This window comes from Ochlerotatus camptorhynchus, unplaced genomic scaffold (genome assembly GCF_037179485.1).
Source record: "Ochlerotatus camptorhynchus isolate MF236.1 unplaced genomic scaffold, CSIRO-AGI_Acam_v1.1 ptg000434l, whole genome shotgun sequence".
Lineage (NCBI taxonomy): Eukaryota > Metazoa > Arthropoda > Insecta > Diptera > Culicidae > Ochlerotatus > Ochlerotatus camptorhynchus.
Genome location: NW_027040920.1, coordinates 1,246,667 through 1,478,163, shown reverse-complemented (window position 1 = coordinate 1,478,163; position 231,497 = coordinate 1,246,667). Strand labels below are relative to the sequence as shown.

The window sequence follows — 231,497 nt, the reverse complement described above, 5'->3', positions numbered from 1 at the left end:
AACGGTAAGGAATATTCTGGCGGACTTGGAGTCTTTTCTTAATTAAAATATTCATCCCAAGGAACATTTTAAGCCAAAAAAAATGCATTTTTTTGAAAAATCAAAGTGTACTCCCCCCTTAAACACTTTCACGACACGCTTGTGATCCTGATCACTAGAACGTCCATTCTGACCGCATTTCTCTTTCCGTTCGATGCTCAGAGTTTCGTAGTAACGTTCAATCACACGACTCACTGTTGACGGCACGATTCCGAGCTGTTTTCCGATTTCCGATGAGAATTTTCCAGGTACTTGCGTAAAATCAATTCGCGACGTTGCTTTTGGGGTGCCGCCACTTTCGAAAAACTGACAGCGGTAAAAATAAAGTGTAAACAATACTATCTTAACTACTGCTACCCAAAATTTCAAGAGAAAGTACGCAATGGATATTTTTCTACAGCGTTTTTTTTTCCGTAATGCAATTTGATGTGGGACACCCTTTATGACAACATATAGAGATGGCAAAATCGTTTTTTTGTCATTCTGAAATTGCATCAATTATTTACTTCCGGCCATCACCGATCTGAAAATCCCCATATTTTGGAGTATCCGACATTTTTCACAAACCAGTCGTCATCTTGGATTTCAAAATGGCGCCAATTATCTTTTTTTTTTGCTTTATTAGAGAGACTATTAGCATAGAGGTAACTCTAAGACTAGAAAGTCCCGAAGAAACGTGCTCAACTTTTTGGCTCAGCTCTGGTACTATCTTCGGTCCCAAGCTAATCGATTCACCCCTCGAAACAGGAAAATCGACTAACCCCTCATTTTATCTGTCAAACTTTCATAACAAATCAAAACAAACATAGGGTAGTACTAGAATTTCGACTAGAATGGGGTACGTTAATCGTTTGCTTAGGACCAATAGGCTAGTCAAGTAGTGAGCCAATTTAAAATCGTTAGTTTCGTATTGATTGTTGCTATTAGCAACCGGTGGAAACTATAAATTGGCTCACTACTAGCGCCAAGCAAAACGATTAACGTACCCCATTCAAGTCGAAATTCTAGTACTACACAATGTTTGTTTTGATTCGCTATGAAAGTTTGGCAGATAAAATGAGGGGTTCGTGGATTTTCCTATGTTTTGAGGGGTGCATCGATTAGCTTGGGACCGACGATAGTACCAGAGCTGAACCAAAAAGTTGAGCACGTTTCTTCGTGACCTTTTAGTTTTAGAGTTACCTCTTTGCTATTAGCCTTGGGCTGGTTCTTCTCTTGCCAATTATCTATTTCCAGCTTCTACACGTCGTCCCCGTTCCGAAAACACCAGTTTGACAGTTTGTATGTAGGTATGCAAAGGACACCATTACCTAATTGTTGCAAGGCACAGCCATTAGACAGTGGACTGTCCACCTCGTATGATTTGATCAGGTACAATACCTGGTTGTATTAAATTTACCATTGTATTAAGGGTCAACAACGGGGAGTAGACCCGTAAGCAGATATACTTACGCTTGATTCACGGGAGCAAGAAGAATCTCCTTCAAATGATACAAATGTTCCAACCCGATACAGAACAATCATACGAGGGGATGTCCCAATGAGTGGGGAGAAGAGCCCACCTTCAATTCACGAACTGTTAACTACAGGTAGTTGGCAATTCCACTTTCCCCATTCAAATCGCTTCTTTCTATCTAAAGCTCGATTCAAAGTAAATATGGACGCACGATTTAATACCCCACCGCGCCCCTGGTGGTTGGAACAAAAAACGTTTGACAGGCATTTGTTGAAGTTTCATTGACGAAGAAATTGGTGAAAAGTTTTTCTCGATTGATCGACGCATCCCGAAATTACGGATCATGGAACTTGAGAAAAGAAAATTAATTGTGCACAAACATCTAGAGAACCCTTCGTGGTCTGCCTCAATAATAGCAAGAGTGTTAAAATTCCCAAAGTCAACGGTGAGTTTTGTAATCAAACGTTACAAGGATACTCTGAGTGTGGATAGAGCACAGCGCATCTATCATAAAAGTGGCACTAGGGACAAAGAGCTGAGGAGAAATGTGTAGAGGTACGTGAAAAGCAACTCAGGTGTCTCCATACGTGATTTGGCAAAGAAATACGATTCCAACCGTGCGTAACATCCTTTCAAGAGAAGGATATAAGTCTTTTTGTGCCAGTAAACATCCGAATCGCTCCCTGAAACAAAATTTGATGGCCAAAAAGAGAGCACGATTACTATACGAACGAGTTTTGACGAAATTTGATGGCTGTATTTTAATGGATGATGAAACATACGTCAAAATGGATTATAAATAAATTCCCGAACGAAAATTTTACCTGGAAACTGGTCGTGGGGATGTCCCTTTCAGGTATAAATTTGTTTTTACTGATAAGTTTGCTCGGAAACTAATGATTTGGCAAGGAATCTGCAGTTGTGGCCTTAAAACCAAGGTTTTCATCACATCTCACACAATGACCTCGAAGGTTTACATTAAAGAGTGTCTGAAAAAGCGGATTTTACCCTTCATTCGGCAACACGAGACCAACGTTATGTTTTGGCCGGATCTAGCCAGCTGCCACTACCATAGAGGTAACTCTAAGACTAGTAGGTCCCGAAGAAAATCATTATTATTTTTGGCTCACTCAGTACCAGAACAACGGTCCCAAGCAGTCCCAAGCTATTTCACTCACCCCTGCATGTTCTGCATGAATCCACACACCCCTGATGTTATCTGTCAAACTTTCATAGCGAATCAAAACAAACATAGTGTAGTAATAGAATTTCAACTAGAATAGGGCACGTTAATCGTTTGCTTGGGACCAATAGGCTACTAAAGTGGTGAGCCAATTTAAAATCGTTAGTTTCGTATTGATTGTTGCCACTACTCTAAGGAGGTACTAGAATGGTATGCTGCAAACAATGTTAATTTCGTCGCCAAAGAGATTAATCCTCCGAATTGCCCTGAGTTCAGACCGATCGAAAAATATTTGGCAATTGTCAAGCAAAAACGTCGAGGATGCGGTAAAGAAGTGACAAATGCACAACAAATGCGTTAAAAGTGGAATAAGTTCGCCGGTACAGTGTAACCAGCGACTGTGCAGATCATGATGGCATCGATCACAAGTAAAGTGCGACAGTTCGTTCGTAACGGTGAAATGTAATAATTTGTTATATATCGTTTGAAAGCTGAATTAATACACTTTTGTTTGACGTGCATCTTGTTTATTTCTTGAGTTATGATCACTTGAATGCGTCCAAATTTACTTTGAATCGGGCTTTACTCAGTGTGCGCACAGCTAACCGACATCATCGCTCTCACTGAGAATTGGCTCGATACTCGCACATTGTCATATCAAGTGTTTGGTTCCGAATACGAGGTTTTTCGATGCGATCGGAATCCGCACAACAGCCGCAAATCTACTGGTGGAGGCGTTCTCCTAGCCTTCGGCTCTGAATTGAAGGCAAAAGTTATCGAAAACGATTCATGGAATTGTGTAGAACAAGTTTGGATTGCCATTAAGCTCACTGACCGCACTTTGTTTTTGTGTGCAGTTTACTTAACTCCGGATCGAACTCGTGATTCTACGCTAATTGAACCCCACAGTCAGTCTATTCGAGCTATAATGGAGATCGCTACAGCTGCTGACGAGATGGTAATCATTGGCGACTTCAATCTACCGGCAATTTCTTGGCCATCATCTTACGGTGGATTCCTGTATCCGGACCACTACCGTTCTACATTTCACTCTGGAGCTGTAAGCCTTTTGGATCATTACAGTATCACCACTCTGAAGCAAATCAACCACGTGGTTAATGAGAACAATCGTAGCTTAGACCTTTGCTTCGTCACCGCTCAGGATACTGCTCCGCATTAGTCTATGGCTGTTACTCCGTTGATAAAGACTATTCCACGCCATCCTCCTTTAGTTATTGCACTTGAAGGCAACCAAATTCCTGAGGTCATTCCACCCCCCTCCCCCCTCCCCTAGAAGTCTCCTACGATTTCCGAAATGCTGACCACGATAGTATCGGGGAACTTCTTTTGAATTTGGACTGGCACAGGATACTCGATTTTGGCTTACGTCATTGAGCGACACGTTCCGAAAAAAGTTCCTAAACAGGGTAATCATCATCCTTGGCAAACAAGTGAACTCCGTATGTTAAAGTCTTCCAAAAGAGCCGCGCTAAGAAAATACACCAAGTACCACACCCTACAACTCAAGAACCATTATGCGAGGATCAATCATGCGTATCAACGAACCAGTCGCCAATGTTATCGGCATTATCAACGAGATGTTCAACGGAAGCTTCGATCTCACCCGATTTTTTTTTTGGAATTATGAGAATGAGCAACGAAAGGAGTCTGGCCTTGGTACTGGTACTGAACGGCGAAGAAGCTTCATCCCCTCAGGACATTTGCCGTCTGTTCTCAACCAAGTTTGCGAGTGTATTCTCGGATGAGAACCTACCTGACGAGCACGTTTCTCTAGCAGCCAGTAATGTTCCAATGCCTGGTCAATCTTTGGCAGCTATCAACATCGACCTCGCTATGATAACTAGGGTTCCAGACAACCAGAATACACGTATATTCAAAGTTGTTTCTGTGATTTACAAACATATATACTCACAAATAAATCGTATAGAATGCAAAAAAAAATGGCTTATACGTACAAAAGTGGAGGCCATATACGTGCAAATTTTATTTTATTTTTAAACGAATTGACTTGGCATTATATAAGATTTAATCTGTAATAATAAATTAAATTTGAAAAGTCTTACGATGTAATACGATTTAATTTGTGATACAGTACGATGGAAAAAAATATTCACCGTAAATAAGTCGGAAATTTGCATTCTATACGATTTAATTTAAATATAATGCAATGTATGACATTCTTATATGCGTTGTAGACTTAAACTGTAGAAATTTACGATACTGTCTGTATATTGCTATACGACTTCTGGTTGTCTGGGGCGGCTTCGCAACTGAAGTCTTCATTTAAGCCTGGACCTGACCGTCCCTTCCGTCTTTCTCAAGCAACACATCGATAGCCTGGTGGCTCCTCTCTGCCTTCTGTTCGAAATGTCCCTCTCCAGTGGGGTGTTTCCTTCCTGCTGGGAATCAGCTGAGATGTTTTCAGTGCATAAGAAGGGATGCAAAAGAAACATCGACAACTATCGCGGCATCACATCGTTGTGTGCCATATCTAAACTGTTCGAGTTGGTCGTTATGGAACCATTAAGGCTGGCGCACAATGTATGAGTTTCCGGGTTTTTTGACAGATAATGCATGGGCTAACTGTCAAAAAACCTGAAAACTTATCCATTGTGCACCGGCCTTTAGTCCCTCAGTTCAAGCAGCACTTGAGCGAAGACCAGCATGGTTTCATGGCAGGGCTGTCGACTACTTCCAACCTTCTGTGTCTCACCTCGTACATTACGGAGAGTATTTTTTTCTTTTGGTTTGTTTTTTCCGTCGATCTTGTTTTCCGTGCTGAGCACCAATGCTACCGACGTGCCAGGAAGGCAGCTCCCACACCTGCACCCTACCTATCGACCCATCAACTCATGAACCGGGGACCAACGGATTTACTTCCCATCCGAAGGAAGGCGTGATCAGAGATGTTATGCCTCAGAACATCCCGGCGGCGCCGACTGGGATTGAACCCAGGCCTGCTGGGGTGAGAGGTAATCACGCTTACCACTACAGCACCGGCGCCGTTATTACGGAGAGTATGACAGACTATATGCAAACAGATCTACAGTCATCTACACTGACCTATCAGCCGCCTTCGACAAGTTGAACCATCCTATAGCGATCGCCAAACTGGATAGACTCAGTATAAACGGCAGTCTCCTGCGATGGTTCGCATCCTATCTATTTGATCGTCAGTTGGAAGTTGCAATCGACAACTGCCGATCTCCTTCGTTCCCTGCCACTTCGGGTATTCCGCAAGGTAGCCACCTCGACCCGTTGAGATTTCTTATGTGTTTCAACGACGTCAATTTCGTCCTCGACGGTCCATGACTGTCGTTCGCAGACGACATGGAAATCTATCTCCGAATCCGAGCCATCGCTGACTGGCACCTTCTCCAACTCCAACTCAACGCTTTTGCTAATTGGTGCCAACTGAACCGCATGGTTGTAAATACAACAAAATGTTCAGTAATCACGTTCTCACGGACGAAACATCCAATTACATTCAGATATATCCTAGAAGGCGTTGACGCACATCGTGTGAATCACATTAAGGATCTGGGAGTCATCTTAGATTGTCAACTCACATACAGCCAGCATATCTCGTACGTGATCGACAAGGCATCCAGAACGCTCGGCTTCATTTTCAGGATAGCTAAAAGTTTCACTAAAAGTTTGAAGTCGCTTTACTGCTCTCTCGTCCGGTCGGTGTTAGAATACTGCTGCCCTGTATGGAATCCTGTCTGACGAATAAGTCTATTTAACGACGATTCAGCTGGTTTGCCCTTCGACGATTGCCTTGGAGGGATCCTCATCGCCATCCAACCTACGAAGAGATACGACAAGGGTCCTGTTTGTGGCAGACATTCTACAGGGCAGAATCGATTGGCCTTCTATGCTACAACAAATTGACTTTAACGTTCAACCACGAGCACTCCGTAACAACGCAATAATAGAGGTAACTCTAAGAGCAGAGGGCCTCGAAGAAACGCGCTCAACTTTTTGGCTCAGCTCTGGTACTCTCTTCGGTCCCAAGCTAATCGATGCACCCCTCGAAACATAGGAAAATCCACGAACCCCTCATTTTATCCGTCAAACTTTCATAGCGAATCAAAACAAACATAGTGTAGTACTAGAATTTCGATTAGAATGGGATACGTTAATCGATTTGCTTGGGACCAATAGGCTAGTCTAGTAGTGAGCCAATTTAAAATCGTTAGTTTCCGGTTGACGCAATGCTGAGGATACCTTTTCGTCGTACAAACTATAGTTCGTATGGTGCTATCAATGGGCTACAAAGGGTTTTCAATCGTATTGCTTCCTTATTTGATTTTCACTTGGCACGCGAGACGCGAGATTCCGTGATATATTTTCAAGAATTAGGAATTAATAATTCTTGACTACACTCTAAAAAATCTTCACGTTAATGCTACGTGAAAAATCACGTAACCTCTTTACCACCCCACTTCAATCATTTGCACGTGGCTCACGTCAAAGTCAAATTAAATTTTGATCAAATTTACGTGATTTTCATGTTCGTTGATGTTAAGAGAATTTCACGTAAAAAGTAAGTGATAATCATGAACACTCTACAACATATACACGTCCAATCTAAGTGAAAAATCACGTAGCTCATTCGAATGCTTCAATTTTCATATTTACATGATGGTAGTAAAATTGATAAATATATCATGTCATGTTCACTGGACCTGATGATGAATGTGACAACATTTTCACATCCATCAAACTTCTATGTGCGGTTGTGTGATTGTGGTGTGCTTACGTAAAATGAGTTTACATGATTTACATGTGGAAGAAGTGATTCAGCATACTGCAACTGTTTGAAGGTATTTTATATTATTTAGCTTTATTTGAAATCCGTCATACACTGCTAATTAAATTTATTTCGATTTCAGAGGCTGGATTACAAGATACAATTTATGGGGATTTTCCAAAGGTCAATTTAGCCTGACTCGGCGGTAAACACCACAAACGGATATTGCATCTGAATCGAGATCTGAATTGTCCCCTAATAAAAAAATTACCATAAAAGAAGGATAACCCAAATAATTGAACTATTCCAGAAATGGTTTGGATGATAACCCGAACACGTCGTCAAGAAAAATAACCATAACAATTTTATTACACGGATAGAAATCTCCTTATACCTTTTGGCAAATTTCTATTGCTGATTATTCATAAAATGTATAAGCACAAACGAAGTGACAGACGGAGCGGCTCGAAAACTTTGGTGACTAACCTGCTATTTCAATTTTTCAGTGTACCACATGGCAACACCACTACTACTGGATTGTACCAGTATTTTCACCAAATGTATTAGAATGTTTTGGTTCTATCTCTTTCACTCTACTCAAAACTGAAATGCATAAAAAATTGACAAAATGATACACTCTTTGCACACTGTCAAAGAATCATTGTACACAAAATCAACTTTGTTCAAATCAAAACAAAAAAACTAACCCATCTGGTGGCTGATGGCACAAGCTTCCAAGAAAATTCTATTACAGTGAACCACATTATTTTAATGGATTTCTTCGCCAGTTAGTCGTCTGTCACTTCGTTTGTGGTATAAGTCAAGTAATAAACAGACGCCTTGCAAAAAGTTAATGAAGATCATGTGTCAAATGACATGTATAAGCGGTCACACATACCTTTAATGCATTCTTATATGGTCTATGTGGTATGTCTTATGGAATGTATAAGGCTTAGGTTTTGGCAAAGATGTATAAGTGAAACACATGTATAAAATAATTGATTTTCGTTTCGTGTAGGGTCATGATCAACTAAGTGTTGGAAAAGCGAAATGGTTAGTATTAACACAAACGAAGTGACAGATGGAGAGCTCGAAAACTTTGGTGACTAACCTGCTATTGCAATTTTTCAGTGCACCACATGGCAACACCACTACTACTGGATTGTTCCATATGGCAACACTACTACCAACAATCAATACGAAACTAACGATTTTAAATTGGCTCACCACTTTAGTAGCCTATTGGTCCCAAGCAAACGATTAACGTGCCCTATTCTAGTTGAAATTCTATTACTACACTATGTTTGTTTTGATTCGCTATGAAAGTTTGACAGATAACATCAGGGGTGTGTGGATTCATGCAGAACATGCAGGGGTGAGTGAAATAGCTTGGGACTGCTTGGGACCGTTGTTCTGGTACTGAGTGAGCCAAAAATAATAATGATTTTCTTCGGGACCCAGTGGTCTTAGAGTTACCTCTATGGTATTATCCAGTAAATATCATTTCAAAATCACGTAAACATTACGTGATAACCACTTCTAACTTAAGTGGAAATCACGTTATATTTACCTTACTGTTCACGTTGACCGCTGAAAGTGAATATTTTTGGCTACCTGTTATTAACGTAAATGTTATGTGAAAATTAGTATGGACCAAAGCTACCTATGTTTTCACGTAGATCGGACGTGCATATTTTTTGGAGTGTAGTATTGCAACGGAAAATCAGCAACATAGGAATACGAACCGAGACCAACGGCAACGACCCCAGCGACGAAATAGGACTTGCGATTGGAAACTCCGCACGTGGAACTGCCTATCTCTCAATTTCATCGGGAGCAACCGAATACTCGACAATCTACTGAATGACCGCGGATTCGGCATCGTAGCGCTGCAGGAGGTGTGTTGGACAGGATCCATGGTGCGAACGCGAACCACACGCGAGCTTTCATCGTGATGAGCGAAATGCAGAAGCGCGTGATCGGTTGGTGGCCGATCGACGAAAGAATGTGCAGGTTGAGGATCAAGGGGCGATTCTTCAACTTTAGCGTAATCAACGTGCACAGCCCTCACTCCGGAAGCACTGATGATGACAAGGACGCATTTTACGCGCAGCTCGACCGCGAGTACGATCGCTGCCCAAGCCACGACGTCAAGATCATCATAGGAGACCTAAACGCACAGGTAGGCCAGAAGGAGGAATTCAGACCGACGATTGGAAAGTTCAGCGCTCACCAGCTGACGAACGGGAACGGCCTACGACTCATCGATTTCGCCGCCTCCAAGAACATTGCCATACGTAGCACCTTTTTCCAACACAGCCTCCCCTATCGTTACACCTGGAGATCACCACAGCAGACGGAATCGCAAATCGACCACGTTCTGATTGATGGACGGCACTTCTCCGACATTATCGACGTCAGGACCTATCGTGGCGCTAACATCGACTCTGACCACTACCTGGTGATGGTAAAACTGCGTCCAAAACTCTCCGTCATCAACAATGTACGGTACTGACGCCCGCCACGGTACAACTGTTGGTACAACTTAGAGCGACTGAAGCAACCTGATGTCGCCTTAGCATACGCGCAGAATCTCGAGGCAGCGTTGCCAGAGGAGGGCGAGCTTGATGTGCCCCCTCTAGATGACTGCTGGAGTACAGTAAAAGCAGCCATCACCGATGCAGCCGAGAGCACTATCGGGTACGTGGAAAGAAGTCGACGGAATGAATGGTTCGACGAGGAGTGCAGAGCGATTTTGGAGGAGAAGAACGCAGCGCGGGCGGTAATGCTGCAGCATGGGACCCAACAGAACGTGGAACGGTATAAACAGAAACGGAAACAGCAGACCCGCATCTTTCGGGAGAAAAAACGCCGCCTGAAGAAGCGGAGTGCGAGGAAATGGAACTGCTGTGCCGTTCCCAAGAAACACGGAAGTTCTACCAGAAGCTCAACGCATCCCGCAACGGCTTCGTGCCGCGAGCCGAAATGTGCAAGGATAAGGACGGGAGCCTCTTGACGGACGGACGTGAGGTGATTGAAAGGTGGAAGCAGCACTTCGATGCGCACCTGAATGGCGAGGAGAACGTAGGCACGGGAGACCAGCGCAATGGAAGAAACGACTACGTCAGTGCAGCAGAGGATGGAACTGACCCAACTCCCACGCTGAGGGAAGTAAAGGATGCCATTCAGCAGCTCAAAAACAACAAAGCAGCTGGTAAGGATGGTATCGCAGTCGACCTCATCGACTTCATCGACGGCCGATCGACAACGGACCAGATCTTATCAGATACCAGGACCAGATACCAGGACCAGATACCAGTTCCCAACGCATCATTTGTTCATGGACTTTAAGGTGGCATACGACAGTATCGACCGCACAGAGCTATGGAAAATCATGGACGAGAACGGCTTTCCTGGGAAGCTGATCAGACTGATCAAAGCAACGATGGACGGTGTGCAAAACTGCGTAAGGGTTTCGGGTGAACTATCCAGTTCATTCGAATCTCGCCGGGGACTGCGACAAGGTGACGGACTCTCATGCCTACTCTTCAACATCGCTCTAGAAGGTGTAATGCGACGAGCCGGGCTCAACAGCCGGGGTACGATTTTCACGAAATCCGGTCAATTTGTGTGCTTTGCGGACGACATGGACATTATCGCAAGAACATTTGCAACGATGGCAGAACTATACACCCGCCTGAAAAACGAAGCAGCAAAGGTCGGACTGGTGGTGAGTGCGTCAAAAACAAAGTACATGATAGTAGGCGGAACCGAACATGACAGGATTCGTCTAGGAAGTAATGTCACGATAGACGGGGATACTTTCGAGGTAGTGAAGGAATTCGTTTACCTTGGATCCTTACTGACGGCTGACAACAATGTGAGTCGTGAAATACGAAGGCGCATTATCAGTGGAAGTCGTGCCTACTACGGGCTCCAGAAGAAACTACGGTCAAAAAAGATTCACCCCCGCACCAAATGTACCATGTACAGAACGCTAATAAGACCGGTGGTCCTCTATGGACACGAGACATGGACTATGCTCGAGGAGGACCTGCAAGCACTTGGAGTTTTCGAGCGACGTGTGCTAAGGACGATCTTCGGCGGTGTGCAGGAGAACGGTGAGTGGCTGCGAAGACTGAACCATGAGCTCGCTGCACTCTACCGCGAACCCAGCATCCAGGTGGCCAAAGCCGGAAGGATGCGGTGGGCAGGGCATGTTGCAAGAATGCCGGACAACAACCCTGCAAAGTGAGTGTTCGCTACTGATCCGGTTGGCACAAGAAGGCGTGGAGCGCAGAGAGCACGATGGGCGGAACAGGTAGAGCGTGATCTAGCGAGCATTGGGCATGACCGAGGATGGAGAGCGGCAGCCGCAAACCGAGTATTGTGGCGTACTATTGTTGATTATGTCTTATCTTAAATGTGATGTTGTACAAATAAATGTATGTATGTATTGCCTAATCCATCATTAGGACTAAACCCAGTCTGTTGATGTAGAACCAAATAAACAAATAGCAAAAGTTGACACGCAACTCGGATTCATCTTCAAGATCTCCAACGAGTTCCGGGATCGGAAGGACTCGTATGTGACGATGATGTTTGAAAGTTAACAAGAAGTTCGTTGATTTTACTTTACCATTTGTGCAGCATTATTTCCCCTATCCAGCAAAGGATTTCTTTCGTATCCTACTAAGCTAGCAAATCCTTTCCATTATCGTAAATTGAATCACCATAATTTATTATGTTAATTATTCTAGAACGCTACAACTACCGTTTCATTATCGAAGAAAAACTTCTTTTTGCGATAACTTCTCCAGACGGGATTTCCTTTTGCCTTCGCGCTACTGAGTAAAATAACGTTACCAACAATAACAACATCTCCTTTGCTAAAAGAATGTTATCTATCACTGAAAAAAAATAATTTACCGTGCTCTATAAATTTACGTAAAAGTATGATGCAATTTTCGCATAGAAACAGTAACGATAAACATTATGCAACTAGGTAATTTTAATTCTTAAACCTCACAGTGTATTGGATTTTAATTGCAGACACAACTTTGATTGATTTATGCTCGATTCAATTCTCGTACAACACTATTAACGGAAATAAAATAACAAATTTCATTAGACATGCAGACAACATAGCAATTGCTAAGCAATGATTCAACAAAAGGCAACATCAAATGATGGATTGTTAAGTTAGTAGGATTGTTTCGTTTACCTCGCTGGAAGTTGTAGCCATTGTATGCTTAAAATTAATCTAATAGAAGTCGTAGGAGTAAAATTTTGAACTTACTAAAACGGTTTGTCGCGAAAGCAGAGTTCTAAGAAGAGCAAAGATATCACATAACGAAAGGGAATTTTTTAATTTTAGCTCCAATGTAAAGGGTTAGAGATGTTCGATGTAAGAGATACATATATTACGTTTTTGGGAATGATAGCGATAAAGAGAAAATTGTAGCAGTCTAATAGGAATTACACTAATAACTAATATAATAGGTATTGTCGATGTTAGGGTTTAAATGGTTAACAAGTAAAAGGTAAGTAGATATAAAAAGACAATCACAACGAAAGCCGAAACCGTGGATCGTTTAGCAAGCTCGACGCCATGTTCGTTGGTAAAGTACAGTCTGATTGGTTGAATAAGTCAGTTAGTTATAGGTGGATTGAAAATTTTGCTAGTGAGTAAAGCATGTAGGTATACCATGCCGATTCACAACTGTTTCAAAAGACAAGGTTAATTCTGATGAGTACTGCGGATAGTTAGGTTTCATATTTGTGTGAGATACGTGCATCAATATCCTGTTTAGGAAATGTTTTAAGATTCATTGTATCTTTTTGCCTATCATTTACTATAATAATATAACATCAATGACACTCAAGTTTGAGCACAATTTCGAACGGTGTAATATAACTAATCTGTTTTTTTTTTTTAGTGAATATACTATTGATCACAATACCAATGAATGCACGTGCCATGCTCTTAGATTTTCTACCTAGATGATAACGATTCATAATCTTTTGAACGTCCCTACTATACATAAACTTTATACAGAATATTGTGGCTAGTTCGGATTGTTTAGGCATATCACTTCCTGTCCTGAAGGTTTTCGGAAGTTGAACATCATATTTGCGGATAGAACTGGTACGATGTTGATGTCGTTGGATTCAGTAGTGCGTGGCGCTGACGTTGCTTGCGCTGCTCGGTCATCTGGAATATTGAAGAAGAATGTTGTGTTAGAATACCAACATCAGTCGCAATTACTAATTTGTCATTTATTAAATCGAGAAATGTTCACAATCTAGTTATTTAAATAGCTGGAATAATTTCTACTGTTGTATTCTCTTTCCGGAATTAAATTAACAGAATAAAACTCGAATTAAATCGCCCGAATACTCAACTACGTTGTAATTTATTTTCGTCAACTCTGTTCAAGACCAACAGTTTAAGGTGGAACAAAATAAGGTAGAGAACTTCTTCGGCCTAATCGCCCATTTTGGGCCTATCGAGCAGAAAACTTCAAATAAGTCCATGATTTCAGAATTAACAAGTCAATTATGCGTTTGGTACGATACTTTAGTTAATAAGCTACCGAACGAAGTCAATGAGAACGCGTGATATGAAAGTTTGCACCCATTATTCCCAAAAACGATAGGCCGAAGTGAATTCATAGGCCATTCAATGGCGTTTCAATGCGAAAATGTTTAGAATCCGTAGGCCGAGTATGGCGTCAAGAAGCAGTGTTAGACTTTTGACAATATCTCAACGATTGGTTTCTTTTTATCAAATACGGTACGTACGGAAAGGTAAATAAATTTGGAAGCCATGAGTAATAATAACATTTCGTTTGGTGCTAAACTGCGCTAGATTCACCCCCTTCAATATAAGATTCTTGAGTCTGATTAGCTTTGTCATGTTGCATCTTAGCTGCAGTTTTGTAAGAAAAATCCTTGTCGCGAATATCTCCATCCTGTTCATATTCTCTAACATACAGCTCGGGTTCCAGTTTTTTAATTTCCTTCCGAAAGCCAACTCAGCTGGAGAACGACCTGTAGCTGGATGAGGAGTAAGCGAGTAGACATATATCGAATTCGTTTATTATTCAGTTCCAACCTGGATCGGGTATCAAGATTGGGTCTGCTTGTTTTATGGCAAACGTCAGTTTGCTCGTTTGTTTTTAAAACCTAGCTCAGGTTGAGGTTCACACTGACAAAAAGTTCGGTTTCGCACTGGGTTGGAACTGGTGTTAACCCCGATAATAAACGAATTCGCTAATAGTTAAACTCATCTAAATCGTGTTTCCAATTGGACTGGTTCAAGCAGAGATGCGTAGCTGTTTAAAGCAAACCCCACACGGATCAATATATTGACGCAAAGAGGAATTATAGACAATAATATTGATGATGTGAATACAGAATTATTGTCAATACCGATGCATTGACGCCAATATAGGATGTATTGACAATACGATTATTGTTATTGTTATTGTTATTGCTCATTTCACACCCTGGCCGGCTGCTGCCTACCGATCTGCACTTAAGCCAGGCATGAACCTACGGAAATTTAGTCGTGGCCTATGCTAGACCGTATAGCATAACGACTTTCCTTTCACTAGCAGGCTTGTTGGTCCCACTAGCGTCCGATTAGGGGATAGTAAGAGATTAAAAGAATAAAGAGAGAGATAGAGGATTTTGTTGTTTTGCTGAAAAGAAATAAAAAGAACTAAAAAAAACACGCCAGCTTGTTGTGCAACATCAGGTTTGTTCGCTTTCATTTCCGTTCCAAGGGGGCTACGTCCATCGCTGTCGTACTCAAATACCTGGGAACCTTCAGAGGTGCACAGGGCAAACGTGAAAGACTTCCATTCTGGGCAGCTGCTTGACCTGGACCCAGGTCTAATTCCTATCGGCTTGCTTGATTTACTTATTGACGCTCCACCGCCTTAGTGTTTGCCTTTGCTGTGATGTTCTGGCGGATTTAATTCATAATCATAATCAACAAAATTCGTTTATACTTCTTCACTAGTAAATTGTAATTGGTTATTGGTAGTAATCAGTTGCTTGACTGAAACGAGACAAAAACAAATACCGACAGAAACAGGAATAGAAAATTTCAAGTATCTCCTTTCAGCTGCAACTAGTTAATGGTTTCTCTTCAAAACTTGGTTGGGATTAGTTTATCGTTAGTCGTTAATTATGACTTCCATCCTCGCGTTCCGCTGAATACGAGACCTGAAAAACAGAAATCTCTAACTCTGAAAAACAGTGCTTTAACAAGCCCCTCCTCCTGAATGCATTTTTTTTTTGTGTTCCTCTCCTATTGTAGCTTCCGTCTTATCATATCCCTCCCCATGGGCGAACTTTATGTAAATGTTCCCAGATCCCCTTCCCAATCCATATCTTCACAATTATTGGTTATTAAATCTCGATAATCTTAAATATGTTATTAATTTAGGTTCCTATTCCCATAGTCGATCCCGTTAATCCAGTTAATTAGTTAGTGCATCATGTTACGTTATCTTATTATTTTTATTTTATTATTATCTTAACTACTTAATTCATTCATTCATTCAATCAATTACAATTATATGCAAATTGCAAAATAAAACTTGACAAATCACGACAAATCATCGTCCATCCGCTTATTCTTGGGCAGGGCCTGATGATGTGAATCTGATTTTGATCAGTGAACGGGCACCATATGGTACATTCTCTCACTATGAACCTATCATTTCTAGCCTAGCTGAACTATTTAATAAAGGGAAACTATAACATGGGTTACGCTCCCCCTAAGCGGGCCCTCCGCATCCTATCTCTGTCTAATCTCTAATACCAAATGCCAATGGTATGAATGTATAAATATATAAATTGCAAATGACGTTCAATCAAATAAACCCATACCCCACTCAGTTGGCCTGGCTTTAGAATCGTCCAGTGGGCAGTGCGCTCTACACTCCAAGTTCCCTTTCATTCAAATTCACCCCAAATTTGATATTTTACCCCTTTGAGTGTTGATTAATCACAATGAAACATTGTGACAGAGCACGGACTTGAGGTTACTAGAGTATTTAATAATCTAGGTCCTATTAGGATTATATCTGAAAAATCCAAATCTGGCCAACGCCCACCGGATGTATTGACAATACGATTATTGCCAATAAAAGCAAACGTGTAGGGCCCACTTTAGGATGCTTCTGTTTTGCCTCTCTACTTCCCCGTTGGCTTGGGGCCAGTAGGAAGTCGTATGCTTCAGCTGGATTCCATACCGTTTACATAACTCCATCATTTGAGCGCTGGAAAAGTTGGTCGCATTGTGCGTCGTTATCATTTTTGGTGTACCAAGCCGCATTACCACAGCTCTCACACGGTTCACGATATCACCTGTGGTAGTTTGCTTCATTACTGTAGTGGCAAGGCGAAAAGCCTCCACGTTCGGTAAAATGGAGGAACCCGCTAGTCGGGCACTCAGAGCATAGGCGAGAAGATTGGGTGGGGCAGATGCTCTAGATTTGTACAGTCCGTGAATAAAATGATAAGTAGTTTGACTATCAACTGAACCAGTCGTGTCTACGTTTATTCCTTTAAATAAGTCTCAGTAACTAGAATTTCAACTACACTTTAACTCCATAGAGGGAATCTAGCAATTACTTTTATGATTCTGTATCTATGTACAGGTCAATAATGACTAACACCGGAAGGCAATGGTCCGAGAATATCCATGCTGAGGCTAATCCATGGTGCAAGTGGTAGTTCGCGTACAGCCATTGTTTCTGGAGGTCCTGGTAGACTTACGGTTTGAATGTCAATACAGGAACGCACATTGTTTTCAGCTTCTTTATCCATTGTTGGCCACCAAAGTTTGGATCGCAGTCGTTGCTGCGTCTTCTCGATTCCAGGGTGTCCAATGTGCGCTAACGCCAAAACATTCTTTCGAAGACTTACGGGAATTACTAAACGCTCACATCACAGGACTGCACCAGCTACAACCATCATCTCCGCCCTGAATGGGAAAAACTTCTTGATCGATGTTTCTCATTGTCCTGACAGCAAAGCCTTTATCACTGCATTTAGTTCCTCTTCTTCAATGGTAGCTTTTCTTCCATGTTCCATGGAGAGGGCAATAGGTTTGGCCGATTCTGCAATGCTCAATAGCATAGATTCTCCGTGCGGATTGTATGTGGTACATTGTTCAAACTTCGAGAGGCGAGATAGCGAATCCGTAATGTTCATTCTTCCGAGCGACGTGTATGATATTGAAGCGAAACGATTGCAATCGTAGTGCCCATCTATCGATGCACACTGGGGACAAAATCGAAACAATGTGTTAAAATTCAATAACTTCGGTGCTCGCTGGAACAAGAGACTAAAAAATAGTCATTCTTATAGAAAAAAGTCTCAGAAATCGATTGGAATGGGTTTCATCTTGGGCACGATAGGGTAAGTTGGGGTTTTTCACAGTTTTGCCCTAAAATCTCCTATTTTGCATGATTTGAATGCTGTATCTCAAGATACCGATGATATAGACGGATGATTTCTTCGGCAAAGTTGATCAGGAGGTCAAGGACTGTTGGATGATAGACAGAAAAATTCGGAATTCTTCCGCTAGGCGGCGCTAGTGAGCATTCAAAGTGTATATGTTTGTGCTGCTGTATCTCAAGATCCTGACTATTTAGACGGATGATTTCTCAGGCAAAGTTGATCAGGAGATCAAGGACTGTTGGATGATGGACAGAACAATTCGGAATTCCTCCGCTAGGTGGCGCTAATGAGCATTCGAAGTGAATATGTATCTCAAGATCCTGACTATTTAGACGGATGATTTCTTCGGTAAAGTTGATCAGGGGGTCAAGGATTGTTGGATGATGGACAGAATGATTCGGAATTCCTCCGCTAGGTGGCGCTAGTGATTATTGAAAGTGAATATATTTGTGCTGCTGTATCTCAAGATCCTGACTATTTAGACGGATGATTTCTTCGGTAAAGTTGATCAGGAGGTCAAGGACTGTTGGATTATGGACAGAACAATTCGGAATTCTTCCGCTAGGCGACACTAGTGAGCATTCGAAGTGAATATGTTTGCGCTGCTGTATCTCAAGATCCTGACTATTTAGACGGATGATTTCTTCGGTAAAGTTGATCACCCAGACAACCAGAAGTCGTATAACAATGTACAGACAGTATCGTAAATTGTTACAGTTTAAGTCAAAATCGCATATAAGAATAACAAACCTCACATTATGTTTAAGTTAAGTCGTATAGAATGCAAATTTCCGACTTATATACGATGACTTATTTTTCTGTCGTACTGTGTCACAAATTAAATCGGATTACATCGTAAGACATTTCAAAATGAATTTGTTATTAGAGATTAAATCGAATATGATGTTAAATCAACTCGTTTAAAATTAAATTAAAATATGCACGTATATGGCCTCCACTTTTGTACGAATAAGCCATTTATTTGCATTCTATACGAATTGTTTGTTTGTATATATGTTTGTATATCACGAAAACAACTTTGAATATACGTGCAATCTGGTTGTCTGGGCAGGGTCAAGGATTGTTGGATGATGGACAGAACAATTCGGAATTCCTCCGCTAGGTGGCGCTAGGGATTATTGAAAGTGAATATATTTGTGCTGCTGTATCTCAAGATCCTGACTATTTACACGAATGATTTCTTCGGCAAAGTTTAGCAGGGGTCAAGGAATGTTGGATGATGGACAGAACAATTCGGAATTCCTGCGCTAGTTAGAGCTATCTATGATCTTCTCTGGCTATTACGTCCCAACTGTAACTTAACGCCTGCTCTCAACTTAGTGCTCTAGATGCACTTCCACAGTTGTTAATTGAAAGCTTTCCAAGCCTGTTTGATTTTAACATGTGTATATTGTGTGGCAAGTACAATAATATACTATGCCAGGGAAGTCGAGAAATTTTCCAATCTGAAATACTAGACCAACCGGGATTCAAACCCAGCCACCTACAGCATGGTTTGCTTTATAGTAGCAGACTCTACCGACCGAGCTTATGGAGGCCCCCTGATCTATGAATTTAATCAAACTAAAATGCAAGATGGTAGCCTAATTAACAAGTTTTGAGGAAAATTTGGATATCGAATTCAAACGTAAATAATGTGCATGATATGTTTAACCCTGTTTGGAGATGCTTTAATACAAAGGGCTTTGAATCTGTGAACCTGGATGAGAATTTGATCTGAACTCAAGGACAATTTGGAGAACCGTTTACTTGACTTTGTGTCTAGGGCACTGTCGAAAGCACCTGCGGCTGTTGCGCAACGTGTTAAAAACTGGATTGGTCAATTTAATCGGTGATGGTCAAAAACCCACACTAAGGATCGATTCTTTAAGAAGAATGCAGAGCTTGAAAGCATATTCGAGGTAAGAATCCCTGGGCGTGCTTAATTTTAGAGAGTAGCATAAATTAACGAATAAACGTTTTTAATACGATACCGTCGAACATTAAAAAAATTAACAGCTCGGAAAAAATTGTACCTGTTGAGCGAAGTGCTGAATTTTCAAAAAAAAACAACGGATTCCAAACCAATTTAAATTGAACTTGAATGAAAATTAGTAAAAGCGTGGAAATGCGTTAAGGGGGTATTCCCAATCTTTTGCCTTTTTTTGGCCTGTTTTTCAATTAATTTTTTTTCAAGGAAAATGAATAGTAATGCGCCTAACTCTTTGGGATTCTTGTTTATTGAACATTAAAGTTTACAAATAAATTTTTTTTGACATAAAAAAAGACATTATTGACGTCACAAAATGGCGACAAACAGACCCCTGTTCGCCGCAAACGCCTGGACGGGCGAAGACTTTTCTCTGGAACGGCTTCATCTGAAACAGATTTCGTGATGAAATTAATAATCTGCATAAGATTCTCTGGAGCTTCTCCCGTTGGCAGCAATAAATCTTGCAAATTAACAAAATGGCGGCCATATGAAAAAACAGGCGATTTTTAAAACAATGTTAAATGTTAATATTTTTGGCTGAAAGTGGGAGAAGCTCCAAAGAATTTAATAAGGAACAAAATGCGCAAAGATTCAAGTCAATATCTCTTATAGTTTCTGAGAAAAATCTTCGCCCGATAAAAAAATGTGGTTTCGAGAAAAACGCGTTTAAAGTTTTGACTTTAGTTAAAACCATTTGGGGGTTCTTACCATTAGTCAGCTATGCCTGGACACCGAATTCGCTGATCGCAAAACGGCTTGGGGGGATGAAAGTATATAGTCTAAAGTACAAAAAAACGTGAAAAAAAAATTTTGATTTTTTGAAAAAAAAGATCGGGAATACCCCCTTAATGTAAAGCAAGACATACTACTCATGAAATCTGTTTTTGTTCATGTTACTAAATAATCAATAGCATCAACCGCGATTAAAAGAAGATTTGATATTTGTATGAATATTTTATAAAAATCCTAAACAAAAACTACCGACTCTAAATTTTACGAAATAATGTTTGAATATAATTCATCATCAATTATTTTATCAGGTCGAAGACCAACCCTCAGGATCCAGGCCTTCGAAAAATACGCGGGTTCATTCAAGGAAACCCAAAGATCCCTCGTCATAATCATCTCCTATTTCACCTCCTTTTGCCACTCCGGATTTGGATACCAGTTCCAACAGTCAGCGAAGACCGTCAACCCTAAAGCCTCGAGGTCGAAAGCGCAAGGAGTAGTTGACAAGATTTTCGAAATACAGACGCAGTATCGGACTTTTCAAAGAACAAGGTCTTGATAACTTGCTGTATTCAGCCAAAATTGCTGCCATAAAGGCTGCTAATCCAGCAACTGCTCAAATCTTACAGCACTTGTTGAGCGGTGGTGAGGTTTGGGCAAAAGAGACCATCGAATCCGTTGACTCTGTTCGTGGAACATCTCTGTGTTCGGAGGAGTCATCTTTGGCGATAAAATCAAAACTTGGTTTCAGTAAAATCAAATATGGAGAACTGGCTCGATTCACTAAGAAGCATCTAGGTATGACAATTTAATTAACGTATATATAAAAAAAAACTTAGTAGAATAATTTTTTGTTTAAAATAGGTCAAGTTTCTAAATCTTTGATCAATTTTAGAGATGTGCATTGTTATTAGTCCCTTCATATTGTCCCATTTAGGTATTGCAATTTTGCAGCCCTGGAAAAAAGTAGCTGAATTTAGAAACACCGTTCTCAACTCCAAACCGAGAAAAAGGATACTTATCATCAAGCGTTTCAATCCGTGATATGCTTATATGCGATTTGCAACGGATTCTACAACTGGATGATGTAGCAGACAGGATTTCAAAGTTAAACCAGAAAGTGTTGACTTGTAAATTGCATGTCACGGCTGGTCCGGACTCTGCTACAGGTTTTACGCACTACAACCAGACTGGCTTTTTAAAAGAGGATGATTCTCTTCTCTCCGAGCATTTTATGAGCCTGTTGTTAGTATCCGAAAGAGGAGAGGATATTTGGCGGAACCCGAAACCCCAGTCAGATTCGTTCTGCAGAATACGCTCTATTAATTGGACTAAAGAGACCAACTCGCTTACCAAGTTCATGTTTGAGCAGTTTTTTGCAGAGGTTGATTCCTTGAATCTGGATCACAAACATATTCATTTCAAATGCTCACTAGCGCCATCTAGCGAGAGAATTCCGGATTGTTCCTTGACCTCCTTATCAACTTTGCCGTAGAAATCATCCGTCTAAAAAGTCAGGATCTTGAGAAACAGCAGTACAAACATATTAACTTCAAATGCTCACTAGCGTCACCTAGCGGGGAAATTCCGAATTGTTCTGTCCATCATCCAATAGTCATGGACCTCCTGATCAACTTTGCCGAAGAAATCATCCGTCTAAATAGTCAGGATCTTAAGATACAGCAGCGCAAACATATTCACTTCGAATGCTCACTAGTGTCGCCTAGCGGAAGAATTCCGAATTGTTCTGTTCATCATCCAACAGTCCTTGACTTCCTGATCAACTTTGCCGAAGAAATCATCCGTCTAAATAGTCAGGGTCTGGAGATACAGCAGCACAAATATATTCACTTTCAATAATCACTAGCGCCGCCAAGCGGAGGAATTCCGAATTGTTCTGTCCATCATCCAACAGTCCTTGATCTCCTGATCAACTTTGTCTTAGAAATCATCCGTCTAAATAGTCAGGATCTTGAGATACAGCAGTACAAACATATACACTTTGAATGCTCACTAGCGCCGCCTAGTGGAGGAATTCTGGATTGTTCTGTCTATCATCCAACAGCCCTTGACCTCCTGATCAACTTTGCCGAAGAAATCATCCGTCTAAATAGTCAGGATCTGGAGATACAGCAGCACAAATATATTCACTTTCAATAATCACTAGCGCCGCCAAGCGGAGGAATTCCGAATTGTTCTGTCCATCATCCAACAGTCCTTGATCTCCTGATCAACTTTGTCTTAGAAATCATCCGTCTAAATAGTCAGGATCTTGAGATACAGCAGTACAAACATATACACTTTGAATGCTCACTAGCGCCGCCTAGTGGAGGAATTCTGGATTGTTCTGTCTATCATCCAACAGCCCTTGACCTCCTGATCAACTTTGCCGAAGAAATCATCCGTCTAAATAGTCAGGATCTGGAGATACAGCAGCACAAATATATTCACTTTCAATAATCACTAGCGCCGCCTAGCGGAAGAATTCCGAATTTTTCTGTCTATGATCCAACAGTCCTTGACCTCCTGATCAACTTTGCCGAAGAAATCATCCGTCTATATCATCGGTATCTTGAGATACAGCATTCAAATCATGCAAAATAGGAGATTTTAGGGCAAAACTGTGAAAAACCCCAACTTACCCTATCGTGCCCAAGATGAAACCCACTCCAATCGATTCCTGAGACTTTTTTCTATAAGAATGACTATTTTTTAGTCTCTTGTTCCAGTGAGCACCGAAGTTATTGAATTTTAACACATTGTTTCTATTTTGTCCCCAGTGTGCGATGCTTGGACACGAACGATGATTTGGTCCAAAAATCACTTTAAGTGGCTGATGATCTGTCACCAAGAAGAATTCGAGTCCCCTCAAATACATTTCCAGTCTTTCAGTCGCCCACACTAATGCAAGCGCTTCTTTTTCGTTGTGAGCGTAAGCCATCTCCTTCTCCGATAGTCTTTTACTTATGTAGTAAATTACTTTTTTTTTACTATTGTGCTCCTGAATCAAAACAGCGCTCAATCCGGTGGGGCTTGCGACCGCAATAAGAAAGGTCTTGTCCATTGGCGAATAGTACCCCAGATTCTTAGGATCTACGATAATTTGCTTGATTTGTTCGAAGGCCTCCTGTTGCTTCTCATCCCAGTGAAAGTCAACGGGTTTCCTTAGCAGCTTCCTCAATGGGGAGGTTACCGTGGCCAGGTTCGGTATGAACTTACCAAGATAGATAACCAACCCCAGAAAACAGCGGACTTCCTCCACCGTGCGTGGCTCCCGAAATTTCATAATGGCTTCTACCGGTAATTATTTTGCCAGAGGTACAATCACCCAGGTGAGGAATGATGCTATCAAAGGTCGGCAGCGAATAGTGCGAATTGCAAGGTTTGCGGCTTGCATATCCACGCACAACCTTACTTCTGAAGGATTTCCAGTCTTCTGCCTGACTACGAGACGGGAGATCCACGGCGAGTAATGAGGTGCCGGTTCAATCACATCCTGCTTCATCAACCTCTTGATTTCCTTTTTCGTTTTCTCACGAAGTGGAATGGGTATATGTCACTGAGTTTGCTGAACAGATTTCACGTTTTGGTTTATTTCGATCCTCGCTTCGATTCCTGCAATCTTCTTCTGGATTCACCGCCCAAACTGATGTGTCGATGTTCAGGATATCCAACTGATTCGCTGTCTGTCTGTCTAACAAGCATTGACCTTTGTTGCGTATACGTTTGTTGGAAGCGAATCATTTCGAGTTCGGATTAAGTCGAAGCAACTGTAATCGAAATATTTCACGCGTAAACACAAGTGAGAGAAGAACAGGGCTGTCATGACACACACCCGCTGGAAAACGTCGCACATACTAGGAATTTGCTTGGTGGATGAAATCCCTCACGCACATCAACAGCAGGAAGATTTCCGGTCAGCAGAAGGTAATTGTTCGTCGGTGAGTGAGTCGCTCGCACCGAGCGCAGTTAACGAAAAACCAGATTGGCTGGTTGAAAGAAGTGCGTGGCGTTAAATTGTTCGGTGGAGAAGTGCGGTTTCTCGATTCTCTACGACGGGAGTGCGATTGATCCGTCGACATTGCACGTTTGCCCAGTGACATTTTGCACGGTGAGAAGAATTCCACCTGAACGACGTCAGTTTGGTTGTCCAGCAACGTTCGTCCGGCACGGCGAGAACGCATTCCGGGAGGAAAGTTGGTTGCAACAAATCGGAATAGCAAACGATCCTGCGATCTGCTAATTACCGTTCAGACGTAGCACTAACACAGCAACTGCTCAGTGGCTTTTTTTTTTTTTTTTTTTTTTTTTTTTTTTTTCTTTTTTTTTTTTTATTATAGTCACTTTAACACTCTGGGGTCATTCGTGACTTGTCCGGGGGTGAGATTTGAACTCGTGACTTTGGCGTGAGAGGTATGGATGTTAACCACTACGCCGGGGTCGCCCCCTAAAGCTCAGTGGCTGCTGTCTTCAAATTATAAGGTAACGAAAACCATTCAGTCATTCGCCTTTCAACTAACGTGTTTTCCTGTGGAATAGAGCCAATTGCTGACGCAGAGAAGCGAGGACCAGACCGGATTCAGAGCGAAAGAGGCCCTCCACGGAGGTAAGAAATAACTCGAGGAAATTGCCTTCAGACAAGTAAACTAGCCCATTTTTCTAGGGTTCTTTTTTCTACCTTGGCTTGAACAAAGCACCAATACCAGGCGAGTGCTTTCAGGGTCTTAGTCCCGTGACGGTGGCGTGTCGTGCGAGACCCACTTTGGAGCTGTGCTTTGCGGATCGCGTGGGAAAAGCATCTACAGGGTGTTAGTCCCGCGACAGTGGCGTGTCGTGCGAGACCCAATTGGAGCTGATTTGTGGATTGTGCCACTGGGTCTTAGTCCCGCGACGTTGGCGTGTCGTGCGAGACCCACTTCGGAGCTGTTTCGGCGATAGGTTATCATCGAAGTCGTCGAGAATAGATCAAGGCAAGAGAACGGCGCGGTGCTGTATGTCATGTGTACGGCAACGAAGATGGTGCCCCGCACCGAGAAGAAGAAGATATGTATGTGAGTAATATCGATAAGTTAGGAAATTAGTAGAGAAAAAGAAAGAAGGATAGGGAGAGGAAGGTGGCAGGAAGCGTGAATCAGGAGAAGGAATGTGGGAGATTGGGTGTGAATAAAACAATGCTAAACTAACATTCGGCCCCATTTTGTTTTGTTGGTGCACTTGCCCATTAGTGTTCTGTTTTGTGTGTCCTCTATGGTAGCTCAGCTCTACCGGGGAACTTGTAACACCTTCACCTTCGATGACATACACTTCAGCATTAACGGATTTTTCCTTTGTTGCTATGTCCGTCCGAAACATCCCCGCTACCTTGATCGGATGGATTCCGTACGCCTTCAAAGTTTTCTTCGTATGCCTTGTTTGGTGATCCACTAGAACGGAACTCTTCTGCAGGTGCTCCCACGTTTTCCAATCAATTACGTTGACTCCAGCTCCATAATCTACAATCCATTCAAGCATGATTCCTCCCACAGCACAAGTAACCTTTTCACCACAATCTGGATCCATCGCAAAGAGGCACTCGATGTTTTCTTCACTCAAACCGTCGTCAATACTGCCATCCGAATCGTCCGAATGAGATATACTCCGTTCCGCGCTGACTATTACCAACCGGTGGAAACTAACGATTTTAATTGGCTTACTACTTGACTAGCGTATTGGTCCCAAGCAAATTGATTAACGTACCCCATTCTAGTCGAAATTCTAGTACTACACTATGTTTGTTTTGATTCGCTATGGAAATTTGACAGATACAATGAGGGGTTCGTGGATTTTCATATGTTTCAAGGGGTGCATCGATTAAATTTTGACCGAAGATAGTACAAGAGCTGAGCCAAAAAGTTGAGCACGTTTCTTCGGGACCTTCTGGTCTTAGAGTTACCTCTATGCTATATTACCATAGAGGTAACTCTAAGACCAGAAGGTACCGAAGAAAAATGCTCTACAACTCTCGTCGTTGGCATAATAACCAACAACCGTATACAGATTGCCCAACTCATGTAATCTCAGGACAAACTTCTCGATAGATTTCTCGGCTGCTTGATCTATGTTCCGGAACTTGTGACGCTCGAGCGGGAGGCACTTCATAGGATGAAAATACCCATCTAGAACTTTGACTGCTTCCTTGTATGCGTCGGATCCAACCGGCACTTCAGTTTCATTGTCCCCTCGTAGACCGAAGAGGATATCTTGAACTGTAGACCCGGCGAAATGCAGAAGATATGATGTCTTCCTCGATGCAAGCGCGACGTTGTTGACTTCCAGGAAAATTTCAAAAGATCTCTTTAACTTTTTCCATCTTGCCGATACAGTCGCAGTATTCCCGGGATCGAATGTGGCAAGACTCTGATGAAATGGATCGTAAGCGATCTTGTTGCCTGTAGCTACCGCACGACGAACTTCAAAAACTACTGAAACTTCGACTTTTAGCCACCAGACTAATTCCGTATCCGTTCAACTCCCGGTAGGTCCGAACCGACTCGTCGCCAATGTTGTATTCTATTTCCGACATTAAATTTACAGAATAAAACTCGAATTTAATCGCCCGAATACTCAACTACGTTTTCGTCAACTCTGTTCAAGACCAACAGTTTAAGGTGGAACAAAATATCTCTCCCGATACACGGTAAATGAAACATAACATCTACCATTTCAAGAAATCAATACAAACCTAAACACTTTGATTTTTCTGCCGAGATTGGCACGACCGAACAGCTCGGCATGTTATTTTGGAACTCAGTGAAAAACTTGCCGGGATTCAGCAAACAAACGGGAATTTTGCCGAGATCTCAGCTTACAAACATAAATTTTGCTAACTCTCGTCAAGTTTTCCACTGTTCGGAAACTGTTGTTCGGTCGTGCCCATCTCGGCAAACAATTTAAGTATGTACCAATACCAGAATGGTAAAGAGGCTTAGAAAACTCTCCATTAGCAACTGTGCTCAAAAACCACTAAGCCGAGAGTTGGCACCCCTATTGCAACTCAGCTTATGTAACGCTTACCTTGTTCTCCAGTTCCATAATCTGAGTAGTCAATTCCCGCACGGCAATGTGATTCGTTTCCAGCAGATTTTTGAGACTTCTAAGCTCTATCTGCTCCCCGTCGCCGTCCACAGCCGCCAACGACATGGCACGCAACCGTGGGAACCAATCTTGAATGTTTGCCTAGAGAGAAAAAAAAACACACTCCTCAAATCATTGCTTCACTACCTACTAGCGATAATTAACGATTCTCACCTTCACCATCGCATGTACGTAGCTCTCCGGACCGGTAAACTCCGTCGGATCCTTCACCTTGACCAGCACGATAAAGTACAGGTAGTGCCACATGTTGTGCTCGTTCTTGATGTGCTCCTCGAAGCTAACCGTTTTGTTATCAAACGCCGACCGATTCAACCCGCATACGAAGCAGGTATTCTTCAGAATCAGTTCCTTCTGCTGCTTCTCGCTTCTCAGATCGGCAAAAGTATCGATGATGACACCGAAAATCAAGTTCAACACAATAATAATGACGATGAAGAAGAACAGCAAATCGTAGATTACACGCGGTACGAAGAGGGTCTCCTTGCGGCTGGGCGCCCGAAGGATATCCCCGATGCCACCTCCGTTCCGAAGGCCCTGGTTGAGCGTTGTAATGATACACATGACCATCGAATCGCAGCCTCGTTCTTTCATTTCTTCACCGCCTCCATTCGTATCGTCCGACTGAGGCCGAGTACAGTACGGTTCACTGCCTTGGAGACCGTCCGGAAGCATATGACTTCGTGATTCCGATTCGACGCACGCTGTGGGATCTGATTCTGGAGCCACGTAATCTTCGTCCACCGGAACCAGGAAATCGTCCCGGAAGAACATGTACCCGATGATGGAGAACATGTACACCAGGATGAGAGCTAGAACCGCCGTCAGTACGATGGACCGACCGTTGCGGGTGACAGAACGAATCACGTTCAGCAAGGTTTCCTCCCGGTATACTACGTCGAAAAGCTGTGAACGAAGGGGAGATTTAACAAGCGATGTTGATGTTATTGGCGCGGCTATTGTTACTCACCAGAATTGAGAAGAAGAAGGGATGCAGCAGCACACCAAAGACGCAGAACGATAGATATCCAAAGTGATACAGCAGTTCCGCATCTGTGATGATCTTCAGCAGGTGTTTCTCCAGCGTACCGTAATTGCCCATCAGGCTGATGATGTGAACTCCCTTCATGATCACGGTCACACATCCCAGCAGCCAAACGGTCGGTTCCGGTCCGCAGGAGAATATCAGCCGCAGGATGAGCGCCACAACGAACGTCCGTATGCCGGATTGTCTCGGAAGAGTGATCACGATGGCCAGCGACACGAGCGTTACAATCCAGATGAGGGACGACAGGTGGAAGCTTAACTCTGTAAAAAAATATGGGTCTACATTTCCTGAGACAATTTTCAAGATTCTTGAGGCGAAAAACTTACCAGGTACACTATTCTCGAAGGGGTAGAAAAACGCCACAATCAGATTCATCAGTACGGCTAGATTGAACAGAATGTTGCTCCACAGAGACATGTAGCTGCTGACCCAGAACAGCGCCGGTTGTCCGCGGAGCTTCTTCTGCCACTTCATTTCGTTGAACATAGCTTCGTGACGGTCGAAAAAGTCGGCCACCTTACTACCCTGATCATCCCGCTCTGCAGTGTTCAGAACACGCACCTTCGTATCCTTCGTCAGGTACTCGCAAATTTCCGGAATCGGGAACACAATCTGTTCCAAGGTGCGGTCATGCCGTACGATTTCAATTTGCGCCGTGTGGGTCTGATAGAACAGTAAGGCTTGATTCATTTTCGTATTGGCTTTGCTGGTGCTTGCCGGTACTGGAGGCGGTATGGTGATCCCACTTCGACTTTCGTTATTAGTGGTGGCAGCGCTGTAAGTGTCGATCTTCAGCAGATTTGCCAGCTCTTTGTTATGCTGAGCGAGTTGGTGGCATAGGATGTAGATATTATGACCGACTTCCTTTGGGGAAACCCCAACATCGTCGTCGTCGTTCTGGTCATCCGCCAGATCATGCTTCATGCTGTAGTTGTCATCCGTATTTCCATCTCCTTGATTCAGTAGGAGGAGGATATTCTCGTCCTGATGGTACGCTCGACAAGCAACATCCACCAGCTGTTTGGGATTCATGTTGGCTAAGATTCGCTCCGCATTTTCACTGTCCCCTCGAGACTCCATAATTGCAAGCAGCAGTTTGGAAGCATTGTTTTTAAGCTCCAGAACGAGATCCATTCGATTCTTGCCCAACGGATTGATGTCGTTCAGAATTAGCGCCGTTATGATATCCAACCCGTTGGATTCGTGCGTGGCTATGCAGTTCTGATTGTCATGGCAAGGTCCCTGGCAGTACTCCGTTAGCGTTTCCAAGGTTTGGTTGATCAGAGACACGTTATTCTCGTTGATGTACAGACCCAGCAGACCGAGTCCTCCCGTAGTCGAGCCACAGATGCAATCGAGGAACATCAAAGTTTCCGAAACCAAATTGTTGTTCGTTTTGTTGTTCTGATTCCTCAATAGGTTCTGCAGCTCTGGGTTGTGATTTTCGCAGAGAAGCTGCAGAAACCGAAGGATCGGTTGCATGACAAGAACTTTGTTGGACAGTTTGTTATTCTCATCTTTATCCTTATGCTTTTCCAATTTTTCAGCCAGGATATCCTCCAGAGCGGAAGTTCCTATGCTCATCAAAGCGCTATCATCGCCATTCTCGGAACTCGTTCCATCCGATGCTGCTGCCAAATTCCTAGCATTGATGAATGACTGTTGAGTAACCAACGCCGCATTCTGCAGCTCTTCTTTGAAGTCATCCGTAATAACAATGCCGTTCACCTTGTTCACATTCTTCCTCTGGATCTTATCGAAATCCTTGCCATCCGATTTACTCTCATTCACCTTGCTGGCAGCCATATCCGACGTATTCACCGTGACCGTTGACTTGATCTCCTGTTGAGAATCCTTCATCTTGTCGAAAAACACCTTGAAGAACGACTGGCTCAAATCGTTACTCAAAAACTTATTATACATTCCCTTCTGAATTATAGGATTTCCACCCTCCAACAGTGCTATTCCCAGTTCGATCGCCTCCACAAATATCGAAGGCGAATTGATCGATTTAATCACCAGTTCGATCACCAAATCACTCGCCCCCTCCTTATCCAGATCATTCTGAACTTCATGCAATGTCCTTCCGGCCCGGATCAGATACTTTGCTCCCGGTCCGTGAGAAATGGTAGCCAAGGGAAGCCCTACCGGTACAGTGTGTTGTTCAACTCCCTTCAATAGGTCACCGGCTTGCACCGGCAACGCAGGCTGAACAAACTCATGCCCAAAGTACCTTTTCAGCAAAATCGTCCGCAAATGATCCCCTTTGTCCCCGTAATCGCAATCGATCGTCATCATCTCCTTGAGCGTTTTCAATATCTTCACACACAACTTCTCCTCTTTCTCCTCCAGCAACTTCTCCGTGTGTTTTATCAAATGCCGAATAAAATCTCCACTCTCACACTTCTTCCTCGATTCTGTGTTGACAGGAAACAGCAACTCCGACTTGTACAGGATATCCACCAGCAGCGACTGTTCGGCTTCCACCAGCGGTTTCAGCTTGTCCTCCAGGAGCGAAACAATGTCCTGCAGCCCCTCGATTATGCTCCGGTCCATCCGCATAATCTGCGACTGGGACCGTTCCATCTTGGTCTGCTTGGTCACCAGAAGCCACTTGCTGGTCTGGCGCGACAGCAGTGCAGTCTTGTTGAACATTTTAACCACCTGGTTTTCCAGGTCGATCGGAATGGCGATGCCACGCGGTTTGGCCTTCTCCGACAGCGTTCGGATGCAGTTCTCCACGTTGAACCGCTGCGAAGGTGACAGCCATTTGCACTGGGTCAGCTTGAAGGAGGATTGCAGGATTTTCACGAAGATCAGCTGGCGTTTCTGGAAATGGGCAAAATGGGAAGGAGTTACAATTCCCATGGGAAGTGAGTGCTTTTGCTGCTTAAATACGGGCTTTGTTATTGGTCTGTTCGAGCGATATAAGCTGTACTGTACAAGTTTCATTGGGAATGTTACCAATCACTTGCTTCAATTTATCAAATACCTACTTCGCAAATTTCTTCAATATGCCTTAAAAGTTGCAGGAAATATTGTGGAAGTTTGCAGGGGAGAAGGGCTTCTCGATACAAAATTAGGATGTTAAATATGTTTGGATCACAGATTCTACAGTTGGTCTCAACTAGCGATACTGTACTGCCAGTGGTCGTATAATTGTAGGGTAAGGTGGGCAAGATGGGTAGTCTACTTGATTTATTTATATTTTTGTTAGTCAACATCAACAGGCTCAATGTTACCCCAATGCTGGGTTGGAAAAGCTAACCCGAGGCTAACCATTATTGGCGTTGCATTCAGTGCTTTCATGGAAAATTTAGAGCTGTTTTTCACAGATTTAGCATATTTTTGCCTCCACCCACCTCGAATTCATGAGCTCCCTTTAAGAAGCGCCAATAATTGTAATTAAGGGAAGTACACACAAAACTGGAGTAGGAAATATTACAGAAATGTTCGGAACATTTCTGAAATTCTTGGAATTGTCCATAATTCTTCGGAACTTCCGATGCTGATGTCGGTTTTCCTGAATCGTTTACATTTGACACATAGGCCATTTTCACATGTTTCTCCAGAATTAATGGGACTGCTCTGAAGTTATCTGATCAGTCTTCAAGTAATCGGAACATCCCTGAAAATTGTGGATTTGCCTCAAAATCTCGAGACTTTTCTGAAGTTTTCGAAAATTCCCTGATTTTCTAGTTAAGGTAACGTACTGAACTGATGTTCATTGATCTGATCTGATGTTCTCAAAGCTACCTGAAAATTCGTGCAATTCCGATAAAGATTTGAAGATTTTTCCTGAAAATTTCTAGACATCTGTAAAGTTCCCAAAATATGTATGTCGTTTTCTAGATTTCTCAGAAGTTGTCTGGGCTTACCTGAAATTCCTAGAACTCTTACAGTTTCTCTAAATTTTCGATGGAGTAGTCCAGAATTTATCCAAACTAACATTGACAAATATTTAACCTTCCCCGAAATTCTAGAGTTATTGCACGCCGATCAAAATTTTGTCGGCGGTGGCGTGGCAACGTGGCATTTACCATAAAAAAAATACGGAAGGGCGAGAAAATTGCTCCATTTGAACAATCACAAAGTTTTTTTTTATCATTACTTCTTCTAAATTTTCTTAACTTCTATTAAGGTCCATCTTTCAAGTTTCATTTTTTTATATATATTTGTTACATTTGGCTTGAATGCCCTCAATGTGGTGATCTTTAAAAGTTAATTTTTGGTCAAGTACTAATCCAAGATATTTCACTTGGTTTGACCAGGAAATTGGAACTCCGTTCATAGTGACTATGTGACTACTACTAGGTTTCAAAAAGGAAGCTCTAGGCTTATGTGGAAATATTATAAGTTGAGTTTTGGAAGCGTTGGGAGAAATCTTCCATTTTTGTAAATAAGAAGAGAAAATGTCTAAACTTTTCTGCAGTCTGCTGCAAATAATACGAAGACTTCTTCCTTTAGCGAAAATGCCTGTATCATCAGCGAACAAAGATTTGTGGCAACCCTGAGGCAAAACAGGGAGGTCCGAAGTGAAAATGTTATACAATATAGGCCCAAGAATGCTACCCTGAGGAACTCCTGCTCTAACAGGTAGTCGATTAGATTGGGAATTTTGATAATTTACCTGTAGAGTTCTGTCAGTTAAATAATTTTGAACTAATTTCATAATATAAAGTGGAAAATTAAACTTTTTCAATTTAGCAATCAAACCTTCATGCCAAACACTGTCGAATGCTTTTTCTATGTCTAGAAGAGCAACTCCAGTTGAGTGGCCTTCCGATTTGTTTGAACGAATTAAATTGGTAACTCTTAAGAGTTGATGAGTAGTTGAATGCCCATGGCGAAATCCAAACTGCTCATCTGCAAAAATTGAGTTCGTATTGATGTGAAGCATCATTCTATTCAAAATTATTTTTTCAAAAAGTTTACTTATTGAAGAAAGCAAACTTATTGGACGGTAGCTAGAAGCTTCAGCTGGATTTTTATCCGGCTTCAAAATTGGAACAACTTTTGCATTTTTCCATTTATCAGGAAAGTATGCCAAATGGAAACATCTGTTAAATAATTTTACCAAGAAAGACAAGGTACTCTCTGGGAGTTTTTTGATGAGGATATAGAAAATTCCATCATCACCTGGAGCTTTCATATTTTGAAACTTTTTAGTTATAGACCTTACTTCGTCCATATCAGTCCCCCAGGAATCATCAAAAATATTTTCCCGAGAGAAAATATTCAGAAAATCCCGAGCAACCTGATTCTCAATAGGACTAGTAAGACCCAAACTGAAATTATGGGAACTCTCGAATTGCTTAGCAAGTTTCTGAGCTTTTTCCAAATTTGTGATCAAAATTTTACCACCTTCTTCGCTGGAATAGGCTTTTGAGGTTTTTTTCAAAATTTTTGTGAGTTTCCAAAAGGGTTTGGAACTCGAGTCTAATTTAGAACCATTATTTTCAAAAGTTTTGTTGCTCAGGGCAGAGAATCGTTTTTTTAATTTGTTTTTGTAAATCCCGCCAAATAACTTTCATGGCAGGATCGCGTGTTCTTTGATATTGTCTCCTACGGACATTTTTAAGACGGATCAAGAGCTGAAGATCGTCGTCTATTATAATTGAATCGAATTTAACCTCGCATTTTGGTACTGAGGCAGCTCTTGCTTCAACTATAGAAGTAGTCAGAGATTCAAGAGCATAATTAATTTCATCTTTGGTTTGCAAAGGAATGTTTGGATCGAAGTTATATTCCATAAATGTTCGATATTGCTTCCAATCAGCTCTATGGTAATTGAAAGTAGAGCTGTTGGGACTACAAATTATTTCTTGGGATATTTCAAAAGTTACTGGAAGGTGATCAGAACCGAAGTCAGCATGGGTAACCAATTGGCTACAAAGTTGACATGAATCAGTTAAGACCAAATCAATAGTTGAGGGATTTCTTGCTGAAGAAAAGCATGTGGACTGTTGACTGGATATTGAATAGTGTAATAACCTGCAGAACAATCATCAAACAGAATATTACCATTGGAATTGCTTTGAGCATTATTCCATGAGCGGTGTTTTGCATTAAAATCACCAATAATGAAGAATTTAGACCTATGACGGGTAAGTTTCTGGAGGTCACCCTTGAGAAAATTCTTTTTTCTGGCCTACGCATGGGAATGGCAAATAGGCAGCTATAAACGTAAGTTGTCCAAATTTTGTTTCAACAGAAACTCCCAAATTTTCAAAAACTTTGGTTTCAAATGAAGAAAGAATTTTATGTTTGATTCGTCTATGAATAATGATGGCAACGCCACCACAGGGTCCATCAAGACGATCATTTCTATAAATCAAGTAATTTGCGTCCTTCTTAACCTTATGGTCAGGTTTAAGGAACGTTTCAGTTATAACGGCAATATGCACGTTATGAACTCTCAAAAAGTTAAATAGCTCGTCTTCATTATCTTTAAGAGATCGAGCATTCCAATTTACAATATTTAATACTTTAAAATCCATTACTGAATTTTAAAGTCATGACAATATTATTTGCAAATTTTACTCCAGTTTGAATAGCATCAAACATGGAGTTAGATTTAAGCATATCAGAAATCATGTCAATTAATGATTTCTGTAAAAATTCCATTTTAGGGGCAGTAATGCTTCCTAAGTCAAAATTGTCAAAATTTCCGTTAGAATTACTTTGGTTAGTATTTTGATTTCTAGCATAGGTAGCTCCATTAACTCGCTGAACATTTTTAGCAGCGAGGGGATTAGGATTACAGATGAAAAATTTGAAGCAGGGGTGATATTTGTACCTACGGGTACGAATGTAGAATTTGTTCCTCGCTGACCGTTGTTAACAGCAGAGGAATTTGTACCTGTTCGGGAAAGTGGAGCGTTTCCTACCTGTCGCTTAGAACGAGATTGTAGGATCGTTTTGTGAGTCTTACATTCCCAAAAATTGGATTTGTGCTTTTCACCACAATTTGAACATTTAAATTTCTTATGATCTTCCTTCACAGGACAGTCGTTTTTTGCGTGAGTGGAATCACCACAATTCATGCATTTAGCTGGCATGTAGAAATTTTTAGTTCCGTGACCCCATCCCTGGCACTTACGGCACTGGGTGAGGTTTTGGAAATTTCCTCCAGTCTTCCTGAAGTGTTCCCGCTTCACTCGGACATGGAGCATAAGGCTAGCTTTTTCCAAGGCCTTAAGGTTGTTTAGTTCACTAGATTTGAAGTGTACTAAAAAAAAATCATTAGTTATCCCGTTGCGCGAATCGCCAGGACGGGATTTCATTTTCATTTTGATTACTTGGAGTGGCACAACTCCAAGTAATTTTGCCAGTTCATCTTTAATCTGATCCAGGGATTCACCACTGGGCAGTCCTTTCATGACAACCTTGAACACACGTTCAGTTTTGGTGTCGTAAGTAAAAAAAATTGTGCTTCTTCTCAGTAAGATACTTGAGAAGACATTTAAATCCGTCCAAGGTTTCAGCCAATACACGGCATTCACCCCGACGTCCAATTTGTAGTGAAAACTTAACTTTCACGAAATTCAAAAGTTCCATGCGAAGAGCATGGAAATCGGAAGTGGTTATCACAATAGGGGGAATCTTTTCCTTCTTGGCATTAAACCGGGAAAGTTTACTAGAATTTTTCTTGGATGATGGATCATTCTCATCATCCGTGAGCAAATCAATTTGAATACTCAAATCAATTTCATCAGAAGGGGGGTCAAGAGTTTGCCCCTTTCTTTTGCGTTTAGGCGCCATGGCGGCAGTAAATTTTTATCCAAATCGACTTCCAAGCAGATTACTATAAGAATCTGAAGGATCGAAGAGGAATTTTCCAAATCGATATCCAAGAAGGATTACCTCGGGTAGGGCCCAAACAAGGATCGAAGAGAAATAAGAGTTGAACAAGGTAGAAAATTTTTACAGGTTGAGCACTGAAAAGTGCGGTTTAAATTTGTTGTAGCTTTACGTAGTAGTAACACTTCCTTAAGCAAAAAGCAAATAGATCCGCACGGCAAGAGAGCACGATGCGGACTGATTTCAAGTTTCATAATTATTATCTTTACACAGGGATGTTCCGATTACTTGAAGGGTGATTAGAGAACTTCAGAGCAGCACCATTAATTCTAGATCAACATGTGAAAAGGCCTATGTGCCAAATGTAAACAATGACTTTAAGGTAAATGTGACCTAAAGAGTAAATTAATATTTTATTATTTCGCACTAAACGACGGGAGCTTTTTTTTCTAATCTGTTCAATTCAAATGGTGTTCTCTGAGACATCGACCTTTTTTGATTTTTTTTTTATTTACTCACTAGGACACTTTAGCCTTAAAGTCATTGTTTACATTTGGAACATAAGCTCTTTTCACATGTTGATCTAGAATTGATGGCAATGTTCTGAAGTTCTCTGATCAGCCTTCAAATAATCGGAACATCTCTGAAAATTGTAAAATTACCTAAAAAACTCTAAACTTTTATGAAGTTCTCTGGACTTCCCTGAAGATCTCAGAACTAATGTTTTCGGAAATTCCCTGAATTTCTAGTTAAGTTAATTGATCTGATCTGATGTTCTCAAAGCGTCTCGAAAGTTCCTGCAATTCTCATGAATTCTGGATTTCTGTAAAATTCCCTAAATATGTATGAAGTTTTCAAAATTTCTCAGGAGTTTTCTGGACTTCACTGAGATTCCTAGAACTCTTAAAATTTCTCGAAATTTTCCTGGAATTCATGGACCTGTCCTGAATGTATTGAAATTAACCTTGAAAAATCTTTAATCTTCCCCGAAATTCTGGGCTTTCCAGAAGTTTTTGGGACTAGACCTGAGCGCAGATCAAAATGTTGTCGACGGCGGCGTGATATGTAATTTTTCATGGACTGCGGCAGCATGGCGGTGTCACGCCATTTGCATTCGGCAGTCGCGTGGACCAGCGTGAGCCTTATTAAAGGGTGTATTCGATAAAAATTGCCCACACATATTTATTCACCAAAAGTAAACCAATTTTCGGATTTTCTTGAAATTTTCCGGGAATGAAAAACTACTAATAGTTATGATTAACAAAATTTGTTTTATTCAATTTCGTCTCCCATCCCGAATGCCCGCACCTTCCTTTTCACTCAACCCATCAAATTTTGTACAACCGATTTTCCCTGTGTTTTTGTTGTTGTTACTCAAATTTTCTTCAATTACAGCTCTGTTTTAATAGTTTTGGGATGTTTGCGAAGTTCCGTCTTCATAATTGCCCAGAATTTTTCAATTGGGTGCAGGCTTCCAAATAGTACAGCCTTCTCGCGACAGTTGGTTTATACCTGAATTGACTGTTGCTTTGCGTGCTTTACTACCGCTTGCTACCGTACGTTCAGATCTGAATTCAAAGTTTATTAGCAACAGCGCTCGCACGAACGAATGAAAGCTGCATTAGAACAGTCGCATATATACCCGCTTATATGTACTTATACCCTAAATCGTGCTTGGAACGTAGTGAACCGAATGGGCTGTATTTATACATTTCCTTATGACCAGGTTTTCCATGTTTCTGTCGTCATGACAGCCTTCACAAACCGACGACATCCCTCAGCTTCCCTAATAAAAATAACCATAAAAGAGAGCTTAACGACGTGTTCGGGGTACCATCCAAACCATTTGTGGGATAGTTTACCCATCTGGCATACAGTTCGTTTATAGTATTTGTTTATTAGGGTTACCCAAGTGGCTGTCACGAGACATTATATACAATTGATATACGGCAGTGGAGAATGGAAGAAACCAATAAAAATTATCCTGAACAGACATGTCGGCCCAATGTCGGATCAATGTAAGGTCAATGTATGGTCGACGTCTGCAAAATGTCGGGTCAATTCAGTGTTTATGTCAGGTCAAGATCGGGTTAGGGTTTGGTAGAAGTCAGGTTGGTGTCGGGTAGGCTTATATTTTTCGCCGGAATGTCGGAATGTCTGATCTGCTCAAGACCACGCGTTTAAAAAAATATCGGATGAAAATTTTGCAATGGGCAGCATGAACGTGATAGCAACCGAACGAGCTTGAGCGTCACACTGGTAGTGTAGTAGCAGCATAGAGGTAACTCTAAGACTAGAAAGTTCCGAAATAACGTGCTCAACTTTTTGGCTCAGCTCTGGTACTCTCTTCGGTCCCAAGCTAATCGATTCACCCCTCGAAACATAGGAAAAACCAATAACCCCTCATTTTATCTGTCAAACTTTCATAGCGAATCAAAACAAACATTGTGTAGTACTGCAATTTCGACTAGAATGGGGTATGTTAATCGTTTGCTTGGGGCCAATAGGCTAGTCAAGTAGTGAGCCAATTTAAAACCGTTAGTTTCGTATTGATTGTTGGTAGCAGCCTCACGACATACGAACAAATTTTCAAAGACAGCAGCAACGAATCGGCAGTTTGTCGAACTGCTTGTTGTATGTACATTACGAATGACCATCCGAGGTTGTTATAGCCGAACGAACAAAAACGAGCTGTCATGTACTGCACAAGACGGCAACGTTGCATGTCGTATAGACCTTTTTGACGTTTAATCGTCTTTGTCTATCTAGCACACATGGATGAATGGACGATTTTTTCCCACTAATCTGTTTCCCTCTTGCTCGCACTCGTTTGATTTAAATGGTGCAGTAGTCAAAAAGTCAAAAAGCTCTATGGCAGCCTCACTGTGGGCTGTCGTTTATAGCTCAATCTAAAGGCTGTCGTAGGACAAAGAAAACGACAGCCGTTGGAATAAAGCTATGTCCATTTAGAATCCGGAACAATAAAATCATCTGTATCTCGGTAACGGATTGACGTACAAATAAGGCTAATACATCAAAACAAAGGTAATTCACTGTACTTTTAAGAAAAAATATCAATACAAATCACTTCTCTTCATTTCTAATGAAAATTCGCACTTTCTTCTTTATTCCTCCCATCAAACGCTGCACACCTCCGGAGTCAACTTTCTTGGCACATTTTGGTCATCTGAATCGCGTCCCGAGCCGTTTTTCCACTTTTCTTAAGCTTCCGCTTCATTATTGCCCAAAATCTCTCGATGGGCCGGAACTGCGGGCAATTGGGTGGATTTATGTTTTTATCGATGAAATCTACGTTATTATCGCGGTACCACTGGATGACTTCCCGGCTGTAGTGGCAACACGCCAATTCTGGAAAAAAATTCACGGGACCTTTATGGGCTTTAATGAAAGGTAGTACGCGGTTTTTGTGGCATTCTTCCTTGTACAGCTTCGAGTCCATCGTCTTATTCGTCACGAACACTTGGGTCTTTGCACCGCAGCTGCATATCCCTTGCCAAATCATCAGTTTTTTGGCAAATTTGTCCATAAAAGCAAACTTAAACTTCGCAGGAACATCTCCTCGTGCCGTCGCCATGTAGAATTTTTGGCCAGGAAGCTGTCCGAAAACCATTTTGACGTAGGTTTCATCGTCGATGAGCAGGCATCCTTGGTACTTCGTCAAAACCTGCTGGTAAAATTTCCGAGCTCGAGTTTTGGTGACGAAACTTTGCTTCAACGTTCTGTTTGGTTGCTTGCTGGCTCGATAAGAACGATATCCTGCTCGCAAACGAATTCTTCGAACGGTACTGCGAGCAGCAGCGTATTTTTGTGCGATTTCAATATCTGATATACCAGGGTTTGCTCTGACGGTTTTCAACACCTTCTGGTTCAGCTTGCGGTCATATGTTCCACTACGACGCTTACCTTGAGGCACTCGATCCATGCTCTTTCGCTCCCTGAAACGTTTGAGCACATCATACAACAAATCAACCGTGATTTGGCGATTTTCAACGTTTTTGCGATTTTTATTGCGGACCACGTTGGATTATCAACGTGGGTGTGCAGAATTTTTTCTCTCCTCTCTTCTTTCATCTGGAATAATTTTTGACTCACTGCACGAAACACCGTGAAATTTACACCACAGAAAGTGGGCGCCTAGGTAAACAAACCGCTGTAAAATAATTCTTGCAGCGGTCACTTTCCGTGCCGCTGCAACACAATAAGTGATTCCGTATTCTAACTGGACAGAACTTTACTGTATGCGGTGCAGTACAGTGGCGGTACTTTTGGTATGCCTGATTGGGTAAAGTTCCGGTGAATTTGGTGGGTTCATATCTTGTGGCACAAAATTGACTCGGTTGGCTCGGTACTATTCCTACACGTTTCGAACGTAGTGGCAGGATGCTAGATCAGGCCAAATCAGAGTTGATCTTTTGTGCTTCCTTATTAATGGCAAGAGACGCTTCTCAAGGAACTCTTCCGTGTAAATCGCACCGTTGATTGTTCCGGAAATGATGAAGGGAGTGCTTATTTCACCACATCCGCAAATCGCCTGCCAGATCAGGAACTTCTTTGTACATTTCAATATTTTTTCTTTCGAACATCCTCCGGAATACCACTATTACGACCACTCCCTTTCTTGTTTCGGGCACTCAGACGCTCCTTGAAGGTTTTTATCACACAAGACACAGTTGTATCAACCGGTGGAAACTAACGATTTTAAATTGGCTCACTGCTTGATTAGTCTATTGGTTTAAATTTCATCTTTAAAAGCTAACACAGAACAATTACTATAATTTCAATTACAAATGTGAACAATAACATTGAATGGCATACATTAACAATACCACATGAGGAGTGAAACGGTAGTTACTGTTCTGCATTGATTTCTGTTTTCTTGGCATATTCAAATGCAGTAGAGCTCGGCGCCGATGGTGCGATCGAACAGAGGGGTTCGTGGATTTTCCTATGTTTCGAGGGGTGCATCGATTAGCTAGGGACCGAAGAGAGTAACAGAGCTGAGCCAAAAAGTTGAGCACGTTTCTTCGGGACCTTCTGGTCTTAGAGTTACCTCTATGATTGTATTTGCAATCCCAAGCTTTATCGGTGGGACGCCTCTGGATTTTGATTGTAATTCGTCCAAGATCTTAGAACATCTATGTCCTTCTGCAATGACCCTGAACCTTTACACGAATATCGAAACAATTATCCCACAACTTCCAGTAAGTTCAAAAGTCAAACCCCAACGATTTAAAAAGTATGCTGAACGTCTTCAATGCATCCTTAGCTATTATGAAATTCCCTAAATTTGGAAGAATTTCTAAACAATTCCTTGAACATAAAACAAATGTCAGCACTCTGAAATTTTGCGAAGTTTCACGAAGTGTTACGTATGTAATTCTCTTGACAAAGTTCTTAGAATTCCTATTAACTTGGGTGCACTCCTACAAAGTCCTCTGAACTTTTAATAATTTCGTTGATTTGGAATTCTTACGTTCTTTTGCCTCAGTGTATACCACCACCGAACTCTGATCCAGTACTTACTTCGAGTGCTTCGAGTACACGGAGAGCTAGATTGGGCCGCAAGTTCGAATTGCTGGAGGAAGAGAGAAGGATGCAGGAAGAAGCTCAACAGGAACAGCTTGAGCGAGATAGACTGATTCGTGAAAGGGCTGCAAAAGAGAAGATCGAACGGGATAGGTAGTATCTTGACAAAAAGCGTGATTTGCTCATCCAACAAGAGGAGGAAGACGAAATTGCGAGTAGAAGATTGGGTCATCAAACAGGTGAATTCAACTAGCCATACTGGTACCGGCCAGCCATGGTAAAAACACCGAAGGCTTTTGCATTTTGCCTACACGGTAAGAAAAAAGTACCCAACGGAATGTTCACTTTTACCTACTTTTGACTAGTTTGTCTCCTTTTCTCCTTCTAATGTTGTCAAAAACGGAGGAGAGAAACCACCCAACAGGGGTAGTAAAGTGTGGGAACCCAACGTTGAGTATAATCATATTTACCTACTTTTGGGTACAACTAACTTACTTTTGGTTAAAAAGCCAGTGGAAAATTCCATACGAATTGCACACAAGTAAATGAAATTTACTTTGACCCGCTTTACCTACTTTTGGGTTCCTGCAGTATAGTGCCGAGATGAGTGAAAAGAACTTAATTTTGGGTACTTTTTTCTAACCGTGTACAAACACACCACCATGAGCATTGAGTTTATATTACGCTCCGTTTATATTATATGATATTACATGAGTTTATATTACGCTCCGTACCAGTGCACAGTGGTCCAGAATGCAGATTTAGGTGGAATGATATGTTTTGAGCCTGAAACTGAAACTTTAGACTAAAAGTCTCTTCTACAAAGTTGTTCTTTATAGTTAGGCCCTCATTTTTATGATAATGAATTCTAGGGTGGTTCGTATTATCATTAAAATCAAAAATCTAACTTTTTTGTTTGAATAAATTAAGGTATACATTTTTCGACAAAGTTATAGCTGAGATAATTTCAAGGAACTTTGTACAAAGTAACTTTTTTGTATCTCTTAAATTGGCCTATTTAGAGCTATTTTCTTGAATTGAGCTAGGGTGGCTCTTAAAAAAACAGTTTTCTTGCTCTAGTTTTCTTATTTCGAATTTCTCAGCAAAGATGTCTTCAAATAACTTTTAGATCTTAAAAAGGCGCAAATTTTTGCTGCACAAAGCTTGTCAATATCTTTCGCCGATCAAAAGTTATTGACGTTTTTATACTAAAAATATGCACTTTTCATATGTTATATCTCTGGTTGGGGCAAACAAAAAAAAAGTTTTTTTACGGCATTTGAAAGGGCATATGTTATTTTAAATAATATGAAAAAATTGGAGGTACGTTATATTTTAAACTCGAAAAAAAAACAATTTGAAATTATTCATATTTTTTACTATATTTGAGTATATCTTTATTATTAGAAGAGATACAGGCAATAAATTCAGCTATAAAATATTCGTCTTAAAGCGTTTTAAAAGTCCCTAGAAGATGACTTTCATGATAAATTTCAAATAAAAAAGTTATTGGCAAAAGATGGATTTCATAGGACCACTCTAATGACAAATTTATATAAAATGTGCTAGTACATTTGTTTCAATATTTGGACATTTAGTGTCTTTGAAAGTTTTTGTTCTTCAAAATTCCCTTCTTTTGGTGTTTGCAAACGTCAGGGTGGTCCTCAAATTAGGGAATTTTTAAAAATAACTTTTTTGTTTTACAAAATAAAGACATGTGTTGTTTAAAAAAGTTATAGCTAAGTTAATTGCAAGCAACTTTGACGAAGAAAATTTTTTTCTATCTCTAAAAGTTCTCATTTTAGAGTAATTTTTCGGAGTTGACTTAGGGTGTTCCTGGAAAAAATAGTTTCTTAGCAATAACTTTTTTATTTGAAATTTTTCATGAAAATTATCTTCTAGAGAATTTTAAAACTCTTTAAGACGAATGTTTTATAGCTGAATTTGTTGCCTGTATCTCTTCTAATAAAAAAGATATACCCAAATATAGTAAAACATATGAATAAATTCAAATTGATTTTATACGAGTTTAAAAAATAACATACCTCCAATTTTTTCATATTATTAAGAATAATATACGTCCTTTCAAATGCTGCAAAAAAACTTTTTTGTTTGTTTGCCCCAATCAGAGATATTAACATTTGAAAAGTGCATATTTTTAGTATAAAAACGTCAATAACTCTTGATCGGCGAAAGATATTGACAAGCTTTGTGCAACAAAAATTTGCGGCTTCTTAAGATCTAAAAGTTATTTCAATACACCTTTGCTGAGAAATTCGAAATAAGAAAACTAGAGCAAAAAAACTGTTGTTTTAAGAGCCACCCTAACTCAATTCAAGAAAATAGCTCTAAATCGGCCAATTTAAGAGATACAAAAAAGTTATTTTCAACAAAGTTGCTTGAAATTTTCTCAGCTATAATTTTGCCCAGGAATGTATACCTTAATTTATTCAAACAAAAAAGTTATATTATTGATTTTAATGATAATAGGAACCACCCTAGAATTCATTGTCATAAAAATGAGGGCCTAACTATAAGGAACAACTTTGTAGAAGAGACTTTTAGTCTAAAGTTTCAATTTCAGGCTCAAAACATATCATTCCACCTAAATCTGCATTCTGGACCACTGTGCAGTGCTCGATAGAAAACACCAAACGTAGAGAACAAGGCACCGGTACCGGTGCTCATGCATAATTGTTTGCACCGGTGTATGGATTCTTCGGCAAACACCAAAACCGAGTGTTTCTGACTTCGGAAAACACCGCAGCCGAGTGTTTTCGATTTCGGAAAACACGCTTGCTGCTCGTAGAAATTTTCTTTGGTCAACTTATGAAAGATTATCGTCTTACACAAGGTAGCTCTTATACGCCTTTAGCATTTTCCATTTACTTACTTACTACTTCTTCGCTTTTCAAGCTTATTGCATATCGCATATTAGCTTATTGCGTGCTCTCAACTTAGTGTTCTAGATGCACTTCCACAGTTATTAATTGAGAGCTTTCGATGCCTGTACCATTTTTGCATTGGTATAATTGTGTGGCAAGTCCAATCATACTTCTATGCCCAGGGAAGTCGAGAAATTTTCCAACCCGAAAAATTCCTAGACAGGACCGGGAATCGAACCCAGCCACCTCCAGCATGGTCTTGCTTTGTAGCTGCGCCTTTACCGACTGAGCTAAGGGAGGCCCAATTTTCCATTTAACAAGAGCTGATAGAACGGCGCCGGTGGTGTAGTGGTAAGCGTGATTGCCTCTCACCCCAGCAGGCCTGGGTTCAATCCCAGTCGGCGCCACTGGGATGTTCTGAGGCATAACATCCCTGATCACGCCTTGTAAAGCCGTTGGTCCCCGGTTCATGAGTTGATGATGGGTCGATAGGAGGGGGTCCAGGTGTGGGAGCTGCCTTCCTGGCGCGTCGGTAGCATTGGTGCTCAGCACGGAAAACAAGATCGACGGAAAACAAACCAAAGGAAAAAAAAAGAGCTGATAGAGGAGTGTTCAAAGTATTGGTCTCATAATGCCAATGTCCATGGTTCGATTCCAGTCAGTCTGTCCCCCTTCAATATTTTGGTCAACATTATTTTCATAAGGTAAATCTATGAAATTCATTTCGTTTTTTTTTGGCTAAAAAGCAGTACGCAATCTTATTAATCTTATGAGCTCAAGGGATCATCTACCAGGATTATTAAAAATACGCAAATCACTCACTTCGTAAGAGCGTGTTTCTGTTGCCGTCCATCCACTGGTATTCCTTGGCTTTCTTTTTACTAATTGAGCTGATTTTTTAATGCGATTAGAGTCAACCTAATAATCATAACGTATATCCAACAACAACAAAACAGCTCCCATGGCTGACAAGTCACAGTGCTAGTTTAGTACTTGAACTAGCATTTCGGAACCGAAATATCCCAGAATTAAGAGTGGAATAGCTATGGAAAATCAAATTGGGCGTTTGCCCGGGGTGCATTTTGGGCTATTTTCCCCCTGTTCTACCCTACATAAATGGTGAGTAGTTCTGTTCACCCACCGCTATTTGGGTGTTTACATTTGTACTGGTGTGCTGGTGCTAGTGAACTAAAGCTGTACTTATAAATAGTCAGCATAATGTAAACAGGGCGTCAGCATATACCAGCATGATATTTCAGGAGCCTCTGAAATTCGTGCTTGTTAGTTGAGTTGGTTGAGCTAGTGAACCAGCTATTATGTAAACACCGCATAGATCTCTACTATGATATCTCAAAATATATATCGTCATTTTGTAAACATTTTTAAAAATTGACAAAAATCATAGTTACGAATGCTGACCCATCTTGCCCCACCTAGCATGTTCTATGAACTTTCATGTACACATCACACATGGGACGACTATGCTACCACCGGCAGTGTAATAACGGCTTAATAACACATCCTATTTGCATCTTGCCTGCGAAAAGAAAAGCTTCTTCAGCATCGGAAGCTGAACTTCGTTCAAGCTATTCTGCCGCATCAACCGTCTCATCTGATACCTTCTTCCCGCCAACAATCGACGAATCAATTCGTCACCTACCGATGTAGTACGATCCGCTGCCGGCTATGTTTAGCATAATTTGGTAACACATTGATTGAACAATTTGAAAGACAAACTCGAATGAACTCACCTGCAGCGCCGTGCTCTGATCCGAGAATTGACTGTTGAAGAACGTGGTCAGGATGTTCATAATTTCGTTGCACACATAATTCTCCAGCTGACGGTTCGTATAGCTTCCACCTTTCACCACATTATTGATATCGATCAGGAACGACTTCTCGAACAAACACCACATGTGGTTGGAGGAATAGATTTCCTTCACTTCCACCTCCGTGTCGATGTAGCAATGGCATAGAAAATCTACGTAGGCTACCTTCACCTCCGGAATGCAATCCGGATGCGATATCATTGCAACTATGTCGTCCAACGCCAGCAAGCTATTGCACTTGATTTCCGTATATACATTCTTACCCATCGTACAACAGGCCAGCAGCTTGACCAGTTCGATGTGATACATCAAAGGACTAGGATCGACCAGATCACCACTGCTGTAGTTTCTCATCAACTCAACAAAGTAGTTGAACGAAGATTTGTCGTTATAGAACACCAGCACATCCTCGCCGGCATTGACCAGCTCCTGCATGACCATATCTTGACACTTGCGGATGAATTGATTCTCCGCTTTGATGATCGTCTGCAGAAACTTGAGATACTCTACATGGCGACCGTGAATCTCGATGCAGTGGACAAAGTGCTGCACGACCTTATCACTAACCTCGTTGCACAGGTTTAGATTGTCCTTGAAGATGGCGCAGACGGTTTCCGCTTCCAGAATCTGTCATTGTGGAAAAGGCATGACGTTTGAGATAATAGTAATGATAAGTATAACGAGATATACTTACACCAGGATTCAGGAATAGATCCAGTTGCTTGTGAAGCAGAATTTGATTCTGCTGGTTTCCTAAGCAGAAGTTTTGCAGAAATTCGTGAGCCAGGCGCATCAGCTCATTCATCCGGTAGTCATCTTTCTCGTCGTATGGAATTTGTAGCAGATCCAGCACGACGGTGTGGACGCCCACGTTCCGAAGTAGCCGTTGTTCGTGCTTCCTGGGCTTAATGACGTCAGCTGGACCTATGAAAGCATTGCTGTCAATTCGTGACCTTAGTACGAACATTTAATCACAAATTACCTGTTGTGATGCATAGCTTATTCATCCTGATCAAAATCTGCTGAATTTTCTTATACTCAGCGGCCTGTTCCGGATTCAGCTCCGGACCCTGATCAAAGTTCAGCTGAGATTCCTGCTTGACCAACTCTGGTTTCACTTTGGCACCAGACGAGTTCGTATCTTTATCCTGTTTCTGGCCATCTCCAGCCTCACCGCCTTCACCTGCTTGCTGAAGCTCATCGGACTGTTTGGATTTGTAAACCCATAGTTCCGATTTCTCGACACTCTGTCGCAGCACATCAAGATCTGACTTTATCTGCTTGTAGGACTCGACGTCACTATCCGATACCAACAGTTGAACTTGCCGGAATGCGTGCAAAACCTCCTGCCGCTGGCTGAAGTGCCGGAAGAGTAGGTGAAGAGCTCCGGACACCAGCGCCGGATACTCATGCATGATCAAGTGCAGTAGGACTCGCAAGAACGTTCGCCCTCCTTGACCATCCAAATCCAAAGGGTTATACGTATCTTCATTACAACCGAAGATCCCTTCCGCCTGGACACCAATCGACTCGAGATCAATATTCTTCTGTCGGAGATTAATGTTTTCAGTAGTAGCAGGTCCCAATTTGACTTCCGGTTTAACATCCGGTTTCGGTTCCGGACTGACTGGCTGTGTCTCCTCAGTAGTTGACTCCACAATAGTCTCAACGGTCGAGGCTGACAATAGCGAAACCGAATCCGAAGTAGTGTCCACGAGTGAAGCTTCCGTAGAGGGAACAGCAGGAACAACTGGTTGAGCAAGTGGAGTAAGCGGAGCAGTCGGTTGCGGCTGGTGGCTGTTGGCAGTTTGCTCATTCTCGTCAAATTCCCGCTTGAAAATCGACAACAGACAACTGATTCGATAGTCCAGACGAACGTCCAGGATAAATTGCAAAATTTCAATGATCTTCAGCTTGGTGTCCATCACCAGCGGGTACTCCTTCAAGTACTGCGAAACGGACTTGCGATGCTGAATGTTGGGCGAAACCAGAGCAGTTGAGATCGGACCCAACGTCAGGGAGGTCATAACGGCTCCCATGTCGCCGATTCGCCGCAGGACACCGCCCTCAGCTGTGGAGCAAAAGATGAGAATTTCGCAAATTAGACTAATGGTGTCGGTTTAGGGCCACGTCGAATGACATTGTGCATGAAATCGTGTGCTGTTGTAATCAAAGTTAAGAATACAAATCAAGCATAATTGAATATTTCGCGATGAAGAAAGGTCTCGTTTATAATCATTTAAGAAATCATGTTCTCGTCAGATACCAGCGGGTTCGCTTACCTTCAGATGGGAGTGCCTGGCACCTTTTCATCGGTGTGTGAAGAATCATTCGACGGTTTTCTAAATGATGTGTTGTGGTGTTGGTGGTAAAGATGAGTGTATGACGTGTGTAAATGTGTAGGACATTGAGCATGAAACCAGTCAACGAGATGAAGATTTTTCACATTAGTTACAAAATTGTATTGATACATTTGATTGACACCGAAACAGGCTCCAAAAGATTACCCAACTTTCTACAATACACCATGCGTTTCCACTGGGAATTAGGTACATTGGCACAAAGATTGATGCCCAAAATATCTTAATTTGAATAGGAAGGTACGAGGAAGATTATCAGTAATTTTACCAAAGTAAGAAGAAGACAATGCGACCACTGATGAAGGAGGAGTTTTAGTTTCCAACAAATACGATATATTAGAAATTGAGTTAATCTGCTGATAAATAATTCTAGATAGAGCTGGAATTACGGCGTAACAGCTTTTGTAGGCAATTACTTCTTGTGATGATTTGGAATGGATGGAAACTAACATAACCGTCGGATGGGGGAAGTTAGAAATCATCGAGAGAAGTCAAGGGGTATTCAACTCTGCATACCTTAATCTGTGCCAAGAGTTTTGTCAGTGCCGGAAGCTGTGCCAAGCGTTATGCCGATCATTTCCAAGTAGGCCGAAGGGCCTGTTCATAAACTACGTAGACAGTTTTTTTGGAATTCTTGACCCCCCTCCCTCCCCCTGCGTAGACAATTGTCAATACAAAATTTTTAAAATTTGTATGGGCCGTGGATAATTGTCAACCCCCCCCCCCTAAAATGTCTACGTAGTTTATGGACAGCCCCGAAGTATATAAATCAAGGTGTCAATAGGTGTCAATATCCCATGAGTTTGGCAACCCTGAAGTTAGTCTTTTGTGATTGTGTTTACATTTTCAATTTCTCTAATTCGTGACTATGGTTCATGGCAAATATTAAGCTTCATTCTCATTTGAATGAGAGCAGATTGGGCAGTGGAAGAGGAACTGGAAGCGACCCGTCCACAAGAAACGGATGGTGGACGACATTTTCATTAGCTGCCAGTGAAATGCTGCCCGACAAAATCAAACCCAGAACTCGAACGGACGAAAGTTCACTACCACCCTAGAAACAACATCCTCGAAACAGTTCTGATCGACTCAGAACCACACAACCTCGAAGACATCACCAAGCCTATCGTATTGCAGATTATGATGTCTCCTACCATCACCCAATTACATAAGTTCAAGCATATCAAGTTCACGATCCTTTGCAGATGTGATACCTTCACATACAAGGTACCACTAATCAAAACCAATGGCCAATGCACTACCAGTGAAAACCATCAAATGTCCCCCCACTTCATATCTGTCATACCTCGGAAATGGTGCACGATCCAGATAAACTTCGCATCTGCAGTTCAACGGTACCCTGTTGTTGTTGTTGTTGTTCATCTGCACGCCCATGGGATCTTGCCGAACAGCAAATTACTTTGTGTCGTCATGCGTCATGCACTTTCGAGATTGAGCAAGGCCTTATGGTTGATTGATTGGTAGGCCACCCATCACACCGGGTCCTTTAGAGACGAACTAATGCAACAGAAGAGTGCAGATTAGATCGTTGATGATGGGGTGTAATCACAGAATAGAATGTAATTGCCTTTTTATTGCATTGATCTGTTCCTATAAATCCTATCCTGTTTCTCTAAGGCAATCGTTCAGATCTGATGGAATATTTGAAGTTAATACGTATCGACATCCCCCAATAAGTAATGGGAGTTGTATGGACATCCCTATAAAGTCCTGTTGATTTCTTATCGCAGTCCATACCAATTGAAACCAATGACTGGCAACGTTACCTAAGGAAAACGTAGGAGTAAACGATAAAGTTTTCATCCCGGAAGACCCTTGGCAAGACCGGGATTCAAACCTGGCCGAAATACAAAACCCATCACCCACACCCCCTATGATTTAGTTTTTTTTTCTTTATCAGCGTGTCCATTCAAATTCCATTTTTCTCAAACCACCACCATAAATAAAACAAATGGTTGAAGGATCTCATAAATTTGTTTTCGTAAAATCAGAATTAATTGGATAATCAATAGGTTACTTTGTAACCTCCATTTCCTAACACAGTAATCATTTTTCTGCCACGATTTTTTTAAACCAACCGTTGAATAAGTTGAATTAAGATTCAGATCGCGAATTGGTTGAATTTCGGGATGTGAATAGAGATATGTTCAGAAATTTATTAGGAAGTCTTGAAATTGAAAAAAAAAATTGAAGCGCAGAGAAAAATGTTCAACGTCTTGGACAAATTCGTCAATTTTAAGACAAGCAATTTTAAAGATCTAGAATATAGAAACTAGTAAAACAAATTTTCATATCTCTGGAGCCTAGACAAGTGTTCTGGATCGTATCAATAATTATCATTATTCTGGAACGAGAAAAATTTTCTCGAAAAATCTTAATCTTCTCGAAAAGTTCATTTTAGAGATATTTGACATTTTTTTGTTATCTTTAATTCAAACAAATTAAGAAAGCGTAGAAAAATTTACGATATGTTAGAATGTAAGTTCACAGTCCTAAAAACATTTAATGATTCTAAAATATAGAAAATATTTAATGATTTTAAACATGAAAATTTGTTGATTCCGTACTTGTATAAAATACAATTTGATGAGCTTGGAAAAGAATTTCTGAAAAAAATAAGATTCTACCACATGATTTTTCGATGTTTGCCAATACTAAAGCTTCCGGCCTTGAAAGATTTATCGAAATTCAGGTCTTTGAAAAAATCTCTACCGCTTGGAAAGTTTCTTAGACCATTTTCCAACATGTTAGGTTTGGAAAACTTTCAAGATGACGAAAAGATATCGGAACCAGAGTTTTTTTCAAAACCTCAGAAAATTTGTGATATCTCGAGATCATAGACAATGGAAAAAAAATTGTACATCCTAATTTTTCTTGAAGATGACGGACTTTAAACAAATGCACTCTGGCCATTCTATTTAAGAATAAAAAAAAACTGTTTTTTCCGGTTTTTTTTCCAGTTGTCTAACCTAGTTTTCCCAGTTTAATTGAAACAGTTAAATATGGTTAAATGTCCCAAGTACCGCCACAAGTTTTATCGCAAATCCTTGCTTGAAGCATAGATCATTTTTTCGCTTAATTGTTGACCCTAAAGAATACTGTATGTAATGTAGTAAGCTCAAATCATGTTATTCGCAATTGGGGATTGGAATTGAGAAGAGAAATGCAAGGAAATTCCAATGATGATTTTTTAAATAATCTTAAAAGAATCTTTACAGGATTCCAAGAGGATGATTTGAGAATGCTTAGCAAAATTTCAAGGAAAGTATTTTTTATTTATAGTAATTTTTACACTCTCGGATCATTCGTGCTTTATCCGGGTGAGATTTGAACTCATGATTTTGGAGTGAGCGGTATGGATTCAAATCTTTATGTTTTACAGACTAACCTCGGCATTCAAAGATGTCCTAATCTTGGTATCTGGTTAGCACAAAGTGCAGAAACCAATGTTTAATTTATTTCTATGTCCGGCGTCGAACACTTGCATGCCAAGCATGATCGGAGTTTGCAAGGTGTTTGAGACGGCATGAATCTGCTGCGCGATCTTGAAGTAGCTTCGTAACAGAATATGTCTCGATCAGCCTTTATACTAGAACTACTTCACTAGGGAACCTGTAGCAAAAGAATTCAAGCAATGAGATCATATGACACCATATTAAATTCTATACATTTAGCTATCGTAGTAGGAACAACGACAAAATCACCGCTTGATCCGGGCACGAACAAATTGTGAGTGAGAGAAAAGAATAATATGAAAGTTGTAAGCAAGAGAATATAATGATGTATGTGTTATAAAGTTGATTGATTCCAAGTAACATTATAAGTTTAAAGGTTTGAAGGATTCTTCAAGACCAAATGGCCTACAAGACTTATATAAAATCAAACTTGTTGCTTGGGATGAGTATTTCCCGGTGCAATTTGGGTTTCCCGTAAATCCGAATTCCCGGTTTTTTCCCGGATTTCCCGGTTTTCCCGGTTGGATGAACACCCTGACTTTATCGTTCGTTGTGCATAACAACGTTGTAAAACAAAACAAAAATCCTCCGCAGCTGGCACAATATTGTCGTCGTTCAAATGATTGCTGTCCATTCACGCATTTGTCTAACCGTTGCTGGAGGGAACCAATTTTGGCCATCTTGACTGTCGTATTAACCCTCTCGAGTTCATGGTGTGGAAGAACTCTGTTGGTGTGAAGCAGGACGAAACCACGAGCCTCTGGAATTTTCGCTACGAATCGGATGAGATAAACTTAGTTTCATGGTGCAGACAGGTGCAGGCAATACTCACAGCATTTTTCCTTGGAATCCGAACGCAATGTGAAGCCCAATGCAGTAAACAAAGAAGTCAACCTTAGCAACGATTGGCAAAACGTCAACTCTCGACAGTGATGCCGTTTTATATTATGTTGATTGTATCCTACTTGTCAACGTTTGTCCTAAAGTGCCGAATAGTGTGCCATGCTGTGTTTCGGCACAGTGTGCAGAGTTGATTACCCCTTGAGAGAAGTCCTTGTTTACAAAAGCTGTTACGCCCTAATTCTACCTCGATCTAGAATTATACTATTGCTAAGAACAAACATTTCCCTCCCAAAACGTTGTTTTCGGTTGTTACAAAGTGATATAGGGGAAATGGCTATTAGAGGATCTAAGATTGGGCCCATCGCTAAAAATCTGCTATTTATCAATTTTTTTCTAGATGAACGCGTCATTGGTATGGTACTAATGGATATTTTTGGTCGCTATTGAAAATTTAGCCAATTCTCGAATTTTTGTATGGGCCCAAATTAGGAGCATTTAGGCCGACTTTACATATATTTCCCCTAGTCATTAAGTTTGAAAATAAATGCTATTCTCAATACTACCTTGCCCATGAAACTATCAATAAATGTTCAGAGATGTTAGGGTTGGCAGCGCCCCTGCCAAACCATGAAAATTTCGCCCCTCTTCAAATCGATTTATTTTTGGCTTTGATAGTTGCATTGTTAGTATTTCACATACAATTGATTTAAAATATTTACATCATACATCGTACATCATTATTTTTTTTTATTTTTACACATACAAGTTTGTGATATCTTGGGTGTAATAAGTACAAGCCATACAGTTCGTTTTTATCAGTTCAGTATTGCTTATTCATATTAGTCGGAATACTTCGTAAGAGATCCAGGGGACCATTACAATCATTGAGTCTTGGCGTCCGAACGGAATGCTCTGGAGATCTTAAGAATATTAGTTAAAACACAAAGGTTTTTGATAGATGCCCACGTCACACACGTGGTATCTACGTGAAGTGCTGATTGATCTTGCCATTATCAATGAAAATCATCTCAATATGGAACGACAAAGTCACCTCCTTTAAAACTTGGAGATCATGGGCCTCATTGGGGAAGTCGAAAAGAAGCGTTTTTCGTATGAACACTTGTAAGCTTGTGAGATAGCGGCTTGCATCAGTCAGAGATATGAAGAGTATCTCAATAGATTACATGAGCACAAAGAACAATTATAAATGTATGAATAGCGGCGCCGTTGGTGTAGTGGTAAACGTGATTGCCTATCACCCCAAAGGGTCTGAGTTCAATCCCAGTCGGAGCCGCCGGGATTTTCTAAGGCATTAAATCTCTGATCACGCCTTCCTTCGGATGGGAATTAAAGTCTCTGGTCCCTGGTCCATGTTTCCGATGGAAGTCGAAACAACTTTCCGGGAGGAATCGGCAAATACATTACTGGGTAAGGTGGAAGAAAATTCAAGAAAATTGGTCACATAAAAGTTAAAAGAATTGTCAGATTCCCAAGAATTACCGGGATGAGCCATCAGCTGTTTCTCGATTCATGGGTAACCAAAAACGGCGAGGAAATGGATACACTACACACTTAGAAAAAATAAATATACATGATTTGAGAGTGACATATATGAGCGTCAATTTTGACATAAATTTAAGTCATAACAGACGCGAAATATAGCTCAATCAAACTTACTTTTCGTCGAGCAACGAACTTTTCAGTCTCGGAGCACTTAATATTACATGACATGTTTGTTTACGTCTCATCTTTTATGTCAAAGACGGATTCCGTCACGTTTAAAATTAGTTATTTCTAAGTGTGTAGTTGAAAGAGTATAAAGCATAAGACATTTTTAAAGATGAATATTTTTTGAGCATTTGAGCAAAACATTTGACATATTCAAAAAGATAAAAGTCTCTCACAATAGTTTTTCTGACATTTCAGCGCAGGCTGGCAATAATCATTTTGATCATTAAAAAAGATCTGTATAAATCGGTATAAAATCTCTAAAATCGGTATTTGAAGCAAAAGAATGAACGGGTGTATGAAAGGAAATAACTTCACTATATTAAAAAGGCAAGCATATCATTGATGAAATTATTTATCTCATGTTTATACTACTTCATTATGTCGAATAGAACATCCTATCGTACGTCTAAAGGTAGTTTATTAAGGGTTCCCTGCACCTTTTTAAGTAGATGTTGAACTAACATTCCTACCTTTCCCTTGCGATTGTAAGGACGTAGCCAGGTATATAATGCGAGGTTTGTTTTGCAGATCGCATGGTATGAGAAAAGGATATTAATCCATCTATCCTTTTTGCGACCAGGGTTGCTTCTACTCACTTACTATAACAACATATTTTTCGGAATTATGCAATCATTAGATGATATAATGATATGCTGTACTTGTTAGTAACGAGAAGAGGACGTGAAGTATGTGTTTGACTCATAAAACCTGTTAATTTTGCTTTCCGAGCGTCACAATAAGCGATCTTATGATTCGTGAGCGTACACTCAGAGTGAGCACTCACGAGTCGTAAAATTGCTGATTGCGATGCACTGAAAGCAATATTGACAGATTTTATGTGTCAAACACATACTTCACGTTCTCATCTTGTAACTTACAAGTACTAATTATCACTATACCATCTCATGATTTCATAATTCTGTAAAACATTTTTTTATAGCAAGTGAGTGGAAGTAACCCTGTTTGCGACAACATATTATTTTTGCGGAAAATATGAGCTGATCATTAAATATCCACCTACTATTTGTGCAATCGCATATGCTATGCTATGCTATAAAATCTCTTAAATCGGTATGCTGAGGAACCTTATCTGTAAATCGGTATCAAGTTCGAAAAATCGGTACAAATACCGATAAAACAATATATCTGGCAACGTTGACTGCAAGGATGCTGATTGCGATGTATCAATATGTAATCGCTATGCTATATATTTCGGAACCGAGTGATGATATCGTAAAATGGGCAAAAGGGTCACAAAATCACGTGTGTACTTATGGAAGCTTATGTTTTTTTTTAGAAAAAGCTCATCGTTCGATATTTTGGACTTAGACCCCTTGCGCCAACGCTAAATCATTTTCCTCATGGGAAAACATGTCTCCGAACGATTTTGAAAATAAGACCCACCCTATTATGATAACTTAGATAATTTTCGTTACTGATAAAGTTCTTCTGGAGGTAATGAACTTCCGGCTACTCAGTTCAGATTATTATGGAATTTTCTCACAACACAGCGGTAGTGTAAACACTAATCTATTGTATCTGTAAGTCTTGAAAGCGGCTGGCTTCAACAAAGTTATTCTCATAGCCAGAGTCTTCCAAATAATGAACAGTAAAGCTTTTTTTTCTTGGTTTAGGGTAATTGATTCTGGTTGGGCCTATCCAAAAACTGATGATGGTTGGACCTATTTTTTCAATCGCTAGTTTAGTCAATCTTCGCTTATTTTTTTTATTTTCGAAGATCACTTTACTATCATAAAAAAACTCTTTTTCTTCAATTTGCATGGGTGTTTTATTGAAAAAACTTCAAAACAATTGAGTTTCAATGTGTTTTCAAAACAGTTCACTTTCCACGCATTAGCTCGTCATCATGCCTTACTTTCAAACATATAAAAAGGGAATATTTTTTACATTTATTTTTATTTTCAGGCAGTAAAATACGTGGTGTAAACAACACGTAAGTACGCCATTTATCCATTGGTTTCACTAAAATGTTTGAATAATTGACGAAATTCGAATAGATAAATATGATCATGGTTGGACCTACGCATGATGATGGTTGGACCTATGTGTTTCCTAAGACGGCCGCTAGGTGCGCTTCGGTTTGTCTACATCGTTCATGCGCAACTGATTTGAAATTCGATTTCGTTTTTTCCGAGTGATCAGTTTCTTCGATTGAAAAAATGGCTAATAAAAAAAGAGCTATACGGTCGAAAATCTTCAAGAGGCTTTAAGGTAAGAAATAAATCACTTACCGCGTATCAGGCACTGAAAAGGTACAATATTCCGAAAACGACGCAAAAATTAAGGGAAGCCACGGCAAGAAATATGGAAGGGAAATAGTGTTGAGTGTTGATTTGGAGAACCAGCTAGGGGATTGGGTTTGTATGTGCGCTGCTTCAGGCAGTCCCAAGACGTCCAAAAAGATCTTCGAAGCTGCTAAAGACCTTGCGTCACTAGTTGGGCGTAAATTTAAAGGAGGAATTCCATCGTCATGTTGACTGAAAGGGTAACCACCGATTTCCGCACTACCACGAAAGAGCCGAAAGAATCTGTTAATATTAATTTACATTAAGCACTACTGTGTGTGAATTAACTTGATTAAAATGTTAACAAACTAAAAATTGCTGACTGAAACTTACTTCCAAAAAAAAAAAACTCCTAGGAGAAAAAAAAACTATAAAACCGAAATTAAGTTCTGATAATATGTCATTTTAAGCCCGTAAATTCCCCGGGGCACCCAGAACATGCCCGGAAGTGGTCAATGTGGTCCAAGGCACTCAATTTTGTTATTGATCTTGTTATCGAATTTGGAAGTAATGTGAAGTGTCGCATAATAGGTTTTACTCCTTCCATTTCAAATTAGGTCCATGTTCCATATACCCTTGAACTTGTTCCGGCCATATCTCCGGAACCAGTAGACCGATTCCAAAAATATTCGATGAGTTTTTGCCTGTGCAATGAGACCATAATACCTATAGTTTGACGTTAAAAAATTTCCAAATCGGGTCAATGATTTCCGAGAAAAATGAGCCATGATGAATAGCTAATGCGTGGAAAGTGAACTTTTTTAAAAACGAAGTTAACCTCAAATTTCTTGATTTTTTAAAATAGCAAATTCATAAAAACTGTATAAAAAGGGTTTTTCCATGATACCAATAAGCTCTAAACAAAGTTTTTGAACAAATATGGGCTAAACTAGCATTTGCAAAAATAGGTCCAACCATCATCATTTTTTAGGTCCAACCAAGATCAGTATAGGTCCAACCAACATCATAATTCGTTGCTGAATAAAAACGTTTTATAAAATCATTTGTTCATAATATTTAACTTTTTATGTTATTATTAGAAACAAGAAAGGTAGATCTTTCCCCTAATCACGCATTTTTCATAATTATATGTTGAATTCATAAAAAAAATACGACATGAATGTTGACGTCGTGTGAAACCGGCCTAAATAGGTCCAACCATCATCAGTTACCCTATTTTCCGTTGATCTTGTTTTCCGTACTGAGCACCAATGCTACCGACGGCTTTACTTCCCTTCCGAAGGAAGGGGTGATCAGAGATGTTATGCCTCAGAAAATCTCGGCGGCGCCGACTGGGATTGAACCCAGGCCTGCTGGGGTGAGAAGTATTCACGCTTACCACTACACCACCGGCGTTGCTTGAGTAAAGCTTTGATTTAGTACAAATCGGCTTCGACCCACGTGAATGGAGTAAGGCGTTTATTGGAATTAGGGTGCATAATCGTACATAGACTTAGTGATCCTATTCTCGGCCTATGGTCCTATTTTGAGCATAAAGCTAAACGCTTGGTTCCGTTCTCCTATAAACTTCCTGATTATGGTGTTCATCGAAATCCCGATCATCGTGAATCCTGCAGTGGAGCATTCCATGCCAAATAGCAAAAAATAGGAAAATTTTCAAATTCTCCCCCACAGAATTCTATGAAACTACGAATACAATTGTAATTGTTCCCTAGGGACAATGAACTAGGCTTGTGCAGGAAGTCGGCCATTTCCACTCTCGCATGGTGGAATCTGTTGCAGATAATTTGAAGCGGTCACTTCAGTTTGTACGGCGATCAGTCTGTAGGATTGGTCTTTGAAGACCATCCATAAAATATGCACGTCGTCACCGTTCGGAAAATACCTATATTGTAAGGTATTTGATAATTTTTCACAAATCGGAAGGCGCAATCTTGATTTCAAAATGATGTTAACCATCGATTTCCATCGACTGCACGTCTTCCCCGTTTGGATAATATCCATATTGTAGGGTATTAGACATTTCTTCTCAAACTGGAGGTTGCCATCTTGGATTCAAAAAAAAAGGCCTCTGCACGTCACCCCCGTTCCGAAAATACCAACATTGTAAGGTATTTGAAAGTTTTTCACAAACCGGAAGTTGCCATTTTGATTCCAAAATGGTGTAAATAATCAATTTTCGGCCTCTAATCCCGTTCCGAAAATATGTTCGTAAAAGGGGGTATCTTTGATAATGCCGGTAATTTTGATAGTAGAATATAATGATTAAATTTACACTCTGCACTATTTCCGAATTCAGTGTTCACTCGGCTGTCGACAGAAGCAGGCCACTCTCGATGTGTGCCACGCGATCGTCTGTTTTCTCGGCAGCAACCATTGTGTGGTCCTCCTCATTGTTCTTCATCAGCAGTTCTTTCGGTCGATGCGTCGTCGACTTTGGAAAGCAACCGTTTAGTGATGAGTGTGTGAGTGCTGACCACATTTTTCGTACATTGCTGCAATGGAAGCGTACCTGTCATACAATGAAAGCACTGGAAGCGGCTCCAGTTCTGATGGAGGAGGAAGCTTTTTGGATAGCGGAAGATAAAGTGTTTATTGTGTTGTACCTTTTGACTATAGTTTTAAGATGTATTGTATAGTGAACAAGAATCCTCGGCTCTGTAAAGTTAATTCGTCGGAGCCTTATCAAATAAATAAATAAACAACTATTTTCGAACTGGAAACATTGGTTCCATTTTGTTGCTTAAGGTATTACCACAAACGAAGTGACAGACGGAGCGGCTCGAAAACTTTAGTGACGCACCTGCTATTGCAATTTTTCAGTGTACCACATGGCAACACCACTACTACTGGATTGTACCACATGGCAACACTACTAATGGATTGTACTAGCATTTTCACCAAATGTTTTGGTTCTATCTCTTTCACTCTACTCAAAATTGAAATGCATAAAATAAATTACAAAACGATACACTCTTTGCACACTGTCAAAGATCATTGCACATAAAATCAACTTTGCTCAAATCAAAACAAAAATAGTAGCTCATCTGGTGTCTGATGGCACAAGCTTCTAAGAAAATTCTATTACAGCGAACCACATTATTTTAATTGATTTCTTCGCCAGTTAGTCGTCTGTCACTTTGTTTGTGGTATTACTATAGAGGTAACTCTAAGACCAGAAGGTCCCGAAGAAACGAGCTCAACTTTTTGGCTCAGCTCTGGTACTATCTTCGGTCCCAAGCTAATCGATACACCCTTCGAAACATAAGAAAATCCACGAACCCCTCATTTTATCTGTCAAACTTTCATAGCGAATCAAAGCAAACATTGTGTAGTACTGGAATTTATACTAGAATGAGGTACGTTAATCGATTTGCTTGGATAGGCACAATAGGCTAGTCAAGTAGTGAGCCAATTTAAAATCGTTAGTTTCGTATTGATTGTTGGTATTACCTTTGATATCGTTTTGTGTTTTTACATAGTATGTGTTAAATATTTTCCAAATATCTGAAAATTAAATATCCTTGTTTTTCGCCTATTTGAAAATGCACTCAAACAATCAATTATTAAATGTTTTTTTTCCGATATAGCTATCACAAATTCAGTGTTGTCTTCTAATTGATTAAAGGCTGATTAAAAGTAAATTGGTACGCCCCTCGGCGCCGCTAGCACGCCTCTAGTGTTGGGAATTGAAAATCCTTGACAGTGGTTTGTTTACACTTTTATAGAGAAAAACTGGTGCATGTTTGATCAAAGTAGTCGATCGCGTTCAGAAATAATGTCAAATGGAACTCGAAAGAAGAAAACAATGGAAAATCCGGAGTGGCAGAAGATGCTGAAAACAACAGTTTGCCTGTGGATTTGAAGATATACCTCAAATACCCTCATCCATCAATGCATGAGCTAGGTAGAAGAGTGTGCGTTTGATTAGTATTGAAGCATTAATGGCATTTCGCTCAATTACAACTTCGGTTCAATTTTCACACTGCCGCACAGTGGGACGAAATTAAAAAAGAGGGACATGGCCATTTGCGACGAAACTATTGAGTGTAGCATTTTGATGTCCTCTAGAATGTTTCTTCAATTTTTAAATACTTCATTGCAGTGTTTTTTTTTTGCTTAAGGGGGCTATGCACTAAGATAAAAATATAACTTTTTTATGTCTTGTTGAAATTTATGAGCATCTATGGAAACATTGTAGATGAAGTCATTTTAAGGAACTTTGTCTAAGACGTCAATTTTGCGTCGCTCAAGTGGACGAAGTTATAGGGTGAAAATGGAGTACAAACGATAGAACCCCCTTAAAACCCGTTTTTGTTAACCATAACTTTTTAGTTTTAATTTTACAATTTGTTCAGTGTTCTACAAAGTTGTAAGTGTTCTAAAAATGCACATTTCTGCTGCAAAAAAAATCGCTGTCTTTTTGTTTTAAGGATTTAAGTCCCTTTTTATATTTTTAGCGCTATCTTTAAGGGGGTATATCTTGCATGTTAGCAGGTATTGGCAGCTAATCTCAACGTTGTTTTGTTCAGCATCTTCTAGTCTACTGTAACATATACAATTCATATGAGGATCCAAGGGGATGCATAATGAATTTTCTAAAAAGCACTAAAATGTTTTGTTACGTTTTGCTGTTTTCATTACCATTCTTCCAAATTTTTACATTAGAGTGGGTTTCCCACTGCTCTTTCAATGCGTATTCTAGTCCCCAACAACTGGGCAAAATTTGAACGAGTTTGATGATAATCTCGATTTGCCGGAGAATTTTAAAATTTGTATGGGAAACGGAACGATCCTATTCATTTGCTTACCAAAAATCCAAATATTTCTCAAATTTCATAAAAACTTGGACTTAGATTGAGAATACTATACCAAACAACTTTATCGGAGCTACAACCCACTCTAACGTACATACTTGGAAAAATGGAATAGAAACAGCAAAACGTAACAAAACATTGAGGTACTATATTAGAAAATTCATTAGGCATCCTCTTGGACCACCCTGTGAATTGTATATTTAATAGTAGGGTATAAGTTGCTAAACGAAATTACGTCGAGTTTAGCTGCTAATACCTGCTAACCTGCAAGGTATACCCCTTTAAAGTTAGTGTTGAAACATTATAAATACGTATGTAAATCCTTTACATGAAGAGATAACAATTTGCTTCAATGTGCATTTTTAGAGCACTTACAACTTTGTAAAACATTGAAAAATATTAAAAATTTATAATAAAAAGTAATGGTTAAAAAAGGTTTTTAAGTGGGTACTTGATTACCTCTCACCCCAGCAGGCCTGGGTTCAATCCCAGTCGGCGCCGACGGCATAACATCTCTGATCACGCCTTCCTTCGGAAGGGAAGTAAAGCCGTTGGTCCCCGGTTCATGAGTTGATGGGTCGATAGGTAGGGTCCAGGTGTGGGAGCTGCCTCCCTGGCGTTGGTAGCATTGGTGCTCAGCACGGAAAACAAGATCGACGGAAAACAAATCAAAGGAAAAAAAGGGGGTACTAGCGTTAATACTTCATTTTCACCCTTCTGCTTTGTCCATTAGAGAGATATAAAATTGACGTCTTAGACAAAGTTTCTTAAAATGATTTCATCTACAATGTTTCGATCAGGGTTACTTCCACTCACTTGCTATAAAAAAATGTTTTTCGGAATAATTAAACCATGAAATAGTATAATGCTAATTAGTACTTGTAAGTTACAAGAAGAGGTCATGAAGTATATGTTTGACACATAAAATCTGTCAATACTGCTTTCAGTGCGTCACAATCAGCGATTTTACGACTAGTGAGCGCTCACTCTGAGTGAACGCTCACCAACCATAAGATCGCTGATTGTGACGCTCTGAAAGCGAAATTGACAGGTTTTATGAGTCAAACACATACTTTACATTCTCTTCTTGTTACTTACTTGTACAACATATCATTATAACATCTAATGATTGCATAATTTCGAAAAATATTTTTTTATAGCAAGTGATTGGAAGCAACCCTGGTTTCGATAGATGTTCATCAATTTCAACAAGACATAAAAATATTATTTTTTCCCCCTTAATCAAAAATGTTCACTTCTCAATTAAAGTTCTCAAAAAATGAAGAAGCATTCTAAAAGACATCAAAATGCTACACTCAATAGTTTCGTCGCAAATAGTCATGTCCCACTATTTTTGATTTCGTTTTTGACTGTGTGCCGTACTCTAGCGGGACCTATCAATCTATTCTCTTCAGAAATTTCTCTAGATAATAAATTATCGCACTATAAAGCTTAATGTTGATCTAAGTATAGTATTTCCTTCCAACTCTGGAAATCGTAGACTTCACGTACGAAATAACAATGCAGTTTGATTGAAATATACTTTGTTAATTGAAAAACAAAATACAATCATTCAGCAAGTTTGTCATATTGTAGATCGTAATTGAGGGGGTTAGAAGGAAAGGGGTGTAAGTGACTTTGATCGAATCTCTTCATCGACTTTCTCTTTTGATAGCCACAGCTTTATAAACAGATTTTGCGCTATTTCTGGCCTATAGTTTGATAAAGGAGGTTCTCATCTAGCATCCAGAATGGCACACGAATCAAGGAATGTGTTTGCAGCTGAATTATTAACGAAAGAGAAAGTCGATGAAGAGAATCGATCAAAGTCACTTACACCCCTTTCCTTCTAACCCCCTCAATTATTATTTGATTAGTGTGTATGTGCGTATGTGCTTGTGTCAATATTTAGATTTAGAACGAATATTTGTGAATATCAACTAAAAATATTTTGTTTAAAATTACTTTTTTGTAAGCATGGTGCATTTTTCAATTTGTATGAAATTTTTTCTTCACCAATTTATCCCAAGTATCTATAAGGATGTGTGGTGCATCTTTGTTCTAAACGAAAAATGTTTGAACCAACTTCAATAAAAAGTAAAAAACGATGGAAAGCAACCTATGTTGGAGGAAATATGAATCGTATTTTCAAATCAATGAACATTTTAATTTTCAAAAATATAAAACAATGTAACATATTAGGAAACTTTAGCATACCTCAAACATAAAACTAAAATCAGTGTTCATGTGCAGATTAAAGATATGAAAATAAATCTACCGCAAACTCTACCACAACTGAAGTTTTAACGAATGCACAAAACACAACCGGATATTCTACTTGTAACGAACAAACTGATCATACACCTTAAAAGGATAAACGGAAAACAGCATCCGACCAACCGGCTGCTGCTGCTACTGGGCTATTGGGTAACTGGGAAAGTGTAAACGACAACCATCATCACTGTCAACGGGCACTTACCGTTGGCCGCCTCCGAGAGACTATCGGACCGATCTATCGCCTTGCTGGCCTCAACCGCAGCCAGCACGGCCACGGTCGACGCGGAACGGTTTAACTTTTTGCTAATTGGTTCACCTGTGCTTTCCTTCCGGGATAACGACGACGACGGTGACGACGACGCGGGCGTCGCTCCTCCATCCTCGGTAGCTGCTTTTCCGTGTATTTGCAAGTGTATTTTTTTTTTCGCCAACAATCAACGAGTGTGATTGCATTTGTTTGTGGGATTGAACATGAGAAAAAGTTTCGGTTTTTCGTATCGTTTTTTTTTTTATGTTCCATCGAAAACCAGAACCAAAGTTTTGGAAATTAAATTGAACAACAGATATGCAGGTACGGGCAAGGAAGTTTTTTTTTCAAAAATAAAGCATGAACCAAGACTATAAGAGAGAGAGAGAGAAAGAGAGCAAAAAAGCGTTTGATCTTTTGCTTAGACTTTTTGTAGCGCATCCAAAACAGCGTTGTTTAAAAAAATAACAAGGAACATACGAACGAACGGGCGAACAGGTAAAGCTTCTACCAATCATCTATGTATCGGATTGCAATCAGCGACCGCGAAGCGGGGGGAGCGGATAATGTATATTTTTAGAATTTCGGAGGGACGATGAAGGAGCTGTACCGACTATCTGGATCTGGATGGGGGAGTAATTAGAAAAGAAATTAGGGATTGGTTTACTTACAGTCGATGTGTCCCGTCGGTAGGCCGCTGCCGTCGGCATCGTTGTTCGAAACACAATCCAGAATGTTGAGCAGGGTTTTCGTCAGTCGGAGCAGGTCGCTGAAGCTGTAGAAGCCAAAGTAGATGAGGTCCCGGGCCAGCTTGACCACCTCGAAGGTGAGCTTGTTTTGGTCCTGGTCAGCAAACCACATTTTCGAAACCACGTGGTTGCACAAGTAGTCTTCGACGAAGGCGATCGTCTTGTTGAAGCGGGCCCGAACGGCTTCCTTGTTGCTGTCCGGTTGCTTCTCGATGTCATAACTGTCGGGGGTAGTAGTTAATGTAGATCAAATTGTATAGAACAATTACGGAAGTAAGACTTACTCGTTGATGGACATCACGGATGGAATTTCCGACCAAAGCCTGGCGTATTTGACCGGCGTGACCGGTTCCTGAGGATCGCGATCCACGTGCAGATGCAGCATTAACCGGCAGAACGAAGCCCTCATATCGTACGGAATGGTCTTATCGGACATGCATCGTAGAATCAGATCGATGTCCAGATGCGGCGAAAGGTTGTTCAGTGCCAAATATTGCCGGTTGAGGCACATGTTGGAGAACAGATTCAGCTGGTGTCGGTAGTACTCCATGATGGCTATGTCGTGCGTTCGGCCTATTTTGAGTCCCTGCGCTAGTCGACTCATGGATTTCGATTGCTGTTGGGGCGATTCGTTACGACAATTAATAATTTATATGTATAGCAGGACTGTAATTATCGATAGGTCAATCAACAAAGACGAATGGAAAGAAGGAATGGCTAGCGTACAAAGGAAATTACTGTGACTATTAATAATAAAAAGGCGTAATTCTCAGCCCAACAACACGGTGTTGAAAACATTGTATGTATAACTAATTCATTATTCAACGGGTGATTGCTTTGAATCCGGTAAAAATCGATTGGCTAATGCAACTTTCCGGATATGTAAATTAAACTGGATTCCATGGTAATTCAACCTCTTTATATGCTGTTACCGGAATTCAAGTCTAATTCATATTTATCCATTTATTTAGTGGTCGTGCAATACGTAGATAATTTTTTAAATGGCTTTAGAACCCCCCCTCCCCCTCCTCTGAAAAAAATAAACGTCCTTATGGTGTTTCTATTTTCTATAGTCTTCCAGCCAACCATGAATTGGGAATCATTTGATGACTCTTTGTGGGAATAAATAAATAAAACATAATTTTATTCAGTGCCCAAACAAGTAATAAGTATTAATTTTGACAGTTATTCATGCAAATGTTAATTTATTTAGTTCCGTAGAACGATCCATGAAGCATTCAGAGATTTCAAAGTCTAAAATACCACGAAAATTGTGAATAAGGCCTCGTTTACGGAGGCAAACGTGTTTATCAAGGTTGAACCCCAAAACACCCGTAAAATGTCGATCCAAGCAATTTGTGTTACTTGGCTTTTTACGGAGATAAACGCATTTAAAGATTTTAACCACAAAACAACCCAAAATTATAATTTTTCCTGGAACATATGTTCGATATTGCATCAGGAATTTTCATCCGACTTCCCCTTTTATGACTTGGAAGCTTCATGGCACTCCTCCTGGTAAATTTGCTGGTTCATGGTCCCAGAAGTAACGAAAGCTTCCAGTACCTCGAATCTTATGGTGGTTGATGTTTATTTTGTACTTGTTCTCACAGCGATCTGCAATTTCACAAGTTTTTTCTTTTACTTACAAAATACTTCCACTCACTTGCTATAAAAAATTGTCTTTCAGAATTATTAAAACATTAGAAGTGACAATGATAATTAGTACTTGTATGTGACAAGAAGAAGTCGTGAAGTATGTGTTTCACACATTTAACCTGTCAATATTGCTTTCAGTGCGTCACAATCAGCGATTTAACGATTCGTGAGCGCTCACTCAGAATGAACGCTCGCGAATCATAAGATCGCCGATTGTGACGCTCTCAAAGCGAAATTGACAGGTTTTATGAGTCAAACACATCCTTAACACCGTTTTCTTGTTAATTGCAAGCAGGGTTGCTTCCACTCACTTGCTATAAAAAAATATTTTTCGGAATTATGCAATCATTAGATGTTATAATGATATGTAGTACTACTAAGTAACAAGAAGAGGGTGTAAAGTATGTGTTTGACTCATAAAACCTGTCAATTTCGCTTTCAGAGCGTCACAATCAGCGATCTTATGATTCGTGAGCGTTCACTCAGAGTGAGCGCTCACGAGTCGTAAAACCGCTGATTGTGACGCACTGAAAGCAATATTGACAGATTTTATGTGTCAAACATATACTCCATGACCTCTTCTTGTAACTTACAAGTACTAATTAGCATTAAACTAATTCATGATTTCATAATTCCCAAAAACATTTTTTTATAGCAAGTGAGTGGAAGTAACCCTGTTGCAAGTACAGCATATCATTATATCATTTAATGATCTCATAATTTAGAAAACCATTGTTTTATAGCAAGTGAGTGGAAGCAACCCTGTTTGAAATCCAGCGGCAGTTTTCAATACTGTTAATAACTACCCATAAATAACGAATTTTGGGGAAAGTGGTGTAAAGTGAGGTATTCGGTGTCCCAGAAAGTATAAACACACTTTCAATTCGCCGCCAATTCTACCCCGATGAAGTTTATCAGCTGTTCATCGATGTGTGTTGTTGTTTACTTATTGCTCAACAAGTTTGTGTGCGCAATGTGCATTTTTTTTCAAGATCATCAAAATGCAAGGCATTTCCACTGAAAAGCGTGAACAGATCGTGCACAAATGGTGCACTATTTCCAACCTATTAGAAGTTACCTTCAAGGACACATCGAAATCTGGTCGAAAACCGGGACCGATTGATCGAAAAGTCAACCAGAAGATCACCAAGCTTTGAAGAGAAGGACCAGCCTCTGGCTGAAAGTCTCGCTAATAAAGATAACCTAACCTCACCAAGCTTTCGTCAGTAAGAAAAGTGCCTCTGTTCAAGATTTGACCAAAAACCTGAGAACATCGAAGAGTAACGTCCAACGTGCCAAGGCAAGAAACGGGCTGAAAACGTTCAATAAGCAGAGCAGAAACAAATTGCATCCGTCAAACCGAGGGCTCGGATGCTATATAATAGCCTGCTGTGTGCAAATTTGGCGTGTGTTATCATGGAATATGAAACATACATCATATTTGACTACAAGACGCTTTCGGGAGACCAATGCTACACAGTTCGTGATGGTCAGGAAGTTGACAAATGTGATAAGAAGGCCATGGCTTAGCAAGCGATATGTGAGTGTGGTAAGTTATCAAAGCCATTTTTGAACAAGGAGACGCCAGAGAGCAACTGTCAGTTTTAGCTCCATGGAAAGGTTGTGACCAACCCAGGTATGTCCGATCGTGATTTGAGTAAAATATGATGCCTCCCGTAGTACAGTGCAGCAAATTTGTTACCACGAAGGCTTACAGGCATACCGCTCCAGTAGACAACCAAATCAATCACTCAAGCAGAATACCGTAGCTAGAAACCGTGCTCGAAAGCTGTTATGACAACCTGCCCGAGCAAAGTCTGAGATCAAATTAAAATCTAAATTTGATGTTGTGACTTTGCTAATAATGATTACACACACAGCAAAAAAATTATCACATCAAAGTGGATGCACTACAATCATGTCGAAAATTTCATGTAATTTTTATGACCACATAAATAAACAAATGCAGTAAAAGCAGCGTAATGTCAGTTCATGCATTGTATTAATGATAATTTTGTCCTTTTTAGCAAGTAATATTATACCATATTTTCGACATGATTGTAGTGCATCCACTTTGACGTGATATCAAAATTATTTTTTTGCTGTGCAGGCTGCTGTCGTTTTGGTCGTTTAAACGGTTAAAATATCAAAATTGAGAGCAAAACAATCTTCCTGTGACATCACATTGAAAACTATTTCTGCTCAGTGAGAGTAAACTGAAAACTCAATTTGATATCAATTTTTCCTGTTGATAACAAAACAAGTATTGAATTTGATGTTATGCTAAGGTAATGAAAACAAACCCATAACAACATATTTTTGAAGAGCAAATGTACAGCAAAATGAAAACAAAATTTGGTATCAATTAGGTCAATGTGTAAACTGAAATCAAATTATGATTTCAGTTTGGTGTTGATATCAAAACTTGATTTCAATTTGCTGTCATTTTGATGCTGGACTTTGCTCGGGTGCTGACCAAGTCCGGTGGGTGCATACTTATGGATGATGAAACCTATGTAAAGGCCGACTTCGGACAGCTTACAGGACCAAAATTTTACAAGGCGAAGGCTCCAGGAGGTGTCCCTTGCAGATTCAAATTGGTTTTTGCGCTGCGGCCAGAAAACAAAGGTTTTCGTCACTGAGAAAATGATGAACTCGAAGTTTACAAAACCGAATGTCTCCAGACGCGAATTCTGCCCTTCATTCAGTCATATGATGGTCCGGTGACATTTTGGCCAGATCTTGCGAGTTCTCCCTACAGCCGGGCATTACAACAATGGTACAATGACAACGGAGTCCAGTTTGTTCCGAAAATCCTCAATCCGCCCAATTGTCCCCAGTTCAGGCCCATTGATAACTACTGGGCAATTGTGAAGAGGAAACTGAATGTAAAAGGTACAGTCATCAAAACGGCAGCTCAGTTGAAAAATTGGTGGGATAAAATCGCCATAACAGTGGACAAGAACGTAATGAGTTTCTATCTTTTTTTATTTCTTAAAATATAAGGAATAGTCAGGGGGAACGACACTCACTTGCATGTATTTTTTCAGTCTAGTAATTACTTGGGATTTTCGGGGAAAAAACATAATTGATGGGATTTTTGAGTGTGTCGTGTTGACGAAAATAGAGCACGTATAGAAAAAAATAGATGGGATAGATCAGGGAATGGATGTGATGTAAGGGGTGTTAAAAAGTTTCGGAGGAATACAAGTCCGAACGCGAAGAATAATAGGTGTAAAAAGAAGAAAAATCTGCTGCAATGCAGCGTCCATAAATTACGTGACGCTTATATGGGGAGGGAGGTCACCTATATCGTAACGAATTATTACATAGGGGAGGAGGAGTAAAGCTTTCCGTTACGTAACAACGAGAACATTTTGTTTTTTTTTGTTTTTTGATGAAAAGTTTGAAAATACATTTCAAAAAATGTCATCACTAAATCTTGCTTGCAAAATGGATATGTTTTAATGCTATATCTTGAGATTTTTGCTATGCTTAAACTTTTGAAAAGCAGGTACTCGATGGTACGTTGATCTTTGTTTTTATGTTGAATATTAATAATACAATTACCTAGAAATAAAAAAGACATACCGGAATCAAAAATTAATGAAATGAGACGGGTGGGGGGTGGGGGCTGTATTTTAGAGCGTTACGTAATAAATAGAGGGGGATCATTTTCAGTGTAACGTTTTGTTCTAAGGGGGGGGGGTCGAACATATTGATTTTTAGCGTAACGTAATTAATGGACACCGCCCAACAATGTTAACCAAAGATCACAGCTCAAGTGCAGAAAACGGTTCCATACCAAATAGGTCGAAACTGCACCGTACGAGGAACGGGTGGTGGCGATGGATCACTAGGTTCCGGTTAATATTTTCAGCTGTATTTGGACGGGAATTTGATTCACAATATTCTCGCACAGAAACTCAATCAGCCGGTGGGTGTTTTCCTTCACCATTAACTCTTTATTCTCCGAATCCTTGACCAGCAGCAACAATGAGTAAAACTTGGGCCCAGTGGAAAAAATGACCTGAAGTCCTTTTTCACCTGCTTGTCGTAACTTCCATGCTTGATCACACAGACACCTGGGCTCTTATCCGTCAACTTCGATCGGTTTGAGTCCGGGAAATGGATGTGCGTTGCCAGCTTCTCCGTGATGCACTTGATGTTGTCCCGCGACCGATTTTAGACGAGTGGTACATCATCTTTTTTAAGTTTTCGCACCGGTTTACATGGTGTTTGTTGTGGAGCTTGTTGAAAACTGACAGTGAGTATGGCAGAGTGCTTCGCGGTCGACCTGAAAACTTCGAGAAACTGCACGGCTTACTTGACAATTAGTGTGCATGCAGAAGGGATAAGTTGGGAATAGAAAGAATAAATAGGATGGATTGAAATTTTATGCACGTTGAAAAATTTATGAGAGGTTTTGGTAAAAATGGGATAATCCTGAAGTGTCGTTCCCCCTGGGAATAGTATATAGGGTTTTTAGTCTAATTTCCGTCCTACTAAGCACAACACGCACTTAACATCTCTTTTTAGATCGAATATGAACCCAAAACTGGAGTGATTCTACTATAGATAACTTCCAAATTTATTTACCTTTTTATACGTACCATTTGATTTGATAAAGAGTAAGATATTGTTAGAAATCTAACATAGATTCTTGATTCCAAATTCGTTCTACGTGTTTTTCTTCGTTCTTCGTGTCAAAATGACCGCACAAAATTCAAGACCAACAATTGAAAAGACCTCAACTCCATTTTGTAAACAAACCTTGTAAGGCCATTTTCTCGCGAACCGAAACCTACATTCGCAAACCTAAACCAAAATCGGGTAGAGGAGAATTTCCCCTACCTGTATTCATTCTGTTGTTTTGCCTTGGCGGACTTCGGTTCGCGAGAAAATGGCCTTACAAGGTTTGTTTACAAAATGGAGTTGAGGCCTTTTCAATTGTTGGTCTTGAATTGGTTCATTGAACCTAGCGAGCAAACATGCTTAGTTTCTTGGTACTCTCACCTAAAACCTATTTTTTTTTATTTATGCGCTATTTGGCCTGGAACTGCTCTGTTGCTTTAGAATTGTGAAACGGGCAGCTTGGCACGACTTATGGCTGATCAGATTTGAAGCAGAAAGCTCTGTTATAGTCTTAGACAATAATTGAATAAATGTATGTCGAGCGGAAACTTTATTAAACTTTCACAAAACCATGAGTTTTTGCTTTTTTGAATTAAAAACCCGAATGTATCCACCTATGGTGTGATCAGACCCTTCTTACTTATTCAAGTTTATTTATTTTATTGTCATTATCAGTGACCAAGCCCCCCCCCCCCCGTGTCATCCAGTGACGCTACGCTACTGCCTAGGGGTACCCGGAATATATCCGGGTGTAGTCTATTTGGTGAGGCTACCAATCACCTTATCATCGTATTTTAATGTGATTTAATGGGTTTTAATTCAATTCATATTCAAGCAACTTCCCCGGGGTACCCGGAACATGTCCAAGTGTGTCCAATGTGGTCTGGAACACTTAACACGACTTGCATTGATCTTATTGTTGAATTCTGTAGTAATTTGATGTGTCGCATGATGGTTTTGATACGTTTTCCGTTAAATCCAGCGTGAAGGCCCATATTCACCGGATCTTATTCCGGCCATATCTCCGGAACCGGTTCACCGATTCCAAAACCGTTCAATAGCGTTCAATGGGACCCCAAGACCTATCATTTGGCGCCGAGTTTGTCCAAATCGGTTGAGCGGTTGCGGAGAAACGTGAGCGCATTCATTTCGTTACATACACACACACATACACACATACACACGTACACACACACACACACAGACATGTTCCGATCTCGTCGAGCTGAGTCGAATGGTATATGATGGTTTTGATACGTTTTCCGTTAAATCCAGCGTGAAGGCCCATATTCACCGGATCTTATTCCGGCCATGTCTCCGGAACCGGTTCACCGATTCCAAAACCGTTATATAGCGTTCAATGGGACCCCAAGACCTATCATTTGGCGCCGAGTTTGTCCAAATCGGTTGAGCGGTTGCTGAGAAACGTGAGCGCATTCATTTCGTTACATACACACACACATACACACATACACACACACACACACAGACATGTTCCGATCTCGTCGAGCTGAGTCGAATGGTATTTGACACTCGGCCCTCCGGGCCTCGGATCGATAGTCGGTTTTTCAAGTGATATCTATACCCTTCTTTGTAAGAAGGGTAAAAATGTAAACCACAAAATCATTTTTAAATGCAAAAATGGCCGGAACTTAAAATCCGTCCACATCCGTAGATTACTTTGCTTGTCACGTGGAATTTATGAACCAAATCCAAGGAATGACCAGCCCAAATGACGTAATTACGTTCTTTTTGCCACTTAATTTATTGTAACGTATACTACCTCCAATAAGTAGAAATGATTCGAAACAATAATCGCCTTTTCATAATATTCAAGCTATATAACATGACGCAGGTTGTGTAGAACAGCAGTTGATTAATTTAAAAAATGCGTATTTTTACGCTTTTCAGCCCACAACAGCATATTGCTTGCCAGACAAGGAACTTTTTGGGGATTTTCTACTTCTTTTTGGTTTTACATGGAGGGGATAGACCGGGATTTTCGTTTCGAGCGCAGGATCCAATCACGACTTGCTTGCTCCGGTGAAACCATGATGTAAACAAATGAACTTATCCTGACAACCAATGCCTACTATGAATCTATACATTCTTAGCTTGAATCAGTGAAATTTATAAAAAATACTCCAAAAATGCCTTAATGGCACCGTTTTTAATGTGTCCCGATTTTTTCGTGTTCAACCTTCACTATACTTTTTAAAAATTTACTGAACTTCTACATAACTTTCTCAGGGTGTCTACTCAATCTAAGTAATCAAATTCCCTGAGTTTTCCAGGTTTTTCCAGGTCGGATGAAAAAAATTCCAGGTGCATACAAATTATACACATTATTATTTTATCAATTTATCCATCTGGAATCCCTTTTAGGCTTTTATGTACTTATTGATTTATGTTATTTTCGATTGTTCAAACTTGGGCGTTGGTACTTATAAGTCGGCACAGCAAAAAAGTTATTGAATATTACAGCAGAACAGATGCACATAGGTTGTTTAATATTAATTTGTACAATTTATGTTTAGTAAATGCACCAATAGTGGAGGTACGTTAGTACAATGTACTTCTATAGCGGCTTAGGGAGACTTTATAAGCCACCATAGGAACACATTGCACTACACATAATTTGCGAAAAGAAATTATATCCATGGGTGTAATATTATATTTGGTTTTTGCAATCACATTAGATATTCATACAGTAGCATGAATTACGTCAATTGGGGCCTCATAGCCTGTAAAGTTTTCTGAAGTACTGTATTTCTGCTCTAAAGATCTACGAACTGCCCTGAAGTTCAATAAATTTCACAGTAGATCTCCGAACTTTTCTAAAGTTCTTTAAATTTCTTTGTGGATTCTTGATCTAAAGATCGGCGAACTTTCCCGAAGATCTGTAAGTTTTGCTGAAGTTTTTTCAAATTTTTCAAAAAACGTACGAACTTTCTGACGTTCTACAGACTTCTCTTAAGGTCTACGAACTTCTTTGAAGTTCTTTAGATCTATCTATTTCCGACTTCCATTGAGTTATGCAAAATATTGTACTTTTGTACTTCGCTGCGATTTGTTTTTGGAATTGAGGTGCTTTTCTGACATTTAACGAATTTTTCTGAAGATCTCACATTTGTGTGAAACTGTGAAACTTTTTGTCGAATTCCTGCAAATATCTTTAAAGTTCTGTAAAGTTGTCTTAAGCTCCGTAGCTCTATTCCCAAGATCTACAACAAAAAAAAAACTTGAGGCTCAATAAATTTATCAGTAGATTACACTGAAAATTTACTTTAAGATTACCTAAAGTTGTCAAAATTTATCTGAAAATATTTGACCTTCTTTGAAGTTTTAAATGTCTCTCACAAGATCTACAAATTTTTCTGAAATCGTGTAAATATTTTTTTTTAATCGCCGAACTTCCCTGAAGTTCTGAAATTTTTACTGAAGATCCATTAACATTTCTAAGATTCTTGTGATTTTTTCAGAAGTCCTGTAATTTTTTTCAAAGTTCTGTAGTTCTGATGTTGAATAATGTTTCGAGGATCTCCAAACTTCTTTCACTGTAGATTCTTAGGCTTGTCTGAAGTTATGCGAATTTCCCTGAAGATTTGCAAAATTTCGCTTATAGTTTTACAAATTGATTTGAAATTATTTTTGCTTGCTTGAAGTTTTGAAAATTTCTTTGAACATTTATCTGAAGATCTACGACCTCTCTTGTGGTTTTGTTTTTATGAATTTCTGTTAATAACTTTTAATTTATTTGTAGTTCTTTTCTCAAGATCTACGAACTACCCTGAAGCTCAACAAATTTCTCAGTACATCTCCGACCCTCTCTGAAGCTTAAAAAAATTCTATGTAGGCTCTCAGACCTGCAGTCTGGCATGCATATTCTTATACAATACATGCGTCGTATGCTTCCTTTTGACGGTTGCCAGTCTCTCTTTTTCGGCTGTTTCCTTTTTACGACGATTTTGATCCTCCACATACAAATCAGCGATGAGCGAGCGAACTTGTCTCGTTCGCACACGTTGTCTTAGCTGTCAGATGCTTGTCAAGTTCAGTGTCCTAAGAAACGTTTCGAGAAACTGAACGGAAAACTTCTTTTGAATTACGAATGAAATGATAATTGGAAAATTCCCTGAGTGGAGCGAAAATTCCCTGAATATTCCAGGTTCTTCCAGAAAAAATAAAATTCCCTGTAAATTCCCGGTTTTCCAGGTTTGTTCAGGTAGTAGACACCCTGTTTCTGCACCTCTATGAAGTTCACTGAAGAGATTCGAAGTTGGCTGTACTTCTTCTAAATTTTCTGCACTTCTAGAGCATTCCCTCGCCACAAATTGCCTAAATTTTTCAACCACCCCCTTGAAAATTACGTCATGTTATCAAAACACCCTACCCTAATTATTTGAAAGTTTGTTTGGCAATGACTTTTATAATTTTTTAATCAAATTATGATGTCTAATGTACTTCAGAATAATTTTTATAAAAAGTGGTTTAAATTCATAAAAGTATGCATTGTGAAACTTCATTACTCTTCCTTTCTCCGCCTTTAGACACCTGTGCTTGGAGAGTGGTTTTAAATCATCTATTTAAGAGCTGACATAAAATGACAGATATTGCAAGGTGACCAGTGAACCGGGAATCGGGAAAAAACAGAGAAAAAGCCCGAATTTCGAAATCACATTAAATTAAATAGTCGCAGAGTTCCTAATGTCATTCCAAAAGAGCCTCTAGGTTGAAATTTGAACTGTCAACAATATTCAACTTACCGTTCGATTCTCCCACATCAGGACCACCTCGTAACGCTTTCTTTCGTCCAGCTTTTTGGGAGTGCCACCGACCGACTTGGAACCGGCCTTTTCCCCTTCCAGCTCACCTTCGTTGGTCTCGTCCACCTCCCGGATTTCCGTGAACTGGCGATTACCTCGTTCCAGTTCGTTCAAATAGCCCAACCGCTCATCGTCAACCTCCCGCAGGAAAGTCTCTAGCAAAATGTCAGCATTTTTCGCACTTAGAACGCTCTTGCATATCAATTCCTGAGTTACGGCGATGGCCTTCTTGTTGGACACGCAAAGATCCGACAGGTAGTCCAGGAAACGGGACTGCCAGTTGTTCATGTTCTTCCGCACAAGACCGACGAACGTTTCAATTTCGGCGGCGGTGATGTGCTTCTCCAGCAGCTTTCGATTGTTATGCAACAATGCTGTGATCGTATCCTCGGCTAAAATGTCGTATCCGATCTGCTTCTGCATCAGTCCGAAGTGTTTCGCAATATACTCTTGATTTTTTCGATAATCCTGCTGGCTGAGCTTGAGTATCCGATAGCATAACCGAAAAATGTTTTTATAGGGAGCGTTCTTTGGATCACCCAGCTCATCTATCTTCAAGAATGGACCATCATTGTTCTTCGTTTCCTGGAATGGGCCTTGCAAGATCTTGAACAGCTGCTTCAGGATGTACTGCTCTCGGAGCAACTTCTGACGATCTCGATTCGGATTGTTTATCGTCAGATCGAGTGCATCGCTTTTGTTCTGTTCGTTTTCCTGACCTGCGATGAAGAAGACAATATCCTGAAGCAGGGCAATCAACGCACGCCTCTCATTCGGCGATATGGTACCGTTTTCCAACTTTGTACTCATAGCTTGCAGTAACTTGCAGGCATCGTTTGCGAAGTCCAAGTCTCGAACCTCCACCGGAGAAACGGGAATCAACTGGAAGGCTTCCTTGTCCTCTTTGATCGCAGAACAACCCACCTTGGACATTACTGGCTTATCTTCATCTGCGTCAATAGGAGAAGACGTTGCATGAACCCACGTATTGGAACAGAGATGTCGCATGCGCACATAACTATTCTGGGGTACCAATCCCTCTGGCCTTGTAATGGTAGTTGAATCCAGTTCAAACACCGAAGCAATATCCGTTGAATGCGGCACGGACACCAACCGGAATGAATCACCTTGCGGATGGCTAGAATTGCTGGACTTCTCCGTTCGCGATATGTCATCATCGATCTCTGCCGCCAGGTAGTACCCCGTGGCCAAGTGCTTGAACCGAAACAGAGAATTCCAATGGCCAGCTCCTCCCCGGCACGAATCATGTTGAACGACTTCGATCTCCCAAAGTGCTTTACTGCTCGTCGCCGCAGTAGCACTCGTCCTACCCGTAGTCCGCAGGAATACATGCTGCTGTTTCTTGAACTCGTCCATGGTCAAAAACTTTTCCTGCTCGGCATGGAACAACCTGACCACGTCCCCTCCCTTCAACACGTCCTCTTGATTCTCGCGATGTTCCATGAACAACGTTATCTTCCATGACGACGAGGAATTCAGAACGTTAACTTCCTTACTACCGGGATTATCCGGCAGTTCGTAATTTGCAGCGACGTGCAAATTCTGCCGGTTCGCATTGACTGGTTTCATTATGACCTTATCATTGACCACTACGTTATCTCCGGCCGAGCGAAGTTTGTAGAATGGCATAATGTAGAACCAGGAACCTTCGTTGCCGTTGGCGTCCAGATAGACGCGCATGGCATTCTTCTCCAGCAGGGCCGGCAGCCGTATGTTGACGGTGACATATTTGTTTGATTTCAGATGCAGCAGCTGCACGACGCTACCGTACTGCACGACCGTTCCCAGCAGTTTCTTGTTCTCGGATTCGTTTTGCTTTTTCTCGATTTCGGCGGCGTGCTGTGGTGTGGAATGAGAAAAAAATATAGTTAATAATCTGGACACTTTATGGCGAGATATGCAGTTGAAGTAGGCAATTGAAGAAATGGTTGAACTGAAATGAAATGGAGAATAATGAAACTAAAAACTTACGTACAAAAAATGATAAGCAGAATGCGATAACTTAAAGCATGAACTGGATACTGGAAGCTTTTTTCTAGAAGCTGCAAACTAATAATGTAAATTAAATATTAATTAGAAGCATCATAGGGGATAAAAAATGTCCAGTGTTAGCGATGTCAACAGCACTACAATAAATTTATAACAAAACTATAAAATCATGGGACAGTTTTAATATGTTATACATTAAATGATATGTAGATGAACATAAGACAAAGCATAATAATTGAGTTGTGTCAACCCTGCTTGGTTTATATTTGGGAAATAATGCAATCTGGTTTAAAATTGCGCTATTGGGTGTGAGGTTTAACTATTAACAATAAAAAATCAAATTGTACAAACAAGCGGTTGACTTCAAGGCCCGTTATCAACACAATATTGAAAAGTTTTAATTTTGAGAACGGGTATATTACGAAATTAATACGATTACGAAACAGAAATTAATTGCACCTATCTATCGAGACGAGTTATGGTTAGGTCAGGTGTACCAGTCATGGCTATACATTCCTTTTCATAATGTGTTTCAATTATGACATAAGGGAGTTCCATAGAAGGCCATAATTTTTAACACACCTTAATAGGAACATATAGCCATAACTGGTACATCTACCCAACTGGTAATTTTCCTACATTTCTCTAGAATATCCTCCATTATTTCATACACCATTTTTTAGTTGAAAAAAACCCTTCAAAACACCAAAATAGTCCAAAAAACGTGAAAATGAAATTATAACACCAAAACAACCCATCAAAACCGTATATTGATTGGGCTAAGCAGGACGTTTGATCGAATGGAGGTTTGTCGAAAGAGCGTTTGTCTGAAAAATGTTGACACATGATTACCATTTTGGTTACTCAGACTCATATAATTTTTCAAGAATTCTCTTAACTTCGCTAGAGTTTCAATACTTAAATATTGTTTTCTAAGTGAAGCATTTGAGAGAGCTGGATTGTAACTTTTGGATTTCTGGGCATAGATAAATATAATGATATCCCCTCACACGCAAAATAGTGTTTTCTTACTTCCATTGCAAGGCAAGATTTATTACATCCTCTGCATATATTGCATACAACAAATGTAATAACAGTTCTTGCAAGAGACTGCAGCGTACAAGAAAGTCTTATCAGAATGCACATTTTTGGATAAAACCTTTACGAGATGATTTTCCAGATGCAATGCATGTGGGGAAACAAACTTTGATCGAAAATAGGCTAACATAAATATTACAAAATTATTTTGAAAACCTTCCAGTGACCACATTACAGAACCTGGCCATGTCACAAAACATTGCAGATTCTGCTTCATGCAAATCAGCAATAGAATCTTACATTTCCTGGTTGGGTATAGCTATGGAAGTTTCAGGTTTGGCAGTTTGATAATATTAAAACAAAAATCAAAAAATTGTATAATTCTGTATTCGATGCCTTTCCGTACGTAGGATTAGATAAAAATTAAAAAAAATGTTAACAATCAAACTCTGCTTCTTGAATCCGAATTCGTGTTACGAGTTTTAATTTCGTCCTAACGTTTTGAAATGCCATTGTATTTTCTTCGTCCTATGGATGAAGGCAGAAAAATGGGATTGCTTGGAGTGCTTCTTTTGTTTTTGAGAACAATTAGTGTAAATATGCATTACACTGCACTTTGGCAGACTTTGTGTTGTTGCTCTTGAACTCACGTATTATTGATTTATGCACGGTGAAATCACTGATGTTATTGATGTTTTCTTCTTGATAGAACGGAAATGGGCGATTACGATGCAGTAGCGATCTACCCTACTTCACAACTTTATTGGAATACTCCCAGAGATTGAATCTGGAATTCGTAAAAAATAATTCTAGGAATTCATTTTAAGAATTCACCCAAAATTCTTATGGAATTCTCCTAAAAATATCAAGAATACCGAGCGATCCTTGATATTCTACTTAAAATTCATATGGATAAAGCAATCCTCAGAATTACAATCCATTGGAACTGTCCTCCGATTTAGATTAGTTCTTACCAAAATACCTTTTAGAGTTTTGTCAGAATTCTCTTAGAATACTCATCACAATTTCTGTGGAGCAATCCTCGGGATCGCCTTTAAAACTTAAACAAAATATCGTTCCATTTTTTGTTTAATTCCGTTGAAGTTTTCCTCAAAATTCCGAACTTTCTAATTTTATTGAAACTCCGTTAGATTTTTTTTAATTTCAATTCCCTACTAATTCTCATGCATTTTTCCTCTCAATTATCATGGAACTCTTCTTAGAAGTTCTACTCAAAACTACTACTAAGTAATCTTTCCTTGGAATACTGCCAAAAAATTAAATGCGTTTTAGAATTAGTCCTATTTTCGGATTATGATTTTCTCGGGATTCTTTTCACAATTCTCTTGTAATTTATGTTCAAATTTCCTTGGAGTTTTCTTTTCCTTTTCTGAGAATTTTCATGGAGTTCTGTTCAGAATTCCCTTGTAATCTTCAATAAAATCTTGGGAAATATCCTCTGAAATTTCTTCGAATTCTTCTCAGAGTTCCTATGATTTTTTTCAAAAGAATTTACTTTAAATTCTTCTGGACTTTTCTGCAGAATCTTAACGGAATTCACCTAAAAATTAGCATAGAACTTCAACCATACCTAACTTAAGGTCGCCATTTACTGCTCATGCTCCACTTCAACGATCGCTGTATACGTTTTATAATTATTTACGTATAATTTCAACATATACCAATACACTGGAACCTCCATTTACGAACCAATCCGGGGGCTCGTAAATCGAAGTAGTGCGTAAAAAAACCTCGTAATTTGGGATTTCGTAAAAACAGGTTTTTGAAAATATTGTCAAATATCCCACAATATGGGTATTTTTGATGTGCGATGTTATTCGAAGAGGTTGATTAGCTTGGAGGGATCGTTTCTGCTTATTGAGCAGAAAATTGGGTCAAGATTCATCACATCAAGCGTTGCACCGTCGCCGATCGTCAATAGGTCGTAGTCGTCCTGCGTCGCTACATCCAGCATAAGTTTAACAAAACGAACCCTGCTGTAGACCCTACCCCATATATCCAAAAACTCAGTGATTTCTCGTAGAAGTACACAAGTGAGGTGTCCTCGGTTTCCTTCAATGCGAGTATCACGTCATCACATTCCTTTCCACTACTTAGTTGACCTGTATTCGGGCACGGCCGGCGCTGGTACTGCTTAGTATCGGGTCGTTAGTTTTTACACATTGAGGATGTATTGTTAATCCCAAACATTATCTGTTGGTTGTATGTATGATAACAGCTGATCTAGAAAGCAGTAACGGAGTAGCAACCATGGCCGGTCAACATGCTCATACTCATTCTCAACATCCAAACATGTTTTAAAGTTTTTTTTTCATATTTTAGCTTATGAAAAAAAAGACATCAGTGAAATTTTTAAGACCGGTAGATATCATTAAGACCGATCCGTATATCATAACGGTGAAGGGCTAGAACTACCCAAACAAAAAGTTCACTTTTCTCATAGTAATTCCCATATAAACTTAAAGGACCAGTGCAGTATGAGTTCGCATCCAAATGAGCTCAAATTTTGAGAGAATTATCAGAACCTAATTTTAAATCGATTGAGGATGGTGGAGCAAAATCTATATTTTGAACCACCTTAATTGTACATACAAGCAAAACATGCAGAAAAGATCAAATGAAATTAATTATTAATATGCCAACGACACCAATTTTATTAATATTGAGTTAAAACATGATTTGTAAAATGTAAGGTGGCATGGATGTTAAATTATTGAACGAATAGATGAAACCAAGTTATACAATTACTCACATGCAACCGCTTGAGCAAGCTGGTATCCGTATTCGTTGTGGTACTTTGCTTTGCTGCCTTCCAGAACTGTTTTTGAGCCGAATACCGATTCATGGGGCATATTTTAATCAGACAGTCCCGGAACTTTTCCGGCGGATCATTTAAATCACCCGCACCGGGACAAACGACAACTCGGTCATCTACCAAGCTTTAGAAACAGAAAGAGAAAATACGACCGATAATCCATTAGTTGATTGACAGATTTCAGGATCAGCCACGTCTCGTGCATGCAATACATACCCCAGAGTGCTCAGAAAGCCAGAAATGCTTGCCTCCGAATACAGGGAGACAATGTCTCCCAGGTGAAGGAAGCTAACCGATCCCATTGTGCCGTCTCCCATTTTCACTACTCAGTTGTTGTTTCAGACACACAAATACGACACAAACAAACAAACACGGAGGTGGTAAACCTTAACCTAGATCACAAATCGCGCATCTGGCGACGGGAGCACAAACTACACTCAATTTCGAACTCAATGCTCCATAAATCTCGTCTTCTCAGTGGACGGCAAGGGCGTATCGTTTTCCGCGCACTCCAACCACTCTTCTTTTGGCACGAATCCCACGGATTGCATCCACAGCGGCAGCATCGTCCTACTCCTCCCTCCTCGAGTGGTTTCAATTCGAAGGATGCATCTGGGGAAAAATGGAAAAAGGAAAACTATTGTTAGTGACGGAAGAAATAAATCCGGACAGTGTTTTATGCGTGGGTGGGTGATGGCCGGGCAGGGCAGGGCAGGGCAGGACAGTGCAGGGAAATAGCAATAAAGCGAAATTGCTCGGGTCGTTGAATGGGCGATGAGCGGGAGAACAAATAAAAATTGACGGGCGCAAGCCGCTCTACCCCTGGGCTTTTTCTTGCTGGTCGCGTTCCGCGTTGACATCAAGAGTTGTGCTCTGATGGTTCTCAGTACGCCATTGACCTCATTGGAAAGGAGGAGTACGAGCGAATGATTTTCTGTATCGCCATTAAGGGGAAGCTTAGCGGCCATTTTTTTAAACTGGCAAATTTAAATTTTTCTTAGATTCCTGAGAAAAATTACCTGTAGAAATGATTTGTCCTGAGTCCAACTTTGTGCCATGATGACATAGAAAAAATGTATTTACACGTAATTTTTCTTAGATTTTTATATATTTTTCCAATATTTTTAGAAAAATCAAAACGTAAACTATCTTTCCGTGGCGGTAAGCTTCCCCTTAAGAAAAGTCATAACGTAGTGGGAGTTGAAAGATTGCTGGAATATTGGCTGTATACCATGGACCGAGAAAATAATGATGTTGAGGACAGTGGCTTGGCACTTTGGTTTGGGTGAATTATAGCTTTCCCAGTAGTGTTAACTCAAGCACACCAAGATGGACATTACAGTAAATAAAGACGTGAATTTGGCCAATGGCAATATAAACAGTTCGCCCCCTTCGCTTCGCTGTTGGTGTAGCTAATTAATGGAGTGACAACAACCGGCTTTTGGTTTTGATTTTTTTCCGAGACATTGGGTAGATGAGCGCACAGAAGCAAATGAAGTTAAATGAACTTTAAACGTGAAGTAACCAACAACACAGCCAGAAGGCGCAAGACAACATTGAATGTAAAATATGTAGGAAGGTATAGCTTGAATCTGCGATGGCATGAACGTTTACAGCGACAAATGCTTGGAAGGAGAAAACCTTCGTGGAAACCGGAATGGTATTGTTTTTGCTTCGATAGCAAATATACAGAATCTCGGTGCGATTTCTGATTTCAGATTTAAGTTGCTTGAACCAACAATTCAGACAAAATCAGAAAATTTAAATTTAAATTAAAGGTCAGAAAAAAATGTTTGATTAAAATAAAGCATATAAAGTAGCTAAGACAAAGAAAAAAAACTTGTAAATCATTTGAAGAAGTAATCCCTTTCAAGACCTGAAAGGCAAGTGTTTTATACTCATCGACTCAGTCCAACAATGTGAGCGCAATATACTATAGAGAGCAATTTAAATTAAACTGTTTTCTCATAACTGTCGTATATTTTCAATGTAAAAAGAGACTGATTTCCGATTATGGGTAGCAAACACATCATTTACTAACTTATTCTAAAAAACCCTTGACAAAAATCCACATTGATCACTTTACACTCAAGGGAAATAGTATGGATAAATTCGTTTGGCTGTCGCTTCTATGTTCAAACATTTATTCACTGTTTCAACACAGACAAACAGACTTCATTGTTGATCATCGTATAGGCATTTAACGTTCAATTTAAACATTAATTGCATCGTTGTCAATAGTTCGAAAATTTCCTGGATTTAAAATCTTGTTTGTAGCCAACAATTGAATATTTTGTATAAGAGTCTATCAATCGTACGCTTGATTGATCAGTGATCAGCTTGATGCTTCATCAGCGAGGAACTATGCGACACAGCACAGCTATGCAAGCTTCTTCACCGCTCATTAACATCTGCAGGCATCATCCTCCTGTACTGATGGAATTCAAGATAAGTCCACAGCAGGGTTTCCAAGATACCTCTGAAAGAATTTCGTATGATTTCAGAAAGGCTGACTTCAACAGCATGAACGATTTCCTCGCTTGTGTCTATTGGGACGAGGTTCTTCAAAATTATAATGCCAACCCAGCGGGATCTGGTATCCTGTGGTATGCCATCGATCAGTTTGTTCCCGTGAAGTCCAGACACGAGCCGCAGGGCTGGTAGCAATCACTGCTGTCAAAAATAGTGATTTTAGTGACCATGTTGAAGAAATAAGTGACCAAATAGTGACTTATAGTTGTAAAAATAGTGACTAAAAAGTGACCTAAGTGACACCAAATAAATGTTTAATGTGTTTAACGCTTATGTACGATATGAAGCTTTAAAGCGACAGATTCAATAGAAAGTTTATAACAAACCCACGGTATTGGCCAGGGTGTCTACTAACTGCAAAAACCTAGAAAACCAAGAATCCTCATGAACTTTTATTTTCCTTAAAATACCAGAGAATTTAATAATTTTCTTACTAAGGATAAAGGGCGAACACGAAATTATTGCAACACCGAAAATGTCATGCCAATTTTCTTATAATGTTTAGAATCAAACCAAAATTTTAGGGTAGTTTTATAGGCGCTTCTCGAGGCACTCAGATTTGTAGATCTCGCCATTTACTGTGCCCTTTGTCACGAAAGGCTCACTCCTCAGTCCGCAAGAGCAGATGGCCTGCCAAATGAGATATTTGGAGGCGAACTTCGACATTTTCTTCTTCTTAAATTTGTCGTCCATATCGAACTTGCTCTTGCCGGTGAAAAACTCCAACCCCGGAATTTGCTTAAAATCGGCTTTTATATACGTTTCGTCGTCCATCACACAGCAGCCATATTTTGTCAGCATCTTCTCGTAGAGCTTCCGTGCCCGAGTTTTAGCCGTCGATTGTTGCCGCTCATCGCGGTTTGGGAAGTTCTGTACCTTGTATGTATGTAGTCCAGCTCTCTTCTTTGCATTCTGGACGTAGCTCTGCGACATGCCGATCTTTTTAGCCAAATCAAGGCGTTGGGATTTGCTTTAATCATCCGCTTCACCTTTCCCTCCGTCTTTTTGTTCTCCGGTCCCGGTTTTCTTCCAGCTCCTTTGCCGTGGTCCAACGTCAACCGCTCCTGGAACCGCTTCAACACTCTGGAGACGGTTGAATGGTGAATGTTCAACATTTTTCCCAACTGCCGGTGCGACAGGTCAGGAAATTCCAGGTGTTTGGAAAGAATTTGTTCTCTCAACTCGCGTTGGTTCACCTCCATTTTCGTTGAATCGAAAAACACGACTTCGAGTTTGACAGCATGTACACAATACACATCAATGAGAAAGTGTGCAAAATTTGGTTGATTTTTACCCAATGGTAAAAAAGTTATGCCCTGTTGAATGTGTCGCAATAATTTCGTGTTCGCCCTTTATTTTAAAGAATATAATGAATTTTAAAATACAACCATTTAATTTTTCTCGTTATTTTCATTCACACTTTAAACTTTATTGATCCACAGTGGATTAATCTTCAGTAACAAATAAATTAAAAAAAAAAACAACAGAGGATTGAAATGTTTTTTTTTCATTTTTTTTTAGTTTTGGAACATGCATATTTCCTAAAAATTTTACATGTGAACTAGCTCTGGACGTAAAGGCTATAATACTTCAAGAAATGTTCAAGAATCTGGAGTCAAATTCAATGCACAGATTTAAAGGCTCGTGGAATTTTATTATAATTTCTAATAACCTCATTCCAAGGGAGTTCTAGGGTTTCAAAATCTTTCAGAAAAATATCACATGCAATCTGATCTCAAGGTATTTCTGATGAGCTTTAGATTTCATGTGAAGTTTCGTGAAGAATTTCGAGAAACCCTGAATTGAATTACAAGTTAATTTAAATGAAAACTCTAAGTAGTTTCTGAGGAGCACAACTGCTGTAAACTTCAGAGGAAAATTCCAAGAGTATTCTGTGGATAATTTTATAAAATTCGTGGGAGAAAACGAATCCAGAGCATAAGCCCTTGGATTTTATTGAAAATACTAAAAGGAGGATTACAATTAAATCTGAGAATAACTCCAGGACATCTTCAAAGGAATTCGGAAAATAAATTCAGGAGAGTTTGCCAAACAAATTATGATAAGAAATCAAATGAATTTGTTTGGAGAAATTCCAATGAATTATTATGACACTTTCAATGTGAGTAGAATTCCAAGGGAAGGAGTGAGAGTCAAAAGGAAATAAATTAGTATTCGGAGAATCTTTCCAAAGAGTTTCTTATTGTGAAGAATTTCAAGGTAATTCTGAGGAAAATTAAAAGTAAAGTGAATTCTTCGGATAGCTTCATCGAAATCTTGAGGAATATTTCAATGAAAATCTCCGTTGAATATGGAATGGACAATTCTGAGGACTTCAGAACTACTTGAAAGTTCCCAAATTTTTCCTGAAGTTAATGAAACTGCCTTGAAGTGCTTTTGTAGTTTGAGAAACTAGTCTGATGCTCACAATACTTCTCATAACATTGTTAAACTTCCCTGAACTTTATAGGACTTCCTAAAGTTTCCTCAATTTTTCTAACGATCATGGATCTCCTGTAAAGGTTTAACAATTCGCTGAAGTTCTCTAATCTCGTTTAAAATTGATGTGACTTCTCTAATGTTAACGGAACTGCTCTGAGGTTCTCGTTCTTTTCTGGACTTCTCAAAACTTCTCTTAAGTTTTTGCAGTTTTCAAGAAGAATGTTGTACTGCGCTGAATTTAATTGAACCGCCCTAAAAATGTTTAAGCTTTAGTGAACTTATGCGAAGACCTCAATTAACTTTTTAACGTCTCTGAAGTTATCTGATAATATGGGAACTGCTATAAATTTCCAACTAATTTGCTGAAACTAATGGAACTGACCTCCCCCTGAAATTCCTCCAATTTTCGGAGCTAAATAAACTTCTTTCAAATGCTCCCGCATTTTGTTATTGTTTATAAAAAATCCTGAAGTCCGCGGATCTCCCCTTAAGCTCCATAGATTTTTATGAAGTTCTCGAATTTTTTTCTAAGTTTTTCTAAATTTCTGGAACTTTTGTGCTCCCGCAATTTTCATGGAATTAGAACGAAATAATTAATATAGTTATATGATTTTCACTGAAGTTCTCAAGATTTTTCTGAAGTTCATGAAACTTCCCTTCAACTATAGATACTAATTTAAAACTTCTTCAATAGTCTAGACTTTTTTGGTGTTATTAAAACTGCCAAAACGATTACTGAATTTCTCGAAAGTTCTCTAGACTGCCCTGAATTTATCAGTATCTTTTAAGAAACCGCAATTTTACTGAAATTAATTGATTTGCCTTGAAGTTTCAACAATTTTCCTTAAGTATTATAACCATAATAAACGCTCACTAATTTTCCCTGAACTTATCTATGCTTACCTGAAGTTTGCCAAATTTGTTTAAAAATCCGGCAAATTTTCTAGTATACATTCATAATTCCCAGACGATTTCGTATCAATCGTAGAATTCTTGGAATTCCTTGAAAGTCGCTGCAAATTTGCTTAAGTTAATGAGATTATTCTGAAGCTATCTGATCGTCCTCGAAGCACTCGGAACTTCGCTGAATATCATGAAACTATCTACAAATATCTAAATTTATTAGAAGTTCTCTGGAATTTCTTGAAGATAACGCTGCTTGCTAAAAGTTCTCGATTTTTTTTTAATTAATGGAACTTCGTTGATGTTGTCTAATCAACTTAGCTAAATTTTCGCATTTTTTAAGTTCTTGAAATCTCCATGATGAAACACCTTTAATGTACTCACACGTTTTCTGGATGTTCATATAATTTTCTTCACGTTCCGGAAATTCTCTCGGAGCTTTGCTGAAGTTTCCGGAAATTCTCTGAGTTTCTCGGAACTTCTTTAAGGCTTCTACAATTACCTTGAAATTATTTGAATTCCCCTTTGATTCTCTGATCTGTTTGATGTTCCCTAAGCTTCTCTAACGCTTTCAAATCAATTGATAAATATTAAGATCTGAGCTTCCTTTAGAAACTCTAGATCTAGGTTTTCTGAGGTGCTTAGAACTTCTTAAACAATTGCACAATACCCCTCAAGTTTTCTATATTTTTTAAGTTCACTTGACACTCGTAAAGTTCTCTGAAATTCTAGGAACTTCATAAGAGTTTCTGAAAATTTTCAGATGTAAAAAGAACCGCTTTAAGGTTCCTAAAGCATCCAGAAAGTTCCATCTAGCGTGTTAAATTCAACTTCAACATTCAATGGATTTGATTGTAAAACTGTTTCTTTAAAATTGATTGCCATGTCTGAAACACGTTTGGGCTATTTTCTGTTGTTTTTGATCTAGGTATCAAAATAAAAGCATATTTTTAACGCATTAAAAAATAGCTTTCTTATTATAAGCCGTGAAGTTCTGGAGAAACCTGGAAAACTGAGGTAATTTTATTTAGAAAAATGAGCAGACACCCTAAAGATTCACGCTAAAAAAGTTGAAAATAGTGACTGATTACAAGAAAAAGTGACTTTAGTGATCTTAAAAAAGGAGACTTTTTAGTGACTGGCTTGAAAAAAGAGACCAAGTGACTCGCTACCAGCTCTGGAGCAGGCTAAGCTAGCCTGGCCAAATGCTGACCTCAAGCATCTTAAGACTGTGAAGTGGGCAGCTCTCAGACGACATAGCAATTATCGCACGGACTCCACGAGAACAAGATATATGGTGGCGAATACTGGATACAACCAACTCTATAATTGTTTGTACAACGCTTATCAGGATCATCTGCAAAGCCGCCGCAAGACAAATCCTAGAAGTTTTTGGCGCTACGTCAATGACCAACGGAAGGAATTTGGATTGCCATCTACGATGACCAACGGATTGTTCGAAGCTGATTCCACCACTGACATCGCCGACCTGTACCGCTCTCAATTCAGCAACGCGAACACATCGACCTGCAGGTAGTAGCCGTCGCCACCAGGAGTGTTCCTAGACTTTCTGCCTCTGGGCTGCAGTTCTTTATCACTAACGATATGGTTATACCAGCAGGAAAGGAACCAAAATCCTCCACGGGATGTGGTCCGGATGGCATTCCATCGCTTGTCCTTAAATGCTGTGCGGATACACTTGCAACGCCACTAGCAAGAGTGTTCAACCTATCTTTGGCTACTGGTTTAGTTTTTTTCCCGAACTGCTGGAAGCAGTCGTATGTTTTGCCACTTTTCAAGAAAGGCTGCAAGCGGATTGTTTCGAACTATCGGGGCATAGCTGCGTTGAGCACTACTTCTAAGCTGTTTGAGGTGATCGTTCTTCATAAGCTGGTTCAGCGCTACGGACACTATATTTCGCAGGATCGGTACGGATTTATGCCTAACCGTTCGACGACAACTAATTTGACTTGCTTCACTTCGTTCGTGATTAGCCAAATAGAAAATGGTCAACAAGTAGACGCTATTTATACAGACTTATCCGCTGCGTTCGGTTGCATACAGTTCTCACCATCCCTCCGGCAAGAACTAACTATGGCTTTCAAGAAACTTTGCGAAGCATGTCCCGTGTTTCACCGGTGTTTTAGGTTAGCGCAGTTTTATGTTAATTTATGTTATTTGTTTGATTTGTATTTAGTTGTAGAATAAGTGTCATGAGAGTAAACATTTTACCTGTTGACTTATAAACAATAAATAAATTCATTAAAAAGCTTCTATCAACGTCATTGGCAATTATGTGAATTTCCATAAATTTTTCTTGATTAGAAATTCAAACCGGATTACCTAACAAAAATTAAATCAAAAAGGATTTTGCATAATTTGAATTCCAACAGAATTTTAAAATCTAATAAATTGTTGATAATTTTTTTTTTTTTTTAAATAAGCATTTCGAATTACTGCAGTTTATTGAGCCCCGTTAAATGTTGATACTTATGTGATTTTTTTTTTAAGATTTCTGTATAGATTATTAAAAGATTCCTAAAATCTAGTTCTTGCAAACCAAATTTGAAGTTTTAAATATTAAGCATTTTGCACCAAAGTAGACCGATGCGCCAAATATAATCCCCAGATTCCTTTCGCTAGGCCAGTGAACACAAAAATTGATCATTTTGAATGTAATATAGCGCTGCATTTAACAGTAGAATATCATACAGAACATTGAAAAGCACCAATCTTTATCCTTTTCTGGCCTGAGCGAAAACAACTCTGCGGTTCAACCGTAGCGCAGGAATTAATTTTTGTCTACTTTCGGATCAGAAAGTATTGCGACGACTATTATTGGATAACAAAAGGTAACTGAAAAAGTGTTGATTCTACCAACAAGATAACTGCTAATTGACTCAGAACTGACAGCAGCAGTAGAACGAAACAGGCGAGAAACTGAAAGAATATGAAAAACGTTCTCACCGACTGAACGATAAGATCTAAAATCAGTGAGTGAGTCGTGGTAATTATCTCTATCTCAATAACAGTATCACAATTATGTTAAAAGCGGGGATTGATTTGTTCTACATGTAAATACACTGGACAACTATCAATTTTCACTCGATCCTGCAATCAACGCTTTCGCACAGCACGACCGCATTATGAACGTAGGACTACGATATTATTTTTGCTTAATAATTTAGTTAATAATTTCAAAATTATTGATTCATAAATTTTATTCTAAATTAACAAACATCCACTTCAAAGGTTTTAGATTAGGGGACATTCAATATTCTTAATTAAATTCAATTTTCATATTTAAAAATTCAGTTCATATCCCATTCAAAATTAGGTTCTAAACATGTACATTGTACAACCAATTTTCAGGTACCTACTGATAATGTTTATATAATACATATGAGTACGTCACACCATATTATTACATTTTAATGTTGCAACATTATGACAGGTATACTGAATCACATGTGAGTTTGTCCTTTATCTGTGTTCAAACAATAATCTATCAAATAGCGAATGCTGTAATTAAATATATTTAACGTAAATTAAATTGTTTGATATTAACATATTTGTGTGAGATCTATCCTCGTTTACACAAGGATAAGGGGTGTATTTGAATTTGCAAACATTATGGTACCATTTTGACAAGTCTTTGTCCGGCTTTCTTTCGCTGATGAATGCCATGAAAGTTGCAAATTTGAATTCTGACAAATCAATACGTTACAAGCCTATACGTTACCTTCATGGAACCTCAATTTCACAATTAACGACGGCATTCGCAAAACAGCAAATAAAAAGAAAGTTGAAGACAAAATAAAAGTTCCAGTTGGGACGTAATAAGCAGAAATTATCAAAATTTCGATTTAAAAAATTAATATTTCAAAGGCACCTTTACTTACCTGGTGACAGAATTATGAATGTGCACCGTACAATAGGTTTTGTGCATCTGAACAACTAGGCCAAAGGTAGCAAGTGAGTACGTACACTGGTGAAGAAATGTTCAACTAAACTGGTCACCATACAATAGGTCTTATAAAACTGATCAACTTTGTCAAAACAGAAACCATCCATCTAGTTGAACTTTCAAGATAAAGCAAGTAATTATTGGTCAAATCGCATACTCGCCAGGTCTGGTGTGAGAACTTAGAACTGAGCTGTCCACTATAGAATGGGTCGTGTTGACAGTAACGTTCTATCTAGTCGAGGTGTCGACTTAAGCAAGCCATTAGTATCCAATTGCACTTTAGTAAGTGATTTTTTTCGAGTGAGATACGATAGGTCTTGTCATTCAGAACTGAATACAGTAAACTTCTATCTAGTCGTACTGTCAAGTTAATGCAAGCCATAAGATGTCAAATTGCAAACTAGCGTCACATAGTGAGTGAATTCTGAGCAACTTTCTCCAAGACCGCTATCTTCTATCTAGTTGAAGTCGTAAGTTTAATATAATAAGAAGTTAAAAAGTATACTAGTGTGATTTACACGATTCAATAAGTCTTTTTCATTTGAAAAACTTTTCCAAAGACAGGGCTGGTAGCCATCACTGCTGTCAAAAATAGTGATTTTAGTGACCATGTTGAAGACTAAATAGTGACTGATAGTTGTAAAAATAGTGACTAAAAAGTGACTCTGAATTGAATTAAAAATAAATTTTATTGAAAACTATTAGGAATTTCTGAGGAGCACAACTCCTGTGAACTTCAAAGGAAAATTCCAAGGACATTCTGAGAATAATTTCATAAAGTGTGTGGAAGAAAACAAATTCGGAGCATAAGTCCTTGGAATTTTTTGAAAATACTAAAAGAAGGATTACAATTCAAAGGAATTTGGAAAATAAATTCAGGAGAGTTTTCCAAACAAATTATGAGAAGAAATCTAAGGAAATTGTGAGTAAAAATGCCAATGAATTCTTATGAGACTTTCAATGTGAGTAGAATTCTTAGGGAAGCAGTGAGTTTCAAAAGGAAATCTGAAATTAATTCAATGAATATTCTGATAATCTTTCCAAAGGGTGTCTTATTGTGGAGAATTTCAAGGTAATTTCGATAAAAACTAAAAGAAAATTGAATTCGGAGGATAGCTTCATCGAAATTTCCGTTGAATATGAAATGGATTATTCTGAGAACTTCCTAAATTTTTCCTATGAAGTTCTCGAAACGTTTCTGAATACCACTGTCCTTCTGTGAAGTTTTCGAAGTTTTTCTAAATTTCTGGAACTTTTGTGCTCCCGTAATTTTCATGGAATTAGAATGAAATAATTAGTATAGTTTTACGATTTTCACTTAAGTTCTCATCGAAGTTCTATCGGAGCTTTGTTGAAGTTTCCGGAAATTCTTTAAGGTTTCTACAATTTTCTTTAAATTATTTGAACTGCCCTTGATTCTCTGATCTGTCTTGATGTTCTCGAAGCTTCCCTAAAGCTTTAAATTCTATTGAAGTTAAATCTCCCTGAAATTCTTTGGACTTCTGTGAAGTTCCTGAAATATTTATGAAATTTTCATAAATTATCTGATGGTCCCTGGTACTTCCCTGGAATTCTCGAAACATCTTGAGGGTTGTAAAATTTTCCTTAATTTACGATTATAGATATTTAAACTGCTCTAAAAAGTCTGAACTAAAGTCATGGGAACTGCTCTTAAGATCTGAAATTCCCCAAAGATCTCTAGATCTAGCTTTTCTGAGGTGCTTAGATTTTTTTAAATTTGCGCAAAACCCCTCAAGGTTTTTATATTTCTCAAGTTTACTTAACATTTACATTCTAGGAACTTCATAAAACTTTCTGAAAATTTTAGAATGTTAAAAGAACCGCTATGGCTTCCAGTAAGTTTCCCATAATTTCAGTGTGTTAACTTCCATTATGTTCCCGCAGTTTGTTTATGGAGCTTTACTGAAATTCTCATAATTTCCTTTCATTCCTCAGAACTTCTTCAAAGTTCCTACAATTGTTGAGTTCTCAAATTTTTCAATTCTTGTGTGAAGTTGGTCATGCAGGTTTTTCTGCAATGCAATTTTCTGAAGTTATACTTCATTTGTGTTTGCTGTAGAAAAATCTAGTGCAAAAATTTCAACAAACCACAACTTGGGAAAAAGCTGCATATTTTGTCGCAAAATAGTTAAAAACTACAAGGGACAGCCCTATGGGGTTGTAGGCAATACTGACGTAGGACTACGTGGTCTTATATAATAAATTTTATTTGTTAACTGCAGTAGGAGCTTGTTTTTTGTATAGGAATAGGAATTTGAGCGGGGTTCTCTCTGTTTACACTTTTTAGTATGACGCGCTTGACATAGATGACCCACAGCGACTCACGAAGAGCTACTGATTCCGATCAATAGCGGTGCGGCTTCTTCCTCCTTCTATGGATGCTCATGTAGGCTTTAGTTCGTTGCTTACAGGCAACCTTTCGTTGTGTACTGGAGAAAATGTTCAACGCCACGCACCAAACGCACTGTTGCTGCTGCTGCTGATGCCGACGACCGGACACCACCACACACGGTGATTGGAACTGAATCCGATCAGCGGTTGTGGGCAGCCTTTAAAGTTAGCTGCTTGCAGGGAGCCTTCCGTTGTGTACTGCAGAACGCCACCACTCACCACGTGGTGATTGAATAAACACCATTCGGTGAGACCGGGTGGATTTCAACTTTGAAATCTGTGTTAGGGAAATCGCTTTTCGCAGGCAATCGGTGATAGTTTTAATTATCATTGCAACAGTTGAAAAATGATAAAGTCTTAAATTGTCCCATACCGTGGTGGAGGTAACAATAGCTACAATTTCCAAACCTACGACTGGATGCCTTCCTTCAAATAACAACTGGAATACGGTAAAAATCGGTAGAACTGTTTCAAACACATCGTCATCGGTACTTGAGCGGGTCGGAGATCATCTCTTTTTGCCAGTGGTGGCGGGGGGGACACACCCCTCAGCATCCCTCTCCAAAGGGGGAGTTAGGTAAAGAGAGATGATAAAAGCGATTTGTACCATCCTAAAGTTGTCATAGCTCGCTTTCATTAGCATCTTCAACTATGTAAATCGTTGACTTCACGCAGAAGTAATACTAAACATATAGTCAAAGTTGACGATGAATTAAAATATAATTTTGAGTTAAAAGTTGCATATTTTATCACTTCCACAAAATTGTACATTTGGAACGGTGAATTGCATCGATTGTTAGGAAAAAATTTTCATATGGGAAATGGCTCTAATGTTGGCCTATGGATCTAAAATTGGGCCCATCGCTAAAAATCTGCTATTTATCAAATTTATCTAGATGAAGGCGTCATTGGGACGGTACTAATGGATATTTTTGATCGCTATTGAACATTTAGTCGATTGCTGAATTTCCATGTAAGCCCAAATTAGGGACATTTAGGCCGACATTACATCCATTTTCCCTATCATAAAAATGGATTGCTGAGAAACGAAAATTAAACGGTTTGTGTTGTGATCAACTTCACCCCGTTTTACGAAATCTATTTCACATTCGACTGGAAAGAGCATGGCGAATAAAAGTGAAATGATGGAAGTAAACTCGATGCGTATTTTTTTATAAATACAAATTTGTGTGATAGGGGAAATGCAGGTAATGTCGGCCTAAGTGTCCCTAATTTGGGCCCATACATAAATTCAGCAATCGACTAAATTTTCAATAGCAACCAAAAATATCCATTAGTAACGTCCCAATAACGCGTTCATCTAGATAAAATTGATAAATAGCAGATTTTTAGCGATGGGCCCAATCTTAGATCCATAGGCCAATATTAGAGACATATCCCCTAAATACATTCTATTAAAAAAAAAAACAACTACATAACCTAAGTAGTTCTGAAGCAACGCAACAACTACAATATTGTTTCTGTCATGTATGTGTGTCGAAAAAAAACATATCCGCTTGCCTCCTATGAGAATCGAACTCACGACCGCTGGTTTACAAGACCAGCGCTCTGCCTACTGAGCTAAAGAGGCTTCACGGAAAATGCCAGCTCTCAATGGCAGTTTCGTTTTCTCCATTATCATCATCATCATTTCCAGCCCCTGCTTATATAGCTACCCCGATTGCCATAGACCATTCATTTTCATTCACTCGCAAAGATGGTATCTTATACAACTGCTACGGAACGTTAGTATTAATTCAGCTGTTTCTTTCCGTTTTCCTTTGCACTCTTTGAAATCATACCGGTTGCGTAGAATTGCATGAATCATACCAACAAAAACAGCAGCAATTCCCATTGCTGCTTGCCTCTAGATGAAACAGAACCAGATCCCACACTGGCTGTTGTGCGCACTGCTCTGGATGAGACGGTTGAAGGTACTTTGAACTGAAAACAGAACCAGACCGAGGAAAAATATAAAACGGCTCAATATTTATCTTGCTGATAAATTGGAGTTCGAAACATTCAATTTACCTTGAGTAAGCACCAAGTGCGCCCAATAAAAAAAAGTTAATAACAGAACCCTTCTGCGAAAGACAAATGCGTGCGCTTCATTCGAAATCTAGATCAACCAAATTCAGACGTGTAATTCATCGCAACCTTGTGGGAGCTATTGCAAAAGTTGGTTAAAACGACAAAAACTTTGGCGCATTGACGACAAAATTACAGTGTGCAGCAGTTGATTTATCGAATTACCTTTGTGTATCAATTATTCATGAAAATGGAACCCTGGGATGGAATTTCACTGTGGAACATTGGGCGCGTTTGAGCGCAGAAACGACGACAACCTCAACTACACCGGGGGAGACAAAATCTAGGGCATGAACTGTAGGCTGTTTCGTAAAATGGAACGAGTATTAGCTTGCTTCACTATTTTACAAGCCAGTCTAAAGAGCGTTAGCTGCAACGTGTTCTTATACCTAACATCAGTGTGGAAAGAAGAGAAGATGCTGTAAGGCCGCCATGTGGTATCAAAGAGCGAGACGCAAAAAATGTTTTACAAAAGCGAGCTTTTCCGTACGAAAACTGTGTTTTATCACTACTAGGCTACCTATTGATATTCAACCACCTAAAACGCGACGATGTGAAACGTGTTTGCGAAAGAAAAGGGCACTGATGGAATTAGATTACCAGAGCGAACAATAAACTCTATTTGACGAGACGTAGGTGGCTTGCTTTGAATTTTCTTTTGAGGATCATTGTCTCGAAACTTCTGTTGTGAGTATTTTCTCCTATGAACGGTTGTAAAGCAGTACAATCTACTCTTATCGTCTCCGGTAATAAAGTTATTCAGCTGTTATGTTAACAAATCGTGAGAACTAGAGGGCTTTGACTGCATTCACGAGTGCTAGTGTCGATCCATTCAATGACTACATGTGCTTTGCTGATTGATGCATGATCCAGCTGATTCCTAGTGGCTTCCATTCAAATAGCTGGCTATAATGGAATGAGTGATGATTGTAGATATAACATATCTCACTCTAAGTAGGAAGATAATATCGGTCATCCATCATGTTAGTCTGTTATAAATATACTTATACATTGCCACTTCATTGGCAGTTAGAAGCAATTGTAGTCCATCCTATTACATAGCTAGACAGCTTATTTTGGTTTGTGTACTGAAAGCTTTTGCGATATCGGTATCAAGTCCAACCTTAGCGTTGAAAAGCAGGGTGGCCACTGAACCGGCAAAACCGGGAGAAACCGGAGAATAACCGTATATTTTATTGGAAAATTAACATACCATTATATTAATAAATATTCGAGGTCCGGTATTTCCAAAATTTCTCTTGGATTTTTTTTTCCTGGTTTGTTTTCCGTGCTGAGCACCAATGTTACCGATGCCAGGGGGGCAGCTCCCACACCTCGACCCTACCTATCGACCCATCAACTTATGAACCGGGGACCAACGTCTTTACTTCCCTGTGGTTGTGTAGTGGAAAGCGTGATTACCTCTCACCCCAGTAGGCCTGGGTTCAATCCCAGGCGGTACCTCCAGGGTGTTCTGAGGCTTCATATTATTAATAATTCTAGCAATTCCCCGAAAAATACTTTTGAAAACAACACTTCGAGTTCTCCTCAGCATGCACTTAGTATTTTCCTGAAATTCACATGGAATTAGCATACGAATGCTTTTTTAATTCTGCTCAGAATGTCCATTAATTCTTTGAAATGCTCCTAATAATTTCCTTGGAACTCTCTTTATAATTTTCTGAAAATTATCACTGGGTTCGATTTCCGTCAGGTCTATTAATTTTTCGGGGTGGAAAGTTTCTCGACTTCCTTGGGCATATTTAAAAAGCTCTCAATTAAAATGTGGATGTGCTTCAAAGAACACTAAGTTGAAAGCAGGCGAAAAGCTAATATACTATAAGCAATATGCTTGAAATACCATGTAGTAGTAATACAATTGATATTTTTAAGCAATGAAAACAGTTTTTTATGTCTCGGATAAGTATTTTTGAAATTCTTGTACCAGCTCTAGAAAGTCAATAACTACACTTCGCAATCTACGGAACATAAGCTTGCTTGCTCTAAGTCACAAGCAATGTGAAGTCAGGTTGGCAAGTCAATCAGGAAAACCTGGATAACCGGGAAAAGGTCGAAATTTTATTTTCGCCAGCAAAAACCGGGAAACATTACATTGTGGAATTTTAATAATTCTCCAGGAAAATAATTTCGTTTCAATGATTTCAACAGTTTCTGAATTTCACATAAGTGATAAAATGTGCTGCACGTTGATCAGAATTACCCTCAAGTAAGGATTTATAGTAATTGTATTGCGTATGTATCGTTCTTTTCATGATTTTGACGTAGGACTGCGTCTTTGTGGGGTACAAATCAAAGAATTGTGTAACGAAATAGTGTCAGGTTTTAAACACTTATAACTTGGTCATTTATTTATGGATTTAAATTCACTTCCTGTCCTTTTGAATCAGAATTTATGTTTGATGTGTAGAGTATAAAGATTATAGTAATTTATCATTAGTAAACTATTGAAAATATATCAAACTTTTAGGCCGCAATTAACAAATCACGTACGCGCTTGCTATGACTATCGAGAGAACACAGAAAGATGAGCGGTTTCGAGGTTATAAAAGAGCTTACCATACGTGTTGCTTAAGATTGTCTGGGGATGTGACGTTTGTCACATCGTTAGACGTCGTACACGGCAGATGAGACTAACTCAAAATTGAGTAAGATTTCTCTCAAAATAATAGAAAGTGAGTATTTATTTATACGTTAATACGTTTATAAATTTTAAGCTTAAGTCTAGTACAAAATTGAGTCGAATTTGACTCAAAAGTTGCAAAAAAGAGGTTACTTCGTGAATGAGAAAAGTTGAGTAGTTCCAAATTTACCATCAAAGCTGTTCAGATTCATAAGGCCTATTGGAAGGTGAACAGTTGAGCTCAGAATTCGTCTTCAAGGTGGCACAAATAATTTATTGGTTTAACTTGACATCTTGACTAGAGAGAAGGTTTCTGTCTTTGCAGGGCTGGTAGTGAGTCACTTTTTAGTGACTCACTTTTTTCAAGCCAGTCACTAAAAAGTCTCTTTTTTAAGGTAAAGTCACTAAAGTCTCTTTTTCTTGTAATCAGTCACTATTTTCAACTATTTTAGCGTGAATTTATTTCAATATTGATCATTATTTGCTTTGTGACGTTTAATCGTCTTTCTCTATTTACAGGCTGTCTACTCATTTTTCTAAATAAAATTTCCTGGGTTTTCCAGGTTTTCCTAGAACTTTAACGGATAAATTCAAGGCTTGTAATAAGAAAGCTTTTTTAAATGCGTTCAAAATATGCTTTTTTTGGAAGATCAACAGTAATTAACCCAAGCGTTTTTAAGACATGGCAATCAGTTTTAAAGAAACAAGTTTGTAATCAAATCCAATGAATGTTGAACTTAATTTTGCACTGTTCACAGTTTAAAAAAACGTACTTAGTTTGAGTAAGTCCAAATTCTAAAAACATTCAATGTCTTGTAGTTTCGTATTCCATGTACAAGTTCATGATATTGAAAATTTTCAAAGTGCCCGAATTAAGGAAAACATTAAATGATTTATTTCAAGTCCGTAATTAACTTTATAAAATATTAGAGATCTTCATTGCAGTCCCTTTAACTTATTTGCAATTTCTATCTAATTTTTATTCTGAAAAATAAACTAAACATGCAATTTAATTAAAAAGAACTTATTTCATACATTAGCAAACCATTTACTATTCGGGGAAATGGGGGAAAAATTTGCAAAGCGAGCAAAATACGCCCCCTTATATCTGAGCTGCTAGTTGATATGATGGTGATTAATTGCTTTCATACGATACACTGTAAACACAGATAAACAGACATAACAGATTGAATATTTCTCACTGTAATACATCGTGTAATACAAATACTACCGCCATCTGCTGAGTAGACAGTGACGGGTAGTACACTCAACAGATGGCGAAACGCAAGGCAATTGACTATTCGTGCCACAGGTGGTGGTACTACCAACTAAGTAACATTTAAATTGATCGTTAAATTCTCGATAACTTTTTCAAAGGGACGTATCAGCTTTTGTAAACAATGCATTTGATCGTCGATTTGGCTTAACTGGTAGCTCGCACTCGCTTACTAACACCAATATCAGGTAGAGGAAAATTTCCTCTATCTGATGGTGGTTTTAGCATGCGTGGGCGAGCTACCAGTTACGCCAAATCGACGATCAAATGCATTGTTTACAAAAGCTGATACGTCCCTTTGAAAAAGTTATCGAGAATTAATGTTCGATGAACAACTTACGAGTGATACCTATGTCTGTTTTTCTGTACTTTAAACGACCTCTGCAAATGGAAGCAACACTATGTTTAATGAAAGTCATTTGAAATTTATAAAATGGAAAAACAGTTTTGGCAGAAAACCACGCAAGGAAAGCTAAATTATGAAACAGCTGGTGTTTCTAAACTCTACTAAAATTAACTATTTGATTTATGGTTTAGCGACTTGCAGTCATTTTAATTGTTTATAAGATAGTTTGAACATTTGACCGTTTAACGATTTGATTCAGTGTTGGGAAAATATCAAAAAATCAAATCTCAACAATGCCCAAGATCACGCTTGATTTTCGTAGACAAAAATCTACAAGCATACAGCTGCGGTTGATTTTGTAAGCTGTGATATCGCAGCTCAGAATATCAAGCTAACGAAACTCACCAGCTGCAAATCTCACAACAAACTGTGGTGAGATTGATAGCGCATTTGTTTATTATTCAGCTCCAACCTGGATCGGGTCTGCTTGTTTTCTGGCAAACGTCAGTTTGATCGTTTGTTTTTAAAACCTAACTCTGGTTGAGGTTCGCACTGACAAAAAGTTCGGTTTCGCACTGTTTCGCTACACAAATTCGCTATAAAGGGTGATACGGTCAAAATTTTGTCAATATCAACTTGGCGTATTTCTTTCAATTTTGCATTTAAAAAACCTGAACACCCCTCATTTTGAAGGTGTGTGTGTGTAGAATGTTGCTCCTATTTTGATTTTGGAATTCACTCTTCAGTTGTCAAAATGCCGTCCAACCAAGAAGAGCAGCGTATCAAAATTTTGCTCGCGCATCGCGAAAATCCGAGCTACTCGCACGCAAAGTTGGCAAAATCGCTAAAAGTTGCCAAATCAACCGTTACAAATGTAATTAAAGTGTTTGGGGAACGTTTGTCGACAGCCAGGAAGTCTGGATCGGGGGGAAATCGAAAACCGGAAGCCGCTGAGACGACAAAGAGAGTTGCCGGTAGTTTCAAGCGAAACCCTAACCTCTCTCTCCTAAGCTGGGTGTATCGTCTACAACCGTGCATCGAGCCAAAACACGAGCCGGACTATCGACTTACAAGAAGGTAGTGACTCCAAATCGCGATGATAAACAAAATACGACGGCCGAAGCGCGATCCCGGAGGCTGTACACGACGATGCTGACGAAGTTTGACTGCGTGGTAATGGACGACGAAACCTACGTCAAAGCCGACTACAAGCAGCTTCCGGGACAGGAGTTTTATACGGCAAAAGGAAGGGGAAAGGTAGCAGATGTTTTCAAGCACATGAAACTGTCAAAGTTCGCAAAGAAATATCTGGTTTGGCAAGCCATCTGTACCTGTGGCTTGAAAAGCAGCATTTTCATAGCTTCCGGGACTGTCAACCAAGAAATTTACGTGAAAGAGTGTTTGAATAAACGTCTGCTGCCTTTCCTGAAGAAACACGGTTGTTCCGTACTGTTTTGGCCGGATTTGGCATCTTGCCATTACGGTAAAAAGGCCATGGAGTGGTACGCCGCCAACAACGTGCAGGTGGTTTCCAAGGACAAGAACCCTCCCAACACGCCAGAGCTCCGCCCAATTGAGAAATACTGGGCTATTGTCAAGCGGAACCTAAAGAAGACCAAAAAAACTGCTAAGGGCGAGCAGCAGTTCAAGGCAAACTGGCTTTCTGCGGCGAAGAAGGTGGACAAGGTGGCTGTACAAAATCTGATGGCAGGGGTCAAGCGTAAGGCCCGGCAATTCGGATTTGGAAAAGCGGAAGCCTAACTGAATATTTTTCCTGAATTTTATACTGATTGAACTTGAAAAAGAAATTTAATTTGATTTTTTAAATAAACGATTTCACCGATTTACACGCGTTTTCCCTTGACCAAATTTTGACCGTATCACCCTTTAAGTTTAATGATTTTTGCGAAACTTCCATAACGGCTGGCAGCAGTCACTTCGTGTCTGCCATCGGTGAACAGAAAAAAGAGATAACAAACTATACTTTCTCTTTCTAAGAAAACGATGTGCAACAGAATGATTTTTGTGACTAGTTAACTCTCCGCTTGATTTTTGCACGTTGTGAATAGTCTGGCAATATCAAAGGAGCTTGTAAAATCAATATCAAGCATGATACTTTGTTCCAATATCACGCGTGATATTGAGAGCGTATGACAGCGGAAAAATATTTTTGATCGATGATTTTGCCAATACTGATTTGATTAATGCAAGTTGTTGAGTGTATCCTTCTTCTTTCGGCTCGATAGCTCAACTGGAATGTTTATTTTTACAGAAAGACGAGTCAAATGGGCGATTGATTCTTTTGCACCTTTCAAATCACCAGATAGGGACGTACTACGTACTACTTCAGAAAGGAAAAGGAACTTTGACACCCATTCTAACAGGCTTGTTTAGAGCAAGCTTAAGATTAAGTTATATTCGAAGGCTAATAAAAAGGATAAAACTTCATCCAAATCTTTCCGGCCGATATCTTACTTACAATTCCTTTGAGTAAATATCAGTTTGCATATTAAGCTGATAAATTGAATCAACAGAAATTTCACTAAGAAAGAAAAAATATCATTTCAATCACAATGCAACAGAATTTGATCGTAATATTTGGGAAAGTGGAGGACCGAACATCTGTCCAGGGTCAACTGTTTTTTATACAGACGGTTCAAGATTGAATAATCGTAAGGGAGCAGGGTTAACTGGTCTAGGGATAGATATCTCAATATCTATGGGTTACTGGCTAACCGTGATCCAAGTAGAAATTCAAGCAATTCTTGAATGCTCTGTGATGTGCTTGCACAGAAATTATAAACATTCGAATATCTGCATTATGTCCGACAGTCAAGCAGCATTAAATGCTTTAAAATCAGCAACATGCAATTCTAAACTCGTATGGGAATGTGCAATGTCACTTCAGAAATTGGCCTGTCGAAACCAAGTGCACCTATATTTGGTTCCTGGGTACTGTAAAGTTGGAAGGAATGAAAAAGCCGACACGGTAGCCAGGCTAGGATCATCTCAACAATTCATAGGACCAGAACCGTTCTGTGGAGTTTCTGCTTGTTCACTTAAAATGGAGATCAAGATATGGTAAAAAATGAAAGTGGAGACCAACTGGAACAACACTTCTATTGTTAGACAGTCGAAACGGTTTATAATTCCGAACTTTTCAAAGATTAGCAGAATTCTTGAATTTTCAAAGAAAGATCTTAGTGTCTATACTGGTTTGATAACAGGACGTTGTCCACGTAAATATAACTGAAGTTAATAGGAAAATGTCAAGAGGATATGTGTCGATTATGTGGCATAGAAAAGGAAGACTCAGAACACCTGTTATGCTATTGTACAGAAATCTTCAATAAAAGGCGTATTTTTCTGGATAAGGGGCTGGCAAAACCCTTCAATTTTTGGAATGCAGGTCCCAGTTAAGTAGTACATTTCATTCGAAATGTAATACCTGGCTGGGAAAATGCTTTTGGTCAGTCTATGTCGGTCGCTTCACAAAATAGTGATACTCAGCGAATCCAAACACATAAAGCAACCAACGATACAGACAAAACGGTTGCCATGACAAACTCGCTCTGTAACAAAGCTCGATCCGAGTGGTAGAAGGATAATGATATATTGCTTGCCTGCTTTGTTGCAATATACACGGATGAGGACCGAGACGGTTTTATGACAGGTGGGCAGGAACTCACGGTCTCCCAGTGTTGGTGAGTTCTTTGCCGTTAATGTTCACGAAAAGTTCACTATTGTGCTATACAGAAATTCAAAACAAAATTTTTTATCTGCGGATTTGGACTGTTTTGGACCTGTTTCATACCACCGGAAGGTGTATGCTGGTCACAAATGCCGTGCCAAACTGATTTCCTACGCAATTAATCTAGCTTTGATGTGAATTTCGCTAACAAACACGAGGAGCATTTCTTATAGCAAAACTTGCCATAACAAAATGGGCGATTCATTTTAGTAAACAAACTAACACTTCTTCCGACTGTGGCACCTATGTATTAGGCGCCTAGGATGAGGACATAGCTTGATATGAATCGGGAAAAGACATAACAAAAAAATTCCCATTAACACACGTGTATCATCTTCGGCTTTACTTCGTGAAGCAGCTTGCCAACAATTTGCTCGTTTCCTTCTACCGCCCCGAATGAGTTGGGTCGCACGAACTGCTTGTCATGAAAAAGAACGGTGAAGATCTAGGCGCCTAATACATAGGTGCCACAGTCGGAAGAAGTGTTAGTTTGTTTACTAAAATGAATCGCCCATTTTGTTATGGCAAGTTTTGCTATAAGAAATGCTCCTCGTGTTTGTTAGCGAAATTCACATCAAAGCTAGATTAATTGCGTAGGAAATCAGTTTGGCACGGCATTTGTGACCAGCATACACCTTCCGGTGGTATGAAACAGGTCCAAAACAGTCCAAATCCGCAGATAAAAAATTTTGTTTTGAATTTCTGTATAGCACAATAGTGAACTTTTCGTGAACATTAACGGCAAAGAACTCACCAACACTGGGAGACCGTGAGTTCCTGCCCACCTGTCATAAAACCGTCTCGGGTGAAGATTCTATCATTATTGTTTTCCACTTCTGACATAGCGTTATTATTCGGTTCGTTGATCGCTTGTTATTTTGTCATTTGGAGATATTTTTGATTCCTTGGTGATACTACATACAGATACAGCAATATTTATTTTTATTTTTTTCTTGATTTGATTTCCGTCGATCTTGTTTTCCGTTCTGAGTACCAATGCTACCGACGCAGGGAGGCAGCTCCCACACCTGGATACCTATCGACCCATCAACTCATGGACCGGGGACCAACGACTTTACTTCCCTTGAGCAGAGATTTTATGCCCCAGAAAATGTGGAACCCAGGCCCTGTAGAGTGAGAGGCAGCCACGCTTACCACCACACAACCGGCGCCGCTAAGCACAGAACTTTTATCACGGTAATGCTAATGCTAAAGCAAACAAAGCAATCATGAAAATCAGTTTACTGACCGGAGGGAAATCCTGAACCTCGGTTCTGAATTTGACCACGCGCAGCGCAGCAATCCAGCAGTCGACGACGCCCTCTCAAAATGCAATTAAAAAGCGAAAGGAAGTAGACTAATTGAAATTCAGCGCTCGTAGCACCGGTATAAGCGTGAAAAAGAAAGAGCTACCTCGTAAAAATTTACGGCTCATGCCCGTCGTCGTCGTCGTCGGGGAGAATCGTCCGCATTCTCGATTTACTGACCCAAGTGAATCAGTACCAAAGTATGCCATGCTATAACATCGATGACGCAACCGATGGAATTTGCAAAAATTACCCCCGAACGCCGGAATGTTCAATTTGAGACGGCACTTCGCTCGTTCAGCTTATTACTCTTCGGTCGGTGAATCGGATTGCAACGGTAATGGCAGAACGAAAGGAGCAAAACAATCCCACAAATTGACCGGCACTTATCTTAATCCTTCCGTTGCTGCCGCCTTACGTGGACCGTGGGGGTACGAGACCGACGACGGACGTCCGACCCGAGTGAACGCCACTGTTTAAACCATATCGGTTGTGTCGGTGGGGGTTAGTTTTTTTTTTGCGTCACATTTTCCTTCCCAACCAAACAGTTATTTAGGTTTTTTTTGTTTTGTTTGAAGAAGGAGTGAGGCGTTTGAAGAGAGATTGTAGCAGGCGCCTTGTGCTGAAAAGTTATTCTGGAAAGTTTGAACTTTGACGGTTCTATTTATCTTTCCCTTGCTTAAACATTTTTCAATGGGTTTCGTACAGGTAACATCTGAAGGGAAATACCAAGGCTGTAGTCAGGTATATTTTCTGACGGTGCTAGATCATTAGACTGAATGCCAAAATACCATTAGACTGAATGTAAATGCTGCTAGTTAAATAGATTACTAAATCAAATGTGTCTTCTTTTTCTTATTCTTCTTCGCATATTAGCTTATTGCGTGCTCTCAACTAAGTGTTCTAGATGCACTTCCACAGTTATTAATTGAGAGATTTTGATGACTGTACCATTTTTGCATTAGTATTAGTTTGTGTGGCAAGTACAATCATACTCTATGCCCAAGGAAGTCAATAAATTTTCCAACCCGAAAAGTTCCTAGACCGGATCGGGAATCGAACACAGCTAAATCCAGCAAGGTCTTGTTTTGTAGCTGCGCCTTTACCGACTGAGCTAAGCGAGGTCCCTAAGTTAAGTTTAAGATATCACATTCAAAACTTTGACCAAATGACCCATTCAGCTCAGTAGCGTTCGGCCTATTTATTTATTTTATTTTTGCATCAACAAGCTCGTGATGGTTAGTTTACACTACTGACTGTCATGTACATAATAAAACATATGTATAGTAAAATCTAAAAACTACTCGTCACGATTTGTTCTCCAAGAAAATAGAGTGGTAAATTTTCGTCGCAGTAACTCACGTGATATGTGAACTCGGTTGAATAATATTTGACGACCGATGATAGCGCCATGCAAGCCGTAGTTAGTTCTAATAAGTGGCAATCGAAACATCTGGTTGTTTCTCAAGGACCTAGGTTGCACATTGATGTTTATTTGTTCCAATAAAGCTGGGCAACCAACTCGATTCTGCAGAATATCAGCGACAAACATAGGTCTTAGAGTGTCGCGACGAATGTTGAGTGTTGAGAGGTTCTAGGTGTATTAATGAACAACGTTCCTCGTAGGATAGGATAGATTTAAAGGATTACCCAAGTAACATTGCAAGTTTTATCGAGGTTTTAAAGCATGCTACAAGTCTAAATAATGGTCTCCAGAACCCTCATAAAACCAAAATTGTTACTTGGGTTACGTTAATCGCCGAAGTGCGTAGCGAATGAATCTGCGTTGAACTGACTCGATTCGCTCAACTCCATTATGATAAAAAGGGTTCCAAATAGCCTTTAATATGAAGGTCAAAGTTTTACCGAACGTTCAGCTGTTCTGATTTCGGTAAAATTTACCGAACACGGAAAAAGAATCTTAGTGTGTACACGTTAGTGAAATCCTTAGCTATCCTAAACATGAACCCCAAAGATCTGGAGGCTTTGTCTACCATGAATGAAATGTGCTGTTTGAACGTCAGTTGTGAGGACCTTCACAAGACTTACTCGTTCAATTGAATTTCCCAGGAGTGTGTAATTGAACTTTACGGGCTCTTTTTTTGCGTGAGAAGGTGATTATCGAGCACTTATTACGATTTACTGTCATGCGGTTCGAGTCACACCAGTCACTGAATCTATGAATCTGATTTTGTAGAAACATAGCGTCAGCATGCGTTTGAATCTTGAGAAAAATCTTAGATCATCAGCGAATGACTAACGAGGCGTCTCTAGCACAAAGTTCACATCGTTGAAATAAAGTTAGAAAATTATTGGCCCGAGGTGACTTCCTTGAGGAATGCCTGAAGTTGCTGGGAAAGCGATCGAATTGCAATCCTCAGTAGACACACTGAGTCGGTGTTCGGTAAGATACGACTGGAACCTAGATAGTAGACGTCCATTAATCCGCCATTAAGCCGTTCCAATTTAGCGTTGGTGATAGCGTGATTGATGTTGTCAAATGCTGCTGATAGTTCGGTGTAGATTGCATAGGTCTGATGTCACTTAACTAGGCTTCTCGTAAAGTACGAGGTGAATCATAGCAGGTTAGTAGTCGTTGATCGGTTGGAAACGAATCCGTGTTGGTCTTCATGGAGATACTGCTTACAGTGTGACAACAGTGGCTCCATATACCAGTAACGCACCACGAAAAGGTGATCTACCAGCGTTACTGTTGTAAGCGCAAACTACGCATAATGTGTTGTCCGTTAATTGTTCACAGAGGATAGTGCCTGGTACCTCTATGTAAGCATGTAGATTAACATCCAAAGTCCTTCCTGTTTACATACTCTGCACAAAAAAAAACTTTCTGAGTCCCGCTTCTAACAGTATTTCCCGCCGTTTTTATGAATGGGGTGGGGCTTAGAAAGTGCAGAAAATGTAAAAAAGGAGAGACTTTGGTTGTTAATCTAAATGCATATAAGAGGTACCAGATATGTTTTGCAGTGTGAGGCACTGTATTTTATAGTCTGTGAAAGAGAAATCACAAATTGAGTGTCATGAAAATACCACAGACAAACAGACGTAACTCTTCATTGTGTATTTTCGTTCACGCATTTAACGGTTGATTTGAATATTATCAGTTCCGCGAACTACTCGCCGCAGCGCTGGCAGCGGATCACTTGACGTTTCTATACATTCTATAGAACTTTTATGCAATATTGTTTGCGAGTTAGCGAGCAAGCTTGTTTTCCGCGAGAAGCCTGAAAGATGTCGCTAGTGAGGTCCTATGTTTTGAGATACTATGTTTTCAAGAAAAACTTTTTCAAAGAGTTACGTCTGTTTGTCTGTGAAAATACATAGCATGTTGAGAGATTGAACCTGTGAGAGAGAACTTTTCCTCTCAAATTTAATATTTTTGGCTCTCTGGGGACTGGTTAAAGTGGATAAAAAGTGTTTGGAAAAAAAAAACTCGTTTTATTTAACTGTAGCTTGTTTAACAATAATTTCCAGGAAAAAGCTGAACGACAAATTGCATGAATGATTTCTTTAGGTTGTCATCATATTTTTTTTAACCTGAATATGCATCAAACACGTATTATTTCCACTTTCCAAACATCTACATAGGGATTTTTATTACTTACTAGCAATGGAACGGCGCCATCTGTGTGAAAATAGCATTGATTTAATGGTTCATTTACCGGATTTTTCCCGGAATTTTGGGAATTTTCACGGTTGTGCGATATGCATGTAAATTAAGCATAAAACCATATGCGACTGAGCCGAAGAAATCACTAAGTTAATTAAGTCATTACTTAAACAACAGTATTTTCCTGAATTTTTAATTTAGTTCTGCGTCCGAAGTATTAAAAATTTGCCTTTAAAAATTCGCCAAACACTTAACATCTTAATTCACGGGTTTTTCCCGGTGACTTAAAATTATTGTTGAACCAACACCTAAATGCGACGTATCCAATTACATGAAAATTGAAAAATTTGATCCTTGGTGGCCACATTAGGTACTCAGGAAAACGTTGGCCAGATCCGGCCATGTTTCGGGTACCCCTGGGGAACTGGTAAGATTCTTCTTGAACCAACTCTCTCATGCGACGCATAAAACTACATCAGAATTCAAACATAAGATCATTGATGGCCATATAAAGTACTGAAGACCACGTTAGCCAGATCCGGAAATGTTCCCGGGGAAATGACTACATTATTCTTGAGCCTAAACCCTCATGCGACACATAAATAAGATTATTGGTGGCCATTCTAAGTAATCAGTACCACGTTGGCCAGATCCGGACATGTTCCGGATACCCCCGGAGAAGTGAAACTTGAACCTACATCCTCATGTGACACATCAAACTACATGAAAATTCAAAAATAGGGACATTGGTGGCCATATAAAATACTTAGGATCACGCTGGCCAGACATGTTTCGGCTACTCCCGGGGAGTTTCATAAATTTCTCTAAATTTTCCTGAGGCCAATGGAACTTCTCTGGAGTTCTCGGAAATTCTCTTCAGAAGTACTCTGAAGGTCTCCTCAGAACTACTCTGAAGTTCTCCTCAGAACTACTCTGAAACTCTCCACAGAACTACTTTGAAGTTCTCCTCAGAACTACTCTGAAGTTCTCCTCAGACTTACTATGAAACTCTCCACATAAATACTCTGAAGATTTCCTGAGAACTACTTTGAAATTTTCCTCAGAATTACTCTAAAGTTCTCCTTAGAACTACTTTGAAGTTCTCCTCAGAATTACTATGAACTTCTCTTCAGAACTACTCTTAAGTTCTTCTAAAAACTACTCTAGATCTTCGATGAAGTTTTTCATCATTTTCCTGAAATGTACGAAGTTGTCTGAATATTCTCTTGAAGATTTTTAAACTTTCTCGTTAGTCGGGACTCTCCCGAAATTATTTGAACTTCTCAATAAATAAGAGTTCTCTGGACTTCCCTAAAATTCACGGAACTTTCCGCAGTTTTTCTGATATTCATAACTCTTCTCCGAAGCTCTTAATATTTTCCCACGGTTCATGGTACTTCTTCAAAGCGCTCCCAATTTTTTTTTTAGGGTCATGCAAATTCAGAGACGATCACTGATCTTCGGAGAATTTAAAAGACCGTTAGATATTTGTACAAGGATTTAGATTGATTAATTATTCTATTTCTTCACTATGTCAGCTGAATCAGAGTTTATTCAAATAACCGTATGACGATACCCTAGTTTGAAGATCTCCAACTGTCTCTCCAGATTATCGAAAATTGTATTCTTTCAAGTATTTTTCTAAATTCTTCTAGATCAGGGATAACTCAGGTAACTGAAACAAAAATGACGTTCTTCCGATAGGTATTCGTATATGAATTTTAATTACATAAAAAAATATTTTAATATTATATTATCCGTGTTGCGCACCGTAGTCCAACTGTTTGAATTTTGGCCTGCTGCCATTATCTTACAGTGTTTTCGTCGATGAAAGGAACACTCCCACCAACAACAAGCTTGTCCGCTAAAAGTATATCCAACTGACAATCGTGTTCTCCTTCCCGGACACTATTGGACTAGATCTGATTGAACAAATTGATCTGATCTACTGCTTGTTGCTGTGTTTTTATTTCCATACGAATTTTACTCATATTTGGGAAAACCTGCAGGAACGCATAACTAATGAGGAACTGCAGGTTTTCCCAAATATGAGTACATTTCGTATGGAAAGAATTTCTTAATTGTTTAACTTTTTTCCCTATTTGTTCTATACACCAAAAAAATTCTGGATAAATTATCCGTCGAATGACATATTGCATGACAGTATAGACGGATTTCACGCCAACTCATCCAGTGGTTGGCAGCACCCTCTCAGAACCTTATGGAACTTTGTGGGTGTGGAGACTTAGCAATTTTAAGCAACTTTGCGTACTTATTTTTTTCAAAATTTATCTCGCCTAACATTTGATAAGGGTCAAAGTTTTTTGTCGATTTTGTTTTTTCAAATCGATATAGCTTAAAAATGACAAGCCCTACAAAAAAGTGATGTATGGCGAACTTTTAGCAAATAATCTGAAATTTTATAAAAAAAATTTAAATAAAATAAAAAATCGGTTTCTACACTCTAAAAAAATATATTTAAAAATTAAAAGTCATTTTCCCAAAAATGGTACCCCTCAGATTTGCTTGATATTTTTTCTCATGAAAGGCAATATAATTACCTAACTTTTCTTCATACATCGCAAAGTGGGCGCTTTTAAGGAAAAAAAGTTGTTCGAACAACAACTTTTTCATGTTAATTTTTTTTTAGCGTGTTTCACTGAAAGTCGAATAGTAATACGCGCACAACCTTATTAAAATTCGATTAAACTTTATGGGTATACTTTTCGATAATCTGGGCGAAATCTAGCCTAACATTTGAAAAGGGTACAGAGAAGTTACCTGCAAATCGTCCAATAAGAGTTCAGAACAAAACGTTCTAATGAGGAACAGCCATCTCAGCATGGTTTGCACTTTCCTGTGATGGATTGTATTATAATATATGCATACACTCTATCCAACTTCTATAAAACCACCCTCAAATTGTTCCAAATCAACAGGTAAACTAAGTAAAAATCACTTAGTATGTTTTATTCATGAAAAGATTTCAATTCACGTATTTGTGATTAATTTAATTAGAAAAATAATCATTCATTTATTTTTATGTATTAGGTGTGTCCATTAGTAAGCAATATGCATATATGTTTATACCTCATCTCTCAAGTGAATACATATAATAGCGCAGGTAACTTAACGATTATTTAAGGCATGCCTAAAATAATCGTTAAGTTACCTGCTATATAGCAGTTATATAACAACGCAGGTAGTCACATGAGAGATATAAGGTATAAACTTAAAGCACCGCAGTCTGTTTCTGCCGACATAATCTAATATTTAAGTTTGGTGATATCACAACAATGCTCATAGTTGCTGTAGTGCATAGTTGTTGAAAGTGTAGTGCTGCATAGTTGTTGAAACGAAAAAGTGTTTATATATACAACAATGGAAAAATCTGCTGAATTGATTATTAAAAGGGTGCAATGTAGTGCCAACATAAACAATCCCAATTGCAGCCGCAATAATTTACGTAATTTATCATCAAGTCTCATAGAGAAAATACATTCATGGGGCTTTGATCATCAATTGGATGTAACAATGCGTATTTGTGAATCGTGTCGTGGAATTTTAGTGCACAATAGGACACCTCTCCCGAAAAAGAGGCGATCGGATGGAAAAGAATCAAGCCATGCTCGGAAGTTTGAAGAGCCGCAACCATCAACAAGTCATCAGCAATCAGAACATCAGGAATTTGATGATACACTAGGTAAATAATAATAACTTTAACTGTTTCAACTGTGTGGTTTAAGGATTGTACATCGAAGATACAACTTCATTTTCAACATTTTTTTATAGCACGAGCTGGATGAACCGCTTATCGTACAAATTTGATCGATTGGTAGGCCAACCTCGGTGAACAATCTATCAAATTTTCACGACTGTACGATATGCGGTTTATGCAGCTCGTGCTCCACAAACATGGGGAAAATTCAGATGCGGCTTCGATGTACCGTAAACGGGGATGTCTTTGATAATGGAGGTAACTTTGATAATGCAGCTAATCCAAAAAGTTATGACTTAATGCTCTTCGTATTCATTATTTTGGAAGGGAACATCGGTTTCCTATCCAAAATATTACGTACGATGTGCCTTAAGTCATAAATTTTTGGCTTAGCTGCATCTTCAACCTTACAGTTATCACCAATTTCATCGAGAAGTATGAGAAGTATGAATTATCGTGTTCAAAAATCTGCAGAGATCACAAAGGCAGTGCGTAAAAATATATTTGGGATGGATTCAGACGATGTCAACAAATCAAATGATTTTGACGAAATGATCATGCAGTTAAAGGAGAAATTTAATTTGCCTTCTACGAGTACAAATGACAAATTAAAAGTGTTATCAGTGCTCCCTAAATCATGGTCAGTGAATCAAATAGTTAATGAGTTTAATGCACCCCATCATACAGTGAAACAGATGAAAAGGCTAGTCAGAGAACAAGGTATTCTTTGTAGTAAGAAAGCAAGAAGTGGTCATGGATTTAATGATACTGAAAAACAAATTGTTTTAAATTTCTTTGACAGTGATGATATTAGTAGGCCTATGCCAGGAAGTAATGATTATGTTTCTGAATATCGAAATGGATATAAAGAGCATGTTCAGAAACGTTTATTGATGATGTCTCTTAAAGAGGCTTTATGATTTTTGAAGAGAAATACAAAAGTGTTTAAATCGGATTTACTTCGTTCACTCAGCTCCGACCAAAGCATTGCATACTGTTGGATAGTACAGGTACACATAATGTATGTGTCTGTACTATACATGAAAATGTTAAATTGATTATTAATAGTGTAAAATTTGATTCATATAAAGAAATTGCAGACAAAATACTTTGCAGTAGTCCTATTAGAACCATAGATTGTTTTTATCGTACATGTGAAGAATGCATTTCCACAGATAGTATCGTGAGGGAACTTACATCAGTATTAGAAGCAGATGATATGGAAGAAGTTTTATTTCAACAGTGGTTGACTACCGACCGTTGTAATTTGGAAACTATTATTAAACCTGCAGATGAGTTTGTCCAATATTTGACGGAAAAAGTTGAAAAGCTCATAACCCATGATTTTATTCATAAAGAGCAATCATCTTACCTAAGTAATAAAAAAAATTCTCTTCAAAACGGTGAAATTTTAGTGATTTGCGACTTTTCTGAAAATTATTCATTTATTATTCAAAACTCAGCACAGGGGTATCATTGGAACAATAATCAAGCTACGATACATCCTTTCGAAATTTACTACATAAAAGAAAACAAGTTGGAAAATTTAAGCTTTATTATTATTTCAGAAGTATTGACCCATGATACAATAGCAGTTCAATTATTTATATCAAAATTGTTAGATTTCATTAAACAATCTATTAGTTTCACAAAAATTACTTTCATGTCAGATGGAGCAGCGGCTCATTACAAAAATAAAAAGAATTTTGCCAGTTTGTGCAACTTCAAGTCCAAGTATGGATTGGAAGCAGAATGGCACTTCTTCGCAACGTCTCATGGGAAAGGCCCATGTGACGCAATTGGAGGAACTCTCAAACGAATGGCAAAGAGAGCAAGTCTTGCTCGAGATTATGGAAACACAATCACAACTCCACAAGAACTGTATGACTGGGCAGTTAAACAAACAGATACAAGCATAACAAAATTGAACTTCTGCTTCATATCAAATGATCAATACACAAAGATGTCCGATGAACTCAAGGAGCTGTTCAGTCATGTAAAAACTATACCTGGTACACAAAAATTTCATTGTTTTGTACCTATTTCTCAAAACATAATTTCTACTAAGCGATTTTCACATTCAAAGGAAACTCCGAAAAATTTCACTCTGTTTCCGATAGACTAATAATCAATGAAAAACTCAAATTATGTATGGAGAATTATAGGAAAATAAATTATGCACTAAACAAAAACACTAGAGTTTTCATTTATTAAAACACCATTCGAAATGCAGGAAAATCCTCTGTATTAGGCCCTTTCAAATGTTAGGCTAGATTTTTGTTTTAAGCACGCCCAGATTATCAAAAGGTCAAAATCTTTATGCTCATTAAGTTTCAACGGATTTTAATAAGGTTGTGCGCGTATTACTATTCGACTTTGAGTGAAACACGCTAAAAAAAATTAACATGAAAAAGTTGTTGTTCGAACAACTTTTTTTCCTTAAAAGCGCCCACTTTGCGATGTATGAAGAAAAGTTAGGTAATTATATTGCCTTTCATGAGAAAAAATATCAAGCAAATCTGAGGGGTACCATTTTTGGGAAAATGACTTTTGATTTTTAAATATATTTTTTTAGAGTGTAGAAACCAATTTTTTAATTTATTTAAATTTTTTTATAAAATTTCAGATTATTTGCTAAAAGTTCGCCATACATCACTATTTTGTAGGGCTTGTCAATTTTAAGCTATATAGATTTGAAAAAAAAAATCGACAAAAAACTTTGACCCTTATCAAATGTTAGGCGAGATAAATTTTGAAAAAATAAGTACTCAAAGTTGCTTAAAATTGCTAAGTCTCCACACCCACAAAGTTTTATAAGGTTCTGAGAGGGTGCTGCCAACTCCGAAGACGAGTTGGCGTGAAATCCGTCTATAGTAAAGAAAGACGTAGTCTTACGTCAATAGACCAATGTAAAATCTTGTAATGGGTGACATTGGGCTAAAACATAAATTTGGTTAAAATATCTTATAATATGTAAATGTAACGTACTTATTAGGAGCACACTTGGTTATGATCACGATGTATAGTACTTCGTATGTATGGTAGAGATGGTCGGGTACGGGTATTTTTACCCGAAACCCGACCCGTACTTGTACCCGACGGGTCTGAACTTGGTGTGTCTCGAATGGAAGAAAATTTAATTACCGGTAATTAATGTTTACTCTCATATTGTCTGTAAAATACTGAATACGAATGATCACTCGAAAATAAATATGTTGTTAAATAGTTTTAATTTTTGAACACCATTTCGAAAATTGCAGTTTTAGCTGGATATTTTGGATCGGGTTAGTGTGGGGTACGGACGGGTATTGAGATTTATGATTTATGGGTTTGGGTCGGGTACGGGTTTTAGAAATTTAATCGATCGGGTTTGGGTCGGGTACGGGTAAAATAGTTTTCAATTTATCGGGTTCGGGTCGGGTACGGGTAATGGTATGTATTTCGGGGTCGGGTTCGAGTACGGCTTCTTGCAAATTTAATGAGTCGGGTACGGGTCGGGTTCGGGTATTGAAATTTCCATACTCGACCATGTCTAAAGTATGGCTAAAGATCGTAGATTAATTCAAAATATTAATGAGCTTGAAAGTCATAATTTATCAGTTCTGATTTTCTCGTCAAAAATACGTTCAACAACAAATTGGACGCAAATCAATTCTCGGTAAGCTTATCCTGAAAGGAACTGTAATGATGTTATTGCAAAGTTGATAAGCTACAGGGAACAAATTTTCTCGATTTATGTATCTATCACGAACATTTCACCACCGAGAAAGAATGATAGCACAACGGAAACGGAAGACGCGGCATAATCCAGTATCAATATTGGAGCCCGTTTGATAGGGTCGGAGATACTAACCAAACCCAGCACGTGTCTATATTCTCACGCTATCGTCACGTAAAACAAATCGGTATGTACCATTTAAGCCATGACTCCTCCTCGTGCATATATTATAGGCCATAGAAGTAATTTATAACAAGTTCCACGAAGACCGCTGGCACCTCCAAGAAGCAACTTGGGATCCTTTGATTAGTTTTCATCAAAATAGAATGTAACAAGATTGATCAAACGGGGGTGCCTGTCGAAAACATTACGAGCACCATTAGTGAAACCAATTTCCAGGGAAGACGGTTGTCGAAATCGCATCGAGTGTTCCATTTTTGGGTTCACTACACAAACGAAATAGCTACATTCCATACGGGAAAAGGTCAGTTCGTAATTCGAAAGATAATCGCTGCCAAACAATCCCTTTTCTCGTTCTTTTTGTTTTGTTTTGGGTACATACATTTATTTGATAAAGCATAAAACACATGTCCTTCGGTTTCGGTGAAAGATATTCAACCCACACGCGGACCGATAAAACCATGTATAATTAAATACATTATGGCAGACTCTCGCCCACGGAAGCTAAATGTTTCTTATCGCAAGCTTGTATCAGAATTCCACTCTCTTTAAATGTCCAAAATGAATGCATGAATGTTGAGAAATTCCATACAATCAGGCGAAACTTCTGTTAGAACAGGCACTGTTAAATTAGATTTACAAGGCATAATGAGGTAAAGTTGATTACGTTCGGACTAATTCGGATTTGGGATCCAATCCTGTTGTCACCACACCAGCTCCACTGCAGAAAGCCAAAACATCAAAGAAGATGGGAAAATATTGCTGTTCAGTATTATTTCGGTCCTTTGAACAGATGTTCATGCGGTTTACGGGTTGGCGGTATCCTTTAGAAACGAATCAAACAAAGGAAACGAAATTCTGATCAGGGTGAAGCACTAGTGGTGAGTGATTTTTATAGTTCTCGTGGACTTATACATGCAAACTTATTGGTTTTATTGTGGTCACTTTAACACTTTAAAGGTCATTCGTGACTTATCCCGGAATGATATTTGAACTCGTAACCTTCTGCGTGAGAGGCATGGATGCTAACGATTATGACGAAAATTGATTTTGAACCAAAATTCTTCAAGATATAAACCGATCTACTTCTGGAGTTGCCAGAGCTTTCAGAAATACCTACTGCCTACTCATGCAACACAAAGCTTTATAATCAACTTTACTTCATTCAACGCCTGGAAATTATTCACAATTGAGGTGACACCAGAGCTGCATTATCCAGCTTTGATTCGATTATCCTGCTAAGCATTCCGTCATTGCCAACTCCACTGGCTTCGTTAGTTATAATGACTATGCAGCTCTGAATGCATTCATCAGCAGTTGAATGTAGCAGTCCACCTTCTTCAAATCAATAACCTGATCGCATGCGTCAAGAAATTGTCTTGCAGTTTTATAGCACAATCGATAGCTTGTGAATGCGTGTCATTTGATTATATGACGTTGTCACAACCGAACTTAAGTCATACGAAAATGCCTTTTTAAACGTGATTCATGAAATGTTTTTTTATTGCCATTGTCTTCTTCTGACTATGTTCGAATTAAGTATTATTTTTTGCATCAACCTAATCATCAATGCGTCAATCAAAATCTGTATACAAACATGGACGTAACCAGAGGGTGAATCGAATGTCACTGTTAAGTCTATTTCAAACACTAATATTTTCAAATTGTCGGATTTTTGGGATTTGTTTTTGTTAGGACATGAATTTTATAAACTTAATAATCCAAGAACGAAACAAGTTATCCAAGTCCCAGGATTCCGATTATTTTAGCCTTAGAACTTTTTCTTTTTCTGAGCTACAGAATCATGTTCATTTTTCGAAGATCTCTATAGTTGTATTGACAGAGACATGGATCGGTGGACGAACCTCATCTAGTCAGTTATACTCTGATCATTATCAGCTCTTCCGTTGCGACCGCAATGCAACCATCAGCCACAAGTCCCACGGTGGAGGTGTGTTAATCGATCGTCACTCCAAACTCAAAGTAAGAATGATCGGGAACACTCTGTAGGATTGTATCGAACAGATCTGGATTGAAGCAAAACTGGCCGATCATATGTTCTTCCTGTGTGCCGTATACATCCCTCGCGATCGTACCCACGATTATGCGCTCATACGTTCTCACGCTCAGTCGTTTATGACCGTTCTCGAAGAAGCTTCTGCAGGGGATGAAGTGATTATTCTCGGAAATTTCAATCTTCCGGGAGTTGCATGGCGCCTGTTCTATAGCGGTTTTCTCCATCCTGACCTAGAACATTCGGTTCTGCACGCTGTAGCTACTGAACTTATAGACAGCTACAGTGCAGCTACGCTACTGCAAATCAACAACGTCGAAAACGAAAACAACCGGACGCTGGATCTTTGTTTTATCAGTGAACGTGACTGTGCCCCTCCATTATCTGCTGCACTAGTTCCACTGGTGAAGGATACCCTGCTTTAGTGATTACCTTGGAGGAACGTCGCATCATCGAATCCACAGTTAGTCTCTCTACTGTTACCTACAACTTCCGAAGAGCCGATCACAATAGTATCGCTGAGGTCTTAACAAGCATCGATTGGGATGCTGTGCTCGATAGCACCGACGTGGAAATTGCCGCACGGACTTTTGCTAATGTTCTGTCATATGTTATCGATAGGCATGTGCCAAAAACTGTGCATCGAGATTGAGATCGTCATCCGTGGCAAACGAAAAGCCTTCGTAAGATCAAGAGAGCTGCGTTAAGACGGTTTACGAGATACCACACTAGATCAATTCGAGACTATTACGTGAGGCTAAACTTAGCGTACAAAAGGGCAACACTGGAAAGCTTTTCCCACTACCAGCAGAACCTGCAGCGCGAATTCAAGTCCAACCCACGGAGTTTTTGGAAGTACGTGAATGACCAGCGTAAAGAATCCGGTCTCCCTTCTACCATGAAGTTAGGAGTTAACGTTGCATCTAGTCTTGAAGAATTTTGCCAGCTCTTCGCGAACAAATTTTCCAGCGTGTTTGCCAACGAGAGTATATCGTTCCAACAAGTTGCTATAGCTGCTTCCAATGTACTCGTCTACAATCACGTACTGATCGAAATCCCGGTCGATGAAGCTCCCGGACAAGACGGAATACCGTCCATTTTCCCGAAGGAACACTTAACGTGTTTACTGAAGCCTCTGTGTCATCTCTTCAGATTTTCTTTGAGCACTGGAATTTTCCCGATCTGCTGGAAGAACGCACAAATGTATGCAGTTCATAAGAAAGGGACAGGAAGGATTCAGCCAACTAACGTGGAATCACCTCGCTGTGCGCTATCTCAAAACTCTTCGAATTAGTTGTTACATAATTATTATAATAATTCGAATTAGTTGTTACAGTCTTATATAAGATTTACTTCCGACCTAGTCAACTTCAAACTAGGAGAACAGGATTTTTCAGTAATCAAAGGAACACATGTTATGTTGTCCTTATTTCTTTTAATGCCTTGTTAATAATGACAAAACTCGGAGAAGTAATCACAATGCCTGTTAAATTGTAAAGATAATTAAATTAAATTTAAAATAAGAATGAAAATATCTTCGAAGAGGAATACTTTTGCATAAGCTGCACTGGGAAAATTGCTCAGCGCTTATCTACTATAGTGCAAGGTAAAAGTGGTCAATTGCAGTGGCTTGCTTACTGAGCAGAAAAACGCGGTCCTATAGTCGTCGTCGGAGCCGGGTTTGAATGGTTACAACAACTCGATTAACGGTATGATGTGATATGAAGGGGGGTCGGTGGCCTTAGAGTGATCTTTTTTGCTTACTGAGTAGAACATCATGAGCTTAATCTCAGGCCCATCCACATTCAATATTCGTCAATCGCAGCAACTCGATGATTAAAAAGGAGCTTCTTTTCCTATTAGCAAACGTTTTTGCTTACTGAGCAAAAATAATGGATGTGGATTTTGTATTGACTTACGCCTTCGGAACTTCTTCACCTGTATCGTCAGGGGGTAAATGAAGCCTTAGAGTAGTTTTTCAAAACGATGATCTGGAATATGATGCACCTTGCTGCACATAATCAGTGCTCAAGTGCTTCATTTGCCCCCTCACGATAATAGGTAAAGAAGTGCCAAAGCCGTCATTTTCCTTATATGAAAACTCCTTACGTAACTCAAGCCTCGAACGAGATTACACGACACTTAAAAAGAACTTTTTTCTAAAATATGTCCAAAATTGCATTTTGAAAAATTGTCTAGAAGTAGAATACTTCGTGGCGTGACAACGCAACTTAAAAATAGCGAAGAACTTCATGAAATGGGTCAATAGATTAAATAAACAGCACACATCAATGATTACATTCGAATCTACTTATTCAAAGCTTTGGGTTGTGAAAAAAATTTTGGCTGTGGTTTGATTTAAAACATAAAAAAAAATTGTTAAGCTAAACATTTTCCTGCTAACTAATATAAAGTTCAAGGTATGGAAAACATAGAAACTGCTGTCAAAAAACTGATAGAAATGTAATTTTATGTTGATGGTAAACTGGACGACAGATTATGGTAAATTGCTGATACAAAATCATTCTAGTTTTTTAAAGATCGATAGTAATATTATGATAAAAAATATGACGGCACTTACAAACCTTGAAATTGCAAGTTCTAATAATTATTAATTGCCGTCAGGTGCATGGTAGCTAGAGAGGGTCTAGTATAAAAGAGAAGCGGACTGGCTGGTTTTGAGCTAAACGAACTGTCAAAGCAGTGTTGCTAGAAACCACCTAGGCATAGGTTGCCAAGGCAGTTTGTTTTGAATCCGCTCCTCTCTTGTACTAGACCCTCTCTAATGGTAGCCTTCCATAGCGGCGCCGGTGGTGTAGTGGTAAGCGTGATTGCCTCTCACCCCAGCAGGCCTGGGTACAATCCCGCCGGGATTTTTTGAGACATAACATCTCATAACTTCGAAAGGGAAGTAAATCCGTTGGTCCCCGGTTCATGAGTTGATGGGTCGATAAATAGGGTCCAGGTGTGGGAGCTGCCTTCCTGCTGTCGGTAGCATTGGTGCTCAGCACGGAAAACAAGATCGACGGAAAACAAATCAAGGAAAAAAATGGCGGTCTTCCTTAAGGGTTTTGCGCTTACTGTTGGTATCCATTCCATTTCGTATTTTTATTCGGCCCTTTCAGTTTTAAGTTTATACATTTTAATCAACTAAACGAACTAAGCGCAAAAACAATTGTACCAACCAATCGCGATCCTACGTGAACCTTCCGTTCGGCACACTCTTTTATTTTTTTTTTAATTTAATGTTTGTAAAATAAGATATCAATTTTAATTAAATGTATCATTGATTAATTAATATATTCACAATATATTCGAAATGAGCAGAGACACAACAGCAGCGCTGTTTTATAACTTTTCATGTTCAAGCAGAAAGATGTGCAACCAAGTGGAAAAGTATTTAATTCGGCAGATTTGTAGAGTTATCGTCTATCGATTGGCGTATTTGGATTTTAATTTCATCTATAAATGACAAAGTTACAAGCGTTCAAAACCTAACACTATTTCACCACACTTTTTTATATGTGCACCCCAGTTTAGTCCACAAAGACGTAGTTCTACGTCAAAAATGCTCGTTAGATATCACAAAAATAACTAATTAGTTATCATTGAAAACAACAATATATTTTTTTATTTTTTTCAAATTATGATATCCATTTGATATTAAAGCCTTGCTAATAACTGAAATATGGTTAGTCGTATAAAGTTCTTTTTGACGTAGGACTACGTCTTTCGGGAAGATGGGGGTGCACTTTATGAAAACAGAAAAATGAAATTTTGAATGATTTTGAACGTTAATAACTTAGCTGCCCCTGCACTAATTTCTAAAAACTTATCACCAATCGATCAGTTACATTTCTACGTATCGATAAGAATGCTTTTGACTGTTGATTTTCAAATTGAAACTATTGAAAAATTGGTAAATTTCAAGCATTGATCAAAAGCTTCGAAATAACTAACAAATCCACCAATTACGTACATGCATATGCTGCTTCCCCAACACAGTCATCAGAGAATGGTTCCTAGATCAAACAAGTCGAAGTGACATTCGCCTCCGATCTTCTGGATGTTATCACGCAGAATTTCCCAATATCGACAAAGCATCATCATGACTGTATGTAGCCAATGGGAAGCGAGAAAATATGGTACCGGCAGAGCGTGTTGTCTATATAACAGGTTGCTAACTACGCTTTTGGCTTAGTTTCGATTCACCCGTTCAACGACAAACATCAAGCAACAATGACTGGTTGTAGCAAGGGAGGGAAAGATCTTGGAAAAGAAGGCGCCAACCGTCATCGGAAGGTTCTGCGTGATAACATCCAGGGTATTACCAAGCCTGCCATCCGTCGTCTGGCTCGACGTGGTGGTGTCAAGCGTATTTCCTGTCTGATCTACGACGAAACCCGAGGTGTGCTGAAGGTGTTCCTAGACAAATCCGTGATGCCGTCACCTACACTGAACACGCCAAACGCAAAACCGTCACGGCCATGGATGTCGTCTACACTCTGAAGCGACAGGGACGCACTCTGTACGGTTTCGGAGGTTAAAACTTATCACCAACGTAACAAAACGGCCCTTTTCAGCGCCACCAAGTTCATTTCAGAAAAGAGTTAGAATAGAATTTATATAGAGTAACCCATGATTCACCCATTCAATATGTTCTATTTGTAGTCTTATCGGTGGGTTAAATTTATTCCGTTTCACTTTCATAAACTGAGAAACCCTCATCGTATTCATGCATTCTCCTGCTGCGCGATATCTTCGAAATCGTCCGAACCGTTAAACAATACAGAGTACAGAGAGTATAAACTTAAAGTACAGATAGTACAAAAGGAGAGGAGCCAGTGTCGCTACTTGATAGCAAACTACTCATGATGGGAGAAATTATTGCTCATTTTCACTCACTGGATTATCAATGTGAGCTGTGTTTCCCTGAGCTGATACAAGATGATGCTAATGTAGCCCGCAATCCGTTTTTCTTCCTCAATGGATGTGGAAGTCTTGATGAAACACAGGATGTATATTTGGACCTGAGAAATGATTCCTCATCTCGTGATTTGTTCCGTGAAAAAGATTTGAACCAGTGGTTCTGGCATGCCATGTCGTATCCCAAAGTCTCCTAGCAGACATTGAAGATCCTTGTTCCATTTGCATCTGCTTACGTACGTACGAGTGGATTTTCAACTCTTCTCCACATTAAAACCATGACAAGAAACAGATTGAACGTTGACGAAGAAATGAGATTGGCATGATCACAAACGCAGCATCGTAACTAGATTTGAGATCTACAACAATCGCACTGAACGAGTTGTTGGCTGTTGTTAATTTATACAAGGTACTTTCCAGGGGGCCGCGGAACACCCAATTGTTCACAAAGGGGGTCGTGGAGCTGAAAAGATTGGGAACCACTGATCCAGATGATATCAGGTTATTATTTTACTTTACTTGGGTAGGTAGCTTCCTTGTATGTTTTATCGGGGGGTCTCGGTCGAACTCCAGACGAATCTTTAACCGCACTACCGTTCATACTGGCAATAACGCTCTGATGAGACAACGATACACCACCCCAAGATCCTCCCCTGACCAATTCTTCGACAATAAACCCCTAACCTCGGGTAAGCCGCGAGTATTCGGCACAACTCCTACTAGACATTGAAAAAAGTGAATTTTGCACAAACAATGAACAACGAATTCGGAGCGACCCCGGCGTAGTGGTTAACATCCATACCTCTCATGCTAAAGTCACGAGTTCAAATCTCACCCCCGGACAAGTCACGAATGACCCAAGAGTGTTAAAGTGACTATAATAAAAAAAAAAAAAAAAAAAAAAAAAAAAAAAAAAAAAAAAAAAAAAAGAACAACGAATTATCGGCTCCGTAAAGCTAACGCGATTGAGCGTTCCAAATGAACGAACTAGATAAAAATAAGCTTCCTTAAATCTGCAATTCGTACATATAAGAACGATATAATCTAATTTTCCAAACCCAGATTTACCCCCAAACACCCCACGTACCGGCAGTCAATTCTCAAGACACCTATCAATATAAACAATCAATGGTGTTTTACGTAGAAACCGCAAAGCAAAAACAAGAGAAATCTGAAATCGCCACGGACGTAACGTAATAGCACAATAATGTAGAACGATGAATCTGCGAAGCAAACATATAAAAGAAGCATTGCCACGTAATAACAATATCTCAGCGTACCGTGCGCCCCTCTCCGCCGGGTCGTCCTGTGCTGCACATTTGGACATAAGGAACGAGAACACGCTCGAATTGCTCCCTCCGGCTGCCGACCGGATTGGAGTAGCAGCCATCAGCCGACCGACCTACACCTGGTTGTTTGTTTGTGGACTGATATACAATCCCATGTTACAACACAACAACACACGACATCACACAGCCGTCCGTCAGCGCCCATTCCCTGGAACCGCATGGCCGTTTGTTCGTCCGGGTAAACATGGGAATAAACAGTACATTAGTGATTTCTTGTTGTACCACGGTTGGCAAAAGATATTCGCGAGCATAGATAGGTTACGGTGGATAAAACGCGTTGCCGAATTACATTCGTCGATACAATGCAGATGGCGGGGTCCGGCATCGCTGGCACACGTTGTATATAAAGGCATATACCTAGGTAAGACGAAACAGGCGTTAGCCATAATTCGAATAAATTAATACCATGCTTGTTTGTTTGTTTGTTTGTTTGTTTGTTGATAATTTGGAGTGAATTCTTCCCACACACCGGTGAAAGATATGTGGTCTGGGTGCGTGCGATACCAATTGAATTTCGAGAAGTAGCAAACACTTCGCTGATCTGGCTGATTACTATTAGTATTTACGCTAGGTACAATGATGTTCTTGTGAACTATTTTGGAAGTACGGATTTTACTTCAAGCGAATCAGCATTGTTAGTTCAATGTCTCAACTAGCAATGCTGCTTGATAAATCCACGAAAATGCATTTAAATGGCCAAAAAGTCATGTAGCTCCGGAGCAGCATTGCCAGGTCATTTTCCGAAAAATCTGGACCGGATAAAATATAAAATCTGGAAAAATCTGGAATGCTCCAAAAATCCTGTTTTTAACATAATGCTATTGAAATCAAAGTGATGTGCCAATCTCCCGTAAAAATCGGTCAGTATGATCATCTGGAATTTATTCAAAGTACCCAAATGTTACCTTTTTTTTATTATAGTCACTTTAAGGGGGGATTACACTTTGATTTTTCAAAAAAATGCATTTTTTTTGGCCTCAAATGTTCCTTGGGAAATATACTTTAATTTAGAATAGACTCCAAGTCCGCCAGAATATTCCTTACCGCTTTACGAAGCGATTTCCAAAAACATGTACCGGCGCGCTGAGAGAACAATTTTATCTTTAAGCACGTTTATCTCGAAACGGGGTTTTTCAAACTGGCGTGGGAAATAACTCTAACCAGTTATCATCCAATTTGGATATCGTCTAGGTTTTCTTGTTCAGAATTAAATTCTGCTTAGAAATACGTATCCATATTTTCGATGTTGTCAAAAATGAATTTTTAATCCACGATTTTGTAAGGCCAAAACTTTTGAAAAAATTATTTAAAAAAAAAATCGGAATACGTATTTCTAACCCAAATTTCATTACTAATCAGGATTTTTGTTCGATTTATGTTCCAGGATCACATGGAAAGGAGTATTTTCTCACGCCGTTTTCCGATTTCCGCGCGAGGACGCCCGCGCGACCTAGTGAACCGGCCACGGGGAGACGCCAATCGAGTTCAAAAAAAAAATACAAATTGTAATTCGAAGGATGACTAATAAATGGGTTATAACATATTTGCCCTCCCTGAGTGTTTTATTGCTTAAAAAAAATTAACGAAAATGCCTTACTTTTTGGACGTTCAAAGTGTACTACCCCCTTAACACTCTTGGGTTATTCGTGACTTGTCTGGGGTGAGATTTGAACTCGTGACTTTGGCGTGAGATGTATGGAAGTTAACCACTACGCCAGGGTCGCCCGTACCCAAATGTTAATGAATTCCATGTTAAAAACATTTATATAAAGCAAACTTGTTAGCATTGCTAAAATCATCAAAAAGTTAAGAAAAGTATTGACACAGTGTACCCAAAAAGTTTAAATATTCATTACGCAGAATTTCAAAATTGAGCAAAATGGTTGGTAAAATACTGCAGAAAATATGTTTAGGATTCTGAAGCAGCAAAGAATCGAGCAGCTTTGAAGGGATGATTTTTTTAACTTATTGTCGGTTTAGTCCTTACTATTTGATGCAGTACCAGAATATGTCGTAAAGATTTTATTAGTTCAAAATAATTCTAATATTACCCTGAGGTTGATCAGACTTACAATTTAATTCTTGCAACTCACAACACCCGGTCGACAAGTAGGCAATCAAAGCCTAACATCGTCGTACTCACACATAGTTTACCTAAACTACGAGTAACTCCATTTGACCATTACAAATAATTTTACGCCAAAGAATAATTTTATTATATAGCTTAAATGAAAGTCTGAAAGCGTCATTTTTGAAGTCTCAATTTGAAGTCTGGAATTTATATTTTTCCTGAGTCCCAGATCGTTAGTCTGAATTTACTTGGAACTCTCCACAGCATGCTTGGCATACACAGTTTAGATCACGAACTGCTCATTTGCTAATAACTTCGCACACACTTGACGTAACACAGTTCTTTTTGAAGCAGTAGATAGAAAAGAGTTTAAGCTTGTTATAGATATGTAAAAAAAAGTAGATTTTAATTCTAGTAATAAACTGTATTTGTTTTTCCATTGTAAAAATGAAGTTAGAAATGCTCGCTGCACATCTCGGACTTTCAGTGTAAAAAATCATTGGCGTTGATTCAAATGTTAAGATTAACCTACTCTTTGCAAATCTTTAGTAAACTATGATCCTAATCTATCAATTACTTCAAAGAAAAACAAATTTCTACAACGGAGTGAAAAGTTATTAACAAATGAGCAGTTGGTGTGTACAACTGTGTATGCCAAGCATGCTTCACAGGATATCTTCGTCCTATTTAGAGTTCAATTTGAATCATTCTAGAATTCCATCATACTTCTATTCTGGATTCCTGTTACCGCAAGGCAACAGTGTCTGACCTAGTAAGCGAAAGACTCTCCCTAACCGAAGAAGAAAGTAGCTTTTGGCCGCGACAATTCCCCTAAACTAATCTTGATAACATCCAAACTTTTTCAGTAACATTACTTAGCATTATCTCTTGCAATCTCTTATAAATAGCTCTCTGATTCCACAATTCCCTCAAACTGGACATAGTTCCCATGAATTGGAATAATTTTGACTCATTTTTTCTATATGAAATTCACCTAGAAAATTCTTAATAATCAGACTCATCCTTTGAACTGCTTTGCATGTAAGGTCAGAATTGTTTTGAAATCCTCTTCAGTATTTCCTAAGTACTCAGTACCTCTCCATAGAAACATTGGACAGAATTCCATTGAAATTATTATCACGGCATTCTCCTTAAATTTCATCTTAAGAATTTTCTATGATTTCTCTTCCGAATTCTAACTATTTTCTTTCTTCACAAAATCTTCATGCAATTGTCATCAGAGTTTTCAAAAGACAATTGACACCGTCTTCAACCACTACGTGAAGTCCTTGTCGCTTGAGTGTGGATTTGATTGGGTTTGTGATTTTGGGATAGAACGGCGGACTGATTCTTTTTACTTCTTCTTCATCGGTTCTATTGTGGTTATATTTTGTCGGTGCTTCTTCCGTTTGTGTTTTCGGAGAATTTTGTCCACGAACTCCTTTGCGTACCCATTCACGTCAGTCGCTTTGTAGATACGGTTTTTTTCGTTTGCAAACTCGTCATCCTCCATGGGTACGTGGTAAAGACGGTGTGCCATGGAGTGAATTTAACCACACTAGAACCGATGGGAGAAGAAGTAAAGGGTGATACGGTCAAAATTTGGTCAAGGGAAAACGCGTGTAAATCGGTGAAATCGTTTATTTAAAAAATCAAATTAAATTTCTTTTTCAAGTTCAATTAGTATAAAATTCAGGAAAAATATTCAGTTAGGCTTCCGCTTTTCCAAATCCGAATTGCCAGGCCTTACGCTTGACCCCTGCCATCAGATTTTGTACAGCCACCTTGTCCACCTTCTTCGCCGCAGAAAGCCAGTTTGCCTTGAACTGCTGCTCGCCCTTAGCAGTTTTTTTGGTCTTCTTTAGGTTCCGCTTGACAATAGCCCAGTATTTCTCAATTGGGCGGAGCTCTGGCGTGTTGGGAGGGTTCTTGTCCTTGGGAACCACCTGCACGTTGTTGGCGGCGTACCACTCCATGGCCTTTTTACCGTAATGGCAAGATGCCAAATCCGGCCAAAACAGTACGGAACAACCGTGTTTCTTCAGGAAAGGCAGCAGACGTTTATTCAAACACTCTTTCACGTAAATTTCTTGGTTGACAGTCCCGGAAGCTATGAAAATGCTGCTTTTCAAGCCACAGGTACAGATGCCTTGCCAAACCAGATATTTCTTTGCGAACTTTGACAGTTTCATGTGCTTGAAAACATCTGCTACCTTTCCCCTTCCTTTTGCCGTATAAAACTCCTGTCCCGGAAGCTGCTTGTAGTCGGCTTTGACGTAGGTTTCGTCGTCCATTACCACGCAGTCAAACTTCGTCAGCATCGTCGTGTACAGCCTCCGGGATCGCGCTTTGGCCGTCGTATTTTGTTTATCATCGCGATTTGGAGTCACTACCTTCTTGTAAGTCGATAGTCCGGCTCGTTTTTTGGCTCGATGCACGGTTGTAGACGATCCAGACTTCCTGGCTGTCGACAAACGTTCCCCAAACACTTTAATTACATTTGTAACGGTTGATTTGGCAACTTTTAGCGATTTTGCCAAATTTGCGTGCGAGTAGCTCGGATTTTCACGATGCGCGAGCAAAATTTTGATACGCTGCTCTTCTTGCTTGGACGGCATTTTGACAACTGAAGAGTGAATTCCAAAATCAAAATAGGAGCAACATTCTACACACACACACCTTCAAAATGAGGGGTGTTCAGGTTTTTTAAATGCAAAATTGAAAGAAATACGTCAAGTTGATATTGACCAAATTTTGACCGTATCACCCTTTAAAAAGAATCAGTCTGCCGTTCTAGCCCAAAAACACAAACCCAATATGTGGACAAGGACTTCAGGTAGTACACAAGAGCGACAACACTTTGCGTGACCTGTTGTGTAACCTGAAGGATAAGGTTCCGCCGGATGAACATTCTGCAATTTATCAAATTCCCTGCAAGGGCTGTCCTTCGGTCTATATCGGACAAACGCGCCGCAAAGTAAAAGTTCGCCTAAAAGAACATAAACATGCTGTAGACAACAAAAAGCTCAATGAATCAGCCGTTGCGGTACACACAATTAGCTTAGACTGGAAAGGTGCAAAAATCATCAAAACCGTCAGAAAAGCTTCAAATCTAAACGCATGGGAATCATCATTTATTTGCCTTTTGAAGCTGACAAATCTGAGAATCCAGTAGCTTCTCTTCTCTTCTTATTGGACGTGTACGGAACATCGTATAAACATCCTGAGTAATCAGTCGGACATTGTCCCGTAGATGGGCAATATCACGCCCGAAACCGGTCGACAGACAGAAAGGTAAATTTTAATTTATGTTAACGTTGTAAGAAGGATAAGTGTTGTGTCTTGTCTCGCGTCGCGTCTTGTGAGTGTCGTGTAGTTCTTACGTTAGCACAAAAGTTAAAAAAAAATAAGTAATAAGATGAGCTTTGAGTGGGTTGGTTTCTTTCCTTTAAATTCCGTTATAATTGCTTATCTTTTGACAGATACGCGTATTTCGTCTACTACTTGCAGACTTCATCAGTGCCAAGTACTCAACACCACTGAAGAATCCATCTTTTATCTACGAGTTATATACTAATCAATAGGTACTAAAAATCAGCATGTATCCACTGCCACGTCAAAATTTACCTAAACAGGTACCTAAATTCAGTCTCCAACAGGTAGAGACATGCTATGATGTGTTGTTTTAGGTAGCATGCTAAAGAGTCTCGAGTATCCGTTTTCTTGATCTCTATTAAGCAATGTTGATGGATTATGTTTAAATATTTCTAGACTTTCGGCTACGTCTAGTTTTCAAGGTGAAGATACAATCCGCAGGATATTAATGTTTTCCTTAGTCAAATTGTGCCCCTTTTTAACGATATGTTCTGCAACCTTGGATTTAAATTCATAATGAAGCCCTTTATCCATCTCTTTGTTAGCCTTTGTTATCTCTGCGATGTGTTCCTTAAACCTTGTTTCCAAAGTCCTTTTCGTCTGACCAATGTAGATTTTATTGCAATCTGGACAAGAGATTTTGTAGACTCCGGCTTTCCCTAAGACATTTATTGAATCTTTAGTTGATCCTAACAGTGACTTCAGCTGATTTGTCCTACTGCTGAATACTAAATCTAGGCCAAAACTTCTAAACTTTGAAATCAATGGTTTGGTAATGTTTTTGTCGAAATTCACCGCTACCCGTTTTAAACCCTCAGTTACTGGTGTAAGAGTTGTCGAAATATGCCTAAAATGATCCCTTGTTCTTTTATCGATTACTGCTTGAATTGTTTTTTCTCTTTGTCCAAAATCACTACTGCATTACCTTTGTCCGCTTTTGTATAGAATACCGGCTTTGTTTTTAGTTCTTTGAGAATTCTAATTTCCTCTTTTTCGGATTTACTAAGTGAATGTCCCTTTCTGTTTTGTATTGTCTCTGAAATAATATTCCTGGCAGTCTCGTGTAATTGAATAGGAAGTGTGTGAGTGATTGCAGTCTCCATGTCAACGATGGTCTCTTCCACGTCAGGTTTTGAGGAGATCGCATATCCTAATCCCTTGTTTTTTTTTCCTTTGGTTTGTTTTTTCCGTCGATCTTGTTTTCCGTGCTGAGCACCAATACTACCGACGTGCCAGGAAGGCAGCTCCCACACCTGGACCCTACCTATCGACCCATCAACTCATGAACCGTGGACCAACGGCTTTACTTCCCATCCGAAGGAAGGCGTGATCAGAGATGTTATGCCTCAGAACATCCCGGTGGCGCCGACTGGGATTGAACCCAGGCCTGCTGGGGTGAGAGGTCCTAATCCCTTGTTGAGAAGTGTCAATTGTTCTTCTGAGAACTGCTGCGACGAGCGATTCACCACAAAACCTTCGACGGATTGAACCACAGCTGTGTTAACTGAACTGTGTGATTTCTGGTCTCTCTGTTGTGTTGTGTAATTCAAATAGTATTGTAGTGACCTCAGTTTGTTGTTATGTAACTTTCTTTTCCTTTTTTCCTTGCAGTCCTCCAATACTTTTACTTTAGTCAAAAACAGTGGAAATTCAATTGTGAATTCTTTGGCCAATTTCAAATGCAGGGAATAACATTCCAACGACTTTGTTTCCAACTTTGAGTAGAGACTCTGAATGCTTGCTTTTATAAATTCTGACTCCATCTTACGAACTACTTTTAAGGGAGTCGGAGTCTTAACCTTAATCTTATGACTGATAGGTGTTAGATTTAATTTTCGGCATTTCTTAAGAAATGGTATGTCTTTCCTTAAACCTACGATGGATTTCTTTAGTGATATGTACCTATTACGTTCTGAAAGCTTGGAAGCCATGATTAATCCTTTAAATTTGTCGAACCTCTTAACCTCTTAATATTTAAACATAATCCATCAACATTGCTTAATAGAGATCAAGGAAACGGATACTCGAGACTCTTTAGCATGCTACCTAAAACAACACATCGTTGGAGACTGAATTTAGGTACCTGTTTAGGTAAATTTTGACATGGCAGTGGATACCTGCTGATTTTTAGTACCTATTGATTAGTATATAACTCGTAGATAAAAGATGGATTCTTCAGTGGTGTTGAGTATTTGGCACTGATGAAGTCTGCAAGTAGTAGACGAAATACGCGTATCTGTCAAAAGATAAGCAATTATAACGGAATTTAAAGGAAATAAACCAACCCACTCAAAGCTCTTCATAAAGGGATTCCGTTAAGAGGTTCGACAAATTTAAAGGATTAAGTAATAAGAACTGTTCACTTTATAAAACGGACACCGAAATAGCCCGTAACATTTTCATTTTACGTTGAATCCGTATTGTTTATTCTAGATATGTGACAATTATGACCCAAACAAAATTATGTAATGCTTAAATTATTGATTGACAAACTCATAACTTTTTAATCAACATTCAAAGTAAGACCTTATGCTGAATATAACTTATAAAAAATATTGCCGAATTTCAAACTGAAGATAGTTTTTAGGAAATTTCTAAGAGAATTCTTAGCGATTTTAAAAGAATTTAAAGAAATTTCCGAAAGGGTTTCAAAGACGAGATTTTACAGTGAATTTGGATTATTACTTTCTAAAAATTCGGAGCACCGTTCCAGAAGATTGTGACGTAGAACAACATTTAAAGGTTGCAAAAGTTGAAAAAGAATTACGTGTTCAAGGCTAAGAAGTCCCTTAAGCTTCTCACATTAATCATTTGAAAACATTATCACCCCCTTGGGTTCGAGTATCGGGGACACTCTCGAGCCCATTTGAACTCGAAGGGGGTTACGGCAAGGTGATGGACTTTCGTGTCTGCTATTCAACATCGCGTTAGAAGGTGTGATCAGAAGAGCTGGGATAGATACGAGTGGCACGATCTTTAGGAAGTCCATCCAGCTTCTTGGCTTCGCCGATGACATTGACATCATGGCACGGAACTTTGAAACGGTGGCGGAAACGTTCATCAGACTGAAGGCAGAAGCTAGGCGGATTGGACTTGCCATCAACGCATCAAAGACAAAATACATGAAAGCAAGATGTTCTAGGGAAGACAATGTTAGCCTCCCACCCCGAGTTCAGATTGACGGTGGCGAAATCGAGGTGGTCAATGAGTTCGTGTATTTGGGCTCACTGGTGACCGCCGAAAATGATAAATGATACCAGCAGAGAAATTCAAAGACGCATTATGGCAGGGAATCGTGCCTACTTTGAACTCCGGAGGACGCTCCAGTCGAATAAAATTCACCGCCGCACGAAGTTGACTGTCTACAAGACGCTGATTAGACCGGTGGTCCTCTACAACCACGAGACCTGGACTATGCTCGCACAACGAGCCAGCGAAAATGGTTCTCGAAAGCGACCCAACAGGAACAAGAAGAAGAGGCGCGCAGCGGGTTAGGTGGATCGACCAAGTGGAAGGTGACCTGTGGACCCTTCGCAGACTACGAAACTGACGAAGTGTGGCCATGGATCGAGTAGAGTGGCGACGACTTCTTCGGACAGCAGAGGGCAACAAGGCCTTAGCCTGATTGGTAAGGTAAGGTAAGGGTTTGAAAACTTATCTAACTTATCTAGATCTAACTCTTAAGTTTTGGTATCCCGAACTAAGGAAAAGTTAAGAATTTCGAGCATGATGAATTATTCAAGATTCTCAGTGAAATATTCGAGATAACGGACATAGAAAAAATTCAAAATTTAAATTTAATTTGAAAATATATTTTTACTAGTAGTTCAATAATTATAAATTTACGAAAAATGCTAGAGTTGTGAATAGAACTCAACGGCACTAAAAAACAGCCGTTATTGAAACTTTGTTAAATTATCCACTGGTTCCAAAATCATCAATCAATAAGAAACCAATTCAAAGCAAATTAATTATGGCCTTTTTTTGGCACAACAAACAATCCTAGGATGTGACAAAAAATGTATAACAAATAAATAGTTGCTATAATCGTCAAACCTAACCAATTTCGAAGTCAACCATGGTCATTTAAAAAAAAAATAACGAAGTAATGTTGGACTTTATGCATGTTATATTAGTACAATATCACCCTCGATGGTAGATCTGAAGACATTTTTGAACCCGCCATTCCTAAGACTATTACAGAAGAAGCAGTGAACCTGTTAAATTCTGCCATTAAAAACAAAGAAGAGAACCGGAGCGCTTCACATCCGGTGGTATTCTTTTGTTTTCTCATCATGCATAATGCAAATCTCTGCAGCATAAATTATTCAACACATTTCCTAGTGAACAACCTTCGCCTGTTGAACTTCCATTTGTGCAACGTATAAGATTGTTTACCCTCTAATGTCCATGCATTAATTAGACAGTTTATCAATCTTTGTTGCATGGAAAAAAAATCACGATAAAATGTACTGGCAACTTACCCGTAATTATATCAAATCACGTGCCTTTGTTTAATAAATGATATGATAATACGTTACAATTAGCCTACCGAAGAAGTTCCTTCTGCTTCCGAGCCATTTAAACAGCAACAAAATCACTCCACTGCACCAATTTGCCACCAGCTGCTAATTGAATCCATTCAGGAAATCTTGCTAGACAGTAAATCGCCGGCCGTGATGTAGACACCATAGGTACCATGGTTATGCTCGCCTGTCATAAAATGTTTACCACCCATTCCGCTGGTGGTGGTACCAGTCCAAACCTTATTGCCTTTTTACGAGACCGCCGGACATTCTTGCTCGTGCTCCCGGTTAGCTTTTCCGAGGGAAACGCTCGGTAGACTAATTGACACGTTTCCGCTTTCATTTCCATTTTCCCTACTACCACTTGACTGCAATGTGACTGGTTATGGAGGTATCTTGTTGTGGCGCAAAGCACTAGGGTTAAGATCTAATTTGCGTCATACACAAGTACAACCCGCACTTTACCTCTCTTTTTAGTACGGGGTTGAGCAACAATTCAATATTTCTATCAAAAAGATATTGTTAAGAATCCAATCACGTTGAAACGTCATTGGATTCACTTCTTTTGTTTTTGAGAAACATGGTTGCATTATGCGTTCTTATAGATGTTGTACCATTGATATATTTCATGCTTCCGCACGATATAACGAAAATGGGTACATCTGCCGAAGTAGTTCTCTGCCCTACGTAGGCTCCAAGAACGCATAATTTCTCATACAGGGCAGCACCATCAGGATCTGGTTGAAATATTTATGCAAATGGAAGGATTTCTGCTCTAGTATTATTGACACCCAAGTTTGCGGATTCCGTGCTGTGCGGTGACAGGGCAATCCCAAAAAGCTATGCGGCTTCTGTGCCCTAAAATATGTAATCACTTGAGAGCATTAACCATCACCAACGAACCTACGACACGACAACCATCATCTTCAGACGGTTCTGATTTCAGTCAACGATGTTTCCTTTCCGGCTTGAATTACTCGTATCGTGTAGCTTAAAGCTATTAATACTTACTACGGGTACAGAGAGCGATGACAGATATTGATTGACGGGTGAAGCACGGTTGGGTCGGTGTACATATATACATTTGCTATTTGCTGAACTTTGAAATGTTTGGAATTGATTGCCGATCGCTTCGAATTACAATCAGTGACATTGCCTGTGATGTGGCAAGGCAATCTCTTTTAACAAACCAATTCAGTTTCTCAATTCACTTGATGATGAAAACTGTGATGTATCGAGTCTCGACCTGTTTGTCCTAGCTATATCCTCTCATATTTTGAGCTTGTTATTAAACAAATTGTATTTTTCGACGTTACCGTTTTCAACCGGCCGCAGTAATTAGCTACCGGCTTTGATAACAAGTTGTGGGAACAAGAAAATATTGACAAGTGTCTGGGTGGAGAACTAACAGACAGTAAGCTATTTATAATCACTGTGCTCTGTTTGCTAATTGATAGATGATCCAACTGCATTCAATCGGCTTTCGTCGCTGGCACTTGTGTAGAATGGATGAGATTACTTAGAGCAGTTCCAGGCCAAACAGCAAAAAAAAAAATGAAGCTGATCACAGTAGGCCGCGCTTAAAAGCTGATGTGTTTTTATTTTGCTGCGTGGTTTTCGTAAGCGAATTAAACACTTTTTGGCTTTTAATTTGTTAATTTGTGTGCTGAAATTTAGTTTCAAGTGTTCATAAAGTTATCATTTAGTGAAATATCGTGTTTTGCCTGTGTTTGCTTCAAGTGGCTCGGTTGACCTTGAATCTAACCTCCAAAATATACATCGCAGCTTCAGTTTCATTGTTCGGTGTCGATTTTCATTGCCTCCCGGGAGCCCGGTTCTCCGCGCTCGGATGCTACACTTTCGGCGTGTAGTTCTATTGAGAGATCGGTCCGGTTGGTGAATTAGCCCGGGAACGTGTTGATAATGTGTCCGTCGCGAGTTTTGGTGGTGATTCGGTGGCCGACGTTGCCGTGAATCAGCAAGTTTACCGCTTGCAACAGTGTTAGGCTGCTGGTCTCTCGCCGGCGTTGGAGATTGCGAGCAATAAGAAAGATGCCTCGCTGGATACGCCCAAGACTGGACGGGTGGCAGTTGGTGGCCGCGAACTATTCCTGGCGAAAGCACTAGACGCAAACCTCCTCCCAGATGACCATGGCAATGCAAGAAAATTGAGTTCGTTAAAAGAAGTATTACGACAAAGGTGCATCACGAAATCAGATGCAAAGCTTAGAGGAAATCAAAACTACGGAACTCATAGATTGGAGGATCGAATTAACATGGTGAGACCAGTCCAAATACATTTTTCAATTTCATAAAAACATAAACTAAATAGGTGCCAGGTTTGAAAAGAATATTTTCGAACCTGGAAGCGTGTATGTAATACCAATATCCATTTGATAACGGTGATGCATACATGCGGGGCTTATTGTAAGTGAAAGTAACCTCGGAATGGGCGTGACTCTCCAGACATTCTGAAATGGGTTGCTGGATCTGAAATAGAGCTATGACTTTCTAACTCCCGGACTAAAGCTGTCTACAATGACCATAAATGAGACATTGTAGAGAGAGTTCTTACATAATAACCTGGAGAAACAATATACACGGTAATATTTTTTATTTTTCAAAATTTTGAATAAAAATACCTTGTTCAATATATCGATGTGTATTTGACAGCATTTCACACTTTTTCTGAAATCTGAAGCCACCATCTTGGATTTAAAAATGGCGTCGGACATCGACTTTCGGCCTCTAGACGACATTCCGATTCTAAAAATACCTATATTTATGGGTATTTGACAGTATTTCCCACTTTTCCTGAAATCGAAAGCCGCCATATTGGATTTATTTATTTGTAGTTTGTTACAGTCAACAGGTTAAAATACCCAAATGACAATTAAAACTTAGAACTATCGCACTATTGCTACTGTGACATAAATCTCAAGAAATTCTGCCTATTGGAAGCACGTGAAAAACTAAAGTCAAATACATGTTGACAATGATTGAACACACGGCACATGCTACGAACTGGCTCATTCAAACCATAATTTGTCCTGGAAGTATCGATGAACAAAAAGGCGTGTGTACGTAGCTGACGTCTCCTAATGTTTATGTTTAGCTGTGTAAGTAGCGAAGGGCAGTCGATGAGAGACGTTAACAGATCACTGACAAAGCAAGCTTTTGCAACATCACGTCTAACACTGAGTAGGTCCAGATGAATGAGTTTGCAACGACTCTCGTAACTAGGAAGATCCAGACGGTCAGTCCAGGGAAGGTGTCGTAGAGCATAACGGATGAATTTCCGTTGAATCTTCTCAACGCGTTGAATTCCATTTTGGTAGTATGGACTCCAAACAACGGAGGAGTATTCAAGTATGGGTCGCACCAAGCTGCAGTACAAGGCCTTTAAGCAGTATACATCTTTGAAGTGCTTGGCAAAGCGAAATATGAAGCCTAGCTGGGAAGATGCTTTCGAGATGATGTATGTCAGATGAGCGTTAAACGTTAGCTTCGAGTCCAAAAGCACTCCCAGGTCTTTAACCAAGGATTCTCGTGCTAGAGACACTCCGGACAAGCTGTAGTTATGGATGAGCGGTGAACGTTTGCGAGTGAAGGAAATCACTGAGCACTTGGATGTGTTTAATACCATACGATTTCTTCTGCACCAATCAGCAAACGTTTCGAACTGATGTTGTAAGAACTCGGCATCGTCTAGTTTCTCGATGATCGCATAAATCTTGAAGTCGTCTGCATAGGATTTCTTGTGACACCTTAGAACTGAGTTGACGTCGTTCATAAACAACAAAAACAGAAATGGCCCCAGATGACTTCCTTGCGGTACACCGGATGTAACAGGAAACGAAGTTGAAAACTGGTTGCCGAGCCGTACACGCATGTTACGCCCCATCAGATATGAACGTAGCCATTTGAGTAGCCTAGCATCAGCGCCTAATTTATCATACTTGGCCAGAGCGATTTCGTGGTTCATCTTGTCAAAAGCTGCTGACAAATCCATGTAGATTGCGTCAATTTGGCAGCCACGCTCTATCGAGCGAGCAAGAAATGAAGTGAACGTGGTTAAGTTTGTGGTAGTAGAGCGCTTGGGCATAAAGCCGTGTTGATCTTCCGAGATGTAGTGCGAGCAGCCGTGTGAAAGGAAGTCCAGAACAATCAGCTCGAAGAGTTTTGAGGTTGCACATAGAGCGGCTATGCCACGGTAGTTTGAAACTGTTTGCTTACAACCTTTCTTATGTACAGGAAACACGTACGATTCCTTCCAAATAGTCGGGAACACGCCTGATTCCAATGAGAGGTTGAACACAGTAGCGAGAGGTGCTGAAAGAGAGTGGATGCATTTATTCAGCACTATAGACGGGATACCGTCTGGGCCGACTCCGGTAGTATTTTTCAATCGTCTGCTAGCGGAAAGCACCGTGTCACTTGATATCGGAGGAAGTTCACCAAGCGGAGGAAGTACAGGCACATTACTCACGGCATCAACAATATCCTGCGGGCTAGTTGGGTCATTGCAAAAAACTCCGCTAAATTGTTTCCTAAACAAGTCAGCGATGTCGTCAAGGGCAGAAGCTTCTGTGTCACCATTACGCATAGTGGAGGGAAGTCCCACTTCTTTCCGCTGGCCATCTACGTATTTCCAAAAGCTTTTAGGATTGAGTTTGAGACTTCGCTGCAACCTCTCTTGATAAGAATTGAATAGGCGTTTGTTAAGGATCTTGTAGCGTTTGTTTGCTTTGGTGTAGCGTGCTCTGTTTCTTGCGGTTCGGTGTCGAATGAACTTCCTTAAGGCACGCCTTTTAGCCGTTTTGAGACGTTTCAAGCGTGTGTTGCTCCAGATTGGGAAAGCCTTCTCAGGGTTGGTCTTTGTCGGCACGTACTGGTCAATAGCGTAGAATACGATGTTCGAAAGGGTCGACGCCGCCAAATCGGTGTCACAATCACGAAACGTAGTGTTCCAGTCTATACTCGATAGGAAAAGATTCATGCCATCGAAATCAGCTTTGTTGAAATCCAAAAGCACCTCTTCGGTAGTATCCTGAAACTGGCAATTAGTGCAGTTGTTCAGAGACAGCAGTAGAGCTGGATGATGCATGCAGTCTTTGACTAGAGGATGAGGAGCTTGTGTTACAGAGCAATTGGGTCGGAGGTCTTCACTGACAAATGCGAGGTCTAACATGCGGTTGTTGCTTGGATTTCAATATGGCATTAGATATCAATTTTCATTCTCTATATATCGTCCGGATTCCAAAAATACCTATATTGATGGGTAATTGACAGTATTTCCCACTTTTTCTTAAACTGGAAGCCGCCATCTTTCAAAATGGCATCGCATATATTTTCGATCTCTAGACGTCACCCAGCTTCCGAAAATACCCATATTGATGGGTAAACAAACCACGCGACAATGATAAATTTGACATTCTAGTGCACAGATTTATGAGCTGCACATGTAGGGGTTTCAATACCGCAAGGTGGCCAGTGAATTTTCATTTAGAAATTCCCGGTGTTTTCCCGGTTTTCCCGGTTCAAATCTTAAAAATTTCCCGGTTGTTAATATTCAACTAAAAACGAAATTGTACGCATTTTTGAAAACGTGTCCAACTGTAAATTTTCTGAGGTTATTTGTGGGAAAAGTAAAAGCAGGATTACAGAAAGTATTTTTTAAAGCTGAAAGTATAAATTCAACTCTATAAGTCACTTAATGTATTCAAAACAAATTATTGATCCTTCGAGATACTTTGAAAAATCAATACCTATCACTTTGTTATGCTCGATGCATCTTATGATTTTAAAGCCTTAGAATTATTTGAGAAACAGAGATTAAAGTCACTAGGGCAAATGCTATCTGGATGAATAGGTTATAAGACAGAATTTTGAAAAATTAAAAAAAAAAGAGATTTAATTTTAAAAAATGTTTCAGAAAAAAATAAATTGATACAAATGAGAATGAGAGGAAATTGTCAGGGATATCGGATAAAGAAAATGTGTCTTCACTCCGTTGTCTATACTGACATAAATATTAACCTTTCAGTACTCGCGCTGATGTACAAAGTTAAACACAAACAAATATGTAAAACCTTTTGACGTTGGTACTCACTCAACGTGAAACTAAACATGGTTCATGAAATTTAATACCCATGTCGAATAGACCAATACTTGAAAAATATAACTGAAAGGTTATTTACTTAACGGAATGTACTGAAAGGATAAAAAAAATGTGATTTAAGAAGATTCCCTTGATTCTGGGACTCTGAAATTTGTGTACAGTCTGAAACTAGAACTTTTCTTCAAAATTTGTGATTAATAACAATCTTCGTGATACAAGATTTGGAGAAAACATATTTAAATTGTGAGATTTTTGGAAATTTTCAAGATCACAGATTTGAAAAAAAAAATCATACTTATGAGTCGTGGAGTCATAATTGTCAAGGCTGTGGGACTTGCAAGCATTTTAAGGGTTATAGCACATTACAAAACAATCAATAGAATCTTACGGCAAACCCTGGAATATTTAGTAAAATTAAAAAAAATATTGAAAGTGTTGATTTCAAACAAATATTGAGGAGGATTCCCACATAATTTTTGAAGGAGCGCAGAATTCCAGAGTTATATTTAATTTCTGAATTAGAAATTGTAAGATGATTTTTGGAGAGATTTCTGTGAAGAAGAATGCAAGTTCTAAATTAAATTCTTAGGTAATTTATGAAGATTTATGAACGAGTTGTGAACATTCCTACGTGATTCTGAGGAGATTTGTATGAGGATCGTGAGGAAAATGACAGAAATTAAGAAGAACTCCAAGATAATTATGATGAAAATTCAACAAGACACAGAGTTCTAAGAGTGTTCTGGCGCTAATTCCAACCCTAGTGCGGAAGATTTTTCACAGACCTCCTACAAAATGTATTGCTAAAAAAATTGCTAATAACACTAGTTCACAGCATATTTGAACTTTGTACGCTGATGGTCATTTCCCATGTAAAATCGTGTGCTGAATCCAAAAATGTTGCCAGAAAAAATCTCAGTAGGATAGTTTTTTAGATACAGCTAAAAATGAAATTTCATCTAATAAAAGTTTGTTTACTAAAATGTAAATATCTCCGGCTGTAATGAAGCTATATCAATTATTTTAATGCCAAATTAAAAGTGAGTAAAATTACTTTCGATCAACTCAACACTATTTTTCAGTGAGATTAGTGGTATTGTTGGCACAACCACTACAAACATTTCTCGATAACTTTTTCAAAGGGACGTACCAGCTTTTGTAAACAATGCATCGGCGAACAAGATTTGGCGTAACTGGTAGCTCGCCAACGCATGCTAACACTACCATCCGATAGGGGAACTTTTCCCCTACCTGCTAGTGGTGTTAGTAAGCGTGTGCGAGTTACCAGTTACGCCAAATCGTTGATCGTCGATGCATTGTTTACAAAAGCTGATACGTCCGTTTGAAGAAGTAATCGAGATTTATATTTCCCTTGCTTAAAAATAATCAAACTATTAATTCACAACAATGCCACTAATCCCTCTAACAAAGGATGTTCAGCTGATCGAAAAAAAATCTCACCTTTAATTTGGCGTTTAAATAATTGATATAGCTTCATTACAGCCGAAGATATGTGCTTTACTAAGTGAAATTTCATTTTTAGTTGTATCTAGAAAACTATCATACTGGGATTTTTTCTTCAAATCTATTGGCTATTGACTATTTTGACTGTTGCCGCCGTGTGTACTTGGGCAAAAAAATGAGAAGTCCACACACCAAGGCCCATTACCAAACAGGTCATGATGGGGACTTCTCTCGCTCTGACTGACTCTGACTGATGATGGGCGCTTTTTTCAGTTTTCAGTTTCATTTGACTACATTTTTGGATTCAGTGCACAATTTTACATAAGAATCATAGATCAAACATTGAAGTTCATTTTGTTTACTTTTATTTTTAATTTAGTGTAATTAGACAGAATTTCTTTAAATACTCCAAGGGGGTTCTAAATAGAATTTCGAAAGATTTATGCTGTTTTGAATAGAGTTAAAATAACATTTTGAAAAGAGTTTCAAAAGAATCAAAGTCTCCGTTCAAGGGAATTCTAAGAAGGATTCCAATCAAATTCTTAGAATGGTTTTCAAGGAAATTCCAAAAAGAATTCAACTGTTATTATTAATTATTAATTTCAGAAGAGTTACATGATAAAGTTAACTCTGAAATTCATGTCATGAGAATTTTGTATAACGAAAAATTAAAACCAAGGAAAGAATAGTTCAGTTTACGATTTTAAAAACATGTGTTTCCAAAGTCCAGCATCTTTAAAACTTTCTTTTAAGGCCCATGCACTTTACATGTGAAATTGAAACGACAAAAGTCAAATTGTAATTTTGATGAGTGTTCTAAAAACAATAAGACGGGAAACTCGAGTAAATTATGCAGCAAAAAGAGCAACATATTCATTTGGTAAAGAATCACTCTGTTTTAATGGTTAATCCTAAAATTCTGGGGTAAAAATTTGTTCCTATGGTACGGTGAATTTATTTTTCCCGGTTCTTCCATCGAATTCCCGGGTTTTTCCCGGTTACTTTTCAAATTCCCGGATATTTTTCGGTATTCCCCGTTTTCCCGGTTCGCTGGCTACCCTGATACCGGTAATACCGATACCGAAAACCGGTAATACCGTCCAAAAACACTATACCGAAATACCGGTTTTGCTAAGACCGGTATTTCCGGTATTAAGATGTGACGTAAATTTGAAACGCTACCGGGCGTTTTTACGTGTGCATTAATTGATTTCTAAGCCCCGTTTGCGTTGCCGCTGCGATACTACCGTGAGATTTGCCTTACCTATTACCGTCCCGTTTGCAACCTTCAGTTTGAGTAAATGGCACTCAATTTAACGTACATTCTTCTTACCGTGTAGATGTGGTTGCGTTCTTGCATTGACGGTTGTCAATGAATTGACAGATTTTAGCTTTGCTCTCACATGCTTACATATGTGTGCGTGCGAACTGAGAGTACAATACCACAGCATAGCCATGAATGCATCATTCACAAGTAAACCGCCGCTGCAGTGAGACCGTGCAAGTTTTTATTTCGTAATGGAGTTTGAAACAAAAACCAAGGAAGGCGCTAATGATTCATCGGTTTGGTACTATTTTTTCCGTGGTAAACAAAACCGAGAAGTTGCAAAATGTTCGATTTGCAACAAAATCATAAAATGTGATGGTTCCAGCACAAGTGGTATAATTACCCATCTACGCTGTCAAATCAACATCAATTTGGCAAAAATAGCAGCATCCCTAGAAGCATCGTCTTCAAAGGCTGAATCGCAACCTCAGAAAAATACCACAATCACACAATATTTTAGAAAATCTGATTTTCTTGACGCTGTGTACGCTAGAATGGCCTCGAAAGATGGAATTTTTTTTTCGTGTTCTTTGCAATTCGGAAGATATTAGGCAAGGCCTCACGGCACGCGGCTTTACCAATCTCCCCAAAAGTCAGAATGGGGTTCTTGATAGAGTTAGAAATTTTCATGAAGATGTGGTCAAAGAATACTGTAAACGATTTGAGGAACAACGAAAACTAATCGGAAGTTGAGTATTACTTTCGATGAATGGACGTCTAACAGGAACTGCAGGTACATTAAGAAGAGTAGAATAAGAGCACTGTTCTGTTATGGGTTTTTCACTAACACACCACTTCATATCTTTCAGGTACATGAATGTTACTGCGAATGACTTCACACAAACGTGGAACCTCGGATTAAAACGAATCAAAGGATCAATGAATGCAGAAAAATCCGTACAGCTGCTCTCAGAAAAAAACATTGGAATACGGTATTTCTTTGAACGAGGATATAATGGCCGCAACAACGGATGGCGCCTCTGTGATGAAGAAGGTTGGACTGTTAATCCCTGTATCTCTTGATTTATGTTTGGCACACGGAATTCATTTGGGTGTGCTTTATGTGCTATATAAGAAGCCTCAAGAACCAATTGCGGAAAATGCGTCTAGCGATAGTGGTAACTTTGAATTATATATTAATTTATATATGTATTGTATTTAGTTACTTTACGTTACTAATTATGTGCATTTCTCTTTCTGTAGATTCAGAATCAGCCTTTGGGTCTGATGACGAAGGGTTTACCATTTAAGAGATGGAAAGCTCATCAGTAATAAATTGGATAAAAGATGAGTACATGCCGATCATCAAAAAAGGTTGGTGACACGGTGAAAATATTCAGGAAGTCTCCAGTCAGAAATGACGATATACTTCAGAAATACGTCCTTCAAGAATGTGGAAAAGAACTCAAACTGATTTTGGACTGCAAGACTAGGTGGAATACGTTGCTCGCAATGTTAAAACGATTTTATGATTTGAAAGGCCCTGTTCAAAAGGCATTAATTGACGTGAAAAGCAAGTCCAAAATTAGTTTCTGTGACGAAGAGCTCGATATTGTCAAGGACATTACTAGTGCCTTAGAACCAGTGCAAGTAGCGGTAGAGCAACTTTGCCGCAAAGATGCTACATTGTACGAAGCGGATATCTCTCTTCAATTCATGCAGGAGGAAATTGACAAACAACAAACGGACATTTCAAGAAGACTGTGCACTGCACTGATTGATCGAGTTGCTGAGACACGATTTGAATACGCGGACTTGTTTGCCTTTCTGTCTAACTTTTCTACCAGAAATTCATTGAACAATGATTTTGGAATCTTTTTTCGATCCTCGCGAGCTGCCCTAACGAAACAGGCGTCTGAAATTTTGCACAGACTGTTAAAAGAAGATCCACAAAGACGATGGCAAATGAAACGGAAACGGATGAAACGGAAAAGGAAACTTTAACCATGAAGGAGAAATTCAATCGTTGCTTGCAACAATCTCGCGTTGTAAATCGGATACTATTTCAAGTGGAGGAATCAGACTAATGAAGACTATTCGGCATGAAATTAGTTACTATGAGGCAGAGGGACAGCTGGGAAAGTATTTGACATTGCTATATGATGCCTTAAAAATGGTTCGGCCGACGTCAGTCAATTCAGAACGAGCTTTCTCCGTGTCTGGAAATTTTGCATTCAAAAATTCGGTCAACTTTGAGCGACGATTCTCTTAACATGTTATGTGTTTTGAAAGACTATTTCTTTAACAAAAAATAAAATGTTAATTTTCTGTTTTTGAAATAAACGCAACCATTTCTCAAACCATTCGAAATACTGGTGTGTTTAATTATACAAATAATGCATAAAATCTACGAATACCGGTATTTTACCGGTGTCACATTTTCAATACCGAAATACCGGTATTGAAACCCCTATGCACATGCGCTTAAATGAACATGTGCATAGCACAATCGACCAAAGTCAGAAAAATTGCGCCAATTGGAATCGAACAGCTTCGCTTCAATGCGAAAGTAAGTCAAATAAACAATAAAAGACAAAATGAAAACTGATCGAAAGTGGTTTTGTTGACGTTGAAGGGGATCTGCTCGAAGAGAAGACTGAAAGTGATGGTTTACAGCTTCGTCGTCGCTTGACGATTTTCGATTGAAAGGTGACTTTGTTGGGCCCTGGTCCCAAGTAACAAGTTTGGTTTTATGAGGGTTCTGTATATCATGATTTAGACTTGTAAAATGCTATAAATCCTCTATAAACCATGCAATTTTACTAGGGTTCATAAACCACGCAGACCCTTCGGAGGGGGATGGGGCGATTGTCTACGGTTCAAACAGATTTAAAAAAAATGTATGGACGATTATCTAAGCAGGGGGATGGAGAGTCTAAAACCATTAAAAAAAACTACAAGGGACAGCCCTATGGGGTTGTAAGCAATGATGACGTAGGACTATGTAGTCTTATATAATAAATGTTATTTGTTAACTGCAGCAGGAGCTTGTGTTTTGTGTAGGAATAGGAATTTGAGTGGGGTTCTCTCTATTTATACTCTTTAGTATGACTATGATTGCCCTGAAGAGAACCTTTTGATAAAAAAAAATTAGTTGGGCAGTTGGGGGTAGCCTTGATAGCTAGCTACTTGGCGGGGAGCCTTTCGTTGTGTACTGGAGAACACCACCACTCACCACGCGGTGATTGAATGAACACCGTTTGATGAGACCGGATGGAATTCAACTTTGAAATGTGTTAGGGAAAGCGCTTTTTGCAGGCAATCGGTGATAATTTCAATTATCATAGCAACAGTTGCACATTCGTGCAGTTTTCAATAGTAACTTAATTTGAAAAAAATTGTAGAAATAGAATAAAAAATCCTATCGATTGGCGTTTTAAGAATTAAAATCCATCATCTCTGGATTAAAATCAGACCACTCTCATGCCACGACCGACTTTGGCTTTTGAAATTGCACCCCCAATGTTGCCTTAAAATATATGGTATGCAGTGGCGTCGCCCTAACCTTAATCTACCTGTTCAACAACTATCAAAACTTAAATAAGTTAAAAAAAAATGCTTCCAATGGATACGAGTCAGTGAAACTAGAAGACCCTGTACCTTTTGAAACTGATTTGAATGTAAGTATGACTCTAAATAACGTTTTCAAAGTGGTTGAACAGGTAAAAAGTGAGATTACGCGACGCCACTGATGGTATGTTAGATTTAAACATATGGAACCTGGCATCCGATTAATTAACTTGACAAATGTCCAAAAAAATACTCTCTAACAAATTTATGGTGATCCTGAAAAGGGCCGTTTTGTCGTGATGGTTGAGTAATGCTGAGCTATTAGGGTGTTAAACACAGATGAGGTTGGTGAGCTGTGTGTTGTTTGAGGGTGACGCGCTTAGCATAGCTGGCCCACAGCAACTCACGAAGAGCTACTGATTCCGATCAATAGCGGTGCGGCTTATTCCTCCTTCTATGGATGCTCATGTGGACTGCAGCTCGCTTCTTGCGGGCAGCCTTTCGTTGTATACAGGAGAACAATGTTCAACACCACGCGCCGAAAGCAGTGCTGCTGCTGCTGCTGACGCTAACGACTGGCCACCACCATACACGGTGATTGGAACTAAATCCGATCAACGGTTTAGGGCAGTCTTGATTGCTAGTTGCTTGCGGGGAGCCTTTCGTTGTGTACTAGAACACCACCACTCACCACGCGACGATTGAATGAACACCGTTTGGTGAGACCGGATGGAATTCAACTTTGAAATCTGTGTTAGGGAAATCGTTTTTTGCAGGCAATCGGTGATAATTTTAATTATCATTGCAACAGTTGAACATTCGTGCAATTTTCAAAAATGACATTTTTAAAAATGATAAAGTCTTAAATTTAGTAGATGCGTTCAAATATTTCTGATCGATTGGTGATACAATTATTGAAATTGGTTCAGGGGCAGCTGAGTTATTCACGTTCAAAATCTTTCATAATTTCGTTACATGTTCCATTTTAGATTTTCACGAAGTGTACTCCCATATAGAAATCACAGACGTAGTCCTACGTCAAAACGGTCTGCGTAGTCTATAAACAGCGCAAAGCCCCACGTTCAGGTCTGCATTAACTAACAGGACAATATTTTTTAAATCTTTATTAAGGAGGCTTTTATCCCTGGGCTGGTTCATATCTGTACCGGACAAGATTATTTGTTAACCTGCTTGCGATTCTGTGAGTATGAAGAGTTATATTTTGTTTCGAATCGTACTAGAAAATTCTTATATCGCACATCGGTACTGTTTTTGTTGAACTTGGAAATGAGAGAGGGTTGACGTCCACGTGTTGTAAATTTCAATCACGTCATTGTCTGCGAGGTAAAAGGCATCCTTTTTCAAATACTTTTAAATGCCAAACTTCTCGGCTTTTTTAAATTGTGCTCACGGCAAGTTCTTTTTCCGTTCCGAACAAAGTGAAATTGCCAATATGTGTTGTTATCTCTGCCGCAGCTCGCAGCGATATATATCAATGTCGATAATGAATCGTGAGAACGGGGAAATCGTCGACATGTGTCAGTGAGTATAAGCAGTCCGTAAGCCATTTAATCACTGCGGTTTACTGTTTGCTGATTGATAGATGATCCAACTGATTTCAAGCAGCTTTCGTTTTTACCACTTGAGTGTAATTGATGGAATTGGCATAGCATATATACATGGATAATTCGAACACTGAGTTGGTACGTACAGGATAAATGCACTGTACACATGGTGGGCTGAGATTGATTCTTGACATCGACAATCGATACAGCTGAAGGTTAACTACAACACAGCTAAATAAGAATTTGTCCCAAGTATCAGTCACAAGAATTGATTTGCAACACCCGTTTTTTTTTAAATTAGATTACTGATTTTGATCAACTTAAAAATCAACAAAACGGAATCTCCAGCTTTAAATCTGCGAAAAACATCTTAATTTTGAAGCCTGTGATCGGTTGCTTTACACTAACTGCTATGAAGTGCCTCGAATGACCTTATCTGGAAATTGCCAAATCAAAAGCCATTCACCAACCAAATTAAAGTCAATCAGCTTCGTTTATCTCTTATTCAGCCGAAAAACGGCTTCTCCACCTTGGCATTGCTTCCATGCCAATAAGATAAACATCGACAAGCTCTGTGCCATCGTCCTGTGCCGGCGTTCTGTGCAGCGGTGCTCATCGAACATGATTATATTTGTGTACTAACAAACTAGACATCTGCCTACTGTTGGTCGGTCGGTCGGTCGGTCGGTCTTGGTACACACGGGACATCGTGTCGCGATGTCGCCACGCTGAAGCGAGACTCATTCCCTACTGCGGTTCTGACTATCGTAGCCTCCGCCCAACAAATCCCTGCATGGCGTCCTCGTTTTCGCTATTGTACACAAACAAACATTGCTGATAATGATAGTCATTACAAAAGTAAACATTCGACGAGTCAAGCGCCCATGCGACTTGCTTCGGATGATCGGGAAGCGTGTAATCGATTTGGTGTGCAATTGACTAAACATTTAGATTTCAAACCATTCTATTTGCTTCACCTGAAAGCTATCCCAAACCTCACATAACGAGGTCTGCAGTTCCGTTGGAAACTAGGTCAATCACGGTGTTAACATAATGATCAACAGATGGGCAGTAGATCTCCATCCGTTCCGTGTGTTAATGCAAACGGACGGTCCGCTTCGATTTACGTGAGAAACTTAAAACACATTCAAGGTTGCTTGCGGCGTGAAAGGAAAACTGGAAAACCGCATGCACTCAGATGACAGCCCCAGTTGACTGATGACTGACGGGTGGATGAGATACACTCAGTCACTTTTTGACTTTCCACGAAGGCTTCAAAGTCAACATTATCCAACTCCATTATATGCGGGAAGCGGGGCGTGTGCATTTTTCTCAGTCTCTTTGTGAGGCATCGTGGGAGCTTGTGTTGAATTGTAAATTATACCTCCCCCCATAGGCTTCAGATACGGTAAATTTAGCTTTAATTTAAAGACGTTTCCCTAATATTTAGGAGAATTTTTGAAACGCACCTTAGCTTCGACAGCGAGATACATACTGTAAACATCACTTCGCACTGTAATAACGAAGCCAGGAACCGGCTTGAAACTGATCAGCTTTACCAATTCCAATGTGGCAGTCGGTGGCGGCTGGTTGTTGCTTTATTGCCGGGGAGCCGGTTGAAGCCGAACCGAACATTGATAATAAATAAATAAATGGCTAGGTATGGGTATTTATAGAGGCACGAGCGAAATAACCGCACACCGCCCGGCCCGGCAGTCAGTACTCATACCAAGATCCATCATACCGGGTGTACCGCGAATTCCATGAGCCACTGCCGCCGGTATGATAGCGATGAGAGATGGTAGTGATTGTGACTTGAACGCTGTGTTGTTTTCGTTAAGTTCCAGCATCGTACGATCACTACACTGCCTCTCTGTCCATAGGGCGACATATCTGTGGTTGTTTGTTAGGACATCGATTCTCAACGTTCACCCACCACCGCGCGGTCAAGCTCGCTCAACATAGCTTCTTTTCATGTGCTTTTCGTTCAGTGGGGGTTCGCGAACCCCAGGTTGAGAATCGATGTGTTAGGAGACTTCTTATTCTTCACTCTTTCTCCGATCTTCGCCTTGCGTATTCAATTGATTACGAAGGTACATATTGATTGTACGAACGTGGTGAGATAAGTTAAATGCAAATGTGTTTCTATACGGCCTAGGTACTCCGGGAAGCTGAGGAATAGTCAATTGAAGGTTAAACATATGCAGCATTCTTTTGAAATGATTTATATCGGCCATACAGTCAAATATGGTATTTGAGCAACGATTTGATGCTGACCTGAAGTAAGATACACAATATTTGACATTTCGGTTTACTTTGCATTCATCACTGAGCAGTTCCACGCTAAATGACGAATCGATCAGATTTGTATGAAACTTTGAATAATTGTTTGTTTTGGGCAACCATTTACATTTGAGCTAAAATTCGGCCATTTTTAATACAGAAATTTCTTTCAAAATGGCGTATTCGGCATTTTTCAATAAATCGAATCGATATGACGTCTGAGACAAAGCTATATCGAAAAGAAAGTATTTCTAGGAAAATTATACACAGCCTTAAGCCTAGTATACACATCAATGCGAAGTGAAATTTGAAGCAAGTAAAAAATTAGGCAATGTAGTGGAACATTTTTCATTTGCTCTTTTCGCAGTTCGCAGTCCACGTAAAGTGTAATTGATCGTTTACACCTCCTGTAAATTTAAAATCTGACAGATACACTCTTTTTCAAAACGTTAACCTTCCTTTCTCAAGCAGCTGCATGCGTGAAAAATGTAAATGTATAAGCGAAAAAGATGCGATCTGCAAAATTCGATTTCACTATCTGTTTGCAGTTCCAAGCGAAGTGAAAGCAGCGGATGCAGATTTTCATTCAAAATTGACAACTTTGTTCTCATAATATCAATTTAGCTGAAACGTTCGGCACAGAACTACAAATAAGTTCGATTTTACGATTTCAAAATACCAAATTTTTGGAAGCACCTGACGGAAAGTGAGATCCTAGGTAAAATTGTTCGAAATAAAAGCAATTTTTTATTTGAAAATGAGTATACTGCAAATATTTTAAACCTTTTTAACTAAAGGGTGTCCACGATGAAATTGCCACACACAAAATTGATTCGCAAAATTCGAGTTTTCATCCGATTGCCATCAAATTTTCAGGGATTGAGAAATAACTATTAAACTTCATTTTACCATTTTACTCGTATGTTATTTACAGTCCATACGCAAATGCCCGCACCTTGGCCTTAACCCCGGCCATAAGATTCTGCACAACCTGTGGATCAACCGTTTTTTGCATGTAAACCCATACTTTCTTCAGTTCCTCGACTGTCTTCACTACCTTAGGTCGTTTAAGAAGGTGCTGCTTCATAATCGCCCAGTACTTCTCGATGGGGCGGAGCTCCGGAGTGTTGGGAGGGTTGAACATTTTCGGCACGAAATTGACCTTATTGTCCGCATACCACTTCAGCACGTCCTTGGAGTAGTGGCATGAGGCCAAATCCGGCCAGAAGATTGTTGGGACGTTGTGGGCCTTCAGGAGAGGAAGCAGCCGCTTCTGGAGGCACTATTTTATGTACACCTGTCCGTTCATCGTGTCCTGGGTCACGAAAGGTGCACTCCGCTTCCCGCACGTGCAGATGGCTTGCCAAACCAGGAATTTCTTCGCAAATTTGGACATCTTCTGAGTGCGGACATGCTCCGGAACGCTGAACTTATCCTTGGCCGTGAAAAACAGGTTGCCGGGGATCTGTTTGAAGTCGGCCTTCACATATGTTTCGTCGTCCATGATGCAGCATTCAACTTTCGTCAGTATGTTGAGGTACAACTTCCTGGCACGGGTTTTGGCGGACTTGTTCTGCTTCTCGTCGCGATTAGGGGCCTTTTGTACCTTGAACGTTCAAAGCCCAGCCTTAGTTTTGGCCTTCTGGACAAAACTTCGGCTTAGGTGCAGCTTCTTAGCCACATCCCTAACGGAGGCGTTCGGATTTCGGTTGAAGGCCCCAACTACGCGGTTGTGATTTTTGGATTTTTAGTAATCGTAAAATTTGGTCAAAATAATGAAAGAAAATCATATAAACTTCTGTGTACCATAAATCCAAAAGGGGCAAAAACGGGCAGCTCTATTTCAGTTCACATGCTTTTCAATGCTTACCAATAACCATCCTAAAGAGAACTGGACCGGGTAACGAAGACTTTTTTGTTACACTTTGTAGAAAAAAGCTTTTTTTTTTCTTTTTTACCGTGATTTTTAGCCGTAGGCAAGTTCATCACGTCAGAGAATAGCTGAAATCACATGGAAAATCAACATTTTGCCCGGTTGACTCGAAGTAAATAGTACACAAACTGTTAAGACTTTCTGTTCCGATAGTGCGGTTACCTCGCGCATCCTATGGGGTTCAACATCTTTAAATGCATTTATCTCCGTAAATAAAGCCTAAATCGTGATATTAGAAGTGTTTCGGAGCGCAAAGTTCATAACCGAATTTATCTGCGTAAATAGAAGCCTTATTGGCGTTTTTAGGGTTTTTTTGGGTTCCAGATCTTCGAATGCATTTACCTCCATAAATATGGCATACATCGCTAGTTTAGGGGTCTTTGGGTGTTCGCATTTTGGGTGTTACGCGTTTAACTCCGTTAATAAGGTCAAAATCTTGATTTTAGTGGTGTTTCGGCTTTCGAGATGTTTAATTGCGCTTATGGCCTAATTCAAGGGGTAGGTCACTCAGCACAGTGTGCCAAAACACAGTAGGCCACACCATGGCTCACGCATTGGCACTGTTTGGCACCCATGATACAATTTGTTTGTGATCTCTCAAATAACTGGCATCACTGCGTTATTTCTGCGCAGAGAGAGGATGTGTCAAAATTTGATTGTTGACGCAACACATTTTTGGTATCCGCAACAGGTAATTTCGCCGGTGCCTCCAACTCACCCTTACTGCTATGGTCCGCGACCTGAACAACGGAAGATGCCGATATCACGACGACGACTGGGTGGATTTTATATGAATATTTGGAAGCCAACGCAGGAGTACAAAAACTGCAACGGAATTGGGTAGTTTATGCACTCTGGCATTGACTTCCATATGTTTAACTGATTTTGAAGCAAAAACATTCTGTAACATTGCCTGTTGGAGAGCTCCAGGCATGGATACGCTATCCGGCACATCAACAGAACCACAAACCGGCCGAATCATACGGCAGCATTTTGCGCTCAAGCTGGACTAGTTCATGATTGATTATTATAGAATCACTGGTAATCCGCCACTAGACATTTTAACCTGAGTCTCGAATAAAAATCTTTAAAAATTCATCCAAAAATATAATAATTAAAAGCAGTAAATCACGTTTTTTTTTTAAATTCACATATTCGATAAAAAATGTAAACAAATAAATTACTGAAAAAGGCAGCAATTATTTTGCTGACTTAAACGTTAATTTTTGACATTTCAGAGATTCTGCAATTTACGGAGTTTTCAGTTAAGTCAAAAACTACTAGATTGATTGCTGATTCCGGTAATCTGAACTATGCTTGTTCTTCACAATTATCTTCTAGTAGTAATAAAGCTCCTGTTGTTGATTGTTGGCCAATCCGGTCTGGTTCACTCAGATACAGACTGGTAAGATCGGTGGAAAGAATATTCATCTCTCTGCCGGAGATATCGTCAGACCAATCTCATCATCGTGCGACTGAGGACAAATATCGTCGTCCAGCATCTTTTCTTTTTCGTTGATTTGTTTTCCGTCGATCTTGTTTTCCGTGCTGAGCACCAATGCTACCGAAGTCAGGGAGGCAGCTTCCACACCAGGACCCTACCTATCGATCCATCAACTCACGAACCGGGGACCAACGGCTTTACTTCCTTTCCGAAGGAAGGCGTGATCGAGAACTCAGAACATCCCGGCGGCGCCGACTAGGATTGAACCCAGGCCTGCTGGGGTGAGAGGTAATCACGCTTACCACTACACCACCGGCACTGCTTATTGTGCAGCATCTTGTCTTGATCCATAAACGAATCATCTATGTGGACATGCTCATCCTCATCTTCACCATCAACATCATCCGCTATCGAAAGGCTGTACGGCGACGTGGAAACACCCGTCTGTCTGGAGCAAATATTCGCATCTACGGATTGGGAGATTGCCGTAAAAGCACGACGCAGATGTCACCACTGCATGATGATGATAATGTTGACAGACTGCATATAAAATTCGTGAAAATTAGCATTAAATCATAATTTTCATCAAGCCTGCGAGCCCATCCAATATAACATTCGAATTGAAGAAGAAAATGTTTTCACGATCAGACTGAAGTGCATCTTTGACTTTTCCAGATGAACTTTAATAGGTAAAAATATGTTTCGTACGGTTAGCAGAGGACGATTTTGGCAAAATTGAACGGTGACGAATTGATTTCCTGCGTCATTCATTCCGTCTTCAGTAGCTCCTGGATGGTGATCCGAGTTTTGGGATTCTTATCCAACAGCGAAAGCAACACGTACTCCAATTCTTCGCAGGATTTCCTCAACGTCCACGAATGGGTTCTCGAAGAACATCAACATGTACAGTGTCATATCGAGAGCCCACATTTCCAGCTCCGGGCAGGAGTAGCGGTTGCCTGTCAACACTTCCGGACTGCAGTACTCTGTCGTGCCGTAAAAGGTAGAAAAAGTTCAAAGCTGTACGAACGTCGCCGATCCGAAGTCAATCAGTTTGATATGGAATATAACGTTCTCGTCTTTGTCCCGGTGCAGAATGTTCGATGAGTGCAGTCCCGATGTTCCTCACCAGCGTGGAATATTTGCTCTACTCGTCGCGGATCAAATCTTATTTGCACTGCGACATACGGGAAACGGAACCGGGCCGACCCGAGTGCAGTATTCTTGATGGGCTGCCCATTCTGTTGATTTAGCGTTGACGTGACCATTGTCTTCGACAGGTCGTACGGTTTGACATACCAAAACAAAACATTTGGACTGTCAAAATACCGTGTGTTTTTTCCTTGATTTGTTTTCCGTCGATCTTGTTCCCGTGCTGAACACCAATGCTACCGACACCAGGGAGGCAGCTCCCACACCTGGACCCTACCTATTGACCCATCAACTCATGAACCGGGGACCAACCAACGGCTTCACTTCCCTTCCGAAGGAAGGCGTGTTCAGAGATGTTATGCCTCAGAACATCCCGGCGGCACCGACTGGGACTGAACCAAGGCCTGCTGGGGTGAGAGGTAATAGCACTTACCACTACACCACCGGCGCCGCTAAAATACCGGGTTGCCAAGAAAAAAATCTAATGCTTGGGGTTGCGTTACAAAAAAATGTTTGTATTGAAATAATGGACTTCACAGGTATATTGTCTTCACAGAAAATATTCCTAACGATAGTTTGAAACGATCTACGGAAGTCAAATATGACCTTTCATACTAAATACTTGTGTAATTGATGAGCAAAGTTAGCGACCACTATATTTGTGGTCCTAAAATTAAACTTTTAAAATGGTTTTCAGAAAATTTAAACAATAAATAAATCTTGTAAAAAATGATAGAGATGACAATTTTAGTTCACGGAAGAGTTTTTTTTCAATTGAGAATTGCGTTATTTTGTAAAAAAAATCGATTAGGTAAGACATTCTGAACTGATCCTCTTTCACCTAAATAATGGAAAACTGAGTAAAACTGGCTGAATTCTCAAAGAAGATTCAAAATTTAACTGTTTGACTCAATGCGTTAAAAAAAAATTAGAAGAATCCAGTTATAACTGGAATCTAGCATCACTGCTGTGTGAATCACGATAAAAAGAAAATCGTGGTAATTTTTCCTAAAAATTACCGTAAACAATTCGCGTCACGGAAATGAATTCCGCAATTTTCGTGATAGCACCCTTTCACAATTTTCGCGACACCATTTAAAGTTTCCACGATTGGGAGATCGCAGTAGGCCGCGCTTGAAAGCTGACTTGTTTTTCTTTTGCTGCGTATTTTTCGCCAGCGAATTAAAAAAAAATTGCTTTGAATTTGTTAATTTGTGTGCTGAAGTTTAGTTCAAGTGTTCATAAAGTTATCATTTAGTGATAGCCAAATTTAATTTAAAAAAGAGAAGAATATAGCTAGTGAAAAATAGAAACATGCAGTGACAAAAGAAAGAAGCAAGAAGAAAAAGGTCCACCTTGAGTGATTCGGTTGACCTTGAATTTAACCTCCAAAATCTACGTCGCAGCTACAGTTCCATTGTTTGGTGTCGGTTTCATTGCCTCCCGGGAGCCCAATTCTCCGAGTTTGGATGCCACACTTTCAGCGTGTAGTTCTATTGAGGGATTCGTCACCGTGGACGAGTTTTAACACGGTCCGGTTGGTGAATTAGCCCGGGCAAGTGCTGATAATGTGTTCGTCGCGAGTTTTGGTGGTGATTCGGTGGCAGACGTGAATCAGCAAGTTTTCCGCTTGCAAAAGCGTTCAGCTGCTGGTCTCTTGCCGATGTCGAAGATTGCGACTAATCTGAAAAATGCCTCGCTGGATACGCCCAAGACTGGACGGGGTGTAACTGGTGGCCGCGAATGGTTCCTGGGGAAAGCACTAGACGCGAACTTCCTCTCAGGCATGGCAGTGCAAGAAAATGTGTGTTCGGAACTACGGAAGCCATGGACTGGAGGATCAGATTGACATGGTGAAACCAGTCCAAATACTTTTTTATAATTAAAAAAAAACATAAACTAAATACGTGCCAGGATTCAAAAGAACATTTTGAAGCTGGAAGTGTGTGTGTAATACTAATATCCAATTGATAGGGGTAATACATACATGCGGTGCTTATTGTAAGTGAAAGTAACCTCGGAATGGGCGTGACTCTCCAGACATTCTGAAATGGGTTGCTGGATCTGTAATATAGCTATCACTTTCTAACTCCCGGACTAAATCTGACTACAATGACCATAAATGCGACATTGTATAGAGAGTTCTTCCATAATAACACTGCTTGCCAGTGGGGGTTAGAGGGAATACACACACACCATTTAAAGTTTCCACGATTTTCACGACTGAAAGTTCAAACCCGCAAAAACCGCGAAATCCGCAAAATTCGCGAAATTCGCGAAATTTGCGAAATCCGCGCCTGTTCACAGTTCTGCAACTATGAGTCAGATTCGGCCGTGCAAGTTTTAACAGCTGTAACAATTTTCAATTACTATAATTTTCACACACTTTTGAACAGTTGAAAAAAATGTGAAATTGTCAAGGACTGTAAAAGTTGAGTGTTAAGATAGTGATGTCAATGGCCCAGAAAACTCGGTAGGATTGATAATTAATTAAAGATTTTTCAAATATATAATAGCACTGCACAAATTTCGCTTTAACATGTAAAACTATATCCTGCTAAAGTCTGGTCATGTTAGTAGGCCGCTTCTTTTTAATTACAGTAGCATCTCTAGTTATCGTAGCAAGAAATTGTTGATAGCGTTCTGATCTGGAGATTATTTATTCAGTGGTGAAAACAGGGGGCAACCCCGGCGTAGAGGTTAAGATCCATACCTCTCACGCCAAAGTCACGAGTTCAAATCTCACCCCCGGACAAGTCACGAATGACCCAAGACCGTTAAAGTGACTATAATAAAAAAATATATATATAATAATACATGATGATTTGGCAAGGCTGTTGTGAAAAGAAAACAAAGGTTTTCTTCACAAGAGCGACTATGAATGGACAACTTAACAAGAAGGAATGTGTCCAGAATTCACTGTATAGGAATCTTGTTAAGGAGGGGCATTTTTTTCTATGGTGCATTCAATCTGGGGATGGGGAGTACTCCAAAGTGCGTGGTGGATAGTGTAATCCACCCACAACTGTTTCCCTACTGTTCAATTTAGCTAATTTTATTTATTTTTTGCCCTGGTGGTGGTTCATCTTCTGCAATGCAAACTGTTTTCAGACAGCCAATGGAATTGGCAATTTAATCTCATCGACGATGTCGATGATGATCGGTTCGTCAAATGGTTGCAATAGTAGGGCTTTAACCGAAATGATACTTAGACGAATTCTTAGTAAGACAACAAGAGACCAAGGTTCAATGGCAAACTAATACCCACTTTTTAATTAGGGAATCCAAAAGCTGTCTTTAAACTTTGTACAGTTGCGAAAAAGTCTAGCCTCAGAATTCCTTGAGGTTCCTTTCAAAATTTTTAGAACTCTATGAGATATTTTAAAATTCTTCTCAGAAATCCTCTGGAGTTATTTTTAGAACTCTTCTTGAATTTTACTCAGAACACCTTGGGTCTGAAATTCCCTTAGAGTCCAGAAGAACTTCCTCAGTATTATCCAGAAATTATTCCCGGAATGAGCTAGAACTTATCGGTACTCCCTTGAAATTTTCCTCAAAATTCCTTCGGAATTTCACTCAGAAATTTATTTTCTCGGTATTCTTTTCGGAATTATCTTGAAATTATCTGTAGGATTCACTAGAAATTATTCGCAGAGTTTTCTTAGAATACTCCCCACAAATCCTTTGGAACTGTCCTCAGAATTCAATATCCTTGACGTTCTTCTCGGATATTTTTAGAACTCTTTTAAGAGCTCTTTTGAAATTCTTCTCAGAAGTCCACTGGAATTATACTTAGAATTCTTCATGACTTTTTTCTCAGAACACCTTGGAACTGAAATTCTTTTAGAGTTTCAGAAATTTTTCCCAGAATGAGCTAGAAATTGTCCGCGGAATTCGCTTGAAATTTTGCTTAAAACCCCTTTGGAATTTCACTCAAAATTTGATTTTCTCGGTATTCTTTTCAAAATTATCTCGGAACTATCTGCAGGAGGCATAATTTTCTTTGAATTCTCTCTAGAAATATTTTGGAACTGTCCTAAAAATTCAATATCTTTGAGGTTCTTCTCGGAATATTTCTGAACTTTTTTTTCTCAGAACACCTTGGAACTGAAATTCCCATAAAGTTTCAGAAGAATTTCCTCTGTATTCTCCAGAAATTATTTCCAGCATGAGCTTGAAATTATCTTCGGAATTCCCTTGAAGTTTTCCTCAACATCCCTTTGGAATTTCATTCAAAATTTGATTCTCTCGGTATTATTTTCAAAATTATCTTAGACCTATCTGCAGGATTCACTAGAATATACAGAATTTTCATGAAATCAATCTCAGATTTTTTTTCTTTTGGAACTGTCTTCAGAATTCAATACCCTTGAGGTTCTTCTTGGAAGTCAAGTTTAAGTTGTCCGTCCATTCACCAAAACGTTGTAGTTTTTCTACCAGAAATGTTCAATAAAGCTTGCCCCTCCATTCACCAGAACTGTGCAATTTTTACATCAGGAATTTTCAATTCAGCTTGCCTCATCCATGCAGTAGATTGTTGCAAATCTTACACCAGAAATTTTCAATACAAACTTGTCCACAGGTAATTCTACACCAGAAAATTTCAATTGACCAGAACGATGCAAATTTTCCACCGTTAATGTTCAATAAAAATTGCTTCTCCAATCATCTGATTGGTGCACATTTCCTTTTTTTCATTTTTCACCAGACATTTTCAATATAGATTGCTTCTCCTATCATCAGAATGTTGCAGGTTTGCCACCAAATAAAGCTTGCCCCTATTTTCAGATTTTTCATCATAAAGCAGCTTCCCTCCAATCATCAGAATGGTGCAGATTTTCCACCAGAAATTATTATTGAAATTTGTTTCACTATTCAACAGAAGGATGCAAATTAAACACCAAACATTTTCAGAAAAGCTTTCCCATCCGTTCACCAGAACGGTGCAGATTTTCCACCAGAAATTTTCAATATAGCTTAATTTTAAATAAAGCCTGTGCCTTCATTTACCTGACCAGTGCAAGTTTTCCACCTGACATTTTCTGTTCATTTCATTTATCAGAGTGATTCAAATTTTGCATCATAAATTTTCAGTAAAGCATGCTCCTCCATTCACCAGAACGGTGCACCAAAAATTGTCAGTGAAGTTTGTTTCACCATGCACCTTTGTGGTGCAATTTTCAGACTTTGCCTCTTCATGCAAATTTTCCACCACAAATTGTCAATGAAGCTTGCATTCATCAGAACGATGCAAATTATGCACCAGAAAAATGAATAAACCTTACTTTTACCACAGTTAAGGCGAACTTTCCACCAGAAAATTTTCAGTTAAATGTGCACGCCAAACATCGTGATTTAATTTTTCCACCAGAGTTATTCATTTTGATTAGTTCCTCCATGTACCACCTTGATGATATTTTTACACCAGAAATATTCAATAAAAGGTATTTTTTCGATTTACTATCACGAAGGTGAATTTTTTCAACCTTAAATTTACTCTCTTGCACCAGAAATTTTTTGTATGCACCACTCCACTGTGGTGCAATTTTTTGACCAAAAAATTTCATTGAAGTTTGTCTCTTCATGCACCTTTGTGGTGCTATTTTCAGGCACCATCTCAAAGGTTTTTAGTGTTCTTATATTATGAAATGAAGTTATTTTACCTTCAAATCAAGTTATCAAGAAATCAAGTTATTTTATGTCATAATTTTGTAAATGTGGAAATAAAAATCTTATTTATAAAAGGTGGGGCAATTGCCCCACCTTGCCCCACCCTTTGCACGCCAGTGTCAGAATAGAATTTTGACATTTTTCAGTCACACGAAGTTCCCATAAAGTTCTGGGCCGACTTAACCAGCTGCCATTACATCAGCGATGTCATTGAAATAAGCAGAATAATGTCGATTTTATTGAAAAAAGTACTCATCCACCATTCAGATGTTCGCCCCATCGAAACATTTTGGGCAATTGAATAAATGTGGCAAACAATCAAAACACCATCTGATTTGGAGGAGTGGTGGAAAAAGATGGCAGATAAGGTTGACAGTACTACTGTGCAAGACATGATGGGAGGTATTCAGTGAAAATTTCAAAAATTCATCCGAGAAAAAGTAAGCGAATAATTTGTCATGTATTTTTTCCTTGAAGCTAAAAAAAAAACCTACAAAATGACACCCTTAGCGTTATTTTCCCTTGGAGACCAAATTCTAAATGGAACACACTTTAGTGAGCACGGCCCCAGCGAAGTGGTTAACAACCATACCTCCCACGCCAAAGTCACGAGTTCAAATCTCATTACGAATGACCTAAAATGTGTTAAAGTAAGTATAATACAAAAAATGCTTACCTAGATTTAGCAAAGCATATATAAAAGCGACGGTCTTAATAGACCTGGTTCAAAGAGATAATGATATGTTAAACATGCCTTATAAATCAAAAAAATTAAATCGATTTCATCACTGTCACGCAGGTCACATTTGCAATTAACTTGCTCATTGGAACGCATTCCAGGATCGAAATATTTTTAGCAATGTCATCCAACAAAAAAAGTCAACAAATAAATAGATTGGCGTAGCTGCCTAAAAACGTCAATCATTTCGACCCTCCATCACTTTTATTAGCTCTCATAAAAAACCTCAACCTGACCCAGCTCATTCACCGGTGGCGGTGGGGTAGGCTTAATTGATTATTAAAATTATAATGTGCGGCATATTGTTATTGTTTCTGCACACTTACCGGGGACAATTGTCCACTCGCTGTAGCGGTAGTAAAATGGTCGTAGCTATACGTATCCAACGACGATCACTATTCTCACGTACAGAAGCACCGGCAGCAGCAGCAGCAGCAATAAGCGATAAAACTGATGATCACAGAGGCGATGATCTTGACCTTCTTCCTTCGCCAGACACAAATACACACTTTTCGAACTTCAATTAATATTTTAGCTTCAGTAAATTGAAATGTTTGTTTATATTCATTCGCCCAACTTGATTCAGTCAATCTGGGCGAGTGGGTGGCGCTGACTGACTGCGACGAGGCCCTTGTTGCCTGGAAGCCAGGAGGAGTAGGTGATAAATGCCCCCGATGCAATTATATAACACGCAGGAAGCACAAACATACACAAACACGGATAGCAAACATACACAAACACGCTTTTATTCTTATTCTTCTGATATTTGCTAGCACACAATATCTACTACAATACGTCTTCTTCTCGCATTATAGGTGTATGTTGGCTTGATGCTTCGCACTTTGGAAAACTTGTTTTTCCCACTCCCTCTATCTCTCTCTTCCTCTTCTTCGTACGGTACGTGAATTACATATGACTTTCTGCACAGACACAAGGTATATCTTTTTCTTTTATCTTTTCTGCGCTGGAAAACACTTTTCTCTACTCAAGTTGGTTGGTCACAGACGAAATTTCAGCTGTAAAGTAGGGAGTAACAAAACGCACTTTTAATTTCGAGAGCCGGGCGAGTTGGAGCATTGCTTTTCTCTTGTGTTCCGGGAAGCTATTGCTTTCCGTTTGGTTGGTGGGGATGGGATGGGATTCCGTGAGTTTGCTGTATGTATTAACTTTAAGCTGAGCTGCGGTGGTTTACAGTAAGAGTACCACAGATGTTTGCTTGAAACATGGGGTTGACGTTTCCAAAACAAGTTAACACTCCTTGGTGTTTGTCGAGCAATTTCAGAGTTTTTTAATTGGGTTTTTGAGGAGTGATGGGGTTCAACGGGGAATAACCGGTAATTTGAAAAGTAGCCGGGAAAACCGAGAAAAACGCAAAATCAATAAGCCAAACATACGGTAGGTTAAATTAATTTTTTTTTTTATAGATAAACAAGTTTATAGTGAATAACATTGTTTTTTTTTCAACATAAACACATTAGAAAGTTTAGTTAAATTTTCATATTTTTCTATTTGTAGGCGCCATGATCTTGACGCATTATTGCACTAACGAAAAACTACACTGCGTTGGTCATACAAAAAAAATAATGTCATAAACTGAAAGGACTTACCATTTAGCGAAGACAACAAATTAAGAAGACTGACAACTCTTCCTTTTTCTCATACGAACGCTATGATACAGGTACAATCTGCCGCTCAAAGGTAAATGCTTCGAACGAATTTGATAGCAAAGATTACATCCTCAGAAGAAAGGTTTGTGTATTTGCTCATTTTTCTATGCGTTGCTTCCACCTTCACTCAAACGCAGCGCTACTGTATCTGTCGCTTGGATTTTGGCAAAGTTGTCAGTCTTCTTGATATGATGTCTTCGCTTTTAGTAACATGCTAGCAAATATTAAAAATTAACAAAATGGTCCACTTCTCGAATTCCCATATGTTTTAAAAAAACGCAACAGTAATACCCTCTCCCGGTGAGAAGGGTGGCTAAAACCATTCGTGATATTATGATTTCTGCATGTATTTAATTCATAAGTTTAGTCAAATAAAAGGTGTGGCAGACAGCATTAACTGTATTATGCATTCTAACACTGAGGGAAATAGACTTAATAATTTCATAAGGCTCGACTTATGAACGACACATATGTGTTTCATAAGTGTGATTTATGAAAGATTTTTGTCTAACATGAGGTAGCTCTTATACTTCTTTAGCAATTCCATATTCCCAAGCGTTAACAGACGAATGTTTCAGACACAGGACCCTTAATCTCAACGTTGATGGTTCGGTTCCGGTCTTCTCCGTGTTATTATTTTTTGTCGACATTATTTTTCATAAGGTAAATCATTGAAATTCATACCGATTTCTTGTGGCTAAAATTCATAAGTGGTTCTTATGGAATTCTTACATTCATTTGCTTCAGTGTACACGCCTAGACTGATGTCATAGCCGGCACCTGTGGTGTCGTGGTAAGCGTGACTGCTTTCTCACCCCAATGGTTTAATCCCAGCCGAGGTCGGTGGGATTTTTCTGCAGGCTTGATGGAGCCTCGCTCACGAGTTTGAAAGGAGCCGAGCGTAGCATTTTTCTGAGGAGTCTACTGCCAAATCATTCCACTGAGCTTCAGAGCTTGTGAGCGAATGGGGGATAAAATGAGAGTGAGGTTTGCTGCCGTTCATTTACATGTTTTCTATCACCATCTCTCACTCTCACTCTGGGTGAACTTCTGAGCTTCTGCGTCGAACAAAAAAGTCATCCGGAATCTCGAAAAGCGCACCTCACATCAAATCATCCTCTCGCTGAAGTTCACTCTCCCTATCTCTCGATGAGTTTTTGTTCACTTCTTCCATATTCCTGCCGCTACTCACTCGAGGTGAGGGCTGGCTAAACTCGCAGGACAAGAGTGTTTTAAATCCTCCAGTGAGTTTGAGGAGTTTCAGCAAGCCTGTTTTTCTGAGGCATAAAAATCTCTGATCACGTCTTCCTTCAGAAGGGAAATAAAGCCGTTGGTCCCGGCCCATTTGTATTGAATGGGTGCAATATCCTACGCAGGTGTGGAAGCTGCCATCCAGCACATTCGATTGCCGTCAATGGATGGCACTCGATGTCCGTTGGTGATTGGCACTAGATTGCGGAACAGAGACCACTGGTGTCACCTTGGTTCAGACTATAGTTGATATAACGTGTTGAATACCAAAACTCGAGCTGGACTACGTACATTTAAGGTTCAGAAGTCCCCAAACCGTGACGAGAAACAGCAACGGTCGCACAAAGCCCTGCCCGGAAGTTTTACGACCAGAAATTAACGAAACCACACTGCTGCGTAATGGATGACGAGACATATTGGATGGCGGATTTCAACCAGATTCCAGGAAACCTGTATGTGACTGCCAAGGATAAGTGTGATGTTCACGAGAACCTCTGGAAACAGAAGATGTCGAAGTTCGCCAAAAAGTTCTTAAATTGTAAAGCGATTTGTATTCGCGGAAAGCGGAGTACACCTTTCGTTACCGCAAGCACCATAAAAGGACAGGTGTATTTGGAAGAGTGTCTCCAAAAGCGGCTTCTCTCTCTCTCTTGAAGGCTCACGACAGTCCGACTATCTTCTGGCCAGATTTGTCATCATGTCACTACACGAAGGACGTACTAGAGTGGTATAAGGCGAATGATGCCGATTTCGTGCCGAAAGATCTGAACCCCCCAAACACTCCGGAACTGCGCCCAATAGAAAAATACTGGGCCATTATGAACGAGCACCTAAAGTGGTGAAGAATGTAGAGGAAATGAAGAAAGCATGGGTGATAATCAAAAAAACTGTCGATTCTGAGGTCGTACAGAACCTTATGGCTGGGGATAAGGCCATGGTTCGCGCATTCGGATATAAAGGCGAAATAAAATAAATTAATGATGCCAAAACTAACCTTAATTGTATCTTTTACCTCCCTGAAAATTTGGTGACAATCGCATAAAAACTCGAATTTTGAGAATGAATTTTGTGTGTGCGGGTATTAAACGGTACACCCTTTACTTTAAAAAAAGATTCTTTTTTGTTTATTAATTTATTTGATAAAGCTCAACCGAATTAACTTTACAGAGCCGAGGATTCTTGTTTACTATATAATACATCTTAAAACTATAGTCAAAAGGTACAACACAATAAACATTTTATCTTTCGCTATCCAATAAGCCTCCTCCACCAGAACGGGAGCCGCTTCCAGTGGTTTTATTGTATGGCAGATTTGCCAACGTGGGTCAGAGCGCTTCCATTGCAGCAATGGATGCAAAACGTGGTCAGCACTCACACATTCATCACGAAACGGTTGCTTTCTAAAGTCGACGACGCATCGACTGAAAGAACTGTTGATGAAGAACAATGAGGAGGACCACACAACAATGGTTGCTGCCGAGTAAACAGACGATCGCGTGACATACATTGAGAGTGGTCTGCTTCTGTCGACAGCCGAGTGAACACTGATTAAAAAAAAAAGATAAAATTGAATGTTGTGGACTGCACTGTGGAGTATACTTTTACTCACACTTTTCACTGTTATTGTAAATTTAGAAAATTTAACGCTATTTGCGTTTTATAACTACACAGCAAAAAATAAGGAATTACATGACATGTATACCAACCCATTTTAAAATTACATCGCTTTAAACTATGTTTTAATTTAATTTTACATTAAAAATCATGCACATAATAAAATCATGATAAAACTCATAAAATTACACGTTTATTCGATTAATTTTCTCTTGCAGTGTAATATCACCACGTGGTGTAAAAACTTATCGAAGAACATCGGATTTTCAACTGTAAATTGTGTAAATTTAAATCAACAAACATTGAGAATGCTAATATGGCGGACGGACCGATTATTCGATCAGTTTTTTCTCCACTCGGTTTGTTTTGTGCGCTCAATTTTGGATATGTGGAACGATTTATCGTGCATACGCGCGTCCACAAATAGAAAATGGATGACAGACAAAATATTGATTAAAGCGGTTTTATACAGAGAGCACTTTTAGTTCGTGCAGAAAATCAAAAAAATTGGGTATGGAAAAAATAGAAAAACATTCAAAAATGCGCTCGTGGTTCCTTTTTTTCCTGACTGATCGATTTGATGCAGCGGTGGAAGTGTGGGGTATGTACTGTGCCGTGAAGGCTGGTTATTCCACGTGGGTGATAATTCCGCGTACTTGACAATCAGTTGGATTTTATGCAAATTCGTTCAAAAAGCCAAATGCGTGTAATTCTAAATGTCCTGTAGAATTACCAAGTGAGCCCATCTTAAGCCATCCATGTAAAATTCAAGTGACGTTTAATTTTACATGCATGTAAATTTCAAGTCGTGTAAATTTAAAAACTAATTTAATTTTACATGAAAATGCATGCTCTTTTTATGTGCATGGAAATTCGTGTAAAATTACAAAATAATTTTAACTGTGTATGAGCCGAATATTAAGGACGTCTAAGACTCTTAATTATGGCCTACGAAGTTTATTTGATAACTTCTTTGTCTTGGTATTGGTAAAACCATTCGCGTTGACGACGACTCTGCAACTGTTCACTCCTATAGGATAACTCCATAAGCAAATGTTAGTTTCGTGAAACATAGTGGATCGTTTCTTATCCTTTCACTCCACTGAAGAAAAATCCCGTAGGCAAAATGTCAAGCCATAAACAAAATTTGAGTAGGATTTACTCATATCCGTCAACAGTAGTGTACCCTAAATTGAGTGAACAAAGTTTGGACTGAAAAGATGACGAATGGCTGAATCCGAAGAATGTTGCTCATTTATCATCTTGTCAGTTCCAACTTTGTTTACTCAATTTTGGGTAGCCCTATGTTTGACGGATATGAGTAGATCCTACCTACTCAGATTTCAATTGATTATAAATAGCGTGCAGGCAATCTTGCCGTCAAAACAAACTGTACGGCTAATGAATCTGACTCATATTTGAGTACCCAACAAACAATTCTAGCTGCATACTAGCTTATACAGGAAAAAAAAATAATAGTAGTGACTTTAGTGACTAAAATTACGAAAATAGTGATCAAATAGTGACCACATTTATTGATCGGAAAGATATGGTTCCAATCATCCGTTTTTCTAATATTTTTCATACTTTTTTTTTATGTTTGGGAAAATACTGAAGCTAACGAAATTATTCATATCAGTGTTCACTCGGCTGTCGACAAAAGCAGGCCACTCTCGATGTGTGCTACGCGATCGTCTGTTTTCTCGGCAGCAACCATTGTGTGGTCCTCCTCATTGTTCTTCATCAGCAGTTCTTTTGGTCGATGCGTCGTCGACTTTGGAAAGCAACCGTTTCGTGATGAGTGTGTGAGTGCTGACCACGTTTTGCGTCCATTGCTGCAATGGACGCGCTCTGACCCTCGTTGGCGTACAGCAATTTGCCATACAATGAAACTACTGGAAGCGGCTCCAGTTCTGATGGAGGAGGCTTTTTGGATAGCGGAAGATAAAGTGTTTATTGTGTTGTACCTTTTGACTATAGTTTTAAGATGTATTGTATAGTGACCAAGAATCCTCGGCTCTGTAAAGTTAATTCGGTTGAGCCTTATCAAATAAATAAATTAATAAACAAGAAATTATTCATATTTCTGGCTTTAGAACAAATATCGAGAGGTTGAAAAGTTTCCTGACCATTTTTTTACATTATGCATTGAACCAACGGAAAAGGTAATTTTTACCTGAAAAATCAGATAGCCTCTTCAAAATAGGAATCCAATAAGGTCAATAGTTCATAGGTCAAGTCCACATGTAATGCTGGTGAAGGTTAAGTGAAATTCACGTAAGTTTTTCGTGATTTCATAACATGAAAATTTTCTCATCGTATTCGTAATTTAAAAATGGCGATAGAAGAAAGTGCGCATTTGTTGTTGTTCGACGAGTTGGGATTCCCAGGGTTCTTCATGTTTTCTAGCGCAAGATATATAATTTTTATAAATTAATAATCATTTATAAATTACGGAAATTGATTGTTCGAGGTTTTTGACAATCAGCAATTGACGAACTATACGGTTAATGTACTTCAACTTCGAGATAATCACTGCCAATTATTAAATACTGTAAATTATTGAATATCTACAGGCAACCATCAATTAACTTTATCATTACTACAAAATCCAGTAACATTTACTTGCTAATCGTCGGAAAGTCCGATACAATTTACGTGAAAATCAATTGATTTTTATGTGAATCACTCAAATGTAATCTCTCCCCAAAACACGTAATATTCTCCTGAAAAGTAGGATGGAAAATATCTACGTGCCTATTCAGGTGAATTTTACGTAACTTTTTGTGCAGTGTAGGCTTGGACAACTTTCAAGATCTCAATGTAAAATAGCCAGAATATTGAGGCTAGAACTTTTTTCGAAATATCTGAAAGTTTATGATGGGTCTATGACAATTTCAAGATAAAAAAAATCAAAATATTAGATTCCGTCAACAGTAAACCTTTCCATATGTTCGCAACTCTTCGTGTCAGACTTTACTCAGAGTTTAAAAAATCAAATTCTTTACTCTCAACATTGGTCGTAAAAAAGTGACTTTAGTGACTAAATTTTAAGGAATAGTGATGAAAAAAGTGACTATTTAGCGACTGACTTGTAAATAGTGACCAAGTTACTAAAAAGTGACCTGCTACCAGCCCTGAAAGGTGAATTCCAAGACGCTATCCTTAATGACCACGTACGGCTGAACATCTCTTAAAAGTTGTTCAATCACTTAATCAATCAGATAATTCTGAGGAGAGCTCCAATCGATAATAATTCCAAAAGCATTTGATATAATTTGAAAAATCTTTGCAGAATTGTTAAATGCTAGTTTAAAGATAGTTTCATGGAATTTCCGGAGGGGTTCATAGAGGAAATTTTGAACATTGCTTCAAAAAGAAAAATTAAGTAGCGTTTTAAGGAGAGTCTTATGAGAATTCCAAGAAAATTTCAAGTGATTCTCTTGACGCCATTTGAGAACTGAACAAGTTTAATTACACGTACAGAATTGATATCAATTTAGTCTCTACTGCTAAAGCTACTAAGACCATGAAACAACTTCAAAAAATATTGTATGATGTGTACAAAAAGTGCGAAAAATCTGTTTTGTCACACTGTCCAAAATTTATAAAAAAAAAAACAAAATATAAGATCATAAAAGTACCTAAAAGAATAGTTTTTTTTTTATTTGTTTGTATGAAGTTAACTTCTTATGAAGGACACGACATTATTAATTGATGCACCTTTTTCATTCTAAAATATTTGTTATGGATTTGGAAACAACTTTTTGCTATCGATACAGTACCACGTGAATAGTTCAAGTAGGGGGGGGGGGGCTACATTTGGGAGAGGAGAGACGAATGTACACGGTGCATATACATTCTTGAATATGTGCATGGATGATTGTCCACGCAAGGGGAGGGGAGTCTTAAATCTAAAAAAAAAACAATCCGCATTCAAGGATTGCCCCTTAATTGATTTCACGAAACCACGTAAATTCGCACTGAACCATCTATAGCTAAATGACAACCATTCCAGGAACCGATGCAATAACCGAACCTAGAATTTACCGAATTAAACAGGTCGACCTTGACGTGCGATGGTACCCTGCCCAAAACCAGACGTACCATCCGATCAGCAGGTTTTTACCAACATCCCAGAAAGGGTACACCACCTTTCAGAAACTTGTTTTGGAATCGACAACGCCGTGCTCGGCTCAGCTTATTGCTAATCGTCGTCGCACAGGCTTCTCTTCTTCTAATTGCTGGCACATTCGGTATTTCCTTATACCGAAATTAGGTGAACATTATCTTCGTTCCGCTTGCCACAATGTTAATTCTGCAAACCTTTTAGAACATTCCACACATGCTCGCTTCTAGCTTCTTCCCTCGTACACAACCTACTTCCACTATCATTATTATAGCAGGTATCATTCAGCTGGTTTCGTTTTCTTCTTCCATTTTCGTCTAGTGTAGCACTGTTGCTCCACCACTACTTCGCCTCTATTGAGCTGAGCTCCACACCACTAACACCTTCTTCTTCAGCTGACTGACTGCTAATGGGCTCTCATGTTTTGCCCTTTCCCCCCGGGAAAATCGACCCAGTTGCGATCAAATTTTACACCACATCTAAGGCATGCACTTTTGTTCACACTTTCCTACCGGACCCGAAGGATAAGCCGCGAAAAACCGCCCAAATTTGCAATCACAAATTCCACAAACTCAACCCAACGACGACGACACAAAAGTCAGCCTTTGCTTCACTCACTTTGAACTTGCTCCACTCTCTCTCTCTCTCTGGGCGACTGACTGGATGTAAAATAAGCAACAGCAGCTCAGCAGTACCAGCAAGTAGAAGAACCAAAAAAACAACACTCCAGCAGCTTCACCACCAATCCCCCGCAACCGTCTTTTCTCAACCCGTTGTTGTTGGGGGGATCAACAAAAACACTCCAGCGACTTGGGGAACTTACCGAAAACTACGACCGAACCGTTTGACACCTTGCGAACAACTGACGACGGCAACGAACGATTCGCGAATGGCTGCTCTGCTGCTCTCCGGCGGCACAAATACACTGACACATGACACGATCGGTTTCTGCTGATGGGTGGTTTACTGTGGGGGGATTCCTATTGGATTTTGTGGGTGGTCTGTAGCGGGTTCGAATGATGTTATTATCAATGTAAAGGATCCTACAAATTAGTTTTTAATACTTTCATGCATCACATCATCGCATTTTGGTTCAGTTTCAAAGCTATCTTGCTTCAACAAAGTGAGAAAATCAGGTTTCCGTTAGCCGATCCATTAGCTGACCACCCACTTTTCCAGTAAGAATGCAATCGGAGTACCCCTTTTGTGGGCTGTGGAAAATGTAAACAAACTGGAGCACGTCCACATGTAGAGCTCCGCGATGGCCGATGCGGGTGGTGGCAAAACCAGGCAGGTGGTGGAAAATGTGGTCGAAAGTAGGGTTACGATTATTAAAACCTTAATATCGTCGTTACACACCAAATTTCGATTTTCGTTTCAGCAAAAACAAAATTGCTGAAATGGGTTCAGTAAAATAACTTTTTGCTGGAATTCACTACATAGGGGAAATGGATGTAATGTCGGCCTAAATGCCCCTAATTTGGGCCCACATATAAAGTCTGCAATCGACTAGATTTTCAATAGCGACCAAAAATATGCATTAGTACTGTCCCAATGAAGCGTTCATCTAGATAAAATTGATAAAATAGAAGATTTTTAGCGATGGGCCCAATCTTAGATCCATTAGAGCCATTTCCCCTATCATTAATTTGGGTACACTGGAACTATTTTGAATAAGTGTGATTACATTAGCAAACATCACCATCATAGCGCCCCTCGGTCGGACTTTGTATAGAGATTGCTAAAGTATGATTGTGTAAGTGATTTGTATTCATCGGGAAAATTTTCCGCTATGAAGTTTTTTTTTCCCGATGAAAACATTTTGCGTATACGTATACGTGACGCATACTACGTACGACAAACGTCAGCAATCTCTATGGCAGCGAGCTGTCAATTTGTTCGTTTGGTGTCAAACGGTGTAGTTAATATTTTGCTTTAAATCTTGATTTTAAAAATCGAGATAAAATCCTATGTTTTCAAAAATAAAATATCGAAAAAAAAAATTTTTTTTTTCCAATATAAAGAACCGAAGTTGGGGTATAAACGAGGACAAGTTTTTTTATTCATATTTTAAGGTCTTCTATGTCTTATTTCGGATTGATCATGAGCTACCAGTTGCCCTGTATATTTAATATTTATAACGTAAATGTGTTAGGAGATACAAGTGATGATAAATGTCCAATCTTAGCGCACCTTTCTATGGCATTTTATACTGCGTTCACACTACAACCTATATAACGAGATATAGCCTATCTTGATATCAGTATTCATACATCTAGTTTTCACTGGAAATACTATATGACGTTTAGTACCTGAACAACCTAAAGACTGAAAAAATCCTGAGAACTTTATGGAGATCACGACCAGAAGGGTTATGAAATAATTTCTGAGTCGCTTGGTAGGGGAAATGGATGTAATGTCGGCCTAAATGCCCCTAATTTGGGCCCATACATAAATTCAGCAATCGACTAAATTTTCAATAGCGTCCAAAAATATCCATAAGTACCGTACCATCTAGGGGAATTTACGTATTCTCGGCAACCTAAGCAGCGACCTTCTTTCTATAGCCTTTTTCTCTAAGGAACGCACACATATGCAGTATTGGTTTGTTTACAATCTTTTGCTGCCAGCAGCTCTAACAAATTCAGTCGAAAGAATTGTCAAAAACTGTTTTGAAACGCTTTTACAAAGCTCCAATCTTCTCTAGTGAGAGCGAGTATTGTCGGCAACCAATTTTTCTTCGGCAACCGTTCCATTTGAACTGCATGTAAATCTGCTGTTCTATTATCGGCAACTCGAAATCAGCTACAATTTGTAGTGCGTGTGTTGCATTTCAAGAAAACCTTGCTAGATTGCTTTTTCTAAGTGGTAAAAATATAGTCAAATTGAAGCTGAAAGCATAAAGAATCGTTTGCATGCATTCAGCGAAGTGTTTTCGTAAGAAATTCCAGTGAAAATAGTGTTTCAATTAGGGTTGCCGAAAATAGTCTGTCATGCCGAAGCCGTCATTTCCCCAATATAAAATTGATAAATAGCAGATTTTTAGCGATGGGCCCAGTCTTAGATCCATAGGCCAACATTAGAGCCATATCCCCTTCCCTATGAGAAAATATCTTAGGGATGCGATTTGGATTGTTGATTATTTATGGAGATCACTTATCACCTGATGGCCTTTGAAACAATTTCTGAGCAACCTGGTATCGTGGGTGAATATCTGAGCGACGTGATTTAAATTGTTGGACAGTTGAGAAGTTTTCGGAATGATTTCTGAGCTGCCTGGTGTCATACGAGAGAATATATGAGCGATTTGATTAGGATTGTTGGATAGTTGGATATTTCCAGAATGATACCTGATCATCCTGAATCATTGAAAAAGTTACATGGGGATTTCTGATTACCTGATGGTCTTCGGAAAAATTTCTGAGCAACCTGGTATCATGAGAGAATATCTAATAAACGTGATTTGATTTCTTGGATATTTGAAGATCAAAATACTACACTATGTTTGTTTTGATTTGCTATGAAAGTTTGACAGATAAAATGAGGGGTTAGTAGATTTTCCTATGTTTCTAGGAGTGCATCGATTAGCTTGGGACCGAAGATAGTACCAGAGCTGAGCCAAAAAGTTGAGCTCGTTTCTTCGGGACCTTCTGGTTTTAGAGTTACCTCTATGGTTTAAAGGTGTATATACACGAAGAACAAATTATAGCAGACAAAATTATTTTTCCGGTCAAAGTAACTATATTGTTCAATTGTTTTAGAGATAACTCGAACCTATAGTTGATTTGACTATATATATAGAGGGCAACAACTATAATCCATAGTTGGCTCAATTATATATTTTTCAGTAGATGAACAAACGTCAAACTTCAAAATACAAGTATGCTTTAGTTGATTCAAAAAAACTATTGTTGGGAAAACAAAATTTTACAATGTTTATTAAACCAACTGCTCTTCATTATCGACATATTTAGGAAGTTTGTTTTGCTTCTTTATCGATCTCAAAAACACAACAGCAAAATCATAAAAAAGTGAACAAGAATATTCAACTTCGATTTTAACCGTGTTCATCTGCGTGAGAGCCAGCTATCTTATCGCCTGCTCTACGCATCACAAGTTAAAAGTATGTGAATTGATGATGATCACTTGAAACCAAATTATATAAATAAATTACATTTGACAGTTGTTATAATTGATCAAAGTTATAGTTGAATTGAGTATAAGATGAACAGTTTGAAGTGGATCACTGTGCTACAGTGGAACTGCCGTAGTCTAGTGCCTAAACTAGACTCATTCAAATTTTTACTTCACAATTCTGATTGTGATATATTTGCTCTCTGTGAAACATGGCTTTCTTCCGATAAAGAACTCAACTTCCACGATTTTAACATTATTAGCCTGGATAGAGACGATTCTTATGGAGGAGTACTTTTAGGGATCAAAAAGTGCTACCCTTTCTACAAAATGTCCCTTCCTGCTCTATCAGGCGTCGAAATCGTCGCTTGCCAAATAAATGTGAAGAACAAAAATCTTTGCATAGCTTCAGTTTATGTTCCACCAAGAACCTCCATTAGCCGTAGTCAACTCTGGAATCTTGTTTCGATTCTTCCATCTCCAGTATTGATTCTGGGTTATATGAACTCCCATGGTACTGGGTGGGGCGATCTATATGACGACAATAGAGCGGCTATTTTTTACGATTTATGCGACGATTTCAACTTGACTATTTTAAACACTGGTGAAGCGACACGTATAGCAAAACCTCCGGCTCGAGAAAGCCGACTCGACCTATCTTTGTGTTCTAGATCGCTATCATTGGATTGTCTGTGGAAGGTTATCAATGATCCCCATGGTAGCGATCATTTGCCAATCATCATTTCAATTAAGTGTGCCCCTCACTCTGTAGAACCATCTCGAGTTCCATTTGATCTTACAAGGAACATAGATTGGCATAAATATGCAACGGCGGTGACAATCGGTGCCGAATCAATAGATACGCTTCCACCATTGGAAGAATATCGATTCATCGCCGATTTGATATACAAAAGCTCACTGGAAGCACTAAAAAGAAAAGTTCCAAGTGCGCCCTTCAAAAGGAGACCAGCCACACCTGGATGGGACGAAGAATGCACAAAATTGTATGTAGAAAAATCTGATGCTTTCAAAGCTTTTCGTAGACCCAAAACCTCCACATACTTTGAGGAATATTCAAAGCTTGAGACAAAGCTGAAACAATTAGTCAAAGAAAAGAAACGCGGTTATTGGCGCAATTTCGTCGAGGGACTCTCACGAGAAACCTCAATGAACACCTTGTGGAGGGTGGCTCGCAACATGCGTAACCGCTCATCTTCTAATGAAAGTGAAGAATACTCCAACCGATGGATATTCGATTTCGCTAAAAAGGTCTGTCCGGACTCAGTTCCAGCACAAAATATTCTTCGAGAAGCGTCTCCTAGCGGCGGCTCTCTGGATAGACCATTCTTATTGCTGGATTTCTCTATGGCTCTTCTTTCATCGAACAACTCCTCACCGGGAAGCGATATGATTAAATTCAATCTTCTGAAAAATCTCCCAGATATCGCTAAAAGACGCTTGCTAGACTTATTCAATTCCTTACTAGAAAACAACATTATACCGCCTGAATGGAGACAGGTCAAAGTAATAGCCATTCGAAAACCTGGCAAACCAGCGTCTGACCATAACTCATACCGTCCGATTGCGATGCTTTCGTGCATTAGGAAATTGTTGGAGAAAATGATCCTTCGGAGACTCGATCAGTGGGTCGAAACAAATAACTTGCTATCAAATACACAGTTTGGGTTCCGCAAGAGCAAAGGAACAAACGATTGTTTAGCGCTGCTTTCCATAGATATTCAACTGGCCTTTGCGCACAAGGAGCAATTGGCTTCAGTATTCTTGGACATTAAGGGGGCTTTTGATTCAGTTTCCATTGAAATTCTGTCAGACAATCTGCACAGATGTGGACTTTCCGGAATTTTAAATAATTTCTTGTACAATTTGTTGTCAGAAAAGCAAATGAACTTTTCCCTTGGACAACTGACAACTTCCAGAATTAGCTACATGGGCCTGCCCCAAGGCTCATGTCTCAGCCCTCTTCTTTATAACTTTTATGTCAAAGATATCGACAACTGTTTGGCAGAACAATGCACGCTAAGACAACTTGCAGATGACGGTGTGGTTTCCGTAAGAGGTCCACATGCCGTGGACTTGCAAGGACCATTGCAAAATTCCTTAGATAACTTGTCTTCTTGGGCTATGAATCTAGGGATCGAATTTTCGCCGCAGAAAACTGAACTGGTAGTGCTTACTCGAAAGCGGTACCCAGCCCAAATGCAGCTTAATCTTTTGGGCAGAAACATTACCCAATCATTGTCTTTCAAGTACCTTGGGGTCTGGTTTGATTCAAAGTGCACTTGGAATGCCCATATTACGTATTTGAAGCAAAAATGTCAGCAGAGGATCAACTTTCTCCGTTCAATTTGCGGCACATGGTGGGGTGCTCATCCGGGAGACCTCATAACGCTTTATAAAACAACTATTCTCTCTGTTCTAGAGTACGGCTCTTTCTGCTTTCTCTCGGCAAGAAAAAGTCACCTAATAAAATTGGAACGAATTCAATATCGTTGTCTGCGTATTGCTCTAGGCTGTATGCACTCAACGCATAACATGAGTCTCGAGGTTCTGGCAGGAGTAACACCCCTCCAGAACCGTTTCTGGGAGCTCTCTCTCAGAATACTAATCAAATGCGGAGTGACAAACACACTTATAATTGAAAATTTTGAAGAAATTCTTGGGCTGAACACACAATCTCGATTTATGAGAATCTACCACCACTACATATCGTCAGATATGTGTCTTCCTTGTTACACTCCAGACCGTGCTCACTTCACCAATCGCAGTTCCTCAATTGAATATGATCTGACCATGAAACAAGCAACTCATGGGATTCCCGATCAACTTCGACCTATTATTATCCCACGTATTTTTACTGAAAAGTACCAACAAGTCAATTGCATGAAAAGATATTTTACAGACGGGTCCCGTCTCAATGGATCCACTGGCTTCGGTGTCTTCAATGAAAACTCTAGCGCCTTCCGCAAACTTCAGGAACCTTGTTCCGTTTTTGTTGCTGAGCTGGCAGCAATCAACTTCGCATTGGGGATGATTTCCAATATGCCCACAGACCATTACTTCATCTTCTCGGATAGTCTCAGTTCGATTGAGGCTATTCGGTCGATGAAACAAGGTAGGCACTCATCTTATTTCCTTTCAAAGGTAAGGGAGCAGATGAGTGTACTGGTCGAAAGATCATATATGATTACCTTTGTATGGGTCCCCTCACATTGCTCAATCCCAGGCAATGAGAAGGCGGACTCTCTCGCAAAGGTGGGCGCGAGAAGGAAGGCGAATTTTATGACAGGCAAATTTCACACGATGAATTTTACCATTTAGTGCGTCAGAGTACCCTTTCGAGTTGGCAAACCGATTGGGACAATGGAAATCTTGGACGGTGGTTACATTCAATTATTCCTAATGTTTCTTCGAGAGCGTGGTTTAAAGGCTTGGGCTTAAGTCGTGACTTTATTCGCGTGATGAGTAGACTTATGTCCAACCACTACTCGCTAGATGCGCATCTCAATAGAATAAACCTCGTGGACAGCAACATATGTCGGTGTGGAAACGGTTACGACGACATCGATCACGCAGTTTGGCAATGTACGGATAATGACGCCGCCAGAGAGCGACTTTTGAATACCCTCGAGGCCCAAGGAAGACAACCCTGTATCCCTATCAGAGACGTGTTGGGTACCCGCGATCTCTGCTATATGCAGTCGATTTATGTGTTTCTGCAAATGTCTAGTATAAGAATTTAATTCGTTTGTCTTTTGTATCTCTTTATTAGTTTTTGTTTGTATTGTCCCCCGTCTCGATGAGCCTCATCGTCGCCCACTGGTCACCATAGCCGGTCGAACTCCAGACGAATCTAGAACCACACTACCGTTCACACTGGCGACAACGCTCTGATGAGGCAACGATACCCTACTCCCAAGCTCCTCCCCTTTTCCTATCCTTCGACAATGTACCCCTCTAACCTCGAGTAAGCCGCGAGTATCCGGCCCAACTCCTACTAGACATAGAATTAAGTGAATTTTGTTACAAACAAAGAACAATGAATTATCGGCTCCGTAAAGCTAATGCGATTGAGCCTTACAAATAAACGAACTAGATAAAAAAAAAAGATGAACAGTTGAATCTATTAGGTAGATATGATTGAGTTGACAGTCAAATTAATGTTGGAATAACTATAGGTTTCTTTCAAACATCAATATTTTTCTATGTGAAAGTAACTTGGGTGGGTGAGCCAGTAGTGGAGGTACTAAGCCAATTTATTAATTAAAAAACTAATAAACGATGTACACACAATTGTTATACGTCAATCTATAGCTTTCAACCTCTATTTCGATAAAAAAAAATATTACATTGCAATAAAATTGCATACAATTTAAGAAAACTCGTCCTCCATCAATAGGAACACTGTTAATCGTTTGCTTGGAATTAATAGGCTAGTTAAGTAGTGAGCCAATTTAAAATCGTTAGTTTCGTATTGATTGTTGATATGGGTAGCTAAATAAGCAATAAAAGCTTGAATCTGAATACCTATATCAGCACTCTCAGCCGTAACTAGCTAATTCAAGGAGATGTGAGATTGATACCAGATCGACGGAAAACAAATCAAGGAAAAAAACAATGTTACCTCCGTACCTCCGTTACCTCCGTAGAGGTTGTTGTTACCTCTCCATCTCTCTTATTTCGATGGAAAGGATGCTGGGCTATTCTTTTCGTTTGGTTGATAAATTGGTTGTCGTTAGTGATACGATCTATGTTTACGATTTAAATTAATTAGGTGTAGAAAATAAATTTAAAAAAGGGTTGAGGTTGGAATTGAACTCGCGACCTTCTACTTGGCAAGCGGAAACGGTAACCACTATGCTATCAATTTCGTTTTGTTGTTATCCTGAAACAGTGTTGTGGAATAATGAATGAATACGCCGTTTGTAAAGCATTTACAAAGCATGCAACTAAAACATGGACGCATAGTGTTATAAGAGCTATTATGCTGACTGTATTCACCTTTATTCAGCAATATTGTTAAGTAATGCAATGGAACCTAATAATGGAGTTAGAAAACAATTATTAGGCGTATAATAAAGAATGTTATTAAACCAATTGAAAACAGTCGAATTAAAGCGTCAATGTATGTGCAAATTACACTTATTCAGTATGTTATTAGATCAAACTTTTGGTTTTGAATCAGGAAGACAGTCATTGTTTGTATAGCTTTTAATAAGTATATTGATCAAATCAAAGCAAAAAGCGGAATAAAGGCGCATCTATCGATCTCAACGAGGATCTCAATGAGGTTTTATCAGCACACGGCGAATGAGAACGACCCAAATTTAAGTTTAGTTCACTCATAATCGCCAAAAGTGCAGGAACTCAGCGATGAGTAAATTTGTCTCATGGTTTCCTGTGGAAAACCTAAAAAGTCTGCCGGAAAATGAGGAAATTGACGAAAATTTTATTCAGTCTCGGAGTAGTACCAATAGACTGAGTGAATCCAATCTTTACTTTTCTCAAATTCGGGATTTTTTTCCTGGAAAATCCTGGAAAATCTTGGGAAAACATGAGACAAATTTTACTCATCGCTGAGTTCCTGCACTTTTGGCGATTATGAGTGAACTAAACTCAAATTTGGGTCGTTCTCATTCGCCGTACACATACACAGAAAAAAAAGTTGTTGAATATTACATCCAAACTGCTGCAACCAGGTCAATCCAACGGTTGTGTAATATAACGTTGGACGATGTACATCGATTTTGCGAACAAAATTACATCCATGTGATATTGTATCTGATTTTTGCTATTACATCATTATTTCATACATCAGCTTGAATTACATTGATCGATATTACATTTTTTTTGCTGTGTTATTTGACAACCCGTTTTATTCAGGATTGTATCAACCAGTGGCAACTAAGGATTTTAAATTGGCTCACTGCTTGACTAGCCTATAAGCACAAACGAAGTGACAGACGACTAACTGGCGAAGAAATCAATTAAAATAATGTGGTTCGCTGTAATAGAATTTTCTTAGAAGCTTGTGCCATCAGCCACCAGATGGGCTAGTTTTTTTGTTTTGAATTGATCATAGTTGATTTTGTGTGCAATATGATCTTTGACAGTGTGCAAAGAGTGTATCATTTTGTAATTTTTTTTATGCATTTCAGTTTAGAGTAGAGTGAAAGAGATAGAACCAAAACATTCTAGTTCAATTGGTGAAAATGCTAGTTCAATCCAATAGTAGTGTTGCCATGTGATACAGTCCAGTAGTAGTGGTGTTGCCATGTGGTACACTGAAAAATTGCAATAGCAGGTTAGTCACCAAAGTTTTCGAGCCGCTCCGTCTGTCACTTCGTTTGTGCTATAAGCATAGAGGTAACTCTAAGACCTGAAGGTCCCGAAGAAACGAGCTCAACTTGTTGGCTCAGCTCTGGTACTATCTTCGGTCCCAAGCTAATCGATTCACCCCTCGAAATATAGGAAAATCCACTAACCCTTCATTTTATCTGTCACACTTTCATAGCGAATCAAAACAAACATAGTGTAGTACTGGAATTTATACTATACATTTCTTCGGGACCTTCTGGTCTTAGAGTTACCTCTATGATTGTACACTGTTATAAAGCATTTATTCAATATATTTGCTTATTTGTGACTTTGAATTGTTTGTTGAGACACTGTGCAGAGCGAGGTGCATAGTGACCAACCCCTTGATCTGAGAAGAATTCAAGAGAAATGTTGAAGATGATTCAAAAACAAAAATCTAAGAAGTATTCCAAAGCAATGCTGAGAAGATATTCCAAGGGAACTAGAAGGCGAGCTGTAATGGAAGTCGGTAGAATTTTTACGCAAGCAGCCCGGAAAAAAATAACTATAATTACCATATAATATTATAAAAACATACAACAAAATCTATTGCCAACAATCCATCTTATTGCTCTTCTTATTGTATGTATATCATACAAGTAAATTAAAAATATTGTTATTACAATCGGCGAATCCAATCCAGCTTTCCATGCTCGGTAATGGCGGCCTGCTTGTATTAATAAATTTATCCTTCACTGTGCTTTCTGGAGGTTCGGATTTTGACACCTCCCTTTCCCTCTCCCAGGAACAGAAGAACATGAAACAACATACGCCTTCCAGTTAGTGTCAAAAAGCACAGTGAAGGATACATTTATTCATACAAACAGGCCGCCATTACCGAGCATGGAAAGCTGGATACGCCTTTTTAATGCACCACCAACGTAGAGTGCGCCACGCGAGTTCGAGAAGAAACGTCAACCAAACCGTTTGTTTACATCAGAATAAGTATTTTCCCCAACGCAAATAACAGCATTTTTATTTCCACTAGCCCAAATCACTTGAGCTGTCAAGAAGACGGTTCAAAAAAGAAAGAAGAAGAAGAAGCATTTTTTATTCAAAATCTTGCCAATTTCCATCGGTCATTGTCTTATTGTACGATTTTCCACAAATCTGAACTGATTTGCACCTTAACTATTCACAGTATTCACACACAAGAAATCCGGAAGATTATCCAGCTTTCCATGCTCGGTGTGCTTTTTGACACTAACTGGAGGGCGTATGTTGTTCCATTTTCTTCTGTTCCTGGGAGAGAGAAAGGGAGGGATCAAAATCCACCACTTCGTCAAGCAGTTTTGGCTTGACTTGCTACCAGCGATTTCGCAAAACTGGACCAACTAATTTATATTTTTTTATGAAACGCACAGATGTTGGCTACTTTTCTCGAGGTTCTAGAAGAAAAAATCTCAAAATAATGTTTATATCATTTTAACTGCTCGAATGAAGTGGTTAATTTATCCACCGCAGGTGCTTGAAATCATCATCCACGTGGAATATTTTGTTTCCCGTGCCGGGTTTGCAGTGATCCGGCTGGTGCTTCCATATATGTTTGATGAGAAAAATTAAGATTTAATAAATTGTTCTGCGGTTATAATCTTCCGGATTTTCAATGTGTGGTTATTTCAGCTGCAAATCAGTTCAGATCTGTAGATAATCGAAAAATAAGACCACTCCCGATGTAAATTTTTCAAGTTGTGCAATTGGAAGATTGCCGCAAAAGCTCAACGCAGATGTCGCCACTGCATGATGATGATAATGTTGACAGACTGCATATAAAATTCGTGAAAATTAGCATTAAATCATAATTTTCATCAAGCCTGCGTGAAATCCTTCCAATATAACATTCGAATTGAAGAAGAAAACGTGATGTGCATATTTGACTTTTCCAGGTGAACTTTCATAAAATATATTCATTTCATTTGACGGCTCCATCAATGCTGCATCGTAAATATGATTGTAAACAGAAGTAAATTGCTCAATTACTCAAAATAAAGATGATTTGTCATCTTGTTATCACTTTGAAGACCATCTAGCACCATTTTATAGTATGGTGCATGTTGAGTAAATCAAGTTCCGGTGCGTTTTCCGTCGAAAATTGTGAGTATCAATATGTTTGCTTAAAAAAGGCCAAAATGAACATTTATTGAATATTGGCGTCCTAAACAACCAATTCTCTATTACCACCAGCATGATACAACTTTTCCTAAGTAAATTTACTTAATTTCTACTTTCATCTTAGTGAAAATCGCACGTATTTACCACTTTTCTGAAAAATGCAGCTGCGCAGGAGGTAACCTCTCCATGTTGGTGCAAACTTGTTATGCATAATTTGCCATGAAAACATCTCCGAGCCATACCGAAATAATAACAAATAGTTTTCAAACACGTTTTCTTACACGATTCAAGCAAAAGTTTCCACGGAAAATTATTAGTTTTTCTTTATGGACCGATTTGCCCCAAAAAGCGTCTGTTTTACTTGAAAAATTTGGAAACTATCCTCCTTCTAGTAGTTCTCACTTCGAAATGTAAGTGGTGAAAGCTTGGAAAAGTTTCACTGCAAAACGCCAATAAAATGCACATTATTTTGAGTTTTTAAATCGTCATTATGATGCAAACAAATGGATTGGATGACATTTCCTCTCAAAATCGGCTAGCGCACTCTACATTGATGGTGCATAAAAAGAGCCTATAGACGAGTGCACGGATGGATTTGAGTTCACTCACTCGACAAAAATTGACACAACAGCGGGGCCCTGTTTACTAAAAATGAACCCATGGATAATGCTCGCGTAACATTTAAAAAGGGCCTATCAACGTTTGTAAAAAACTTGCTAGGTCCTTTTCAACAGAACCGAAGTACGTCCACGCAAACCAAGAGCACTATCGGGAAGGGGGAGAATTTCCCCTATCCGATGGTGTTGTTAGTTTGCGTGGGCGTATTCGGTTAGCGCGAAGAGGACTTAACAAGTTTTGTGTACATAATATATAAGTTGATAGACCCGTTTCAAATGTTACGTGAGTATTATTCATGTGTTCATTTTTAGTAAACAGGGCCCCGCTGTTGTGTCACTTTTTGTCGAGTGAGTGAACTCAAATCCATCCGTGCACTCGTCTATAGATTTACAATACGTCCCATATAGTATGAATTTTCAGCAATAGATGAACAATAATATGAATGGTAAATGGCTCAAGTTTATTCGGGAAAAAGTGATTTTTTGTTCGGTTAAGATACATAACAACCCCTTTGTTGTATTGTAGATTTCCGCTTTTACCATAGATTTTATTGTGGAAACCGTAAATTCAATGCTTATTTTATCATTGTGGATAATACAATATATTTTAAGTACAATAAATTATATTGAATTCTTACAATACATTTCATTGTACCTCTATCGTTCATTTTTTACGGCAGTGTTTTGGCGTGACTTTCTACCAGTGATTCCACAAAACTGGACCAGCAAATTAATATTTATATTGTGTAAAGTACAAATTTTTTCTACTTTTCTCAAGCTTCTAGTAGAAAAAATCTCTTAATATTGTTTAATTTCGTAGTTTGAGTGGTAGTAAACCTCATTTTAACTGATCAAATAAATTGGTTAATTTGCCATCAAAAACACTTTTCTGACACCCCTCGATATTGCTACCAGAAGATGTACTAGCATTATCCCCTCAAGTGTACCCCGTGCTGAACGTTCCGCTGCTCGACGAGTCGAGAAGATGAACAGTACTAGATTATGTGTAAAATGTCACGTAGCCAGAAAGAAAACAAAACAATCAAGTTTCTCCCATCCAGGTACCTCAGTTAGAAAGAGATGGAAACGCACCAACACAACTATGTCATGCTTGACATCTCTTTCGTCCTGCCGCAGTTACACCAATCTTTCTGACGTCAGTGAGGTTTGTTTTGATGCATAATCACATCAATACAACCCAAGTGAGATGCATTGGCACACCCACTGTGGAACAGCTGATTGACATTGCGTTTTTCTAGCAGTGTCCGCTTCCAGAAACTTCTCGACTGTCGCTTCTGGAAGCTGGGTTTCATTTTTCTTTTATAAAACGGGTGCACCCGAAGTGGATCGAGTTTAATCAGTTCATAGAAAAGCAAGAGTGCGCACACGAAAATTTCGAGACAAAGCTGAAAAATAGTTGGAAGGTCAAATTGTTTTAAAGAGTTTTTCGGAGGAGACCACGTATTCAATTGAAGTGTGATTTTCCGTTGGAAAAGTTGAATTTTGGCAAGCAAAACTCGAGTGAAAAGAGAAGGTATTTTTGCTCGAATCGGTGACGAATTGCGCCTCTGGAAAACAAAATTGACTGATGGTTCTTTCTAGAAAGCGGAAATACGAAATGGGAAAGGACTTCTACAATATTCTCGGTGTGTCGAGAACGGCCACCGACGATGAGATCAAGAAAGCGTACCGCAAGTTGGCATTGAAGTACCATCCGGATAAGAACAAGAGTCCTCAGGCTGAGGAACGGTTCAAGGAGGTGGCGGAAGCCTACGAAGTGCTTTCGGATAAGAAAAAGCGTGATATTTACGATCAGACGGGCGAAGAAGGACTGCGAGGTGGATTGGGAGCTGGCGCTGGCGCTGGTGGAATGGGTGGAAATGGAAGCTTCCAGTACCAGTACCACGGAGATCCACGGGCGACATTTGCGCAGTTCTTCGGAACGAGCGATCCGTTTGGTGTGTTCTTTGGAAACGACGGAATCGGTTCGAATATGTTCTACACAGAAATCGGTGGAGAGTCGGATGATCCATTTGGTTATGGTGGTCGAGGCGGTATGGGACCTGGTGGATTTCCGGGTGCATTCCGGTCTCAATCGTTCAACGTTCAAGGATCGCCTCAAAGGAAGCAAAAGCTGCAGGATCCACCGATTGAGCACGATTTATATGTGACACTGGAGGACATCAATAGTGGATGCCAGAAGAAGATGAAAATCTCCAAAATGGTCATGTCACAGGATGGATCCGCACGGAAAGAGGAAAAGATCCTGAACATCAACGTGAAACCTGGATGGAAGGCAGGCACGAAGATCACTTTCCCCAAAGAAGGTGACCAGGTTCCAGGAAAAGTACCCGCCGACATTGTTTTCATCATTCGGGACAAGCCACATTCCCACTTCAAACGGGAAGGTTGCGACATTAAATATACAGCGAAAATCTCGCTCCGGCAGTCCCTATGTGGCACTGTGGTGAAAGTTCCAACCCTATCCGGTGAAATCCTCACCATCAGCACCGTTGGAGAGGTCCTCAAACCAAACACAGTCAAACGCCTGCAGGGTCGAGGTCTTCCCTTCCCCAAGGAACCATCCCGGCGGGGTGACCTGCTAGTGTCCTTCGACATCCAGTTCCCGAACCAGCTGAACCAAAATGCGAAAGATATCCTGTCGGATCTGCTCCCTATGGATACCAATGCGTAAGCTGTAAGAGGGAGGAAATAGCAAAACATCGAGAGAGAGGGAGAACATTCTAGAGCAACGGAAAATACGTCGTCGTCGTCGTCGTCGTCACCGCCATCGCTCATGTCTGGCCTCGTGATTAATCTCTCTCTTTGCTCCTCTCATTGGCTCTTCTGGTTGGTTCGAGAAGGAGAGCGAGAGAAACTTGTGTAAATAGTCGTCGAGTTCGAGTGGAAAACAGCTCGATTCGAGCAGTTAAGGTGAACGTGATTGCGGGTTTGAATTTATCCGCTATGTTTGTTTATTTTTAAGTTAACCTTGTAATTCAATTTCTACTAGAAGCGTAGTTTCTATGATAAGTTATTCGTTCATTGGGGGGTGCGCGCCCTATTATGTATGCGAGAGAAGACTGAGAGAATTAATTAAATAAACTAGATTTTAGAACAAAATATAAATAGCCACATTGAAACTGATCAACCAACAACGTTAGTAAATGCAACGGAAGAAAGTGTAGACGATAGTTTTCCCCAAACAAAACAGTAATTAAAGCGATTAACGCTGGAACGTTGTGATTATTGCTACATATTTGTCTATCATTTTAGTAGTGTTGTTTTTTTTTTTCGTTTACCAAACTGTAAATAGCGGAAAACTTTTAATGAATTCTTACCACAGATAAAATAGGTACGTTATAGTACGTGAAAGATGTGTACCAAAAATCAAGAATAAATATGAAAAATTAATTTAATCGAATTGTGTTGTGCAAAACGTAGGACTTCGGAATATCACACGCCCAACCATTGTGGCAAGAGTACGACTAGTCAGTTGGATGTCGATGATGTAATTTTCCTATTCTAGTATCATACGTAGTCAGCCGATTGGTGGTATTATTCAATCCAAACTTTGTACTCCCAACTCGTGTGTATGTTTATCATTTATTATAGAACAGCTAGTAGAGCAGGAGCATTGGCTATGGTTGTGTTTTGAACAGCCGTCTAAAATTTGTTTGCTGTTGCGACCTTATTGTCTGATAGTTTGGCGTCCCCGTCGGCAAATTTTTTAAAAATTGCTGCTGAAAATGTAAACAATGCATGTACCCATAATTTTTGGTTCGTAATTGTGCTACGCTGGTCATTGGCTTTGTTGTGATGAACATATCGATGGCACTCCCTTGGATCTGAGGAAGAGAGACCAAAAGACGCATACTACCAAGCCTATAGGCACGCTTTGCTCGTTTATGTCTGGTACAACATAGCTACATGCAATTACTTTGTAGAAAGACAGAAGGCAGCTCTTGTGTTATTCATATTTATTTCAGAGACGTAGCGAGCGTTTGCTATGCCCATTTTGAATCATGAAAATAAGGCCCCTTTCCTAATTGTTTAAACTACAGCAAACTTTCCATACTTCGATATTGAAGCTGAAGGGACCATCGAGATAGATAGTGATCATTCAGAATTCAGAACAGTTATTTATTAGCCTACTAGCACAGAACAGATAGGTAACATGGGAATCAGAAACGGAGGCATTTAAATTTCAATTGGTAGTGACACCTAGCGGTAGAGAGAACGCTTTTTACACTCAAAATTTATTTACACTTATACACCCCCTAGTTTAATCTAGTACATATGAGTAGATACTGTTGCCGTGAGGTACACTCGAAAATTGTAAATGTAAGTGCGTCAAATCAAATTTCGAGCCGCTCCGTCTGTCACTTCGTTTGTGCCCATATGATGTATTCTAGGATAGCTCAGATGGCAAGGCAAGCGGCTAGTGATCGGAAGGTCATGGTTCGAATTCCATCTAATGACATGTGTGTGCATGCATGTATGTAATAAATTTTCTAGTATTCTGTGTTGGTTGGTGCGTGCTTCGACATAAATAATGACACAACAATCACCAACGAGAACAACCCTGCTCTGTTCCGTTCTTATTTTCGGATTAATTATCCCGAAGTTGAATAATCGTTTAATAAATGTATAATAGTGTTTAATTAAACATTATTTCGCATGAGAATCAAGCGTCTATAATTACACCTTTGTACCATCGCTGTTTAAGGAAGTAATGATGTCTTATAAACGCTGAATAATCAAAAAAATTATCGAATAAAGCTCTGTTACAAATCTTATAAGTCGAATAAAAGCTTCCCGACATACTTTATTCAACACCCAATATTTCGATTTGTGGTTGAATAAATTCTCCAGGTTGTGTGAACAAAGCCTGAACAGAAGTTATTATTAAAAATAGTACAAGTATTATTAAGCATGCAGTTGAATAAAATCGCCAAGAAGTCGTTTCTTCAATAGGCAATTGTTTGTTGGGGAGTACACTACTGACATCTGGCTCCGTGTTCGCGGGAAATATTTAGCTAAGCCATGAACCCGCATGCAAAAGTTATGAATTGGTTCGTGCCTGATCTATTCTGTACAAATTATTTTTATCTAGATAAAAAATCCTATGGTTTTGACAGATCCTATCACTGCACATTTAAATCGGCCGTTTACGATTTTCGGCATAAGTCAGAATTAAGTGTCATGTCGGTTTGTCGGTGCTGTAATGTCCCTCTTGGAGGTTCTCGTTCAGGATGGTGCCGTTTCGATTGCGCCGATCGTTGCCCCAAGCTTAGTGTTTGGCATTTACGGCATTTAGGTCGCCAGCGATGCGCCCCACCCCCAGAGCAGGTGTGGTGTAGAGCGATGTATAATTTACGTTCGTTGCGGAACTTTACGAACTAGATGCTCTTGCTCTTAAGGCCGGCGCACAATGCATACGTTTTCGGGTTTTTTGACAGATAATGCATGGGCTAACTGTCAAAAAACCTGAAAACGTATCCATTGTGCGCCGGTCTTTAAGTGAGCAAGCATTCCAGTTGGCGATCTTGATGGCGCCAAGGTCCACGATTGTCGTATTGTCGATGAAACGTGATGCTCGGTTCTAGCACAGTGTTGCCAGAATGTTTTAAAGTTTATCGGTATCAAAGGTTTAAAAAAATCAGTATTTATCGGTATTTACTATTTTAATGAATTTTTTTAATTTAATATTTTAATATTTTTGCCGTTTTTTGAAAGTGAAAATTTTAACTTTTGGACTATGATCGGAACATTCCGGAAGAAAACTCCGGGGAATGCTTGAATTAGCTTCTGGAGGAAGCTGAAAACAAGAGCCAGAGAAAGAAGAAATAAGCTCTCCTGGAGGAAATTTGAGGAAAGTTCTGAGAGAAGTCGGAAAAACATCCGCGGAACTTCTAAGACATAAATTGAGAAACTTCTGGCGAAAATCTAAAGAAACTTTCAGGAAAAAAACGGATTTCACATTCAAAGGAAGGCAGAAAAGTTTCGGAAATCGGAAATAAATTCTAGAAGTAGCCGTTTCCAGGGGAAGCCAGAAGAAGCTCAGAATAACCTTCCAATAGAAGTAAAAAAAAAAACAACTGTACAAAATTCCAGAACTAGACGAAAGAAATTTTTGGAAGAAATTTAATTGATCTTCCTGGAGAAGACGGAAAAAAACTTCCTAGAGACGCTGGCAGAAACTTCGGAAGCCAGAGCGCTAACGGAACAGTCGAAAGAAAAAAAGGACATAATTCCGAAAGAAAGTGCTCTTGGGAGATGTTCTAATGCTCCAGAAAATTTTCCAAATTGTCATAAAATATCTCTGAAGACTCCACAATGCCCCTGAAGTTTTTGGAACATTCCTGAAATGTACTTAGGAATATTCCATATTTCCTCGGGCTGTTTTGGAATACTCTGATCATTTTTTGAAATACTTGGAACTTCCCTGATTGAGACTACGGGAATATCTCTAATCAACTTTGAAGGTCTCTAGACTTTCTTGAAGATTACGAAATTTCTTAAGCGCTCTCACAATTTTCTTGAACTTATTGTAACATCAGCATTTATCCCGATTTTTTCATCGACACTGCTATTAATAAGCACGGAACCACAAACGAAGTGACAGACGACTAACTGGCGAAGAAATCCATTAAAATAATGTGGTTCACTGTAATAGAATTTTCTTGGAAGCTTTTGCCATCATCCACCAGATGGGTTAGTTTTTTTGTTTTGATTTGAACAAAGTTGATTTTGTGTATAATGATTCATTGACAGTGTGCAAAGCACAAACGAAGTGACAGACGACTAACTGGCGAAGAAATAAATTAAAATAATGTGGTTCGCTGTAATAGAATTTTCTTAGAAGCTTGTGCCATCAGCCACCAGATGGGCTAGTTTTTTTGTTTTGATTTGACCATAGTTGATTTTGTGTGCAATATGATCCTTGACAGTGTGCAAAGAATGTATCATTTTGTAATTTTTTTTTATGCATTTCAGTTTAGAGTAGAGTGAAAGAGATAGAACCAAAACATTCTAGTTCAATTGGTGAAAATGCTAGTTCAATCCAGTAGTAGCAACAATCAATACGAAACTAACGATTTTAAATTGGCTCACTACTTGACTAGCCTATTGGTCCCAAGCAAATCGATTAACGTACCCTATTCCGAGCCCTATTCTAGTTGAAATTCTATTACTACACTATGTTTGTTTTGATTCGCTATGAAAGTTTGACAGATATCATCAGGGGTGTGTGGATTCATGCAGAACATGCAGGGGTGAGTGAAATAGCTTGGGACTGCTTGGGACCGTTGTTCTGGTACTGAGTGAGCCAAAAATAATAATGATTTTCTTCGGGACCCAGTGGTCTTAGAGTTACCTCTATCAACAATCAATACGAAACTAACGATTTTAAATTGGCTCACTACTTGACTAGCCTATTGGTCCCAAGCAAACGATTAACGTACCCTATTCTAGTTGAAATTCTATTACTACACTATGTTTGTTTTGATTCGCTATGAAAGTTTGACAGATAACATCAGGGGTGTGTGGATTCATGCAGAATATGCAGGGGTGAGTGAAATAGCTTGGGACTGCTTGGGACCGTTGTTCTGGTACTGAGTGAGCCAAAAATAATAATGATTTTCTTCGGGACCCAGTGGTCTTAGAGTTACCTCTATGCCTCTATGCTATTGGTCCCAAGCAAACGATTAACGTACCCTATTCTAGTTGAAATTCTATTACTACACTATGTTTGTTTTGATTCGCTATGAAAGTTTGACAGATAACATCAGGGGTGTGTGGATTCATGCAGAACATGCAGGGGTGAGTGAAATAGCTTGGGACTGCTTGGGACCGTTGTTCTGGTACTGAGTGAGCCGAAAATAATACTGATTTTCTTCGGGACCTAGTGGTCTTAGAGTTACCTCTATGGCTTTACTTCCCTTGATCAGATGTTATGCCTCAGAACATCCCGGCGACGCCGACTGGCATTGAACCCAGGCCTGCTGGGGTGAGAGGCAATCACGCTTACCACTACACCACCGGCGCCGCTATCTTTTAAACAGTTATCCAATGATTTTTTATGAATTGGGTTCTTTAAGGGTATTGAGGTAAATGCATATTCGTAATCTGCATTAAAAATGGAACCCAAACCCAAAATTTCATCAATTTTGGCACACTGGAACTATTTTAAATAACTACGCTTACATTTGCAAAAATCACCTAATTAGCGCCCCTCGGTGTCACTTTGTATGGGAGCGAGCTGTCAGTTTGTTAGTTTAGTGTCAAACAGTGAAGTTATTATTTTGCTTTAAATCATGATTTAAAAATCGAGATGAAAGTGCGTGGTGTTGAAAAAAATATCGCTGTGCTCAGAAAACGAAGCTCTTTCAGATGATATATAAATACCGATATATTTTTCAAAATTAAAGAACCCAATTGACAAATTATGTATCTTGAAGAAGTTATCTCTAACGGATTATTTTATATGGATAGCTGGCTGTCATAACGGCTTTTTAATAATTATTGTAGCACTGCAAAAACTATTTCTGTTCGCCACGAGGGTGATGATGGATTTTTAATATTTGATTTAATAGTAGTAGATTAAAAAAAAAAGTAGTCTACAAAGGCTTGAGCCTCGCGCGTGTTTTACGGATATAGCATCAGATTGCGGGGTTGCTAGTGTAATAGGATGCTTTGTTGATTGTTCATTAACTCTTGATTGCGTCGAGGATTGCTTGTAATACTTATGAATATTTTAGGTGGACAAAAAGGCAAACTAAGAGGTGGACGCCTGAGCTTTTCCACATTTATATCGCTGTGAAGCAACTGTAAACTCTTGAGGGAATTTATATCTGTAACTGTAACCAGTTGGATTTTGTTTGCAAACCTGGTTAAATTGTCATATTTAATTATCTTAAAGATAAATCGTCCAGCTCAAACCTTTGTAGGGGTAAGAGGTGGGACCATCATCATCATTTCACCGTTAGATCCACAGACTGGTCATTTCAAAAACCATTCTACTACATCTGCATTCCTTCATCCGATCTAGTACCGCTCCCCAAATTCATCCCTGATGGAAAATTTTCTCTTTTTTTCCAGAACGTCATCGGTCAGCTGTCAGAGGGAAGAAAAAGAGAAGAAAAAACAAAAATTTCATTAGTATCGTTCTGGGCACGTAAACATTTACGAAAAATCGGTGGAATTTTCCTCTAGGAAACCTCGAAAAAAAGTGCTAATCGATCCATTGCCTTGGATGTGCCCCGATCAAACCAACTGCCAACCGTGAGAGGAGGAGAGTGTCGTCATCGTCGTTGCTCCCGCCCAGTATGCAGAAAATGCATCTCTCCCAGGATGTGTCGAGTGCGCTGCAGCAGCTCGAGATCATCAAGCAAACGGTGGAGGAAATGGAACCGAACAAGCTGCAGCTGAACGTGATGGACGATCTGAAGATGATTCTGGATCTGCTGCAGGATCCGGTCTTTCGGAACATCGTCCAGATTCAGGATTCGCTGGCCGAGCTCAACAACCAGATCACGCAGCATCCGTCGATCCTTCCGGGGGATTTCGATATAGCCAACAGTGGGGAACTGGTGTTGAATGTTCCTCCGGTGTCGGATCTGTTCGATGCAGAGTATCCGGACGAGCAGCGAGTCCCGTCGGCACAGATATCGCCGGGTAGTCCCGCTCCACCGCAATTACAGCAACATCAGCAGAAGCTGAATTTGGTGGAACATCCGGCGCAGGTCCCGCAACAGCCATTACCGCCATTGCCAGCACAACTACAGCATGCAGCGCTCATGATGAATAATGAGCTGATGGATAGCGGAGTTGTTGAGGTGAGTTGGAATGGAGTCTAATTTGGATTGTTGTTTGAATTTATTTATTTTTTTAGGACCATCTCAAACTGGACTCTCAGGACGAGTCGGATCTGTTGCAAGGTTTGCATGACTCCTCAAAGTCATCGGGAGGCGATATTGCTGCCGAGTGGTCTCGAATTCTGGATATTGAGTTGGTCAACGATGGAACTGGTCTTGGATTCGGTATCATCGGAGCTCGTGCCACCGGAGTAACCGTGAAGACAATCCTCGCGGGAGGGGTAGCTGATCGGGATGGGAGGCTGCAATCCGGAGATCAGATTCTGCAGATTGGGGATGTCAATTTGCACGAGATGGTATCGGAGCAGGTGGCTTCGGTTCTGAGACAATCCGGAACGCATGTCCAGCTGGTTGTGGCTCGTCCGATCGATGCCAGCGAGGAAACTATTGAGGAGTATGAGAACTCTGCAATCGTGCCAACTGTGCTGCTTGCTAATCCGCTCAAGCTGAAGCAATATTTGGCGGATTCAGGTTATCCGGAAATCTTCAGCGTTTATTCGATTGCAAATTTGGAAAAGGATAGCTTCGATAAGGACAGTCCGATCGATTTCCCAGAGACGGAAATCTTCACGGTGGAGCTGAGGAAGGATCAGAACGGGTTGGGGATAACCATCGCTGGATACGTTTGTGAGAAGGAGGAGTTGTCGGGGATTTTCGTCAAGAGCGTTTCCCCTGGAAGTGCCGCTGATTTGAGCGGAAAGATCCAGGTAAACGATCGGATCATTGAAGTTGACGGTCAATCACTGCATGGCTTCTCGAATCACCAGGCAGTTGATGTTTTGAAGCAAAGTGGCCATGTAGTGACTCTCTGCTTGGAACGCTACCTGCGTGGACCAAAGTACGACCAACTTCAGCAAGCCATCGCTGCCAATGAAATGAAACCACCTACCCCGGCCACTCCACCTCCAGTTCTGCCTCAAGCCGACCTATCCAAATATGGCAATAACATCTTGGACATTCTTCCGCGAACCATTGACAAACGATCCCCAGAAGGGAAACTGTTCAACAATTTCAACGACGAAGAAAGCAACCTAATGATGATGGCCGAACCGGATCAGCAAATCGAAACCATGATGGCCCACAAAAAGCTCGCCCGTGCCAAGGACTCGATGGACAATCACGAGTACCGCGAAAAGATCAAGGAAGCTTCCATTATTCCACCCCCGAGCGATGCCGATTTGGATATGCTGCTGGCGGAGACTACCAACCAGGCGGCCCTCGTCAAGCATGGCAAGCAGCGGAGCTCGCTGAAGGTCAACGAGGATACCGAGGCGTTCATCGTGAAGAAGTGGAACAGCATCCTGGGGTCGAATGTGAAGATTATCGTTGCCAACATTAGGAAGTTTGCCGCCTCGAGTGGGTTGGGCATTTCGCTGGAGGGAACGGTGGACGTTGAAGGAGGCAAGGAGGTACGGCCACATCACTATATTCGGTCGATTCTGCCGGAGGGACCGGTCGGGCAGAATGGGTTGCTGTGCTCCGGCGATGAGCTGCTAGGTGAGTACGGTTTTTTTGTGGTTGGTTGGTTTTTCGGAAGTAGGGGTGTTTTCTCTTTTCTTTTTTACTTTAAATGATTTATTTCTTGTATTTGTGTGGTTTACATGACACCTAACCTACTATATACAAATTGCTTATCAAAGCATGTTCTGATGTATTGCATTTCTGCACAAACCTAGTCTTAATGTTATCATTTTTGAAATCTAATTTTGGAACGTTCGCCTCTTGGTGGATGTCTGAAATTCTTGTGTCAAAGGGACGATCAAGGATCATCCTAAGCACTCTGTTTTGAGCGACCTGGATTTGGTTCCTGTGAGTTTGTGCACATGATTCCCACACCGGAGCTGCGTAGAGGATCGCATGTGCTATAATTTGTTTGTAGAAAGCCAGTTTGTTCACCCCTCCCCTTGGCTAGTTTTTGCACCTTGCTGTTGGTGGGCGGGCTTAATTTCATGCTAGTGGAGTGTTGGAGACGGTGGGTTTGTGGCCGACGTTGCTGGCTCATGCCGCGATAGAATGGCGCCATGGGCAGGCAATGAGGATTACTGAGCTTCCCCTCTCTGATAAACCACTGCATGAGAGAACAAAAGATCTAGTCCAGCAGTGATAGTATCACACTTGTTACTCCTTTTATTGAGAGCCGCGTCGTGGTACGCTTACGTATAGGCACTGACGTTGGGTGTGATACTGGCGGGTTTTGCCGCAAATCACTCTTATTTTATTTATTTTTGCGCGGATGGATCTGTTTGGGTTTGCAAGGGAGTTGTACTATTGGAATGTTTCAGGGGGTGCCCAGCGGTGCTCCTTCTACTTGCGTGGCGGGCTTTCATTGTTGTTTTCATTGAAGTATTACTCAGGGAACAGTTTTAAACATCATTTTTGTACATGGTATTGTAACTAATCTTATATGTGCTTCATTTTGATTTGGGATAAATTTTTGAACTATGGCTCGGGATTTCCACTGTTGCGTGCTTCTATTGTGATATATCCATACGTAATTTTGTGGGACGACATAGTGGAAACGTGTGAGCGTAGTTGGAGCATATACCCTATATAATTTAAAATCAGCTAGGAAACTAACTTCAAAATGAAGCATTTTAGTCACTTGAGGGTGTCACCTGGGTCGAACTAAGATATAATAAATAGGTATAGGTCAAAATCAAAAGTACTTGAAACACGTTTAATTTTAGATTACAAGCAAAAGTGCAGGTACTTAATAAAGCATGGGTTATGATTGATTAGGTGACTTAGAGCTTTTAATAATTTATTAATTTAGACTAATGAGATATCATAACCATCAAATGAATTTAAATAATAAACTTCAGAAAGTTTAATGACATTAAGTAGATTAACAAAAGAATTAGGATGCGGGTGGTCCGCTTAGGGAGGCAACTAACCTTTATAGTTGTAGAATAAATCTTCTTATTTAGTATTGAATTTAAAAAAAAGAAAACGCAGGCAGACCAATAGCATTTAGCAGATTAACAAGGAAAGGAATAGTTTAGGAAAAAAGTAAAAGTAGAGTTATGTGACAGTGTTGCGTGAACAAACAAGATTTATTTCCGATTTTATAACCCGTTTCAGAATGGTGAGGGAGGGTTAAAAAATTCCTTTAATGACAAATTCAATACAAGAATTCATTAGGTTTAAGTGGATGTCCTAATTGTAAGTGCCATATCTTTTAATTTAGATTTAGGCTTTAGGAATAAGGATAATTAATTGTAAACAGCTTCAATGCATGATCATAGTTGATAGTTATACATATTACTCACGTTTAGTATCTTTTTAGCCTTCGCAACTTGTTCAGCTATTCGTACTGCTAGTAGGAGGCCTTTGCCTACAATGTTCAAATTTAGGTTAGTTTTTCACACTATTTTCACATTACAAATTTACCTGTTATATTAGAGTACAATTATCCGGAATTTCTTGCTAACGAATCACTTTCTTTTTAACTATAAGTATTACTAGTTTCAAAATCAAAAAAATAGAATTATAATAATTTCAATGAAAAAACTAACCAGAAAATCTCACCGTGACTTTTGTTCACTTTTTCTTCTGTTTTCTTTTTTACTTACGGTTGGGCGCTTCGTCATTGACGATGACAGTTGATGACATCTTTAAGTCGGATGCAAGGTTGCTAAATAGAAGGAGGTTCGTCACACTCCGCAGGGGTGTAACACTCCCCCACAGTACGCCGCTGGTGTTGAAGTGGCTTACTTCCTTCTGAACCGACGTCCAGAATAGCGATCTTGATCGCTGGTCGCTCCAGCAGTCCGTGCTCCGTTTGCACGGTTACTCGTCTCACCTGTCCGTCGCTGGAGCGAACGACCTTCACAATGCGACCCCTCGGCCAGCAGTTCCTTGGAAGATTGTTGTCCGCGATCAAGGCCAACTCCCCTTCTTCGATGGGCTTCGTAGGTTGGAACCATTTCGTCCTCCGGGTTAGGGTCGGCAGGTATTCGGTCACCCATTTCTTCCAGAACTCGTCGGCGTAAAGCTGAGACATCTTCCACGACTGCTTCAGGATAACAGGTCGGTCGTCGAATGCGATCGGGGGCTTGCTTCCATTCGAGCACCCTAACAAGAAATGGTTGGGCGTTAAGGGGGGCTCAGTGTCAGTGTCTAGCGGTATATGGGTGAGTGGTCTTGAGTTGATGATCATCTCGATCTCCATGAGCATTGATCGAAGGATCTCGTCGGTCGGTAGCCGCGGAGGGTTGAACTCATACAGGATCTTCTTGACTGCCTGCACTAATCGCTCCCAACAGCCTCCGAAATGCGGAGCAGCCGGTGGATTAAACGTCCACTTGGTTTTCGGCCCGACGAAGGTGGTCATTAGTTTCTCCTCGTCGACATTCTTCGAAGCTTCACGTAACTCCCGCGAAGCTCCAACGAAATTTGCGCCTCGGTCGCTAATGATCTCGAGCAGGGATCCTCTTCTCGCGATAAAGTTTCGTAGAGCAAGAATACAGGAATCCGTCGTGAGAGAGTGTGCGAGCTCGATGTGAACGCCCCTTGTCGTCAAGCAGGTCAGCAGAACACCCCACCGTTTCTCAACTCGTCTTCCGACTACTACCAACATCGGGCCGAAATAGTCTATTCCGGTGTACGAGAACGGTCGCTGAAACGCCGCTAGGCGTGCGGGAGGAAGGTTTCCCATGGCAGGGGGCTGCGGATTTACTCGGCGTACCTTGCAATGTTGACAATTTTTGCGGACACGGTTGTACTCTGATCGAAGCCGGGGAATGAAGTATTTCAGCCTTACTTCGTTCATCACCGTTTGGTGGTTTTGGTGACGGTACTTGTTGTGATAATCGGCGATCACCAAATCGGTTACGTGATGACGCTTCGGAAGCAGGATCGGATTCTTGACGGTTTCATCTACCCACTCACAAGCTTCGATCCGTCCGCGCATCCGTAGTACACCGTGTGCGTCGATGGCCGGGCTAAGCTTGTATAACAGGCTGGTCTTCGGGATGATGCGTTCCCAGGGCTGTTTGTCCCAATCCACGTGGCTTAGCATTTGAACCTCGTCCGGATAGGCTTGCCGTTGCACTTGACGGTAGATGGTTTGTTCGGCACTATTCAGTTCCTCTTGCGTAAGCGGTCCTAGCTCGACGGGTATCTGGTTGGTTCGATTCTGGAGGTTCGTGATGAATCGGTGAACATATGCGACCGTTCTCAACAGCCGCTTCCATTTGGAGAAACGCTCGAAGCACACCAGCGGTTCCGTGATCATGTGATGAAGAACACTGGGACGAATCTCTTCTGCAGTCGTCCCCGGAACTCCGCCTTCACCTGGCCATTCGGTTTCCGGTTTCCATAGGAAGTCTGGTCCGCGGAACCAGCGACTTGTAGGTTGTAAGTCCGGCAGTTTCTGCCACTTCGTTCCGTCATCAGCCACATTCGATCTCGTAGACACCCATCTCCACTCATCCCCTCCAGTGCTTTCCAGCAGCTCACTGATCCTGAACGCTACGAATTGGCTATAGCGTCGGTGATCGGATCGTATCCAGCATACCACATCGCGGGAGTCCGTCCAGAATATTCGGCGTGAAATCTTGATCCGGTGTGAGCCTGCAATGCTGTCTGCCAAACGCGCTCCGACTACAGCAGCTTGTAGTTCTAATCGTGGAATTGAGAGGAATTTCAACGGTGCTACCCGTGTTTTCGATCCGACCATGGCGCATTCTATCACTCCAGCTTCTTCGAATCTAAAGTATGCCACGGCAGCTATTCCATTTTCGCTTGCATCGCAGAAGACGTGCAGTTGAACAGTGTTTGTGGCTTCAGCAGTCGTGATGTATCGATAACACCGAGGAACGCTCACCTTACGTACGTCAGGCAACACTGCGATCCAAATCATCCACTTCTCCGCCAGCTTTCCAGTGACTTCATCGTCCCAAGCACACCCAGAGCGCCAAATTTCTTGAAGGAGAATTTTCAAATACATCAAGAAATTGGCGATAAGTCCCATTGGATCATATATCGCCATCAGCGTCCGTAACACTTCCCGCTTCGAGGGCATTCTGACTCCGGACAACAGCTCCGCATCATGTTTTGGTGATATCCTGAACGTGAACGTGTCGGTGGCGGTGTCCCACCACATTCCAAGCACCTTCTCCGTTGCCATCTCCGTACATAGGCTCATGTTTTTCTCCGTGGTGGTGCCCTCCTGCAAGGACGTCGTGACTTTGCTTGAATTCGATAACCAGTTACGAATCTCGAAGCCTCCTTGAGAATGCACGAAACGCACTTCATTGGCTAGCTGCACGGCTTCCTCCTCGGTCTCCACACTGGATAGCATGTCGTCGACATAGTGTTCGTACTTGATGCACTCAACCGCTCGAGGGAACTGCTCCATGAACCTATCTGCGTTCAGGTTCTTCACATAGTGCGCGGAACTTGGAGAACACGCTGCGCCGAACGTCATAACATTCACTACGTACACGTCCGGATCTTCATTGGGTTTTCCGCTGCTCCACAGGATCATTTGACTTCGCTGGTCTTGCAGCCTCATCAGCACTTGGAAAAACATTTCGCGGATATCCCCAACTACGGCGATACGGAATTCACGGAATTTGAACAGAACTGTAAGCAGCGCTACCAGTTGATCCGGTCCCGTAAGAAGTAACGAGTTGAGGGACACGCCGTTCACCTTTGCAGCTGCGTCGAAAACGATCCGTATCTTCCCAGGTTTGTTCGGGTTAGTGACCGGGAAGATCGGCAGATACCAATCGTTCGGATGCTTTTCCGCCTTCTCAGCCGCTGAAAGCTTTCGAATGTACCCCTTTTCTTCGTACTCTGACATCTTAGCACGTATTGCTGCTGCTAGTTCGGGATCCCGTCTCATCCTCTTCTCCAAGCATGCTAGACGCTTCAACGCCATTGCTCGGTTGTCGGGCAATTGCACCTTATCGTACCGCCACAACAGGCCAGTCTCATAGCGGTTCCCTTTCAGGTGTGTTTCGGTGGATAGAATCTTCAGCGCTCGTTCTTCGTCCTTCGAAACTAGTGGTTTGGACGATCCAGAGATTCCCAGCGACTCAATCGAGAAATACTCCTTCAAAGCGCCGTTCAGGTCCTTATCCATTTCCGTACTACACGGGCAAATATGAAAGCTGTGGTAGCCGCTGTAACCTGTATTTGCTGCTCCAGATATCATCGAACACGGTCCGCACACGAGCCAACCGAGACGGGTCTTCGTTACGACCGGTCCGTTCACGTCTCCTTCGGTGCTTCTCAACGCGTGACCGAGGCGGCAATTGTCCATCCCAATCAGGATTCTTGGAGACACGCTTTCGTAGGATTCGACTGGCAATCCCTTCAGGTAGTTGTATTTGGCTGCCAATTGTTTTACTGACACCGACTGCTTCGGTAGAGAAAGGTTCCGTACCGTGTGAACCTTCGGGAGTTCGTAGACCTTGCTGGCGTCGTGTGTTCCGGAAATCTTCAGCGTTAGCTTCATCGATTCCTTTTCCTCCCTTTGTTGACCTCCCGTCCAGTTGAGGCACAATGGATGCGATGTTCCTTCAAGATCCAGTTCCTTCGCCAGGCTGTGCTCCATAAATGTAGCCGACGACCCATCGTCAAGAAAGGCGAAGGTTTTCACAGACTTCCCTTTTCCGTAGATGATCACAGGCACATATCGAAACAGAACCTTCCCAGCCGTATTCGAATGAGTGTTACAGCTCTGCGATGATGAATTTCCGCTCGTAGACGCCGTCGGTTCCGAAACTGCGGGCTTGTTGTACCGTTTGTCGTCATGCAACAATTTGCTATGCATAAACAAACAACCATTCTTTCCGCATGCTGTTTTAACGTGACAGGCGCCGAAATGCTTCCGCAAACACTTTCGACACAACTTCTGCTCCTTTACAACTGTCCAACGGGCTCCGATGTCCATGTTGAGGAATTTACGACACGTCTCTGGACCGCTGCATTCCTCCAGACATACAGCGCAACCTTTCGGAACTGGTAGCGAACGAGTCTTCGTGGCGAGTTCTTCGGTGGGGTTGCTATCCGAGTGTACGTTGAGGTAGTTATCCTCCTTTCGACCACGTCTCTCCGATTTCGGGACACCGATGGATGGAATCGTGACTACGCTGGCTGCTTCCACCAACTTTCCGAGCCAATCTCCAAAGTCCGACAAGGTGACCCTATCCAGCGTCTGCCGGTGGTACGCCCAGTTGAGCCTAACAGCAGGTGGCAATCTTTCCGTCAACTCTTGCAGTAAAGCTACGTTGCACAAATACTCGTCGAGACCCGATGCCTTGATGGTGGCACAGACGTTTTGAACAGCAACTCCGAAATCGATCAATGTGTTCAGCTTTTCTGCTTTCGGTGGTGGCATCTCCCGAATCTTGCTAACCAGCGAATGCACGATGATCTCGGGCCTTCCAAACAGCGTTCTCAGTGTAGCGATAACACCTGGCAAGTTTGAAGGATGCAGCAGTCGACAACGCACTGCTTCCAAAGCTCTTCCTTTAAGACATCGTTGAAGCCGTAGAAGATTTTCTTCGTCGCTGTATCCACAGATTCGAGTAGAGTTCTCGTAGCTTGCGAAGAATAGGGGCCACTCTTCAGGATTTCCTGTGAAGCTCGGAAGTTCCTTACTAACAGCTTGGCGCGCTGAAACCTGGCTTTGGTTGAGTGTAGAGACACCAAACAGATTGCTCCGATTTGTTGGATGAAACGCGTTCACCTGAGGGTTGAGTCCGGATGCACCTTGAGCTGCACCTCCGTCGAACGCTCCAAACCGTTGAAGAAGCTGACTTTTCTCCTCCAAATGTCTCCTTTCTAACGCTTGCTTCTCCTCAAGCAACTGTAGCTCTTGTACCAGAACATTTCCCGCTTGGTCGGTACCGTTCACATGAACTTGCGGTACCGGATTGCCCGTTGAGCTCGCTGTTGGTCCTCCTTCGAACGCGTCCACTATTCGATGACGAGCCTCCATCCGTTCCCGTACACGTCGCTCGGTATCCTCCATTTCCTGTTCGTATTTTTCCCGTTGCTCTCTGAGGGCCCTGTATCGGTGCTCGTCCTTCTCCTTCATGACCCGTTCGAACTCCTTCAGCTGGTTATTCAACTTCTTCTGCATCGCCGCTAGCTGCCGTTGAAGACTGTCGTCCGGACCAAGCTCATGTAGCTTTGTTTTGGTTGCCTTTGCTGTAGCTCCTCCGGTGGTGGATGATGTTGAATTTCCGGCTGGGACTTGAACTGCTGCTCCGGCTCCGGCGCAATTCTCGCAGCTCCAATCACGGTCCTGGACACCATCATCAACTTTCACACACGCGAAGTGGTACCACTTTCCGCATACATCACACGCTACCATCCGACTATCATCCGGCATCTTGCAAATTTCGCAGCTGACATCGGCGGGTGGATTATTTGCAGGAGACGTTCCCCGCTTCTGACCGTCACCCTTTCTCGACATACCGACCGACTCACCAACCGACTACCGACTTTGCCTCCCGATCGCGTAAACGAATTTTTTAAATTGTTGCGTGAACAAACAAGATTTATTTCCGATTTTATAACCCGTTTCAGAATGGTGAGGGAGGGTTAAAAAATTCCTTTAATGACAAATTCAATACAAGAATTCATTAGGTTTAAGTGGATGTCCTAATTGTAAGTGCCATATCTTTTAATTTAGATTTAGGCTTTAGGAATAAGGATAATTAATTGTAAACAGCTTCAATGCATGATCATAGTTGATAGTTATACATATTACTCACGTTTAGTATCTTTTTAGCCTTCGCAACTTGTTCAGCTATTCGTACTGCTAGTAGGAGGCCTTTGCCTACAATGTTCAAATTTAGGTTAGTTTTTCACACTATTTTCACATTACAAATTTACCTGTTATATTAGAGTACAATTATCCGGAATTTCTTGCTAACGAATCACTTTCTTTTTAACTATAAGTATTACTAGTTTCAAAATCAAAAAAATAGAATTATAATAATTTCAATGAAAAAACTAACCAGAAAATCTCACCGTGACTTTTGTTCACTTTTTCTTCTGTTTTCTTTTTTACTTACGGTTGGGCGCTTCGTCATTGACGATGACAGTTGATGACATCTTTAAGTCGGATGCAAGGTTGCTAAATAGAAGGAGGTTCGTCACACTCCGCAGGGGTGTAACAGACAGTTATTAGCTTTTAAACTTTTGGAGGTATTGTATTCCCCTGAGTTTGTTGTACTCGATTACTATATAATTCTCTCAATACGCGAAATCTCTTATATATGCGATTAAAGCATTTGAGTTAACTTATTTCTTAGTGTTCAAGTACTTACATTTGTAAACAGCAATCAATGTTAATCTATGAACTAAACCATACGTAAAATCGATCTTTCCTTATGTGGTATTGATGCATGTTTAACTTTTCGCGGCTTTCGGAATCAACGCGCCTACGTCTACGGAGCTTACGCAGAAGTGATTTGCAATGCGGTAGAGCTCACCAAAAGTTTTTTTTTTTTTTTTTGAGCTTCTGTAGTATAGAATTTGTTCGGTACGGTCGCGAAATCTTGAAATGATTGATACGTGCGGTAAAATAACTAAATTGAAACAAAGCTCAACAGTAAAATAAGTAGAATATTTAGGGAGGAAACCAAAATTTATCAACTTGCCAACATAGGCTATCACATTTATTTTGGTGGCACTCTTTAAGTGATAATAAGTTGTTTTTTTTTTTTTTTTTTCTCTACGGTTGTTTCGCGTGGCGTTCACAATTTGCGCGATTTTCGTATCTTACGTAATTTAGATGTTTAACTATAAACGGTTTCACTGACTCGAGGTCGTTCCTTAAGCGGTGTTGGTACAGGTTAAACCTTTGCCGACTGTCGGATTCAACGCGCCTACGTCTACGGAGCTTACGCAGAAGTGATACGCAATTCGGTAGAGCTTGTTAAACGCTTTTGAGCTTATAGAATTTGTTCGGTGCGGTCGCGAAATCTTGAAATGATTGATACGTTCTTTAAATTAACTAATTTGATACAAAGCTCAGTAGTAAATAAGTAGAATATCTAAGGAGGAAACCAAAATTAATCAACTTGCCAACATAGGCTATCACATTTATTTTGGTGGCACTCTTTAAATGATAATAAGCCTTTTTTTTTCTCGCTTCGGTTGTCTCGCACGGCTTTCGGAATTCGCGCGGTTTTCGTAACTTACATAATTTAGATATTTCGTTCGAAACGGATTTACTTATTCAATCGGTTTACTACGCGGATGTATCTACGCGCACACGTCACAGCATTTTTTCTATAACTATCTTGAAACAATACATACGGAATCCAGTGTTCAAGCGGCCAACATAGGCTAGTCCTTCTGCTGTATTGTCAAAGATAGAAGCAAAATTTATTCAAATGGGTCAAGTCTTGAAAATTAAGCTGTCACGCAGCTCCAGCTTGATACCAATAAAAAAAAAAAAAAAAAAAAAAAAAAAAAAAAAAAAAAAAAAAAAAAAAAAAAAAAAAGAAAACCAGTTTGTTCACCTTTGAGAGGCTGGATCTACGGCAAATCAGCGGATACAGACACCTAACCAAGGCGGAACACTTGATTACAGTTTTCTCCACATGCGAGCGGAATAGGAGTTTTTCGTCGAACAACATCCCGAGATAGGTTACTTCGGCGGAGCTAGTTTGTTATTTCGTGAGGCATCCTACCCTTGACGGTTATTGCGGTATCATCTGCGAACAGGAAGAACACGCAACCGTCGCCGAGAGGAGGAATGTAGGAAGTGTAGATGCTGTAAAGCAAAGGGCCCAACAGACTTTCTTGCGGAACACCTGCTGGGATGGAGAACGTGTTTGAAAGGCAGTCATTCAACGATATTCTGAACGACCTTTGCTGAAGGTAGTTACGACGGGTAATTTTAACAAGATGCAAAGGAAAGTTGAATTTACAAAGCATGTACAAGCCCTTTGTGCAGACATTTTAAAACGCTTTCTCAACGTCTAACAATGCCATGGCTGTGGACTTGGGTACAGCCTTGTTACTTAGGATGTTATTCATCACCCGTACTAGCTGATGATTTGTGGAGTGCCCCTTCCTGAACCCGAACTGTTCCGGTAGGAGAATGTTGTGCTCCTCGACAAACTTAAGTTTCTTGAACAATTTGCTCAGCGCTGAAAGGAGACTGATCGGTCTGTAGCTTGAAGCTAGCGCTGGATTCTTCCCGGGTTTGCAGATAGTTATGATTTTCACTGTCTTCCAGATACTTGGAACATAGTGCAGTCAGTTACAAGCATCTGTAGAAGACAGTGGCCAGCAGAGAGTGAACCTTCATGCTGAGGTTTTTCAACACTAGGTTGTATATTCCGTCAAACCCAGGGGCCTTCATGTTTTTGGTGCATTTCAGCGCTGAGCAAATCTGTTCCACTGTGATTCTATCCTCCGGAGGGATAGCACAAGGGAAGGAATCAAGGTTGAGTACGCATTGCTCAACCTGAACTTCGAGCGGACTTTGGATGTTGGAGACAAGCAAGTGCGATTTGGCAATATGCTCACCAATCGCATTTGTTTTCTCCTGAAGGGTGATTATGAGCCGATCGTCATCATATTCATCTTTGAGTGGTGGAATAGGGCCCAGTTTACGCGGTGGTAGCAACCGGTGGAAACTAACGATTTAAAAATTGGCTCTCTACTTGACTAGCCTATTGGTCCCAAGCAAATCGATTTACGTACCCCATTCTAGTCGAAATTCTAGTACTACACTATGTTTGTTTTGATTTGCTATGAAAGTTTGATAGGTAAAATGTGGGGTTCGTGGATTTTTCTATGTTTCGAGGGGTGCATCGATTAGCTTGGGACCGAAGATAGTACCAGAGCTGAGCCAAAACACGTTTCTAGACCTTCTCGTCTTAGAGTTACCTCTATGGTGGTAGTCTTTGTGCAGGCTTGGAGCAGAAGCCGCTTTGTAGCCCAGTTCAGCCACCACCGGCGCCGGTGGAGCTGAGTTCGTTCAAGGCTACCGGTTTGGACAAGTCGGTATTTGTCAGGAACAGGTCTATCGTCGATGGGTTGCCCGCCGGTGAGATGAATGGTTCATCCGGAAACCAAATGGAGTACAGCCCATACTGCGAGTGGTTGAACAGCAGACGACCGTTCCGGTTCTGCTGGTAGTTCCGCCAAGCCTCATGTCGAGCGTTTAGATCTTCTCCAACTACGAAGTGGGAACTGGTATGTGTGATGGTGGACAGGTCCTTCTTGAATTTAGCTGCTAGTCCACTGCTGGCGGCACACTGTCGAGGGCAGTAGACGTCGATGACCTAGACGTATCCAGTCGAAGACTCCACCTCCACACCAAGAGATGCAGACATGGGACAGACTGTGGTATTTTATCTCTTTCTTGACGACGACCGCAACATCACCCCTACAAGAGCTGGTGCGATCAAGCCGAATAATGTTGCTGTCGCCGGACTTTAGATGGATCTCGGTTAGAAAGCGCACGTCGATGCTGTACTTGCGGAGGAAGTCGGCAAGCTCAATCTTTTTTGCTCTTTCAGAGCAAGCATTCCAGGTAACGATGGTTAACGGTTTAGACGCCATACTGGATGATGAACTTACCGAGGACTTGGATCTGCTCGGGCTTATTGCGGCACTTACGAAGAGCACCGGTCATGTTGACGAAGATTTCCATCAATTCATCTGCTGAGAACAGATCGGGGTTGTTGTTTTGCGCCGCTGGTGGTTGTCTCCAGAATCCAGGGGGTGGAGATCTTTGTCCAGCAGAATCACTAGAAGGTTCTTGTGGGGGTTGGGTTGCACCCGCGAATTTGCTTGCCTTTGCTGGGGAGCACGAAGAGGCGGAAAACGGGAAATCCTCCGTTCTGAATGCTGGGGTTTTGTCCTTCTTGCGCCCTGGTTGATTGTTGCTTGCCGTCTGCTTTCGCATGCGTTTGAAGTCCTCGCATTTGGAGCACTGTCTGTCGGAACCTTGATGTGCACCACCACAGTTGGCGTATTTCCGCAGGGCAGTCAAAACGGTGAGTGTAGTGTAAGCGTCTAGAGTACTAACAATTCTTGCGCCTTTTTTCAACAGGTCCTAAGTAACAAATGTAAACAAATCGAGTTAAGCGATACAAACTATTGCTCTTCTATCATTGTATGTGATACAATAACACCCATCCAAATTTACTTTTGTTTATTTAAGATAATCAGGTCAAAAATTGTCCAATGTACAATTTGAAATGATGAGTACATGATTGTTACTTCGGTCATTTGGACTGCCTAACATGATTGGTGCTCATTTTCCAAAAGCGGGGCCAATCTAAAGTTAGGTACTCTACTCTGAAATCTGTGAAAGGGAATCTAGTATCATGTAGACAAAACGTCTCACTCATGTCATTGAGAAAAATCGTCCAATGTAACATGTCCGATGTACAACTTGACTTGTCAAAACGTCCTATGTGTTTTTTTTTCTATATTGTAGCATGAAATTCAAAGTAAAATTGTGATTTTACCATTTCTTCTAAATTTTCAACGTTATTATTCACTGACTACATTAAAAATAGTATTGCAAAATGTATTGTTTCTAATCAGTTAAAATAATAATCTGCTGAACTTCAACTTCGATTTTCTCAATATGGCGGATATGTTACATTGGTCTATTTGAAAAGTGACGCGAGAATTCATTATATAAATAAACCTTTAAATAATTCAAATAATCCACGTCCAAGTTCCAATCGTCCTTCAAAGTCGACAGAATCATCGGCCAGATGAAGATCCTCGGAAAGAACAGGTACGCTACCAGTTGATCAGTTGAAAACGAACATTCCGATAGGCTATGAATTCCCATGAACCTCTGGGAGAGAACAGGTGTGCTGACCAGATGAAGAAGAAGCTCCACACGACTGGTAAATCTAAAAAGCAACTACGCCGGGGGTCATGCACCCTCTGATGTAGTTAAGAAGCAGTGATCATGAAGACGCTGATACAGGTAGAGCTGGAATCACTGGTTGCACAACATTAGGCGCGCAGTATCACTGTTGTCTTCGGCCAGACACATACTATTTATTCATAAAGGGTGATACGGTCAAAATTTGGTCAAGGGAAAACGCGTGTAAATCGGTGAAATCGTTTATTTAAAAAATCAAATTAAATTTCTTTTTCAAGTTCAATTAGTATAAAATTCAGGAAAAATATTCAGTTAGGCTTCCGCTTTTCCAAATCCGAATTGCCGGGCCTTACGCTTGACCCCTGCCATCAGATTTTGTACAGCCACCTTGTCCACCTTCTTCGCCGCAGAAAGCCAGTTTGCCTTGAACTGCTGCTCGCCCTTAGCAGTTTTTTTTTGGTCTTCTTTAGGTTCCGCTTGACAATAGCCCAGTATTTCTCAATTGGGCGGAGCTCTGGCGTGTTGGGAGGGTTCTTGTCCTTGGGAACCACCTGCACGTTGTTGGCGGCGTACCACTCCATGGCCTTTTTACCGTAATGGCAAGATGCCAAATCCGGCCAAAACAGTACGGAACAACCGTGTTTCTTCAGGAAAGGCAGCAGACGTTTATTCAAACACTCTTTCACGTAAATTTCTTGGTTGACAGTCCCGGAAGCTATGAAAATGCTGCTTTTCAAGCCACAGGTACAGATGGCTTTCCAAACCAGATATTTCTTTGCGAACTTTGACAGTTTCATGTGCTTGAAAACATCTGCTACCTTTCCCCTTCCTTTTGCCGTATAAAACTCCTGTCCCGGAAGCTGCTTGTAGTCGGCTTTGACGTAGGTTTCGTCGTCCATTACCACGCAGTCAAACTTCGTCAGCATAGTCGTGTACAGCCTCCGGGATCGCGCTTTGGCCGTCGTATTTTGTTTATCATCGCGATTTGGAGTCACTACCTTCTTGTAAGTCGATAGTCCGGCTCGTTTTTTGGCTCGATGCACGGTTGTAGACGATACACCCAGCTTATTTGCGGCATCTCGGAGAGAGAGGTTAGGGTTTTGCTTGGCTTGAAACTACCGGCAACTCTCTTTGTCGTCTCAGCGGCTTCCGGTTTTCGATTTCCCCCCCGATCCAGACTTCCTGGCTGTCGACAAACGTTCCCCAAACACTTTAATTACATTTGTAACGGTTGATTTGGCAACTTTTAGCGATTTTGCCAACTTTGCGTGCGAGTAGCTCGGATTTTCGCGATGCGCGAGCAAAATTTTGATACGCTGCTCTTCTTGCTTGGACGGCATTTTGACAACTGAAGAGTGAATTCCAAAATCAAAATAGGAGCAACATTCTACACACACACCTTCAAAATGAGGGGTGTTCAGGTTTTTTAAATGCAAAATTGAAAGAAATACGTCAAGTTGATATTGACCAAATTTTGACCGTATCACCCTTTAGTTACCTGGGAGAGAACAGGGGTGCCACCAGCTAACTAGAAGAGGAAGATGCTGCCAGGACAAGTGAAACTAACGGGCAACTACGGCAGATGAAGAAGCAGTGAAGACATGAAGACGCTGATGCAGTTAGAGCTGAGAGAGAACAGGTGTGCTACCAGCCGACCAGATGAAGAAGCTCCGACGACCGGTGAAACTAACCGGTAACTACGCCGATGGTCATACAGCATCTGATGTAGTTACAGCAGATGAAGGTCAAGAAGATGCTGATGCATTTTTAGCTGGAACCTATTGTTACTCAACGTTAGGCGCGCAGTATCGCTGGTGTCTTCGGTCAGACACATACTATTTATTCATAGCTACCCGGGAAAGAACAGGTGTGTTACCAGCTGACCAAAAGGATAGAGGCTCGCACGACCGAAGAAACTAACAGACAACTGGTGGTGGTCATTAGAGTGATGAAAATTTGAAATTTTCGCTCCACAATACTTGAATGATTCCAAATCGGATCCTGACTAACCTCTCAAAATTTGACCCCATTTGGTGAGAAACTGAGATGGCACAAACCATTTGAAGTTTGTATGGGAATTACTATGGTGAAACCAAGATTTTTGTTCATTTCTATCTAATAATTCACAATATCGGTCTGCTTCAAAAACTTTCAATTGTACTTGTAGGAAATTTTCCCAGCTACAACTTTGCTCAAAACCACTTTTTGATTAAATGCAAGGATCAAAAGTTATCAATGGTTCAATGCGCTGATGTCTTATGATCATGCTCAATCAACGGCTCAGCAGGCAACATTGGTGTTTCTGGGGCGTTGAATAGGACTCAAAAATCATGGCTACTATGTCATACTGCAGAATACAGTGTTGCCTACAGAGCAGCTGCTTGATCATGTCATAAGTTTACCAATCTCTTAAATAATTAATAACTTTTCCTGTCTCTTTTTACATAGAAACGGTCTTCAGCAAAGTTGTAGCTGAGAAAATTTTCTATAACAATGGCTATCGAACTGTTTCGCAGCTCAATATGGAAAAATACTAGAAGGCAATGAACAAAAAGTTGAGATTTCCCATAGTAATTTACATGTAAACTTCAAATGGCTTGTGCGAAGTCTGTTTCTAACCAAATGAGTTGTAACTTTGGGAGGCTAATCAGGATCCGATTTGAAACCATTTAAGCTGTTTAAACTGTGGAGCGAAAAAATCAAATTTTGCATCAGTCTAGTGGTCATACAGCCTCTGGTGTAGTTACAGGCGTTACAGCAGGTGATGAAGGTGGTCCCGAAGCAGTGGTCATGAAGACGCTGATGCAGTGCAAGCTGGATCCGCAGCACACGGGAAAAAATGAGTTCCCATATTTGTGAACCACAGCCGTGAACCATAGTTCACGGTGTATATTTGAGAAAATTTTGTTCTGGATAGCTGGCCGTGATTTTTAGTTCACGGTTCGTTCCCGTTTTCGGGAACGGATTTTTTCCGAGCATACCTGTCGTCTTCGGCCAGACATATAGGGGGAGGAGGGGCATAGTGAGCATCCCGCAGTTTGGCTCTGGATCTCCAGCTGCATGAAACAAATCAACTGGTAGTAGGTTCAATATCATTATGATATTGTTCCTACTACCAACCAATTTGTTCCGAATGTCCGGAAGTCCAAGCTGATGCACGGGATGCTCACTATGCCCCACCTGTTCACTATGCCCCTCTTACCCCTACTATTCTTTGTTACCTGGCAGAAAACCGGTGTAATTAGATGACAATCCTTCGGAAAATGAACTCTAGAATAACGACGACAGGTGGCTTTGGATGCGGATACTGCACGAGGTCGTTGAAAATGGTGGATCATGACAGAACCAAACAGCAACCTAAGTGAGAATAATCTCTGTGAAGGGGGTGCGGAATTCTAGTTACTACTACTACTGCCTTATTCAACACTACTTTTATATAACAAAGGTCTATCCTTAAATATTTGCATATTCTGTTCAGTTTTCATTTGAGCAGGTAAAGCATTATACCGGGATCTTTCTTAGTATGCAAAGCACTTTTTGCTAGCCTCCGTCTGTGGGCGATTGATTGAAAGAACTGGATGACTCCTTAAAGGGTATCGATTTGGTACTCGTTGAAGATTTTGGTTGTGTACAGCAACAGGGTTGATAAGCATATTGTGCAAATAATATTGTGAGGATGGGCAGAATTACACGCTTATATAATGTCTTAAAACATCGATTTTGAATTTACTGTAGCGGCCGTAGTGCAGATTTAGCTGCAGATACCCAGATAGATACAAGGTACTGAAGCTTTGAGTGAACAAAGGCGTAGTACACAGTAGTGAGTTCCTCCACTGGCAGGTATCGCTGGATACTTTCCAAATTATGCCGCACCTAGCACTAAGCTCCAGTTGAAGAATAGAAATATGTTCGCTCCATTTCAACTTAGAATCAAAAGTAAACCCAAGATACTTGAAAGTATCTACTCTGTCAATCTTAACTGCGTCGACAACTGAGTTTGAATGACGAGTCTGAACTGAACGAGGCAAGTGAAACAGCATAAATTTGGTCTTGGACAGAATGATTAAGTCCTCCTTCATCTGATGGAAAATTAGGTTAGGATCGGAGCTTTGGTAGGAAAGTGCCATATCATCAGTGAATAACCGAGGCTTCCCATGAAGTTTCAGGATCGCTAAGTCTTTGATGTACAGAAGGAACAGCAATGGACCCACATTGCTTCCCTGGGGAACTCCCACAGTTACTATTAGTTCTGATTGCACCATTAACTGATACATACTGCATTGTTCCAGTTAAATAACTCCTAATCAGGTCGTTAGCAACACCTCTAATTAAAAGAATATTCAGGAGATATAATGCATAACGGTCGCTTGAACATTTTTAGATGATTTTGTTTCTAAAATGGAGTCTTTGACATCTTTCAATATATTGTAGCACGTACACATCACTTCTGATCGAAATGACACAATTATATTTTTTTCGCCTTGTTCATATGCATAATCTGCCTTATAGCTGGTCTCGATCGATTGTGTCGCATACTTTTGTTTAAATCGATATGGGGGAAATGCCCCTTATTTGGGCCCATACATAAATTCAGCATTCGACTAAATTTTCAATAGCGACCAAAAATATCCATTAGTACCGTTCCAATGACGCGTTCATCTAGATAAAATTGATACATAGCAGATTTTTAGCTATAGCCCCAATCTTAGATCCATACGCCAACATAAGAGCCATTTCCCCTATTATATGACAATTTTCGCATTTCTATAGAAAAACACACATTCATTGACGAACATCGTATAGAAAGTATCGTTTTCACAACACCTAGTTGAGTTTCGTATAGTATCAGATGCTAAATGATTCGGACAAGCCGTTATCAGTCTTGCGAGGGAGAGACCACTTGACTTCAAGTGCCCAAGCGGGCGGAAATGCATAACAGATGGAAGTGAATTTAAACTACTCATACCGGTTTTTCTGCTGCGCAACTTTTCGAGTGGCCCTGCGTAAACAGCGCACGTCGCAACACGTGACCATAATTCTAATGTGTTTTTGCTTTCCGTTTCAGAGGTCAACGGGCAAAGGCTGCTCGGAATGAACCACCTGGAGGTGGTTTCCATTCTGAAGGAGCTTCCGCAGGACGTGTGCATGGTGTGCGGTCGTGGCGATCAGGAGATGTTACAGTTCACCGAAGAGGCACTGATCAACACGCTGGAAGAGGAGGTCGCCAAAAGCCGCGCCATAGCCGGCGGACTCCAGAGTAGTCTGACTCCATCGGAGCGGTTGGTTAAGGCCAAGAGTGACGGAAGTCTCGCTACTACCGGTGGAAACAACGATGGTTTCTCGAAGATCAAATCCAGAAGCTTGGAACCGTTGACCGGCTTGGCCATGTGGAGTTCGGAGCCGCAGATTATCGAACTGGTTAAAGGTGAGCGTGGTCTTGGGTTTTCGATTTTGGACTATCAGGATCCGTTGGATCCGAATGATACGTTGATCGTGATCCGGTCGCTGGTTCCCGGTGGGGTTGCCCAGCTGGACGGACGGCTGATTCCGGGCGATAGGCTGTTGTTTGTGAACGATACTGTATTGGAGAACGCCTCGCTGGATCAAGCGGTCCAAGCGTTGAAGGGAGCCCCGAAGGGTGTGGTTCGGATTGGTGTTGCGAAACCGTTGCCGATGCAGGATTCGTCGATAACGGCTTTCGAGGGGGATAAGGGGGAGGCTGCGGGGGCTCTAAGCTATCACGGAAGCGATAGCATTCGCAACTCCAGCGGAAAGATGTTATCCATGAGCAAACCGGATATAATTATGGAATGAGAACGTTTAGTCATAAGCAGAGATGAATATGAACGCTGTTTGCATCTGTTGAAGCAATTATCGGATCTTTTAAATTTTATTGATTTTGTTAGCTCCATCGAGAGCGACAGGTATATGGTTTAAGTTTGCCTGCTTCGGAACTTGAGCTGAAACTTTCCAGCGAAATTTTACCTCTATCCAAAAAGGCAGCCTCTCAAAACGGGGGCTGCTTTCCACCATCACCGGCGTAAGTGGCGTGCTCACCCCAAATCCTTACCCGGTTTGCTTAATTATGTACTTAATCGTCCTGGGTTGATTTACTCCTCATTCCACGATCCATTCCACAAATCCATGAGAACACACCCAGACCAGATCTGTGACGTATAATTCTACTGTGTTTTATTTTCGAAGGCACCTATCGCTCTGCACTCTCCGGCAGCCAGACACACAGGTTCGTGTGGATTTTACGTTGTGCAAATTTCACAGGTATTTCCTACTCTCATCGAATCGTATCTACACCGAACTCATTCATCATGCATCACAAACACGCATTCTTAGTTCGATTCATTCAAGTAACAAAATGATCAATTTGATTTGGTTTGATTTCAATTTTCCAACTATCATTTGCGCTTTCGATAAAGCAAGCGAACGAGAAAGAGAGACCGAGAAAACAAAATCAGTGTATTCGTTTCTGACTTATGACGTTAATTGGAGAACACAATATGAAGAAAACAACCAACGCGAAAAGAAATACGGAATCTGAGAATCAAACAATCAAAGGAAATTTGTTGAAATTTGTCCCAATGCTGAGACCGGCTGATAGAAGGTCGGTAAAGCTGGAATTTTGTAGGAAGTGCTGCTGCCACATGCGGCAGTGGAATTCAGAGTGTTGATGTGTATTTTTTTATATTAGAAGAAGGAGGAGATTAGAACAGAATGCCTGTTGTCGTCGTCGTCCTAATAGCAAAAGGTGGATGGGTTTTCCTACGAAGATTGATTCATTAACTCAGGTGGATATTTTGGGATATACGTTTTGACTGATTGTTGGTCCTAGATTGGGCTTAGCTTCGAAAACTATAAGTTTTGCACAGTTACACTGAAATAAAACTGGGGGTTATTTTCCAACGATAATCCTGATATTTGAACAACTATACTGCCTATAATCGCATATCAATCCCACATGGATTTTCGTCAGTTTTGAACATCTATTTTATATCTAAATGTGGAAACAACATCAAGTCAGTTCAATCAAGTTTACGGAAATGCTGCTGAAAGTGAAACCACATGTCGCTTCAAAGACGGTGATTTCAATGTTGACGACCGTCCGCGTGAAGGAAGGCCAAAAACCATCGAAGATGTTGAATTCGAGGCATTGCTCGATGAGTATCCGTGTCAAACACAAGAAGAGCTTGCTTCAGCATTAGGAGTTACATGTCAAGCCGTTTGCAAGCGTTGGGAATGATTCAAAAGCAAGGCACTTGGGGTCCTTCTGGTCTGTGAACAACTGCTCCAGCGGCAATAAAGGAAGGGTTTGCTTAATCGCATCGTGAAAAAATCATGGGGACTGCCCGGTCATGCTTCTTCGTCGTAGTCTCGGCCATATTCACGCTGCAATGGTTATACCATAGAGGTAACTCTAAGACTAGTAGGTCCCGAAGAAACGAGCTCAACTTTTTGGCTTAGCTCTAGTACTATCTTCGGTCCCAAGCTAATCGATTCACCCCTCGAAACATAGAAAAATCCGCTAACCCCTCATTTTATCTGTCAAACTTTCATAGCGAATCAAAACAAACATTGTGAAGTACTAGAATTTTGACTAGAATGGGGTACGTTAATCGATTTGCTTGGGACCAATAGGCTAGTCAAGTAGTGAGCCAATTTAAAATCGTTAGCTTCCACCGGTTGGTTATACTGTGTATTTGGTGGAACCAGGCCGGCGTTATTTATTATGAGCTGTTGAAACCGAACGAATCCATAACGGGGAAACGGTATCGAACTCAATTGTTGCGATTGAGCCGAGCGCTAAGCAGAGGCACGAAAAAGTGATTCTACAGCATGACAACGCTCAGCCTCACGTTGCCAAACCTGTTAAAACAGGTTAAAACCTACTTGGAAACGCTCGAATGGGAAAACCGGCCGCCACCCGCCATATGCTCCAGATATTGCGCCGTCCAATTATTACTTGTTCCGTTCGATGGTTCATGGTCTGGTTGATCAGCAATTCCCCTCATATTAAGACATCACAAAATGGCTTGCCTCAAAAGACGAACACTTCTACCGTCACAGTATTCGAGCTCTGCCAGAAATGTGTAAATGTATAAGAAGTCGTTTTTTACGCAGTATTCAGTCACTTTTTTATCCCAAATAACGAGGTTGTTTTTCATAGAGCAAGTACCAAACAACGAGTTTTTTTTGGGACTCTGGAAAACTGGGAAATACTGTCAAATACCCCTCAATATGGGCAATAGACTGATGCAAAATTTGAAATTTTCGGTCCACAGTATTCAAACGGTTCCAATTTGGTTCCTGATTAGCCTTCCAAAATTTGAAGTCATTTCAAATATAATAGTCAAAATACCCTTATTGTAGGGTATTTGCCACTTTTTCTGAACCCAATAGCCGCCATATTGGATTTGACAATGGCGTTGGACATCAAATTTCGGTATCTAGTACACGTCGTCCTCGCTCTGAGAATACCCATATAGATGGGTATTTGCCACTTTTTCTAAACCAAATGTTCACCATATTGGCGTCGGATATCAATTTCCAGTCTCTAGACATCACCCCGATTCCAAAAATACGCATATTGATGAGTGTTTGACAGTATTTCTCATTTTTTATGAAAACGGAAGCCGCCATCTTGAATTTAAAAATGGTGTCGGATATCAATTTCCAGCCTCTAGACATCACGCCGATTCCAAAATTACAAATATTGATGAATATTTAAAATTATTTCCCACTTTTTATGAAAACGGAAGCCACCATCATGAATTTCAAAATGGCGTCGGATAGCAGTTACCAGCCTCTAGACATCGCCCCGATTCCAAAAATACCCATATTGATGAGTGTTTGACAGTATTTCTCACTTTTTATGAAAACGGAAGCTCAAAATGGTGTCGGATATCAATTTCCAGCCTCTAGACATCCCTAAGGGGCCTCCCTTAGCTCAGTCGGTAAAGGCGCAGCTACAAAGCAAAACCATGCTGGAGGTGGCTGGGTTCACTTCCTGGTCTGGAAAATATCTCAACTTCCCTGGGTATAGAAGTATGATTGGACTTGCCACACATTTTTACCCATCCAAAATGGTACAGGCATCGAAAGCTCTCAATTAATAACTGTGGAAGTGCATCTAGAACAGTAAGTTGAGAGCACGCAATAAGCTAGTATGCGATATGCAATAAGCTTGAAATGCGAAGAAGAAGAAGAAGAAGAAGACATCAGCCCGATTCCAAAAATACCCATATTGATGGGTATTTGACAGTATTTCTCACTTTTTATGAAAACGGAAGTTACCATCATTGATTTCAAAATGGCGTCGAATGTCAATTTCCGGCCTCTAGACATCACCCCGATTCCAAAAATACAAATATTGATGAGTATTTAAAAGTATTTCCCACTTTTTATGAAAACGGAAGCCATCATCATGAATTTCAAAATGGCGTCAGATAGCAGTTACCAGCCTCTAGACATCACCCCGATTCCAAAAATACCCGAGGAGCACGCTGAAGTTAAAATGCAATCAAAAGTACTTAAAGTAATTAATGCGTTTTGACGTAGTACTGACGGTAATTAAAATTATCTATCCGTAATTAATGTAATTAAAAGTATTGAAAATGTAATTAATATACTTAAATTACGAAATTTCAACTGCGGAGTTAAACAGTAGATAATGTTCTACATTGTGTAATTAATGTAATTAAAGCAGCAGTTAATGGAATTAATTTAATTACAACCGTTGCCTGCGTTGGAGTTGAAGGTTATTGCGTGCCCCTAGAAAATACCCTTTTCGATGGGTATTCGACAAAATTTCCCACTTTTCAAGAAACTGGAAGCCGCCATCTTGGATTTCAAAATGGTGTTGGATATAAATTTCCGGACTCTAGACATCACCCCGATACCAAAAATACCCATTTTGATGGGTATTTGTCAGAATTTCCCACTTTTCATGAAACCGTAAGCCGCCATCTTGGATTTAAAATGGCGTCGGATAACAATTACCAGCCTCTAGACATTACCCCGATTTAAGAAAAACTCATATTGATGAGTACATATTTGATATCAAACATCCCTATTCCAAATATAAACTGTTCGGACTACTCTTGATACTTTCCGGATAGACAAATAATGGATAATATCGAAGACAACAAATCAAGAAGACTGGCAACTTTGCCAGAATCCATGCGACAGATACAATGGCGCTGCGCTTGAGTGAAGATGGAAGCAACGCATAGAAAAATTAGCAAATATACAAACCCTTCTTTTGAGAATGTAATCTTTGCTATACAATTCGACGCGATTGTACCTGTCTCATAGCGTTCGTTTGAGAAAATGGAAGAGTTGCCAGTCTTCTTGATTTTTTATCTTCGATAATATTCAAGCTCAATTGTCCGGATAATTGTGTAGTTTGTAGTTTATGATCAGCCCTTGAAGTTATTCCGCAATCCATACCGCTAGTCTCCTAATGACAGATCTAAAATGATGACATTTGATCAAACTGCAATATGATTGTCAAGGGAAAAGGAGAGGTGCAATAGTTCAGTGCCAACATTTCAAAGGGGCGTAATTGCTTTTGTAAACAATGACTTCAGCCGTCAATTTCTCGCGAATGAAATCTTACCTCTCCAAAATATGCTAGCTGGTAGAGAAAACATTCCTCTACCTGCTGGTGTCCTTATTTTTCATGAGTGAGCTTTTATTCGCGAGAAATCGACGGCTAAAGCCATTGTTTACAAATGCAATTACGCCCCTTTGAAATGTTGGCACTGAATTATAGTTACGAGTCTGTTAAACGATTTTCCTAGTTTCGTAACTAGAACTATGAAATTGTATTTTTTATACCTCGAAAAACTAATGCTCTTGTTTCAGCGATAATTTCTCAGACATTACATTCAGGAAATGGATATCATATGCCATTTTGAAATCCAAAATGACGGATTTGTGGTTGCAATGACGGCAGTAAAAATATTCCCACTTAAGTGCAACAAACCTGAGTTATTGAATCAATCACTGTAGCATCACTGCGAAAAACAAGCTCACCATCCAACGGTGAACCGCCACCAGCAAACGTAGGAAACTCTCCGCCGCCAGTAGGGCACACCGATCGATAGTGAATGTGGTCGTTCCGGGTAAAATTCCTTCCGGAAAGAGAGTATACTAGAATTCTCGAAAGAATACAAACACAATTGTGGTAGACTTAGTAGAATAGCGTCGTCCGTAGATTTGAACTCGAATATTACGATAGGTCGTGAAGCGACAAAAAGCAATCATTCCATTTTCTGCAGAAAGTTAAAGAACTAGGGGTACATCCAACAGGCGATCCTGCTTGGGTTGCCAAGCTCATTTCGAAAGGAAAAGCGACACATTAGAACATTTTTTTTTCTCAAAATTCAATGATTTATCTTCGAACTGGAAGATTAGTTAGAATACAAAATCGATCAAAAAACAAGTAGATCATTCCCACTCATTGCTCATCGCTGCCAATCGATAGATTAGCTGCAGTTGTCGTCGTCGTCGTCGTCGTTGTAATATTTGAACAATCCTTAGAAAAGTTAAACAACACCATCATATTGATTGAAGAACAAATAAAAAAAAAATCTTAAAATTTGCCAAAACCCAGAGTGAAACCTAACTTCATCCCTGGCACACACACTCACACAAACACACAACTACAACTACTACTACGAGAGTAACACCAAACAGAGAAAAAAAAAACACAAAAAATTAACAACAACAACAACAACTCATGTAACTTTAATCTGATAAGGTATTTTGATACAAAAAGAAAGACTTTTACTTTTTCCTACTTTTTGCCCCTTTTTAATCCCCCGACCTGCACGCGTCCACCTAGAATTTTACAAGGGAAATGAATAAGAATGAAGAAAAAAAAAAGTATCAAAGTATTTACTTTAAATCGTTGTTATTAGTTGTACTTATCGACTAGGCTTCTTTGCGATTGTTTTCCACGAGAAAAAAACAAATGCAAAAGAAGCCATCATATTGCAAAACAAAATAAAATCAATTGAATCATACCTACTTATGTAATCAAATCGTTCAACACACAACAATCGGTAGGCGCGCGAACACACATGCGGGCATTATATGATTATTGTGTGAGGCGAAGAATATATTTAATTATTGAAGCATAACAAGAAAATGAAAATCAAGAGGAATCACATTACTTAATGCAACTTTGAATATATATATATATATACATATTGACTATTGGAAGCAAAACAAAATATATTATGAAAGATAGATTATTTATATACAATGTTTAGAGAAGACAAAAAATCCATTCCACTTAGTTTATAACTTATGCAATTATATTCTACACAAAATGACGATACATGATCAATATATTGATGGTAATTACGCAGCATTAAGGGCCAGTCGTTTGGATTCAGGTCTGTGATATATCACAAGGTCTGTAGCGTTCGGTCTGCTATGTCGGGTTTTTTTTCTTTGTAGTAAACATAACAAGCTACAAGCTACATGTTATCAAATGAACGGTGAGTATTTGCTGTACATCCAATTCTGTGTAAGCTATGCCCAACTAACATTTTCAGCTTTATAAGCCACCTGAAGTTTCTGGTCCTCAGTGAACTTCCCGAAATATTTCTGAAGTTTTCTTACTTTCTCTATACTTCCCTAAAACTATTGGCACATTTCACGCTTATAGATTTTTGAACTCCTTCAAAAGCCTGAACTTTCCTGCAGCTACGGGAACTACCCTTACGATCTCTGAAATTCTCCAAATATCTCTAGATCTAACTTGTCTGATGTACTTGGCACTTCTTAAAAGTTTCCAGAGTTTTTCTAACATTCTCCCCACATCTTTGAATATATTTTTTTGTTTTCGTTAAGTTCTCTGAAATATGCCTGAAATTCCTGTAACATTTTAAAAGTTTCTGCAAATTTTTTTAAGCTAGTGGAACCGCTTAGAAGTTCCTAAGGCTTCCATGAAGTTTCCCATATTTTCAATATGTTTTATTAACTTGCCTTATGTTCCCGCAGCATGTTTATGAAGCTTCACTGAAATTCTTAGTATTTTCTTTCATTCTTCAGATCTTCTGTAATGTAGAAACTTGATATGAAGTTAATGGAACTTCACTGAACATTTCTAATCGCTCATAAAGTTAAATGCAAACTTGAAATGTTGAGATGTCCGTTCTTTGCTTACTTTAGACCAAAGCTATGCATTAGAGACTCATAAGTAAATGTAAACAAGGGTTTGTGACCTTTGTCAGAAAATTAAAAGAAAAAGTGAGCGGTGATTCCAAACGGATCATCACCAGACAGAATACATCAACAGACAGAATGAAAACAACCGTCTTCCTCATGATAGAGACCTTCTTGCGGCAGCGAAAAATCGGTTTTCAAGGCCACCGAATAATTACCAACCAACGATCCAATTTCAAAGGGGTGAAATATTAAACCCCTACCTGGTGAGTGATGTTTTCCCGCGCCCAGCTCAAGCGCACCCGCCCAACAGGTTGACTCCAGGACGTTCAGCTGCATTGTGCAAGGCGTGTTCTTGTAAGCATTCGGGTTTTCTGCGGAATTGACGCACTACTTGGAGGAAGACAACATTATCGTGGATCCCGACGAACGCCAGGAATTGACGACTTCTCCGCGTGAGAGGAAGGTAATTAGGTTTAATAATTTAAATTTGTCGACCGATAGATTTTCTACAGTAAAAACGACAGACTTGCCTGAAGTCAATGATAGCAAGAGCAAGTGCGGTAGCAAAGATTTTATAATTTATTGCCAAAATTTTAACAGGATGAAAAGCGCGATAAAGGTCAATGAAATTTATAAACAGGTAGCCGCTTCTAGTTTTCCTATCATTTTAGGCACCGAAACAAGTTTGGATTTTCGGAGATCGCTTTAATGTGTTTAGGGATGACGTTATCCAACAAAAAGTCTGGTGGAGGTGTATTAACCGACTATGAATCGGAAAAGATTGAATCAAGCAACTGTAAGGAGTTTGATCATGTTTGCGACAGTGTATTTTCCTCCTGAAAGTACCAAAAACGAATCATATGAATTGTTTTTTTAGTATTGCTGATACTATTATTTCTAAATGTGAGCCTGAAGCAAATGTTCATATTTACGGTGACTTTAATCAACGAGCAGCAAATTTTATTGTTGACGACGAAAATGAATCTGTTTTGATACCGATTGTTGGAGACAACGAAACGCTCTATTCTTTATTTGACAAAAGTGCAGAGATTGGACTTTATCAAGTCAATCATGTCAGAAACCATAACAATTGTTATTTAGATTTATTATTTACGAATATGACCGATGATTTCTGCGTGATTGAGGCTCCTGCACCTCTATGGAAAAATGAAATATTTCATACTGCAATAGAATTCTCCGTATTTATACACGATAACACCACAATGTTGGATGGCGATTTGTTGGAAACGTATTTTGACTTTAGACATGCAAACTATGAGCTTATCAAAAACAATTTAAATTCTATTGACTGGCAAAGTTTTATTAGAAATTCGAGCCCAGAGCAGGCTGTAGATATGTTCTATGAAATTGTATACGATATATTAGAGACGACAGTACCGAAAAAGCTAAGGAAAAAATCAAAGAAATCTAAAGCTCCAGCATGGTACAACAGGAAATAAATAATCTCAAAAATAGAAAACAAAAGGCTCATAAAAGAGAACAAAAAACACTCAGGTTGGAGACAACATTAAATCAGATCCAAAACCATTTTTTAACTTTGTTAGAGACAAACAGAAGTCAATCCTTCGAACATTTACCTAGACAACAAAACAGGGAAAACGACTAGCGAGATCAGTAACTTATTTGCTGAGTATTTTCAGGATATTTCAACACAAGTCATGATGACCAAGACCGGGATTACCAGTATTTCTCATACCTTCCTGAGCCAATGAGAAATATTGTAGTTAATAATGTTACCCTCAACGAAATCTTACGTTCTCTAAATACATTGGATGCATCAAAGGGTGCAGGACCAGATTGATTGCCACCAGTATTCTTGAAATCAGTATCGCAGGAGATAGTAAAGCCATTGTTCTGGCTGTTCAACTCTTCTCTCGAATCCGTCAATTTGTCAATTTGGAAGGAATCATATTTGATTCCAATTTTCAAAAGTGGAAAAAAATCAGACGCAAAAAAATACCGTGGAGTTGTTATATTGTCCTGCATTCCTAAACTCTTTGAATCTATAATAAATCAAAGTGTTAGTGCACAAGTTAAACATTTAATTACAGGCAAACAGCATGGTTTTGTTAAAGGACGTTCAACGACTACTAATCTGTTGAATTTTGTAACATTTTCTATTAACGCAATGGATAAGGGACATTATGTTATGTGGATTCAGTCATACTTGACCCGTAGGACACAAAGAGTTATATTTGAAGGAGATTTGTCGTCAGTAGTCAATGTAACATCTGGTGTGCCACAAGGTTCCCATCTTGGACCATTACTGTTTATTCTATTTGTTAATGATGTAGAGCACATATTGAATATTCTGACTGTATCAATATATGCAGACGACATGAAACTTTTCCTGAAAATTCGTCAAACGTCTGATCTTGTAGTATTTCAACAAGAAATTGATAACTTTTACACTTGGTGCTCAAAAAGTTTATTAAAACTTAATGTGAAGAAATGTAATTCAATTTCATTTACAAGAAGGAAAATTTTTAGACAAGAACATGTAACAATAGGACAAAACAAAGTTGAAAGGTGCAATCAAGTTAGAGATTTAGGTGTTATACTAGATTCAAAATTAAGCTTTGTTAAACATTATAATAACATTATCTACAAGGCAAGCAACATGCTATGGTTTATTAGAAGGTTTAGCTTTCATTTCAATGATCCATACACAATCAAAACATTATATGTTGCATATGTTAGGCCCCTCCTTGAGTACTGTAGTATAGTCTGGGCTCCATATCAAGATACTCATATAAACCGCATTGAAACAGTTCAAAAACAGTTTCTATTACATTCAAAGTGTTTTTTATGTTACTTCATACGCGAAGTTAACGATTTTCAGAGTTGGTTGGAAATGCTAACATGAAGCTTTAGTGTGATGATTTATTAGCTAGAGAATGATCTTTAGAAGAGGGTAGGTGGATAGTTCCGTTAGAGTACGGCAGTATGAAAATTGAATAGAAGTTGAAAATGAGCGAAGGGCCATTAGGGCTCTCTGAGATGATCACGTTGGTCATCACGAGAGGAACAACACAATAGTTGGGTAAAGAAGAACTGCATTATAATACACCATCGACTGGAAATGCTCTCGCAACGTGGGGCTTTAGGTAGTGATGAAAACGTCGCTAGAACTATTCCACAGCCGCAGTCAGTTTATGAGCAAAAAGAGGGACGCACTTTTTGCCTGTGGACTTGGAGACATACTTCAAGTCCCCGCGCCCTTCGCTCATTTTCAACTTCTATTCAATTTTCATACTGCCGTACTCTAACGGAACTATCCACCTACCCTCTTCTAAAGATCATTCTCTAGCTAATAAATCATCACACTAAAGCTTCATGCTAGCATTTCCAACCAACTCTGAGTTTCTATTATTTGCTCTAAGAAAGTTAGACTGGACGAGTTTACCCTTACCATCTTATGAGTCTCGATGTATGTTGATCAATTTGGATGCCCTTGAAAAGCAAAGGCAGTTTGCAATAATAGCTTTTATAAACGATGTTGTAGCACAAAGAGTGAATGCCACAGAGATTTTAGAAAATCTAAATGTTTATGCTCCCACTCGTTCCTTAAGAAACAGAAATATGTTTTATATTCACAACCAAAGAACAAACTATGCCAGGAACGCGCCTTTAAATAGAATGATGTCTTGTTATAATAAACATTTTGAAACAATTGATTTGACAATGAACAAAAATGCTCTTAAAAACGTTTCTTTTCGAGGTTAGTCAGAGATTCAAAATTAAAATAGATGTTAAGTGTTTTTGTAAATTAAACTGGTCTACATTTGATTGACGACGAATTAATAAATAAATAAATAAAAACTAAAATATCCCAAATGATAGAACTATTTCACAAATGGTTTGGATGGCACCTTAAACAAAGCAAAATAACCATATAAATATTATTAGTCAAATTGTACACCAGAGTTCGAATTTTGGGATTCTGGTATTAAAAAACCGATTAAGACGAGATTGGCCACAAGGAATCGATGCCAAATTAAGTCCGGTTTGGTGTGTTGGTCACTCATCAAATATCATAATTTTCGTAGGAAATGGAACTTAGATGCATCAAAATGCGAATGTGTGAAAGGCGATTGTGCTTTCCGGAACATTCAGGTTAGATCACTGGCCACTTAAAATCAGAATATTGGCAAAATGTTTGAAGAATCGTTTCAAACACAACAATTTGATGTGTTTGATGGTTCTCATAATCACAGGCCACTAGTAACAAGAATATTGGCAACATATTTGATGAATTGTTTCATAAGCATCAGTTAGATGTGTTTAGATGTGTCCCATGATCAATTTCATGAGCAAGATGATTGTGCTCAATTTCAGCAAAATTTCATTTCAAAAATTTCATTTAATTTGTTTGTTCATTCAAATAAGTTATGATGATTCAGGAACCGCCGGACAATTCTACAGGTTCCAAGAATCACTGCTTTCTGAATGCTGTTCAGTTCTCTTTGTAGTTCCAACTCTTCAAGGGAACTTATAAGGGTATGGGGAACAATTCTCGTTGCGAAAACGTTATCGAAATACAGTTTGAAATCCGGGACCCTACACCTACAAAATGTTAACACTCAAAGAAGGTTAAGGGCAATTTGCCGGAACATGATTGAATGATTGTGAAGATATGTGCAAGCAGGACTTCAATAATAGTGAGCGCTCAACTTCCTAGCTGAACAGCTGTCTTTTTGCTACAGTTCTGTGGAAGTCGAACACAAGCTAATTACGTGCCGAAGAAACCGGCCAATGCCAAATTCTGTGCGACCATATTGGCTCTAAAGCAAGGTGAAGTGCTACGGATCCAGAATAGCAGAACCCTCGGAGTTTCTCACGTGAAAGTCGTCGACCTAGCGTTGGCGCAACGAATCTGCGAGGAGCACGACAACAAACACGAAATTACGGTAGACGGGAAAAAATATCCGTTGAAAATCACACTGGAGGAGGGAGCAGTGGAGGTGAGGCTCTACGATTTGTCCGAGGACGTGTCGGATCAAAAAATCGCTGTCTTTCCAGGAAGATACGGTGACGTAATCGCAATACAAGAACAACGACCGATATCGATTTCCGTGGCATTTCGACCGGCGTTCGTATAGCAAAAATTACGGTGAAACGTAAAATCGAGTCGTGGGTCACGATCGACGGTGAAGTGACGGATGTATCTTATTTCGGGCAGCTACGAAACTGCCGCGAATACATGCAAATCGGGGCTACTTGCGTGAAAAATAAAAGACTGCTCGTGCAAAAATCATACGCCGATGCCGCAAAGCAAACGCCGTCGCAAAAAACGAGTCAAGTCGACTATAGTGCGAATCAAACCAACACAAACTCAAACCAAACCACTCCGAATGCGAACCTAATTAAAACGACCTCGAACCAAGCTTCCCGGCCTCGGATCGAACCAAAAGGCTGTTACCATGCCACCACCGAAACAAATTCCCCAACGTCAACAACAGAAGCTGTTACCACCACCAGTTCTGGCCGAACAGAATTTCCCCACGTTAGCCCCTACCTCGGCTTCGATTCCTCCATCGTACAGCGGGTCGTTGACTTCCTATACAAGTCAACAACCCCCCGCTAGCGGCGGAGTGGATCGCAAAACTGCTAGTGGTAAGTCCGATGGAAACGAAACAGATTCGTCTGTAGGGTCATCCAGCTCCAGAAGACACCTCCGCACTCGACCACCAGGCAAGCAGCCCCGCGTGGATGACGACTGCGACGACAAGCGAGATGGGAGTAACCAACCGTCCTAATGGCTTAGTTCTCCAGTTACAACCTCGCCACCATCAACATCAACAATATTCCGAACGCAACGAAGATTGACGCTCTTCGAACCTTTGTACGAACGCTGGAGCTGGATATCGTTTTCCTCTAGGAGGTGGAGAATGAGCAACTCTCTATCCCTGGTTTCAACGTTATCTGCAATGTGGACCAAGCAAGGCGGGGAACGGCAATCGCGCTGAAATACCACATACAATTCTCGCATGTGGAGAAGAGCCTCAATGGTCGTCTCATCGCTTTGAGGGTGCAAAACACGACGCTCTGCAACGTATATGCGCCATCGGGGACAGTTGTTCGTGCGGAAAGAGAAAGATTTTTCAACGGCACGATCGCGTACTATCTTCGGTACAACACTCAAAACGTCATCCTCGCTGGAGATTTTAACTGCGTGCTACGTCCGAGCGACTCAACGAGTTCCAAAAGCCCGGCTCTCCAAGTGACCGTACGGCAGCTACAGCTTCACGATCTGTGGCTGAAATTGTACCCCACAACCCCCGCACCCACGTATTTCACACACAATGCGGCATCCATGCTTGACCGCATGTATGTCAGCGCTGGGCTTTGCGAGCATTTGCGGAGTGCTGCCACGCACGTATGCTTATTCACGGATCACAAAGCTCTAACAGCGCGCATTTGCCTTCCCCACCTTGGCCGCGAACAAGGACGCGGTTTCTGGTCCCTCCGCCCTCACCTCTTAACTGCCGAGAACTTAGAGGAATTCCAAGTGCGATGGCAGTTTGGGACCCGCCAACGGAGAAATTTCCCCAGCTGGATGAAATCGTGGCTCTCTCTTTTCCGCTGGAAGTCAAGTGAGGTTTTCAGGACTTTCAACGCTGAACAACAACGACTCTACGAGAAATTACGACTCGCATATGATGGCTATTACCATAATCCCACCATGCTGGTGACCATGAACCGCGTAAAAACACAAATGCTCACGTTGCAGTGGCAGTTTGCGCAAAACTTCATCCGCATCAACGAGACGTTTATAACCGGCGAAAGCATATCCACTTTCTAGTTGGATAATAGACGACGTAAAAAACAACTACAACAGGACTACAAAACGAACGAGGAGAGCAAATACAAGGCTCTCTGAAGATCGAGCAACACATGTTTCGATACTTCAGGGTTCTGTATGCGGCGGACGAGACGAGGCAGGTGGGGGAAGAAATGTTCGAAACTGAGAGAGCCGTACCCGAGAACGGCGAAGCCAACGCAGCTCTAAAGCAGGGTTTAGACTAGGCAAGTCAAATGATCAACTCAGTTGAATTCAATTGGCTTGAAAAGTTGAGCCTGGTTCAACTTTTTTCAATTCAAGTGAGTTGATCAAGTCAGTTGAATGGCATGGTTTACACGTTCAATTCGCGTTCAAGTCAGTTGAATTCAATTGACTTGCCCTGTCTAAACCCAGCTTAATGGCAGAGATCAGCATTGACGAGTTGAAAAACTCCATAAAAACTCTAGATGGAGAGCTCTACTTCGTTATTAATGAAGCTATGACGAATGAGCTCCCACCTGAATTCGCCGATGGCACTATTGTGTTGGTTAAAAAGCGAGGTGGGGATGGGACAGCAAGAGCATACCGTCCGATCAGCCTGCTCTACGTCGATTTTAAAATCCTCTCCCGCGTGATGAATGCCCGCCTGGAACGAGGACTGCGGATCCATCGAGTCCTGAGCGACTCTCAAAAATGCGCAAATATCGACCCTTCTATTTTCCAAGCTACACTCTCGCTCAAAGATCGTATTGCGCAGCTAATCGCGAGGAAGCAGAAGGGGAAGTTGATCTCGTTCGATCTTGACCACGCGTTCGATCGGGTCTCTCATGAGTTCCTGCATCGGACCCTGCTCTCCCTGGGCTTCGAACAGGGTTTCGTCTACTGGCTCTCTCGAGTCGCTGCTGCCTCTTCATCACGGCTGCTAGTGAATGGGTGCCTCTCAAAGCCGTTCCGTTTTTTTGTTTTTTTTTTTATTAATCAGAGGAATCTGCTCCCAGACACCTGAGAAGATAACTCAGGGTGTGGGGATGGAAGAAGTAGCGCTCCCGACCCACTAAACCTTAAAGGGTGTCCACGATGAAATTGCCACACACAAAATTGATTCGCAAAATTCGAGTTTTCATCCGATTGCCATCAAATTTTCAGGGATTGAGAAATAACTATTAAACTTCATTTTACCATTTTACTCGTATTTTATTTACAGTCCATACGCAAATGCCCGCACCTTGGCCTTAACCCCGGCCATAAGATTCTGCACAACCTGTGAATCAACCGTTTTTTGCATGTAAACCCATACTTTCTTCAGTTCCTCGACTGTCTTCACTACCTTAGGTCGTTTAAGAAGGTGCTGCTTCATAATCGCCCAGTACTTCTCGATGGGGCGGAGCTCCGGAGTGTTGGGAGGGTTGAACATTTTCGGCACGAAATTGACCTTATTGTCCGCATACCACTTCAGCACGTCCTTGGAGTAGTGGCATGAGGCCAAATCCGGCCAGAAGATTGTTGGGACGTTGTGGGCCTTCAGGAGAGGAAGCAGCCGCTTCTGGAGGCACTCTTTTATGTACACCTGTCCGTTCATCGTGTCCTGGGTCACGAAAGGTGCACTCCGCTTCCCGCACGTGCAGATGGCTTGCCAAACCAGGAATTTCTTCGCAAATTTGGACATCTTCTGAGTGCGGACATGCTCCGGAACGCTGAACTTATCCTTGGCCGTGAAAAACAGGTTGCCGGGGATCTGTTTGAAGTCGGCCTTCACATATGTTTCGTCGTCCATGATGCAGCATTCAACTTTCGTCAGCATGTTGAGGTACAACTTCCTGGCACGGGTTTTGGC

At 40.0% G+C, this 231,497-nt stretch overlaps 3 protein-coding genes and 1 non-coding gene across 8 annotated transcripts; 2 read left to right on the top strand and 2 right to left on the bottom strand.

Annotated features, from left to right (window-relative positions):
- Positions 1 to 12,169: 12,169 nt before the first annotated feature.
- On the bottom strand, positions 12,170 to 172,575 carry Itpr (Inositol 1,4,5,-trisphosphate receptor). Of its 5 annotated transcripts, none has more exons than XM_065234535.1 (16): positions 172,536 to 172,575; positions 163,378 to 164,067; positions 82,890 to 83,285; positions 82,611 to 82,797; positions 78,782 to 78,859; positions 76,730 to 78,649; positions 65,954 to 66,285; positions 65,592 to 65,890; positions 47,885 to 48,973; positions 47,597 to 47,826; positions 46,825 to 47,529; positions 29,165 to 31,667; positions 28,761 to 29,098; positions 27,947 to 28,696; positions 27,713 to 27,874; positions 12,170 to 13,669 (listed from the first exon to the last, which is right to left on the bottom strand). In XM_065234535.1, exons 3-16 carry the CDS (start codon positions 82,988 to 82,990, stop codon positions 13,583 to 13,585), a joined length of 8,781 nt encoding a protein of 2,926 aa, XP_065090607.1. In that variant the 5' UTR covers positions 82,991 to 83,285; positions 163,378 to 164,067; positions 172,536 to 172,575; the 3' UTR covers positions 12,170 to 13,582. The 5 variants fall into 5 exon arrangements, with proteins under 5 accessions (XP_065090607.1, XP_065090606.1, XP_065090610.1 ...); XM_065234534.1 differs by having other exon boundaries at positions 172,331 to 172,555; XM_065234538.1 differs by lacking the exon at positions 78,782 to 78,859 and adding an exon at positions 64,876 to 65,064 and having other exon boundaries at positions 172,331 to 172,555.
- TRNAT-UGU (transfer RNA threonine (anticodon UGU)) lies at positions 96,448 to 96,520 on the bottom strand. Its single transcript has one exon. It is a non-coding gene; the product is annotated as a tRNA-Thr (tRNA).
- A 13,708-nt stretch (positions 172,576 to 186,283) lies between the features above and the next one.
- LOC135711653 (dnaJ protein homolog 1-like) lies at positions 186,284 to 188,354 on the top strand. Its single transcript, XM_065234523.1, has 2 exons — positions 186,284 to 186,484; positions 186,553 to 188,354. The coding sequence occupies exon 2, from the start codon at positions 186,569 to 186,571 to the stop codon at positions 187,643 to 187,645; it is 1,077 nt and encodes a 358-aa protein (XP_065090595.1). The 5' UTR covers positions 186,284 to 186,484; positions 186,553 to 186,568; the 3' UTR covers positions 187,646 to 188,354.
- Positions 188,355 to 194,098: 5,744 nt separating this feature from the next.
- Positions 194,099 to 216,408, top strand: Patj (patj). Its single transcript, XM_065234522.1, has 3 exons — positions 194,099 to 194,789; positions 194,846 to 196,325; positions 214,730 to 216,408. The coding sequence occupies exons 1-3, from the start codon at positions 194,280 to 194,282 to the stop codon at positions 215,476 to 215,478; spliced, it is 2,739 nt and encodes a 912-aa protein (XP_065090594.1). The 5' UTR covers positions 194,099 to 194,279; the 3' UTR covers positions 215,479 to 216,408.
- Positions 216,409 to 231,497: the final 15,089 nt, after the last annotated feature.

Coding starts and splice junctions, on each gene's coding strand:
- Itpr (XM_065234538.1), bottom strand. CDS start 82,990: ATGGGAGACGGCACAATGGGATCGGTTAGCTTCCTTCACCTGGGAGAC. Junction 65,065..65,591: donor ACCGACGGGACACATCGACT/GTAAGTAAACCA, acceptor TACACGGAAAAG/CAGCTACCGAGGATGGAGGA. Junction 27,875..27,946: donor ACGTACATGCGATGGTGAAG/GTGAGAATCGTT, acceptor TTTTCTCTCTAG/GCAAACATTCAAGATTGGTT.
- LOC135711653 (XM_065234523.1), top strand. CDS start 186,569: ATGGGAAAGGACTTCTACAATATTCTCGGTGTGTCGAGAACGGCCACC.
- Patj (XM_065234522.1), top strand. CDS start 194,280: ATGCAGAAAATGCATCTCTCCCAGGATGTGTCGAGTGCGCTGCAGCAG. Junction 194,790..194,845: donor TGGATAGCGGAGTTGTTGAG/GTGAGTTGGAAT, acceptor TTATTTTTTTAG/GACCATCTCAAACTGGACTC. Junction 196,326..214,729: donor CTCCGGCGATGAGCTGCTAG/GTGAGTACGGTT, acceptor TTTCCGTTTCAG/AGGTCAACGGGCAAAGGCTG.